This window comes from Eumetopias jubatus, unplaced genomic scaffold (assembly GCF_037043125.1).
Source record: "Eumetopias jubatus isolate StellerSeaLion01/CBP00866 unplaced genomic scaffold, mEumJub1_p1.0 scaffold_16, whole genome shotgun sequence".
Classification (NCBI taxonomy): Eukaryota; Metazoa; Chordata; class Mammalia; order Carnivora; family Otariidae; genus Eumetopias; species Eumetopias jubatus.
The window spans coordinates 74019082-74307439 of NW_028274822.1; the positions used below are offsets into that span (position 1 = coordinate 74019082).

General features: G+C 46.5%; 1 protein-coding gene across 1 annotated transcript; it reads right to left on the minus strand.

Moving 5' to 3' along the window:
* Positions 1-4626: 4626 nt before the first annotated feature.
* Positions 4627-187832, minus strand: SEZ6L (seizure related 6 homolog like). The gene is given in 20 exon segments (XM_088019413.1): positions 4627-4656; positions 5930-6032; positions 8034-8148; positions 10226-10258; positions 15589-15783; positions 22396-22587; positions 25413-25607; positions 31146-31342; positions 52730-52868; positions 54380-54574; positions 54959-55125; positions 57109-57274; positions 61256-61441; positions 63456-63648; positions 65934-66067; positions 68900-69616; positions 187239-187475; positions 187478-187622; positions 187625-187786; positions 187788-187832. Coding segments are annotated over 20 exon segments (3546 nt in total).
* Between the last annotated feature and the right edge of the window lie 100526 nt (positions 187833-288358).

Here is a 288358-nt window from a genome sequence, read left to right on the forward strand (position 1 = left end):
AGAATGTCCAGTGGAAAAAAGACAGTCTCTTCAACAAATGGTGTTGGGAAAATTGGACAGCCACATGCAGAAGAATGAAACTGGACATTTCCTTACACCACACACAAAAATAGACTCCAAATGGTTGAAAGACCTAAACGTGAGACAGGAGTCCATCAAAATCCTAAAGGAGAACACAGGTAGCAACCTCTTCGACCTCAGCCGCAGCAACTTCTTCCTAGAAACATCACCAAAGGCACGGGAAGCCAGGGCAAAAATGAACTATTGGGATTTCATCAAGATAAAAAGCTTTTGCACAGCAAAAGAAACAGTCCACAAAACCAAAAGACAACCGACAGAATGGGAGAAAATATTTGCAAATGACATATCAGATAAAGGGCTAGTATCCAAAATCTATAAAGAACTTATCAAACTCAACACCCAAAGAACAAATAATCCAATCAAGAAATGGGCAGAAGACATGAACAGACATTTCTCCAAAGAAGACATCCAAATGGCCAACAGGCACATGAAAAAGTGCTCAACATCGCTCGGCATCAGGGAAATCCAAATCAAAACCTCCATGAGATACCACCTCACACCCGTCAGAATGGTTAAAATTAACAAGTCAGGGAACGACAGATGTTGGCGGGGATGTGGAGAAAGGGGAACACTCCTACACTGTTGGTGGGAATGCAAGGTGGTGCAACCCCTCTGGAAAACAGTATGGAGGTTCCTCAAACAGTTGAAATTAGAGCTACCATTCGATCCAGCAATTGCACTAGTGGGTATTTATCCCAAAGATACAAATGTAGGGACCCGAAGGGGTACATGCACCCCAATGTTTATAGCAGCAATGTCCACAATAGCCAAACTGTGGAAAGAGCCAAGATGTCCATCGACAGATGAATGAATAAAGAAGAGTTGGTATATATACACAATGGAATATTATGCAGCCATCAAAAGGAATGAGATCTTGCCATTTGCAACGACGTGGATGGAACTGGAGGGTGTTATGCTGAGTGAAATAAGTCAATCAAAGAAAGACATGTATCATATGACCTCACTGATATGAGGAATTCTTAATCTCAGGAAGAAACTGAGTGTTGCTGGAGTGGTCGGGGGTGGGAGGGATGGGGTGGCTGGGTGATAGACACTGGGGAGGGTATGTGCTACGGTGAGCGCTGTGAATTGTGTAAGACTGTTGAATCACAGATCTGTACTTCTAAAACAAATAACACAACATATGTTAAGAAAAAAGAAAAAGAAGAAGATAGCAGGAGAGGAAGAATGAAGGGGAGTAAGTCAGAGGGGGAGATGAACCAGGAGAGATGATGGACTCTGAAAAACAAACTGAGGGTTCTAGAGGGGAGGGGGTGGGGGGATGGGTTAGCCTGGTGATGGGTATTAAAGAGGGCACATTCTGCATGGAGCACTGGGTGTTATGAACAAAGAATGAATCATGGAACACTATACCAAAACAAATGATGTAATGTATGGTGATTAACATAACAATAAATAATTAAAAAAAGACTTTGGGGGTGTTGGGATGGAATGAATCTTTTGCATAAAAAAGGACATGAATTTTGGGGGCCAAGGGGTGGAATGCTATGGGATGAATTGTGTCCCACACCCAATTTATAAGTTGGAGTCCTAATCCCCCATGTGACTGTTTTTGGAGACAGGGCCTGGAGGTGGTAATTAAGGGTAAATGAAGTCCTAAGAGTGGAGCCTGAATCCCATAGCAGGTGTGGCCTTATAAGAAGAGGACAGAGAGAGAAGCCTCTCCACAGGCTAGGAAGAGTTTTCACGAGGAACTGAATGGCCAGCACCCGATCTTGCACTTCCAGCCTCCAAAACTGCAAGAGATAACCCTCTGCTGTTTAAGCCTCCCGTCTTTGACATGGCAGCCTGCTGTCCTGTCTTGTTCCGAACATTCCCCCCAATGCTCCCGGAACCGTTCCCAAGTTGGCAGCCTGTCTTGTCAATCAAAGTGTCAGCAGGTGTTACTTCAACCCAATCCCCAGACACCAGAAACACCCCCTCCCCCTTGATGCCACCCTGCAGTGTCTTTGTAACAAAAACCCCATAGCTTTGCCTCTTTTTCATTTGTTTTATTAGCATCAATATATACAAAGTGGAAAATGACTTAACTTCATTATTCTAGCTTAGAAAGTTTGTTTTGCTTTTTATTCTGTTTGGGGATAAAATGAAAGTGAAAACGTCCCAGGAGAAAGCCTACCTTTGAGGGTGCTGGACAACTCCATAATATCTGACCTCGCATGACTGCCCTGTCCCCCACCCCCATGACTTCTCAAGGGCATAGGAAAGTCATACCCTTCGGATTTACCCCCAAAGAAAGGTCATTTTTGCCCAAGGCTTATGCGCAGCCTTAATCTACCCATATATTTGCCAAGTCACTTCTGCTTATACAACCCATCCTAATTATGTTGCTGCTTTGCTTCCTGCTGGGCAGTTTTGCAGTTTCCAAAGCTGTCAGCCTGAGTTACTGGAGACTTTCCACGGAGCTGGCTTTAAAAAAATCATATTTAAAGCATGTCTATGGAACTAAGTAGGATGGCCCTCAAGTTGCAACCAGCATACTTATGTTGGCTAAATAATTCTACTCCTCCCCACCCCCCCAAAAAAAAGCAAAAAGAGGAGCTCCAAGATGAAAGGGATCGAGTGTGTGCATTTTTAAAGCACAGGGCGGTAGCTGACAGATACAGCTTATATGAATTAGCATGTAATACACACCATCACATGCATTCTTTGAAGCTCGAAATCTTTGTAAACGTATTTCCCCACTGTTTTAAAAACAAAGAGTGGCTTGTAGGAAGGTTCAGTTGGTTCTTGAGTTGCTCAAGATTGTATCCTGTTCAAAAATATTTAATCCCAAGGGGTTTTGACATTGATCTTATAAAAACAGACACGTATGAGCTGAAATGAGATGCCCAGTACATTTTTGGCACAATTATTATGTTTTTACCTTTACATATTACAAATACACATTCAGATATCCTAAAAAGAAAAACAGACACCAACCTGTCTTTCCAATCACACTGTACATTGCCAAGCTCACACGATCCATCTGTGGTGAAAATAAACTTTTAAAACATGGTCATAGGCGTTGTACTACTAAGACAAAACTAAGACATCGGTATCCTGAAAAAAAAAAAAATCAACACCTTTTCTATTCCTCCAACAGCCAATAAGGATTCTTGGGCCACTTTTAGGGAACAGGGTTAGAATAAAGATTTCATATTTTGTCAGTCTCGACAAAAGACAAATGTTTAGTTTGCACATAACCATAGTATGTTCTAAAATTAAATATCATTAATAGAGTTCTTCCTTCCAGATGACCCAGGGTTAGGGTTAGAATAAGCATCAAATGGAAATAAAAGCAAAGACTGGATTCTGCCTTTTAAAAGAAAGGTTACATTATTTGCATCGTTGGACCTTCTCCAAACATGACATTACTTACTAATGGTCTGGAACAATTCTCTGGTTGTTTTTTGTTTTTGTTTTTGTTTGCATAAAATGGGGTGGGTTTTGGGTGGCTGGAAAGCAGCCTTGAACTATCTCTTGCTGTGTGTCATGAATGCATGCCTTAAGGAGCATATGAGCAGGATTCTTTTCTGGCAGAAGGAAAGTATTGGGCCTCAGGTCCCCCAAAATTGAAGCCCAAGCTTCTATCCAGGAGGAGGCAATATGTATGTCAAAACCAACTGCCCTACCCTTGCTCCAGAACTGCCTAGACAAGCTACCAAAATATGGACTATGTAACTATGTGGGTGAAGCTCCCCATGGGCATCTACAGTCACAGCTTGAGGGGGCCCCCGCTGAACAAAGGGATTGGTTCTGTCACCTGTAGCATAAATTCCCTTCCCTTTCATTATTGGTGGAGGGTCAGAGGAAAGAACCTTTTACTAACTTGATCCCCTCACTCAATGCCCCCCCTCACCCCCACACTCTCTCTGAATTCTCAAATCTCTCATCCACCCTGCAACATTTTCTGATTCTGCCAGCATCCAATGAGGCCAGGGTGGCAGACGAGAATGCTCATGGGCACACCTTTGCCGCCTTCGGAAGGATCATGGGAGGAGGGGATGTGGCGAGACCTTCTAGAAGCTGAGAGCATTTGGAAGAGCGGACCCGGGATTTGTTTTGGAGCAGACCTGTTCAAGCTAAAGTCCGACCCAAGTTAATCCATCAAGAGATACCCTTTCCAACCTAATCCTGGGGCTTGGATTTGTCCTAAAAGCACCAAGGGCATGGATCCCAAATGCGTGCAATTTGATGCAGCAAGAGCTGCAGATGATGGCCCCTGCTGATGGGGAAACCCAGCTGCTTTTTTTCCCCCCTTTGCTGCCATGTTGGTCATTTTGCAGGTCATCCGCCTGCCTTTGGAAAGGAGATTGTCACATGGATTTGGCCGCAGCTGCGACCCCTCCAAACACACCTATTTCGATTTTAAATATAATAAATACAGCAAAGAAAACAGTGAATCTTCAATAAAGAGTCTAAAGAAAAGACGGACAACATTCTGGGGTTTCGATCAAATGCCACGTGGTCTCTGGATGAATTTCTCAAGGAGGTTGTAGTTGAGTTCTGATCTGTGAGCTCCCTTCTCAGGAGCAGCTCTCCTTAAATGGAAACTTCATACTCCCTGGTTTCCTGCAAGAGAGAGAAGCACAGATTGGGTACAAACCGTTGGGTGGTGGAGCCACAGGCAGAGCGTGCCTTGAGAGCCTTTAGTCCTAGCCGAGGAGGTGCAGACTGTGGAGAGCAGAGCTGAGTCACCCGACCAACAACCCGCCCATCCCAGATGTGTGAGTGAGTGCAGCTGAGCCAGGACAACCACCCAGCTGCAACAAGCTGAAAACACTGCCCTGCAGACTGATGAGCAAATTAACATCGCTTGCTTTGAGCGACCGAGTTTTGGGATTATTTGTTACTCAGCTTTATCATAGTGCTGGGTAGCTGATACACTATACTAATAAGTATTAGTTTCTGAAGTGCTCTTTTTTTTTTTTTAAATCAGCTTGACCTTCTTTTCGGATTTGGAAACAAGGTATATAGAATGTAAAATAACATACGACCTCTTCTTAGCAGTTCCATATCGAAAATGACTACAACACGTGGGTGGCAACTCCTTCAATTTCTCCAATGTTTGTCAAGTGTGTGTAATATATTCCAGGCCTTCAAGGCAGAGGAGCTGGGAGATATAAGAAGTCAGAGGCTTGGCCCCAGAAGAGGTCATTGCCATATGCTTTCATGGAGGTCTACTGTTCCTGCTGGGTCAACACAGATAAGCAAGCATATCTATGGTAGATGGGAGTATGGTGGGAAGACTCAAAGGTGGGCCCCCTGCTCCTCACCTCCTAGTGGTCACATTCTTGCATGATCCCCTTTCCTAAGTGTGGGCAGGACCTGTGATTTGCTTCTAACTCGTAGAATACAGCTAAGGTGCTAGGATGTCTTGGCCATGCATCATGGTGCCCTGCAAATTTTCCATGGTCCCTAAAAATGATGATTTGTTATAATCAAGATACCCATTGGCCTATTTGATTATTTGAGGTTCAAGGGAGGTGGGATAATATAATGATTAATGGCATCAGTCTGAATTTGTATCTTGGCTCCAAGCCATGCTTTGGCTGTGTGCAACCTTGGCCAAATCATTTGTTTGTCTCTCTGACTCTCAGTATCGTCATCAGTCCATCAGAGGTAACTGCATGGTATACAACAGAGTTGCAGGGATTTGGGCAGCTTATGCATTCAAGGTGCCCGGCTCATGGTACATATTCTTCTTATTATTATTACTGAGTTCTGTCTCCTTTGCAAGACTATAAGCTCATTAATGGCTGGACCAGGTTTATTTGGTTTACAACTGTGTCCCTAGTACCCAATACAAAGTCTGCCACCCAAACGAGAAGAGAGACCAACTCACCCCTGTCTCATAAATGGGGTTGTCAAACTCGGTTTCCACGGTGATCTGGCTGTAGGGGTGGGAGTACATCAGGGGCAGGCGGAGGTTGGAGTAATAGCGACATCTGGAAAAGGGACAGCGAAGGAGATAGGAGTTACAATACCAGAGGAGGACAGCTAGCTGGGGCCCCTTCCCAGGCATGGGCACCTCCGCAAATGCCAAGAAGGTGTGCAGAAACAGCCTCTTGCAGTGAGAATCCAAGTGGGTGAACGCCGAAAACATAACTGCTCTCAACTTCTAAGTGGGTGACTGACAGCTTAAGCCTCAGTACCTCCCCTTCCTGGGGAGGGGGGGAGCTCAGCTGGTTTTCACCCGTAAGGTGATTTGAGCCCCTCTTTCACAAAGAGCGATAACAGCAATAATCAGCATTTACTGAGCACCAACTATATACCATGTTGCCTCAAAACAACCTTCTCTGACTACCTATTTAAAAAGTGGTTCTTCTGTTACCACACCCTATCTCTTTCCTTCATTGTGCTCATCACAATGTGTTGTGCTATAATTTGTGTATTTCTGTGTATTACACTGTTCGTGTAACACAGTGTGTCATAATTTGTGTATTTCTCCTCTCCCCCTTCAACACTGCGGGCTCCACAAAAACAGAAAAAAAAATATTGGGCAGACGCCTGCCTCAGGGCCTTGGCACATACTGTGTATGTGCCTGGAATCCTCCTCTTCCAGATATTTGCATAGGTTACTTGTTATTGCTTTCAAGTCCTTACTCAAATGTCGTGTCTCAGTGGGGACTCCTCTTCTAGAGTGCAATCACCACCCCTACTCCAGCTCCCTTTTGCTCCCTAATGTACACCCTTGACCTTTGAACAACACAGGTCTGAACTGCACTGTTGACTTATATGTGGAATTTTTGATAAATATAGCATGGTCCTGCAAGTGTATCTTCTCTTCCTTATGATTTTTTTCTTTTTTCTTTAAGATTTTATTTATTTATTAGAGAGAGAGAGCACAAGTGGGGGGTGAGGGGCAGAGGGAGGGAGAAGCAGGCCCCCCCTTTATGATTTTCTTCATAACATTTTCTTTTCTCTAGTTTACTTCATTGTAAGAATACGGTATTAGGGATGCCTAGGTGGCTCAGTCTGTCAAGTGTCCAGCTCTTTATTTCAACTCAGGTCATGATCTCAGGGTCAGGAGATCCAGCCTCATGTCAGGTTCTGCACTGGGCATGGGGCCTGCTGGAGATTCTCTCTCTTCCTCTCTTTCTGCCTTGCTCCCAACCCCCACGCTCACACTCTCTCTCTCAAAAAAAAAAAAAAAAAAAAGAATATGGTATATATTACACATAACATACGAAACACATGTTAATCGACTGTTTATGTTATCAGTAAAGCTTCTGGTCTACAGTAGGCTATCGGTAGTTAAGTTTTCAGGGAGTCAAAAGTTATATATGCAGATTTTCGATGCACAGGGTGTCGGCGCCCCTCACCATCCTCACATTGTTCAAGGGTAAACCGTATTTACTTATTATACTTCATTTACTGCCTATCTTCCTTCCATTAGAAGCTGGGCCCCACATCTCAAAGATCTCTTTCGGTTTTGTGCACAGGGATGTTCCTAGAACTGTCCCCCACCCCCCAAACTGCCTGGCACATAGTAGGTTCTCAATAGTTGTGAATTTGAATGAATCAGTGAATATCCTAGCCATGGCTAAATACCTTCCTTCCTCATTGCAGGCAAGTTCTATGATCCCCAACACACAGGACAATGTCTGGTATGTAGTAGATTGTCGACACATGTTTGTGGAGTAAGTGAACGAATGAATGAGTGCATGGTGGGATCGATGTCAGTGTGTCTATCTCTCCCACTAAACCACAGCTCCTTGAGCTCAGGGGTAGTGCCTGCTTTTTTGCTGCTGCATGCTCAGCCCTCCTGCCTCGGATGGGGTGGGAGGTGCTCAGTAGGAGTATTTCTCCCAGCGCTGAGTTGAATCATGTCATCTCCAAGCTCCCAGATGCCACCGACCCCAAGCTACAGATGGAGACCCTGTCCTCCAGTGTGCTGGTCATTGAGCGGATGGCAGTGCCCCACGCCCTGCCCCGAAGCCCCCTACCTGGTGATGTAAATGTAGGCTCCTCCCAGCAGTAAGGAGATGATGAGGACTGGGATGAAGATAGCCAGTGCCATATTTCCCCCTTCCAGCGATGTCTCGGCTGCTGCTTCTGCTACTAAACACATAAGCCAGTGAAGCCCTCCGGTCTCACGCCCTCAACCTGCATGGGCAGGGTTCCCAGGTGGGCACCTGCCTTCCCAGTTCTGCACTCATTGAAAGAGCTGACATCGCAGAGCCTTAGCCGTTAGACCACCATCCCCAGAGGGGAGAAGAGGCAGAGATTAGAGATAATGGGACTGGTTCTTTGCAACAGAGCCCAGACCCATCCTTGGGTGGGGTGGTCATGGGGTTACCGAGAATGACACTCTTTTAACCTGTGGTCATACCATGCCCATTTTTTGCGGGGGGGGGGGGGAGTTGGCTGCAGTTGAAATCTGGTTAAAATCCAATTCAAGGAGAGACTTGGAGAAAATCTCATATGTGCTAACTGGGAAGGCAGATTTGCTTGACATTCCATGGAAAAGGCGTAACTCCTTGCACCCAGACTGACAGGTGCCTCCCAGAGCTGCCCTATCAGACCCTCCAGGAGAGGGCGCTGGGCAGCTGGGCCTGTTCTCAGTACTGCACCCTGCCCGGCATGACACCCCAACTGTGAAGACCCAGTTTTGATTCTCAGAGGCCACGGTTGCACCCTCTTGACCTCACCTGGAGCCCCCCACCCCACTACCTCCCACTGGTTTGTGGAAATTGTAAGAACTACAAAAGCTGTTGTGGGGGCCAGGGGCGTGTTCTCAGCACAGCCTGAAGGGAGACCCTGCATCTCCTCCGGACACCCGCACTCGGGTTTTCTTTGCCATTTCTCCACGGCCACGGCCCACAGAACTCGGCTGTAGGCCAATCTATAATCCATTAACCGCCACTCTACGAAGTCTGAAAAATCAATGCTAACACCCATGACAAATGCATGAGCACAAAACATTACAATGGCTCTCATCATCTCTGAGCAACCCAGGCCCTTAAGACATTCCCATGGTTCACTGGTTGCCGAAAGGCAACAAAGGGATGGCCTGACGTGACAGACACTAACACCCCGAAATGCTCTCCCTCTTCCCTGCAGAATAACTCATACACACGCTCCACCTCTGCACTTATGCTTGAGCCCGGCTATGCCTGTTGCGATTAAAATGTCATCTGTATGGGGCGCCTGGGTGGCTCAGTCATTAAGCGTCTGCCTTCGGCTCAGGTCATGATCCCAGGGTCCTGGGATCGAGCCCTGCATTGGGTTCCCCGCTCGGCGGGAAGCCTGCTTCTCCCTCTCCCCCTCCCCCTGCTTGTGTTTCCTCTCTCACTGTCCCTCTCTCTCTCTCTGTCAAATAAATAAATAAAATCTTAAAAAAAAAAACTCATCTGTTGCAAAGGAGAGCAACTAATGACACGTAATTCGCATGGCCCCACCTTCTGAGTGAATGATTTATTGTCAGAAAGCTAAATGGCTCCAAAAATGATAATAAAAACTCCTTAATTGGTTATCACTTTTCAAAAATAAAAATGAAACTATATATATCTTATGACACCACAGCCCCAGTGAGTGGTTTGGTACCCAAGTGAATGGAGGTTATACAGAATATAGAATGTTTTATGTATGGGAGGGGTTGAAAGGGAAGGGAACCACAAAATAAAAACCCAAACAAAATCCTGGCTAGTGTTTACTGTCCATTCCCCATTAATAAATCTCACTTGGTAATTCTTAATAGGAGGAGAATAGAAAACAAGGAGGATACAGGGACAGGTAACTTGGGGAAAATGGACCACAGAGCATCTCCCAGGCAGACAGGGGCATGCTCAGCATGGAAGGTGAGGCATCACTGGATTTACATCCCCCAAATGGCACCATGTGGATGAAAAGTCATACAGCTGGGTTGTGCCTTTCTCAGGCATGTGGACCCTCAGATTTTCTTACCTCAAGAACAGAATTGGTGACAAATCCCTTTCAGGTCATAGTTAGGACCCTAGGTTGCAAATTCAATGGTTTGTTTCTTTTACAATGTTTTATTTTGAAATTATCTTCAGCAGTGAAGAGATGGAAATTCTGCCTATTTTTTAAAGCACCTAGAGAAGGACAAGCAAGGACCTGCCCTTGTTTTCTGCTATTAGCTTGATTTATTGGATTTTTTTTTCATTATGGAACTCACCTTCTAATGCATGTTCAAAGCTGTCTTGATTAACTGAAAGGGAAATTGGAAGCATTGGTTAATGTCGAGTTAATTCACTCTGCATGAAATGAAGCCAAAAAGTTAAGAGCAAAAACCTGTGCCATGCTTGGCTGAAGTTAGTGATCAGCTTTGATTTATCTTGGGCTCCTGGAACTAGTGGAAGTGCCTGGACACATTCCTTTCCTAGCTTCCTGAGAGATCATGACATACGTATGAAAGAAACAAGGACCATAGTAGTCCCTGTGATTAATTACTGAACACTCATGGTATGTCCGATACTGTGCCAAGAGCTTTCTGTATGTATCACTTATGCCCACAACAATCTCACTAGGTGGATACTATCATCATCCCCATTTTACAGATGAACAAACAGAGGTTCAGAGAAGTGAAGCAATTTCTCCGATCTCACACAGCTTCTGAGGGATGAAGGCAGTCTTTAAACCCAGACTGCTTGTCTTTCCCCAGCTTCTGCTCTTAATTACGTAGTTCTGCTTATTTTCATTGTTCCCTATGTAGGTCAAAGGTTGATGAACAGTGAGGCTCAAGATAAAGCCCCACTTCCAAAATCCAGCCAGAGCTGAAACTGTTCTCCTGCTTTGAAATACGTGTTTATATGAACCTTTCCGGTTTTACTTCTATTTCATATTTATTTGACCATTATTTGTATTCCCTATAAAACAATTTCCATTCACTGCCACAGACTAGAACTCTCTGGAATTCATTCATTTCCCCGTATTCCCTGTAAAACTTCTCTGGAAGTTCAAGATGATGGGGACTGGCATTCCCAGGCTTTGGCACCAAAGACATCATGGTAGGTGAGCACAAAAATATACCCATGTGGATGGGTTTCTAAGAAGCAAAACCCCAGAGTGAAGGGCTTAGATAAACAGACTGCATTATAAGGGGGTGCCAGGGGATGGCCACCAAAGGCCCAGCCGAATGCACGTCCTAATACTGAGACTTCTTAATTTGTGCCTCGGTCAAAGTCACTCTTTGACATTGGTCATTACCATGTGATGCCAACAGAACCAGTTGAAAAGGTAGCTTACTAACTAACTAACTACAGGTTATCTCTGGAGCTATGGCATCAGGAAAATGGAAAGAATGAGATAGATACTTCCTGCCCAAGACATGAGCTGGACTTGGGTTGAGTGTCTGGGAATGCACGAACTCCTACTGCATCTCAGAGCAGAAGGAGACTTTGAACTTGTGTCCCTGGGAGTGTGGTCAATGGCCCCCTGGGGCACAAGTTAAAATGCAACCTCCAGGGCCCCACCTTTTCCTTTTATTTCACACAAAGAGAAACCGAGGTCAGGGAGGGAGGGTGGCTTGCCCTAGGTCACGCAGGTGGCCCACAGCCCAACCAGGCTGAATCCCAGGGCCTCCGAGTCCCCATCAGGTGGCCTTACATTGACCCTCAGTCACTTAGCCAACTCCAGAACACAAAGCCATGCACCCCACTTTTTTTTTGGAAGAGGAGGTGATTTGTCACATCCTTACAGAGTCGTGGGGTCTCAGGAGTGGAAGTGGAGGGGAGAGAAAGATGGAAGCCTCCCCTAAGATCCTTTCCTGCCAGAAACTCTGTCATGCCTGATGAAGAAAGTGAGTGGCAGGGGGCCACTCACTTGCTGGGCCTTCAACGGCTCACCTATCTTAGAGCATAGAAGTTTCAGGAATGCAAAACCAAGCACCTTTTATCTTGTGTTTTTGATCACGTATTTTCAGATGGCAGTTCCATCTTCCCATCAGATTGGCAACATAAAAAAACCTGATAACATCTAGTGCTGGCGAGCATGTGGGGAAAAGGACATTATCACACATTATTAGAGGGGGAGCATGAATTACTACAGTTGCAGAAAAGAATCTGGCAAAACCCACAAAATCTCAGCATTCATAGATCTCGGCCCACACCATCAATCGCCCTTGGAGGAATCTGTCATACCCCATGAGAAACGTCGGCACCCAAAGATTCATGGGCAAGGCCATTTCTGAGCAAAAAGAGACAAAACAAACAAGAAACTGGAAAAGAACTGGTAGATCCATGCACAGAGGAAGGAGCGGATGCATTAGGAGACATCAGTGTGCAATGGCCCCATGGCAATTAAAAAGATAAGACAGAGCGCCATTTTTTCTTTTTTCCAATGTGACAGATGTGTGTGATAAATGGGGGAAAGCAAAACACAAAATACGTATGGTGTGAGGTGTTTTTTTACTTGGCAACAAACGAATACTCCCTGCCTCTCTCTTTGCAGTGTGTCTACTTATGTTAAGTCCAGGGAACTGGGGAGACTGGACACTCATAGGTGATCCAGACTGGCTTCCCAGGGACGAATGCAAGGGATGGAGAAAGGAAGGGAAAAAGAGTTAATGCTTCGTTGGCAACTTTGGTTTCTTCCATTTCTTGCATGAGATACTTTTGTAGCGAATCCGAAAAGGAACATAAATAATCAGGGGGCAGATCACATATAGAGTCAAAAATGGCCCTTCCGGGGTATCCTTACTTAGATTTCTTAAAAACAACCCCTATTAATTTTCCTCCACGCACAACACTTACCAACAACACCAGATCAACTTCTATGAACGTCCATGTAGCAGTTAGAAGGTTTACAGGCAATCTTTCCCCCGGGGGAAAACATCCCAATGTTTGAACTCTACAGAGTGGACTTCCTGTGCTATCGAAAACAAATTCAAACACAGGGCTGGGCTTCGTCAAAAATGATGGCAGGGAAGAGGAGGGAGGCAGTTGTCTTAAATCCCAGTGGCCGGGGACGCCTGGGTGGCTCAGTCATTGGGCGTCTGCCTTCGGCTCAGGTCATGATCCCAGGGTCCTGGGATCGAGCCCCGCATCAGGCTCCCTGCTCAGCGGGAAGCCTGCTTCTCCCTCTCCCACTCCCCCTGCTTGTGTTCCCTCTCTCACTGTATCTCTCTCTGTCAAATAAACAAATAAATAAATAATCTTAAAAAAAAATCCCAGTGGCCAATTTCTTATTTTTCTCTGCATTTCAACAGGATCTCTTGCCCTTTTATTAAGAACTGCTTCTATAAGGTCTTGGCTCTCACAGGATAGGCTCCTGCTTGATTCCAGGTGAGAATATGCAGCACCTCTATGCCAGTGTTTCTCACACTTGCCTGATGATCAGACTCACAGCTGGTGCTAGTGACCCTGGTTCCCTAGCTCCTGCCCTAGACCCTGTGAATCAGCATCTCCCCTGCAGGGGCCCAGAAGTCGGTTTATATTTGCACCCCACATTTAGAAACCACTGCTTTAAGTGATTCTCAAATTCAAAGTGCATTTGAGCAACCCAGAGCTTGTTAAAATGCTTATTTCAGGGTCCTGCCCCTCAGTGATTCTAGTTTTGTAGATATGGGGTAGTAGATTCAAGAATTTGTTTCTCATAAGCAGTCTGGGTGATTCGAATGCTGAAGCGACTGGCAGGTTGGAAGCTATAGCCTAACAGCCTTAAAGTCCACCCTCACAGCCTTAAAGTCCACCCTAACAGCCTTAAAGTCCACTCTAACAGCCTTAAAGTCCACCCTAAAGGCAGCTCACTGGGAAAGAGGCAGGGAATTTACAATCAGGAGATGTGGGTTCAAATCCTGGATTTGTCTCATAATACCTGTGTGGTTTTGGAAACGTCACCTAACGTCTCTGAGCCTGTCCTTTTGTAACCATACAATGGGTAAGATGCCTCATCTATCCTAGAGTGTGGTCTTGAGGTTTAAATGAAGCGATTCAAGAAAAAAATCTTTAAAAAAATAGGTAAATTTCACATAACATAAAATTAATCATTTTAAAGTGTACCATTTGGTGGCATTTAGCACATTCATGATGTTGGGCAGCCACCACTTCTATCTAGTTCTAGAACATTTTCATCACCCCTAAAAGGAAACTTTCTACCAACTAAGTAGTTACTCTTCTCTCTCCACCCCAGCCCTGAGAGCCACCAATCTGCCTCCCGTCTCTATGGGTTTACCAATTTGGGATATTTCACATAAATGGAATCATAGGATATGTGATCTTTTGTGTCCAGCTTCTTTCCCTTAGCATCGTGTTTTCAAGATCCATTCAGGCTGTGGCAGGTGTCAGCACTCCATTCCTTTTCATGGCTGAATAATATTCCAGCATAGCTTGGACCACATTTTATTTATTCATTCTCCAGTTGATGGACATTTGGGTAGTTCCCATCTTTTGTGAGCAATGCTGCTATGGATATTCATGTACATATGAATATTCATGTACAAGTGCTGCTGTGAGTACTTGTTTGCAATTAATTTGTGCATCTACCTAGGAGTAAAAATGCTGGTTGGAAAACATTTGTAAGGCTTAAGGTTGAAGTTCATGATAACATTTGGGGATCCATTGAAGTTATGGGTTCCCAAGTAGAAACGTTAAACTCATGATGCCTCCGTCCCTCGTGGGGAGAGAATTCAGAACTTTCTGCCTCATTCTCAAAGGGGTATTAATGCCATAAAAGTCCAAGATCTATTAGCTTAAAGCATCGGATATTGTTATTAATTGCATGCCTCAAAGACCCAGATAAATAGACCCAAATCTCACTGGCTATGTCGAAACTTAATTTCAGTGATGAAGGTGTCACTGATTTTATTTTATTTTATACTTCATTTTATTTTATTACATCACGTTAGTCACCATACAGTACATCATTAGTTTTTGATGTAGTGTTCCATGATTTATTGTTTGCGTATAACACCCAGTGCTGCATGCAATACTTGCCCTCCTTAATACCCATCACCGGGCTAACCCATCCCTCCACCCTCCTCCCCTCTAACACCCTCAGATCACTGATTTTAAAACACGTTTTCCCTCTTCAGCATCTCTGGGATGGGGGCGTGTTAATCCGCCGCCACCAGGTGGCGCTCACGATGGCTCAGTGCGCGCCATGGTCCAGCGCACCATCATCAGCGTTTGGAGAGGGTGTGAGCAGCCGGGGAGACCACCCCAGAGGCAACAGGGGAGCCCTCGTAACCCCTGGGAACCAAGTGGTTGTGAAAACGGGGTGCAGGAGGCAGGGAATGTTTAAGCCATGTAACTGAAGCAGGAGTCCAAAGCAGAATGGCTCTCCGTTATGATAAAAATCGAAGCTCGCAACAGAGCTTTTAGTAAGTAGAAATAAAAATGCTAAGCCGGGAGAAGGCATTGTGCCATCGTTTAATTGGCAGCAATTTTTTTTCTTTCTCAGTGGTGCAGAAAATAATGGCGGTATCTTAGATGTCATGAAATACAGTAGCTGGACTTTTTAGAGCAAATTGAGAATCATAACAAGAAGCCAGACCTGACATCTCCCGGTCCCCATCCCCAGAGGGTGAGTAGGTTTCTTTACCTTTACAAACGGGCAGGGGCCCATTCCAGTGGGATGGCTGTCCCAGGATGCATCGAATGGTCACTTCGCCCATGAGCTCAAAGCCTTCGTAGCACATGAAGGTGAGGGACTCTCCTGGCAGGTAGAGCCGCTTATACAGGATTTGGTAACCGTTTTCGGGCAAGCCAGGGTTGTCACACGCCAGGGACTCTTCCGCTGAAATACAAACCCAAAGCAGCTCTGATGAGATCACGCAAATCCTGGGGGACTCCCACTCACGGCCTGTCCGATCTGGCTTTGGCCAGCCTCGCCAGGACCATCTCTCTGCGTTCTCCTCACCTCCAACCCAGACTCACCTCCCTGTCTCCCACCTCCGCCTGCACATTATGCACGGGCACCATCAGATGTCCCAGGATGTGGAATCTGGCTTAAAATCTAGGTTCTACTACATACTCGCTGTGTGACCTCCAGCAAGGGCCACAACCTCTCTGAGCCTCGGTTTTCCTCATCAGTAAAATATGAATAATAGTGGTATCTGTCTCATAAGGATTTGGGAGATTAAATAAGATCATGAACATAAGGTGTTTAGCATGTTCTTGGCAGGTTGTAGGTGCTCAGTCAAAGATGGATGGCCGTGTTGTCAAATTATGAAATATTCTTCTTGCTCCTCACCTTACACCTTACCTGCCCAGCCAACCTGGTTAAGTCTGGTCTTTCAGTACTCAGTCCTCATTTCTCTGCCTCCAAGGAGCCTTCCATGGTGCCCTCCATCCCAATAGAATCACTAATCTTCCTAGTTCTTCCTCCATGCGAGCACTGAACACACTGCATTGTATTTATCATTTAATATCTGTTTTCCTTGTTGGAGATGAACCTGTTAGGGCCTGCTCTATAAGGACTATCATATATGATCCTAAATTATACAGTAGGAGCATCATAAATGATACCTGGCAGCTTAAGACATACTGGAGAGTTGAATCCATCCCTGGTTTAACCTATTCCAGGCTCTGGACTCCAACTTCCCTGCCTGTTACATAAATGGACTGGACCAAGACCCCATCCTTAGCTGAAATGTGGCTGGGCAATGACATTCCCATTCCAATGATGTACCCACACTTTGAAATAAGATCATCTAAAGCGGGTTTTCTCAACCTAGATGCTACTGACATTTTGGGCTGGGTAATTCCCTGTGGTGGGGCCATCCTGCAACGTCCACGTTGCAGGACATGGAGCCACATCCCTGACCTCTACCCACTATTTCCTTGGGACAACCAAACATGTCTCTAGGAATTGCCATTGACAAATGTCTCCCAGGAGCAGTGTCTCCCCTGGTTGAGAATCACTGATCCCTTGGCTCTCAAACAATTCCGTGAGAACTCATCCTGTTCTTTCTCAGGAGTACAATTGAGTTGGACTGGCGGTCTTAGAAACGATCACAAACCTACCCTGGTTTCTGTTTTCCTCCCATTTCTCCCCTCTCCTTAACTATAGGGGAAAATGTACATTTTTTGGGAGCACATTTGAACAAAATGTCAAAATCAGCTTCTCCAGGTATTGCTATGAATGGTTTGTAAGATACCCCACAAATAAAGAAGCGCCGAAACTCTGTGGTCATTAGCAACTGGTGGTACCGAGGCACTCACTGTATGCCACACACATTATGAGCTTCTATATTTATGGCTGGAACCATCATCCTTTTTGATGAGGATGCCGGTTTGTTCAAAGTCACCCAGCTAGCAAGTGGCAGACCTGCTGGGTTTGAAATCCGGTGCGTTTAATGGCTCTGGGGTAGTGGCCTGGGGTGGGGAGGCCCTTCATGTGCCAAATCCCCTGGGCTTTCATGAATTCCTCTGAGCTATTGCTTTCTCAGAGACAGAAATTTCTAAATGAAAATGGGGCACCCAGCTGGAAGCTGGCATGGGAGCCAAGGTGAGGCCGCTGGGGATGACACATCATTGGAAACTTTTATTATGGCCACGGTCTGGCCATGTGGGCTCTGCCCCAGTCAGGAGATCACCATGTCTCATTTGTGGTGTTCTGAGGGCAGGGTGGTGCAGAGCCAGGACCTCCTGGGAATCCCTAAGTGTTTCCCTGGGGAGCCACCCATAAAACCCTTGCTGAATTTGTAGGCTCGTCATTACTTTTGGTGGTGCGGTTTATATCTTTGGGATGGGAGCCTCAGGAGTCAGGTACCATCAAAGAAGGGAAGTCGAAACAATGACCGCATTTAGTACTGCCAACAACATCAGTGGTAGTAAGAGTAGCAAGTACTGTCATTTCTCAAACCTGCAAAAACCCATTGGATATAATCCTGGCAAGTGAGTTATGTATTCGGTTCTACAAAGAGATAAAGAGATCATTTCAACAAGCTGCTGCAAGTGCTGTGATCAATGTAACTGTAGGAGCCATGGGAGCTTACAGGAAGAGAAACATGACCTAGCCTGGGCAGTCAGGGTGGCCTTCCTGGAGGAGGAGATGCTGGAGATTCATTGTTATTTCCCTCATAGACTTGGCTCTCCTCCTCCCAACTCCAACAGACCCCGGGCTCCCTGAGAATGTGGATCATGTATGTTTAGACACTGCTGTATTTTTAGGGCCTTTGCACCACAGTTCCCAAACTGTGCACCGAGGTACCCTGGGGTGCCACCATGAACAGCACCCCTGTGAGATTTTTCAAAAATTTGAGGAGACAAAGGGACATCTCCCAGACCCATGTGAATGGTGCCCACTTTAGACAGAGCTACATTTCTTTTGATGATGCCCTGTCTTTGCAAAGCTGGGTTTTTTGCAGGGGTTACACTAAAAAGCAAGACCTCTGATAAAATCAGTGTGGAATGGAATGAAGGTGGCAGAGTCCAGTCTGACGCCAAAATCTGAGAAATTTGGTGGAGCCCAAGAGGCACCCACACCCCTGTAGCTGTGATTAATTTAAGAATGCATTAAAAATCACGGGGTACCTGGGGACTCAGTCAGTTAAGCGTCCGACTCTTGATTTCAGCTCAGGTCATGATCTCGGGGTCATGGGATTGAGCCCCACATTGGGCTCCCTGCTCAGTGTGGAGTTTGCTTGAGATTCTCTCCCTCTGCCCCTCCCCTTCCCCTGCTCTGTCTCTCTCTCTCAAATAAATAAAATCTTGAAAAAGCACAATCAAAATCAAATCTTATAATACGTGCATTACTTTTTCAACTGGCTACTAAGTTGTCAGGATATAGCTACTTATTAAGTTGGTTGGACCTAACTGCTTAACAAATGGCACTGTTAGGTATTTTGGTCTAGGATATTTACCAAAAAAATTTCTGAGACGCCAAGGGTACCGTGAATTGAGAAAGTCTGGACATGCCTGTGCCTGCATTTGGAGGCACTTTTTGAATAATCGCTTGAGTTGCTTCCAACTGCCCTGACTGGCAGGGAGTATCATTCCCTTTTCACAGCTGAGGGCTTTGAGGCCCAGAGAGGGCAAGCTACTTGCCCAAATTCACCCAGCAGAGCTGGGCAGGAGGTGTGTTTGGCTATGAATTCCAGACACTTCCTTGCTTCCATGCTTGACCTGTCAGTTCTTGAAGGAGTCAAAAAACATGCTTTGGAGTCCCAGCTGGACCAAACAATGGCCTTGAGTGGGTCACTGTGAAAAGAAGCTGTAGACATCCAGAGCTTTTACAACTGGCTCTGTCCACTTCATGAGCTTGTTGGTGGAAGATCTTTGTCCAGAGTAAAGCACCAGAGCTTTGCCCAGAAGCTGGGACTGCAGAGTGATAAGGTGGGAAAACACTGCTTTTGGGCTTAAGTCAGGCTTCAGCTGGAATCCTGGGTTCTCCCCTTCCCTGCTGTGTGACCTCAGGAAAGCCGCTTGCCCCCTCTGGGCCTCCTTTGCCTGCTTTCAAGTGAACACAGGTACCGCCCATACAGTTTCATGAGTGTTCAATGTACTAATGCTGGGGAAGGGTTTGGCACGGTGAAAGAGCGCATCCAGTGAGGCATTTCCCCCTGTTCAGCAGAGGAAACATTTTAAAGCTATAGCTGCCCAATAAACTCATCCTTAGAAACACCGTCAGAACCTGGATACAGCCTGCCTCTCCCTCTGCCCACCCCCCCCAACCCAGAATTGACCATCCTCTTGCCTCGCATCTCCTGCCAGCCCGTAATGAGACCTGGAAGTGCATGCCAGGTGCCTCTTTGGGCTTCTGGGAGGATCGTATGTCTCCTGACACCCAGCCTGGCTTGTGACTCATTAGTGCGGGTGTCAGGGAAGCTGTCACAACTGAGATTCCACGGTAAGGCGGCCCGGAAGGGAGGGTGGGAGGGAGGGAGGCAGGCTTGTGTCTCCAAAACCCAGAAGCCAGTGCAACCCAGAGGTTCTTCGGAGGCTGTGCCTCATTAGTGAAGCGGCGTTTCTTTCTTCCTTCCTTTCTTTCTTTTTCTTTTTTAAATGATACCTCCACCTCTCAGTACTTTTAAATAAGCTTTTATTTTTAGCTTCTCATCTTTGGGTCTCTGCAGCCTGACTGGCTCAAGCAGCTTCTGATCACCCTGGAGGAAATGGGAACAGAATGGGGGTTCTGGGCTGCCTTAGCGAAGTGCACCTGACCTGGGTGAGGGGGCGGGGCACTTCGAACAACGGACGTGCACTATCTCACAGCTCTGGAGGCTGGGGTTCCCAGGTCAAGGTGGGCCACATTCCCTCTGAAGTCTGGGGAGAAGGATCCATCCTTGCTTCCTCCCAGCTTCCAGTGGTAGCTGGCAATTCTTGGTGTTCCTAGACTTGCAGGCACAGAATGGTGTTCTCCCTGGGTCTCTGTGTTCAAATTTCCCTCTTCTTATGAGGACACCTGTCACTGGATTGGCACATGTCCTAATCCCGTAGGGCTTTACCTTAACTTGATTACATCTGCAAAGACGCCTCGTTCCAAAAGAGTTCCCAGTTACGGTACTGGGGTTAGGATTTCAGCATCTCCTTTCGGGAGACACAAGTCTCCCTATAATGCACAGTGGACTTGGCCCAAAGGTCTGGGGACTGGGAAGGGATGTGCTTGTGGGTGAGGGGTTAGGGCCATAGGCTGCAGTTCCGCCGGGACATCCCTGCCTGGGTTTGTCCCCAGTCACCCACGGCAAAATATATCGGGGCAAGGCTGGTGGGAGGGGCCGGGGGCTCCAAGACTGGAATCCCAGCTCTGCTCATGAAAAGGTGTTGTGACCTTAATCACATGTCCCTGTGAGTCTCAGCAGCCTTTAAACACACATGTGCACGCACACTTACATATGTATAGAGTGTATGCATACACATGCCTATACAGTCACACACATATATAATCTGTTTAGCAATGTGTTTTATTTGTTTACTTATTTATGGGGGAAAGATTTATTTATTTATTTGAGAAAGGGAGAGCATGAGTTGGGGGAAGGGCAGAGGGAGAGGGAGAGGGAGTAACAGGCCCCCCGTCGAGCAGGGAGCCCGATGCGGGGCTCGATCCCAGGACCCCGGGATCATGACCGGAGCCGAAGGCAGACGCTTAACCAACTGAGCCACCCAGGCGCCCCAGCAATGTGTTTTACACATTCAATAAACTGTAACTATTGTTATCTCTTATCACCTCTGAGCTTTAGTTTTCTTAGTATATTTGCATGCACACACACATACATACGCTTACATTCACAAATGCATATAATCGCTTAGCACGATGTCTTACACAATCAATAAATAACAACCATTATTATCTGTAAAAGAGAGCAGACGTGTCTTTTGTCTGAATGACCCATCAGCTATACCATATTTTACCTCTGAGACGTCCTTAGCTCTGAAATTCTAGGACCTGGACTAAAGAGGTAGATGGGGACCCATGGTGTGAGGTCCAAGATTCCTTGTTGCTTGTGAAACCAGAATAAGAAAGTCCCCCTTTGCCGTGCAGAAGCTTTTAATTTTGATGTAGCCCTACTGGTAGCTTCTGGAACGTGAGCTGGCTGAACCCTTAATGGAGCTGCTCACAACATGCTCGTATAAAATATGAGCGCAGCTGATGGTTTCTCAAGTCCAAACATTGTGTGAGGCTTTGTTCCTTCTGCGTCACCTCCTGTTTCCTCTGAACAATGGTTCTGATCCCTGGTTGCACATCAGAACCCGGGGTGGGGGGAGGGGGCTTTGAAAAACCTCACTGCTCGTGCTAAGCCCCAGACCAGGAGAATCAGAATCTCCAGCGAGTTTGAAAACTTCCCGAGTGATTCCATGCACAGTCAGGCTGAGCCCCCCTGGACCACCGCTCTCTACCCTCTCTCCTTGGCAAGAATGTAATTCCTCCCTTGTCAGAGTGACTTCGGAAGCCTTTTTTTTTTTTTTTGATTCTTTATGATTAAGAAACCCCCAAAGTCTTTTCTTAACCAAACATCTGCCTTAATGGCTTCACGTAGATAAGACCAAAGAAGAGTTTAAATCCACCAATTTCCTGTCCTGTGGATGGCTTGATTTTCGGCAGAGTCAAGCAGCTCTGGGTTTGACCTTGGCCTCCACTATTAATGGGCTGTGTGACCCGGGGTGATGATTTCACTACTCTGAACTTAGTATCCTCTTCTTGCAAACGAGACAACAGTGCCTTGCTCACAAGGCCACTGGAGGCAGAAGGGAGGGACATTCAGTAAAGGACTTAGCCCAGGGCCCAATAAATGTACCGTAAATGTTATAGTATGCATGCCTCCAATCTGCCAGCTATGGTCAGGGGATAGTTAATAACAGCAAGCGCTCTCGAAGGGTGGAATGCCTCCTCCTAGCAGCCCAGCCCTCCACCACGAATAGGAAGAAGCGAACCCCTGTCTGCATCAAGTCAGCAGCTAGGACTCACAAACACAGTGGGGTAGGCGCGACGTCCAGATGGGCGTGCCAGTCTCTCGGCTGTAGCAGGTTAGAAGAGAGCTCCCCTCCAGCACAAAGCCAGGGTTGCACGTGTATTGGATGGTGGTGCCCACCAGCAGCACGGGATCCGAAATTAAGCGGGTCGAGTGGTCCACTTCCCCGGGGTCGGTGCAGTACATAACTACGGATGAAATCAGACCAAGAGGGCGTTTAGGACGCTCGATGATCACAGGGTTTGCTGAGAACTAACAGGATGATCTGGAAAGTTTCCTAACTTGGTTCTTTTCCTGTTTGGAAGATAATGCCTTTGAGCTCATCAAAGGTGGTTGGAAAAGAAACCAGGATGAAAGAGACTTGAATTTAATTCCATTTATAGGCAGTAGCCCAAAGAAATGTTTGCATCTGGACCTACATACGAGGCTGTACATTGCACCGTTATTTGTAATGGTAAAAAAGAAAAAACAAAATGAAACAAACAAACAAAAAAAACAATGCAGATCCTTTAACAGGGGAAGAGTTAAATATGGAACAGCTGTTCCATGAAATCCTGAGCAATCACCAAAGAGAGCAAAGTGAGGGGGGCCTTCGCTGCTTTCTCTGTGGTGCCTGAATCTAGTAAAACAAGCATCCGTTACTTTTCAATTAAAAAATCAATATACACAAAGGGAAAACAATAAGCCAACTAAAAAAAAAAGAATGAAGTACACAACATGTGTGATATGAAAAGGTATCTGGATTACTGAGTTGAGAAAAGAGCAGTGGTAAAATATCCTTATCTGTATGTTTCTGTACGAGTGTCTCTGTGTGTCTCCACACGCACAGTAAGCACATACCTACGTCTATGTGCGTATGTATAACACACAATGCAACTGGAACAACGCAGAATAAACTTCTAAGAGCAGCCTCATTTCTGGAGAGGAAGATCATGAGGGATTTTCGCTCTGTACTTCCTAATTTTACTACTGCTTGAGTTCTGTAAGTAAACACCTGCTACTTGCATAATGGGAAGATATATTTATGTACATCTTTTGATGTCAAGAGTGTAGTTGAATCAATGAATGAATGAATGAAAGGCATTGACGACCCCCAGGGATTTCTGGGGGGGAACCCCACTGTTCTCAGGATGTTCTGCTGTTCTCATTTCACTAGAAGAGAAGCCACTGAGGCAGGTTGGTGAGTCTCTGTCTTAGATGCAGAGCGACAGGCAACCAGCATGGGAACATAAATGCTGATATCCAGAAGGGGCCCAATGCAAATTCATTTGCTCTAATTTGGGTCTTTTCTTGGCAAAAAGTGAGGCAGTTGAAGAGTTTCCCAGAGACAGCTAGTTTATGTCCCCTCCAAGCCTTTAGAACCCATTAACACAATGGGTCATTATTATTTAAAGCATTTTAAAAATCATCATCATCATTATTATTTTATTTTTTTATTTTTTTAAGTAGGCGCCACGCCCAGCATGGATCCCAATGCGGAGCTTGAATTCAGGGCCCTGAGATCAAGACCTGCACTCAGATCAAGAGTTGGATGCCTAACTGACTGAGCCACCCAGGTGCCGCTAAAAAATCATTATTATTAAAAATTTTTTTAAAATCATCGTTATTCAAAAGATTTAAAAATCATTCTCAAAAAATTTAAAAATTGTTCATATTTTAAAAATTTCAAAATTTCATAATTTGAAATATTTAAAAATCATTATTATTCAAAAATTTAAAAAATCATTATTAAGGCATGTATATTTAAAACATTTTATAAAGTAATGATGGGGCTCCTGGGTGGCTCAGTTGGTTGAGCGTCTGACTTTTGGTTTTGACTCAGGTCATGATCTCAGGCTCATGGGATCAAGCCCCGCATTGGGCTCCATGCTCAGTGAAGAGTCTGTGCTTAGTCTGCTTGTCACTCTCCCTCTGCTCCTCCTGCTCGCACTCTCTCTATATCTCTCTAAGATAAGTAAATATGATCTTTGGGGGGAAAAACGTAATGATGACGTAGATCATGTTAACGTATCTGCAATGGGTCTCACCATCCATGGCGCTTCTCATTGTTGGTTTTTTTATTTTTCATCATGATACACACATACACACACCCACCCACACACGTGCACACACACATACACTACCCACATACTGTTGTGGAACAAGCAGATGTTTATGTAGCCAATTTTGAGGATTTTTAGCAAGCTTTTTCATGTTTCCCCCAATTATCATTTTCTTTGCCTTTGGAATATTTGTGACAGGGACTGCATATAACCCCCAGCCCCCTTCCCCAATACCCTCTTTCTCTGCTGACACTTAATATTTCTTATCGTGCAACTGGTCACTCAAGGCAGGCCGAGCAGGCCTACCAAAGTATCCCCAAGGATTCCCAGCAAGATGGCTGCAGAATGGAGGCTTGCGTGAGAGGAGGTAGAAAGCAAATGGTTAGCGGGAAGAGGCCAGCCTCAAACTTAGCTCCTCCCCCACCCCACTAAGATTCAGTGTAAAAGCCAGAGAAGCACCCCCTTTTCTCCCACTTTTCAAGACACCAGGTGCAGCTATCATCAGCCATGCCTGGCCCACACTCCTGAGGGCAGCAAGCAGAAGGCGCCAGGAGGCTGGGATGGGTGCTCTCTGGATGAAGCCAGCTACCTGTGACAGGGATTTTGAACCCGGGCTCCAAGGTCAAACTTAGATTGGTCTTGTGTGGCTACTATAGGTATTTTAGTGACGAATTTGAGTGATGTTTTCTATGAAGGTTTCACCGCAGTCTACACCACTCCCTATTGTCTCTCCCTCAACCTATTTCCCTCATTCACATTATCTGCCAGGCTTCTGGAGGCCCCTGAATCTAACATCCCTGCCCTAGAGCTCCAAGAGGACATTTGTGAGCTGCGCCGGCGAGCTGGTGGAGTAGGAGGGAGGCCAGATCCTACAGGAAGTGACTTCACTGCATCTACTTGAAAAATACTCATTGGGAGGGATTTACCCCCCCCACCACTGACCTAGAGGAAGAAAACAAGATGACTCTTACTTTTCTCACAAAACGGGGGGTCGCTGCTCCAGCTGAGGTCCCACTGGCAGGTAAGGGTGTCACTCCCCACTATGTCATAGCCCGGGTCACACTGGTACGTGATTCTGGCTCCTCTCACAAGCTCCGTATGAGAGGTGGTTTTCCAGCCGTTCTGGATCTCCGGCAGGTCTGAGCAGGAATCATTCCTTGATACCTCTTTAAAACAAAAACATCGTCCTTAGATGAGGAGGTGGGTTTTTCTGTGTGGGGTTCCCTTTACGAATGTCAGAGGAAAGAGCAAACAGAAGAAGAAGTCTCCAGAAATAAGTGACACACTTCGAAATCCCTTAAACCACAAGAACTCTGCTATAGTGAGATTTTATGGTAAGCTCTTCCTTACCAAGCATTCTTTTGGTTTGACCAAGTCAGTTTAGGATTTAGAGGGAGACAGAATCCTAGCCCTGCCACTTATTCGCAATGTGATTTGGGGGGCAACCCCTTCTCCCTGTGTCTCAGGTCCTCACCTTTCAGGAGGCCCACCCCACCCTGTTATTCTCACCTCCTGGAATTCACATTCTTGTGTACTCCCTGCAAAGCCCAGCAAGGCTGATATGCACAATCAGCAGGCTATTGCAGAAGTGTTGATGTGTGGCTCCCGAGGCGAGGTCATAAGGGACATTGAGAAGCTCTTCCCTTGCTCTTTGGAGAGAGCAAGTGCCACCCGTGAGGATGCTCAGGAAGCCATCTGGAGCGATCCATGTGGAGAGAATCTAAGGCCTCTTGCCAACGACTGGTGTTGACTTGCTAACCATACTAGCAAGCCATTTTGGAAATGGAGCCTCCAGCCCCAGTGAAGCCCTCAAATGAATACAACCCTGGCTGACATCGTGACTACAGACTGATCATGAGAAATCCCCAGTCAGAACCATCCGGCATGAACTCCTGAATTCCGGACCCACAGAAAGTGTGTGATCATAAATATGCATTGCAGTGTGCCTGGGTGGCTCAGTTGGTTAAGTGTCTGTCTTTGGCTCAAGTCATGATCTCTAGGTCCTGGGATTGAGCCCCGCATCGGGCTCCCGGCTCATTGGGGAGTCTGCTTTTCCCTCTCCCTCTGCCCCTCCCCCCAACTCATGCTCTCTCTCTCTCTCTCTCAAATAAATAAAAACATCTTTAGAAAAATGTGCATTGCTAATTTGGGGGGGCATATTTTGTTATACAGCAATAGTAGCTAACACACAGCCTCATCCTAAGAATGTCTGTAGATTCATGGGTTTGATGGATTCTTAATATATGTTTTTGTAATACAGATTAAGATAAACACTCAACTGTTGAAATAAAAATAATTATTGGTGCATTCTTTAAATTATGTTGCATATCATCAGCGAACATTAACCACACTCCAAAATAAGCTACACACAGCTCATTATCACAGATAGGAATAATCCTGTCTTCCTTCTGCAAATCCTCATTACTGAGGTAGCAATGCAAAGCCCACTATTACTGTTCTCGCTTCCAAGTGCCCACTGCACAGATTTTAGAGGAGAGCTAATTATGCAGTATAATTAATCTGCAGTTCTTATGTGCTTCTGGGGAAAGCAAAGCACCTTCCCTGTCTGCAAGAAATTCATTCTGAAAAACAAGCGATGGCTTTTCCTGGGATTTCATCATGATTTTATTTGGGGAATGGAAATCTCAGGGGTGTCTGCAAGAAGAAGGGGAGAGGGAGATGGCTTCTGGAATTGCTTCATGGGGAACAGGAGCCTCTATTTTTAGGCCTCTGAAAAATCAGCCAAGCCCTGGATTTAGGACACAACTAAAAATGCTTAAACTGTGGTTGAAACAGGGGTAGATAATGGGTATGTGGTCTGCCTTGTGCCAAATGCTTCGAGACTGAGAAAGGTTTGCTTGTCTGACTCTTCAGTCTGAGCCAGCATGGTGACATGCTCCCGTGGGACCCCCCCGCCTTTGTGGTGTTCATCACATTCGTGATTATCAAGTCGGGGACACTGTCACTCAGATCTTGGCCTCACTGTTTACTAATTCAGTGGCCTTGCCTAAGTCAGTTAGCTTTCCTGTTCTTCAGCTCCTAGGCTCTACTCCCAGAGACTCTGATCCAGAAATCTGTATGTTTAGCCAGCACCCTGGAGGCAGGTTCTGGCATCATCATCCTTGTGGGCCCTGAACTTTGTGAAGAATGAGAAAACTGGCTTAGGAGTTGGAGGACTTCCCTTCTGGTCATTGTTTTAGAAGCTGTGTGACTCCAGTCATGTTGATAAACATCTCTGGACATCATTGTCCTCAATCGTAGAGTTGAGACAAGAGTCATGACCCTGTCTATCGCTGAGGGCAATGTGAAAACTAATTAATGTGCAGTATATGACACTTAGATGAGTTTTATATGAATTCATTCATTTGTTTGATTAACATTTTGTGAGCACTTACTATATGCCAGGCACTGGAATATGGGGCTCTGAAGTCATGTTCCCAGTCTCATAGTCAAGATCAGCATCATGGTCCAACTTTTAGGTAAAAGAGATACCTAAATGCACTGAGTCCATGCCACCATTTGCCAGTCTCATGGTCAAGATCAGCATCCTGGTCTAACTCCTGGGCAAAAGAAATACTCAAATGCACTGAGTACATGCCACCATTTACTGGTCTTATGCTCATGGCAGACCTCATCCTAGGAACTACTGTCATTTGAGTGGAGTTGACCTACAATAAGGAGCTTACTTATTATCCTAGCATTAGAGGAATAGGCACACAAGTGACCAATATCTCTTTGAAAAACACTGCTTGGGCGCCTGGGTGGCTCAGATGGTTAAGCGTCTGCCTTCGGCTCAGGTCATGATCCCAGGGTCCTGGGATTGAGTCCCGCATCGGGCTCCCTGCTCAACGGGAAGTCTGTTTCTCCCTCTGCCTCTCTCTCTCTCTGTCTCTCATGAATAAATAAATAAAAAAAAATCTTAAAAAAAAAAAAAAGAAAAACCCTGCTTGCTCATCTCTGCTTTTTTATTCCCTTACCTCCATTCCCTTGGCCACAGACACTGACAAAGCACAAGGAACAATGAGGAAAATGGTTCTTTGCTTCTGTCTGGGTAAAGCAGAATTATGGGAGGTCAGAACCAGAGTGTTCCTATGGAAGGTTCTACCAGTAGTCCTAGCAGATTAGCCTTGGCCACATTGCAGAGCTGGGTGTTGGCCTTGAGATAATTTTAGGAGCTTCAGAAATCTCCAGATGACCACAAAACCCCATGACCTTTCCATGTGATCTCTCTGCTCAATGAGAATTGCATCTGTGTCTGGTTAAATCCCTGGGTCCTGGTGCCTCGTGCAGGGCCTGGCACGTGTGAAGAGACTCTTGCGGACCAAAATCTCTAGAAAATGGAGATATGCATTTGAAGATGAAAGAAAATAATCTATGGAAGAGTTCCTGCCAATTTCAAATTGTCACACAAGTCTAAAGTTTCAGCTTCAATAAAGAGGAGCACCTCCTCTTTAAGATGGCGCCAAACTGAATGTTGGCCAGACTTCTGGGTTAACCTTAAGCAGCCTTGGATAGGGTCAGATTTCTGTCACTGAGCTGAAATGGGGTTTCAGAGTGTTATTACTGCTGAATGGGGTTTTGGAAGATTGACTTAGACACCAGAGGAGACAAATGAGCAAAACTATGACATCATCTTCCGACTAGGAGGCGGGGGGCAGGGGAACGAAGAGAAGAGAAGTCTAAGGAGAGAGACTGAAGCCAAGTCACCAGAAACTCTCCCTCCAAAGGCAGCTGACTCTGGACGGCATATCGCCTGGGCAGCCAGCACAAGCCGTCCCCCTGTGCCCAGGGCCCTGCCCAGTAAAGAGAGGGGAACCCACAGAAAGTAGCAGCAATAACACTCTGAAAACACTTAACAGCACAATCAAGGGGAAAAAGGTCCCCAAGAAACATAAAAAAGATCAACACTCGTGTGTGTCCCTCTGATAGATGTACACAGAGTGGGCAGGGATGAGAAACATCTACCAGCTGGAAACACACACACAAAAAGGCAAAGGACTTATTTTCACATGCATATGGCTCTTTGAGACAGCCAAAGGTCAGGGAAGGGGCTTCTATTTTAGAGGCAAGAGGTGGGACACAGAGAATACTTTATATTAGAGATGGATGGGCAAGTCCCCAAGCCAGGGGGAAGAAGGAATCACAGACACGGAATTTGGCTCAAGCCAGACGATCTTTGAAGGTGGGTGTGGTAGTGGGGGGACTTGGTAGAATGAAACCCCCTTTTTTCCCCCTTTTCCCGTCCTGAAAATCAAGATGTCTGCCTCGTTCCTGGGTGACCCAAGCAAGTTCTCTGATTGCTGGCTGAATCTTGCCCATTGAAATCCTCAGGGTGCAACCACCCACCATCTTGGGTGCCAAAAGAGGTGAGGTCTTAAGTACCCCCTTGTGTCTCCCAAGTTCTCTGCTGTTGCCAAGAAAATCAGGGGTAGAGAAACACTAAGAGCCAGGGGAGCCAGGAAGCCCGGGTGTGAGCCTCAGGGTCTGCCCCCGACGAGCAAGTCCTTTATCCTTGGTGGCCCAGGGCTCCTTCTGCTGTGACATGATAGGGTTGGAGCAGAAGCTTTGTCAGTTCAAATCCTTTTCGGGGCTGGGATTAGTAGGACTTCACAGCGGTCCCCGGGCTGCTGGTGGCAGAAGCAGTCGGGTGGGGGTGGGGGCGAGGGTGGGGACAGAAGGAGTTCCGTTTGGGCCATGTTTAATCTGAGATGCTGGTTAGACATGCAAGAGGGTAGTTAGCAGGGATTTGGGTAGATAGTCCATGGGAGAGGTCAAGGTTGGAGGTACAAATTAGGGGCCAGTAGAACACAGAGAGGCATTGTATAGAACCTCGGGACTGGAGGACAGTGTATGGGGGGAGAGTCGAGACAGACAGAGGACAGGGCTCAGGGTGGAGCCTGGGATTCTCCAGTGTTCCGAGGAGGGTGACGGAGCCAGCAATGAAGAAGGGGGAGTCACAGGTGGGGAATGAGGAGGGAAGGCTGCGGATGGAAGAAATGGTAAGAAGAAGGTGGATGGCCAAGTGTGAACTTGGCTTGAACTTCATAGCAGTTGTTTTGGGTTTTGTTTCTGTTTTAATGTGAAGGCGAGAGAAATGGTTTGGAAGCCACATCGAAGAGCAAAGAAGACACCGCTTGCTTCTCTGGGTCCTACAGTACAGGAGGTGGGAGAGAATGTGTGGTCTCCATTGGATGGGGCTACAGGGGAAGAAGAGCCCTTAGGCAGAGCCCACCTTCAGTTCAGGCAAGATGGTGGTGATGCTGTTTTGAGAAGTTGCAAATGCAGGAGAGTGTGCTGATGATGGAGTCCCAGTTGACTACAAGGGAAACACTGCGGATCTGAAAGTCACGAGGCATCATATACTAAGTCCTGGTATCGACCCTTTGGAGCAGCTATCAGTTTTTCCATTTCACAGATGACAAAAAGGAGGCTCAGAGAGGTTAATTGACTTGCCCAAGATCACACAGCCATTGATAGCAGTATTAAAACTCAAACCCTGGTGCTTCCGACCAGAGAGCCCAAATGTTTAAAAACTACACATATTTATTGTGCCAATAAATTAGAAGACTGTGCCAATATATTAAAAGACCCGTATAGCACAGAACCCTCCAAAAGACATATCTAGAAGGAACCATCTAAACACACACACACACACACACACACACACACACACACACACACACGGGACTGGAGGAGACACTTACCTACGTAGTTCATGATAAATCCCTGGCCTTTCCCAAAGATGAGGCCAGCAGGGTCCGAGTGGAACTGGATGGTTAAGTCCGGCGTGGACGAGTACAGCTTCTGGGGACCACTGTTCCCAAGGTACTGCCCCAAGATGTGAGGCATGACCTCATCGCCATCATAGATAGTCAGGATGTCGCTGTTGCTCAGGTTCAGGCTGGCGGGCGGGGCAGACAGAAGAGGAGGGGTCTTGTGAAACACAGTTATGGGCATTCAACAAGCCTTTGATTTATTTTTTCAGGCAACACACAGGTTTGTGAGGTATACTTGGTGGCAGGCTCCAGGCTAGGAACCGGGGTTGAGGTAGGCAGAGACCACAGATATGAGCAGGACACGCTGATCCTGCCCACGAGCGTGCACGGCACTGGGTTTGGGGAGGGACTGGGCTTTTGAAGACTCACGCAGGAGATGGTCTTCCCTACAAGGAGCTCATTGCACGGTTGAATGCTGAATTGTAAGTAGAACTGCCTTCAATGCCAGTGAAGCTGAGTGCTGGGCCCTGGGCTACCCGCTGGGGGTGTGGCATAGGTCTTCCATTCTTCTCGGATGCAGAACAAGCTGACTGCATTCTAATTAGAACCTGCATCTTCATGTCAGGTGAAATAAGCCTTCCAATCATTATGTGGCAAAGTCCTCAAAATCAAACCCGGGTATCTATGATGTTTAGGAGATGGGGCGGAGGGCGGGACGGAGGCATCTTATTCCTGAAATATGCTCAAACCTGTTATCAATATTCGTAACATGAAAGGACGACCCATTACCAAAGGCTGGAATGCAGGAAAGCACCTTGACACTAAATATCAGGGCTGCAATGGACAGTTAATAATCCGGAGAGCACTTCCGTGTGCTGCAGACACATGTGTCATGTGAGGTGTGCTAGATGAAAATTGACCTCTGATTGAAAGAACGAAAGATAAGTCAGCATTGGCTGCCAACAGATATTAACTCATGCCTTTTTTTCCTTCCATTCTCCTTCCCTCTCTCTTATGTCTTTCACCTTTTCTTGTGTCCTTCTCCCTAATATTTTTGAACACCTCCTATCTACCAAGCTTGTGTCAGGGGACACAAGAATCTCAGAGCAGTGGTAGATTTAGACTAGGAAACCAGGGATTGCGGTAGCAATTACGATCCAGGCGAGTGCAGAGGGAGGAGACTGGGGGGCATCCTGGAGGCCCTCCTGGAGGAGGTGATGCCTGCTTTGGATTCTCAGGAAAGATTAGAGGGCTAGAAGGTTGATAAGCAGGGGGTGGTGAGATGGGAAAGCACAGGCAGAAGGAGATAGGGATGGAGATCTTGGCTCTTAAAGGAACTTGCCCAGTGGTCAGTGATCCTCGGCTGTGGGTATAGACATGGAAGCCTGGAGGGCTGTAGGAGCCAGACCCTGAAGGGCTTAAAGAGCCAAGTTTATGTGTTTGGATGTCATCTTGCTTGGGATGGGAGCAGACAGACACTGTCTGAGGAGAGGCATTCCAGGAACTGGCCTTAAGCGAAGTTCCTAGAACTGATGCAGAGTGCTGATAGTCCTCCCTCCTGACAGCATCATCCAGTACCTCAGGACGGTGTTCTCCTTCCCCAGTCTGGGAGGGCAGAGGAGGGGTGGAAACCACCCAAGCCCGTGCTTCCTTCTGGTAGTAAGAACAAAGCAACAGAAACACAAGGAACATTGTGGAAGGGTGGCTCCCAGAGGGCAGGGGATGTATTGTATTCACAGTGATGTCCTCCGCAGCACCTCTCATATTCCTCATGTAAAGTTGTCCCAAGGGCCGGCTTAGGGAGATTCCAACAGCCCCCATGGCCACCATCAGCTTCCCTTGCACCACCCCCAAAACACCCTCTCCTAACAAAAGCTATCCGTTGGTTTTGCATGTGTGGCTTCAAGACCGAGCCCCTAGAGTCATACCCTCTGCCAGTTTCCGCGAAGGCTACAGCCTCTAAACCCTATTGTATTGAAATTCTGGAGTTGCCACCTTCTCTTGCACACCTTAGGTGCTCGATAAGTGCTAAGGTATGAAAGAGCCTGCCAGAGAGTCTATTTGACAGCAGAAACCATGCAGTTGAGGTCAGCTCTTGACCTGTGATAGGGAAGAGCCTCTTAACTCTAAGACCATGAAAACATCAATTGTTCGCGAAAGCACTGGATTAGGCTGGTGTGAAACATGGTAGATTGCCAATATCTATTTCTTAAGCTGACTTCACAGCTGATCTGCTGGTAATAGTGAGTTCCAGAGAGTCTGCAACTTGGTTTTACCCTATCAGTCATTTCAATGATCTAAATGCAGCACAAGCATCTTCAAGGGGGCAAATAGCTTTCATTTGAAAATCCTAGCATGGCTCTTTGTAAAGTAGGAAGTAGCAGAGTGCGCTGCCTTGGAAATCAGCAAGCTCTGGTTTGATTCTTGGCTCTGATACTTGCATGGAGGGTACCAGTTTTTTTTGTTTTTTTTTGTTTTTTTGAAGTTCCTTGTCTGTGAATTTCCAGTCTATGTCATGGGCTTTCGGAGTGAGGTAAGGCATCCTGAAAATCTGGGACCAAACGCAAGATGCACTGACAGCATCTGAGCAAGTCTGGTCAAGTCATTCGAATGTTATGTCGTGTCACTGTGTTGTTATGAACATCACCACCACCACCACCGCCATCATCATCATCCTTACCATCATCATGGTTGCCATGATCACGCTCTCTTTAGAACGCTGTTTACACCAAATGACATCAGATGACTTCCATCAGTAGTTCTCAATTAGGGGTGGTTTTTTTTCCCCAGGAGACAGTTAGTCATGTCTAGAGACATGGTTGTCCCAACTAGGGGGGTGCCACTGGGGACGCGATGACAGGGATACTGTTAAACATCCTACACTGTGCAAGATAGCCTCCCGCTACAAAGAATTATCTGGTTGAAAACGTCAATTGCACTAAGGTTGAGAAACACTAGCTTATGTGAATGCCTTTTGTAAACCGTGTGTAACAGACTATTCATTGTAACTTCTATTGTCCTGGGATTTCTGCAGAGGTCCCCTAAGCTAAGAATAAGCAAATAGCATTAGAAAAAGCATTCTTACTTTTTTAAAGGGCTATCTGGTCAGGTTTTCTCGTGAGAAGGAAGCAGCCCACCCAGCCCTTTCCCAACGCAGAATTCCCAGCCCGAGGAGCCCTGTGGAGGGTGTGGGAAGTTTGAAAATGAATGAGGTTCAGGACTCTGTGATTAGTAGACAAAGCCACACTTGTTAGGACCAGAAAACCTATAAAAATGAAGCTTCCACCTGAGAAGTAAAAAAAAAAAAAAAAAAAAAAAAGTAGACCATGAATGAAGGAGCAGTGAAAAAATGAGGTTATTCTCTGCCGAATCCTTCTGGATCCACCTTTTTGGTAGATGGGTTCCACCAATATATGCAAATGCTGGTAAGTGATCCCCTGCTCGTCTCTAAAGATAAGCCTGCATTTAGCCCGTCCGTCCAGCGTATTTGATACACCAGGGACATCCAGGGTCCCTGCCGCTGGACCACCCACAGCAACTGAGATGAAAAATGCAGACTTAGCAGCCCAGAGACTGGCCTGGGGCCGAGCAGGGGCTTTCCACTGAGGACCCGAGTGAGATGTTGACCAGAGACCATCCAGGGAGGCGCTGAGAAGTCAGGATGTCAGCGTGACTCCAGAACAAAGGGGAGGTGGACAGGTGCCGGCAGGCAGGTGGGTTTGATGGGACTGGAATTGGGTGTAGCAGATCCCCCTCAGGGAGGATGCCACAGGCCAGTCCCTGCCGGCTCCAGCCCCTCTCTGCTGCCAGAGGGTAAGGCTTTCCTGGAGCTCCTGCCAGGAGACCTCAGCTTCTGGGTCTCCTTCTTGCCCTGTCTCCTCGGCCACTGCCCTTAGTTTTTCTCCATCCCTTTTCAGTTGGACTGTGGGACAGCACCTCCTTCATGGCCCCAGTCTCTCTCCTCCGCAGCCAGATGAGTCCTTCTGAAACATAAATCTGGTCCCTTCACGGAACAGATGAATGGAGAAGCAAAATGCGGTGTATCCCTACAATGGACTATCATTCAGCCACGAATAGGAAAGAGGCACAGACACATGCTATACTATGGATGAAACTTTGACTTTGTGCGGAGTGAAAGAATCCTGTCCTAAACAGCCACATGGTGCATGGTGCCACTGCAAAGAAATCCCCAGAATAGGTAAAGCTATAAAGACAGAAGGCCACTTGGTGGTTGCCAAGGGCTGGGAGGAAGGGTCTGGGAGGAACAGAGACTGCTGACTTAACAGGTGTGGGGTTTGTTTTGGGGAGGATGAGAGGGCTTTAAAACTAGATGGAGGTGTTGATTGCACAACATTGTGAGTGTACTAAAGGCACTGAACTGTAGAAGTTAAAATGGTTAAGGGCACGTTATGCAAATTTTACTTCAATTACAAAGACATTGCACCTCATCTCAGGGTAAAGTGCAAAGTTTTGACCCTAGCTTCAGGGTTTCCCTGTACCTATTTTCTGCACCCCCTTACCTCCCCACAGCTTCATCCCTCACTATCTCTTTCAACCCCGATATTTTACACTCCAGACAGAATCAATTACTCGTCAATCTCTCTCCAAGGAATGCAGAAGCACCTGCAAGGTTTTCCACAGGCCATTGTCCCCTCTAGCCTGAATCCTTATTTAGCCTTATGGCTGTAGACCTGGGTAACTCCTCCCCTCATCATCTCCATCACAGTCTTCTGTGATTTACTCGTACATGGAGCCCTCTCTGCCCCATCTGAGTCTGGGCTGGGGGTCCCTTCTGCGCTCACCCCTCCTACGGAGCTCAGCACGCGGCGCTCCAATGGTCTGGGGCATCTGCACCAGACCAGAAGCTCCCCGAGGCCAGGGGCAAGTCGGTCCAGCTCACTGCAGTCTGCATCCCCAGCTCGGCACTGTGCTGAGTGTGTGTTGGATGAATTAGCACCAGCCCAGGGGCAAGTGTCTGGATCTGAGCTTCAGCTCCCACCCAGGGTGGGCTGTAGCTCTGACCTCATCTCTGCCTGGGGGACCTTGACCCCAAATGGTCTTACTTGCACCAAACTTGGAAGGGGAACTCTTCTTGTCCTGGCTGCTTTCAGCACTTGCCTCCACAGGTTAACTGGGAAGCTCTAGTTCTAGACTGGAGCTGCCTCAAATGATTTCTGCCCCATCAGCTTCCTTGGCCCTGATTGCCTACACTCTCCATTCTTTTTCAGTATGCTGGTTGCCAGAATCAAGCTTGGCACCATGACACCCCTACATTGCCTGATAAGCCACTCCAATGCCAGCCCATGGCCTTGACCGGCTGGGTTGTAACTCCCTCTCCCTCTCCACCTTGACCCTGCTCCAGGCATATCCTGCAGCCCCTTCCAGGGTCTGAACAGCCATCTGTGGGCACACTACACAGTGCTTCCTCTTCTGGTGTTCCCTGTCACCTCCTCCTTGTTTCAGGGCCAGATATTTGAGAAAAGATCTCCCAAGACCCTTAGCTTTGGAATAACAACAATGCTGCCTACTGAGTCTTAAGCACTCAAACAGCAACTTCACTCTAAAACTTAGGATCATTCCCATTTTATAGATCAGGAAACTGAGGCTCAACTGGGAGAAACCACTTGCCCAAGGTCACAAAAGAATCAGACCTAAGTCTGTTGGGTGCTAAAGCCTGAGATGTGAACTATTATTTTACACGATGTCCGTGAAAGCCACGTGTACATGTCTCCAAAAAGTGTGACTGGGGCACCTGGGTGGCTCAGTCGGTTGAGAGCAAGACTCCTGATTTCGGCTTAGGTCATGTTCTCAGGGTTGTGGGATCGAGCCTGGCATCTGGCTCTGTGCTCAAAGGGGAGTCTGCTTGAGATTCGCTCTCTCCCTCTCCTTCTGCCCTTCCCCCCCGAAGGGAAGAAATAATATCTTTTTAAACAAAAGTGTGACTAGCTTCAGTCTGATATCAGAAAGTGTGAAAAACATTACAAACAAAATCTGTAGGAAGAGGAAGCCCCATCTCACTGCCCCTGGCATCCTGCTGTACCTTACGTTCTTACCACAGCATCACTAAAGTCCATTCGATTAGATCCATCATTTCAACTTTTGTTTTCCTACCAAGGTAATATTTCTTCTCTCTCTCTACAGACTCCCTGTGTTGAAAGACTGTCTCCTAAACATTTTACATTTCCTGATAACAATTAAATCTGCCTCGTTTTGTTGTCATTATCGATGGTGTATAATCGAGTATGTAATAAAACCAGCATTAAACTGGTGACTTAGTCTGGGGGAAGGGCTTTATTTTGGCAGAGAGAAAGTTTCTGTTACATTTTTTGGCATACTTAAAAAGAGTCTGGGTGCCCGGCTGGCTTAGTTGGTGGTGCATGTGACTCTTGATCCTGGATTCGTGAGTTCAAGCCCCACGTTTGGTATAGAGATTACTTAAGAGTAAAATCTTAAAAAAAAAAGAAGAGCCTGTGAAGGATGCATGAGAAACTCTAGTTACCGTGGTTGCCTCTAGGGAGAGTCAGAGGAGAGGGGGTTATTTGCTGTGGAAAGTAGGGAAACTTAATTTTCACAGTAGACTTTTCTGTTCTTTGGGGGTTTTTATATCTTTAAAAAATTTTTAAGTATTTTTTAAATTTTTTTTTGACAGACAGATGGAGAGCACAAGTAGGCAGAGCGGCAGGCAGAGGGAGAGGGAGAAGCAGGCTTCCCGCTGAGCAGGGAGCCCGACGCCGGGCTAGATCCCGGGACGCTGGGACCATGACCTGAGCCGAAGGCAGACGCTTAACCGCCTGAGCCACCCACGCGTCCCTGTACTTTTGGGTTTTGAATCATGTGAATATATTACCTCTTCAAAAAGGATAAAAACAGCTCGAGGGATCCCCATTATTGTTTTCACTAGGGTCTAGAGAGCCAAAGAGATTAGGGTAGAATACAAATTTAATTGTGACAGATTAGCAAACCCTTCTCTGGGGAAGTAATGCTTCTCCTGGCCAGCAGAGGGCAGTGTAGGCCTAAGCATGGTATAGAATGCCATTCAGGGGCAGCAGATGGCCCTCATCCATACCTCAGCCAATCAGGGGCCCGGATGCGCGGGGAAGGTGGTGGGTGAGCTTTGTAATTGTTGAGCTGCGGTTAATATTCCACAGAGGATGTAGAAAGAAATGATGAGCAAGCCACCTTGCTTTTCTTTATTCCTTTTTAAACAAATGGCTGACCCTTGCTTAGAAATTTTGCCTCTAAAAGGCTTTCCCCCGTGGCGTTCACGAGATGATTTTAGCTAGACAAACGTATTTGAAAATGTCTAATGGTTATGTATTTATTTAAATGTGAATTAGAAAAAATATATAAATATATGGTCTGCACATCAAACTTCTAATTTCATGGACATTATTTTGCTGAGAGTAAGCCAAGTGAAAAAGCAAGCCAATTTATATGCAGTTTAAGGGGAAAAAAAAATCAGAAACAGCTGGTAATAGAATGGGGCTGTGGAAAAAGTAAAGTTAAGCCCACGGAATAAAGTCCAGTTTCTCAGCCTTCCTGGACTTCCTGGGGGTCCGCCGTTAGGCCCCCAGCCCACTTCTGGAGTATCATATGTCTTCGTACACCAGACCCTTTGCAGCCCCTAGACCTGCCTCAGCCTGTGCTGGTCCCTTCATCTGGAATAAAGGGACCTCACCTTTCTGCTTGACAACATTTTACAAATCCCTCAAGGTCCTTCCCCCTACCCCACCCTGCATTTACAGCCATACGATAACTAGCCAAGGTTTCCATAAGTCTTCCCGCATGCCAGGAGCTGTTCCAAGCACTTCACACACCATTTCTATCCTTGGACAAAGCCTGTAAATACCACTATCCTCACCCATGTCACAAAGAAGCAAACTGAGGCACCCAGCAGTGAAGAAGACGCTACAGCTCAAAAGCTGGTCATAGAGGACAGACAGAATCCAAACCTACGTTGTTGGGAGGCAGACCCTCTGTCGGCTCCCACACCAGATTGCCCAAACTCCCTGAAACCACATGCTCTTTTATTTTTTTAAGGTTTTATTTATTTATTTGAGAGAGAGAGTGAGCGAGAGAGAAAGAAGCACACTCCCCGCTGAGCAGAGAACCAGACGCAGAACTCGATCCCAGACCCTGTGATCAAGACCTGAGCTGAAGGCAGATGCTTAACTGACTGAGCCACCCAGGCGCCCCTGAAACCATATGCTCTTCTACCCCGTATCCCTGGAGCCCAGCCCAGGGCTTGGCGCAGGTGAGATAAATGTCATTTACATGGGTGAATTATGGTGAATTTCTCTCCATTTTCCAGATGGGCAAGCTGAGGCTCAGAGGGTTTGAATGACTTTAAGAAAACACTGTGTTGCAATTAAGGCATGACCTACATGGGACCATAGAGATGGTGATTAAATAAACCATAAGCTTTAAATAAAGCTGGGGGAGGGGGAAGAGAACCAAAGCCCATAAATACAGTGTTAGGTACATTAAAACTTTTCTAAAAAGACCTGTTCAGAGTTCCTTTGTGTCCATTTCTCATCGGATCCCCTCAACCACAAAGCGATGTCATGAATCCCATTTTACAGAGGAATAAACGGAGTCTAGAAAGGCTCAGGTCCCAAGGCCTCTGTGCTCCTTCATGATGCCACAGAGCCAGCACCAACAGCCCTCGGCACCATGGAATTTCTGCGGATCCAGTGCTCATTTGGTTTCAATTAAATTTGATAAAATGGCAGACAGAACAAGAAACCATGCCAACTCCAGGGAGGACATAAAAGACCAATCTTTCTGGCTCCCTGAAAGGACACCTGAATGCATAAAAAATGCAGTTTTCTTATTGCCTTTTTTGTGCTTTCTCTCTCCCGAGACATTCACCAGGCGCCCTTTGAGGTCAGGCTCAGAGCCCAGCCTTGGTCGGTGGATCTCAGTCCTGGCTGCACGTGAGACTCTCTGGGGAGATTTGAACGCTCCCCATGGTGCTTAGGCTGCACTCCAGACCAATCAGACCCTCAGCATCTTGGGGGGTGGGCCCCGGGGTCAGTGTCCCTCAAAATTCTCCAAGAGGCTGCACCAGCAGCCAGGACCCAAAGACACTGCTGCACTGTGATTTCAGTGTGGAGGAGGCTCAGACTCTGTTCTCCACCGCCTTCCTTCCCTACTCGGGTATCTCCACCTCTCCCCCTCTCCACCAATTCCCCCTCTCATCCCCAAAGAGAAAAAGAAGAATGAGACTCCCGTGCTGGACATGCCTTTCTTCTGGGACCACCCCTGGGCCGAGCTGCTTCTCATTTCCACATCGCTGGCGGGGCCATCTCCGAACACGGCGTGCAAAGCTTCGTCAAGGTCAATGACAAGACATTTCACACCCAGCATCGTGGATCAGGAGAAAACCCAGCAGCTCCTGGCTGGTTTGCCTATGAAAAAGTCAGTCCTTAACCAGCCTGGTGATTTGCTTGCCATCTTGAGAGGCAGTGCTAGGAGAATGGGCTCTGATTCAAACCTTCGAGGTGCCGATTTCTAGCTGCGTGACCCTGAGAAAGTGGCTTAACCTCCTGAGCCTCAGTGTCCTCACCTGCAAGATGGGGATAATATTGTGGAGAGCTGTAAAGGAGATAATTAGGGCCAGGAATTTGATTAAAAGAGCATCTTTTGCCTTTAAAAGAATATTTGTGATGAAAGATACAGTCCTGCAAAGGGATGATGGGACAGGGGTAGGGTGGTGTGGCAGCAAAACCCGGTATCAGGAGGTCGCGCTGGGAGCCACCCCCTCTGCCACTTCCCTGCTCTGTGACTATGGATGAGTCTCTTGCCCAGCCTGGGCCTCAGTTTCCCCAGATGATAATCTCAGAATCCATGAACTGTAAAAAAATGAATTAACAATGGCCATGGTCTCCTTGTGCTTCATGTTTTCCTTCTGTTTGGGAAGTTGGACCCCACATTTCCCCCCTTCCCCATTCAGCAGCGATGAAGGCATCAGGGTGGGAATACCAGGGTTCAGATGTAGGTTGGTGAAGCCTGGGCCTCTGGGACCCAAGTGTGACCACGGACAGATCTGTGGCCCTGCCATGACTTTCCTGTGTGGAGATGCCCACACCACTTCCTCTTTCTGGATAGGAGTTTCTCCAAATATATAAAGGCCTTCTTCATTAGGACCCCTAAGTCGGGGTGCAAGAGCTGACCCTGAGAGACCATCATTAAAGCATAATTAAATAAGAGCGTAATTAAGGGTGGATTGGGATTTGTGGTGCGTGTGTGTGTGTGTGTGTGGTATATGGTGTGTGTGTAATGTGTGGTGTATTGTGTGTGGTGTGTATGTGTATGTGTGTGTGTGTGTGTGTGTGTATGGTGTGTGGTGTGTATGTGGTGTGTGTGTGTGTGTATGGTGTGCGGTGTGTATGTGGTGTGTGTGTGTGTATGGTGTGCGGTGTGTGTGTGTGAAGTGCGTGGTGCATGCACATAGGGGTGGCGATACCCACGCGCGCACACACACAAGCACACACACACACACACACAGGCAGTGGTGGCCCCGGGGTCCGCATGGCTGGAGGAAGATGTTCAGAGCTGTCCCCGGCAGGAGCTGACCGCGGCTGGATGTGTCCCTGTCATTCCGAATCCCCATCACGACGCGCGCAGAGAAGGCACCCGTCGTGGCGCCTGGCGGGGCTCAGCCGAGCAGCCACAAGGCTCCGCGGGGCGTGTGGGCCGAGCGCAGGAAGCGTCCTCCAGGGCCAAACCTCGAGGGCTCACCCGAGCTCTCCCGGGAGGCGCCAGGCTGGGGTCCAGGGGCCTCCCCGGGCCACGGCCGTCAGGGGGCCACGGTCAGGGCTTCCGGCCCCATGCACTGTCCACATCGCAGCGTTGACCATGCCGCTGGCCCGCTCAGAACGCTCCAGGCCGCCGGCTGCCGTCAGGATCGCGTCGCTTCCGCTCCGAGAGGCAGGGCCGAGAGGTGGTGCGGCCCACGGACCCAGGTCAGGCAGCCGAGTGCCAACCCTGGCACCCCCACGTCCAGCTGGCCAGCCACCGAGAGCCCCTCTGAGTGTCTGTGTCTTCCTCGGTGATGCGGGGGACCTCAGCATGTGGACTCCTTGGTTGCTCTGAGAATTAAGTAAGCTGACCCGGGTACTGGGCACGCGGAGAGCCTGGCTGGCGGGAAGGGCTCAACCCGTGGGAGTTGTTATCTCTGGGCCTCGGGTAATCTAGGGCGATAGCAGCCACATGGTGAGCCCTCAGTAAACCCCCTGAATAGTCAGTGCGCGAGGCTACTGCATGTCAGGGCTTCATAAAACAACTCGAACGCCCTGAGCTCTAGGTGTGCACAGGCAAGGCGGACGGCCCAGCTCAGGACAGGGGGCGGGTCCCCTCCCCCTCCCACAGCGGCTCACGCCATCACCAGGGCTGGGAGGAGCATGGAGGGGCTGAGGGGCAGGAAACAGGCAGGTATTGTGGGACGATATATCCTGGAGCTTGTGATATCCTGTCACCAGCGACCACGCCATGGGTAGCAATCAGTCAGGAGGATGCCAGGCTAGAACTTTTCCATGAACCCTCTTGATTCCTCACTGTCACACCAAATGCCATGCTCAGGGGCAATCAACCATGGTGAGAGCATTCGTGTGTGTGTGTGTGTGTGTGTGTGTGTGTGTGTGTGTGTGTGTGTGTGTGGTTGCATAATAGAGCTCAGTGTGTGTACATGCCAGGAGTAAGAATTCATCATGGTCATCACCATCATAGCTGCCAATTAAATTATTCAGTGTGTGTAATGTACCAGGTCCTTGCCAAGTGTTTCAACCTCTCGGACTCTAAGAAGTGGGTACCTTTACGATCCTCATTTTAAAGATAGGAAACTGAGATTCAGAGAAGTGGAGTGACTTATCCAGATAAGTAGAAGATCTGGGACCTGAACCCAAGATTTACTACCATGAGCAAAGGACTTTTTCCCTCTCCCGCATGTTGGAGACATCGTGTAGAGAATGAAACATCCCCGAACCTTCTAAATTCCAGGTACCTGGGGACGCCTGGGTGGCTCAGTCAGTTAAGCATCTGCCTTCGGCTCAGGTCATGACCCCACGGTCCTGGGGTCGAGTCCCGCATCGGGCTCCCTGCTGAGCGGGGAGACTGCTTGTCCCTCTCCTCCACACTTGTGCTCTCTCTCTCAAATAAATAAATAAAATCTTAAAAAAAAATAAACTCCAGGTACCAGGTGCTAAATGCCAATCAATCTCATCTCCTTCACTTTCAAGCGGTGGGATCGTAGGCCAGTTCTTCAGCTTTCTGAGCCTTGGATTCCTTTGGTAAAATGGGGATGGTGAGGGCCACCTCATAGGGCCATCATACACAGTGATGCCATTAGGGGCTTTGGACGGGGAACCAGGAGACCTGAGTTCTAACCCCCACTCTTCCCTGGCCAAGGCAGCTTGAGTGCAAACATGATTTCAAAGCTCTGTCCCTCCCCGTGTCCGTGCTCTTTGCAGCGAGGCTTCCAAACACCCGCCGTCAAGAGGTGGAGTCTCTTTCTCCACCCTTTGAATGTGGGCTGGCTCTTGCTTTGTGACCTGCCATAGAATATGGCAGATGCTGCTGCTGGGCCAATTTCTAGTCTAGGCTCAAGAGGCCTTGAATGCTGCTTCTCATCGTCTTAGAACCCTGGCTAGTCACCATGGGAAGAAGCTTGAGCTAGCTGTTGGAGGATGGAGCAGAGCCCATCCCTAGGCTAGCCCAGACCCTCTGACGGCCAACCCACCCAAACACATAAGAAATCTTCAGAACCACCCACCCAACCCGTCGCTGCCCAGAGACGCCCAGAGAAGCACGTGTGAGCCAGCTGAGAGCAGAACTGCCTTGCTGTCCCGGAGGTGCGTAAGAAAGGATACAAGCTTGCTGTTTTATGCTGTTGAGTTTGGGGGTCATTTGTTACCCAGTAATAGCTGACTGATAGAGTAACCTTGGGACAGTCTCTTCTGATCTCCAGGCCTCAGTTTACTTATCTGCAACAGGATGGAATTTGGGATCTAGGAACTTTGCTGTTCTTGGATTCCTTACAACTTTTGGCCCCGGGAAAATTCCATTTCCCTCCACTAATGGATTGGAAGGTTTTTATTTCTACCGGGGCCATTGCTCCCATGATTTCTGCTGGACATCTGTGCTCCTGGGGTCAACGCTGCCCTCGACTGCTGACCCTTCTTTCTTGCCTGGATCTCAAGCTGAATTCTTGCAGCCCAAAGCAGCAACATCCCTGTTTTAAGAACTGTAGTGCCTCTGGACAAGGCACTTAATTTTTAGGGCTTGGAATTAACTTAGCACAGAACAGGGTTGGCAGTAGCTGAAGAGAAATACTCCATGGCTATCAATCATATGGTTACTGGGCTTTGTTATTAGGTCCTTTTATTTCCTGGTTAGAGAACCGTGTTGGGGCCCATAAACAGGGAGAGATTTGGGGCTGGGCTCTGTAGCAGAGTCAGAGAAGGCGAGCTGGATGGAGCCTGGCTGAATCTTTTTTCTTCCAGAGATGTATGGTTATAATAGGTCCCAGGAAATGGGGGGCAAAGGGGAAAGGCACCTCTCTGAGCCTTAGTTTCTTCTTCTGTGAGGTGGGGCTAGGCATTTGTCCCTTGCGGAGCACCTCTCTACTATTTATTGTGGGGTTATAACACTGGCTTTGGCCCAGGAGATCTGAGTTCGAGTCCCGACTCGGTCCCTCCCCAGCGATGTCCTCAAGCAACTTCGTCTCTCCCAGCCTCAGTTCCCTTATCGGTAAAATAGGGATAACCACAGGGTACCTGGGTGGCTCAGTCGGTTAAGCATCTGCCTTTGGCTCAGGTCATTATCTCAGGGTCCTGGGATCGAGCCCTGTGCTGGGCTCCCTGCTCAGCAGGAAGTCAGCTTGTCTATCTGCCCCTCCCTCAGCTCGTGCTCTCTCTCTCTCTCTCTCTCTCAAATAAATAAAATCTTTAGAAAAAAATAAAAAGGAGGGGGTACCTGGGTGGCTCAGTCGTTGAGTGTCTGCCTTCAGCTCAAGTCATGATCCCAGCACCCTGGGATCGAGCCCCGCATCGGGCTCCCTGCTCAGCGGGAAGCCTGCTTCTCCCTCTCCCTCTGCCACTCTCCCTGCTCATTCTCTCTCTCTCTCTTTCTCTCATAAATAAATAAAATCTTTAAAAAGAATAAAAGGGGATAGCCACTGTGACATCACCTAAGTATCCTGGTAGGAGCGAAATGATTTAATACAGGTAAAGGGCTCAGCAACTTGCAAATAGCAAGTGCTCGATGAGTGTAAGACATTTTTTATATGGTGTCACCATCAATGAAATAATGCATGCTGAGTATTTAGCATAAAATGTGGCACAGAAGAAGGGGTGAAAATAAAGTTGACTGTGGTTATTTGCTGATTTTATGTCAGAAAATTACTAAGAACTTCACGTTGTTTAACTAACTCACACACTCACCACCTCTCTCTCCCTCTCTTTCTCTCATTCAACAGATATTAATCGAGCACCTGCTGTGCACCAGGCGCTGGGGTTAGGGAGAACAAGCATCCCGTCGTGAGTTCGGGAACGGCCACCTGCAGTCACCTGCCTGAGACCACAGAGCTAGTGGGGGTAGCAGAGCCAGGATTTACAAATGTAGCTCTTTTGGACTCTAGAAGCTGTTATGTCTCCCTGTCATGTGGCATTTTCAAGATTGTGACTGACCAGTGTGCTCAGCATCTGCAGCCACACTTAGGTCGTTTTTCTGGTCCCAGCTCTGACTTGCTGTGTGACGCTAGGCAAGTTACTTCCCCTCTCTGGGCCCCTCCCAGCTCTTCCATTCTGCAATACCTTCACCAATAATGACTTAGTTCTTTTATTTTCCTTTCTATGCTTTGTCTTGAGAGAGAGAGAGAGAGGGAGGGAGGGAGGGAGAGAGAAATTTCAGAAACCCTTAAGGTTTTAAAAGACTCATGCTCAGTCGTGTTTTAGGTAAGCTGATGGAGCTGAGAGGTACATGATGGGTTAAGGAATAGGCATTTGGGGTATGAAGGAGGTTTAGCCTGGGGGGTCCTGACTCATTTTAAGATTACACATCCCCCTTCCCACCTCTAATGCCAATAATGCAAGGCAGACAGTTCTAATTAATGCCGCAATTCAGGGCATTCATTTGGTGTCTAACCGTCCCTGTTTTCACAGCTTGAGTGCCCTGCTCCCAGGCGCCCCTCCTGGAATGTCCTTCCCCCATTCCAGCTTGGCCAACTGACACTCTCCAGCATTCTGCCCGGATGTCACCCTCTCTGTGACAGTCCCACGGCCAGCAGGTCTAACGCAGCTTCCTGCTACCTCCCCCACCCTCACCTCTCCAGCCACACCATTCAGCCCGCATCTCGCCGGGTTGTCTCATAATGGCACCACTTCCCTTCCTGAACTTTGAGTTGCTGGAAGCCCGGGAGCCTCCCTGGTGCCTCACAGAGACATATGGCTGGTCCCCCAAAAGCCTGTTCAAGTCCCTAAAAATGGAGGCTATGGTGTGTATGTTAACCCTGGCTCAGTCCTCTGTTAGCTGTGTGACCCAAGAATGCCACTTAACAAGCTCTCTGTCATTTGCAAACCCAGGACGTGGTGACCATAATATCTTATAAGGAGTCCTGCTAATCCCAGTCTCCATTGATGAAGTGCCAGCGACGAGCCGGACCCCATGCACCGCACTTTGCTTACATTCTCTCTAATGTAGGTAACTTCCTTTCTGTAATGATCTCTACCCCCGTAGCTCTAATTTATGCCGTTATGATCTCAGCATAATAATGTGTCGTGACGTGCATCATGCTCTCTATTGCTTATGGGTATAAAGCCTGCCGCTGGGGGGTGGTCTGGCACATAGTAGGTCCTTTATAGATGCTGACTCACGGGAGCCGAGAGGCGAGCGCCCACAGCATCAACAAACCCGCCCGGTAGATGAAGGGGAGAAAAGTCCCCCTCTCGCCTGCCACGCGTGGTTTACGTGGTGTACGTCCTCGTGACTCAGCAGACAGTGCGCAACACCTACTACGGGCCACCTACCCCCGCTCAGTCAACAGTGCAAACTCCTTCCCCCTCACCAAGGCGCTAAGTAACAATTGCAAGCGCTTAGGCGGTGTGAGGGGCCCTGAGGACAGAATTATTTTTACTATCAAACCCAAATTGGTTTACTAAAACTGTCAGCGGAAACCAAGCAAGATAAATTAAACCCAGCAGCTCTCGGGCCTCACGTAACCCTGGCTGGTGAAATGCTATTTTCACTCCGTCTGTGGGAGGAAGGGGGTGCCAGGTCCAGATGCCACGACGCCAGGCGCGTGCCAGAGTTTGCCGGGGAGAGCCCGAGGCTGCTGACCGGAGGACTCGGCTCCCCTCGGCAAAGCTTTTAATCCGCGTTAACGGCTTAAAGCCCTTCCCCTGCTGCCCAGTTTGGGCGAGCGCAGACTTCCTAACGTGGCCTTCAAGGCCCCACTTGATTCCACCGCCGCCTGCTGGTCCTTTCTCACCGATGCTGCCTCTCCCGCGTCCCTGCGCTCCAGACACACGGGGCTTCCTCTGGCTCCTTTCAAGGGCTGGTGGGGATCCCAGACCCCGGAGGCATGGCAAACAGAGTCTGCCAGTTCCCGGCAGTGGGAACTGTCTGCCCCTCAGTTTGCTCATCTATCAAATGGAGATGATGTAGAACGCCATCCCCAGCATCCCTGTCATTCTTGATACTCTTACCTTGCTTCACATTTCCCCATAGCACTTAGCGCCACCCAACGTACCACACGTTGTCATCTTTGTTGAAGCATGTTGCCCCCTCCAACCTAAAATGTCACGTCCATGAGAATAGAGGGATTTATTTTTTCTGTTGGATTCCCTGCTACAACGGCAGTATGTAGATCAATGCCTGACCCATAGTAGGTGCTCAATAAAATAAATAAGAGCCAATGAAATCAAGACACCTTCTCATGGCCATACAGCCATGAGGTTTCAAAGCCAGAATGCGAACCCAAATTCATGTCCAGCTGCCTCCAATGCACAAGGAGGGGAAAAAAGTTCAGAAAAATATGGAAAGACCATCGAGATGTGGCTTCCTTTTATCGATAAGTCTATATTTATTACATGACCAGCAATGTTAAGAGATAAGATTTTGGTTAAAATCTATCAGGTAAAATAATCATTGTGGGAAGATCCCCAAGAGAAGGTTTTATAGAATTATAGTATCAAAGGATTTGCCGTCATAGACTTAGAGGCAGAATCTAGAGTGGGTCTTCAGTGGGGGTCATCACCCCCAACCCAGTGATGGCCAAAGAATAGCAAGAATGACAGAGATGCTGGGGTGCCCGGCTGGCTAAGTCAGCGAAGCATGTGACTCCTGATCTGGGGGCTGTGAGTTTCAGCCCCACGTTGGGTGTCGAGATTGCTTAAAAATAAAATCTTGAAAAAAAAAGGCAGATGCTGATTTAGATCAGGGTGTTGGGGGACATCTCAGAGGAGGCGATTTGTGAGCAGAGGCCTACAAGAAGCTAGGGGGTGAGCTATGCAGGATATTCAGGGCAGAGCATCCTGGGGCTGCGGGAGGGGGAGAAGAGAGAGCCAGCGCAAAGGCCCTGGGGTATGTTTGTGGCACAACAAGGAAGCCAGTGTGGCCAAATGGAGAGAACAAGGAGTGGAAAGAAATGAAACAGGAGACGTGACCAGGGCTAGATCACATGGGGCCTTTTGTAAGAACTTTGGCTTTTATTCTAGGTAAAATGTAGAGCTACTGTAAGGCTTTGAAGCAGAGCATGATGTGACTTGCTTTAGGTTTTAACAAGATCACTCAGGGTGGTGGGTTACAAACAGCCCCAAAGGGGACAAAAGCAAGAGCAGGGAGACTAGGCAGGATGCTTCTGGAATAACGCTGGGACAAGACGTGGGCCCTGCTGGCAGCAGTGGGGGTGACACACGTGCTTAGACTCTGGGTATCTTCTGGTTCTTGAATTCTAGAATCAACAGGAGGTACCGAGGACTCGGGGATAGGGTGTGCGAGAACGAGAAGAACCCGATTCGCAGTGAGCATGCTCTAGCCGGCAGCGCACACTGGCTCACACGAGTCAATTGTTAAACGTCCGGGTATCTAGTGATTCTGTTGGCACTGTGTTAGTAGCTCAAAATGGGCCATGGTGGGAGTATTTACACCACGGAAACTGGCAAATGCCGTGAATCAAGGTGTTTCTCCCCACCCCACTGCCAAGAAAGCCAGTTCTTGGACACACACCCATTCTACTGGTCTAGAACAATCCCAAGTCCTTTTGTCCTGAGCAGCTGGTAGAATGGATGATTCCTTACTGAGATGGGCAGGTGGAGTGAAACAGGTTTGCAGAAGGGAAATTGGGAGTTTAAACTTTGGATACCCTTTATTCGGGAGGCCTTTTAGACACCCCAGGGAAGAGGTCAGAAGGCAGGGAATACGAGTTGAATAGAGTAGCTGTATCGCCCCCACAGGATTACTCTGGGGAGGAAATAAATCCGTGTCTGCAAAGCACTTTGCAAATAGGAAGCACTCAGTGATGAAAATCGCTTTCTTCAACACGGCATTGAGAGAACCTTCATCCCTATGTAGACCAAAGCTTTCAGACTGGTGGCCCCTCAAGTCTGGACCCAGCCAGCAGACACTATTTTTTTTTTTTTTTTGGAGTGGGGGAGAGGCATTATTCTAAAAAAAACCAAATTTAAATGATTTCTGGTGGGGATGAACTACCCCTTCCATCACAGATCCCTCCCCTCCACATCACCCCACACTGGCCCCAGTTCCCATTCTCTGTTACTCGCCTGGCCCTCCATGAGTTTGAGTCTGCATTCTCTTGGCTCAAGGCAGCCCATCGCTTTGCAGAGGGGGAATGTGAAGCCCAGAGAGGCTTGGTGCTGGGTCTGGGGCTGCTCAGGGATCCCTGGCAGGGCATGGAGGAGGGAAGTCGGGGCTCCTCTCTCCCCACCAACACTCATATCTGGGGCTGCCAGGATGATCAGAAGAGACAACACCTTCCCCCCGCCCCCCCCGCAAGGGGTCCCTTCCTGATGCAGATGCCAGTGGTGGCCTGGCTTTGAGGAACCTAATTGCTCGGGTTCCTGGATCGGCTGCCCCGTCGCGCGCTCTGCAGTGGAAATAAAACCCCATCTAGTGTCAAGCGGAAGGTTAATTGAGTATTTGATGCCTAGAGAGAGTGCAATCAAGGGCTCCGGTTTCCTGTTTCCTCATCCAGGCCTGTGACACCAAGGGGAGACATGGGGCCAGTCTTGGTGAAGCAGAACTGCGCGTCTGGGGGGCACACTGGGAGGAGAAGGCCACTTAGCGCAGCAGAAGGGGGGAGCATGGACAACTTCTGGGGGCATGGGGCTGGGAGGACCTTCTGCAAGAGAAGCCAGGATACCAGGAATTAGTTTCTCCTTCGCCTGGCTGAAGATTGAGGTGACTTGCTAGGAACTTCTGGTGGTGGGGTGCTCATAAACCAGGACCACACATTCATATTTATCATCAGGGCAGTAGGGAGCCACAGAAGGCTTCCCAGAGGAAACAGCTTGAGTAAAAGAGTGCTCCATTTGAAGCTTCAGCTAAGAAGATGCCAGGTCTCCCTTGGACCCTTTCCTTCCGTAACCCGTACCTGATCTCCATGCTCCAGCCACATTAAACTTCTTTCAAGTCACTAAGCTGGCCACCTTCTCTCTCAATTCCAGGCTTTGCACATTCTGTTCTCACTGTCTGGGACACTCTTCCTTTCCCCTCATCATTGTCTACCTTCTCTTTCATCCCAGCTCAGAAGTCCCTTCCTCCTGGAAGCCCTCCTTGGTTTCACTGAGGCCTCCTCAGCGGCCTGTCCTCCCTATCACTGCTCTCACCACGCCGCATATAGTTTCATGTCTGCCTCACCCACTAGATAGTGAGGGCAGAGATACTTCTGTTTTCTCACAACTGGACCTCCGGCGCCTGGCTTAGTGCTTGCACACAGTAGGTGCATATGTATTTTCCCTCCCCCCACCAGAGCTAACAGAGACCATCCAACCTGCTCTGCTCCAATATAAACTTTACTGTGCAAGGGGTAGCTGCCAGAGCCTTTCCAGTGCCTACAACCGGGTTTGGCTCATAGTAGACAACTCAGAAACTACTTCTTGAGTGAATGAGCACTTTATACCAGACTCTAGAAGTCAGAGAGTTGAGAACAGGAGGAAGGGGTGAACTGGCACCGAGGAGTGAGCGAGGGTGGGAACGGGCAAGGGATGCTTACAAGCTGCCTCCAGTAGCCACAAAACACTGATGTTCCAAGACCCTCGTAACCGATGGGAAAAGCCAAAGCCAGAGAGAAGCCCAAAGGAAACAGCTGGGGAGGGGTGGGGGCGGGATTCTGACCCAGGTTGGCCTGGCCCCAAGTCCACAAAGGGCAACTGTGCAAGGTCTGTAAATATTCGATTCGACTGGAGCAGAAGATCCTGGGGCAGCCTCCGAGGACACCTCCCCAGCCTTTAAGGGACAGCTTCAAAATTTTATCATAATTTTGCAGATAACTCCCCTCTTGCAAGTCTCCTCTGAAGAGCAAGGCAGCCTGGGTCTCACTTCCCAGCCGACTGCGTTTCTACTTCAGGCTGGAGGGGAGCGCTGCCCTCCCCCCTACGCCCCCCCCTCCCCGCAGCCGGGGGCCTGGTTGCCTCCAGAGAGGCTCTTCAGAACTTGGCATTGCCTCCACTGCCCTCCACTGTCTAAGCCATGGTGTCTGGGTCTGCCCAGAAGCCCTTTCTTCTCCTTCTCTAGACACGACCATCTGTCTCTGTCTGTTTCTCCCCATCCCTGGGGAGTTCAGCAGGGGGAAAGTTCTGGATGGAGCATCTCATGGGCACCCCCACTGAGTACAGCAAACAGCCACACAGCCGGGTAACTCCATCCATTACTATAGTTCTCCATGCAGCACTGGTCTCCTGAATGCCCACTCTGTGGCAAGCTCTGTGTTAGATCCCAGGACGGAGATAAATCAGAGCAAGCCCTGCAGACTACAGGGACCTTTGGGTCTAGTTGAGAGAGACGGATAAGAAAACAACCTGCTATGGTACAGACGGTATGCGTTATACCTCCCCCCGCCTCCTGACCACACTGGTTGTTCAGTCCTTCGAAAATGCTGTGCTTGTTCTTGCCACAGGGCCTTTGCTTATTCTGTTCCTTTCAGCTATATTTACTGCAGCTCATTCACTAGTTCTGAGCTTTAGTATCGGATCCTCAGGGAAGGCTTTTCTGACCTTCCTCTTTGTATCGAATCCCCATTGTAAGATCTCATAGCACCATTCATATATCCTTACATTGCTCACCAAATTTACGGTATGCCATAGTGGGTGCATTTCTACTTTCAATGCCTGCTTCCTCCGTAGATGGAATGTCTGGAGGCTAGGTTGTGCATGATGTTTTCGTTCGTCTGTGTGTGCATGATGTTGTCGTTTCTCCCGCCACTGGGACTCCAGCTCTTTGCACACAGTCCCTGACACCTAGCAGATGCTTCCTTAACACTGGCTGAAAGAACAAAGTGGGACCCATCTCTTCCCCAATCAGGCTGGACTGGAGGTCCACCCATCATAAACACTCACAACTGGATATCTAAGAAGATCCGTTTCTCCTCCCCTACGTGAATCTTCCAGATACAATCTTCACCTTCCACATACGGCTCTGGCCAGTTTGGGGACAGCACCACCCCGGCCACGGCAGAGAGCTCCCCACCACACATGGCTGTAGAAGACAGAGACAGATAGACAGAGACAGATGCACGTTATTCAGAAGGAAGCCAGTATGGCATAGGGATTAAGTGTGGGCTATGAAGTCAGACTGTCACGGCTCGCCATGTACCAAGAGCAGGTGCCTGCCCCTCAGGCAGTCTGTGCATGTGTGGGGGATGATTAAGTTAGGGCTGGCTGCCTGCCTCCATTAGCTGAGTGTTGGTGAAGGAGGGGCTAAGGGCGCTGTGGTTCTTTCAGGATCAAGGACAGAGCTCAACGTTCCCGATGATTCCTCAACAGCCCTATTCTTGGGCACGGCGAGTAGTGGCTAACAGATGCTACATTCCATTCAGGTGGACCTGGGTTCGAGTCTTGCCTCTGCCCCCACAGACTCAATGACGAGGCATGCAACCTTTTGAAGTCTCAGTTCCTTCTCTCTGTAAAGCTGCAGTAACACCACTGCTCACTGGCTCTGTTGGGCTATTCTGGAGTTTAACTGAGCTCATGGGGGTCAAATGCAGCAGAGCACCTGACCCAGGGTAAAGGCTCAATACTTCTTAGTTAACATTACTGCCAAAGGGCCCAGCTCTGAGCTGGAAGTAGAGATGTGGCCGTGCTCGGCGCCTGGCTCTTTAAATTCCACTCTGTTTACCGCTTTGGAAAGTTCTCAATGTGGCAGAGGCCAAAGCACCAATAAATTCCGCTCTGTTAAACCAGCACATTTAATACAGGGATCAATCCCTCACCACGACGAAGCTATGATTTCCTGCCAACCACCATCCAGGCGGCGGCTGCCGGAGCCAGGGCTATCTTCATTACACCACATGCTCCAAGTGCATCCAGGCTCAAGGGGGCTCTGTGGCCTTGAATATGGGAGGAGAGGCAGGGCCGAGCAGTGAGAGCCCATGGAAATGAGGGTTCTACCCAGCCAGTGCTGTCCAGAGGGGCTCAGAGCACAGGGCTCTGAGGACAGAAAAGACCCAAGTTTCATTTCCACCTCTGCCAGTTACCCTTAGTCTGTTCTTAGGAATATCACTTCACAGCTTCAGGTTCCTCACCTGTACATGGGGTCAATGCTATGTACCTCACAGGGTCGTAGTGAGGATTAAATCAGATAATGCACATGTGGCCCTTGTCGACTATTATTAATATCATCATCATCATTATTAATTAAACTCAGGGCTGCCATGTGTGGTTGGGTGGGTTGTGCACTGCACAAAAGTACACAGCAAGGGGGGTGTAGAGGAGCTGAACTCCAGGCAGAGATCTTTTCACTAAGCTATGCACTACTACAGGGTCTGTGCTTGGAGGAAGGGGCACCTTTAAAAATTTATCAATTTTGGAATTTTCTTAAGGACAGGCAGCAAATCTGACCCAAAGGATAGTGAGCCCTGGAAAGGGTTCTAATGCTAAAACTGGTTATGTAAATTTGCGATATACTTCTAGACTCCTCCCTTGGCCTTTTCATCTGAGGGGGTGGAGGTCCCTGAGGCACCTTGGGAGAAGGACAGTGGGGCCACTCACCTCTGCATAGGGGCTCTGTGTCATTCCAGTAGGGGTCTCGCACATTGATGCACTCGATAATGGCTGGACCCTGCTCCAGAGAGTGGCCGGGGTCGCAGGTGAACTCCACTATGGTTCCGATGTTATAGGTCGGGTCAGATGTGGTGAAATTCCCATTCTGAATGTAGGGCTCATAACAGTGGCCCTTCTCAAAGGCTAGGGTGGGGATACAAAAGAGGGGGAGCAGCTCAGATGAAGCAGGGGCTCCTCATAGTGCTCGATCTCAGAAGATGGGTCCCCTCTTGCTGTTTAGGGAAACTCCAAGGAAAATGGGCACCAGATCCTGTGTTTCAATTCCAGCTGACCTGCTCAGGGCCCTTGGACCATTCACTTCGTTTTTTGGGACCTCATTATTTTCATCTCTAAGATGGGAATCCAAACTTCTGCCCTCCCAACCCTGCAGAGTCCGCCTTTGGAAGTCAAAGGGTCAGTCTGGCCGCCTGGGTCTCCTTTGCTCTTATCAGGTCAGATTTCTAGCTCCCAGGACCCAGCCCAGCTCTGCCATGCTTCCTCTTTGCCCACGCCATCGGGGACACTCACCCTCGAACCGGATGTTGAAGGCTGAGGCTGCTCGTGCCTGGTCAGAGGTGAACTCAATGCGGATGCTGTTGCCCTCACTCAGCAGACCCTCAAAGGGGACGTTCTCGGTTTGGAGGGAGTCATAGAGAAGAGCAGACTTGTTGGTGGGGCCACTGTAGACCATCATCCTGGCGGGAGGAGGGGGAAGCACAGGAGGATCACTACACCTGTACAATGAATACCACCTCTGGAGCCTCATTTCCAGACGCAGATCCCGACTTCGCCCCCGACTTCTTCAGACAAGCTGCACCACCTTAGGCAACCTGTTTCCTCTTCTGTAGAATGCTTGTCCTAGACTCATGGATGGATTCTAAAGTTGTAGGAAAAATGATGCGTGTGATGTAATGAATCAAACTAATTAATGGGTACTAATTATTATTACTAATTGAGAAGAAGAGATTAATGGGCTGAAAGAACGGTAGTCAGACAACCCAGAATCCCAGTGCTGTAACCTTTTGAGCTGTGTGACTTTGGACAAGGACACTTCACATCACGGAGTCTCTGTTTCTTCATCTGTAAAATGGGTACAATCACACCTACTTACATCAGAGTATAGGGGTTAGAGGCCATGTGCATAATGTGCCCAGGATGGAGTAGGTATATAATTCAAATTTTTTAAGCATTTGACTCCTAACAGGCTTTGTCTTTTATTCTGATATCCTAAGAGCTCTGTGTGTGGAATCAGGAGTTCTGATTTTCACTTCCTAATTCTCCACCGATTGGGTTTATGTAAGTCTCAGCACATTGTGGGCCTCAGTTTCCACAGCCGTGAAAGGAGGGATCATAACATCTCTCCTACTTATTTTACAGGTGGGCTTTGAGAATACGACAGGATCAAGTGCCCTGAAAAATAAAATGTGCTACAAAAAATGTTGGTATTCATTTTTACTGTTATTAAAACCATTTGATACTTGACTCCTTGCTAGTCTTGGTATTTTTAAAGAAATTATGCAAAACTAGGGAAAGAAATAGTATACAAATTAGACAAATTTCTTTTATGGAGTTCTAAACAGACATTTTAAAATCCTCTGAGGTTTTTTTTTTTTTTTTTTACCGTGACTCATAAAAAGGGTTTATCTTATGCTGCCCAGATGAATTTCTAATGTTACCAAAATGCATAAATGTTGAAGCCACAGTTTGTTCATTTTGCCATGTATCCACCGTGGTTGGGATGAGGAGGGGCCCGGCTTCCCAGTCAGCTCAACCAGCTCAAAGGGTGGGGGCCAGTGCTGGGGAGTTAATGTGTCCAGGAGCATCTCTCGTCCAATGATGGATGGGGGGGTGGTAGATAAATACCCCAGCTCCCTCACCCCTCCAAAAGGACCACTCTGAGGCATGCTCAATAGTTTCTTGGAGGCCCCCAGTGGATAGAGCCCCAGCTGCCCCCATGGTGACTTGCTCATTAACACAAACTGTGTTGACTCCTTTCCCTTCCCTGCCCACTGTCCCATGCCTCTACTAGTGCTTCCTCGGATTAACTCCCAAATGAGCAACTTCCCCTAACATCCTTGTCTCCATGTCCATTTCCAAGGGAACACAACCTAAGGCAGCAAATCTAAGCAGCTAAAGCCCTATTTTCTAGAATATTTGAGAATATTCTAGCATAAAGTCATAGACTATGAAAGTTTTAAGATTCTGGATTCTATGAGTATTACTTAGAGTTTACAGACATGCTCTTGCTTAAGTATCGCCTTGTAACTTCTCCCTAGCTCCTTCCTGTCTAGTATTTCCACATCAGTTTCCTATCAAACCAGAAACCACGTCTCGCTACTTCTCTCCGGTTCTCCATGGAGCTTAGTGCGTGTCTGGGTGCTGAGCAGGTGCTCAGCGAGTACTCCCTCCTTGATAACTGCAAAGAGGGATGTGCAGGAGAAATAGGCCTCTTTCCCTATTCTGATATGCGCCCTGGGGCAAGTCCCTTTCCCTCTGTATGTCCGAGTTTCCTTACCTGTAAAAGGAGGAGATCAAAGATGGTGTCTAATATCCTTGCCAACCTCCCCAGCCCTTCCTTTCTCTACCTCCACAAGCCATTTCAAGACTCCAGATACCTAGCCACATTCCGACACTCTGGGAAGGAAGGAGGCTGCTGGGGTAAGCCCTCAGAGGCTTACCTGTCCTTCTCATGCAATGACAGCCTCTCGAAATGCAGGTGTAGCTTCTGGCCCTCTGGAGCTTCGATGGTCCACACGCAGAACTGGCTCCCATTAGTGTTTCCTGGGTAACTTGGGGAGAGGACCCGGCCAATGGTGGCATTGTGCACAGCCCCTCCACAAGGGGCTGGGGGTGGAAAATAGGGGGGGGTGATCATGAGAGGAGAGCAGAGAGAGAGATCCTCACCCCTACCCCTCGGTGGAAGGCAACAGGATTGGAAGAGGGAGACATGGTAAAATGTTTCTCATCTTGGATGAGTTTCATCCTGTTTGAGAGGAGACCTCATGCCATGACTGGATCCACCCCCTTGTGTGTTCCATGGTAGGGAGCAACTGTGATTTAAGGATTCTTCCATGGCACTGGCTGTGCCCTGATTCTTCACTATAAGATGGTAATCAAGGACATAAATAGGCAGTCCACAAAAGAAGAAATACACTTTTAGTATTTAGTAAGCACTAAAAATGCAGCCTCATTCATAATGAAAGAAAGGAAAATCTAGATTGTATTCTATTTTCATCCACCTGATTGGTCAAGGTAAAAGGCAGTCATAACTTGCCAATGGGAAACATGGTGGGAAATGGGCACTCTCACTCATAACTGGTTAGAATGCAAATTGCTATGACCTTTCAGGAGAGCAATTTGGAGAAAAATCTAGAAAGTATGTTCCCAAACTCTGACTTAGTCATTAAAGTTCCAGGAATTTATGTTAAAAAGAAGATTTGGAGATTTTCACCAAGATTTATGAATGAGAGTGTTCACTGCTGGCATGCTTTTAAGAGGGAAAAATGAGAAGCAACACACATGTCCACACACAGCTATTTGGTGGAATAAATGCACTCCATTCACTTGCTATTAAAAATCATGTTCTTAAAGAATACTTGAGAATATAGAAAAATGCTCCCTATATTTTAAGTGGGGGAAAAACAAGTTACAAAATGGTCTGTCTGCCACACCTATTTCAATGAGCTAATTGCAAAAATCTATTGAGACCATAAATATAAAAGTGATTTGCTTCTATCTTTACACTTTTGAATTTCTTGAAAATTTTTTAATCAGAATATATCTTACTTTTATCATAAAATTGAATGAAGAAATATTAAAAAATAATTTGTGAACGGGAGGGAGATAGACCAATGTGAGGAAGTAGTCTGTTTCTTATTTTTAGGAGATACTTGGGTCTCATTAAATGTTTGTTGAATGATTGCATGACTAATAAGGACTTGCAGTGGGCGAAAAAGGTAGATAGCTCTCTGTTCTGCTCTGGATTGTGCTGATTTACAGCAAAGACATTGCCAAGAAGCCCCTTCCTCACCCCCACCTCCCCAAATACTTCTTTCAGCCATGGACAGAAGTGTGTGTGTGTGTGTGTGTGTGTGTGTGTGTGTGTGTGTGTGTGTGTGTGTGTGTGTGTGTGTGTGTACGCGCGCGCGCACGCGCGCGAATGCTTCTGTCTGTCTGTCTGCCTGTCCGTCTGTGTCTCTGTGTGCATTTCTGTCTGTCTCTTTCCTGACTGCCTTCCTGTCCTAAAGTAGAGGTTTAAACCCCACCTGTGCCACTCACCTGCTGTGGATCTAGAACGGAAACTCTGTGAACCTCAAGTTCACTATTAAAACATGTTAATGATTCCACCCTGCTTATAGGGCTGTGGTGAGGATTCAATGAAATGATGCATGTAGGGGACCTGGCACCATTCCTGGCACAGAGTAGGTGCTGAAAACACAGCCAGCATTGTTGTCCAATGGCTCAGGAGCTGAGGAGACGGAGGACACTGTCCCTGGTGGGGGGCACCGGCCATCTGTCCTCCACAAGCTGTTGCTCATCGGCTGCCTCTCTGCTCCCCTTCCTTGCCTTATTAAGCCAACTGATGGCTCTGTTTGGCTTCAATTTGCCAGCAGTGGCTCCCCATCCATCTTTCTTAGCACAAATTGAGGCTTAATTCCTCTCTGATTTCACACATAGATAAAAATTAACGTGAGAGAGGCACAGAGCCCAACTGCCCTATCGTTTGGATTTTTTCCTTTTGTTAAAAAGCAAAGAAGAAAAATTCTGAAGGTACTTGGGGGAACAACACTGCAACAATCAAATCTCGGAATGTGTCATCAGGCCTCATTTGCTTTCAGATTCCCCTGACTCTGAATGCCTGGAAGGAAGGAATAATTTATTATTATTCCCAGTAGTCTCCTTGTTCTTGGCTCGTGCCCTGGCACACAGTAGGTGCTCAGTTATTACAGGCGACCTATGCTCTCCTGACCACCATTGGAACTTTTGAGAATCTAATAGGGTTTTGCTCTCTTGAGAGCTGAGGATGGTCAAGGCTATGCCTAGAGGTACAGGGACGGTGTGACATAACCCAGAGCTCCTCAATCTATAATGTACGTGTGAATCACACAAGGGCATGCTAAAATGTAGATTTTGATTTAGCTGGTCCTGTAGGGGGTCCATGATTATGTATTGGTAATCATCTTGCTGGTCTGTAGACCACGCTTTGAGAAAAACAACTCAAGAGAGAAGGGCTCTGGACTCGTTTCAATTTCTGTCTGGTGACTTTGGGCAAGTGACTTCACCTCCATGAGCCTCTGTTTCCTCATCTGTAAAATGGAAGTAATGGTTCTCATCACGTAGCATTGCTGTGAACATTTATGGCAGCCCTGGCAATGTCTCAGTATCTATTGACTGGGTTCAAAATGTGGCAGCAGGCACACCAAAAGCACAGACACAGAAGAAGAAAATAGATAAATTCCACTTTGTCAACATAAAAAGCTTTTCTGCATCAGCGAACACTATCAAGAAGTGAAAAAACATGGGGCGCCTGGGTGGTGCATCGGTTAAGCACCTGACTGTTGGTTTCGGCTCAGGTCGTGATCTCAGGGTCCTGGGATTAAGCCCTGAGTGGAGTTGGGCTCCGCACTCAGCAGGGAGCTTGCTTGTGGAGTCTCTTTCTCCCTCTCCTTCTGCCCCTGCCCCTGCTCATGGTCTCCCTCTCTCTCAAATAAATAAATTAATTAAAAAAAAAGAAGTGAAAAAACAACCCACAGGGTGGGACGAGATATATGCAAATCACATTCCTGATAAGGATCTAACATCCAGAATATATAAAGAACAACAATAAAAAAACAAAAAGTTAAAAAAAAAAACAGGCAAAAGACTTGAATAGGTACTTCCCTTAGGAGATCTACAAAATGGCCAAGAAGCACAGGAAAGTTGCTCAGCATCATTAGCCATCAGGGAAATGCAAATCAAAGCCACAGTGAGAAAGCTTCATGCCCACCAGGACAGCTAGGATCATGAAAACAAAACATAATAACATAGTAAGTGCTGGCAAGGATGTGGAGAAATCGGAACTCTCATACAAGCCAGGTGGGAAAGCCAAAAGGAGAAGCCTCTGCGGAAAAGAGTTTTACAATTCCCTAAAAAGTTAAACACAGAACTGCCATATGATCCAGTGGTTCCACTCCCAGGTGTGGACCCAGGAGAAACGAAAACATACGTCCACACAAAAACTGGTACACAGAGGTTCACAGCAGCGTTACTCATCATCGCCAAAAAGTGGGGAAAACTCCAGCGTCCACCAATGAATACACTGATAGCCACACACGGGCATATGGCTCAGCCACAAAAAGGAACAAGGTACTGACCCATGCTACAACATGGGTGAATCTCAAACACACGATCCTGAGCGAAAGAAGCCAGTTGCAAAAGACCACATACTGTATGTTCTCCTTTACACGAAATGTCCAGAATAGGCATGTCCGTTGACACAGAAAGCATGTTGGTGGTTGCCAAGCATTGTTGGGGGGGGAGGGGAAAGTGGGGAGCGAGTGCTAATGGGTATAAGGTTTCCTTCTGGGGTGACGAAAATGTTCTAGAACTACAGAGTGGTGATGGTTGCATGGCGTTTCCGATGTGCTAAGTGTGGCTAATGGTAAATTTTAGGTGATGTGTACTTTTTCACAAACTAAAGATTTCAACGGCAGCGGTTGTCCGTCTTGGGGGCAGTCTCTTCCCCTGGGCTGTGCGCCCATCCCTAAGGTCAGTCTAATGCCCTGGGGTTGTTGTCTCGCCCCTGAGGGAACTATCCCTGTCTGGTCCGGCGAGGTGGGAGCGTACCTGAACAGACGGGCTCCTCGCTGCTCCAGTGTGGCTTGGAGGCGTTCATGCAAGTCAGCGTCTTGGCGCCCTGGAGCTCATAGCCCAGGTGGCAGTGGAAGTGGGCCACCCCGCCCGGGTGCAGGTCCATCACCGTGACATCCCCGTAGTCGGGCCGGCGGGGAAAATTGCAGCTCAGCATGAAGGCTGGAAGAAATGCAAAGGCAGACGGTTATCCCTTAGGAGCGGGGAGAGGAAGAACATGACTCACATCCCGGGAGCCAATTTGTGCTGAGGAGAAAAGATGAGGCCCCTGCGGACTCCAGAGCACTGGCGGGGGGCAGTATGTGGGTATTTTTGGAATTCTCGTTGATCATATGATGAGACCGCCAGATTGGCACTTTTTCTGGGCTCCAAGTTCCCCACCTTGTCTAACCAGAGACCACAGGTTTGGGGTGAAAAATGAGTTCCCACACCTCTTGTGAGCCTCTCTCCATGTGGACGCAGAACGGCCTTCTCCTTGGGTGTAGGAGGGGCCATATGACTCAGGTAAGTTTAGTCCTACCAGCACGAACGTCTTCGGTGTTTGTTAAAAATGCACACACGCTTGGACCAGAACTAGAATAGGCAGCTCTTCAGGAAATACTAAAGGATAGGACAGCCTGAAAATAACCGTCCTGGCACACACAGGCGTGGCCTTTGGAGGAGACCAATGTGAGTTTATGTTCTTCCTCCATTCCTTAGAAACTGTGTGACCTTGAGAAAGGGACACAGTGCCCTGAACTTGGCTTTCCTCATCTTTCCAGTGGAGTTGACAGTCGTCCCTACCTCACCGGTGGCAGTAAGGATTAAGCAGGAAACACCGTGGAAGAGCCTCCTTAGTCCAACAACTAGCCGGGGGCTGTAGAAGGCTCTAGCTGGCCATGCTGAGCTCCTCAATTTTCCTAAGAGGATGTGAAATCCATCCTAGCTGCCCCTTTCGGCTGTGTGGTCTGATCACTCCCGCTGCATGAGGTATCAGTGATCCCAGAACTCACTGGGAGGATTACATCCAACCCAAGGGCTCTACAAGCTATTTCTTCACCTCCATTCTGTAATGAACAAAGACAACAGCGGGTTGTCTCAGTCTTGGAAAGTGGTGATGAGGCAGGTACTCTCATAGACACTCATCCCCCTGTTTCAGAAACATCCAAGGGCAAAGTTTCAAGAGAACTGTTTTTCCAGATGTTCAGTCAGTATGATGCCAACATGGACGGTGCCCAAATATCCAGATGTGTGAGGGCGGACTCCACTCTCCATGCAGGTATCCGGCAAGGACAAAGAGGAGCTTCTGGCTCAGGGAAGTAACCTGAGGTCATGCATGGGAAGGGCTCCAGTGGTAGGAAAATGGGATGAGAGGGAGAGAGAGAGAGAGAATCAGCCAGCCAGAAGGAAGGAAGAATGGAAGGAAGGAAAGAAGAGACAGAGAGAAGGAAAGGAAGAAGCAAAAGAGGCAAAAAAAAAGAGGGAGGGGACCGAGAAGGAAGAAGCAAGGGAGAGAGACGAGCAAGACGAACACAAAGCAAGAGAGGAGTCTCAGAAACAGACAAAAAGGAAAGAAAGAAACATTGCAGAAGAAAAGAGAGAGCCGGACCCCCCAGGGGTTGAGGCTCTTTACTGGAAGGCCATGCGCCCCCTGGGGATTCACTTATAAAATTCAGGAGCCGCCGATCTGAATGGAAAAAAGTGGTTTGCTGGTTTTCCATTTACCTTTAACCGAACTGTGGTATTTCCTTCAACCACATATGTAGGCAACAGACTGTGACCTATTTGTAGAACCAGTGACTTCGTCACCAAGAGAAATCACAGATATTTTCATATCATAGTAGATATCTTGGCATATTTCTTATGTTCCTCAGTACTTTGGAATTATAGTAATTATCAGAGCTGCCGGGGGAGATTATTATTTAATGTGTTAATAAAGAAGCACAGGGATTATGACATCGCAGATTAAAACAATATTTTGACAACTGTAATTCAATCTGACTGGTTTCGTTTTTAATTGTGTAGATTTTATTTTATGCTTTCAAAAACATGATTCTGAGACGGGGTCCAGAGGTTTTACCAAACTGCCAGAGGGATCCCCGGCATGAAAAGTTTGAGAATCCTTGGCTCCAGAGGGAAACTGAGACAAACAGCTACGGCTCCTCCCCCACCTCCATTAGCCTTGGTGCAAGCTTACCCTGATAGTGCAGCTGAAAAGTCCCAAGGACGTCATCCTGGAAGGTCCGGAAGTAGACAGAGATGGTGTTGGTGGGACTTCGGATAACCTGTCCCTCTACCAGGAGAGTCTGGTTGGCCAGGACAGTCAGGGTGGGACCATCCACCCCGCGGATGGAGAGCAGCTCGCCGTCAGACAGGTTCACGCTCTTCACCTGCGGACAGGCAGGGGCAGACAGAAACTCTGAGTTGTGCTTGAGACAGGGTCCTTCCAGGCTGTGCAGCTCCCAGAGGACCCCAGATGATGCCAACACAGTAGCCTTCAGCCAGCCCCTAGTCAAGGGGACAGACAAGCCCCCTTGGAAACATCTAGAGCCCTGGAAACATCTAGACTCCCCTCATCTCCCCAAAGACTGGGGGACCAGTGTGAACCCAAGCTGCAGGGCAAAGGTACTGCAAACATCTGTAAGTGTCCATGGATGAGTCCTGTAAGAGAGCCTCCTGCACACTGGCAGCTGGGGTAAGTGCTCCTGGAGATGGTGGGGGGAGGGCAAGGGCTTGATCAGCTTGTGCCTGAAGCCCAAACTCCAGGAAGACAGAATAAGGCATTCCACCAGAATGTAAGCTCCATGAAGGCAGGTATTTTTCCCCCCATTTGTTCCGTGTCCCCAGTGCCCAGAAGAGTGCTTGGCACATAGCAGTTGCTCAATAAATATTTATGTAGGTTGAATTCATTTTTCCCCTTTCTGCATGAACTGGTAAGAGGGAGTGGGGGGCTCCTTTCCAGGGCATTCTCAAAGCCACTCTCTTATGCTATAAAACGGTGGCTCTAACTCCCAGAACTTCCGCAAAGAACTGCAGACTGGATTTATATACAAGTGGAGTAGGGGCTGTGTGGGAACTTTAGTCAGTTCCCAGTGCCCAGTTTGGATTTTTATGCCTCTCCTAGTGAGGTCTGGGATCCCAGTCCCTCTGCCCCTCACCCAGGCAGGGCTGGCCTCCCCCACGAGCCCTTCTTCGTGCAGATTATACACCTTACTCTTTTTTCCTTTTTGATGAACTCCTATTCATTCACCAAAGCCCCACTAAAATTGCCCTTCCCTGTGAGACCTTCCCTGCTACCAAGAAGCCTGCCCGTCTGTGCACTGTGATGCTATAACATCCCCTATAAATACCCACAAGAGACCTTTTCAAGCATTCTAATGTCTTCTAAGTATGTCTGTCTCAATCATACAACAGTGAACTCCTTTAGGGGAGGTACTGCATCAGTTTGCACACCACCATATCCCTCCTACTGGGCTATCCCCCAATAGCCACGGCTGGTACATAGTAGGTACTCAGTGAAGGAACTCTGTACCTGGTAAAGAGCTCCATACAGTGTTAGACACCAAGTGGAAGGAAAGGGACCATCGAGTGCCAGATTCAGATGGGCTGTAACTTTCCTCCAGCTCATTTTAATTCCATGAACATTTATGAAGTACCTACTATGTGCCACACACTGTGCTAAGCTCTGGGGGCTGGAAAGACCACAGGTTCTGCTGCTGAGGGGCTTACCTTTTATCCTTCCCATGCAAGTCAGAAAAACTTCCCTAAAATAAAGTTCTGGTTAGGTCACAACCAGCCCAGTTCAAAAACTTTTGAGGGCTTTTTATTGTCCATTAGAAAAAGATACATATCCAGACCTCCAAGCTTGGCCTGGAAGGGTCTGTCACCACGAAGTGGTATGAGCTTTCTTTTCCGGTCCTCTCCTGTGGGGCAGTGAGCTGGACAGTTCCCCACTCCCAGGCACCCCTCCTTGTTCCTTTTTTCAAAAATGGGGGGTGGTCAATTGGGGAAGGCCAGGAACTAGGGTGAGGATAATTGGTAACATACACCGAGCAAGGCTCTCTGGCTGAATGCTCTGGGCGTTGTCATATTTGTACCACCCTGAAAATCTGTAAAGTAGTAGCATTATCATCTCTATTTTCCTGATGGAGAGACCGAGGCTCAGAGAGGTAAAGTCCCTTGCCCAGAGTCACACAGTTTTCACGGGTAGAGTTGGGACTTAAACCCAGATGTTTGAGCACTCTGCCACTCTGCTTTTCCATTCTTCACTTACAGGCAAAATTTTATGAATCAGATTGAATTGGTGGGGCTTCCCTATGTGTGTGTGCGTGTGTGTGCGTGTGTGCGTGTGTGTGCGTGTGTGTGTGTGTGTGTGTGTGTGTGTGTGTCTGTGTTTGATACAGGGTATAAGAGGACTTTCCTTCTGAGTATAATGCCTCACAATTTATCAACAGGTCCCCCTCCTCCACATGTGCCTATTTCAGCTGTGCATTGAGTTGGGAACTCCTATTCATTCACTCATTCAACTCCTATTCATTCAGCTCAAGTTGCCCTGCTTAGGGCAAAGAAGGAACCAAATCAGTTAGGATGATAACAGTAAACCTGAGTCAGACAACCCTCTGGAGACTTCCTGCTAGAAGAGTCAGGCACTATCTGGGCACCTTTCTGCAGTTACCTGGAGCTCCACACCGTAGCCAGTGTAGACCGTCACGTTGTACGTACACTCCAGGAAGCCGCTGAGGGGCAGCGGTGGGTAGTCACTGGAGTCGATGTACCCTTCAGGATCGGAGAAGCTCACACTGCAGGGAGCTGGAGGAAGGACTTTCATTAGGACACAGAGGACAGCTCAGATGTCATGTCTCAGATGGGCTGCGGTGTGGCCCCCGGCTTCTGAGACACCTGAATTCACCTGTCCCCCTCCCTCCCACTGCTGCTAATTCTCCTTCAGCCCCAGAATCAACATGAAAATCAAAACTGCGAGAGTTGACACAGCATGATTGCTTACTCCATACCCCTAGGCACCATCCTACCCGGTGTACAGGGCCCACCCCATTCATCCTTGCAGGGCCTGACATTTCATCCCCATTTTAGAGATACATAAACCGAAGCTCAGAGAGTGGCAGTGTCTGGGCCAAGCTCACACAGGGAGCAGGATTCAAACCCAGAACTTACACTTTTTAAGGAGAGGCCACAATGCATTTGTCCAAAACCCACCTACGATTGAAAAGTTGGTGTCTGTCTTCTCTGTTTGAAGACAGAAAAGAAGACAGAAGTAAGACTGGGACACAGAAGTGCATTTTACCAAGTCTGGAGAAGTACCTGTAATGGTCAAAGTAAAAGCACTTTGAGGGGCGCCTGCTGGTGCAGTCGTTGGGCATCAGACTCTTGCTTTTGGCTTCGGTGGTGGTCTCGGGGTCTTGAGATCAAGCCTGGCATCAGGCTCCACCTCAAGGGGGAATCTGCTTGAGGATTCTCTCTCTCCCTCTGCCTTTGCCCCTCCCCCCATGCGTGCGCACATGCACGCGTGTGCTCTCTCTCTCTCAATAAATAAATAAATCTTTAAAAAAAAAAAGGCACTTTGAAAAGGCTAGGGCCTTCAGGCAGGTTAAAGGATTCTATTCCAAGCTGAAAAGGGTTTGAATCCCACTCTTGAGCTGTGTGGTCTCGGGCAACTTGCTTGATGTCTCTGAGTCTCAATTGTCTCATCTTTAAAATGGGGATATTACTTTGACAAAGCAGGAAAGAATGTCCAGTGGAAAAAAGACAGTCTTTTCAACAGATGGTGTTGGGAAAATTGGACAGCCACATGCAGAAGAATGAAACTGGACCATTTCCTTACACCACACACAAAAATAGACTCCAAATGGTTGAAAGACCTAAACGTGAGACAGGAGTCCATCCAAATCCTAAAGGAGAACACAGGTAGCAACCTCTTTGACCTCAGCTGCAGCAACTTCTTCCTAGAAACATCACCAAAGGCACAGGAAGCCAGGGCAAAAATGAACTATTGGGATTTCATCAAGATAAAAAGCTTTTGCACAGCAAAAGAAACAGTCCACAAAACCAAAAGACAACCGACGGAATGGGAGAAAATATTTGCAAATGACATATCAGATAAAGGGCTAGTATCCAAAATCTATAAAGAACTTATCAAACTCAACACCCAGAGAACAAATAATCCAATCAAGAAATGGGCAGAAGACATGAACAGACATTTTTCCAAAGAAGACATCCAAATGGCCAACAGGCACATGAAAAAGTGCTCAACATCGCTCGGCATCAGGGAAATCCAAATCAAAACCTCAATGAGATACCACCTCACACCCGTCAGAATGGCTAAAATTAACAAGTCAGGGAACGACAGATGTTGGCGGGGATGTGGAGAAAGGGGAACCCTCCTACACTGTTGGTGGGAATGCAAGGTGGTGCAACCCCTCTGGAAAACAGTATGGAGGTTCCTCAAACAGTTGAAATTAGAGCTACCATTCGATCCAGCAATTGCACTTCTGGGTATTTACCCCAAAGATACAAATGTAGGGACCCGAAGGGGTACGTGCACCCCAATGTTTATAGCAGCAATGTCCACAATAGCCAAACTGTGGAAAGAGCCAAGATGTCCATCGACAGATGAATGAATAAAGAAGAGTTGGTATATATACACAATGGAATATTATGCAGCCATCAAAAGGAATGAGATCTTGCCATTTGCAACGACGTGGATGGAACTGGAGGGTGTTATGCTGAGTGAAATAAGTCAATCAGAGAAAGACATGTATCATATGACCTCACTGATATGAGGAATTCTTAATCTCAGGAACAAACTGAGGGTTGCTGGAGTGGTCGGGGGTGGGAGGGATGGGGTGGCTGGGTGATAGACATTGGGGAGGGTATGTGCTACAGTGAGCGCTGTGAATTGTGTAAGACTGTTGAATCACAGATCTGTACTTCTGAAACAAATAACGCAACATATTTTAAGAAAAAAAGAAGAAGATAGCAGGAGAGGAAGAATGAAGGGGAGTAAGTCAGAGGGGGAGACGAACCAGGAGAGATGATGGACTCTGAAAAACAAACTGAGGGTTCTGGAGGGGAGGAGGGTGGGGGGATGGGTTAGTCTGGTGATGGGTATTGAGGAGGGCACATTCTGCATGGAGCACTGGGTGTTATGAACAAACAATGAATCATGGAACAGTACACCAAAACAAATTATGTAATATATGGTGATTAACATAACAATAAAAATTAAAAAAAAAAGAAAAGAAAAAATAGGGCGCCTGGGTGGCTCAGTTGGTTAAGCGACTGCCTTCGGCTCAGGTCATGATCCCGGAGTCCCGGGATCGGGTCCCGCATCGGGCTCCCTGCTCGGCAGGGAGTCTGCTTCTCCCTCTGACCCTCTCCCCTCTCATGCTCTCTCTCTATCTCATTCTCTCTCTCAAATAAATAAATAAAATCTTTAAAAAAAAAAGAAAAAATAAAATGGGGATATTAATTCTGAGACACAGCGTCAAGCTCACAGTCAGTGCTCAATAGATGGTAAGTGATGGTGGGGCCTGGATCTCCCTGGCCCGGCTCCCGCCATGCCTTGCACAGAGTGGGTGCCTCGTGGCTTCAGCAGGAGGGCTGGAGGGTCTGGGGGTTGCCTACCCGGGGCCTGCTCAGTCGTGATGACTGTGGTGGTGATGATGGTGGATGTCGTGGTCTCCTGGCTCTCCTCTGAGGCTGACCCGGTCAGTTCGTTCTCGCCTTTGTCCATTAAGGTCATGGGACTGGCATCTTCTGGGGGAGCCTCGGGGGCATCATCAGGCGCCGCAGACTTCCCGGGGTCGGGCCTCTGGGGGAGCGTGTGGGCCATGTAGGGCTGCGAGGTGAAGGGGGAGATCTGCAGGGGTGCGGGCGTCGTGGGGACCGCACCTGCCTTCCGGTCCAGCCAGAGGGGCTCCTCGGAGGCGGCGGGCTCGGGGTCTCCCGGGGCGCGGGGCTTCTCGGTGTCGGAGGAGAGGAGCCCCAGGCCCGAGGATGCAGGCGGGGACGCCGCCCTCTGGACAGCTGCCGTGGAGGTGGCCTTGGGCCGCAGCTGTTTCCTGACCGAGTTCACCTGCTTGAGCGAAGGCAGCTTCTTCCCGGAGGGGAGGGCGCGCTTGGTGGCGGCCTCCTCCGGCAGCCGCGTGGACAGGGCGGCCGAAGGGACTGCCCCTTCTAGCCCCGGCTCTCGAAGATCTTCCCCCGACTGCGCTGGATTCAGAGGGGCCAAAGTCACTTTCTCTTCGAGGCTCTCTTTGCTCAGACCACTGCTACTCCTCAGCGCTCCCGAGGGCAGAAGGGAAGCACCCGAAGGGCCAGTGTCTCCTTCCCGGGGCCCATCTGGGGAAGAGGAGAAAAGACACCTGTTAGCTTGGGGCCGGTGGTGGGGGTTAGGTCCTCCAGCTCCTGACGCAGGGGCCTAAGGTGGCGCCCAAAACTTGCCAAGACGCCAGGACAGACATGGGGGCTGCCCCCTTCCCTCTCTCCTGACCCTCCCTCCCTCTCCTTTTTTTTTTTTCTCTCTCCCGCTTCCTTCCTTTCTTCCTTTTGCTGACCATGGAGACTTACAGTTGATCCTGCCAGGCCCCAGCTAAGCATTAGGGTTACAGAAACCAAGGGCACAAGAGTCTCACATGCCAGTTGTATATGTACTGAAAGGGGTAATAGGAAAGGAGAAATAACCATATTCGGTGTGATAGATGTTTAGAAAGAGAGAAGCTCTGCATGCTAACAGAGCAGAGACAACAGGCCTCTAACTCTGTGGGGCAGGATCACTGTGTACAGTTGGGCAGGTTGTTCATTACACAAACATCTCCCACGAAGGATGAGTTGTAACAAGCCCACGCTCTTTTCTCCAAGCTGCGTGCCCTGGCTCAGGACTATACTGTCCTAGGATTGGGGGATGGCACTTCTTCTTCTTTTTTTTTTTTTTACTGAATAATTAAAAATTGACCTATGGGAGACACAGAAAGATTTGAAGATTCAGAATCATGAGACAGGTTCAGAACAGAGGGATGCAGGAGGAGCATGGAGGCCTGGTTGAGGGGAGCGCAAAAGAGGAATACGACGGGGAGCAGATGGAGGGTGACTGGAGAGAAAGCTGGTAGGGTAGGGTAGTCGCAGGGCCAGGCCTTGCTGGGCACTGTATACCCAGCTACCTGTGATTTATTTTTGCCTTGAATGTAAAAGCACCTAGTAATTTTATTTATTTTTTTAAAGATCTTATTTATTTATTTGACAGAGAGAGAGCACGAGCAGGGAGAGCGGCGGGCAGAGACAGAGGGAGAAGCAGGCTCCCTGCTGAACAGAGAGTCCGACGCAGGACTCGATCCCAGGACTCTGAGATCACGACCTGAGCTGAAGGCAGATGCTTAACCGTCTGAGCAACCCAGCCGACCCCACCTGCTGTCAATTGCAAGCTAGTACATGGCTTTGACGTCCCCGAGCCTCAGTTTCCCCAGCTGTAAAACGGGGCTATTGCTCCCCGTTTCCCAGGGTCGTCATTGTTCAATAGGTTGACATAGGTAAAGCGTACCTGCATACGTGCACCTATGGGTGCCCCTCCCACAGTGAGTGCTTAGCGCGCGCCAACTGCTGTCACTGTCTTTGCTATTGTCACTGTATTCGCGCCCTTCAGTGGGAAGCCGGAGCGGTCAGAGCATCCCCGATGATGATCTCGAGACAGAGAGGAATTACATCCTGGGCTGGAAGCCCTGGGACGGATAGCTGTCCTTGTCGATTTTCTGCAGACAGACACTCACTCAGCTACAGTCTCTGGGCCCTTTAGCACTGTCATTTAAATTTATTTCCGCCGCCGTTGGAAAGGCTCATTTACTTTCATGGAGTCGGCCGGCAGTGGCTTAATCTATATAGACTGCAACAGTGTGCAATTGGCATCAACAAATGTTCCTGTTGGGTCACATTGATTACCAGCCAGTGTGCGTGCCAGGCTCCCAGTTGTGCCAGGGCAGGAAGCGGCCCGGGGGAGGACAGGGAGTGTGTGCCTGACCTAAGGGCAGATCAAGGTCATTCAGGGGCCCAGCAGGTTTCCTGGTCCAAGGTGGGAAGCATCGAGGCTTCAGAGATAGACCTGGATTCGAATCCTGCCTTCAACAGTCCCCTCGCTACGTGAGCCTGGGCAAATCCATTAAGCCTCTTCTGCTTAACAGAGCTACCCCATCTACCTCATAGGATTAGATCAGACGTGGGTCTGCTCCAGAGCTGTGCTTTTTGTGTGTACTGTCACTTTTATTAAATGATTGATGCTGACCATCTCTGTAGACTGTGCAGCGAGGAGAAAGTAAAGGGGCCAAAAGAGGAAGGAGGAGGAGGGGTCGGGACACCTGGCTCCCAGGCTCCAGCTGTGGTTTGATGCACGGAGCTTGGATGCACCCGGGGTTGGGGGACCCAGATGGTGCTCCAACTTTGGCCGATCTTCCCTAGCATAACCGTGTGGGTTTCATCTTCTCTCCATCTCCTCTGTCTGTGTCAAGTGGGCAGCCAGACTAGGTCACACTAGTCAGGTCCTCCAGCTCGGACTCTGTTGATCTGGGGAACGATCAGGTAATTGGCAGTTATTCTTCGAGTCTTTTGCTAATCTTGCCAGAGAGGGTGAGGTGAGTGCTTTGATCCTGACCCTGGTTTGTGAGTTTTGTTGGGTCCTGTGGCTATATTAGTTTCTGCCAGTCCTTTCACAAAAATGTCCCCTTGATTACAAGTGACGGAGTTGAGGGAGGGGAAGGATGGAATACAAATGATTTAAAGCACATCGGCGTGCCCTTGGCCGTAATTATAGCGATACTTATAACATTTTATTTTTGATTGCTTTGCTGAGTGCTGCGTATGTGCCAGGCATGTGCTAAATGCTTTTTTACCCATTACCTCATTTTATTCTTTCTCAACCTTATTAGGGAAAAATTATTCCTATTTTACGGATGAGCAAAGTGAGGCTGTGGGATACTGAGTTAACCTTCCAAGGTCACACAGCAAAGCTGGGTTTCCAACCTCAGTTTTCCTGATGCCAAAGACCATGCTAGCAGTTCTGTTAAGTATCATGGGGTACTGTTATCACTGACAGCCTCTCATCCTTCAGCTTGAAGTGGCGGCCCCCTCCAAAGACCACCCCCTAATCCTCAGTTTTTTTTTTTTTTTTTGCTTTCCTGCTGGGGGGCGGGGCTGTAGTGTTTTTCAAATCTCCCAAATGATGCCCTTCACCCCTCCATGCGTTCCTTGTTAAAATACGCATTTGTTAGTCTCCCCTGCCAGACCCCTGACACCTGAATCTCCAGGGGTGGAGCTTGAAAGTGGAGGACTGTTAGAGCCCCTCCCATGCCTCTTATCATCAGAGTGATCAGAGGAGCTCATTCTGGAACCTGTGATCTTTCCTGACTTTCTACTCCGTCCTTGTTAGTTTTGCCTTCGAGGTGTTGTAAGTTGCAGGTGGCAGGAACCTGGGTGTAGGTCTGGGCCGCAGGTGATGACGCTTTCCAAGGCCTGTGACCTCCCCTGGCCACCCCAGCCTGTCGAGATCCAACGCAACCCACAAGAGAAGGAGGGAATGCAAGAGAAAGGAGTCCATGACCAGCTTCTTCCCCACAGCCCCTGCGCCCAGCTCTGGGTTCCCCACAGTAAAATGAGTGCTAACCATAGCAGCAATTAGGCCTTTTTGGAAGTAAATCTGGCTGGGCTGAGTCAGCTCTTTCCCACTGAAGACCTAACTGCCAAGGGGAGTTGCGGATCCACCAGGTCAATTTCCCTCCTCGCCCCCATGTTGCCTCCTCCTCAGGGTTTACACGTGGGATCTTGCTGGCTGGCTCCAAACTCAAGGCCTTGTTCAAGACAGATGAGTGTCTGTCTGTGGGCTGCAATGTTCACAGCTGGAAGGCCTCGTTCTCAGCCGGGATGCTGGACGAGGGAGTGCCATGCAAAACCAGGTCCCAGCGGGCATTAGTCAGAATTGGATTCCAGGGCCCTCTCAATCCAGAGACTTAATCATTTGCTCTACGCAGGCTGGCTTTTCCCTGGGGCCCCAATGACCACTGGATTAAACGAACTCTTCTTTGTCAGAGCCTTTACAATTTTCAATCATCCCAGTCACATCTGGCTGATTCTGCCTTTATCATGTGCATTCAATGCCCCACTCCCGTGCTGCCCATCAATTAATAACTGACAGCGTTGGGTGCCGACTTTCTCTGCTGGTTGTTGATACTCAGGACGAGAGAGTCAACGCTCTTGGGTACGGTCGGTCCCTGCACTACGGGAAGACAGACACACACAGATAACCCAATATGGATATCCAACAGAAGAGACGGGCCTTTAATTAAATACATAGAGAGGTTGCTTTCCCATCTGCAGATGGCACATTGAAGACGACTGAACATTTGTTCTCCCATTGAAGATGGGGAGGGAGCACCTCTCCTGTTCTCCCTCTCTCACTTTGATGGGAGAGATGGGGGAGATTAGACTGGGAAGCATCCCATTAGAGTCGAAAATGCACCATGCGCTCTGAAGGCTGACGGTTTGTATTTGAGCCGCGCGGCGGCAGCAGAATGACTGGTGACAGCCTGTCATCGCGCAGGCACACAGTGATGGAGCGGGAAGCCCGGGAAACCACAGCTGGGGAATGCTTCTGCTATAATGTGCAGTGAAAAGAGCAAGATGTAAAATTCTATGGTGTGTATGAAAACGACGGGAACAACCAACTAAAACAAATTGCAATGCAGAGTTGGTGTTTTGTTTTGCTTCGTTTTACTTAAAGCTATACCAGACTTCATTTTTGTTAAATTTTTAATTTAAACTTAAAACTTTTTTTAAACTAACATACACCGTTCTATTTGTTTCAGACGCACCACATATTGATTCAACAAGTCTATGCCTTCCTCAGTGCTCACCACAATAAATGGCATCACTGTCTGTAATGTTGTTACTATATATATAATTTAGAGAGAGAGAGTGGGGGGGCAGAAGGAGAGGGAGAGAGAATCTTTTTTTTTTTGTAAAGATTTTATTTACTTATTTAAGAAAGAGAGAGGAAGCACAAGGGGTGGGGAGGGGCAGAGGGAGAGGGAGAAGCAGGCTCCCCGCTGAGCAAGGAGCCTGATGTGGGATTCGATTCCAGGACCCTGAGATCATGACCTGAGGGGAAGGCAGATGCTTAACCGACTGAGTCACCCAGGCGCCCCTAGAGAGAGAATCTTTAGCAGGCTCCACACCCAGCTCGGGGCCTGATGCTGGGCTTGATCTCATGACCGTGAGATCGTGACCTGAGCCGAATGCTCAACCCACTGAACCACCCAGGCGCCCCTACAATATGACTGTAGGAATGGCACCAGCAACGTGGCCCTGGATGCCTCTGGGTGGGTTTTTTTCCTTCTATGTTTTGGTATTTTCCAAAATGTGTATAATAAATATTTAATACTCTCTTAAGTGAAAAAAATATTTATGGAAAAAGCTGGGTTTAACCGCTGCCTTTAGCACCTAGTGGTGGAGAGGCTGAGGGAAAGCAGATACACATTTGCTATCACAGCACTTCATTCACTAACTGAGTCATGGAACCCCTTTGGGTCTCACAGTAGGGATGATGATAATTCTTCCCTCATCGGACTGTTCACAGGGAAGACTTTTAGGAGGCGGGACTGGCCGATGCATCATTTGGTGTATTTTTGGTTAAGAGGACTACGAAACTGTTGGTTACTAGCCTAATACTCATTAATAATGAGGATTATTAAACCACCATTCTGTTGGTGGTTTCTCATACCTTCACATTCCTCAAGAAGAAATTGCCCAACAGGGACAACATCAGTAATGAAATATCACATCCTCAAGACTCATGGTTACAAACTGCCCAATGAGAGGACGTGAGGTTCAGAGAGGGGAAATGGGCTGCCCAGGGTCACACGGCATGTTAGTAGCAGGAAGGAGACCAGGCTATCTGAGGCTTGAAAAACCACACCGGAACATATCAAACACAATCAGAAACAAAACCAGGACCATCTGGACTGCCCCGAAGAACGTTGGTTGGTCCTATGCTTTCTGCGTCTTTCTTTGTTGGGGGACAAGGGGCTGCGCTGTGCACTATAAGATAGGGAACAGCATCCTTGGCTTCCACCCACTTGGTCCAAGTAGCAACCCCCATGACCGCCCCCATGTGTAACAAGCAAATGTGATTTCAGACATTGCCAAATGTTCTCCCAGTGGGGCCAAATCTCCTCTGATTGATAACCACTGGCACTGCCCTCAGCACTGAGAAGAACTTCCCTCCCATTCCTGGAGCTGATTGGCTTTGTTTTACTTGGATCATTGACTTCTAGGGTAGAGAAGATCTTAGCTTAATTCCTATTTCATCGATTAAGGAAATTGAATTGAGTGAGGGCTGAGTTTCTTTCTCCCATTCACATTTGATCATTCATTCATTCATTCATTCATATGTTCAGTGAGCATCTAGTATGTGCCAATGCTGGACCAGGCAACAGGCACTGGCACCCAGAGGTCCACCTTGGATAATAAACAGCTGGGACTGCTGAACACAACCCATTCTTTACAGCCAGGGAGGACCCAGCTCACTCAATCCTGCAGGAATGAGGACCCTCAGGTAGACTCATTGGGCCGCTCCCACCTGGACTTGGAGCAGACTTTCTGGGGGAAGAAAGGGCAGAGGTGGGGGGTGGGCTTGGGGGCAGTGGGTTTCATCTACTGTCTCATTGGCAGCCCTGTACCTGTGTGCCCACGTGGACAATACTGATATTCAAATGGTGAGTTACACTCCACAAAGCGTATTGCCTGTTGTCATCTCATTCCCACTGTAAGCCATCCGGTCAGATTGGTATTTTCTTTTACCCATTTTATAGATTAAAAAAAAAAAAATCAAGGCTCGGAGAGAGGACGTGACTTGTCTCAGATCATGGAGCAAACTGGGGTAAAGTTGGATACTTTCTGACATTGTTTCTGTGCTCATTCCTCTTTCCCTCACCCTCAAATACTTTTTCCCTATGAAATAATTTAAAAAATGTAAGAATACCTGAAAGGTATGAAATCAAAAGTGTTAAGTACTGCCCCTCCCCTGTCCCATCTACCAATCCTGCCTTCTAAGGGGAATCAGTGTTAGTAGGATTTTGTTTAATCTCCCAATAAAATGTACTGATGTAAAAAAAGTATTTTTTACCTTAAGAGGTGTGTTAGCACATAGGGGTGTAGAGAATTGCTTGTGTTCCAGGCTCAGCCCGCTGCTCAATGTCATGAGATCCTGGACAGTCACTTCCCTTCTCTGGACCTCACTGTTCTCGTCTGTAAGGTGGGATTATACAAGTCTTATCCCTTAGTGGCGTTAGAGAGTAAAATGAAATCACAGGGATAAAGCACAGCGCTCATAGAACAGCCTGGCAGCCCTCATGAGCCCTGTTGTCACTTTCTATCTGAGCATTCTCAGAGTTATTACATTGTATATATTGCTCTGTCACTTACTAAGAAATGCATTTTGAAATATTCCAGTCACTCAAAAAGAGTTAAAGAGTAAGGCAACAAATACCCATGTGTATACACCTTTCGCTTAAGAAATAGAATTCTACCAGTATGTCAAAGCCTGTTGCCTTCCTACCATATGCTCCTTCTCCTTCTCCACCCCTAACTACTGTCCTGAATATGACCTTCAGCATAACCATTTATCAGGTGCACTATTACCATCTTGCTGTTATTTATTGTTGGTATCTATTTATTACACGTCAGTTTCTCTGAATAATATGTGGTATGTTTTAAAACTTTATATAAATGCAGTCATCCCTAGTGAATCCTTCAACACTCTGCTCTTTTTTTTTTCCTTTTTTTCTTGCTCAACACTTTGTGAGGGGCATCTGTGTTGATAAGTGTAGTTTTGATTGATTCATTTTCACTGCTCTATAGTGTTCCTTTGCGTTAGTATCTCCCCACCAATCTCTCACTTAAAATCCATCATGATTAACTTTTCATGTCAGCACCTATATGGTCATTTCATTTTTTAAATAGCTACATTGAAATATAAACACATTATTATTATTATTATTTTAGGTAGGCTCTATGCCAACATGGGGCTTAAACTCACAACCCCGAGATCAAGAGTTGTGTGGCCCACTGACTGAGCCAGCCGGGCACCCCTAAACATATATGTTACTGAGCCAGGCTCTTATCGATTAATATTTAGGTTGTTGCCATTCTCCTCCCAAATAACACCGCAATAGATACATATCTTTGGTGACTGTGTCTAGCTAATTCTTCAGGAGAGTGTCTTAGAAGTTGCATTGATCATCCAAACAGTTTATGCATTTAAAATGTTGACTGACACTGAAAAAGTACCTTCCAGAATAACCTGAACCTATGTACCCTGCTGCCAACTCTACCTGAGAGCACCGTTGCTCTCCAGCTTTATCAATATATTGCTTTCGGTGACTTTCAACTAGACCATCTGAGTTGGAATGTGGGGTAGCTGGACCCAGGCTGGGTGTGCTTCTAAAATGCCCCCCAAGACTTGCTGTCAACTCCATCCACCAACCACTCACAGGCTGGCACTGAGTAGGGATGGGTCCAGAGTACCCCTCCCCTCACCTGTGCCTTAGTCTCCCCCTCAGGCCCTGTCCCAGAACTAGGGGGGGCGGGGCTGCACCTCCTGGTGCCCCCAGGTCAGTGCAGTATTACTCCTGAGAACTTTGCACTTGCTCCTCCCTGTTTGTCAGGTTTTGCTGAAGAATGTATGTGAAGAATTGTTTATTTTAGCCAAAGCAGATGTAATAAATGCCACGCTTTAGCAAAAAAACAAACAAAAACAAATAAAATAAAATAAAATAAAAGCCCCCAAATGGTTCAAGGTGCTCTTTGATTTTCCCTGACCTTTCCTTCCCCTGCCTCACCACATCTTTACTCAGAAGCATCCAGGAACCCCGCTTCATTTTTACTTTTTATTTTCAAAAATTTTATTTATTTATTTTTGAGAGAGAGAGAGAGAGAGAGAGAGAGGGAGAGGGAGAGAGAGAGCACAAGCAGGGGGAGGGGCAGAGGGAGAAGTAGGCTCCCTGCTGAGCAGAGAGCCTGATGTGGGCTCGATCCGAGGACCCTGGGACCATGACCTGAGCCGAAGGCAGACGCTTAACCGACTGAGCCACCCAGGCACCCCCAGGAAGTCCACTTTAGGGTGCTTCACTGGTCCATCTCACGATGGCTGGAGTTTAGGTAACAGATCAGGACAGCGATTGGTGGCCAATGAGGGCTAGGAAGAGCATGTGGTTGCAAAGCATTCACAGCAAAAGGGGCTCCATCTAAACTGCTACGGATTTCTAGGTCAATGGGCTGTGTGTTCACGTCCCAAAGTAGAGGGCCAGCTATGATCGTGACACCCACTGGGAAGGTACAAAGTGTTCATAATACAAAGTACTGTTGGAGGGAGCACAAGTCTGGAGACGATGCACCTGTCCATCTACCGGCGGAGGGTTGCATGATTGTAGAAGCCCACAATGGAATACACGCAGGGTTCGAAGGAATGAGATGAAGTCACTGGTGAATAACACGGAGAATAACCTGGCAAGAATGTTCAAAATTATAAATACATCTCTCCTCAACAAGCTCACTTCGGGGAATTTATCCCACAGAGCGTTGTTCACCCACTTGCAAAATGACGTCCATGCAAGGTTAAGCAATGCCATGCTGTTTGTCGTAGCAAGACTCCAAGGCAAATCAAATATGCACCAGTAAGGTTAAATCAATTATGGAGCATCCAGACAGAGTGCTGTGCAGCAGCAAGAGGAGCACAGGGAAGCTCCCTGTGGCCCAAAGAGGAGAGGTGGCCAGTTTCTGTTATATCAAAAAGCAACGTGTGCAGAGTTTGCTGCCTTTTGTGTAAAAACGGGGAGAGATATAAGACTTTATGTCTTTGCTTTGCTACTGTGTGGGTAAAGAAACTTGGAGAGGAGACCCAAGAAACAAATGATGCTGGTACATATTATGCTGGTAGGGGACGTGGGACATTGGATATAGGATGGGGTGTAAGGGCAGGAAGAGAATTTTCACTATATACCTTTTCACAGATACATATCTATGTATGTGTATATATATATGTGTGTGTGTGTGTGTGTATACATATAGAGGTGTATGCATGTGTCTAATAAATAAAATATTACCTGTTCAAAAACCATGTAACTGAACAATAACAAAAAAAGATGGCAGAGTTGTGTGCCAACACAATTCAGTATCAAGTGAAAAAGAAATAGAGGGAGAATTGTGGATATAATAGGTCTCGTGTGAATGGGAGGGATGCATTTGAACAAGGGGATGGGACCGCCTCCACAGAGCAGGATGGCGGCTTGGGGCTGCAGAGGGAATCCCATTTTATTGTGCATCTTTTTATACAGTTTGATAAATTTGCAAAATGCATGCTATTTTTGTAACAGTAATAATTAGTAATAATAGTTAATAATAATGATGAACTCCCTGAGCTTTGTCATTCCAGGTTCAGAACAAACCCCAGCCTTTCTTGGGGTTTCTAACGGCTCTTGAACTTCCACAGGGGTAGGGTAACCAGCTTCGCTGGAGCAGGGAGTCCCCAAGGAACAACACGCAGGCTCCACCTCTCCATCGCTCCCTTGCTTCCCAGGGAAATGAGGGACCATCTGATTTGAGGTATTAGGGAGGGAGGTATTAGGGACCTCCCTAATAGGGAAGAGGGAGGACACAGGTTAAGTCCTATTCCCAGGGCAGAGCCGCTGGACTGAAAATCTGGCAGTGGGGTCCCCTCTCTCTCTCTCTCTCTCTCCAGACTTCTCCACTTGTCTACTTGTGCCAGGAAATGCCAAATCGAAGTCACTTGGAGAGGACAGAGTGTAGGTGTCCAGCAGTGGTCTGCAGCCCAGCTCCACCGGGAATTAAGCTGGTCCCATCTGGCTCTTTTTTCTATTTGACAGTTGGTTGAAATCAGAGGAGAGAATTGAGGAGGTAGGTGAACATGCCCCCCTCCTCCCTGCCTGCTGCTGACTAATTAGAGTCCAGAGTCTCAGGAGAACCTTCTACTGGGTCTCCCTGTCTTGTTTATTGTACTCAGGTTAAGCACAGGTAACCTGGACCTCACCTAGCCCATCGTGCCCCTCTAGGGAGTACTGCTTTAGTAGTTACATCAGACGGTCCCTGGTGGTCCTCACCTTTGGCAAAATGGCTGGGAATCTTCCTGTATGGGTAGGTCATCCGCCAGAGCAGATTTCCTGCCACATCTCCAAAACTCAATCTCCGATCAGGATTTGTACCAGATGAGCCTTTGGAAATGATCTAATGATCAGATTTTTTAAAAGATTTAATTATTTATTTGAGACAGAGAGAGAGAGAAAGCAGAGGGAGGGGGAGGGGCAGAGGGCAAGGCAGAGAATCTCAAGCAGACTCCTTGGTCAGTGAGGAGCCTGTCCTTGGGGGGGGCTCGATCTCATGACCCTGAGATCATGACCTGAACAGAAACCAAGAGTTGGACACTTAATCTACTGAGCCACCCAGGTACCCCTCAAATGATCAGATTTTGTGTTTTAAGTTGGCAGCAAATCATTCGGAGTGGGTGGGTAGTACTTTAAAGATGTAAAAATCAGGCCATGAAATCACTGCCTAAAACCCACCAAGAGCTTCTCACCATGCTGAGAATAATATCAAAACTCCCTTCAATGAGCTACAATGCCTTTTGGATTCTGGCCTTGGACCTCCTTCTCCAAAACCACCTTTTGCCATCTCCCCCCTCAAACTACAGTATGACCACACACACTTTTTTTTTCCCCCTGCTCCTTAAACCTTCCAAATGCTTCCTGTGTCTCAGGGCCTTTGCATGTGTTGTTCCCTTTGCCTCAAATTCTCTTGTGTGTTATCTTTGTTTGGCTGGCTGCCTCTGGTCATTCAGGTCTCAGCTCGTCTTCTCTAAGACACCCCCTCTCCCATCACTTTCTGTCTCATTCTCCGCAGACTGCTTACTGCAAGCAGAGCTATTCCTGATGATGTGTTTCCTTGTTCTTTGTCTGTCTCCATGAGATGGTCCACACCCAGGCAGCAGGAACAAAGTTGGGACAGGAAATGCATCCTTAATCTTTGGATTCCTGCAGTGCAGGAATTTGGCAGCCAATGAATATTGAGGGGAGAGGACAAGAGAAAGGGTGCCTTGGGGCATTTAACAAGTGCTTAGGAGCTGATGAAGTTTCCTTCAAATCCAGAAATTCTAGAATTCTGGATGTGGGTGGTGGGGATCAGGGTGCAGACATTACTAACAGAAGATCAACGGCCCAGGGGTCATCCTGGTGAAGGTTACTATGGTCAGGTCCTCAGCCTTCTTATGGATCAGCTGTCTTAAGCTCCTTCCTTTTCACCCAATTTTCTCCTCAAGACGAATATGGACAGATTTCTATTCCTGTCCTCCTTCCACCTGGACATGGGTTAACTGGCAGGGAAATGGGTGGCGGGAAAGAGGGAGGAGGTTGGGATCATTCTCTGAATCATCTGTGATTCAACCCCTCCATCATGAGGGCACAGGAAAAGCCCAAGACTCCCAGCAGATGGTGGCAGGAAGGGCAACTGAGTCCCCGAAGCAAAGCCTTACTTGCATCCTCCCCGAGGCGGTTCACCCTCCGTGGGAGTGGAGGGAGGAGAATCCTCCGAATATGGGATCAAACTAACCAGGATCTAGCAACCATCCCCATCAGCCTCAGACATCCATCACTCTGGAAAAAAGTCATCAAAGGTGATTATTTACAGGGCGTTGCATTTTCGCAGACAGAGCTCGGGAAACGTCTAAGGCCGGCCAGACCCCACAGGCAGTCTGGCACCAGGGTTGAATGGGGAGTTGGATGAGCTCAGCTTTTCATTTTTACAATGGACCAAAGAACCTCAGTCTCACCATGAGAGAAGTAAAGACGGCAAGTTGTCTCTTAAAAAGACATTTTTAGATATCCCTTTATTCCCAAAGCCATGGTTATGAAAACCCTGCTTCTCTCCCGGACTTTGCTTTGTAACTGCAGCCTGTTCTCTCCGCAGCGGCCGGAGGGGTCTTTCCAAACCACCCCCTTCCACGGGCCAGTGGTCCTCCTTGCAATTCTTCTTCTTCCCTTGACTCCTAACACTACCAAAGAGATAAGTCACAGTGTTGGTCACACTATCATACTTGTCTGGCTTCTCTCTTGTCTTCCCCACTGGAAGTAAGTTTCCCGAGGAGAGCGAGCACCTCTGCCTTACTCATCACTGCCTCCCTAGGATCTATCCCACGGCCATGGACCTGACACACAGTAGGCCCTTCACAAATAGCTCTACTGGTTGAGAGCAGACTCGGTGTGTTAGAGAAGTCCATCTCTTCAAGAGGGACTATAGACTAGTACACTATATTACTGCCTATCATAAAAGTGAATCCATGGTAAACTTAATCCTCGATAAACATGCTTTGGTTTACGATACTGTGTCTGGAGAGAAGTTCTAGGTGAATGTACACACCTAGTTCTAAATGCAAAACACGATTCCATCTCTGCAAGTAGAGAACCCGAGGGGAGCCTGTCCCCATTAATCCCATGGTTGGCTCCAGCCACGGGAGGGCAAACAGAAGCCCAGCTGGTGAGTTTGCTTGTTGCTGTCTTCATTCCGGAGCTGCCCACCATGCCACGGTCACGTGGATGGAGGAGATTTCAGAGCAATGTGTGCATCACCCAGGAGAGCACATCAAACTCCTGAGTCTGCTGCAGAAACCCGGGGACCACAGGGGACTTGCAGCAGTTGTTGAAAGGGCCAGCTTGTACAGGCAAGAAAAGACTTTCAGTGTCTTGGCTACTAGAGTAATTACCTGATAATTGTCCTCTGTGAGCTGGCTTCTTCCCCCACGAATGGGCCTCCTTTGTAAATCGTGTTGGGGTCAGAAAGCTTTGAAAATTCTATGTCCAGTCACCTCTCATCAGAGCAGTGGTTGGGCAGTGCATCCCTCTCCCCTGTGAATGAGCCCGGGGAGCTGTTGGCTCAGGGGTGCCATGCTGCCTTTGTGCCTTTAACAATCCAATTAACTGTGGCTGACGCCAGTGCCAACTGATTAGCATTCAAACACTTCTCTCCCTTCCCACCTCCATCCCCCACTCGCCAAACTCCATTCATATCTCATGGTGCTGACTTTGTGATTTCTTGCCGGTGGTAGTCGGGAGGAGGAGAGATATAGGGTGTGATTTACTTGTGATTTCTTTGTGTACAGGAAAATCAGTGAATCACTGGGAGCAGGGCTGGGAGACAGGCACAAGACAGCTCAGAGAGGAACCCCAGAGTGGGAAATCTATCTAGAGTCAATTACCTATCTACTCGCAGGGACAAATATAATACTTGGGAATGAACCCAGATGGTCTGCAAGTGACTTCAAAAGACATCACGAGTAAGTTTGCAGTGTCTCTTCACCTGTTTGCTCAGATTCCCAGACAAGAACAAAGAGCAGATCGGCATCCCAGTACGCTTACCGGGACAGGCTCAGAGGTGGAAAAGATGGGAAGATGGGCACACCCGGGCTTGGGCACTGGTTTCGCCACCAAATTGCTATGTGGCCTTGAGCAAATTCCATCTCTCAAAGCCTTGGTTGTTGGCTTTGTGAAATGAGGGCAGTGATCTTTGCCTGGTCAACCTTAAAGAGAGAAAAATTGAGGAGATTGGCGGGGGAGAGCTGTGTGTACGACCGAGTTCTGAGATGTTTAGCGCACTTTTTAGAACTTTAAGACCAATCACTTTGTTTCTTTTAAGAGATGAGGCTGCTCCTCTCTTCAGACTGAACCTGGACAAGAGTGGCTTTATTTGCTGGGGCCAAATAAAACATGTTCATGGCTTCACCGGCGTCATTGAAATTTTTCTTTTCCTGAGAAGTGTCTGTTTTTATCTTCATTTTAATGACGAGGAAATGCTGGGGAGTGGCAAAGTCGGGATTTGAACAGGGCTGTCTGACCCCCAGACCCACGCCCCATTGAGGTGGGGAACGGGCTATATGTTTATTCCAGCTGACCCCCAAATCCTAGCTTGGCTGCTTCCAGAGTGAATGCTGAGCGCTGCCCGCGAACAAACTAGCACAGGATCTGCTCCGGCTATGAGGTCCCCAGAGACAAAGGAGTAGCCCCACGGGTAGCAGAGCACCAGGTGCTCCTCCTGAGGACTGGATAGTAGAGAAAAGTGAGAGAATAACCTTTTAAAAAGCAGAACCCAGGGGCACCTGGGTGGCTCAGTTGGTTAAGTGACTGCCTTCGGCTCAGGTCATGATCCTGGAGTCCCGGGATCGAGTCCCACATCGGGCTCCCTGCTCAGCAGAGAGTCTGCTTCTCCTTCTCACCCTCCTCCCTCTCATGCTCTCTGTCTCTCATTCTCTCTCTCAAATAAATAAATAAAATCTTTAAAAAAAATAAAATAAAATAAAAAGCAGAACCCAAAGGTAAGGGAGCTAGCTTAGCATACCCATTTTAGAGATGGGCAAACCAAGGCCTGAGGTGCGAAGGGGAAAGTTCTGGATCAAGAAGGTGAGGATTCCTCATTGACTCTCTCTATGCACTTTGGTCAAAGTGTGTTCTCATCTCTGGGACTCCATTTTATCCTCTGTTATAATAGAATAATTTCTTCAAATAAAAGCTTAAGTGGAATGACACTCTCTAACCATGCAGTAAAGGATTAACTCAGCAGGTTGGGATTGTCCACACCCTGCACGTTTTAAAGAAAGATTTGGCCCTTGCCCCCACTCCTGGGAGAGAACTTCAAAACCATTGGAATTATCCTGCCTCATAGGAGGGTCTTCACCAACTTCATAGGTGTTGGGCTCCGCCTGGTACTCTATGCTACCAGCAGGATTTATGAGTGGCGACCTTGGGCTTAGCATCAGTTTGACCTGTAGGGGAACTGGAGACTAACATCAGCCACACAGGTGGTGGGTCATGGCTGTGTGATTAAGCCCCAGTGGAAACCTTGGACACCAAAGCTCAGGAGAGCTTTCCTCGTTGACCATACTCCAGGGATGATACACAGCACCTCATGGGGAAAGTCGGGGCTGTCCGCAGGACTCCACTGGGAGAGGACAACAGGGGATGTATGCCTGGCCTCCCCCAGACTCTGCTCTCTGTGCCTCCTCCCTTTGCTGATTTTAGTCTGGGTCATTTCACTGTAATAGACCAGACCCCTGGGTTTGATGGCTTTTCTGAGTTCCGTGAGTCCTTCCAGCAAATTACTGAACATGGCGGTGGTCTTAGGGAGCACTGAACTCCCCAATCAACCACAAATTGGACCATATGGATTGAATCAGGATGGGGGCAGGAGTCTGAGAGCTGTCCAATGAGGCTTCCCCTTTCCTGAACCACCCTTGATGAGGATGATGATGGTGGTGGTGGTGATGACGGGGGACAATGGTGGTTAAGTGCCTGCCGCATGTCAGCTCCCGTAGTAAATGCTTTTACACAGATTATTTCAATTACTCCTCTCAACACCCCTGGGAGGTGGATCATATTATTACCCCCATTTTATAGATGAGGACACTCAGACCTAAAGAAGTTTGGTCACTTGCCCAAAGCAGCACAACTAGTAGCTGGTGAGGTTGGCAGTGGAACATAATTTGTAAAGCACCTGGCAAGATGGTCTCTCATATCCCTTCCAGATCAGATGTCTCATGGACACACGATTCTAAGGGATAATTCATCTTTGGGGGCCATGGCTGATAATTCTTGGGCTTGGGGGAAGAAATGGTTTCTGCTTATTCCCACTTCTCTGCTCTCTCAGGTGATTTCTTCCATGCCAGGTGCACACCTGCTACCTTCCAGGGCAACTTGGGTGCCCAACAGAAACCATTCCATTCTATTCCACCCATCCCATCCTATCCATCCCATCCCATCCATCCTATCCTAGCCTATCCCATCTTATCTCACCCATCCCATTCCATTCCATCCATCCTATCCAACCCATCCCGTCCCACTCATCCTGTCCTATCCTATCCCATCCTATCCCAGCCATCCCATCCCATCCCTATCCTATCCTATCCCATCCCATCCCATCCCATCCCATCCGCCCCCTCCTATCATCCCATCCCATCCATCATATCTTATCCCATCCCATCCCATCCATCTCATCCTATCCTATCCCATCTCATCCCACCTATCCCATCCCATCCCATCCTATCTTATCCCATCCATCCCATCCCATCCCATCCATCATATCCTATCCCATCCTATCCCACCCATCCCATCCCATCCTATCCATCCCATCCCATCCATCCTATCCTAGCCTATCCCATCTTATCTCACCCATCCCATTCCATTCCATCCATCCTATCCAACCCATCCCGTCCTACTCATCCTGTCCTATCCTATCCCATCCTATCCCATCCCATCCCATCCCTATTCTATCCCCTCCTATCCATCCCATCCCAGCCATCACATCTTATCCCATCCTATCCCATCCATCTCATCCTATCCTATCCATCCCATCCCATCCTATCTTATCCCATCCATCCCATCCCATCCCATCCCATCCCATCCCATCCTATCCCACCCATCCCATCCCATCCCATCCCATCCATCCCATCCCATCCCATCCCATCCATCCCATCCCATCCCATCCATCCCATCCTATCCCATCCCATCCATCCCATCCCATCCTATCCCATCCCATCCCATCCTATCCCATCCATCCCATCCCATCCCATCCCATCCATCCCATCCCATCCCATCCCATCCATCCCATCCCATCCCATCCATCCCATCCTATCCCATCCCATCCATCCCATCCCATCCTATCCCATCCATCCAATCCTATCCCATCCCATCCCATCCTATCCCATCCCATCCTATCTCATTCATCTCATCCTATCCCATCCTATCCCATCCATCCCATCCTATCCCATCTCATCCATCCCATCATGTATTGAGCACATGCTGTGTTGGGAGTATACAAGGATGCACAACACATCATCTCTACCCTCAGCCTCCACAGGTCAAGGTTCTCACCAGGCAGATGAGCTCAGTGCATCCTGGGAAACAGGCTGGCACCACCGAACGCCAAGCCCTCAGGCTCCTCCATTCTTTAACTCCTGGTCCTTGAGGTCTGCCTCTTGGAGTCCAGCCAGCCTCTACCCAGAGCCTAACGAGCTCTTGCATCCAACAAGAACAATGTCTCGGGTGTGTGTGGGCCTGTGGCCGAGGCGGCGCACAGAGCATCCCTTCACTCTCAGGCCTGCCTAGTGGGCAGGTGGTGGGTGTGGGGTTTGGGGGAAGCGCCGGAGGGGGCGGATTTAACGGTCCTCAGAGTAGCCATTATCAGGCCCCCAGCCCCCGACCCAGCCGAGACTATACAGAGCGCCTCAGTGTCTTAGCGCCCACCTGGCCCCCTTTGCAGGCCCGGCGCCTGCACACCCTGGCACTGGGCCATCTGCCTGGGGTGGGGGAAGGATGTCCTTTGATTCACTCAGCAGCCAGCGCTGCCAAGGTTGGCTCAGCACATGTGGGGCTTGAGACGCAGAGAAGGACAGATGCAGAGAGATGAAGAAGGAAAGACAGTCATCCCCCTTACAAGACAGAACCGCGGCTTCTCCCACAACGCCACTGGCAAGTGTTACGTAATGACAACAGCTACCACTTTGAACCCTCTAATGTGCTAAGTTGTTCACATGTGCCGTCTCATTTAAGCCTCAGAAATACTCTGTGAGACAGGGACTGCTTTCCCATTGAGCAGATGGGAAAACGGAGGCTCAGAGAGGGAAATCCCCTCACCCAAAAACAGACTGGAAGAGGATGGTAGAACTGGCATTCAAACCGCAGCCTGTCTGACACAGGAGCCTCTTAACATCTCTCTCTATTGCATTTCAGGTGTTCAGTGCATTCTAAACACACGATCTTTTTTTTTTTTTTAAGATTTTATTTATTTATTTATTTATTTATTTACTTACTTATTTATTTTCTGGGGGGAAGGGACAGAGGGAGGAGAGAGAGAATCTTCAAGTAGACTCCCTGCTGAGCGCCGAGCCCGACGTGGGGCCATATCTCATGACCCTGAGATCATGACCTGAGCCGAAACCAAGAGTCGGACGCTCAATAGACTGCGCCATCCAGGTGCGCCCCAATACAGAATCTTATTTAATTTTCTCAATAGCAATTCACTAATTCATCCACACCCCACAGTCATTCAACAAACACTCACTGAGGACCCGTGGTGGGGCCAGGCACTATGCTAAGCAACGTGGAAGGAAGTATAAAATACGTTGGCAACAGTCCCTGTGTTCACAGTGGGTGGCCATGAAAGGGAGGAGAGCGAACTCCAGAGCCCCTACATTTATCTCCGAGGCACACCCACACCTGTCTGAGGCTGTGGGATCAGGGGCAAGGGGTGCCCTAAGGCTTGTCTTTTACCTCCGCCTGGAGAGTCTGAGGTTTCTACTTGGCATAAGACAATCAGATGCAGTCTGGCCAAGTGATAAGACCACAGGACAAGAACTCAGGTCTCTTGTATGTAACCCCCAAAGTGGGGAATGTCATGGAGACCATACTCAGAGTCTCTTGGTCCCAAATATACCTTTTAATACCTCCTAAGCTTTTATTGGAGTGTAATACATGGGTAGGAAAGTCCACTCAATTTTAAGTATACAGCTTGATGAACGTTCTCAAACTGGATACAACCGTATAGTCAGCAACCAGAACCAGTTGGCAAGACGTTGCCAGTGCATTCTCTCTATCTTCTGGTCACACGCCCCTCAAGGAGATCTTTATTTTGCTTTCTATTGTTCGAGGCTTCCTTCTGGCTGTTTATGAATTCACTGGATAATTACTCAGCATGTTCTCTCTTGTATCTGGCTTCTTTCACTCATTATATTTGTGCGATTTATCTGTGCTGTTCCACGTCGTGATGGTTCATTCCCTTCTTTATCACTGCAAAGTATTCCATGTTACGAATGTACCGCAATTTCCCCATTCTATTACTTATGGGCATCTGACTTGCTTCCAGTTTGGGGCTATTATGAATAGTACAACTGCGAACGTTGTATTTTATGGGTTTTTGGTGCACACGTATACCTACTTCTGTTGGGTATATTCCCAGCTGAGTGCTGGCTGCTCAGCATGGCATGTTCATCTTTAGGAGACACTGCCAGAGATTTAGTACAAATCTTCCAATTTTGATGATAAATCTACCCAGCTGCTTTCCTACAATGCAGTAACTAGCAGACTGACAGAAACCTAATGTTGTTTATATAAATACTAATAATAATTACTATTTTTACTGCCATTCTGTTGTTCCTATCCTCCGAGGACTTGGGAATGAAGGCACGTGCTAAGCACCAAATGAAGGGTTTGGGTAAAAACCTGAACCAAGCGAACACCCAAAGAGGCCAATCAGACAATATTTCAATGTCAATTTCCATTTTCCAAGGGCCGACTGGCCACATTTCCTCCTCATTTTGGTATCTGGATCATTACTGGACACTTCAGTACATCCTTGAATGGGGATTGCCTCTTTAACTGAGCATGAAATGAATCCAGGGGGCTCGGCTGGCCTGTAATGAGGCTTCAAGGTGGCCTGCCCACAGAGAGGGGCAGGAAGCTGGGTGGGGGCTGGGAGTCCAGACACGGGGAGGAGCTGCAAGCATCCAGGAGACCCCAGCAAGGTCTTTTCCCATGAGAACCAGCCTCAAGCAACCAGGCTTTAAGCTGGAGGCAATGCATGCCCTGTGCAACATCTTGACCCCCGCTTGGGGGAAGAAGAGCTGAAGGAGTGATCCCAAGATGACACTGAGTCCAGAATTTAAATCTCCAAGAGGGGGGTGCCTGGGTGGCTCAGTCGTTAAGCTTCTGCCTTCGGCTCAGGTCATGATCCCAGGGTCCTGGGACTGAGCCCCACATCGGGCTCCCTGCTCCACGGGAGGCCTGCTTCTCCCTCTCCCTCTCCCCCTGCTTGTGTTCTCTCTCTCACTGTGTCTCTCTCTATCAAATAAATAAATAAAATCTTAAAAAAAATTAATCAATCTCCAAGAGGTCTGACTCCACACCTTCGCTCTGCAGGGCACTGGAGACATCCACAGCTTCTATTCGACAAACTGGGTTGCTCCCATGTCTTTGCTGTGTCTTCCATCAGGATTTCCAGGCCTTGCCTCCCTGATGCACTGACGCACACACACATGGTGCCAGGAACTGGGCTCAGCCCTCCACCGTGCATCGTCCGATTTCATCCCTCGGTGTCAAGTGCCATGTGTGTCCATTTGATGGATAAGTAAACTGAGGTTCCAAAAAAAAAATGAAATGATTATCCCAAAGCTTCTGAAAGCAGGTGTAGTATATGCTGAGGTCTGCCTGAGTCCGGAGCAAGTGTCTTTAACCACTTCTTGCATTCTTGGCCCTCTGGCACCTTCCCCAGTGTTCTTCTTCTTGAGGCCTTTCTTTTCCTTCTCGGATGGCTTCTTTTCCCTCTTCTCCCATACCTCTCCCTTCGTGCTCTAGGCTTCTAACACGGCAACGACAACTCATTGGCCACAGCTGGAACGACACTGGTGGGCGAGGTAATACAATATTGATCTTCCCGAAGCAGACTCTATTCCTTGTAGCGAGTGGAAGGAGATTAATGCAGGGCCCTGGCCGGTAGCAAACAACATCTATAGGGCAGCTTCTGTGATAGGCAGGATAACATGCTTTATTAGCCTTATGACAAGACAATGTTTTACCATAAGTTTTGATCAGAGACTGGGCGATGTTAGCATCAAAATACATTTGGGAGGCAGTCACGCCGGGTAAGTAGCAGATGAAAAATACAGTCAGTGGCGGGGGCTGGTGGATCGGAACCTCTGCTTTCCAAAGAAAATGCAGTGAATGCTCAGACCTCCAAGCTACGAGGCCAGGGTTCCAAAGCTGCCCCTGGGACAATGTTGGCAACACCTCCCCATGCTCCAGGTTTTTGCACGCATTTAGGTTTCCAGTCCAGAAAGCCTTGGGTATCACCTTCCCCCAGACCAGTGTTTCTCAAAAGACCACTCACAGCAGAATCTTCTGGACTGACTTTTTAAATGAACTCCCGGGCTTCATCCTAGACCCAGTAAATTAGAATTTGGGGTGGGGGACCAAGGAGTCTGAGTCTGAGACTCATCAAGTACCCCTGATGAGTCCCGTGCCCACTGATGTTTGAGAACCACCGCATTTGGGAATGCTGAGCGTGGAAAAAATGACATCGCATAATGTCCCCACCACCGTGTCATTGCGCTCATCAAGCCGCACTGAACTGCATTATAGTTAATCATGTAATCTTTTTTACGGCACTTTAGCATGTACATCGCACAATCACATCCATTGCCCTATTTGATCCTAGAACAAACAAACTTGTGGAAGAGAAATGAAAACTACCCTGCCCATTTGATAGACGAGAATACTGAGGCTGGGTGAGGTCGGCAATCACGCCGACTGATTCCCGAGCCTTCCATCAAATGCAACCTGCTCTCTTGGATTCTCCCGAGGCTAGGGGTTCTCAACTTGGGGGGGTGATTTTGCCCCCCCCAGGGGACATTTAACAATGTCTGGAGACATTTTTGGCTGTCACGACTGGGGTGGGGAGGGGATGCTCCTGGCATGTAGTAGGTGGAGGGCAGTGGAGCCACTCAACACCCAAAATGCATAGGATCTCCTCCGCCACAAAGACCCACCCAGCCTAAATGTCAGTAGCGCTGAGGTGGAGAAACCCTGACCTATGTACCTGGCTCTACCTCACACCCAGATTTTATTCTAAATTCACTGGGATGCTTCTGGAGAGTTCTTGGCACAAGGAGTTATATGATCAGATGAAGGCGCTGGATCCCTCTAGATGGCAACTGTCAAGAAGACAAAGTAAATGCTGGAAGACCCCTTTAGGAAGCTAATTTAGTCGTGGCATGACCTTGGCCAGGCCACCCCTCCCCGCTGAGGCTCAGTTTCCTCTTAGGTAGGACAGGCGTGGAGAGATGCCACTAAACGGGATTCCTCCTATCACTTTAAAACTGTTCTATGATCTAATTCTGTCTAATTTTCCATTAATGCTGGGTGAGCTCCTTTGGAAGGCGAGACAGGATCTGAGAGGCTGGCCCTCTGAAAGTCATCGTGCATTTCGGCCGATCCATCTTCCCGCCTCATCAGCCAGATTTGCTCCATGTTAAAAAGGAACTCCCAAGGCAGAGAATGCTTTGGAAGGAAATTGGATTGGAATTTAATTGATGATCTGGGCAATATGCCACAGCTATTAAATTACCCTGAAAAGCCAACCCATTGTTCTATACAGAAGCAACATGGCTTTGTTTGGATAAGGCCATGTGTGTGAATTCAGTTTTTCCCCTACTGGACCCACTGTGAGTAGAAGCATCTCTTCAATGTCAGTGGGCCAGATGCAAGCCAGCCCACATGATGGCCTTCACGCACATCCTGGCTGGAAGGGTCTTGAATTCACCAGCACCTCCAAATCTAACTGAGCCTCTTATTCTTTCTGACCACCCTCCTTGTGGTCCTGGTGATGCTCCCTTTAATCTGACCATTCCACCCCCTGTCTTAAAACCTCTCCAGGGGTCTCCATCATCTATGCTGGCCATCATCAGATTCACTACTTTGGGGGCTATTGAGAGATGTGCCACAAAAAATAAGTTTGGAGATACTTCTTCCTCTTGGACAATTACAATGCTCACATTCATGGTAAAGGCACCGACAAGTCCTACAGCAAAGAGAAAATGTGCCTGGCTGGGTTGAGACCACATTTCCCAAATCATCTGCACATGAATTCCCTTTTTACTATTCTGTTCATCCACATCTCACTTATTTATGTCTTGTAAAATAGGTTTCCACAGAATTCCAGTCTGGGAAACAGTAACCTGTACATGGAAGTACAAAATCTTTGGCCTGGCATTCAAGGCTCTCCATGGAAAATTTCTTGATGCCATGGCCAGCTTCATGTCCTAGCTTCCAGCATTTGTCCTATGGCCGTTTCAAACTCCTTGGCATTTTCCAAATCCCAGGTTTTGGAAGGGCAGGCAGTAAAGCACGGTGGTTACAACCAGCCCTGGAGCTACTGAATCACTGAATCATATTTGTGCCATTTTCTGGCAGTGTGAGCTTCAAGAGTTAACCACCATGACCTCAGTCTCTTTACCTGTGAAACGGGTATAAGAGTACTACCTCATAGGGTAGTTGTAAGAATTCAATGAGCAGATGTATGTAAAGAGCCTAGAATATAGTCAACACTTAGTACATGTTAGTTCTTGATTTAATTATATGGTTATAACTTTGTACACAACAGTTTCCTCTGTTGGACATACCTGCCCTCTTCTTGGCCATCTGGTCGACCTCTAGTCATCCCAAAATGTCTTGGCCCTGATCTCAGCCCGCTGTAGAGCCTTCTACTCAATCCTTTGGAAGAGAAAGGCACTCTTTCCTCTGTTCTCCTGCAGCACCTTGCCTTCTTTCCTTTATTCATTCCATTTAATTGAGCCCCTACTCTGTGCCTACCACTCAAGGCATTGAGAACACAGTGGAAACAGTATTGACTTGGTCTCTGACCTCTTGGAGCTGAAAGTCTAGAAAGAAGACAGAAAAGAAATAAAGAATGATGCAGGAAATTAGCTGCATGCAACCAGGAGGAGAGCCACGGGAGCACTTGCTGGAGCCCTGGTTTCTTGCTCTTAGTATCTTGCATTTTAGTGACTTGAATTTTTTTTAAAGATTTATTTATTTATCTGGGGGGGTAGGCAGAGGGAAAGGGAGAGAGAATCTCCAGCAGACTCCTCGTTGAGGGAGGAGCCCAACATGGGCCTCAATCCCATGACCCTGAGATCATGACCTGAGCCGAAATCAAGAATTGGAGACTTAACCCACTAAGCCACCCAGGCACTCCAGTGACTTGTTTTCAGGTACATCTCTCCCACTGGAGAGGGAGCTCCTTGGGGAAGCCGGAGTGAGTACCTGGAACACAGAACTCGCATCTGAAATGTTTACTGAATCGGGGGAGGGCCTGGGAGCAGCCAAGCTTGGGAATGACCCTCCTCTCTCTGTCCCCCTTGACCAAACACACCTGGCAGCTACTGGGACATCTACCACTTGAAACAAACAATAAACCAAATCCCTTGAGGAAAGGAAGAGAGAATGACCCGGTTTATTCTATTTGAAGAACTCAGAGTCCCCAGTGCCCTGGGTGCCTCTCAGAGCTCCGTTTTTATTCTTAAAGAAAAATAATAAAGCAGGTTAGTGCTAAAGAAGATGAATAGGAACGGAGGCAGGCTAACTGGTGGTAAGCAGCTCTCAGAGGTGCTTTCCTTGTCAGTTCCAGTGAGAGGGAGAGAGAAAAGACACGATTCTTCAAATAGCTCTTCTCTTTTTGGGGAATATGTAATTGTCTCAATTAAAACACAGACCAGAATATTTAATGGCACGGAAATTGATTTTGATGCTATTTAAATAATTTCCCCCTAGAGAAAATGGGTATTACTTGGCCTAATTTTGATGGAAGCATTCATTTCCTTCCTAGCTCAGAACTTTGCGTGCGTGAGGTTCTGTTCGCACAAAGCAGATCTGAATTTGTGTCAGGCTCAGAGGACTCTTCCAGGGGACTGGAAGGGGAAGGAGCCTATGCCAAGGCCGCCTGGGTCAACTGGAGAGGTGCACAGGGTGCAGGTTTAAAACTTGCCGTCCTCAGCTCCTCCCAAAGTGTCTTCATAGGAGGACTGTCCATGATGTCATTAAGAGTGGGGCCTAAGTGGAGGAGGGCTCAGGGATATGTGGCCCTGTATGATTCTCGCATCCCTAAAACACATCTGTGCAATAAGAATGCTCCACATTCTTATACACATGCTGGTTCTCTCTATATCACCTTTCTTGGAAGAGGACACTAGGAAAGAAATGAGCCTGCTTTTGCTACTCAGTAGATGCTCTGCTAAGCTACTCCATAACAATCCTACATCAAAATCCCTTGACAAAGGAAAATCCATGGGTTGAAAGCAAAGGTTGGCAAACTACAGCCCATGAACCAAATCCGGCCCACCATCTGTTATTGTAAATAAAGTTTTATTGGTGCACAGTCATATTTTCTCCTTTACATGTAATCTCTGGCTGCTTTTATGCTGCAGTGGCAGAATTGAATACTTGTCGCAGGGACTGAATGGCCAACAAAGTCTAAAATATTTACCATCTGGGTCTTTACAGAAAAAGTTTGCCAACCTCTGGTTTGAAGAATGATTATATGAAATTATAATTTTACTAGTGAAAAGGGGAAAAGAAGGTAAATAATCAGCGATTTCACATGGTTTAATCTAATGCCCCATTTTGGTGTTAAATCCCAGAGTCTGTACAGCTCATCTCATTCATCTTCATTTGTATTCATTTAGTAAATGGAACTAAAGCTCAGAGAGGTTAAGTGACTTGCCCAAGGTCACTCAGCTGGAAAGTGACAAGATCAGGACACATATTCAGGAGCCCAAAAGCAAGATATCTGCTCTTCCTGCTCCTTGTGGCTCCTCCCAGGGAGCCCTGACAAAGCCTGTGCCCTCTTGTCCACCTCTGTGCCCTCAAAGTCACCAAATATTAACACCCCTGCCCCAGCAGTGCTTGCCCTAGCAAATGCAACCTCAGAGTCTGCCAAGAATCCAGAATTGGAATGACCTTGAATTTATGTTGCTAACAGTAAATTTTGTGAGTGGAATCCTTGATTTGAGAAATGGCCAAAGGTCATCAGAGCCCCGTGTTGAAGGGGTTAGAGTTATCTCAAGAGCAGTGGGAGGTTTTAAACACAGGGAGGAGGTGACATAACTAGATTGGCCAAGATCACTCTCCTTTGTGGTTGGAGCTTGGAGAGGGGCCAGGGTGGAAGCAAAAAGACCAATGCAGGTGAAAGATGGTGAAGCTTGGCTAGGAATGGAGAAGGAAAGATAAGATTTTGGATAGATCTACTTGGAGACCAGAGGTCTTGGGACTGGACTGAATATAGAGAGAGGAGAGGTTGAAAGTGAGCAAGGGGTAAGGATGATGCCCCGGCTCCTGCCTGAGCAACCAGGTGGAGAGCGGAGGCTTTCCTGAGACAGGAAACGCTGAGCAAGGACTAGTTTTGGGAGTAAGAGAAGATATATCATGTCGGTCACTGCAGAAAGGGGAAACTCTTTATCTCAATTGGCTGTTGGGAAGAAGAAGTGAAGTAACACTTGCTCAGAGCCGAGCATATATCTGTTCCTTAAATTCGTGGTTAAAGAAGGCGGAAGGATATCAATGAAGGCATGTGGTGGGATGAGGGGAACGTGTCTTCTGGACTCAGAGAGACCTGAGTTCAAATCCAGGGTCTGCCACTTAGTCACTACCTGACTTTGGATGCCTTATTTCACCTACCCGAGTCTTGGTTCCTCATCGGATGGCAGGGAGATGTGGCGGGGCAGGTACTGTGGCAAGTGGTTGACATACACATCTCCATTAACCCTCATATGTGCCTTGGCAGGCAGGAGCAACTCCTGTAAGCCTTGTGTTCCAGATAAGGGCAATGGGGCAGAAAGGAAAATGCACCTGCCCTGGTTATACAGTAAGCCGATGGAGCTGGACTTGGCATCCAAGCTGCTGAGCTCTGCAGCAATTCTGGTATCCTGGTAATGACAAATTTCCTGGGTGGCTATGAGAATGAGACCGAGGGGAGGGTTACTGTGGCATCTGGCACCAGTAGACCCTGGGACAGCTGAGAGGTATCAAGATTCCTTCCCATAGGTGTTTAAAGGGAACGAAGGCTGGGTACTCCAGGAGGCTTCCTGAAGGAGGTGGCATGAGATCTGAAACTGCAAGGCAGTCAGTCAAGCAGGGGAAGACTACGGGAAGAAGGGTAGGTGGGCGTGGAAACTCTGAAATACAAAATTAGTCATTTTGTGGGCTTCAGAGGAACCAACGTTCTCTGTCTTGTGTTCAAACCATTCCCTCCTCCTTTTGATTGCTTTGGGGTCCTAGTGACCCCCTACTGGTCTCTCTTTAGGCTCTGAGCTTTCTTATGATGAATAATGTGGGTTTTACATCGTGGGCTTTCAGTAGCCCCGTATCAGACCGTGCACGCGGTAGTCTTCCTTGTCTCCACTGGCTACCCTTTCTCACTCAGATTTTGGGCTCTTGGCTTAAACATCACCTCTGTAGCGTTCTGGACTAGGCCAGTCCCCATGACATGCTCCCTGAGCTCCTCCTGCTCTAATTACTTGCTCGACATCTGTCTGGTCCCCTGGGAAAGAAGCCCAACAGTGGGAACGAGATCTGGCCTTACAAATCTAGTACCAGCAGCTCTGAGATGGGCACATACTAAAGGCAAAATAAGTCCTTGAATAAATGAATGAATGAATTTGGATACTGCATCCTGGCTCCTCCGCCTCACCTGGGTTAATGCCTTTCCTTTCCCTCCCCGATGCTTCTATAGCTTGCCATGAGCAGGTGCGTGGCTGAGTGTCACTTCTACCACACATGTTCTTCCTCTCCCCCAGAAGGGTTGTGGATCCCTTTTTAAAAAATTTTAAATGTCCCCGATTTTACCCCTGACCACCAGGTTACTGTGCCTGGACTTCCTCTTTCCTCTTTCCTCCTACAACCCCGCTCCCTTCCCCCTGGAGACAAGAGAAAATCCAGCCCTGGAGGGCTGAGCCAAACAGAGTTCTCCCATCTTATCTCCTTCTGACTCTGGGATCACTTAGGCTTGCTCTTAAGAGCCCACCCCAGTCCAAGCTGACTTCTCTGGAACACCTGGACATTTTTTGTCCAAGCCACTTTTGGGGGGATGTTTTATTCTTGTTTTATCTGTGTGGATCCCTCCGTCTCTGCCATAATTCTCTGAAAGTAGAGGCCTTATTTTGGCCAGGTTTGTATTCTGGTAGCACCTAGGGCCCTATGCTTAGTAAGGCACATGCTACCAACCTCCTATGTGTATGGTCTATAACCACTTGATCCGCGGCTGTCTTCCTCATTCGACTGTAAATTTCATGAGGGTGGGGACCTGATGCATCTCCACAGCCCCTCTTTCCCCATCCCTTGCATTGCCAGCCGAGAAGGAAAGCGAGTCAGAGCAGGGTCACCTTGCAGCGGTGACCCCATGGGGTCCTCACCCTGACCTGCTCCTCAGATTGCCTTTCAAGGCAAAACTCTATTTTGAACATCATTACTGTAGAATGGGATATTTGCCCCCAATTCTGTCCAAGATTGTCAAGGACAGAAGGGGACACCAGCAATCATTGTCTTGCCTCTCCTGGCACCAGCTCATTTCATCCTCATATTCCAAACCTAACCTTAACCCAAAGCTCTTTTCTTCCTCGTGTTTGGGACAGAAATATCATTTTCTTCTCACTTCAGCTACCGTGGTCCTATCTCAAGCCAGAAATCTGGAAATGTTCCGTTTCTGCCCCCTCCATATGCAGTCAATCACAAGTTCACTTTCTTGACTTCCCTGCTTCCTCCACCCCCACCAGCTCACGCCCAACTGGCCCAAGCCGCCCACGTCTCTTGCCCAGATGATTCTGACAGCCTCCTCTCTGGCTGTTCTTGTTCTCTCTCCCTCCCGAAAGATCCTCCTTCCACCGGTTCTTCTAAAATTCAAATACGGCCACATTACTCCTCTGCTTAACACGCTTCAGAGTCTACCCTCAGAATCTGGTTTGACTCCTTCAAACATGGTGGATGAGGCCCTTCAGTTTAGTCCAGGCTTGTATGTATGACCTTGACTCCTTCACTCCCCTCCCTATTCCAGAACCTTCAGAATCCAATCGTCCTATTATACACAATCACATATACTTTTCCGGATAGGTGTGGTATAGGCACAGCAATTAGGAATATGGACCCAACAGTCAGACTGCCTGGGTTTGGATCCAGTTCTGCAATTTGCTAGCTCTATGGAATGTCCTTACGCCTGAGTTTCCTCATTAAAAAAAAAAAAAGAAAAAAGGGCGCCTGGGTGGCTCAGTTGGTTAAAGCGACTGCCTTCGGCTCAGGTCATGATCCTGGAGTCCTGGGATCGAGTCCCGCATCGGGCTCCCCGCTCAGCAGGGAGTCTGCTTCTCCCTCTGACGCTCTTCCCTCTCATGCTCTCTATCTCTCATTCTCTCTCTCTCAAATAAATAAAATCTAAAAAAAAAAGAAAAAATATATATAGTAGTGCCTACTTCAGAAGGCCGTTCTAGGGGCACCTGGGTGGCTCAGTCGTTAAGCATCTGCCTTCAGCTCAGGTCACGATCTCAGGGTCCTGGGATCGAGCCCCGCATCGGGCTCCCTGCTCAGCGGGGAGTCTGCTTCTCCCTCTCCCTCTCCCGCTCCCCCTGCTTGTGTTCCCTCTCTGTCAAATAAATAAATAAAATCTTAAAAAAAAAGAAGGCTGTTGTAGCATAAACAAGATGATTCGCACATGGGTTTAACATAGTGCCTCTTTCCTTGCCATGAAATGGGCTGCGCTATCTGCTTTGGTTCACCCTGGTGCTTTGCCCACTTCTTCACCTGGTTAATTGCTAATGCCTTCTCTTCAGCTTCCAGTTCAGGTGGCACCTCTTCCAGGAAGGCTTTTTGGGTTCTTGGGGGCTGGGTCAATGACTCCCTGATCCCTGCTCACTTTTCACACTGTCCTGTGACCATTTGTGCCTCTGACGCCCGCCCATGTGAATTAGGAGATGCAGCTTCCCTCTCTCCATCCTCAGTGCCTGGCACAGTGCCTGGCATCGGGGGAGACACATCAGGCAGCATCTGTCGAATGAATGGATATCTAAGCATCTTCTCTCCTATGAGCCTGTGTGTATTTCAAGGTAAAAGTGATGCCTTCTTTCCCGGTCCCCTTCCCCACCCCCCCATCCCTCCTTTCAGCTCTCCACCCAGACCTGGGCAGAGTGGATGCTCACAAAAGACTTTTTAGCTCGACTGAATTGGAAATGACAGACTCATTCTGGGAGCCCCCGCGTGGCCATCTTGATGGGAGGGGGCAGCTGGCTAGCAGGAGCATGCTGATAAAGGCAGCCTGAGTTGGTCTTAGCCATTTATTCTCCTGAAAGAACTAAAGCTAATCTTTCACGAGCAGTCTGGTCGGATTCTCATTTCTAATACAGATGCTATCAGGGTCTTAGATGTGATAAACTCCCCAGGGTTTCTGTAAGACTCTGAACACTGCCTTCGAGTTAAATGCCTGTTTTCTTCCCAGTTCCAGCAACTGCCTCCAGATCTGTGAGCTGCACACCTGACTGCAGGGAAAAGCCAGTCTCCTTGCAGGCTGGAGTCAACAAGCTGGGGGATCCTGGGCACCGACTGCTCCATCTCCCCGTCACTACCCCTCCTCAGGCTTCAGATGGAGCATAAACATTGCCTCCTCAGAAGGACCTTCTGCAGCCACCTTAGGTTAAGAAAGCCTTTATCATTTTCCTGATGTTGCTGTTGATGGTGAGCTCCCTGAGGGCAGCATCCACCTGCATCCAGTCTACCTTTCTATCTTTTGTGCCCATATAGTAGCTTACATAGGAGCTCCTCAATAAATATTTACGGGACGAGTGACCGGATGGCAAGTGGGAGCGCTGTGAGACCCTGGGAAATCACTTCTGTTTTCTGGCTTGCTTCCTCTCCTGGAAAGTGAGAGAGTTGAATAGGATTTTGTCGAGTTCCTTCTGAGTCCGTTGTCTATGGATTTACAGGAATGAGACCAGGAAGAAGGCATTTCATAGTGGGTGCTGCTCTTCTAAGACTCACTAGGTGCATTCACCCAGGTCAGGGCTTCTCAACCTGGGCATTGTTGCCATTTGGGCTGGATAATTCTTCCTGGTGGAGGCTGTCTCCTGCATTGTAGGATGCCGAGCAGCATCCCGGGCCTCTATCCACTAGATTCTGGTAGCAGCCTGACGACCCAGGTGGTGACAACCAAAACCGTCTCTGGACATTGCGTATGTCCCTTGGGGAGCAGAGTTGCTCCCCATCCCCATTGGGAACCCCTGGCCTAGACCCAGGGGGCCTGGAGAATCATGCTAAGGGTGTCTGGACTTGGTTCTTTGCATTTAACCAGAACCTTCCCTGTGGTGTAGGAGTGTGGTTCCCCCTGAAGGACTCTCAGCCAGTGACAAGCTCCTTGCACCGAAGCGAGTCTCAGACTTGATCCAGTGTCAGAATCGTCTGGGAGGATTTCTTAAGACGCAGACTGTTGGGTCCCACCCCGGAGTTTTTGATTCAGCAGTCTGGGGAGGAGCCAAGATTCTGCGTTTCTAGCAAGGTCCCAGGTGATGCTGAGGCTGCTGGTCCAGGGACCAGACTATAGAAGCCAGGGCCCTATGGCCACGGCTCCCAGTCCTGGCAGTGCCTGAGAGCCCCTGTGCCTGGGCCACACCCTGTGACTTCGGCATCTCTGCAGTGGCGCCCAGCATTTGCATTTCTGAAGTCCCCAGGGGATTCCACTGTGCAGACAAGCCCACTGCCCCGTGGCCCAGAGCCAGCCCTGAGCACTTCTTCCACATTTTCTATATCCTGTTCATTCAAAACGAGTCCTTCGTAGCATTTTGGCCCCGGGAAAATGCTGGAATGGAGGAAATCTGCTTTTCCCCATATTGCCTTGGTTAGTTCATTCTTTCACGCGTCCCTGCCAGCCCTCAATACCCCACCCACTCATCTGCTTCCCACTCTTCACCTAGTGCTCAACGGTCCCCTTTTTTCACCTATGTGCTCGTTCTCCTCCCCATTTTTACCTTTGCTCATTTATCTTCCTGTCTTGCTCTGTGAGCAGGGAGGGCAGGAGAAGGGTGACGAAGAAAATAGGCGTCTGCATGTGGATTTCTCTCACATGTTCTTATAAGGCTACAGATCTCACAGATGTAATTTTACAAGGATTTTTAAATTACACGGTTCCTATTTGTCTGTCCTCCCGGACTGCAGGCTTTGTGAGGGTCCTGTTTATTTGCTCTTGTTGGATCCCAGGGTCCACACGGTGAATGAAGACAGCAAGGGTGCTCCGACTCCTGGCACATGTCACCCCCCGCCCCGCTGCCTCTGGCCAGGTCCTTTGTGCCAGTGACTGGTGGACATGGAAGAAACAGACAATCCCAGGACTTTTTTCTCAGCCACTGTGGGCCCAGATGGGTTGTGTTTACCTAGAAAAGACAGAAACAGCCCTAATCCCCACTATCTTGGCAAAAGTTATTCTCAAGCATCAATAGTGATTTCTCAGGCTGGCCTCAAATGCTGCAACTCAACCCAGGCTTACGAAACCCACAGAAAGTCCTTCTCTTCCTTCTACTGGGGGAACGGGAGGTTGGTGTTGGCCATCTTCTTCGTTTGGGGCACCTCTTGGACTTCGAGATCCCAGACCGTCTGACATTTACTCATCAGAGGGGATTCTCATCTCCCTCCTGGCTACTAAAACCTCTGCAGTTGGGAAAGCTGCAGGGGATGAACACAGACTTCCTCAAGCATTCATCAGTCTCAGAGGGGAGCAAAGGGCAAGTGTGTAAATGCAGATGCCTGAGCCTTAGGTGAAGAACGCCTCACATGCCTTCACCCCCCTCGGCCAGGGGAGAACAGGCAGTGGGAGAGAATTCTCAAGTGTTTTTTAGAACTGGTCTGCACGGTGCACCCCAGGCGGGCCCCCTAGGAAGCCTCTCAACCAACACAAGTTCGCTGTGGGAACCAGAAGCGCCCGCTTTCTCACCGGCAATGAGCCAGGAGGACCAGGTAATAGAATTCTGAGGACAGGAGACAGCCCACAAACACATGACTGGAGACACCCACCCACTGACAAAGAGCCCTGGAGGATGTCCCCCTGAGCTGGTAGCCGTCCACTATCTTAGCTCGCTGGGCTCCTATTGCAGACTTGGTGCAGTATATGACCCCTACCCCTAACCCTCCTTCACAAAGTCCCCCGAGACGGTTCAGATGCTCAATTCTTCCTACCTACCGCCAGGTGGGAGGGGAGACTGATGGAGATGCCACTGTCTTTGGAGAGTTCACTGTGTGCTCAGCACTGTTAGGTGCTTCATCACATGTGTTGGCTTTATTGGACAGACCTCCCTCCTTCCTTTCTTCTCCCTTTCCTTTTTTTTTTTTTTATTCCTAGCTATCGCCAATGAACATCCTTATGCATCCAACTTTTGCTATGATTGAATCCATTCCCAAGCACAAATTCCCTGGAAAGAAATTCTCTGGTCAAAAGGCATGAAGATTTTTACAGCCCTCACTAAACAGCATTGCCATATTGCTTTCCTAAGGGTCTTACCAATTACAAGACATCCGAGCTTACCAATGTTACAGTAACCTTGCCAGCATCCAGTGTTATTGGTTTAAGTGTTTAAAGCTAATTTAGTCAGTGTAATGTGGTCCCTCCAGGATACTTTCAGGTGCATTTACTTGACCTCTGTGAAGGATGAGCATTCCCTGTAAACTTTCCACCCAGTGGTTCACGTTGCTGGATTTTTAAGTGATGTACCCTGTCCATTTGTATTTTGTGGTCCAGATCTTTTGATTATAACTTTGACTAAATGTTTTAAGGTTTTCATTATCGCTTATCCTAGCAGCCTTTTAATACAATTTAATCCCACAGAGAGATTTTATATATGTGTGTGTGTGTATGTGTGTGTGTGTGTGTGTGTGTGTGTGTTTATGTAGATCTGCACTTTACACATACACAGGAATCCAAGAACCAGTTTTTGTCCCCTTAGGGAAATATTGCTTTCATTGATAATGCATACAAAGAACCAAATTCAATTGCATGTTTCCTCTAAGACATAAGGAACTAATGATCATGAAGTAAATAATAATTCAGCTAAATAAATGAAATTCAACAAATATTTTCTGGGCACCTATTGTGTATGAACAACGAGCTAGTCACTGTGGATTCAGAAACGGAGAAGTCGAGGACTCAACTGCTTTATTTATTTATTTATTTGACAGGGAGTGGGGGAGGGGCAAAGGAGAGGGAGAGGGAGAGAGAATCTTAAGCAGGCTCCACGCCCAGCACGGAGCCCCACACGGGGCTTGATCTCACAACCCTGAGATCATGACCTGAGCCGAAATCAAAAGTCGGATGGTTAACCAACTGAAACTAGGCGCCCCCCTCTACTGCTATTTTTAATGCAAATCGATGAGGAGGTTGATTGGTCTGGGGATAGTTAAAAACAAACAAACAAAAAAACCAAATAGCTGGGTGGGGGGATGGGTTAGCCTGGTGATGGGTATTAAAGAGGGCACATTCTGCGTGGAGCACTGGGTGTTATGCACAAACAATGAATCATGGAACACTACATCAAAAACTAATGATGTAATGTATGGTGATTAACATAACAATAAAAATATAAATAAAACGATGAAAATGCAAATGAAGCAGGTCAATAAAAATATTATTTTAACAACAACAACAAAAAAAACCCAAATAGCCAACACCAGTAGCATCAGCCGCAACAGCAAAGCAAATGAGAGGTCTGCAGGCAAATGTGTTTCACCCAGGAGCCGGAGCTGGGCCAAGTGTTACACTGGAGACATCCTCCTGGTAGAGAAGGCTGGGCAGCCTGGTGGTCAAAGAGGGACCGAGGTGCGGAAGAACCTGCTTCTAACACCAGCTAGTAATTTACCTGCCAGAAATCACAGCCAGCCACGTGATCTGGGCCAGCCATGTGAACTCAGATTCCAAATCTGGAAAATGGGGGCAGAGACTAAGACCCACCACTCTGGGAAGGTATAAGGATTAAACAAGAGAGTGCTCACTAAACTCTCAGCAGGATGCCTGGCCCAGAGTTCAGGCTCCAAGACCATTTGTTATTATTATTGATATCACTCTGTTAATTTTGAGAACGTGGTCTGCAGGCCACAAGATATTTGGGGCGAAGAATGGCTCTGCCATAAGATTTTTCAAGGGTCTAAGGGAGAGTGTGAACCTCAGATGGGACACCAAAAATAAGTACATATCTCACTAAAATGCTCAGTTATCCCCTTTCCAAGGTCCTTTTCTCGTTTTTATTCTCTACCTAATGCTTCCTAAACTTCAGTGGGTCCATGAGTCACCCGGGGATTTTGCCAAAATGCTGATTCTGATTCAGTAGGTCTGGGATGGTGTCCAAGAGTCTGGATTTCTAACTCGTTCGCAAGGGCTGCTGCTGGTGTTGGTCTGCAGACCATCCCCGGAGCGATGCTGCCCCAGTGGGTTTTGCTGGGGGTGGGTGATCTCAGGACACTCAAGGCATCCCGGGAGAGGAAGAGGGAGATGGACAGCAGATCCCAAATTGCCACCAGGGGCACAAGTGGCCGCACACAGGCATCCCCCTTTGCTAGAGCAGGCAAAATCTGAATGTGTCTTTCCCAAGCTGGCTGGGGGCTGCAAGTGTCCCTGGCCCTGGGGTGAGGCTTTCTGCCCCACAGACACCGCTGAGCAGTCCCCGTAATGACAGCCCCTCTTCAGGGGGCGCTGACTTCCTGCAGGCACTTTGCTGCCTTAGCAAGAATCGACCCCGTAGCCCTGAGATAAACCAGCAGGCGTCAGTCCCCATTCAGGGGAGGAAGCGGAGTCTCGGGAAGATGAAGGGAGAGGGCCCGAAGTCTAACTGGTAGAAGAGGCAGAGATGGGATATGATTACAGAGCTGACTCCAAGCCTCTCACCACCCCCACCCCAAACTTGCAAACCAGTGATACCTGACTCCCAGTGACTGGGCCTGACTGCTAAGGACTGCCCTAAGATCTTCTCGAGCCCTGGGATAGTCTCTGGGGACGCAGCGCTAAAGAAGAAGTGCGTGGCAGTGATGGGGGTTTGCAGACCACCTAGCAGGGGCAGCTCTGCATAGCAAGGTTCTGCCTCCAGGCTCTTTGCAAATATGCAGCAGGATCCATCCTGTGGGGCTCTTGGCCTCAAAACCAGATTCTTTTGCATGTGCTCACCAACACCAAAGGAGCAACACCGGGTTGTCATTTCATGCAACATGAACCGAACCTTCGATTTCCAACTCTGAATCCCCCTCCCTCCAGCTCTCACATCCCATCTCCTTGGTAGCACCAGGAGGCAAGTTGCTTCTCCAGAAGGGGCCTGAGACACATGAGCCAGAGTCAGACCTGTCCCACATCCAGGTCCTGGATCAAGTGCCTGATGGCTGTGCAGCCTTGGGTGAGCTACTTTACCTCTCTGTGCTTCACTTTCTCAACCATGAAAAAGGGGGAATGACAGCAATCTAAATACCAAGGGTCGTTCCCACTTATTAAGTGTGTGGGTGCCAGGCAATGTGCTTCCTCAGTTAACACTCACCTCCATTCTAGGAGGTGGGAACGTCCCCTAGATGTCCCTATTTTACAAATGAGGACATGGTGGCTTAGGGAGGTAGCAGAGTGCCGTCACCAGGGCCTCCGTCCAACTACTGCAGCTTGGCCTTGCCTGTTCACGGCAGTCCTGCGAACGCACAGGGAACCCTCCGTCTGGCCTGGCGCTCTGGGACGGAGGCACAGACAGAGCTCTGGTCTTCTTGATCACAGTCACGTGCCTAGGCGTGCTGGTCTGGAGGCCATTTGTGTGCTTGGCCCCGTTCTAGGAGCTCTGCGTGGATCATCACCCTGGGCCCTCCTAGTCATATGTGAGATCAGCACTATGTTTTCCCTGTTTTATGGGAAACCTACAGAAGGTGCACCAGTTTCCTGTGGCTGTTGTAACAACCACCAACTGAGTGGTTTAGAAGAACAGAAATTTATTCTCCTGAAGTTCTAGAGGCCAGATGTCCAAACTCCAGGTGTCAGCAGGGGCATGCTCCTCCTGAAGCATGGACCACAGGGGAGAGCCTTCCTTGCCTCTGCAGCTTCTGATCGCACCTGGCGAAGCTGGGCAGTCCTTGGCTTGCAGCTGCATGGCTCTGGTCCCGGTTCCGTTGCCACAGGGCGTCCTTGGGCGCGTCTGCTGGATCTTCACATCCTCCCCATGAGGACACCAGTCTTTGGGGCCCACCCTAGTCCCCTAGGACCTCGTCTTCACCAATCACCTCTCCAAAGACCCGATTTCCAAACGAGGTCACATTCTGAGGTTCTAGGTAGACATGAATTTGTGAGGAGGGCGGATGATTGAGCCAGGAGAGGGAAGCAGTGACTTGTTCGAGGGAGTTGCAGAGCTCAGACTTGAACACAGATTCGGTGCTCTTTGCTAGCCCACTAATAACATAATCGGGACCTCTCCACGCTCCTCTACAAATGCCCTTCATACACGTGGGTCTCATGCCCGCCGGGTCTAGGCAAAAAGCACATGGCCAGGCAATCATTTCATGGTATGGCATTTGCCTCTGGGCCCTTCCTATAGCTACAACAGAGATATCCCCACCTCTCCACACTGACAACATAACCCAGCACACTCTCGGTGCTTGCAAAGCCCTCCAGAGTCTGGAAAGCAAATCTGTGCATGGCACCGCGCGAACCGCCTTCCAACAATTACATGCGGTTCTCGTGACCACCCCCATTTGTCTGACGGGAGAATTGAGACCCAGGTGGCGTCATGAGGAAATGCATGGGAAAATGGGTTGGAAGTTCTAAAGTGCTGTGCGAATGGAGGGGTTATTAATAATCTTAATTAAGAGTAGCAACAATAAGGCTAATAGTCACTACCCATTACAGATTCAATTCTGTGCAATCAACATTTGCAGGCACGGTGCTAAATACTCAACAAATATTATCTCATTTAATTCCATTAACGGCAACAACTCAGGAGGAATGTTGTGGGCTTAACTGGCTCTGTCATAAGTAGGAGCGCAAGCAGGTTTGAAACTCTGTCGGATGCTCTTGCATCTTAGAAATATTTTTGTCTCCCTTTGGTGAGGAAAAGGGAAGAGAAAGACTGGAGCCAGAGGGGAAAAATTGGCCTTTCCACTGGAAGGATAGAAGAGGGTTTGCTTCTACCTGGTACTTGTCCAGATTAATGACTGGCAGGTGTTGGGCTCAGAAGGCAACGTGACCCTCTCCCCTCCCCTCTTTCTTCATTCCTGCAAATGGGAGTGTTTGCTATGTGCCAAACATACAGGCTGGGTTGTTGGATTAAAGTTAGGAATATAGCAGGGAGCGAAACTTGGTCCCGGGGAGTGTGCTTTTCTACACAAGGAGTACACCTGGCTTATAAGCGTCTGATTTGCAATTGAATTTTCAGGTCCTTTGGGCAGAAACGGGTGCAGAGCGAAGACCTGGTGTGGGAACTGAGATAGGAGACTTTTGGGTCAATTATTAAGACTAAGGGAAATGAGCACTTAAAGGATTACCATGCCATAAGAGGTCTCAACACCCTTGAGCAATCCCGTCTTGATGTATGTGTAATATAGTATGAAATTTCCATTAACAATTTTCATCTAACTACGTCTCAAGCAGAAAAGATAGAAGGGTAGCGCATTGTCTGCTTTGGTAAAAGGGTTTCGCGTTCTCAACTAAGTGGAATATTTGCAGGACTCATTATCTTTGCCCTTTGCAGCAGGGATCCACAGTATAGGAGTTATAATAAGAACACTAATAACAGCAATACTAGCAATAATAATGGTAGCAGCGGTAACAAAATAACAATAATCAGGGTGAAGAACTAGCAGGCATGGGAAAGTTGCCATGTCCCCATGTGGCCCATAAAGACAGACTGAGAAGAGAAGTGACTCTCTCAAGGTCACATGCTAGCCAGTGGCTGGTCTGCGAGGAGGACCAGATGTCCTGGCAACCAGGCCGACATTCCTTACTAATGCCAAAGGAAAACTGCAACCACTGGCATGCCCCTGCCTCCCCCGGGGCCAGCCCTTATGTAGGGAGCTCAGCCAACAGTATTACGAGTCATGGCGAGGACCCTGAAAGGAGGCACCAACAAGCAGCCCCTTTTCCAGGAGACCCGAGTCCCCCCTGGTGTAGGATGCCACCCAGAGTGGAAAGTGGACTCAGGAGCGTCCGGGCCCCAGAGGAGGCGGGAGGATCCTGCAGGAAGCCGGGACTGGGGTGTTTCAAGGGCCGCCTGGGAACCCGCGCCCCAGTTCCAGCAACAGCTTTGTCTCTAGCCTCTTACTCTCCCGCTTCCAACCCTACAGCAGCTCAGTTTTTCTAATGTCAGGCTTCAAGGTCCATGGGAATGGTGCTTGGGGAATTTGCAGAGCTACCTTGTCTCCAGGCAAGCAAAGGTTGCCATGGGAACCCTTCATCCCTTCCCAGACCTGCAGCCTGTTCTCCCTTCCCCATCCCCTCTACACTGGGGCAGAGCTGACCAGGCAGGGTGCAACCACACATCCTCCTTTGGATGCAAACCTGCCTTTTCAAATCCATCCCATACATGCTGCCCAGATGATTATCTCTTGTCTGGTTCAACACGTTATTCCATTGCTTAAAACCCGCCATGGCTCCCCAGTGCTGAAGGAGCAAGCCCCAACTGTGGTGGTATTTAAGTTTTTTCTCTTCTCCGTGATATATAGCTGCACCCGAGCATTAACATCCCACCCGTCCGTGGGCTCCAAGAGGTGCCAGGACTGTCTTGTTCATCATTGCTTTTCCTGGTGCCTGGCACAGTTCCTGGCTCACACTAGGCACTCAGGAAGGGAAAAAACAACAAAAGAGGGAAGAGCGGAAAGTGCCAACTTCTACACTCAGCGTACCCTCTGCTTCCGCCACGGATGAGGCAAACTGAAGTTCAACATCCTTCCTTAAGATTCCTCCTCCCAGACCAGGCAGGTCCACACTGCAACTCTTTCTGCCCAAATCCCACCCAACCTTGGAAGGCTCAGCTCGGCCACCACCTTCTCCAATACTTCCCAGATGTCCCATTTAGAATGAATGCTTCTCTATTCTAGAGCTCACCTTGGCCAGCTGCCTGTGCCTAGAGCAAATTTCCCCTCTCTTCGGTAAGTGCTTTGAGTTTTGGGACCCTGCTTTCTTCATCCCTCAGCAACTCCCCTCCCCCGCCCCCGTGGCCAGAATTTACCACCACAAAGTGCTCAGAAGTCAAGTTCATTTGCATCCAAGACCACTGTGATTCCTCATCACTGCTCTTCACAAGGCAAGGCTCAGAGCTTCAACACCCACACACTTGGGTAAGGGGCCTTTCCAGTGATTTTTCTTCTCTGGAGGGTTTGATGGGTTGACCAGACCAAGTCCTTCAATGAACTTCAGTGCTCTCCCCTCTTCTTGTAGTTGTTCTGTTCTCATATAATCTGTTCTCCGCGCACCAGCTAGCGATCCTCATAAACCCTAAAACCACGAAGGGGTCAAGCCATTGTGCAAAACCCTCCAGTAGCTTCCTTCTCATTCCCTCCTCCGTCTCTAAGACGGTAGGCTGCGCTATCTGGCTGATTTGGGCAAGTGACTCCCCCTCTCTGAGCCCTGGTGACGTCTGTGAAGGCATCTGCATCCCTCACTGCCTCCCCACCCCCACAAAGAAGTCAGTTTTCCATGTGCCTCTTAGGTATGTGTGATGGTTGGCGTCAGTGTGCACCGAACCCATCCCTTAACACACGATTAATCATGGCATCTCACTTTTAATAACCTCAAGGATGCCAGGCTCATCCCCTGTGTCTCCCCTGTGCCAAGACACGTGGATTCGAGCCTGTGACGTTGACAGAGAGTAGCACCAGCCTGTGGCAGGAGGCAGAGGGGTTCCTCTTCAAATAAGATGGGGACCCAAAAGCCCAAAAAGCTATTTTAAGAGAGTTCCAGAAGTGTTTGTTTTTAAAATATCATGAAATGGTTATTACCAACCTTTTTTTTTTCTCCTGCCGTCTTTCCAAACAGGTGCAGTGAGATTAGTGGTAATTTAAAAAGCAGGATTGCCTCTGTGTCAATTTCTTGCTAATGAGCAAAACACGCCATGTAATTGCTATGTATTGAAGGAGGCAACAATGCATTTTCAGCGGCTGTTTAATATGCCGGGGCTCGGTTGAGCAGATGTTCTGAGACACGCTTTCCAAAACAGAGGAGTCAAGCGCAGAACAAGAAGGTGACGCTTCCCTTTCCCTCTCCTCCATTCAGTGCAGGGCCCCTTGGAGGGCATAAGGCAAAGCCAGGTGCCTATGATGTCGTCCGTGCTAGGTTCCTGGAGGCAGAGCTGATGGGGGGCCTAGAAACAGGGTTGGGGCTGCAATGGGAGGGTGGAGAGTCCCCTTCTCTTTATTGTATGAGGCACCAACCTCTAGACTGTAACAAGGTCTTATATTTTGCCTGGACTTGCAATGAGCTAGGGATAACCCCTGCTGGCTCTGTGATTCTCACATGTGACCTCAGCCTCTCTGAAGGTCAGCCTCATCATCTCTCAGATGCAGATAATAATACCCACACATCCCGTGGGGGATAAAATGAATGAACGAACAGGCCTGGATGCTTTCCTCTAAAGTGTCCACACGAGGGGCGCCTGGGGAGTTCAGTCAGTTAAGCATCCGACTCTTGATTCCGGCTCAGGTCATGGTCTTGGGATCCTGAGATCGAGCCCCATGTCAGGCTCCCCGCTCAGTGTGGGGTCTGCCTGAGATTCTCTCTCCCTCTGCCCCTCCCCTGGCTCTCTCTCTCTCTCTCTCTCAAATAAATACATAAAACATAAAGTGTCCACATGGCTGGCTCCCTTACAGGGGCGCGTGTCCGCCTGCTTCAGATCTCCCTCCCCTCTCTGAATCTAGCAAGGCCATTTATGCCAGGGAACTGGTGACAAGGACGTCAAACACCAACCATCTCCATGAGGCCTTTCCTGGCCACCTCCAATTTCCATGAGGGAAAGAATTTACAGTGAGTATTTTTCTTTCATGGGCGAATTCCATGTGCCTAGGGCAGTGCCTGACTCCTAGTAAGTGCTCAATTAATGTTGAATGACTAATGCATATAGGATACCTAACCTAGTGCACATGACAGCAGTCATGCAGTAAATGGCAGCATATAAATTATTATTTAAATTGCTCCAAGCAAAGTGTTTTCACACTGAATAAAGTCGCCACACTCTGCCCCCTCTCCCCCTCAGAGGACCAGATGCTTTTAAAAGCATTATACCATCTCAGTTCTCCCAACAACCAAGTAAGGCAGGTACTACTGTCATTTCCACTACATGGGGCTCCAGGAGGCTAGGTGGGGTGGGGGGACTGTCAAAGGTTGGGAAAGGGAGCCCCCCACCACCCATCAAAAGGAATGGCTTCCTGCTTGGATCCGCATGTAACGACCCAAGGTCACGCCAGCTGGTTTGGGATACATTTTTCCAAGGGGCAGGAAGTGATAAGAGAGGAGGTTTTAGGAGCCCAGTGGCTCAGAGAGTCAGAACATCTCCGTGGTTCCATGTGGATAACACACCAGAGAGGGAAAATTGGATTTTTGGATTTGAAGAAGAGGCAGCCGATGGGGTTGGAAGGATTTGGGGTCTGGGGTTTGGCTATCATGTTGAATCGGTCCCTTGGGTGGGGGGGGGTCTAAGGCCCAGAGAAGGAACTAGAGCTTCAGAGTCCTGGGGGCTTGGGTTCAAGTCTGGACCCCACTGCTCACGAGCCTATTTCCTCCCTACAAAATGAGGATCACTGCAATCCCTCTCTTGGGACCTGATGGATAAAATGACGATTTGTGAACAACGTGGAAGAAACGGGGGCAGAAGCCTGACTGACCGTGCTCAGAAAGGCTCCAAACAGACTTGTGGGTCACCCAGCCAGTTGCACGCTGGTTGACCACCTAATGTGTGCAAGATGCTTCAGTGTGTGCTGGGGATGGGGGGCCTGGGGACTCCCTCTTGAGAAATCCCACTGGACTTGTAGTTCTCACCCAGAGGTTAGAATATTGTGTCTAGTCATTTTTGAGAGGCAGGGTTCCCTAATGGTTAGCAACCCTGCCCGGTTTAACTCTTGATTCCTTCGTGAATGCATGGACTTCAACCAAGCATCTTTATAAACGCAGTTCCCCCGACTTTTGGATCCTTCCAAACGGAACTGTTTTTTTTTTTTTTTTAATGTACGTATTTATTTATTTGAGAGAGAGAGAGAGCATACAAGCAGGAGAGGGCAGGGGGAGGGGGAGAAGCAGACTCCCCGCTGAACAGAGTTCGATGTGGGGCTCGATCCCAGCACCCTGAGATCATGACCTGAGCCGAAGGCAGATGCTTAACTGACTGAGCCACCCAGGCGCCCCTGGAACTGGTGTTTCTAGCATTTACACTCCTTTCTGTGTTTCCTCTCTTGAGTGCTTTGCCTGATGGAAGCTCCCCTAGTGTCTGATGGACACTTACATACCCGCCTGCGTCCTGCTGGTCACTTTGGGCTACATTGTGTCAAAGATACAACCTCTACATCCACAGCATGGGGCCCAGAGCCACTCCTGCCCCTCTGACCGGGGCCCTCCCCCACAGCTCATAAAGGGGACAGAATCTGCTCAAGCCCCCGCCTCTGTGCATCCCCTGCCCGGGGATATCAGAAGGACCCCAGCCTTTCCGCCTCCTTCTGCTCACTTGGGCTCAGCAGCTCCTCCAGCAAGAATAATCCCAGGCTGTAGGCCTGATGGTGGAAAATGAATATTCTGGCCGCTTTTCAGTTTCCAGATTGATTGGGGACAAACGGGAACTCGGCCCCCTCAACCAATCATCCAAGGCAGTCAGCTGTAACTAGGTATATGCTTAAACAGCCGGCGTGTGAAATATCGTGCCCGCACTCTGCTGATTAAAAAAATTCCAAATCGTTATTTCCCGAAGTCACCAGCTCAGAGGCCCGGGAGCGGGTGGGTGGGGGGTGGTGGGGGCAGATGCGGCCGCCTCAGTGGCCACAGCCGATTCATCATTAATAGCCCTTCCCCGAGACTGTACATTCTGAAATGTGTTTTGTCTTCCACACTGCTGTAGAGAATTAATAAATCATTCAGCTCCCTGGTTTTATGAATCAAATAATAAGAGTAACGCTTAAGTAGTGTTTGCTTTGTGCCAAGCACAAGTTAACTATTATTAGCTATTATTAACTAGCCTACAAGGTTGGTACCGTCATGATACCCATTTTACAAATGGGGACACAGAGGCGTGGAGAAGCGAAAGGACCTGCCTGGGTTCTCCCAGCTGGTCAGGGGCTCCAGCTCCGGCTCTGACGTCTTTGGACCCCTCGGTGCAGACATTATTAGGAGTATCCTACTTGTGAGGCGTTAGACCAGAATCTGAGAATAAGGGACAAAAGACCCGGTCCCTGCCCCCTCGGGGGAGGCAGATATGAAGATGATGAAGTGATGACTAACGTTACTTGGACTATCTCAGAGTCAGGTCAGTGCTGAGAGCTTATACAATGACCATTGCGTTGGATCCTCACAATAATCCTATGAGGTAGGAACTTCGTTATCCTTGCTTGATGCTTGGGGAAACTGAGGCTCAGGGAGGTGAAGTCATACCTTAAGTGGCTGAGCCACAATTTGAACCCAGGTCTGATAACTCAAGATCCCACTACCTAGAGGGCCCCTGGGGGTACAAGTTAGGGGTAGCCTGGACCGTCCACAGCAGCTTCTGGGAGCGGGGGAATGGTGAGCTGGGAACTGGGTGGGGCAGAAGAAGAGAGGGGAAGAGAAGTGTCCTCATTGGGGCCTGGATGTGAGAGAGCTGCCATGTTGGGGACGGATGTAACGTAGGACATGTATGACGGGGGACTGGTGTGTATGGGCACAAGTGTGATAGGGGACCGGTGTGCACGGGCTTTTGTGTGGTCAGAGGGGAGCAAAGGGGGAATCAGGGAGGGAAGTGGTGACAGTGAGGTCTGGGAAGGTTGGCAGTGGCCATGCCAAGCTGGGCCTGAGGGAAAAGTTAGAATGTCATCCTACAGGCGGTACTCATGAGTTTTAAGCTGGAAAAACCTGACCTATTAGCCACTGGGTTCAGCCTCAGTTTTACTAAGTATAGAATCCCCATGAGGGTTTCCAAAACCCCTACCCTGTCTCTCAAACCTCCCTGATCACTCTTTTCAAGGACCATTAGGGTCTGGGAACCTCAGACTGAGAACAGGTGGTTTCGTTTATAACTACCTCTTTGAAGGCCCTTTTGAAATAAATGTCACAACTGGAATTAGTCAAACCCATGGGCTCAGATGTTTTGACCGCCTCCCACCCCCATTCCTATCCCTACTGTTTAATAAATTCTCTTCCCAGACAGATCAACCAAATCCATAAATAAATCATATAAAAAAATAAAATCTCATCTGTTTTGGAGAGCTGTGGGAAATGCCTGAGCCGCACCGGAGAGATCATACATCATTCAGGCATGAGGAAGTTTCAGTAACACCAAAGTTCTCAAGCAATTAGAGGGTCGGCCTCTCCACCCAGTTCTGGAGACCTAATGGGTTGGCAGTTGTAACTCTCGAGTATGATGCTCCCACCCCCCATCCATCTGTCTTCAAACTCCAGACCCAATCAGGGGCTCAGTGACAGGTAGATCAAACGCTTTCCCATGTGTCAACCTGAGAACCCACTGGACAGGAAGGAGGACTTTTCAGAGGATGGCCGGGATGAGATGGAGACCAAGCCATGGGTGGTGGTGGTTGGGGGCCTGGCATGAGATCTCGCGTCTCCTCTGCGAAGGGAAACCGTAGGGTGGACCACAGGGGGACCAGGGCCAGGAGGAAGCTCTGAAGTGATGAGAATATCGCCCAAGCCAGCAACTCATGCCATGTTATGGGGCCTCTCTGTTACCTCGCAGCCAGAGAGCTTTCCTCTTGCTTACTCTGATTGTGTCCCTTCTTTCCCTGCTTCCGATTTTCCAATGGCTGCTACATGGCCTTTCCGGATGAAGGCTTTCTATTCCGTTCCTCTGGCCACCCTGGAGATCTATGCTCTGGGTGTGTAGTACAGCAGTCCTCCTCTGAAAGGGCCAGCTTTGCTCATCCTCGAGGGCTTTGCCCAAGCCATTTTGTTGGTTTAGAATGCCTCCTCCCCCTTCCCCCTGGCTAACTTCTATTTATCTCTAAGATTCAGTACAGGTGTTACCTCTTCCGGGAAGCCTTCCTGGATTCCACCCACCTGTCCACCGCCCCCTGCCCATGTTGCCCCAGCCTCTGTGCTCCCCAAACATAGCTCGTTGGTTTGCCTCTTTTCTTCTCCGGCCTGGCAGCTCCCTGAGGGTAGTGGCCATGGCTGTTGTCTCACACACCGTCATGTTCCTAATGCCTACCAAAGTGCTCAGCCTGGGGTAAGTATTCAGTAAATGCTTGTTGAACACGTGAATGAGAAATTTAATGAATAAATGAATGAATGCATGGCTATTCTATGATGGTGGTTTTCAACCAAGTGTGATTTTGCCTCCAGGGGACATTTGGCAATATCTGGAGACTTTTTGTTTGTTTGTTTGTCACGACTTTCCGGGAGAAGGGGGAGAGGTGCTCCCGGCATCTAGTGGAGGGGCCAGGGATGCTTGTAAATATCCTACAACACACAGGATGTGCCCTCACTCCCACCCTCTTGCCCCAAACAAAGGATTATCCAACTCCAAATGCCAACACTGCCAAGGTTGAGAAAGTTTGCTCTGTGTGTTAGGTCCTGGGTTTGCTGCTATAGGCAACAGAAGAGAAAACAAAGACATCATCCCTGCCCCTAGTGAGTTTATAATCTGGCAAAGCACATAAGAGTGACACCTGAGAAACCACCAGGAAACTGAATAGGACAGAGACATTTACTGAACACCCCCAAGTATTAGGCACTGGTGGTAGCTCTACCCAGTTGAACTCCTATTCATCCTTTAAAACCCAGTTTATTTTATTTTATTTTTATTTTTATTTTTTAATTTTTTATTGTTATGTTAATCACCATATATTACATCATTAGTTTTTGGTGCAGTGTTCCATGATTCATTGTTTGTTCATAACACCCAGTGCTCCATGCAGAACGTGCCCTCCTCAATACCCATCACCAGGCTAACCCATCCCCTACCCCCCTCCCCTCTAGAACCCTCAGTTTGTTTTTCAGAGTCCATCATCTCTCATGGTTCGTCTCCCCCTCTGACATACTCCCCTTTTCTTCCTCTCCTGTAAAACCCAGTTTAAATATCACGTCCTCGGGGTACCTGGGTGGCTCAGTTGGTTAAGCGTCTGCCTTTGGCTTGGGTCATGATCCCGGGATCCTGGGATCGAGTCCCGCATTGGGCTCCCTGCTCAGCGGGGAGCCTGTTTCTCCCTCTGCCTCTTCCTTCTGCTTGTGTTCCCTCTCTGTCTCTCAAATAAAAAAAATATTTTAAAATACATACATACATACATACATACATACATACATATCACTTTCTCTACACAGCCTACCCTGGTGCCTCAACCCAGATTCAGTCTGCCTCTTCTCTTTGCTGCTGCAGACACCACACTGTCCCATAATTCTTTGTGTACGTGACTGTCGCCTCTCCAGCCTGAGGACAAGGGCTGTGTCCTAGTTGCTGTTATTTCTCCAGTGCTTAGAGAATAGAGAGTGGTTTACTAAATGTTTGGGGAAATGAACACCAGAAACAGGACTGTCGCAGACATCAAGCCAACAGTGGGGTTTCCCCACGTTCTGGGAACCAGGGGAACGTCTGTATGGAGGGCCGCTATCGCTGAGAAGCCCAGGGATGCCGATGAGCTCCCAACCCCAGTCATGAGCTGACACAGAGGAAGAAGGCTGTTCTGGGCTGTCGGTACTTTGTCATTGACTTTGCCAAACCAGAGAGCAAGACGTTCTCCCAATGAGCTATAAATTAAAAGGGAGGAAAAAAAAGGTCTGCTAATTCCAACCCACTCTATTTTTTGCTCGCAGCTGCTTGGGAGGGAATGCACTGTGCCTTTCAGATGGAACATTTCTTTGGCTGAGCTCCCCTCTCTCTGCCTGCCCTGTCATTCCCCTCCTCCAGGATCCCGCCTGGTTGGAGCCCAGGGAGCCTGGGCTTTGGGGTCACACAGACCTGGGTGCAAATTCTGGCCCGGCCACTTCTTAACCACATCTCTCTGAGCCCCGGCTTCTTTCCCTACCCTATAGAATCTCAGCTTCTGAGCAATTCTGGGAAGCACCTAGGCCTCTGGGGTGAGAGGTTCTCCAGTGCCCCTGGAAGATTGTAGAACCTCATTAAAATCAAGAACGTCTGCTCTTTGAAAGACAATATTAAGAAAATGAAGACAAGCCACAGATGGGGAGAAACTATTTGCAAATCTCTGATCTGATAAAGAATCGTACCCTAAATATAGAAATAATTCTCCAAACTCAAGAGTAACGGGGCGCCTGGGTGGCGCAGTCAGTTAAGTGTCCAACTCTTGATTTGGGCTCAGGTCATGATCTCAGGGGCTGTGGGATTGAGCCCCGCATCAGGCTCTGCGTTCAGCACGGAGTCTGCTCATCCCTCTCCCTCTGTTCTTCCTACCACTCAATCCACCCCCCCTTGCACTCTCTCTCAAATAACTAAATGAAATCTTTAAAAAAACAAAACAAAATAAAAACAAAGTTAAACCTACACCTGCCATATGATCCAGCAATTTCACTCCTAGGTGTTTACCTAAGAGAAGTGTGAACAGATGTCCATATAAAGATATGTCCACAAGTCCACAGCAGATCTATTCAGAATAGTCCCAAACTAGACACACCCAAATGTCCATCAACGGGTAAACAAACTGTGATGCATTCAGATGACGGAAGACTGACCGCTTAGCAAGGAAAAGGGATGAACTATTGATATTCATAACAGCATATACATGAATCTCAAACAACATTATACTAAGTGAAAGAAGCCAAATTTAAAAAAAAAGAGTATGTACTACATGATTCCATTTATAGAAAATTCTAGAAAATACAAACTAATATATTGTGACAGTGGTAGCCTGGAGGAGGTGGGGGGAGTGGGAAGGGGTGAGAAGAAGGAATTTTGACCAAAGGGCATGAAAACATCTTAGGGGGACGCATGTGTCCCTTATCTTGATTGTGGGGAGTGTTTCACGGGGTGTATATACAGCTGGAAACTTCTCAAATTGTACGTTTAAAAGTGCAGTTTATTGAACGCCAATTACACCTCAATGAAGCTGATATAAAAAAAAAAAACAACCTCTAATGTTAAAACCTGCGAAAACAGATAAATGGTGTTTTACTCCTATTTTATAAAAGGATAAACTGAGGCTCAGAGAGGTTAGGTCACTTGCACAGGGTCACCCAGCTAACAAGTGGTGGATCTGGGACTCAATGTAGGAGAAGGTGATTTTTTTTTAAAGACTTTATTTTTAAGTAATCTCTACACCCAGCGTGGGGCTCGAACTTGCAACCCCCGAGAGCAAGAGTCACATGTTGTACCAACTGAGCCAGCCAGGTGCCCCTAGGAGGGGGGGTGATTCACAAGCCCCACTTCTCAAATGCTGGCCACTCTGCACTCAGCTCCCAGTGCTTGTGCTGTGTTTCGGTAAGTCCTGCTTCAGATCTAACGTTCCTTGAGATTCATCCCTGCTGTTGGCAGAGGACGGGGGGAGAGAGACAGAAGGAGGGAGGCCCAAGGAGAATGGAGTACTCTGTTCCCCTGAACTCTCCACTCTCCCCACAGCCATTCCTGACCCCAGGGAACACTGCACGGAGCACGTGCCCACCCCACACTGTCCCTCCTCTCGGAGCTGTCAACACCTGTGGCTTCTCTCCTCTGGCTGATCAGCGACCTGGGGGCTCTGCTCTCCTGTGCCCGGACTGACCAGTGTCGAAACTGACCCCTTCAAGCTTTCCATGACACTTAGATCCCATGCCAATATCTCACTGGGGCGACTTGCCCCCTCTGGTCCTGTCCGATCTCCCTCCTTCTCTCCCCGCTCCCCATTGCACTCCGGCCAATCATTGTTTCCTCCTAGGCTGCAGGAGGGAACCAGCCCGATGCTTCAAGAACGGCTTCCCTGCTCCTGCTCTTGGGTCCCGATGCTCCAGGCTCCACGAGCGGTCAGAAGGGTCCCTAAAGTGTCGAGGTAGACTCACATCCTCCTCCCACTGCTCTGAGAGTAAGATCGAACTCCTACAGTGGCCTCAGAGCCCCGTGGGAATTGGCTCCTCCTGGCTGCCCAGCTTAGCCCCCTGCACGCCTGTCTGCATTCCCCAGCCTGGTGCTCCTTCTGGAACCTTCATCTCCCACATCCCTGCGCTGCTGGCTCTTCCTCCCTGCTCAGGTGTCAGCTCAAATGTCACCTTCTAACAGCGGCCGCTGGCTACCTCTGTAAGGAAGCACATTTGCCTCTGGCCCCCGACACTCACAGTTACACTCCTGGTACAGTGGTGGACACAATCCGAAACCCCTTGCTTAGCTATGGGTTTACTTGGCATCTGTACCCCATATTAGATCAGAGCTTTGTCCCTACTAAATGCTCAATGAATACATGCAGAATGAGGAACAGGTGTCTGATTGACACATTCACCCTGAGCTTGGAGAATCAGGGACTGGGGGAAAGCTGTGTGACACTGGTCCAAGTGCTTAACTTCTCCGCGCCTCAGATTCCCCATCTGTAAAATGGGTATAGTCTGCTTCCCTTCCACACGGTAGTGTTGGAAGGCAAGGGGCCCCCCCGCACACAGAGTGCCACTAATACATGACAGTCCTTTTCATTATGATGATGATAATGACTATTTCCTCCTCGAGTCTGAAGGATTCCATCTGGACTTGGGGGAGCTGCTACAGGGCCCTTCTCCACCGCCCAATCCCAGACCGGCATCCACCTTCCACGGGCAAGGATGTGCCTGGGAGAAATTAGCCGACACATGACAGGACGAGGCAGCTCCCAGAAGAGGCCTCAGCTGAAGAAAGAGCAAAGCGCCCCTGATGAGAAGGGGAGGTTTCAGACAATATCTAATTGGTATTCTCCGAGCGATGCAAAAGGACACTGCATCTCTAAAAAGGGAACAATCGGAGATTAGGGAAGATCGCTGTGAGAGAAAAGCTTGTTTAAATCTATTACCGAACAAAAATGGTCTGTGGGTTTTGAATGGAAAATTTGTGTTCCTGCTCCCATCTCGGATTAACCCGTGGCAGAGCGCCGCCGAGCACGCAAGGGGGTGCGCGCGGGAGGTGGGGGAGAGGGTCTCCTGGCTGACATTTGCATGGTGTTCCTGAACCACGGTGCTGAGCACTAACCCGCAGGATCCCTCGGAGCCCCAGACCACTCTCGGACATAGTCCTCCCCATTTTACAGAGGAGGGGACTGAGGCTCAGTGAGTGGCTTGTATAAGATGCACAGCCAGTGGGGCACCTGGGTGGCTCAGTCGTTAAGCATCTGCCTCTGGCTCAGGTCATGATCCCAGAGTCATGGGATTGAGCCCTGCATGGGCTCCTGCTCAGCGGGGAGCCTGCTTCTCCCTCTCCCACTCCCCCTGCTTATGTTCCCTCTCTCACTGTGTCTCTCTCTGTCAAATAAATAAATAAAATCTTAAAAAAAAAAAAAAAGGTACACAGCCAGGGTAGGCAAGGCTGAGATTTGAACTCATGTCTCCGTGTCCAGAGTCTGAGCTCTTAGGATATGCACAGGTGTGTGTGTGTGTGCCTTAATGACTTTTAGGGCAAGAGGGACCTCAGAACTCAGCTCCTCTGATCCCTTCCTTTCACAGATGGGGAAACTGAGGCTCATGTGGGGGAAAAAATTTTCCTGGGGCCTTGCCCAACTGAAAGTATGAGGACGTTGGGAATGCTGACGGAATGAGCACTCACGTGGTGCCAGGCACAGTGCTAAGTCTTCACATTTGTCTCCTCATCCACCCCACAATGGGGGGGGGGAGGCACTGTGAGCCCATTTTATAACTATGGAAACTGAGGCTCAGAGAGGCAAAATCACCGCTCAGGTTGACAAAGCTGAAATCCAAAGCCAGGTCTGTCCCCATGCCTGGTGCAGTGCTGTTTGGGGACCCCCTCTCTATACACACAAGTGTCCCCCCCCCCACATCACAGGACACCACAGTGGCTCACCAGTGTCTTCCAGCTCCCCAGCCTCTGCTCAGGTGCCGGCTAAGGCCCAAAGCTGCGGTTGAAATGCATTTTGACCAGCAGTCACTTGTGTTGTCCCAGGGGGCTGGGTGGGGGTCAGCTGCATCGTGTCCCAGGGGACGGGGGCAGAATGGTTCCTGTCACCACCAAGGTGCTGAGTGAGATGAAGGCAGGGTGGGTAACAGATGGCCTGGTTCCTGAGCCTGGACACTGAGCCATCAGCTGTGAGACAGTGCCCAGGGGGCGAGAGAGCCAACAGGGGCATCACGTTTACTTCTAGGGTATTCTTCCGTGGAGTAGAAACCGTGCCCTCTGGTGCAACCCCAGGCCTGTGGGCCATTGGCCTCTACTTCCCCTTGCTGGCCTCGTCGACAACCATGCTCTCCATCATTCGCTTCACCTTCCCTGCCCTGGCCTTCTTTTGCTTTCTGGAACATCTCACACTGATCCCCTCCTTAGGACCTTTGCGTTCCTGGATCCCATCCCCTGGGACATTCTCTCTAGCTCTTTCCAGGCTCCCTCCCTCCCTTTACTCAGGCCTTTGTTCTCTGAAGCCTCATCTGCCCACTCGGTCACTGGTCACTGGTGGTCAGGCTCCACTTCACTTCCCTGAAGAACCTTCCTCTAAGTCCTTGTTCAAGCTGCATTTTCTATTCCTCTAGCTGTGTGTTTCGTGTTTATTATCTGGCTTATTGTATTAGAATATAAGGGGTTTAGGGGCCCCTGGGTGGTTCAGGCGGCTCAGCGTCCGACTCTTGGTTTCAGCTCAGGTCATGATCTCATGCATCGTGGGATTGAGCCCCATGGCCGGCTCTGCCCTCAGTGGGGAGTCTGCTTGAGATTCTCTCTCTCGCTCTCTCTCTGCCCCTCCCCCTGCTCACGCGCTCTCTCTCTCAAATAAATAAATAAATCTTAAAAAAATATTAGGGGTTTCTTATATGACATAAAGATAAAGATATCTTGTCTTGCTCACTGAATAATCCCAGCACTCAGCCCTATGCCTGGCACAGAGTTGGTGTTCATTAAATATTTGCTGAATGAATGAACGACCTGTCCAAGGTCCCAGAGCACCTGAGAGATGGGTGCCATCAGGGCAGGCTGTATGGAGGAGAAACCCTTTTCTGATTCTTGTACTTTTATGGTCAAGGAATAACCCTCAAGTGGCTACCTTTCTCCTCCCTCGGTTTTCCCACCTGTAACCGGGGGGTTGATGAGACTCTTCTCACGGCCCCACCAGCTCTGAGTCTGGATTCTACGAAATGCCAGGCTCTTCTTGTCTCAGTCATCAGTGGCCCTGCTGCCCATCAGCTGGAGCTGGGAGACTGCCTGTTCCAGGGATGCTGAGGCCAGAGCCATGTCTCAGCCTTGCTCTTAACACAGCAGAAGTCTTTACGTCCGTCGGGGGCTCTGTGTGGGGCTTGTCAGGGACTGCGCCGCACGATGCTGTGTGCCGTAGGAACCATTCCAAGGCAGAGAGAAGGGGCTTAATCCAGCAAGAGTGTTAGGGCCTTCGTCTTCTTCCAGAACATCCGCAGGGCCTGACTTGCCTTTCCTGGCATTTAGTATCACCTGCAGCTGGCTTTGTGCACCCCGGGCTGGCGTCCATGAAAGGGATTCTCAGCTCAGTGATTCTCAGCTCTGGCTGCACATTTGAATCACTCGTGGGACTTCTCCATTCTCCACTCCCAGAGGCTCTGTCTCACCTGATCAGGGGTGAGACCCGGGCCTTGGTGTTCTCTAAAAGCTCTCCAGGTGATACAGAGGTACAGCCAGGGCGAAGGGACACAAGTCACACAGGGCAGTGGGTGGGGTCCAACAACCTCCTGCCTCCTAGGGAATAGCCTGGGCGATTGTTATGCACATTAATTATTTTGATCGCTTTATGAAGAAGAGCTTTCTTGAGGTGTAACTGGCAAACAATACCCTGCATATTTAGAGTTCAGTTCGGTAAGTTCTGACACACACGTGCCCAAGAAACCGTCCATTATTGCTGTCAAGATAGTGACACCCCTACGGGCTTCCCCATAAGCACCTTAAACTTGAATTTGACTGGCTTAGACTAAAAGCCCGAGCAGGCGAGCGCAGGACTCAAGAGGCCAGACTTGGGCTTCAGACAGAGTCGGGTCCCTGTTCTGTGCTTCCATGAACCAGCTGTGGGACTCCAGGGCGGTGGCTCCACCTCCATGAGCCTCGCTTACTTCACTGTGACGGTCCCAAGCTCACAGTGTCATTGAGCGGCGAAGGAGGTGTTTGAGAGCTCCGTGCTGAAAGGAAGTCCCCATCGGCGGCAGTGATCATTAATATCAGATCCAGCATCATCTCCACGATCCTCATGGAAGCAGAACTGGGAAGGAGAGAGATGCTCGGGGAGGGGGAGTGTCTTGTCTTCCCATCCTTTGGGTGCCCACTGTCCAGCACCATGCTGGCGTGCATCTACTCGGCTTCCAATAAAAATAGGTGGAGTGACACATGGTGGACTGTCCAGCACATACAGGACACTGGGTAGGGGCGGGGTGTTGTAGAGCCTTTCCTCCCCCCGCCCCCACAACCCCGCAGAATCCACCCCCACCTTTCTTCGCCTTCTCTCCCAACCACATGTCCCCCGCATGTCTGACTGGGGTCACACGCCTGCAGTCTGGCCCTCCATCTTCCCAGACTGTCATTCTTTAGAGCACAGCTATTTCCTGGGGGACACCTACATTATTTATTTTCTAGCTCATTCGTTTCTCTTCAGAAGTTTTTTGTTCATGCATTTGCTCATTTAGTCCATTGTTCAGGCAGGCAAGAAGCTTCACGGAATCACTTGGGCACCTCTGTCAGACGGTGCCTGTCTCGGCCTGGCACTTAGCTCCGTGGCGGGGTGTGGATTAGTGCCTGATAACTAAGCCAACGGAGAGGAAAAAAGGTTTTCTTTCTGTCCCTGTGCTGCTCCCATGGACAACTTCATCAGTGCATATGATTTTTTCCTGTTCTCCACTGCTGCTAAGTCTGGGGTCTGTGCTCCTCCTGCGGCCATGGGCACATTTTTACTGAGAGGCACTGAGAGTTTGCCATGCATGTGTGCAAATCTTTTCTCACCAGCTGAGCTGCTAAATCCTGGAGGGCAGAGGCAGACCTTCACCTGTGACAGCCTCTCTAGAGCTTAGTACATGATGCTCAGAGTGGCAGTTGGAGGGGACAGAGCCAATCACTCATAATCATAATGTCAACAGCTACCTTCTACTAAGTTCCTAGTCAAGATCTGGCACTCTCTATACCTCTCCTCATTAGACCCTCAGAATAGCCTGCTGCTATTGATGTTATTGGCCTGATTTTAGATTTGAGGAAACTGGGGCTCAGAGAGGTTAAGTGGACACACAGCCCTCACCAACGGAGCAGGAGTTGGAGCCTGGATCTGGTTGGGACTCCAAAGACAGTGCTCTCCCCATTCACTCATTCAGAGGATATTCGCTGAGCATATGCCCTGTGCCAGGCACCATGCTGGCGATGTGTGTGGAGCAAAAATAGACATGGTTTACATCCTTCTGGAACTTGCCTTGTTAGAATCTTATAGAATAAAATACAAGTCCTATAGAATCGTACCAGTTAACTCAGGGGCTGCCAGGAACATGAAACCCCAACCCAGTGGCCATAAGATGTCAGTGGTAAGTGAACTGGGGATCCCTGTGTGGCTTCACTTCATGGTTGAGAGAGGTCTACCACACCATTCTTCATGGTCTTTGTATTCTAGAGAGGAACTCACCCGCAGTTCAGCCATAGAGCTCCCTGGGGACACAAGTTTTAACCGAATCATCACAGTGAGCTGAAGGCACAGTACTAGCTGGGATAAGGAGTCTGAAGGAAAGAGATATGATTCTCTGGGTATATTTAGGTTTCTGGTCTCTGGTGCATTGGAGGCTGTGGGCGAAGGACAGCTGATGCTTGAGCTGGAATGGGAAGAATGGGTGATCTTGGTGGAAGTTGGAGGGAAGAAAGTTTCAGGCAGATTAACAGCTTGTGCAGTGGTGAGAGGTGGGCAGAGACCCAACCATGCTGGGAACGGCATTTTGGTCTTTATTCCGAAAGCCATGGGGAGCCAGCAGAAGGGTCTTCAAGCGGGGAGGTGGCGTTGGCAGATCCATGTGTTGAAAAGATGATCTGAGGGAGGCAGAGCTTGAAGCCAGGGGGCCGGTGAGAGGGCTGTTGCCATTGGCCACGTGAAGGCTGACTGTGGCTGAGACTAAGCTGATGGCCCCAGGGATAGGGGAAAAGTGAGCTGCTCCGAGAAATATTTAGGAGGCAAAATTAACAGCACTTGGAGAGAAAATGGATAAAGGGAGTGAGGGAGAGCAAGGAAGAATGGACAATTTCCAAGTGTTTGTCTTGCTCAAGTACACATATGGCGGCACGTTTCACCAAGCCAGCAAACATGGCAGAGAGAGAGGACCAGGTCTGTTGCGTGGCAGGAGTCTTGAGCTGAGGCGTGCTAGCCAAGTGAGGGTCTGCCACCGTGTGGAATTAGAAGGCATCCTTTCTTTGCTAAGTCTGTCCTTCACCTTTAGACAGCTACGGTCACTGTGTTTGTTCCGAAGCACCTGCTTCAGGTTTCTGCTTGAGTCCCATTTAGTTATTTCCCGTCCACATTGCAAATGGCCATTTGGGATGGCAACAATTTACCTCGAGTTTATCCCCAATCCCTCTTTTTCCATAAAAGACATGACGTATTACCCCCACATGGCTCAAAACATCGTCTTGTTGGTTCTTGGAGCCATCTAATTCCTCAGGCATGGATGCTGGGCCAGGGCCACTGTCTATTTTCCCTCCTACGTGTTCATCTTGTCCTTGAAGAAATCCCCCCCAACTCTCCTCCAAATCAGCCAGCCCCAAGGGTCTAATGGCTTCTGACAAGCTGAGTGATCCTGCTGCTCAAAACTAGTAATGGAGAAGCAGGCATGGTCTGGCGGTGGTTGTGATTCTTAGTGTTATGTGGATGGCATCGATTAGGGGGAGGCAAGCCAATCTCTCTGACTGAGTCAGCTTCCTGACCAGTGACAGGCTCGTCCTGTGTTTGGCATGACAAGCTATCTGCCTGACAAAGTTCCTGCTAGCTGCGTGAAGCTAATCAGAAAACTGAAATTGCTTGAGCCCGGGATAAATTGGAGTGTACTCCTCTCTCTCAATGCTCTGAGTTGTGGGATGGCTGGGACAAATCTTTTCGAGTGGCTTTAGGACCATCCTGCCACAAATGCCTCAAACCACTGATTTGTCCATTTGCTCAGAGTAGCTTAATTTTTGGGGGGGGGACTTTTTTTTTTAGATTCCACAGGAAAAGGTTTGTTGTAGGACTTTTGTAATAATAGCTAATGGCAGGTTTAAAACTGATTTCTTCATCGGAGCCTGGCTGATTTGCAGATGACAACAGACTCATGCCTTTGCAGTTCTAATTCCCTGAGTTGGGGGAGATTTGTTATGCAGCATTATCATAGTAAAAGCTGACTGGTACAGGTGTTGACATCCATCTAGCTACTTAAGCTCTACTAGGGGAGACATTCTTGGGTGTCTCCTTTCCTCCTTATTCTCCACATCCAATCCCGGGGCACCTCTTATCAAGCTGACCTTACAAACATACCTTGTATCTACACGAGCTCTCCATCACCACCAGCCTATGTCAAGCCTCTATAAACTTTTATCCAGATGACTGCAGTAACTTCCTAGGTCTGTTCCTTAGCCAGTGGCCAGCATGAGTTTAAGACCAACATATTAAATCCCTCCCTGCTCGAAACCCAACAGAGACCTCCCATTTTGCTTAGAAATAACCCAACCTTTTTGTCATGGTTTTAAAGGCACCAGATAATCTGTCCCTAATGGCCTCTCTGATGTCACCTACTTCTGCCCCTCTTTGCCACCACATCTGGTTATAGAGAACAGACGCTAGGCCAGAACCTGCCATCCTGACGCCCAGTCCAATTCTCCTGCTCCATAGAGTGACCCCCATTAGGGTAACAAGTGTCCTCAAATCTCCCTGACTCCTCCCTGGTTACAGAACCGCTGATTTAGGAACACCTGTCAGAACCGGGATAAATTGAATTCTTCCTTGTTTTCATTCCCACCTTAGTTTCTGCCTCCAAAGCTCTCTCACAATTTACAGGCTCCTTAGATTAATTGCCAGTGTTACTATGGATTTTCCAATTGGATTCAGGATGATGCATTAATTCAGGTCTTTTTTTTTTCCTTCCTTGAGACATTTTACTCAATGATAACCTACTGGGTCTGCCATTGATCCCTCGATGCTTAATAACAAGGCCACTTTAATAGTAATTAATTCAAATATTAAATATATTTTCATTAAAAGCAGAAATGATAAGTCAGATTTAGTAAGTTATGAATTATCAGAGCCGGACTGTACCAGCTTTGCTTTACAAATGCTGAGTATTCCCCAGACTCTCAATTTTCCATCTTTCTCCCTATCCTGTGGCCTTAATTATGATGACAGTGACGACAGTGCTAATAATTATTACTGTCAACATGTATTGAGTGTTTTCCGTGTGCCAGACACTACACTGAGCACTTTACATGCATTATTTGAGTTAAAACTCAGGCTTTTCAAGGAGGATCTATTATTATCCCCATGTTACAGGTGAGGAAACAGAGTCCCAGACAAAAGAAGGGATTTCCCCAAGGTCACACAGCTAATAATCAGCAGGGGCAGATTCAAACTCAGGCTGCCCATAAAAGCGGCATTCTTGATCCCTAGGCGATATCTCGTCGCGCTGAAGGGGAGGCAGAGGAACAGATACTCTGTGTCATGGACTATACTTGAAAATAAACCCGGGAAACCCGATTTACTCTGCAATGTAATTAAAAACAGACTGTTTGATGCCAACGGAAGTTAATGGCTTATGTTGCAAAATCTGGGCTTGTGGGCTTTCGTCTCTAAGGCAAGACATGGGACTGGAAGTATCACAAACTTGGGAAGCTAAAGTTGAAGTCTTGCGTCTTAGCAGTGCTTGATCTCGGACAGGAGACATCATTCACGTATAACCTGTTCTGTTTTTCCCCAGCCACCTCATTTCACACCACCCTGATGTACCTATTCTGTGGATGGGAAGATCCAAAGGAAGAGTCAGGTGGCTGTCAAGGCTGGGGCGAGCCATGAGAACCAGCACTTGCACTGCCTCTTAGTGGTGGAGATGGTCACAAACGACATCCCACCAAAAGTTAGCGCTTCGCCTCTCACAGTTCAGGATTTCTCAAACAGCACTATCGACATTTTGGGACGGACAATTCTTTGTGGTGAGGGTCTGCTCTGTGAATTGTAGGCTGTCTAGCAGCATCCCTGGCCTCTAACCACTGGACGCCTGTGGTCGCTCCTAGTTGTGACAACCCAAAATATCCTCAGACATTGCCAGCTGTTACCCGGGAGGCCGAATCACGCCCTGTTGAGAATCACTGCTACGGATAAAATTCCAGCAGCAACAACATGCCATGGACATGGCATGTTTCTTACTGGGTTCTAGAGCATACTATATTGTTTACATGAAGGAAAAAAGATATACTTCTCATCTTAAGCCATTTTAAAATCATTTTCATCACATGTATGATGAATGGTCTGCCCCCAGTTTTCCTCTTTAATACTGGGATTTGTCTTATATACCAGCAGGGTTTGTTTCTGAGCAAATATGATGTTTTCTTTCTCCAGTTCCACCTTCTTTCACTAAAATGATGGGCGTGCTGATACTTAGCCCTTAGAATTGCTGGGGGAGAGGTGTTCTATGTCAAGTGTCTGGTATACAGTAAGGGCTCCATAAAGGCTAACTGCCTTGTAGAGCCAGCATGGACTCCTTCCAAAAGAGGTAAATGATACAATGGAGAAAAGCCAGCAGGGCAATGAGACTGGAACCCTTGGTTAGTGTCCCATGCCTGTCACTGCCCTGCGGTGTGACCTTGCATACATCACTTACCCTCTCTGGTCCTATGTCAAGTGCCGAGTACACACTAAAGACTCCATAAATGCTAATTTCCTTCTTCCCCTTGTAGAACCAGCAAAGACTCCTTCCAGAGGAAGGAGTGAGGAAGCTGGGCTAGAGCCCCCCAGCACTGCAAGGTAGGTTTCTTGCAAGGCTGTACATGGTAGTAGTTCCCCAAGCATGCACTAGAATCATCTAAGAAACTGGTTAACATGCAGACTCCCAGGCCCTAAGCTTAAGAGTTTCTGATTTAATAAGTCTGAGCTGGATCCTAGGAATCTTCATTTTTAACCAGGTCCCACCCCCACCCCTAGATGATCACTATGGAAGGGGTCCTGGGCCCCAAGAGGATCAGAGGTCCCACAAACTTGTTGAGAACAGGCACCGACACTGACATTTCATTCTTTTTCTGGTTTCTGCAAAAAACCCTGAAACTTGAACATTGAAAACAGGTTTCTGAAAAGTTGGCCTGGGTGAAGTTGCTAGCACATCCAATCTCACTGAACATACAGGTTTAGAAATGAGGCGCTCTGGACTGGGGTCCTAGCAGGCATCAACCAAGAAGCATTCTGGACACCTGGTCCTATGCCAGGGATGCGCATGCTTGCGTGTGTGCGTGCGGGCGTGTGTGTTCTGGGGAAGAGAGGTGGTAGCTGTCTCTTACAGCCTCACCATGTTGTTGGGTGGAACAGACATTTGCAGGTCAAACCACAACAATCATAAGGGTAGCAACCACTCCATGCGAATGCTTGCTATGCACTGGGCCCCCGCACAAAGCTCCTTGCCCGCACGAAGCTCCTTGCACACTTTCTCATAAGGAGTCTAACTAACACCTCTCATGAGGCAATGAAAGTGTTTCTATTTCACACATGGGGCAGCAGAGCCTCCAGGAGTTGGAGTAACTTGCGCTTTGTTACGAGGCGGCAGAGCCAAAATCCCCACAGCCAGTCTTCCTACAGAGCTGTGATTTTACCACACTGCCCCATGCTGGTGAGTGTGATGGTTATTTTCAATCAGGGGAAGTGAGAGTTTGTAACCAAGATGCTAATTGGCAAGTAGACAACAGGAACACTGCAAGGTTAGAAAAAAAGACCAGTCCCTGTGGGTTGGAACAGACAGCAGGAGCAAGATTTAATCAGGCCTTGAAGGCTGTGGGGAGAGTCAGATGGGCAAGGGCAGGGATAAGTTGTGGGAGTGAAAAAGGGATTTAAGTTGCATTTCATTCTTTATTTTATTTGTACAAAATTCATTGATTCTTCCAAAGGACGTTTGCCTGTTCCTCCCTCTCTCCAGTCTATTCCTTTCATTTTCTCTCCCTCTTCTCTTTGTTCTTTTATCCATCCATCCACCTATCTGTCCATTCAACCAACTATTCATCCTTCCATCCACCCAATCATCCATTCCTTCATCCATCCATCCATGCATCCAAACACCCATGCATCCATCTGTCCATCCAACCATTCATTCATTCATTCCATTCATTCATCCATCCATTCATCCATCCACCCATCATCCAACCATCGATCCATCCACCCATCCAACCATCCATCCATCCATCCATCCATCCACCTGTCTGTCCATCCATCTACCATCCATCCATCTATCCATCCACTCATTCATCCATCCATCCACCTATCCATCCTGTATTTATTGTATAAGCCAGACATTCCCTTTCTCTGCCCCTCTTCTTTCCTCCTCTCTCTCTCTCCTTCTCTCTCTCTCCCCTCCCTTCCCTCATTCCTCATTCATCCATTCTTTTATTCAACATGCATTCCCTGAGAGCTTACCCAGTGCTAGATTCCATGCTAAGCCCTGGGGAGATATGGCCCCCGCCCTGGAAGAGCTAACAACCTAATTGGGGAGAAGCAGGCAGAGGATTATGGGACTACATGGCAACTTCCATGACAGATCCTGCAGATGCTGTAAATGGTGGCTTCATGGGGACGAACTCCAGACTGAGAAAGAAGCCAGTGCCACACCTGTCCTGAGCCCACCTGGCAATAAGATCTGGTTCACCCACAGCAGGTGGTAGAGTGGGAAGAGCCAGCTGTGACCTGATGCTGGGTGTGCTCCCGGGCCTCAGTCTCTTCATCTGTACAGTGGGGATACAATAGCTGCCCTGCCTGCCTCAAAGGGATGTGGGGGGATTAAGGAGGATAAGGTCAGTGGCGGGCTCATCATTATTATTGTGTCTGACTTACAACTCTGCAAATTTCAGCTCCAGGGGTAAGAGTTTATCAGTCTCATTCATTGCTACTGTCCCAGGGTCTAAAACACTGCCTCCTACATAGCAGGTGCTCAGTAACTATTTGTTGAATGAATGAATAAATGTATGATTATTTCCATTTTTTAGATATGGCATCGGCGGCCCAGGAAGGTGGAGCCACTTGCCCATGGTCCCACAGCAAGAAGATGGAGCTGTCAGACTCCAGTGTCCATGAGTTTTCCACTTCTGGTGAGGCTTAATTCCGCCATCAAAGCTCACTGGTTATCACCACCAACCCCCAGGCGCCTCCTTACCCACCTGGTGCCTTGGTAGACAGACATTGTTCTTTTTATTGTTATAATTGCTGTCACCAGATACTGCATGTCCCTCTTTATTGCTGAGGCCAAGCATGTCCTATTCACAAGCCAGAAGCTTTAATGAGTCCTCCTTGGGCTTCCACTTGGTTGTTTTTATTGGTTTTCCTCATGGCATGAGATTAAGAAAAATGTCTTTAGAAAATTTACTGGCTTACGTAGGTTCCCCGGGCTCAGAGGAGACGGATTCACATACAGAAGGTTCTCAGCGTCTGAGACAACCGTCCATATGGAAAATAAAGTAGCAAGTTGTTTGCTCAATGACAAGTTCTAATTGTCTTAATTCTTCCAAACAGTCCATATATAGAACAGATTTTGTCAAAAAGGCACACAGGGCTCCATCGATCTTGTTTATGTTCCCATTGTGGGAGTACTCCCATCCCACCTGCTTTCCTACTGATGTTTGCTAGGAGCGAGGAACACGTACATCTTTTTTTTTTTTTTTTTGCATTTTCTATGGAAAGAAACTAGAATATTCACAAGATTTGTTTCACTTAAATGTGAAAACCACCCTGTGAGGGAGGTGATGTCGTCCCTACTCTACCAACTCAGGGGACAGAGGCTGAGAGACATCATGTGTTAATTGTTGTCAGAGCCAGGACTCGACCCAGAACTTTCCAATATTAGAGCATGCCGCCTCCCTCAAGGGTCTGGAGAACTCTGGCTCCTGCCAGGGAATAGTCTTTGCAAAGAAACCCCACTGCCCTTCTTGGGGACACTTCACCTCTCTTGCCTCAAATGCAGCATCTGTGAAATGGGGTATGACCAGCACTTCAGGGAGCTTTGGCTGGGATTGAAAAGGGATAATGAAATGTCATTTATAAAATGCCTAGCACCGGCCTGAAACACAACATGCCCTTGGTAAGTGGGAGCCATGGTTTCTCTTTCTCTCTACCTGATGCATCTGCTTCCCTACTCAGCTGTGCATTCATAAGGGGCAGGGAGCGTGTCTAATTTGCCACTGCTCCCCAGTACCCAGAAGGCTGGCTGGACAGGGAATGGTCTCCAGCAAATATTTGTAGAAGGAGTGAAGGACTGTGTTCATTTCTTGTCAGCAAGAATTCCTTCCAAGTTCAGATTCAATTCACCTCTTACGAATAAAGCTAGGCACGTTGCTTTCCATCACAGGCGGTGGCAAGGGGATTTTGGAAGCTTTTCCACGGCAGGACTAAGTGCAAATCCCTCAGGGAGGAGAATTCCCATTGAGCACGAAGACTGCCTTGTATTTCCTAGGCCCACTTCGGGCCCCCGGAGCCCATTTTGGATGAGCCCTGGAGTCTTTTCATCCATTTCACAGATTAGGAGAGTGAGGCCCAGACTGGGAAGAAGACTGGCTCATGGCCACACAGATAGGACTTGGATGAAGGGGGAGATAACTCTTTATATAGTTAAATATAACTATATATATAGTCACATTTATATATATATAAATATAACTATATAAATAGTCACATCATAAATGTGGGATCACAAATGGATGGTTACTCCAGAGGAAGACAGAGAGAGAACTCTCTGCAAAAATGACACTTCAACTGAGATCTTCCGGAGAAGTAGAAGTGAACGAGGCCAAAATGCAGAAAGGGGTACAGAAAGAGGGTGTTCAGGGAGGAGGGAGCAACATGTGCAAAGGCCCTTTGGTGGGAGGAGTGGCAAGAAGGTCCACGTGGCCCAAGCAAAGAATGACAGAAGGCTGTCAGCAATGCAAATGGCTGGATCCTGCATGTCTTATAAGTCCGGAGGGCGAGTGTGGGTTTGGTTTTAAGGGTGGGAGGGTTGTGAGCAGTGGGCTGGCATAATCAGATTGGATTTTGACATACATACCACTGTGGTGGCTGGGAATGGAAGGAGGGGGGAGGTTTTGAGTCCAAGCTCTGCTACTTACTAGCAGTGTGACCCCGGGTGAGTGTGGATAGTCATACCAGTTCACCGGGCTGTTGAGGAGAGTAAAGGGTAATGATGATTGAGTTACTATTATCATAGCATCATCATTATTTAGAAGAGTAATGGGCTAAGAGTCAGAAGTGCTGGATTCAAATCCCTGTTCTGCCCATTTACCACTTTGGGCAGGCAGGAAAGCCCAGTGGTTAAGAGCTCTAGCTCGGGCACCAGACACGGGAGGGGAGGGGCCGGGGGGGGCAGGCCACACACGACCACGTACCTGCTGGTTGTGTGGCCTTGAGCAAGTGAAAGTCACTTGCTCTCTCTAAGCCAGCTGCAAGGGGGACTCCCGCATGGGGTGGTTGTATGAATTTAACGAAAATTAATAGCATAGTGCCTGGTAAATCATGGCTGTTATTATTACTGTGGTCAAGTTGGTTTTATTTGCATGAAGGACAATGCCACTGCCTTCCAGATCATGCCTGAGGACCAGAAACCAAACATCCACCACCTTGGGGATGGTTCAGCTATAGCCTCAGGGGTAGAATGATTTCCCTGGAAAAATTCTTCAGTGGAAAGATGGACATAGACGAAAGAAGCGGGTCCATTTCTAGCCCCTTCACCAACCCACCGACCAACCGACCGTGTGTCCTCAGCAAAGCCCCAGCTCTCCCCGGGTCTTTGTCTCCTCTGCTCCGGCATTGTTCCCGACCACAGCTGTCCCTTTAACTCGATGGATGATCAGAATGCTCTAGGTTGGGGGTGGGGAGGAAGGAGGATGGGAATCACTCAAATCCAATTTCCGTGGCTTCACCAAGTGCTTCTGTCACTTGATAAGGAGCAGCCGGGACCTCCGCTTTGCCTCTGTCAGGGAGAAGTCGGGATGGTTCCGCGCCTCGCAAAGCTCGCTTATCGCATTAGACCGTTCACTCGGCTCCACAGATAAGACCCAGCTAATCAGACAAGATGCCCTCCACCTCTCCTCAGATCCCTGCTCACTGAATGGCCCTGCTTCCCAGAGGTGAATGCGTTTGAAATGATCCCCGATAAGGCATTGGAATTGAAAATGTGATCCAAAGCCCAATACAAGCTGAGGGCACACAACCTTCAGGCAGAGAAATAAAGGCCGGGGGGATTCTTTTTATTCATTCATTTGCTTCTTTATGGCGTTTCTTTTTGGCTCTTTTTTTTCCCCCTCCCCACCTCTCAAAGCCTTGCTCTCCAATTTCCCTTTGGATTGAGTCTTTTTAGCTCTTCTTTTCTTTCATCTCTTCCTATGAGGGGCCAGTTTTCTTTTGAGAACAGGAAGAACTGCTTCTGCCATTTTGGTTTGCCATTCCAAGATGACAGGCATAGTCCATGGAGAGAGAGCTCCCTCAGCAAGGGAAAAGAAAACCAGGGCCTCACCAAGAGACCCACAAAACTGTACCTTAGCCCAGAAGCGAATCGTACAATGACCTCATTTAACATTATATGTTTTAAAAATAAATTAAAAAAATTATGACAGATATTTACAATGCACATAATTCAGTCCTCCCTTCTAACCAAGTACCTCCCTTGTAAAAGTTGAGGGAAGTTCAGTTTTGAGAAACATTTTCCTTGAACTGTATTTCTCTCCCCCTTTAAAAAGTATGTATCACCTGATAACCGTGTCTTTAGTTCAATAAACTCTTTTTTAGTACCTAACTAATACACTGAGCACTAGTTTATGTGCCAGGCGTTTCACTGATTCTCATACACAGGTTGACTTATATTTAGATACATTTTATTAAATGTAAAATAAAAATAAAAGATTTTATTATTTTAAAAAAAATGAAAGATTTTATTTTTAAGTAATCTCCACACCCAATGTGGGGCTCGAACTCACAACCCAAGTTACATGCTCTACCGACTGAGCCCACCAGGCGCCCCAGATACATGTTTTTTTTATAAAGATTTTATTTTATTTATTTGAGAGAGAGAGAGAGAGCACAAGAGGGGGTAGAGTCAGAGGGAGAAGCAGACTCTCCGCTGAGCAGGGAGCCCGATGCGGGGCCCAATCCCAGGACCCTGGGATCATGATCTGAGCCGAAGGCAGACGCTTAACTGACTGAACCACCCAGGCACCCCCTAGATACATTTTAAATCTCTGAAACGAGCTGCCTTTTCTGAAACCCGGATGCACAGTATGTCAGTCTTATGGAGGCATTTTTTTCTGGTTTTGTGGCTCATAAAATGTCAGGTATCTTATAGTCAATGCCCTTTTAGAGTTGATGAACTGTTTTACAGCTGGGGAAATTGAGGCTCAGATAGAAAAGTCACAGAGCCAGCAAGTGACGGAGCCAGGATTCAGGCCCATGTCCTTTTACTGCATAGCCCTGGGACATCAGCCACTATCTGCCTTATATCCCAAATCTGTGTCCATCCCTGGGATGCTGAGGTCAACAGATCTGTCTAGGTCCTGTCTAGATTGTTAGAACTAGTTTTGTCTTGATGACTAGATTCAGGAAAACCCAGCAAAATGACCTTATAGGTGACCTACTTTATAAAACCCTTCCTCTTCCCATTAAGGTCCAGAAAGAGAAATGATTGGTCAAAGGGCACGCAGCAAGAGAGAAGAAGAGAATCAGATCCAGGACTCAGGCTCATGACCTCCAGGCATATGATCTTGTTCATCGGTGCTAAAAGCATGATTTCTAACGCCCCTCCCTGACACCCTGTCTGTCCCCCAAACCTGATTCTATGGTCTACATTTTCTCTCCTTTGGGTCACTTTCTAACTGCATGCTGCCCACTCCTGTCTCTTCTTTCCCTCCAAATCTAGGCCGACTAGTTCCAAGTGTCTTTGCTGAGGCTTGTTGAAAACAAGGTACTGCTGCCTGTTCACACCTTTCCTTTGGGTAAGCTGCTTCCTTCCTGAAGTTCCACCTGAGCCCCAGCCAGCGGATTTTCACATATAATACCCCACACGATATCCCTGCTTTGTACAGTTCTAGCTTCTCCAGGACTTTAAGTTTTGATTCCCTTCTTTTTTTCCACCAGAGAATTCATAACCTTGAATCCAAAGTTCTGCAGCCTATCTGGGGAAACAGGTTTACGTGGGAATAGCTAAGAATAGCTAACATTTATTGGTTCTTCCCCATGTGCCAGGCCCTATACTAAGCGCTTCACACACATCATCAACACATTTAATCCTCAGCACATCTCTCTGAGGCAGACACTATCATTGCTTCTGTTTTTCAGATGAAGAAACCGGGCTCAGAGAGGTAAAGTGAGCTGCCCAAGGATGCACAGCTTGGTTTTAAATAAAGCTTATTCCAAAGCCCCTTTCTTAATTTAATTGAGCATTCCTTCAATGTTCTAGTTGGTCACGGATCCCCCACAGTCATCACTGTCTCTTGCAAGTGTCATTTTTTTTTTTTTTTTTTTTTTGGTCCTTAATACTGCAGGGAGCACAACTGGATCCAAGCAAAGTGAGGGTAGAGACCATCATCCCATAGCCCCTGCACTGCCTCTGTGCCTTGCATAGTGTGGGGTTGACTCCACGGGGCTATAACACCTTTATATTTTTCTTAGGATAAAGACTAGGCCCCGTGCTATGATCTAAAAGGCACTGCATGGCTGGAAACCTCCCCATTCCCCCATTTTATCTCAGCCCACTGACCTGCTTCTAATTCTGTGTGCTACTCACGAGCCCTCCTGTCCCGGGGCTCTTGAATCTGCTGTCCTTTTTCTCTGACACACTCCACCTGCTCCCCTTCGCCTTATCAGTTGGCTGGCCCCTCAGATTTTATGATTTCACCAGGAAGTCCTTCCCAGCCACCAAGCCCAGGCTGGGGTCCCTGGGACACAAGGGCATGGCCCCATGCCCTTCTCTTGCTTCTGGCCGACTTCCTTTGTGAAGGCATGGATGCTGTGTCTGCTTTTGCTCTCCATTTCCTACCTGTCACAAAACAGCTTTTGATAAACATTTGATGAATGCAATGGGGAACTCAAAATCCCCCCTGGGCTCACCATCCACTTTTCCAGTTTCCATCAGATCCTGATAGAAAAACCTCTGGACCGAATCACTTTTATGGGGTTTTTTTTTTTTTTTTTTTTTTGAGCCTGAAGCTTTATAGAAGTATGGTTGCAGCTCCAGTCCATGTTCAATGAAATTTATGTGGTCCGTACCAGCAGTATGGCCAGGTAGGCAGAGCCGGTCTTCCCTCCTTCAGACTTTATACGCTGGGCCCAGGATCTAGGACAGGAGGGGGTTGGGTTACCTTCTTGCCCATAGCCTTGTTTCCAGATGGCACTGATCTTCAGGGAAATGGCAGAGTTTGGCCAATGCCACTAAGAGCCCAATCTCATTCCAACAGACTCCATCAACTAAATGTTTTGGCAAGGTTGCAAGTTGATGGTAGCAAAACCTCTTGAATGAAAAAAAGCCTTGAACCAGTCCTTCCATATATGGGATGGAAATTTCCAATACAACAGTACAAATCTTGTTGGCTTCTGTGGTTCTGTTCTACAAGAAATGGAGAAACCCAGGCAAGTCTATGGGGGAGGCCAGGGCTTGGGGGAATCTAAGGCTTATGGGAAGGACTTCTGAGATCAGATACCCATGGAAACAGACAGAAACTGGAAATGAGTGAAGTGGACCACGTGGGGCCATGTCATGCAGGGAAACCCAGGTCAGACTAGGGTACATGCTCTGCTACTCCACCCCAGCCAACAGCTAAGAGTGCATGAATGTGAGTTCTCTGTTGTCAACCCTTCTGATTTTTCTAGAGATGCCTGAACTTGGGATTTTCATGCAAAAATCATCCATGTTAAGTGTTGGAATAATTAACTTAAAATGCTGTAAAAGAATCCAGGCCAAGCCCCAAAATGCATGTAGGTTTATGGACGCTCCCTTCTGATTAGGAGTTTAGAAAAATTTCCAACGTCTTTTGTTTCCCCAGGAATCCTTTGGAGCGGAATCAGAAAACCACTGTGGGAACAGGGATGGGAAGAGAGGAACTGTGCGTGAGGGTGCTGGGCTGGTGTCTGAGTGCACACGCACCCACTCTCCTAGGCAAGGCACAAAAGAAACCGCCTCCAGGCAAGCTGACTAGACCATCATGGTGCATAGTTGACATTGGAATTACATTAAATTATCACCACACGAGTGCCTTCCGCTATTGTTTGTGTTCCAAAATGTCCCAATGAATTCTGAAAGCAGAGCCATGTTCCCTTAGAAGAAAAAACCTAATGTTCTGTCCTTTATCAGAGCCCACTCAGGAAAATGAGCTCTCTGAATGGGAGCCCTCCCTCCTTCTCTCCAGGGGACAGAAGGAAACAGGGAGAGGTGATTAAAGCTTTTGATTAGTTCACAGGAATGTTTCTTTTCTTTTATTGTTGCTTTATCTTTACTCAAACAGAAGTTGGCCTGATAGATCTTAGCTGAGAATCAAGGGAGAAGATGTGGGGTATGCACTGGGGTCCAGGGCAGGGGAAGGATAATGGTTTCTATTTCCTGAGTGGCTCTCCAGGTGGTGGGACTGTGTTACCCTCCACTTTGTCACCTTGGTTCATGGACAAATGATATCTTTTGCTAACATAGATGTGTGGTCCCTGCAGTTTCATAAGATGTGTATTAGCATTGACCTTCCTTCCTTCCTTCCTTCCTTCCTTCCTTCCTTCCTTCCTTCCTTCCTTTCTTCCTTCCTACCTTCCTGTCCTTCCTTTCTCCTCTCCCCTTCCTTCCTGTTCCTTCCATCCATTCCTTCATTCAGTAAACACCTACTTGAGCATCCTTTACCTCTCAGGCACTGTGCTAGGCAGAGTGGGTAAGATACACCTAGTTGAGTCCATCAGATGCATATTTGAGTTATATGGATTCACTAAAACAAGCTCAGATAAGGGAAAACAGAAAGTTAAATAATTTGGGCCATTTGGCTTAACATTCTACCAGATGAGTATCTACCAAGCAACAGGCCACAAGTATTTACTGCTCCCTCAGCTAGTCTGGGTCCTCTCATATGTCTCAAAGTGTGTGCATCTTGCTCCATTGAGGGAATTTAGATCACAGTGTAAGATAAGTGTGGTGAAGCATTCTGGGTTTTCACTATAACCCATTTCTTTTCCTCCTGGGCACAAAGTTAGACTGCATATCCCAGCATCCCTGGCAGTGAGGTACAGACGGAATTCTGTCCATGACTGTGCCACTTTCAGGCCCAATCCATGAAAAGCCCCTATGTGATCCTTTATATTTGCTCTTTGCTTGTTTTACACATGGATGCTGAGTGCCCATCGTTGAACTCCAGGGCCTAAAGTTCTTGATAGAATCTCCAGGAAGAAGGGATTTACATGCCTGAATGGCCATGAAGGTTGCCTGTTGAATGGGAATGTTTGCAGTAGACATTTTATGAGCAAGATATGAATTTTACTGCTCTAAGTCATTGTGATTTGGGTTTATTTGTTACAGCAGCTAGCGTTATTAACTCTAACTAATATATCAGTTATTTTACCAAATGAAGAAATGATAATCTGTTGTAAGACTGGGTTAAAATCTGGCCTATATTGGACTGATAGAGAAGAGGTGTGTGGTTCTCCAAGATGGTTGCATGCTATATGATTTTTACCTTATAAGCTGACTTTAGTGTCTCAACCATGGATCGAAGATCTGACTTCTCTATATGGAGCATCCTCTGGGATAGTTCATAGACAGGGAAATTCAAAATAAGGCCATAATCTGGTCAAATGAGTAAGTGGACAGCTCAACTCTCATCCTTCCAACATGCATGACCCATAACAATTTCAGTCACCTGAACCATTGCTCCACAAGTGGGATGTTTATTTGGCCTTCCCTGACAAAGTGATTATAGTAAATAATGCCCAGGCATCTTTTTGGAAACCTATTCAGTCCTGCCCTGAATCAGATTATCAGATTGGAACTCAGTTCACCCAAATTTCCAGCCTAGGTGGTTTTACTCATCTTTAAAAAAAGACACAAGTACCAATCTCAAAGATTGTGAGTTATAAATACCTCTCTCTCTCTCTGTCTCTCTGTCTCTCTCTCTGTCTCTGTCTCTCTCTCTCTCTCTCTCTCACACACACACACACACACACACACACACACACACACCCTGTTACCATGCCTGGAGCACACTACTCTTCTTTAAATCTTATAAAACCAGATTCAGATGTCAAGAATGTTTCTTCAGAGATCAAAAACTATAAACCCTTCAAGAAAATAAGAATAGGGGCACCTGGGTGGCTCAGTTGGTTAAGAGTTTGCCTTTGGTTCAAGTCATGATTCCAGGACCCTGGGATTGAACTCCATTGGGTTCCCTGCTCGGGGAGCCTGCTTCTCCCTCTCCCACCCACCCAGTTTGTGCTCCCTCTCTGTCTGTCAAATAAATAAATAAAATCTTTTTTAAAAAAGGAATGTAATAATAATATGATGATGGATGGTTCTGACTCTCCTACAGATAATAGCTCTTAACTCTGAGGGAATTGGAAGATAAACAAAAATAGGCAGACTTTGTAAAACAGTCAAAACTTGGAAAAAGTGAACGGCATGAGACAAACTAATTGTTTTTGTGGTTTTTAGCTTTAGATCAGGCTGAAGTCAATGCTGCTTGGGGAAGGCAAAACTCTAAGAGAAACTCATAGTCTTTCTGGCCAGAAGAACAAGAAGACAAAATTTGGGGCTATGATAGCTGCTAAAAAGTAAGGGAAAATCCCTAAAAGGAAATAGGAGTCTCAAATTATTAACTGCCCAAATCTTGGTCTGATCTCTGAATTTCACACATATGATATGAACTTCACACATATGACAACAAACAATTCAGCTAAAGACAGAACTGAACTGAGATTTGAATTTTAATAAAAAATATAGAGTTTGGTTTGACTCCAACCAAATCAATCACCAACTAAAACAAAAACATTAATACTCTTCAGAGGAAGTTAACAAAATCCAAAGCCATAAAAAAAATAGAAACTCTAGAATAGAAAAACATAGCCAAAATTGAAAATTCACTGTAGGGCACCTGGCTGGCTCAGTCAGAGGAGCATGAGACTCTTGATCTTGGGGTCATGAGTTCCAGCCCCATGTTGGATGTAGAGATTACTTCAATAAAACTTTTAAAAAATTCTTTTAAAAATTTCACTGGGGATGCCTGGGTGGCTCAGTCAGTTAAATTTCCAACTCTTGATTTCAGTTCAGGTCATGATCTCAGGGTCTTGAGATCAAGCCCCACATTGGATTTCATGCTTATCTGGGAGTCTGCTTGAGATTCTTTCCCTCAGCCCCTCTCCCTTCTAAAATACATAATAAATCTTTTTAAAAATTCACTTAATGAGCTAAGCAGAATAGAGACGACAGAAGAAAGAGTCTTGAAGATAGACTAACAGAAATTATGCAGTCTGAAGAAGAGGAAAAAAAAGATGAAAACGAATAGAGCTTCACCGATTCATGGAATAATATCAAAAAGTGTACTATACATGTAACTGGAGTCACAGAAGTGGAGAGGAAAGAGAATAGGGTAGAAAGGATATTTAAACATATTATGGCTAAAAATGTCCTGTATTTGGTAAAACATACATTGACAGATTCAAGGAGCTCAGCAAAAATAAATATGAAGAGAACTATGTCAAGACACATCACAGTCAATCTACTAAAAATCAAAGAGAAAGAGAACAATTTGAAAGCATCCAAAGAAAACCAACAGATTCTCTACAGGGTTATGATAATTTGAAGTTCTGTGGATTTCCATCATAAACTAAGGAGGTCAGAAGTCAATGGACTAATATTTTTCAAGTGCTAAAAGAGAAAAAATAAACTCTTTTAAAACAGAATTCTGTATACAGCTAAAATATCCTTCAAGAATAAAGGTGAAATAGCGGGGCCTGGATGACTCAGTCAGTTAAGCATCCAACTCTTAATTTTTGCTCAGGTCATGACCTCAGAATGGTAAGATTGAGCCCAGCATTGGGCTCCGTGCTGGGCATGGAGCTTGCTTAAGAGTCTCTCTCTCGGGAGCGGAGCAAGATGGCACAGGAGTAGGAGACCTGGATTTCGTCTGGTCTCAGGAATTCAGCTGAATAGGGATCAAACCATTCTGAACACCTACGAACTCAACAGGAGATCGAAGAGGAGAGTAGCAACAACTCTCTGAACAGAGAAGCGACCACTTTCTGGAAGGAAGGACGTGCGGAGAAGTGAATCCGAGGCGATATTCGGGAGGATAGACGGCGGGGGAGGGGGCCTCCGCCGGCCGCTTCTGGCAAGTGCTAGAGCCGCGGAGCACAAAATCGGAACTTTTAGAAGCCGGCTCCGCTGAGGGACGTCGCTACAGTGGCTAAGCGGGGGAGTGGAATCCTCCCGGGACAGTGTGGTCTCAGGACCCTCGGGGTCACAGAAAGACCGGGGGAGCCTGAGTGCGGCAGAGCTCCCAGGTATCAGAGCGGGGAAGCCGGCTGCAGAGACGGAGCCGAGGCGCGGGCTCTCAGCTCGGGGTGGCCATAAACTGTGATCCGCGGCCCAGTCGGGCCACTGCTCCTCCAGCAGGGACCCAACAAGCAGCAGAGCCGGGGAGACTCCCCTCCCTCCCCCGGGAGGAGCAGCGCGGGAGCGCACCGCAGGGATTTGCTGGGTTTGGAGACTCCACACGGGTTCGGGTGCCAGAGATAGAAACGCTCGGTCACAGGCCGGGTGAGCACGGAGTGCGGCCGGAGACCGGGGAGACGGGAGTGACTGCTTTTCTCTGGGGGCGCACTGAGGAGCGGGGCCCCGAGTTCTCAGCTCCTCCGGGTGGAGATTGGGAGGCCACCATTTTTGCCCTGGTCCTCCAAAGCCGTACAGAAAGCTTGCAGGGAACAAAAGCTCCGGAGAGCAAACCGGAGCAGCTTGCTTAGCTGGGACCGACAAGGGTGGGGCAATTCCGCCTCCGGCAAAGACATCTGGGAACCACGGCAACAGGCCCCTCCCCCAGAAGATCAGCACCAACAGCCAGCAAGCCAAGACCAAGTTTACCGATCAAGGAGAACGGGAGAACTCCAGCGCTAGGGGAATACTGCACATAGAATTCATAGCTTTTTTTTTACCACGATTCATTAGTTTTTCAAAGTTCATTTTTTAACTTTTTTAAATTTCTCTTTTTCCCTTTTTCAACCAACATCTTATCAATCCCTTTTTTAAAAAAAACATTTTTTTTTTCATTTTTAGAGTCAGATTTATCCCTTCATAGTAGTTACCCTTATTTTTGGCATATATATATAAGTTGTTCTCTCTTTAAAATTTTGAGATACAGTTTCTTCTAACAGATCAAAATATACCCTAACTCACTAGTGTATGGCTTTGTTCTAGTCTCCTGTCTGATCACATTCTCTCCCCCTTTTTTTAAAAATCTTCTTTCTTTTTTCAAACAACTTCTTATCGTATCAATTCCTTTTATAAAATCTTTTATGATTTTCATCTTTACAGTCATCTTCCATCCCTTCATTGTATCAACCCTTATTTTGTACATATATAAGTCTTTCTTCCTTTAAAATTTTAGGAGGCACTTTTTTCTAACAGACCAAAATACACCCAAAACTAGTGTGCGGAACTGATCTATGCACTAGCCTGATCATATTTGATCATATTCGTTTTTTTTGTATTGTTCTGTTTTTGTTTTTAATCTTTTTCTTTTTTTTCTTTCATTCTTTTCTCTTTACTTTTTCTTTCTTTCCCTTTCTTTTCCCCTGGTTTCCGGTCTTTTCTGATTTGCATAGAGTATATTTGCTGGGGACGTTGTTAACCTGTTAGCATTTTGTTCTCTCATTCATCTATTCTCCTCTGGACAAAAATGACAAGACGAAAAAAATCACCTCAGCAAAAAGAACAAGAGATAGTACCGGCAGCCAGGGACCTACTCAATACAGACATTAGAACGATGTCGGACCTAGAGTTCAGAATCATGACTTGAAAGATACTAGCTGGGCTTGAAAAAAGCGTGGAAGTTATTAGAGAAACCCTTTCTGGAGAAATAAAAGAACTAAAATCTAACCAAGTCAAAATCAAAAAGGCTATTAATGAGGTGCAATAAAAAATGGGGGCACTAACTGCTAGGATAAATGAGGCAGAAGAGAGAATCAGCGATATAGAAGACCAAATGATGGAAAATAAAGAGGCTGAGAAAAAGAGAGAGAAACAACTACAGGATCACGAGGGCAGAATTTGAGAGATAAGCGACACGATAAGACGAAACAACATTAGAATAATTGGGATCCCAGAAGAAGAAGAAAGAGAGAGAGGGACAGAAGGTATATTGGAGCAAATAATAGCAGAGAACTTCCCTAACGTGAGGAAGGAAACAGGCATCAAAATCCAGGAGGCACAGAGAACCCCTCTCAAAATCAATAAAAATAGGTCAACACCCTGACATCCAATAGTAAAACTTACGAGTCTCAGAGACAAAGAGAAAATCCTGAAAGCAGCTCGGGAGAAGAGATATGTAACCTACAATGGTAGAAATATTAGATTGGCAATAGATCTATCCACAGAGACCTGGCAGGCCAGAAAGGACTGGCATGATATCTTCAGAGCAATAAACGAGAAAAATATGCAGCCAAGAATACTATATCCAGCTAGACTCTCATTGAAAATTGAAGGAGAGATAAAAAGCTTCCAGGACAAACAAAAACTAAAGGAATTTGCAAACACAAAACCAGCCGTCAAGAAATATTGAAAGGGGTCCTCTAAGCAAAGGGAGAGACAAAAAGCAGCACAGATCAGAAAGGAACAGAGACAATATCACTAACAGTCACCTTACAGGCAATACAATGGCACTAAATTCATACTTTTCAATAGTTACCCTGAATGTAAATGGGCTCAATGCCCCAATCAAAAGACACAGGCTATCATTGGATTAAAAAACAAGACCCATCAATATGCTGTCTGCAAGAGACTCATTTTAGACCCAAAGACACCCCCAGATTGAAAGTGAGGGGGTGGAAAACCATTTACCATGCTAACGGACACCAAAAGAAAGCTGGGGTGGCAATCCTTCTATCAGACAAATTAGATTTTAAAACAAAGACTGTAATAAGAGATGAGGAAGGACACTATATCCTACTTAAAGGGTCTATCCAACAGGAAGATCTAACAATTGTAAATATCTATGCCCCTAACGTGGGAGCAGCCAATTATATAAGGCAATTAATAACAAAAGCGAAGAAACACATTGACAACAATACAATAATAGTGGGGGACTTTAACACCCCCCTAACTGAAATGGACAGCTCATCTAAGCAAAAGATCAACAAGGAAATAAAGACTTTAAATGAAACACTGGACCAAATGGACTTTACAGACATATTCAGAACATTCCATCCCAAAGCAACGGAATACACATTCTTCTCTAGTGCCCATGGAACATTCTCCAGTATTGATCACATCCTAGGTCACAAATCAGGTCTCAACTGGTACCAAAAGATTGGGATCATTCCCTGCATATTTTCAGACCACAATGCTTTGAAACTACTACTCAATCACAAGAGGAAAGTCGGAAAGAGCTCAAATACATGGAGGCTAAACAGCATCCTACTAAGGAATGAATGGGTCAACCAGGAAATTAAAGAAGAATTTTAAAAATTCATGGAAACCAATGAAAATGAAAACACAACTGTTCAAAATCTTTGGGATACAGCAAAGGCAGTCCTGAGAGGAAAGTATATAGCAATACAAGCCTTTCTCAAGAAACAAGAAAGGTCTCAAATACACAACCTAACCCTACACCTAAAGGAGCTGGAGAAAGAACAGCAAAGAAAGCCTAAACCCAGCAGGAGAAGAGAAATCATAAAGATCAGAGCAGAAATCAATGAAAGAGAAACCAAAAGAACAGTAGAACAGATCAACGAAACTAGGAGCTGGTTCTTTGAAAGAATTAACAAGATTGATAAACCCCTGGCCAGACTGATCAAAAAGAAAAGAGAAATGACCCAAATCAACAAAATCATGAATGAAAGAGGAGAGATCACCCTACCAACACCAAAGAAATACAATTATAAGAACATATTATGAGCAACTCTATGCTAGCAAATTAGATAACCTGGAAGAAATGGGTGCATTCCTAGAGATGTATCAACTACCAAAATTGAACCAGGAAGAAATAGAAAACCTGAACAGACCTGTAACTACTAAGGAAATTGAAGCAGTCAACAAAAATCTCCCAACAAACAAAAGCCCAGGGCCAGATGGCTTCCCAGGGGAATTCTATCAGACATTTAAAGAAGAATTAATACATATTCTCCTGAAACTGTTCCAAAAAATAGAAATGGAAGGAAAACATCCAAACTCATTTTATGAGGCCACCATTAATTACCTTGATCCCAAAACCAGACAAAGACCCCATCAAAAAGGAGAACTACAGACCAATATCCTTGATGAACATGGATGCAAAAATTCTCACCAAAATACTAGCTAATAGGGTCCAACAGTACCCTAAAAGGATTATTCACCATGACCAAGTGGGATTTATCCCTGGGTTGCAAGACTTGTTCAACATCCGCAAATCAAACAACGTGATACAATACATTAACAAAAGAAAGAACAAGAATCATAGGATCTTCTCAATAGATGCAGAAAAAGCATTTGACAAAGTACAGCATCCTTTTTGATCAAAACTCTTCAGAGTATAGGGATAGAGGGTACATACCTCAATATCATAAAAGCCATCTATGAAAAACCTACAGCGAATATCATTCTCAATGGGGGAAAGCTGAGAGCTTTTCCCCTAAGGTCAGGAACGTGGCAGGGATGTCTACTCTCACCATTGCTATTCAACATAGTAGTAGAAGTCCTAGCCACAGCAATCAGACAACAAAAAGAAATCAAAGGCATCCAAATCGGCAAAGAGGAAGTCAAACTCTCACTCTTTGCAGATGATATGATCCTGTATGTGGAAAACCCAAAAGACTCCACCCCAAAACTGCTAGAACTCATACAGGAATTCAGTAAAGTAGCAGGATATAAAATCAATGCACAGAAATCAGTGGCATTCCTATACACCAACAACAAGACAGAAGAGAGAGAAATTAAGGAGTCAATCCCATTTACAATTGCACCCAAAACCATAAGATACCTAGGAATAAATAAATTTAACCAAAGAGGCAAAGGATCTATACTCAGAAAACTATAAAATACTCATGAAAGAAATTGAAAAAGACACAAAGAAATGGAAAAATGTTCCATGCTCATGGATTGGAAGAACAAACATTGTGAAGATGTCAATGCTACCTAGAGCAATCTACACACTCAGTGCAATCCCCAACAAAATACCATCCACTTTTTTCAAAGAAATGGAACAAATAATCCTAAAATTTGTATGGAACCAGAAGAGACCCCGAATAGCCAGAGGAATCTTGAAAAAGAAAAGCAAAGCTGGCGGCATCACAATTCCGGACTTCCAGCTCTATTACAAAGCTGTCATCATCAAGACAGTATGGTACTGGCACAAAAACAGACACATCGATCAATGGAACAGAATCGAGAGCCCAGAAATGGACCCTCAACTCTATGGTCAACTCATCTTTGACAAAGCAGGAAAGAACGTCCAATGGAAAGAAGATAGTCTCTTCAACAAATGGTGTTGGGAAAATTGGACGGCCACATGCAGAAGAATGAAACTGGACCATTTGCTTACACCACACACAAAAATAGACTCCAAATGGTTGAAAGACCAAAACGTGAGACAGGAGTCCATCAAAATCCTAAAGGAGAACACAAGTAGCAACCTCTTCGACCTCAGCCGCAGCAACTTCTTCCTAGAAACATCACCAAAGGCAAGGGAAACGGGCAAAAATGAACTATTGGGATTTCATCAAGATAAAAAGCTTTTGCACAGCAAAAGAAAGAGTCCACAAAACCAAAAGACAACCGACAGAATGGGAGAAAATATTTGCAAATGACATATCAGATAAAGGGCTAGTATCCAAAATCTATAAAGAACTTATCAAACTCAATACCCAAAGAACAAATAATCCAATCAAGAAATGGGCAGAAGACATGAACAGACATTTTTCCAAAGAAGACATCCAAATGGCCAACAGGCACATGAAAAAGTGCTCAACATCGCTCGGCATCAGGGAAATCCAAATCAAAACCTCAGTGAGATACCACATCACACCCGTCAGAATGGCTAAAATTAACAAGTCAGGAAACGACAGATGTTGGTGGGGATGTGGAGAAAGGGGAACCCTCCTACACTGTTGGTGGGAATGCAAGCTGGTGCAGCCACTCTGGAAAACAGTATGGAGGTTCCTCAAACAGTTGAAAATAGAGCTACCATACGATCCAGCAATTGCAGTACTGGGTATTTACCACAAAGATACAAATGTAGGGATCCAAAGGGGTACGTGCACCCCAATATTTATAGCAGCAATGTCCACAATAGCCAAACTGTGGAAAGAGCCAAGAGGTCCATCGACAGATGAATGGATAAAGAAGATGGGGTATATATACACAATGGAATATTATGCAGCCATCAAAAGGAATGGGATCTTGCCATTTGCAACGACGTGGATGGAACTGGAGGGTGTTATGCTGAGTGAAATTAGTCAATCAGAGAAAGACATGTATCATATGACTTCACTGATATGAGGAATTCTTTTTTTTTTAATTTTTTTATTGTTATGTTAATCACCATATATTACATCATTAGTTTTTGGTGCAGTGTTCCATGATTCATTGTTTGTGCATAACACCCAGTGCTCCATGCAGAACGTGCCCTCCTCAATACCCATCACCAGGCTAACCCATCCCCCTACCCCCTCCCCTCTAGAACCCTCAGTTTGTTTTTCAGAGTCCATCATCTCTCATGGTTCGTCTCCCCCTCTGACATACTCCCCTTTTCTTCCTCTCCTGTTATCTTCTTCTTTTTCTTTTTTCTTAAAATATGTTGCGTTATTTGTTTCAGAAGTACAGATCTGTGATTCAACAGTCTTGCACAATTCACAGTGCTCACCGTACCACATACCCTCCCCAATGTCTATCACCCAGCCACCCCATCCCTCCCACCCCCAACCACTCCAGTAACACTCAGTTTGTTTCCTGAGATTAAGTGATATGAGGAATTCTTAATCTCAGGAAACAAACTGAGTGTTGCCTAGTGGTGGGGGGTGGGAGGGATGGGGTGGCTGGGTGATAGACATTGGGTAGGGTATGTGAGCGCTGTGAACTGTGCAAGACTGTTGAATCACAGATCTGTACTTCTGAAACAAATAATGTAAGATATGTTAAGAAAAAAGAAAAAGAAGAAGATAGCAGGAGGGGAAGAATGGAGGGGAGTAAGTCGGAGGGGGAGACGAACCATGAGAGACGATGGACTCTGAAAAACAAACTGAGCCTTCTAGAGGGGAGGGGGGTGGGGGTATGGGTTAGCCTGGTGATGGTTATTAAGGAGGGCATGTTCTGCGTGGAGCACTGGGTGTTATGCACAAACAATGAATCATGGAACACTACATCAAGAACTAATGATGTAATGTATGGTGATTAATATAACAATAAAAAAATTAAAAAAAAAAGAGGGTACCTTGGAAACTGTTAGGTTCAAGGCAAATAAAGGGGCTTTTAATCCCCATAGAGCTAGAGATTTGGAACAACAACAAAAAAAAGAGTCTCTCTCTCTCTCTCTCCTCTGCCTCTCCCCCCACCTCTCTCTTTCTAAAAAATAAATAAACAAATAAGTAAAAATGAAGGTGAAATATAGGTATTTTTAGATAAGGGTAAATTATGAAGATATATCATCCAGGAGAACTAAAGGAAGGTCTTTAGGCTGAAGGGAATTGATATAAGATGGGAATGGATTTCTTCAGGAAGAAAATAAGAGCATTGGAAATAGTCATTACTTAAGTAAATATAAAAACTAACTTTGTCTCTTAAAAAGATAGTTAAAGCAAAAATTATAACTGTCTTGTGATATTACAATGTATGTGATGTAATACACATGACAACTATGGCATAAAAGATGGTGGTTGAGGGGGCCAATGGCTGCAAGTTTTCTAAATTTTACATGAAATGGTACAATATTAACTCTAATGAAAAGTAAGGTTGTGTGTCATAATCCCTAGAACAATAAAAACAAATGCAATGATATGCAGTGAAAATACCAATAAATAAATAAAAATCTAATTGCAAAAAAATTAAAATAATTCAAAAGAATGCTGGAAAAGAGGAAGAGAAGAAGAAAAAACAGACAAACCAAAAAACTAAGATGGAAGATTTAAATCCATCCATATCAGTATATATATTAAATGTTAATATGATAACTACCCTTTACTGAGGACCTAATACGTGCTAGGTACCTTCCCTGCATTATTTCATCTGATCTTACTAACAACTTTGTGAGATAAATATTCAATTTCATTGTGATGAAGAAATTGAGTTACAGAGATTAAGTGTATTGCCTACAGTGATGAAGTTAATAATTGATAGAACCAAGATTTTAGGTCTGACTGCAAAGCTTATAATAATTCTAGAGCATTTTGCCTCTAGGGTGGTTAGCAAGGTTTGTAGTGTTATAGCAAGAGGAATAGAGTACTGTGTTCCCTCTCCTCCCCATTATCTCAGGACAATTATAGGGTGCAAATGACTTGAAAAAACAATAGGAAAAGGGCACTGTAATACAAAATACCTGCCCCACCATCTACCTTCAGCAAGAATGACCCCATATATCAACCCTTCATACAGCTAATATTGAAGTTTATGCTTTTTGACTTAAACAAAATTTTAGATGCATTAAGAAGGAAATGAGGATAGTCAAGGTTCAAAAAATGCTGGATTATTCCAGAGATCCCTCTTAGGAATAAATTGTCCCTGGAGCTCTAAAAATAAATTACTGTGGCTTCATAAGGCATATAAGATTAGTTTTAAGTCCAATGCTTCAATGCCATTTTCAATTTTCTGTTTGCAAAGAGATGGCTTGGTTTCTCTTCTCTGGGTTCTTCCACCTTTCTCTGATAGCTTAGCTTAAAATGAATTTCTCTAGGTTATGTGACAGGACCTCAAATGGGTGCTGTTCTCTATTTCCTAGAATACTGTGATTATCTTCATTTACCATATATACAATGCAATATGCAATATGGGTGGCTGGACCATCTCAATGTCTTGACAGACAATGGTCAGCCTGTCCCTTCTAGATTTTTGAGTTTTTGCATGTTATTGGTGGAAGCTTAGTGTTAGTCAGATGGCTATAGCTCTGCATCTCGACTCTACCTTTTATTAGCTGTACAATCTTGGACTTTACCTTTCTGAGTTTTAGTTTCCTTATTTTTAAAATGAGAGATAACAGTGGTACTTCCTACATAAGATTTTTGGAAGGTTAGGTATGATAACGTATGTAAAGGACACAAATTGTCTGACATAGAGACAGCACTCAATTAAGTGTTTTAAAAAAGGCATGCTACGCAGGACTCTAGAGGAAAGAGCTACAATCTCTGCCTTGGGGTAAGAATTGGGGGAAAAGCAGGTGGTTCTGGAGATTTTCTCAGAGGACGAACACTTTGGGTTGGGTTCTAAAGGGTGAATAGTAGTTTTCTACACAGTCTATCCCAGAGAGTAGTAACAGCATTTGCCATGACTTATGTGGGAACATTGGCTGGAATAATGGTGGGAATAGAGCTGGAAATTCCTCCTATGTCCAAGCTGCAAGGGGTCATATTTGTGTAGGGGAGGGTTAGAGAGCTCATCCTATAGGAGAGATCACAGCAGAGAGTGACACATCACAGGCTCTTTTGGGGGATGACACTCCAGCAGGATGGCACAGGATGCATTCCAGAAGCGTAGACTGGAGGCCTGAGGAGTTTGAAAGTTCTTGTATGATAATCCCTGTGAGCGCAGACAGTGGCCTGGACAGGGCAGTGGCTGTGGGGGTGAAGAGGAGAAGCTGGAGTCTCAAATCATCCCAGAGAGTACTAACCAGTCACTGACAAATGCTTGAAAATAAAGAAGGCTTGATTCATTCTCTCGAGGAGGATGAGATTCGGCTACATTGATTTCTGAAAGGACTCTCAGGAGAATCAAAATTAATTCAAGAAGAAAGCTATTCGGTTAGAGCAGTGGTTCTTAAACATCAGTGTGATTGGTTCAGAAGAGTTGTTAAAATGCCAATCCCAGTCCCTCCCTCCGCACCCCCCCGTCCCCCACCCCCCCGCCCTCAGAGGTTCTGGTGCAAAGAAATTAGGTGGGGAACCAGAAACCACATTTTTAATAGTTGCCTCCAGGCTATTCTGATGTAGATGATCCAGGACTCACCCTTTGAGAAAGAGTGGTTTAGGTAAAGAAGGATTACAGGCAGGGTGTAGTTAGAAAGCAGTGCAAGGGTGAATTGAAGCAACAGTTTTGTGGGATAAGCAACCAGGGAAGACTTCAGGAAGAAAGTCAAGTGGGAGTTAAATCTTAAGGGGAGTAGAGGAGTTAGGGGCTACGTCTCGGGTGTGAAATTCTACACAGGTAACAACTGGTGGCTCTTTACCAGCAACAAGAAGGCATCTTGGTGGGTGGAAATCATTGAAGATGACCTTTGAGGACAAAAAGCAACCAGACTCGAAGGGGCCTTGAATGCCAGGTAAGCAGTGGTAGGTAGTGTTTAAGTGGATGGCATGTGCCAAAGATCACTATGAATATCCTTGAGCAGGGGAGGCACTGAAATCTACCAAATTACATAAATAGAGTCCCTCCTCCCTTTAGACCTGACATTGAGATTGCTTTGCTAGTTATATCAGTGGAAAGGATAATGAGGAGGGAGACAGGGGTGAAAGGGAATCAAGTCTGCTGGTTCTCAGATATCTCTTGGTAACAGGACACGGGTCTTTCCTCTAGGCAGGCCCAGTGGGTTGTTGGTTGTCATGTGTCACGCCCATTTGAAGTAGGGTCTTTCATCAGAAAGAGAGGGATGGAGCTGGGCAGGGGCAGTGCACAGAACCACAGCAAGGATTTCTGTGAAATTTCTTGAGAAAGAGATCAGAAGATCCAGAAAATGGATCCAGAAGGTAGGACCCTGGAAACCACAGCTCATTAGAGCATCCCTGCTCCTGTCTGGAGCCTTCTCATATGCTGTTGCCTCTGGCAGAACTCTCTTCTGCCTCCTTTCCACCTATTAAACTGCTTTACATCTTCCACTCTCTGCAGAAAAATACCTCCCCAAGGAAGCCTTTCCCAACTCCCAGACTGGATCAGATGCCTGTTTTAGATGCCCTCAAAGCAATATATCCAGGTGGTTAAGAACATAGGCTCTGGAGTCAGCCTGCCTGGATTTAGGTTATGTCATTTAACAGCCATGTGACCTTGGGTAAACTCCTTACCTTCTGAGAGCCTTAGTTTCCCCATCTGCACAATGGGGATGATACTGATAGCATCTACTTCATAACTTAATGAGACTGTTAATTCAGTCAGTGGATGTGAAATGCTTAGAACGGATTTTAGAGTCCTCTGTCTTGTTCTTTCCAAGCACCGTGTTCATTAACAGGTAGTTAATGATTATGTGTGTGATCATCCATATCACAGCTGACTCCCCATATACATTAAAGGTGCCAAGAGGGACCATGTCTATATTGTGTCCTGCTGTGAGTCCAGTGCATGCACATAGCAGATACTCTATAAATATGTGTTGAACAACTTTATCTAATCAAACCTTCATGTTGGAGATGGAAAAGCAATGAGAAATAGGGCTGCAAATATGCCCTCAAGGCCACAGAGGGGGTGGGTACAAGGATTTGCAGAGAGGGTTCTAGAATTAAGGTGTCTTAACATTTGGAACATTTGGGGAGGCACTTTGGAAATTTTTTTTTTCCTCCATTCAAAGCCTGGCAGTAACACCCTTCTTGCTAAATAATCAGAACGAGAAGTTGAAATATCATTTTATGCTTTCTCTCTCTACACTTCTACTCTTCTTCAGCACTTGGTGTCTACATCATGCAGGGAGCTTCAAGATAGCTTAGTCTGGCCCTCACTCAGGGGCAGGGCAGGGAAGATGCCATGAGGGTTCGGGTCCTGAGCTCTTGAGTGAAACATACCTGGATCCTAATCTTGGCTTGCGGCAGGACCCTGGTCAAGTTTCCGCACCTCTCTGAACTTCAGTTTTCCTATCATAGCATGGGGATCATAAAGTATCCGTATCCCAGTATTGCTGTAAAATGTAAATGGTAAACTTCTGCCTGGCATATAGTATGTGTTTAGTAAGTGTTCCTGTGATTATTACATCCTTGTTTTACTTAGGGGAACTAGTCCCAGAGAGGGAAGAGATGTGACAGAGGACAAAAATAAGTGATTTGACTCATCTGTGCAAGAGGCTGCACCAACACTTTCTCTATGTCTACTGCTTGTCAACGAGATGAACAGGAAACAGCCTTCACCTCGAGGGGCTCGGGGACTGGTGGGAAGGATGGGCATAAAAGTCAGCAAACACAACATTCATCATTGCTGCTATCCCCGAAGGGAAGCATCTGAGGCTAAGGGGGCATAAAGGTCTCACCTAACTGGATCTGGAAAGTTCTGGAGAAGGCTTCCCAGAGATGTAAGGACAGGCCACCCAGGTGAAGATGCGCGATTGGGGAAGGGCATTCCAGGCAAAGGGGCATGGTAGGGAGATGAGAGAGAGCAAACTGTGGTTGCCAGCTTCATTTACTCCTTCAGCAAATGGCTGTGGGGGAAAACCTGTGTACCCTTACAGTGTTGTAGGTCCTCGAGGGATGATCAAGACCCTGACACCTTGACCGTTCATAAACCAATCACAAGGGCGGTCGGCCAAGAGTTGTTGCGGGCACAGTTTTGACACCAAGCTGCTTCTGACCAGGACAACTCTAGCATTGCTCCACCACGGGGAGCTGCAGTGATCATCTGTCCCCTGCTATTTGGGATAGAAACACAAAAGTGGTACATAAAGAAACTTTGCTGCAAACTTGGGAATTACACAGTGCCATACAAGTATTACAATTAAGGAAAATTATTGTAACCCAGGGTTCATTTTTTAAATTATTTCTCTTAAATGTTAATTAATGATGATTAATGATGTGTCCCATGCAGATTCCATAACACAGTTAGTGAAGAATATTCTAAATCATCCAGAGGCTGATCATTCATCTAAAGGTCTGCTCTATTTTTGTGTGGCTGTGACGGAAAAGCAGATCTGCCCTTCCGCCCACACCATCATTAAACTCTCCCTCTCCTCCACCACTAACCTCATCAGAAAAAACTAAGACATAAACTTGATGAATTGTTTACTGGCAGAAGAATATCAGAGTTAACCCCTGTCACCTCCTTGTCCCTCTGGCTCAGGATTCTGTGTCTGACAGTGGCCTCGAGGGAGTTTTGGGGGAGGAGGCTGGGCGGCTTTCTCATCCATCAATCTCAAAGGTTAGGAACATTCCTGAGACAGCCCATGCCTCCTTCACTGTCTATTAGAGAATGTGCCATCATGAATTTATGGACACCCGTGAAGACCTCTGTGCGTGTTCAGCTGTACCACACTGGCTAAGGAAGCTGGAGGAGTGACCTTCCATTCTCTTAGTGGGATCATCTAGCAGTGGATTCTGCTTGAAGGTGACTTAGAAATTTAACCTTTTTTTCAAGGGATATGTGTGGATATAGGCAGAGGTATGAGGGAAGAGAGAAGATTGGACTTAAGAAGAAGAAGGAAGAGGAGGGGGAGGAGGGGGAGGAGGAGGGGGAGCAGGAGGGGAGGAGGAGAAAGAGGAGAAGGAGGAGGAGGAGGAGGGGGAGGAAGGGGAGGTGGAGGAGGAGGAGGGGGAGGAGGAGCGGGAAGAGGAGGAGAAAGAGGAGGAGAAGGAGGAGGAGGGGGAGGAGGAGGGGAGGAGGAGGAGGAGGGGGAGGAGGAGGAGGAGGAGGAGGAGGAGGGGGAGGAGGAGGGGGAGGAGGAGGAGGGGAGGAGGAGGAGGGGGAGGAAGAGCGGGAAGAGGAGGAGGAGGGGGAGGAGGAGGAGGGGGAGGAGGAGGGGGGAGGAGGAGGGGGAGGAGGGGGAGGGGGAGGGGAGGAGGAGGGGGGAGGGGGAGGGGGAGGAGGGGGAGGGGGAGGGGAGGAGGAGGGGGGAGGGGGAGGAGGAGGGGGAGGGGGAGGAGGAGGAGAAGATGAAGAAGAAGGAGAGGAAGAAAAAGGAGAAGGAGAAGACACCGTAGGAACCCTTCCTGAGCTCTCCTCTGGGCCAGGCCGGTGAAAATGCCTTGCATTCATTAGCTCATTTAAGCCACACTCAACAGTCCTGCGCGGCAGACAGATACCATTATCCACATTTTGGAGATGAGGAAACAGACTCAGAGACAATAGGTAGCTGTCACAAATGGTGGTGGAATGGGCTTTAAATACAGGCAATCAGGGCCAAAGCCTGTGCGTTTAAACATTATGCTCCACTTCCACCTCCAGAGACCTTGTGCTAACTTGTATTAAGTGCCTACTGTGTTCAGGCCCCTTGCCGGGGACTTGGGTTCACGACCGAGTCAAACACACTCTCATCTCTGGAAGAGCTTCCAGGTCAGCTGGGCGAAAAGACAAGCCTGTCAGGGACTGAAACCCAGATAAGGTAGAAAAAATGGCTCAAGGAGCCATGGGCTTCATGGAGGCCTCGGCACCTTCTGGAAACAGAGGAGGTTTGGCAGCATTTGGCTTGGGCTCGGATTCTGGGTGGGGTCTGGACTGGCTGGCAGCTGGTGGGACAGGTAAGCTGGGCTGAGGGTCCAGCTTGGGACAAAGGACGGGTGATGGGGAGTGTGTTTGGGAACCAGTGAGCTGTATGGTTTGACTCAAACAAGAGAGATTGTACACACGGGCCAAGCTGGCTTTCAAAGTCAGATGAACTGAGCGCAAATGCTGTGTTGTACCCGCAGCATCACACAGCCTTCCTCAGCTCCCTCCAGCCCTTCTCAATGGCCCAGGCACAGTGAGATCCTGGCCAAGGAAGGTGACCCTGGGAAAGCAGTGGTCGTTGACCTGTGATGGGGTGGAAGAAGAGGAAGGACCCTTCCTCATTTTAGGCAGAGAGCCCTAGGAAGGCAGAGGCTGTGTGTCCAGCACCAACCACTAAGCCTGGCTCATAGAGCTCAAAAAACATTATTGAAAGGGTGGATCAGATCCACATAAACACACACACACACACACACACACACACACACACACACACACGCATGCACACATGCACTCACATACACACACATTCACACATACACACATACAAACACACACATATCCAAATTTTTAATAGAAAAAAAAAGAGTTTAAAGGAAATGTATACTTTAGGAGGAGGAGGAGGTTTGAGGCACGGAGAAGGAAGGAGAGGAAGTCAGCAAATCTTGGGGACCTGCTGTGTTCCGATCTCAGCCTACCACTTCCCATAAGTGCCAGGGGTTTTTTTGCTAAGTAATTTTGCTAAGTAATTTAACCACAGAGTCTCATTTCCCCATCTGTAAAATGGGAACAGTAATACCAGTCCCAAGCTCACAGGGCTGCTATGGGATTTCAAGGAGACCATCCATGTCAAATGCTTGGCCGGGTCATGGCTTGGGTTAAGCACAGATGAAAGGTGGGAATGTACAGAAAGGGGCAGGTTCAACAGGCCAAAGGAAATGATCTAGAGACACCAGCCCTCCCTTCCTTCTCTTCGTTGGTTCAGTTAAGTCCAAAGACCTGTGGGAGTGAAGCTACAACAGCTTCCAATCTTGCATGCTAAAAGACAGCTCTACCCATTTGCTGAGAGAAAAAATTAGCAAAAGGGAATTCACCAAACTGCTAAAAAGCTGGACGGACAGTTTGGAATTAATCCTTGCCTTGGGCCCTTCGATGTACCTCTCTTTGCTTAAGTTTTGCCGCATAAATATGTTTTGGAAACAACCGGAGGAAATGAGCCTGCACATATAAAAGCATCAATTAAATTAACCTCTCCCCAAAAGCATCAGGTAGACGTATCAAACCAATGTAATTAAAGAGATTGCTTTTGCCTCTCCCTTAAGTTATCATTTTGTATAAAGTGGCTCCCGACGTCATCCAACTGGGTTTCCTCTCGGATGAATAGACACAAGTTAAATCCCTTGCCAGACATCCCCCTCCCTCCCAGCCTGTCTGTTCTGAAGAGAGCTGGCTTGAGATTAGCCCAGAAGGGGAACACTAGCAGGATGTCAGGTGCTATGTCCGATCCCTGCTCAGCACCAGGCCCCGGGGAACTTGAGAGCTGGGTGTGGTTCTTTGTCTTCACTTTTTTAAAAAAAAATGTTTATTTATTTGAGAGAGAGCATGCATGAGCAGGAGGGGCAGAGGGAGAGGGAGAGAAAATCTCAAGTAGACTCCTTGCTAAGCACAGAGCCGAATGTGGAGCTCCATCCCACAACCCTGAGATCACGACCTGAGCCAGAACCAAGAGCCGGATGCCCAACCGACCGTGCCACCCAGGGACCCCTGTATCTTCATTTTTGTGCCAAAGGTTGGTTGGTGATTGGCAATGGGTTGATTTTCTCCATTGCTAACGTGCCAGTGAGTTTCACCAACACGTTCTATTCTTGACGAACCTATCTTCTCATTTTCCCAGTGGTCAGACAATCTTTATTATAAGGTCTCTCCAGAACTGACAACCTCTAACTTGTCTGTGGTAGCTTAGATTTGCCATAGCCTTCCAGGAACTCTCTGATTATCCCCTGTCCCCATGTTCTTGTGAATAACTTCCCTAGGACCTGGGAAGCTGAGATTGCAAATTGCCTCCAAGAGACTCTCTCCTTTCTTTCCTTTCATAATCAAATCTCCACATTTTAGCCAGAGACATGGCCACCTAGGCACAATTCTCAGCCTCTCCTGAAGTAGATTGTGGCCATATGGCTGTGTTCTGGTCACTGGGAAGTGATGGACATGACTCCCTTGGAATGCCCTCAGAAAGAAGAGCCCACCACTCTCTCTTTACCCTTTCTCATTGGCTGCAAGGGGGGTCCGATGCCTGGAGCTGGACTGTTCCACCTTGGATGATATGAAGGAAGCCACGTATTAAGGACATCAGAGTGATGAGTTAGAAGCAGCAAGGGGTCCCCAACGGTTCGAGGTCTGGCTTGTTAGCTCTGGACTATCTACATTGGCAGGGAAATTGACTTACAATTTGGGTAAACCACAATTATATTTTGATCTGTCTGTCGCAGCAATTGACCCAATATTACGAATAACTAACGCTACCTGCAAAAATGAGTCTTGCTTTACCCCACAATAAGATTCTGGAAACATGTGAGTAAATAGAATTATTGTGCCTAAAATCACATCTTCAATGTGCCTGGGGAAGCCATCTGTCGGGATAGTTAAGGGTAGGATTTTGGAGCTAGAACTGAGGGTCCTGCGCTGCAACCACCTGTGTGGCCTAGGGCAAGTTAATTAGCTTCTCTGTGCCTCTGTTTTCTTCTTTCATAAAGTGGAGGTGATTGTATTCATCTCACAAGATTCTTGTGAAGATGAATTGAGATACCAAATGCAAAGTCCTTAGTATGGTGCCTGGCATGTAGTAAAGAACTCCATAAATATTCTATGGAGTCATCTGGAAAGTTAAAAAATAAATGTTTCATAATCCACCAGCATGGATTCTGGCTCCACTGGTCTAGAGTGAAATCTTGCCATCTCCGCATTTTAAAGTTTTCCCAGTTCCTTGGGTAGTTGAGAAGCACTGCATTCAAGGCATCTAGTGGGAGGGCTTTCCAGAAACCATTTCCTGATTTGCCCATCAGGCAAATCAGCCACTCTTATCATGCAAATTCAGTCACACCTTCATGATGAGTTGCCCTCACCTTGTGATTTCTTCCTGATTTTATTTTGTTTTTTTCCACCATAATCTCTGTATACATGTGTGCTCTGGCCATCAGCGTCCATGCCATGACCTTCCAGTGGAACCCCCTGAAGCTAAGTTACAGGCTCAGCATAATTCATGGGCTTTCTGGAGCACTTTCATATATATGATCTCGCTCGATCTTGGCCGCAGCCCTGCAAAGCACTTAGGACTGGTTTTAACATCATCATCATCATTATCACCTCCATTTTACAGATGAGAAAACTGAGGCTTAGAGTGGGTAAGTAATCTGGAGCCCAGACTTCAACTAAGTTCTGTCTGACTTCAAAGCTTGTGATTCCCTCCTGAACCCCTCTGCCTTCAAAGCTTGTGATTCACTCCTAAACCCCTCTGCTTCTCTAAAACTGAATTATGATTCTTGAACGAGTCATTTATTCATTTGACTCAGTTTGTAGTCTCAAAGACCAAGGAGATGGATAAGCTAATGAAACCACAGGCAGACCAGTAGCTTCTCCCTCTTAGCCCAAATCCAGCTCTAAGTTTGGTCAAATCTTCAGGGAGATCTGATGCCACCAATGCCCTCAGGAGAATCTACAGAGGGAGATAGGCCCATGCCAGAGTTCCCTAGAAATTCCATGTGAGTAAAGAATTACATAGATCACCCTTTGATCCCTCTCTCCAAATTCTTCCCTTTTTGGATGAAGGCATTCTCTTTGGTCAGGATGACTTGAAAGCTACCTCAAGGCCATGCTCATGTTTCACTCATCCAAGTCAACTGGAGATCAGAAACATCAAGTGAAAAGCCCCTGTCCCCTGGAAAGCCTGTGTTCCATTTGCAAAAAAAAAAAAAGTGTTTCTCTTACATATTATATAACTCTGGGGAGGCAGTTGCTTAGCAACTGAGTCCAGTTGGCTGGGCTGGGAGTAGTTATTAACTCTTCTTGCAGTCAATTGACATTGTCAAGTCTTCCTGGAAGGCCACCAACCACCCCATTTCCATAACAGAAAGCTCATGACATTCATTTGTCCCTACATCAGGACCCTTCCTGGCTCTCTCCTCACCACAACTGCAGTGCTATCCTCCTGGGAAGAAGGACAGCATATGCGGCCGTGTGCAGCTTGCCTAGTAAGACCAGCCTCAGGCTTTCCCCAACCCATGGAGAGAACCTATTGAGAATCCATTTGGCTACTTAAGTGACGTGAAATTGGACCCCTTGGCAAGCAATAGAAGTTAATGCACACACACAGGGGTGGGGCGCCTGGCTGGCTTAGTCGGTAGAGTGTGAGACTCTTGATCTGGGGTCATGAGTTCAAGTCCTACCTTGGGTGTAGAGCTTACTTAAAAGCTTACTTACTTACTTAAACATGGCACACATCACCATGTCCACATATATACTTACAGTTTCAACAGGAATGTGTGGAGCACCTACTATGCGCCAGACCCAGCAGTAGGCACTATGGATCGAGAGTAAACAAGAGAGTCAAATGTCCCACTCCCACCAAACTTACATTCTAGTTGGGGAGATAGATGGTACCTATGAAAAGAAATAAGATAATTCTGTTTGTTGTAAGTGCTCTGAAAGAAATAAAATAAGGGGATGTAATAGAAAGAGCTTGAGTCGATGTGTGGGAAGAGGTATCTCTATACCTCTATGCAGCTATCTCTACGCACCCATCTGAATATATCAGTATAAAAGATGCATCCACATGCTGGAGACACTGTTGCTGCTGAGGGATACATTCCATTCAATGTTAGCGTGGCAGGAGCCCTAGAGCTAGTCTCAGTTCAGTCTCCAAAATCTTTCCCATCCCAGTAAATGGTACCACCTGATTCAGCCAGTCACTCAACCCCAGTTGAGTAACGCGGGGGACGGCCTTGATTCTGTTTTCTCTTTTTTATCCATCAACACATCTATTGACTTTAATTTCAAAATAGACCTTGAACCTGCCCCTGGATGACCATAACAGCTTCCCCAGCTGGTCTTCCCTGACGGTTCATTCTCCATCCAGTAGCCAAAGTGAGATTTCAAAAAAGGAACTCGCTCTCTCCTCTGCTTAACACCTCTCAATGGCTTCCCTCCTGCTGATCTCAGATTGCCACCAAACACTTACTGCAAGCCTGTGTGTTCCAGAGCCTGGCTACTTCTCTCCTTCCATTTCTGACCACACCTACCCTCATTTACCATGTCCCAGCCACCATGGCCTTGGTTCTGACTCAAAGAGGACAAGCTCATTTTTTGCCTCAGGGCCTTTGCATATGCTGTTTCCTTTGCTCCTGGCCTGACAAACCCCTACTCATCTATCTTAGCTGAAAGGTCACTTTGTTAAAGAGGGTCTCCCTGACCACCTGATTCCCTGATCTCAGCACCCTGGTTGATGCCTTCACATAACTTTTATTCCTATTTGTAATTATATATATACACACATATATAATATATATAATACATATATAATATATAATGCATATATATTATACAATAATGTATATAATAATGTACAATATATAATAATTACATACTTATGTATAGATACATATATAAATATGTTTTTAAATTGCTTGTCTTTCTCCTTTGAAAGGCTGGGCTTCATGAGGGCAGAGACCACCCCAACTATTTGTTCCCAACTGTATCTCCAGCATCTATTCAGGGGTGTGGCATATATAGATGATGTTCAGATATTTTTTTTCCTACCTGAATGAATAAATACAACATCATAAAATAGCTAGAACTTACTGAGTGTTTTCTACATCCTAAGGGCAGTACCAAACACTTGGCATATCAATGATCCTGCTTCATCTTCACGATGACCCAATTAGGGCGGGTATGACTATTCCCATTTTAGAAATGAGTGAGCTGCGGTTCAGAGATGGGAGCTGTGAGACCAAGGTCACACTGCTAGGCAGGGGCTGAGCTGAAACTGGAACTAAGCTCACTCTGATTCTCGAAGCTGGGCTTTTCGATCACTGTATAATTCCTAATACTTGCAGAGTTTTCTAACACTTTTCCGCCCCTCCCAGCTCTATCGTATGAGGGATAGTTCTCTCATAGGCAGAGGCATTTCAGAGATAGCTTGAGAGTTTGAGGTGGCGCTGTGATGAGCTCAGTCTGGTTGGTCTTGCAGTCAGGCGAAGTCCAGTTATCTGAACAACCAGAGCCTAGCAGACAAAGGGTGAACCAAAATAACTCCCCACACTGAGTCATTCCTGATCACGCCTGGGAGGCTTTGCAGGACATCTGAGACGCTTTGCTGCAGCATAGAACATCTCCCTCTCGCTTTATGCCCAGCCCAAGCCTTTATTGAAAAGAGTGTGTCAGGGGAAATAGCTGGCCCTAAACAACTCTGGAACTTGGTTTGGATTAAAATAAGAGAACACAAACAGCTACCATTTGTTGGGTGCTTAGGATGCGCCAGGCACTCGATCAAGATCTTTACATGCATCTGTCCCCACCCCAAATCACTCCAGGTGGGAATATTCCTACCCCCATTTTACAGGCAAGGAGATAGAGATGTGGTCATCTGTTCAGGTTACACAACCTGTAAGTAGAGGAGCTGGGATACAAATTGTAAGGGGTAAAGATCCTGAGTACAACCTCTTAACGATTGTGTTCTATTTCCTATACCACCATGAGTATCCTATCCCATAACCCTCCAGCACTTTTCTAAGAATCTATTGCATTGCCATTGCCTAATGGTCAGCTCACACGCAGATTCCAAGTATCCTTAGTTTGGCCAAGATGAAACAGTTCTTGTGGATCACGTGAACATTTGGTGTGTGGTCCAATCTTGCCAACTAGTGAGTGCAAGGCAAGGCTTTCTGAATCCAGGGCTGGGGGTACAGATTCACAGGCAGGGATGGTCCACATCTCCTTTGTTTCAGGATGCACTACTGATAACAAAGATCTACAGGATCATCATCTCAGACAATACCGTTGGCTTCTCTAAAGGCTGAGAAGAACAATAGAATGAGCTTGCCTGTGTAGTAACACTGTAGCCTCAAAGAGTCCTTGATTTCTGCCTCTGTGAAATAAGAATTCTGGCAGTATGATCTAGTTATATCTAAGGTTGCTTTTAGTCCCAAAGTTCTTGCCTCCAACCTCTCAGTGTGCTCTTCTCGAGCCTATAATGCCCTTCTGTCTCCCATCTTTACTTTGCTAAGTTTTATTCATCATTTGGGATTCAGCTCAGGAAGCACCTCCTCCAGGAAACACCTCCTCCAGGAAGCCTTCCTTAAGCCCTGTTCTGGGTCAAATGCATCCCTGGATTTCTGTGGCTTGGTACTATCTCAGGACACCTGGCTATTTGTCAAAATTGTCTGCTTATACATCCAGCCTCCCCATCAGCCTCTGAATCTCTTGGGGGGCAGGGAGTCTGTCCTAGATGATTTTTTTTCTTCAACAACCAGCACACAGCTCCTGATACTTAAGAGATGCCCAACATGGGTGCACATAGCACCATGATCTCCAGCATGGTAATTATTCCTGGAAAAATTTGACCCAAACAGCTCCAGGGAATTGAACAGAATTGAATGCAGTGGAAAGTCTGAACATCACAGAGACTCAAGAAGCATATAAAACATAAAGAGAAAATTGCTTTTCAAAATTGTAACAAAGGGAAAAAAAGATTCACATTGGCTGTTAATACAGGCTTTGTGGATGCAGTGGGGTGGGGATGGGATAATTAACTTTCTCTGCACACCTCCCAAATGTTCGATAATGTCAAATAAAAAAAATCAAATTGTAAAAAGAGTACCTTTTTCCTTCACGCATTTCTCACTCTTGCAGGACAATGTGGCACAATATGATAGAAGAAAAGCATCAAGCTCTCGGCCTTGACACGAACTTGCTTTGTGATCTTGGATAAGTTATCTCTCTTCTCTGAATCATACGTATTTCATCTTTAAGTAAGGGAGACGGACTGGGATATTCACCAAGGGCTCTGGTTCATATGTATTCCTCAGGCATCGAGCCATGTTGTTCTCACATGGATTTTTTGGTGACATATTGAGAGTTTTTCCCCCTAGGGAATTCTCTCATTTTTTTTTTCCATGTTCAAAGACACACAAACTGTTCACAATTCCCTGTTGTTGTAAGAGCAATTTGCTTTCATTATCCTAAACCTTTCAGCATTTCTTGAAACCTCTTTTTAGAGGAAGAAAAAATGTTCCTGATGTGATCACAGGAGATAAATCTGCCATTTCACATTTCAAAAAGTAATCAAAATGCACCCTACTAGAGTAGGTACTCATTACAATTTATGACAAGTGCTTGAAATTGCCTTTATCCTTCTTCTCATCTGTCCAGAATTATTGTTTCTATTTAGGACAGGAATGCCTAAAGGGGTGGAGGAGGGTGAATGTGAAGAAATCTCTTCAGTGTGATGCTGTTATTTCATGTTTTTTCCTTCAAGCATCGCATTAGCCTGGGTTGACCAGATAGATCGTTTGCATGACTTCTCTCCTTTTATTTGACCAGGAGCCAAGACCTGCAGGAAGGGTGGTAAAGGACTTGGGAAATGGGCCTATTTTACCCATTAAGGCCTGAGGCCGACAAGCTTTTTAAGAGCCCATGAAAATGTCTGAGAGCTAAAAACAACATATCGGCTCCAAAATAGAAAAAGAAAACTGTGCAAGCAGAATTAATAAAGGCTTAAATTAAATGGGCTCCATAACCTACCATCATGTCAACCTTAGTATTTCTGAAATTTAGTGTTCATAAAAGTTCCATTATATTTGAAAAGAGTTGATGAGTTAGAATCTCATTTCACAAGAGTTCCAGAGTATTCTTGATGATTTGTCAAGGAATTACAGATAAATGTAAATCGAGAATGTTACCGTGGTAACAAAATAATTCCAAAAGCTGATTTTCACATTTCCTTTAAAATGTGTCCATAAAAATGCATTTAATTTGTATGATATGATGTGAGTTTGGGGCTCCAAAATAAGGTTGCTTAGGGCAAACCAAAGTCTTAAAGTGGCCTTACATAGGATGAGCTGATGAATGGACGGGCTGATGGATAGATAAAAGAATGTATGTATGGATATATGTATGTGGTATGTAGGTATGTATGTATATATGGATGGATGGATGGACAGATGTATATAAGGATAGATGAACAGGTGGATAGATGGGTGGGTGGATACATGTATGGGTTGATGGACAGGGATGGATGGGTGGATAGACAGATGGATAGACAGATAGGTGAACAAGTGGATAGATGGACGGAGAGATGGAGAGACAAAGAGATGGATAGATGGAATTACTGACTCAGTATCACTCAGTGAGGTAGTAAGGAGCCCTGACCCCTCACTTTCAAGCTGTTATTAAAACCATTTAAATGTACTCACAAAACCTTGAGCACAAGGCCTGGAAGAGTCCCAAAAGACCATCTAGGACAACAGTGTTCCTCTTACAGATGAAAACACTGAGGGTCAGAGAAAGGAAGGGACACGGCTAGTGGCGCATTTTCTTTACTCTCATCAAACAGGAGGTTGCTGCTTAAATGTTTGCCTCTTGGAGAGACCTGGCACATGCCTATTTCTCAGGCACCCTACATATTTATAGGATAGTGTTTCACAACTGATGACAGCTTGCTGCTAAACTGACAGGCCTCAGTCTTGCCAAGCCTCAGGATCTTTCCTGCACACTTCCCTTGCTGTCTTCCGAAGAAGGCAGGCTAGTGAATGGCAGTCCTTGGTCTGGGCCGAAACAACTTTGCAGACTCAGCTGAGGAGAACCGTATCTGCTTAATTCACACTCGCTTTATCTTATTTTAGCACATCCTCAGTCCCTTCCTGAGTCTTTCAGCCATCAGTCGAGACATGGTAGGAAAAAAAGAAGCCCTCTGTTCCCCCACATATTGGACTTCCTGTGGCTTTTCTCTTGGTGACAGCATTCGGATTTTCCTTCAGGAAATCACCATCCCTCACCTCAACCCATGTGTTGGGGGAGCCTGGGACTGGCCAGTCCGGTCTTACATCAGTCCAGCTCCAGTGATTAATTCAAAGATGATCACAGGTACCAAGTCTGACTACATAGTACGTATATTAGTCCCCTTAATCCTCTCCACAATCCTGTGAGGTAGGTACTATTATAAATCTCTTTCAAAGATGAGGGAACTGAGGCACAGAGAGGTTAAATAACTTACCCAAGATTGTATCACTGATAAGTGATAGAGATGAGGTTTGAACCCAGGTGGTCTGATTTAAAGTCAGCACACTCAACCCTGCGATATTCCACCTTTTACTACCTGATGTATAGGGTATCCTCCAAAAGTACCAGTGGATGAGTTTTATCAGATGCTGAAAATATAAATATATATATGTATATATATATATATATTTGCACATATATTTGCTCCCATTAAGTGCTTAATCAAAACTTCAACATGACTTAATCCCTGGGAGAACTGGACTTAATGACCTCATGTAACTTTGTTTTTTTAAAGATTTTTATTTATTTATTTGAGGGGGGAGGGGCAGAGGGAGAGAGAGAGAATCCCAAGCAGACTCCCCACTGAGCGCAAAGCCTGATGTGGAGCTCGATCCCACAACCCCAAGATCATGACCTGAGCAGAAACCAACAGTCAGACACTCAACTGACTGAGCCACCCAGGCGCCCCGACCTCATGTAACTTTATACATAGGATGACTTTTCTGGAAGTTTATTTCCTAGTCACCTTAACTATGCGGAAGCTACCAAGAACTACGAGGAGGTGAAGAATGAAAACTTCCAAGGTCAAAAATGCTGCCAAGTGTCAGCTCTAAAGCTGGTGGGAGTTATTCATGGAAGAGTCCCTCACTCTGATCTTGCACACTACTTTTACACAAATGTTATCTGTTTTCTCAGCTCAAAGGAATTTAGAAATGGCAACCCAGAAGAAAGTCCGTGTAGCATTGAGGAAAGAGTTGTTAACTCAGGAGATGGAATGATCTAGAAGTAAATCCCAGTCATAAAACTGACAAGTGAAGGACTTTGCCTCTCTCAGCCTCAGTTACCCCATCTGTAAAATGGTTGCAGTAATAGTATCTACCTCATGCTATTGCTTTGAGAAGGAAATTAAAACTGTTGGTATAAAGTGCCCAGCACTTAGTAGGTCCTTACTAAATTCTATCCTTTGTGATTGATGAATAAGTTTTTCATCCCTTCTCAGGGTCAGTATCCTCACTTATAAACTCTGGATTATAATAAGAGTCCTCTTGGGGAATTTTACAAGGTTGTTGGACAGAGTAGTAAGGTAATGGAAATAAAAATGCTTTTTAAATGGCTAAATGCCGCTTAAGTGCAAGGCAGTATTACATTTATTACTACTAGAGCAGTAAGAATTATGCTATTGTTAATACTTATTACTGTTAGTCATCATTATGACCACTGCTGTAAAAGAACATAGTATTAGTCCTTAGGTTACTGCAACATTTCACAATAACCTCCCGGGTGGAGAGTGACCACACCGTAAATGAACACCCAGAACTGTGGCCTCTCTATCAAACCAGAATCAATAGCAATAGCACCTCCTTCGTACCTGAAATGAATTAGACAAGCATCCTTTCATACAAGGAGACACAGGCACAAACCGACAACTGAGTATAAAGTGACGAGTACCTTGCATAGCACCCGCCAAGCACATGGTAAATTCTATATTAGTAATATAGTAAATTCTATATTAGGAAAACTACAAAAGACATAGATTAAAGAATTAAAGATGGCTGCCAAGTCTCCACCACTCACACCCAGAGTGGGGTCTATTTCCCTTTCCTTTGAATCTGAGCTGGCCTCTTGACTTGTTTTGACCAACAAAATGCAATGCACAACTTCTGAAGTTGTCTCTTAAGACAGCTTCAGCTTTTGCCCTTGCTTTTGGAGCACTCCCTCTTAGAATCCTGCTGCCATGTTGTGAGAAACCCCAGCCATGTGTAGGGGCCACGTGAGAGGAAACTGAGGTGCTCTGGTGGTAAGCAGCTCAAGCCACGAGACGTGTGACTGAGTCTCTTGGCATTTCCAGCCCGGTCAAGCCACATGATGACTGTGGCTCTGTCCAACAACACAAGAACTGGAAGAATCACCAAGCTGAGCCCAGTGGAACGCAGAATCATGGGAGATGATAAATAGATGGTTGTTATTTGAAGCTACTACATTTTGGGGGTGGTTTGTCATGCAGCAATAGCTAATTGAAATGAAATGGATATGAATGCTCCAATAAGAGGTTCCTGACCCCACAGAGAGGGGCAGGGAACGGTCCCTGGAGGAGAGAGCATGTGGAAGTCATACGAGATTTGTGGGTTAAGCAAGTGCACAAGGATCCTAGCTCTCACTCACGAGTCAACCCTCTTCTCTACTTGATGCTTTTGAGTCCAAGGCAGGTTAGTGATAAGAAAAAGAATTCTAAAATCTTCTCTCACCCAGATAATTGTTTCTCCTCTTTAGGGATAAGCCCCACTTCCCCGGCTCTAAATCAAAATGACAGGGTCTCCAAATTGGTTCAGGTGCTCATGCATTTGTAAAAATGTCTTTTGCTGGAAAAAGCTTGGTATGTCTAATTTCTGCCCCGAGCACATTTTTATAGTTAAGCTATACTATAAATGGCGTTTAATTTACCCAGCAATGTCAGGCCTACGTTCAAACGAGAGCCAGTGATAATATATATGAGATCCTTTTGTACGTTCTGATCAGGGTTTGGGAGGACGGGAGTGGTGGGTTCAATTATCTTTGTCCGAATGTATGTTCTTTTCTTCTCCTCTCTGCTGCTTTTTCTGTGTTCCAGCCACCAAGGGGAGGACATTGAAAGCCTTTCAAAGCACCAGGCCAGGTTCGAGGGGGGCAAGTCTGTGGATGAGTCGAGGTTTTAAACACAGTTGAGGGGTCAAGGGCTGGGAGCCCTGTGGACTTCCGAGCAGGCTCAGAGCATGGGCTTCCCTTCCACCATGGTTGGAGAGAGATGGGGCCGGGAGCTGTGGGCTGAGAGAAACAAACTCAAATAGTTCTAGACCTGAGCTGGGAGGCAGGAGACAGGTGAGCCTGTCTCATGATGAGAAGTGAGGGGGTGGGATTACTCCTTCAAATCCTGTCTGCAAAGGCCTCCTCCCTTACCCCTCTCCACATCACAGAAGCTTTTTCAAACCAGAACAGGCCACCCCCCTGCTTATAGTGAGCGTCTAAGAGCAAGAGAATAGGCTCCCTGAACGCCTCCCAGCAGCCCCCCTGACCTACAGGACCTGACCCACCCACCTCTTCGCTTCTTTTTGCCCGATTCCTTCCCTGCCCTTGATACTCAGGCCACATCAGCTTTTTGTTAGGTCTTCAAATGGCCCAAGCTCTGGAGACTCATCCAAGGCCAAGCCCAAGGTTGCATCCTGAGCACTAAGGCATCCCTGACTCAGCCTGTCCCCAACAAGTGCAGAAGCAGAGAAGAGGGCTGATGGTAGCAATAATTCATGTCAGGGAGGCCGTCCCCACGCCCGGCAAGTCCAGGCCTGGTTCTCGGGAAGTTGGGTGTGATCGATCACTCATGGGGCACATTTATTTGGCTCATTACAAGAGTTAACTAAGTTTTCAGGGAAGAGAGGAACTGGGAGACCAGGACTGTCTGGGGGAGAGAACACTGAGGGCTAAGAGTAGACTCCCACTCCCCTCTATACCACAGAGAGGCAGTGAATTCTTTCCCAGTCACTCCGACTTGGATATAAATCCCAGCTCTGGGTCTTGCCAGACCTTAAGCAAATCAGTTAACCTCTCCAAGCCTCAGTGGCTCCTGCTGTGAAATGGGGATAAACAGACTTTACGGAGCTGGACTGTTCTGTGGCTCACATGAGGGAATGAAAGGAAGGGGCTCAGCAAGCACCTGGCAAGCATAATCATCATGAGCAAAAGAATCATAAAAGGTTGTGGCTTAAAGGTCAGATAATCCAGGCACAGTTACTGATGCCTCAGTAAACTCTGGAGGAGACAGTGTGTGGGGAGGTTCCTAGGCAGTAGGCAGGGGTGTAGCCCGAGGATCTGGGTCTTAAAAGCTCCCCATGGGCCTTCAAGTCATGTTTTGGAAACTACTGATTAAGCCCAGGCACTAAATTTAGAGATGGAGAAACTGAGCCCAGAGAGGGACAGAGATGGGCCCAAGGTCACACAGCACATCTTTGGCAGTTGCGTCAACCCCAGGACACAGATTTCTGACTCCTAGTCAGGTGGTCTTCCTGCTGGTCCCAGCCGAGTGGTTGTAGTAGGTCACATGGGGGTGCCTGGCTCCGGCTGAGCCCCCAAGTCTAGTGTGAGGGATTCCCACTCAATTCATGCTCTTGGGGGTCACTGGATGCTCTCAGAGTCCCCGGCTGTTTTTTTTTTTTTAATCCTTTCAGTACACAGTGCCCATGAGAATGTCTGATATTCTTTGGAAACTCTCTATCTTGTGTACTATCACAGATGAATACACCAAACCCCTTTTCTCTCATTGCAAGGTGAGCCATCATTTTATGCCATGATGCAAATATAGAATGATATGCATGCATGTGACACAGCCCAGCAATGGACTATTAATGCATATTCGCTGAATAAATGAAGTGATGAACATGCTGACTCAGTGAACAAATGAAACATCACAGAGAGTATAAGTTCCTTGAGGGATGGCATTGTACAGTACACACATTAAATATTTGCTGTTTGTGGTTGAATCAGTGAATTAGGCCCCGAATTGCCCACAGCCTAGTGGGGAAAACAGGGGTATAAGCAAAAGTGAGAATAGTGCAGGTCTGTTACTTTGACAGGGGTGCCTGCCTGGGCCCGTGGAAGCATAGCCAAGGGAGGGAGGGTGGAGGGGAGGCTCTGGGAAGGGATCCCAAAAGGGAATACAGGCATTGGGAGACTGGGGTGGGAGAAAGGGAGCCAGTGAAGACAGCCTGACTTGGGGGACCCTGGGGCCTTGTTCCAATCACAAAAAAGAGGCCCAAGAAGGAGAAAGGCAGGTTACAGACCAATATGGACGATATGGTGCCATTTTGTAAGAATTAAAAGTGTATGTGCCCAATTGAGGGCCATTCTACAAAATAATGGGTCTGTACCTTCAAAAACACCAACATCAGGAAACACAAAGGCCAAGGGATCATTCCATCATGGAGTCTCTCTGGCCCTCAGTTTCTTCATCTGAAAAACAGGACTAATTTTCTCTATCACTAGCCCTTCAAAATTGTTTGTGACAACTTAATCCATTAAGGGGTATCCTCTGCCACACGCAGAGAATAAATGACTATTTTTATTACTACTTAGAATAAAACTACCCCAGGACCTGAAGGAATTAATTGTTTTCAGCCAAACCTCATTAAGTGATTGTCCAAGTTTATGCATTAAGGAAATAATGGCATGTTATTTATGCACATACACACACTTGGCTACCTCTTGGCAACTCTGCTCAGAATATATTTTCCCACATGTGCAAGAGAACAAAGAGCCAACATATTGTTGCCATAAGTGAAGTCAGTAACATTGCCCTCAGCGGGGTTTCCTAGAGTTCTGGCCTCTGTTTCTAGAAAGTCTGGGATGGTTGTAGAAGGTACTCTTAAAGTGATACATTTATGTGGCCCATGAAAGAGCATCATCTAAAAAAATGTTTGTTTGTTTTTTTTTTTCCCTAGAGATGACTGGATGAGACCACACCACCTCACTACGTGTAGATACCAACCAGGACTAGTCTCCCTGCGAATGCACCATTCCTAGCTCTGGTCCCTTGGAGAGAGCTGCTTTCTGCCTGGAATTCATCAGGCCAAAACGAGAGAGAGTGGGGAAGAGAGAGAAAAGAACTTGCACATCTGAGTCATACCTGAGTCGGCAGAATGATTGCATGTTAGGTTCTCTGAGGGCAAGGTTATGCCTTACTTACTTCTGCACCTCTAGCGCCTACCAAGTGCTTGCTATGGCACGGAAGTTCTTGAAGGAAGAGAAAGTGGATCTTGAATGAATGAAGGAATCCTAATCCACCAGTGCTTAGCTATCTGAGCTCCAGCTTCTTTATCTATAGTCAAATGTCTGTAAGAGTCACCCTCGGAGGCCCTGCTAGTAATTAAGCAAGATTCTACAAATTAAGCCATGGTGGGGATTCTAGAGCATTACGGGAATTTGTTTCCTTCACAGCCTTTCCGGGGATCTACTTTCCAAATTTGGAAACAGGGGAAGTGGAGGCATAGTGGAGAGACAAGACGGAAAAGACCCAGACATTGCCTTCTGGAAGCCCCTGATGGCAAGAAGGCTCAGGGAGGACCAGGCTATGCCCACGTGGTTCCCCATCTGGGGTTTTATGGTTGATCTGAGATGAACCTTGGTCATTAAATAGCAGTCAGTGAGTGATGGGTTCACCCAATTGGACCTCTGCTTTCTGCTTAGAACCTCAATTTTACTAACCAAGATAATAAAATGCCTTAAATTGGGAAGCAGAGGCTAGATGTGGTTGCTTTAACATCAATGTTCCTATCTGAATTCCTACAGAAGTCGTAGCTCTAGGGTCCGCGCAGCTGCAAATTCTGTTCCAGCTGGGAATGATACACCAAGTCTCTCTTCCTCTCTCAAGACTCTCGGGAATGGTTGCTCATTCATTTACCCATAGTAGTATCTACACTGAGTATCCAATTCTTTCCAATTTCTTTGGATTTCAATCCAATCTATCCAATTTCTTTTTTTTTTAAAAGATTTTATTTATGTATTTAATTGACCAAGAGAGACACAGAGAGAGGGAACACAAGCAGGGGGAGTGGGAGAGGGAGAAGCAGGCTTCCCGCCAAGCAGGGAGCCTGATGCGGGGCTCGATCCCAGGACCCTGGAATCATGACCTGAGCTGAAGGCAGTTGCTTAACCAACTGAGCCACCCAGATGCCCCTCTTTTTTTTTTAATTTTATTTATTTATTTATTTGAGAGAGAGAGAGAGATCATGAACGGAGGGGCAGAGGAAGACGGAGAAGCAGACCCCCCACTGAGTGGGGAGCCCACCTGCAAGGCTTGATCCCAGGACCCCAAGATCACAACCTGAGCCAAAGGCAGGCGCTTAATGGACTGAACCACCCAGGTGCTCCCTGAGTATCCAATTTCTACCAGGCACCGTGCTAAGCTATTGATGGAAAATTCCCTATTTTTGTCTCATACCAACTAGATGAAAAAGGTACAGTTGTTTTTCCCTCCCATTCTGTTTCCATAAAGTACAAACAACTTGCCAAGGTTTATATGGCTCATAAGTGACAAAGCTGGGATCCAGACCCAGGCTTCTGGGATCCTAACTTCTGAGCTCTTGGCCACTGCCATATGCCCAGTGAGCACCTGCTGACTGCTCAATGTGCCACATTCTGAGTTACATGTTGGTGACAAAGACACGAGGTGTTCTTAGTCTGGGGGAGGACAACCATGTGTTAGCATGCATGCTAATAATAAGTACTTCCCACACACTAATTTAGAACGATTACATTTCAACATTCATTCATTCCACAGCTCTGCATTTATCGCGCTTCTGTTTTCTGGGAAATGTACTGCTCATTGAGAGGAAATGCAACACATCCCCTACCTTGGAGGACCTCATTGTCTAGAAGGGGGGAGAAAGGCTTTCAAACTCTTGCATCTGTGGGGAAGTGATTGATAGTGATTGTAATCTGTTTGAGGATACATCCCCTGGCTGGACACCTGCTCTGCTCTGGCAGGAGACGAGGTCCTGGGCTTGTAATACCTCAAGGTGGGTACACAGTGAGACTGCGTCCTTCCGATTTTTCTGTGACATCAGTTGTAGGACATGATACATGTTGAATGAGTATAGGATGATATCATAAATATTATCTAATATTATATATGTTACTGTAAGTATTGAATGTCTACTGGGTACCAACCACTATTCTATGCATTTTATAGGGTCAGCTCATGAATTCTCACTGCATCTTGTGATGTGGGTCCACTGATCATTGTCCTTTCACAGCTGAAGAAACGGAGGCCCAGAAAGTTCAGTAACTTGCCTAAGCTTACACATTCAGATTAACAAGAGTGGTCTGAAGCTTTCTTTAGAAACAATGAAGTGTTGCTTTTAACCCCAGTTGAAGTAAATGCATGCAAATGAGCCCCAGCACATCATTTTTTATTTATGCCATAAATTAGGCAAATTTCCCGTCCTGAAGCCCTGGAAAACTAGGACTGATTCCACATATTTTTCATTAATTTCCAAGGTGGTTGGCCCCAAATTAGCTTTACAAGTCCGTAAACCTGCCTTGGAGGGGGCATGGAGATAGAGGTCTGATCAAAGGTTTGTAGGGAATGAGGAATCAGAGGATTCTTTGTCCATTTGTCTCCTTTTGCTCATAGCTTTACAGTTTAGTGGTGCACTTCCACATCCAGGGCTGCCACATACAGTTGCATAGGTTGTGCACTGCTTAACTTCAGGGGCGGGGGACCATTCACCTACACTGCTGGAGATGGTCGGGGAGGTGACATAAGCATTGCAATCTCACAATCCACCCTATGGGGGAGGCACAGGAAGCATTACATTCTCTTTTTGCTGATGGAAACTGAGGCTGAGTTGATCAGACCCCTTCCTCCAGCATAATACAACACAGAAACGCCAGGGTTGGGATCCACGTCCAGGCCTGTCTTGTTCCTATGCCAGTGCTTAGTCCACCACTCTCAGAAAGTATACTCTGAGTACATTCTTTTAAACACCTCTTCCCTCTGTTTCCATAATATTAAAGCTTTGAAGAAATCACAACATTGTATAATAGCCACATTACTAAAACCATGCAGAGAAACCACATGTTTGAAAAAGCACATTCTGTTCTCCCACTAACCTCTGCCTTTGCTCCTAAGTGCATTGTTCTCATTCCAGGTGAACCTTCCCATGAGGAGGGGGAGGGCTCCTGGGGCCCTGTCTTGAAGCTTCTCTTCTTTTTCTACCCCAGCCTGATGGGCAGAGAATGGACCCCTCGAAATATCCAGTTACACCAGTTTATGAGGACCCCCTCTCATAAACACTACTTCAAATGATCTTTCCCTAAGCTCACCCAAATGATGGGAACACTGTGCATTTTCTGCAAACGCTTTTTTAAAAAAGATTATTTATTTATTTATTTTTATTTAGAAAGCGTGGGGGGAGGGGCAGAGGGAGGAGAGAGAAAGTCTCAAGCCGACTCGCTACTGAGTGTGGAGTCTGACGAGGGGCTCGGTCCCATGACCCTGAGATCATGACCTGAGCCGAAATCAAGAGTTAGAAGCTCAACCGCCTGAGCTACCCAGGCGCCCATCTGCAAATGCTTTTGTGCCCTTCGCTTCCCAAACTGTGGTCATTTGTGGCCAAAGAATGTGTTTCTTTCTTTCCTTCCTTCCTTCCTTCCTTCCTTCCTTCCTTCCTTCCTTCCTTCCTTCCTTCCTTCCTCCCTCCCTCCCTCCCTCCCTCCCTTCCTTTCTTTCATCCATTCAACAAACAGCTGAGAATAAAGAGGTAATAAGAGACAACCCCTGACCCCAAGGACCTCACTGTCCAGTGAGGAAGGGAGATGAGTCAGCAGATACATCTGTGATCTTTCCCAGTTCTTAGATATATTTATCAGTGAGGCCACAGCTTGATGACTATGGATGAAAAGAGTTCCAGAGCCACATCGTGGCAATTGGAAGGGTTGAGAAAGCAACTGTGGAGGACAACAGAGCCAGAGTGTGAAATGTTACTGGTGGTGATTGCTCTACCCCAAGTACGGATGTGACTAGCTCTGTGTTATGCCTCACGGCATGTTTACCACACCCGCCACAGATGATTGGATTAAACATGAGCAGCCAACCTCTTGCCCCAGCAGGACAAGCCATATTCCTCAGGAATATGAACAGGGAAACATGAAGGAGCTGAGTGTTAGGGGCTACGTCTGGACTGCCATGACCTAGAGCAGTACTGTCCAATAGAACTTTCTACCAAGATGATAATGTTCTCTCTCCAAATGGCAGCCACTAGCCACACATGGCTACTGAGCACATGAAATGTGCTAGTGGGACTGAGGAATTCTAACTCCAATTTAATTTCATTTTAATGAATTCACATTTAAAACTAAATAGCCACATGTGGCTAATGCCTACCGTATTGGATGATGCACATGTAGAGTTTGAGCCAAAGAAGCCATGACAGGCCATGCATAAGTAGAGGTTATGAGAGAGATCGCTGGTGAGTGAGCAGAAGGAGACAGGCAAGAGAGAGAGAGAGAGAAAGAGCCAGAAGCAACTGATGCAGGGAGAAGCAGATGCCATGGAAGAGAGAAATGGAGGAAAGGAGCCCATCCCTGGAGCATCCTTGGCCCAATATTTGGGGTAACTTCTTAATCTTGATCTATCATAAATGACGCTTTGCTCTGTAAAGCCAAAGAAAAACTGGTTCCTCTCTTGGAAGCCAGCATTGATCTGAGAATCTGAGAATCAGCTAAGATTCAACAAATCATTGCCATCATCGTCATGACTCCCCCCACCCCAATCATCTGAGTTAAGTGACTTGTCTAAGATCACACCATTAGGTTGGAACCAATATCTGTCACTCCAGAGTCTGGGCTCTTTATTGCACTTTACTGCCTTGCTGGGCTCTTAGTCCTGAGTCAGTGCTCCATTTCAGCATCCCAACCCACTCATTTATGATGCAAAACCTTGGCACATGCCTACCCCCAAACTGGGAGTGGGTGAAACCAAACAAGGAAACCATCACCCACTGGCTCATACCCACCCCTCTGCCCTATAGGACTTGTCCAAAGCTCCAGACTCCACATATTAGACTGTATCCACCCACCTTGCTCTAACTTCCAGCCCTTGAGTCATCCTTGCTATCCAGCTACTTGCCCAAGGCTGGCCCTGACCACATCATCCATGCCTCAAGCAACCCTTCCCCAGCTCTCTACACCCCACACCACCACTGGGTTTCTCAATGAGCCACTCTGTATGGTGAGAGCAGGGAAGCACAGGGGGGGCACCTGGCCTGGGACCTGCACCTCCCTGGGCCTCCATGCTTTATTCTTGCTTGCTTGACTCGAGCCATCTGCTTAGATGGCACCATTCCCAGGTGTGAGCTGGTCCGCGAGTGCCTCAAAGATTCAAGTGCCAAGTCAGCACGGGAGGGAGCTATGGCTTGATTTCAGCTTCTGCTAACGCTCCTTTTATGCAGTCACTCTGCCATGGCCTCACAATGTAAATATCCAATTTGGGTAATGGATGCCATTGGTTTCATGGAGACGGATGTCTTAAGGCTCTCCACGGGTCTCCAAACGTACACTAGAGGAGAGCAGGGATTCCACTGTTTTTAAAAGAGGGTAAAGTCCCTTTAGAAAATAAGTCAGAAAACAGGAGTCAGAGGTTCGAGTTCTGGCTCTGCCACTCACTTGCAGTGACACCTTGGGTGAGCACGTCCTTTCTTGTCTTTGGGTCTCTTTTCTCAGTAAAATGAAATTATCAGAGAATGGCCTAAGGCAGGTTTGAGAGCCTGAAGAACTGCTAAGATCCAATAAATACGACAGACCCCGGGAAGGGTACCTTGTTAACTTTTTCTGGAGAGCATGTCAATACTAAGCCCCCCTTTTATCACATCCTCTCTGGGAAAATGAGCAGAGCACAGACCATTGCCTCCATGTGAGGCCCACTGACGGCTCGGGGCAACCAAGCTCTCGTCAGCATCTCACAGAAAGCAACTCTAAGCATGGGTTTTTATTCCCTTTTCTAGTTTCTGCAGCTGCCAGGGGCCCAAGAGAAGGCAGATTCTATAACACCCAGTGTCGTGCCCAGAAAGTTTCTATTTTGAAATGAGCTAAGCCACAGGGTAAATAATTACAGCCAATATGCCCTTTGGAAAGAGACACGGCTCCGGCTGGGACCCATTGAATGTCCGGCCTCATGGCTGTGTGTTTGCACAAAGGTTGTTGCTGTTCTTCACAAAGTGTCTCTCTCTCCTTCCTCCTCTAATTCCTCTTTCTCATCTTCCTTTCTGTAGAATTCGTCAGTGATTTCACATCTATTAGCTCGCTGATTTTCTTCCTAGCAATTCCTTGAGGTAGGGTGCTCTTGTCATTTCCAGTTTTCAGGTGAGGAGCCAAGTCTCCGACAGGTTGCCCAAGACCACACAGATGTAGGAGAAAGAGTCAGGAATCGAATTTAGATCTTCAGACTGATGCTACCTCCCCACAACTAGTATTAAGGTGAAAGGTAATTTAGCATGGTTTTACAAACGGGTTGAGCCTTACACTGGGTGAGATACAGGCTGAGAGACATATGGATGAGGAAGCTTCGGTTGAGGGTTTTGAGGGAGACGTGTGAAGTAGTAACTCATGCACTGTGAGTTCAAGAGTTAACTCTAATAGAGGGATAAAATGTGACGGGAGGGGTGCCCAGAGTATGATCAATAACTGGCACAGAGAAGAGAGACGCAAGGGAAGTTCTCACAGAAAAAGACAATTAGGGACTGGGTTTTGAAGGATGAATAGAAGTTCACCAGCTGAATATTGGTAGCAATAATGGTAACTTTTTATTGAGTGCTTGCTATGGGCTACAAGTATCTACCCACTTTGACTATTGGTAACAATCTTGCAAGGGAGACAGGACCCTGATCTTACATATCAGGCCCACAGTGTTCAGAGCAATGAAGTTCATAGCTCAAGGTCATGCTGCTCAAATCAGCCAGCTGGGCATTTCATCTTCAGTTATACAGACTCCTAGGATGACAGGCCAGTTTGAAGGAACTGCATGATAAGAAGGATGCTTCACCCAGGAGTCAGCAGAGGGCGTATGGAGGGTTGAGAGGAACTCTTTCTCCTTTTGGTGAGTTGACTTGAGACACCTGGCATTTGCCACTGGGTGAGGAAAGACCTCCCCTCCCAGAGTCCAGTCCGCCCTTATTTCTGGGCTTGTGTCTGCTCTCCATTTGGCCATGGCTATGTGACACCTCATACCCTAGCATCTAGAACAAACCTGGGCTTTGGAATCAAAGAGTCCTGGGTTTGAATCCTGACCACATCACACGTTGCTTGTAACACCTTAGCAAGTGTCAATACCTTTCCAAGACTCGGTTTCCTTATTTGTAATATCTACTTAGTGACATCACCTGATAGGGTTGGTTGAGGATCATAGGAGTGAATATATAGGGTAAGCACATGGACAGTCCTCTGGCACAAACTGGACCCACGCTAAATGGCAAATAGCAGTGCTATATTTTGCCATTCTTTCATAAAAAGCCCAGGAAGAAATGCATGCGAGTGCTTGGGGTCTTGAGCCTTCCATGCCAGCACCCACCTTCCTAAAGCTTGACTTTCTGGTATGCATAAAGCATAAAGTCTCTTAACTCCCATGTCTCATCCCAGCCCTGTGAGGACAGCTTTGCGTATGTGGTCGTGGTTACCGTGATCCATTTTACAGATGGGAAAACTGAGGCTCATAGCTAGGAGGTGATTGAGTTTAGGTTCCTGAACATAGGAGCTTACAGAAACCAATTTCCTACACTTTAAGGTTTCCATTAATGGTTGGGTGGCCTGGGAACAGGAGAAATTACAAACAGCCAGAATTTCAAAGTCAGCCAACAAACCAGCCATACTCTGCTCACTCTCTTTAGTGTACTCTTCTTGGCTGGGAAGAATAATCCCTATGCTCTCTTTTTCTTTTTCTCTTTCTTCTTCTCTCGTTCTTTTAGAGATATTAGGGGCTTCGGAAAATCCTAGCTGATTTGGGTCTCTGCCTTGCCAGATTTTGGAGTTTGGTAAGCCAGGTTTCAGACCCGTCCAGCCTGACCACACACCAACGATGATGGCATCTTGTACACACATTTCATTGGGAAATAATATGGGACCCACCTTGGAAGGCTCTGGGCCCAGCACTCAAGCGCCCACGCTCAGTGTCAGATTATCTGGATTCGAATCTTACCTCTGCCACTTCCTAGCTGATGACCTTGAGCTTCCTGAACTAACAGTGTCTCTTAAGCCTTGGTTTCCTCATCTATAAAATGGAGAAAAATTGTGGAGATTAAATAAAATAACCTATGCAAGTGCATGACGTATATTCAGTAATCATTAGATATGACAATGATGAACGAACCGCCCACATATACACTGTAACCTGTTCAACTTCATGACTCACTTCGATTCAACCAGTTTTACTTGAGTGCTTACTATATGTCAGGAACAGTGGTGGGCAGAGGGTACACATCCAACACACCTCTGACAAGTATTTATTGGTTCCCGTCACATATCAGCAAAATCTGCCCACGAGCTTGGGCGATGAAGAATGTAAGAGACAACCGTGAGGTATGGCATTAAAAAAAATTGATACCAGGTTGCAACCACTTCACAGCTTTGTGACTCTCGACACACTGCTTGACCTTTCTGTGCCTCCACTTTCCCAGTCTATAAAATGGGGATAATTATCGCATCTATTGGGTTCGTTGTGAGCACTCTCCGAACGAATCTGTACAAAGCACTTATCACAGGGCTTGGAACAAAATCGACACTCAGTGAATGCTGTTTGCATTGCTGAGACACGGTCCCAGCTGTGCTGTAGTAAATTACATCAGGCAGGTCCACGAGAATCATCCCGTTCTCTTGGGGACACCCTCACCCCGACCCCTTCACCAACACCAAGAGGTTGCTGCGAAAGAACTACAGTAACCAGAGGATTATGCAAATATGCTAATCCAGTGAAGCGGCATTTACCCAGCACTGTGGCTGTTATTGGTACTCCCTAAACGGGACTGGCTGTCTTCAGAGAGGATTCCTTTGGTGTCATCACAACCTCTAGTGGACAACAGGGAACACGACACCTCACGAGCCTTTGTTCCAGCCTTCCTCTGCCCACGAAGTCCAGGGGAGAGCAGGGAGGAAGGGCAGGTCTGACGATTTCTTTCACGTGTCAGGCTGGGTGCCCACCAGCCTGCCCCTCCCACTCACTCCTGTTTTTCTCTCTCTCTCTAATTCCACCGGTGTGTGATGTGCTCCAAAAGTGAAGCCTGCTTCAGAATCTTCACTACCCCACTGTGGAAATCGCCCCCCTGGCGGCTGGTCCCTGTCACATCCCTGCAGGGCCAGCTCAAATGCTACCTACTCAGGGAAGCCTTCCCTGACTACCTCTGGTGAGAATGAACCACACCCCATGGTGAGACCCCATAGCGCTCTGATAGTCCCCTCCTGAAGCACAGACCACGGCATGGATGCTAGTGGTTTACTTCTGATCTCTCTTGCTAGGCTGTTTTTGCTAGGGCAGGGACCTCACCATATGACTGTGTCTCCTGCACCCTACGTGGGGCTTACTGCATGCATAGAAAGTGCTCAGTAAATGTTAAATGAATGAATGAGTTAATGTCTTCTCCAGAAGATTCTTTCCTTAATATCTCCTTTCCAACCATTACACTGCCATCCTACAACTCTGGTACCATGGACTCTGCTTCCTGATGGTAATACTGAGGCGCAAAGATTTGCAGTATGAGACTTTGGGAAGGAAGGGCACCTGCACCAGGTGAAGAACAATTCTCACCTGCCACAGGCAGCAGCATATAGGTACCTGAGGTTACTCACTATCCCACCTCCACCTCTCCTACTTTGACCTAAATTATCCGTTATCTATGCCAACATCGGCTTCACACCAACTTCGGGAAGTCACTCTCTTGGCGCCTACTAATAAGGGCAACTTGCATTTGGGAACGCAGGGAAGTAAACGGAGGACCATTACTTGAGCATCTACTATGTGCCACCTGCTTTACAAGGAAGTGTTATGTAATCGTTGCCACCATCCTTCCAGACTGAGACCATCAATCCCGCACCCCTGCCCCCGTCCTGCAGATGGTAAAATGGATGCTCAGAGAAAAGAGTTCTGCTGGAGGTCACGCATTCATAACCATGGAGCCTGACCTGGACCCAGGTTTTCAAAGCCACAATATTTCTTTTCCAGAATGCTATAAATCTAATACCAGCGCCCAGCTCAAATTCCCCAGAACAACAGCCTTGCCACAGCCTCTTCGGTGTTTTGCAATTTGGCTGAATGAAGGAAACCACAGACTGGGAGGAAAAAGGACAGCTGGACTCTGCATTCTGAAGCTGCCTTTCTTGGAGCATTCTCCTGCCTTATCACCTTTCCTTCCCCTTTTTCACTGCATGGCAAGTGTCATCAATAATTTCCCTCTGAGAAAAAGGAATCAATTGTAGGAAGCAGAAAGGGGCGCGGGTAGAGGTGGAGGCGAGGCCATCTTTAGAACTCCACTCTGCTGACCTTTGACATTGCACTCACCTGCTGGTTGGTCGCAAAGGGCAGAATTGGCTCCTTCTGCCCTCTGTCACCAAAAACAGCTTTGAGCGCCCCTAGTGGAGGTCTGCAGCATGCCAGTGGACCGAGCGGGAGGACCAGTAAATTGAGCCCTTTTGAATAGCTTTTTGAATAGTAGAAATTTGTGAGCAAAACCACAAAACAAGCCACTCTGATCAGGAAGGATCCTTTTGCCTTGGAAGAGGGAGGAATATAACATTATTTTCCTAATGTCTAACTAAGCCTTGTGAACACAAGAAGAATCCCTCAAGCTTAGATTATAGGTGGCCCCTGGCAGGAGCAGCCAAAACTCCATGGAAAAGAATGGCAATCCATAATGAAAATAGTTGTTAAATGAATTTAACAACAACGCACATTAGAGACTAGAGGAGGCAGCAAATTTGAGTCTTATTGAGCAATATTAAATTTCCTTTATTAATTCAAGAGAAAAAGAAAAGAAATGACACTCAGACTCTGCAGTCTTAGCACGTAGCTACAATTATTCCCCATGTGCATATCTTAGACAATAAGAAGCCTCTTCAAAACCAAGTTATACTTTATACTTATTCATGCCTTACAGCAAAATGGCCCAGAGAATCTCGTGACCTGCATAAGAATGTAGCAACAAGTCCCTTTCAAGTATTTACAAATCCCCTCACTGCACAGGCAAACAGGAATAGCTTGCAACACTGTATTAGATGTAAAGCTCTCCTTCTGACATTAGTGGAAATTGGGCTCCAGGTTAAAAATAGAGTTCATGGTGAAAGGTCAATTGTTTCCAAATGCACCATCAGAATTGGCAGTGCTCACTGGCTATCCTCATTCCTTCCTTACCACTCAGAGTCTTGGAGTCAGAAGCACTGGGTTATTAATGAGCCTCCTGAAGTAGTACATCAGTTGACTTGAATTTGGCGGTGACCTGAAGTTAATTAAAAATATATGCTGGCTAGTTGTAGTGTCGAACAGTTGGAAAAGTAATATGAAATGTCTTAAAAATTAACACACACATATTTTGTGTTTGAAGCCAGTGAAGAAAGCAGGATATGAAATCCTTGTCTCGGATGACAATTCAATTCAATACGTGCCATTAAGACATTTTTCCTGGAGGGTAGTGTATTGGAGAGTGTGGTCCTCAAAGGAAGAATCACTTTAGAAAAGCCAGCAAGACACTGAGTAGCTTTTGGGTTCTTTCTGTGTATTAGTCACAACACAGATTCAAAGGGGGATGAGGGAGGGAGATGTGGACTATGTTCAAGGCCACCAAGCCATTGTTGGAAAGACAGCTAATTAAGAAAGGGCATGCTGTGGTGGAAATGATTTATTTAAACCAATTCTTTTCTCCCATCTTTCCCAGAGAAACTGTCCAGACCTGGTGTAAATTGTGATTATTATTGCTTCATAAAAGGGGGGGTTCTTTAATGATATGCTTTGTTAAACAAAAGGTGATGAATTATTTCCTTTGCTTTGCACTCCGGGGCTCCACATTTAAAGAGAAGGGGGTGGGGGATAAAATGCCTGATTTATGCTGAGGAGGGCACTCCAGGCCGTGGGGAAGAGTTGGAGGGAAGGGGGCTCAGAGCTAGGGCCCACGGAGCTGGGAGCTGAGAGCTGTCCGCGGCCTTTGGTGCTGAAAGCAGGTGTGCGCCCCAGGGGTCCAGAACTCCTTAGGGAGAAAGGGCACACCCTGTGCCCCAACTCCGGGTCAAGATGGTACAAACAGAGATCGAGGCTCCAGATGGGGAGGGTGTGCGCCCTCCGACTGTCTTCAGCCTGGGCAGACCCTGCAACTGCCTGCTTATTTCCCCCCTCACGAGGAGCGCGTTTCTGGGACCCGGAGACCTTTCAGAAGGCTAGGTCGGGTGGTCTACCAATGCTCTCCTCCACTTTGGGGTCTCCTAGTGAACTGATTAAACCCTCACAGCTTTTGGGGTTAGCTCTGGGTGAGTGAAGCGCCCAACCTCCAACACACAACTTTTCCTAGGGGACCTCAGCGGGGTGGAGAAGAGGGTGTGGCTCCGGGTCTCGGAAGGAGGAGCAACCATCCTCGGCTAAACTTGGACCCCCTTTCCCAACCGGCAAGCACGTGGTGGATGAAACTAGCACCCCCACCTCCCCAGTTCATAATAGTGTTGAGACACTAGGCTGTCTGGGGTGGGTGAGGAGGGAGAGTGTCCGCTCAGGTTCCCGACTGTGACCTGACATCTCTCCTTCCCCCACCAAGTTCTGAGAGCCTTAAGGCCCCTCCACCGGCCTCCAAACGAAAGCCACACCCAAGTTAGGCATCCAGACACTTGGGATCGGTCCAGAGACCCGGTCCCTCAGGGCAACCTGAACCAAAAGGAGGCAAGGGGTCCTAGAGTGGGAGGGCGCGGCGCTATGACGCCCCCAGAACCCCAGTTCGAGTCTAGTCCTCAGTTGCAGGGTGGGTCAGCTGCCCCCTTTCTCGTCCTCTCCCCGAAAGGGTGAGAATTATCTGGCACCCAGCCCCGGGTGCGGTTGCAGAGAGCTCCGGGCATCGGGGGTTTGGAGGAGACCCCACTCCAAGGATATTCTCTGGGGCTGCAAAGGGGAGTCAGCCCCACAGCCGAGCAGACCGAAAGGGAACCTGCAGCCGAAGCAGGGAAGCGCCGGAGTCCTTCAGACGCATCCCCGCCTCCACACTCACATCAGCCCGGGCCGAGGGGACGCGGTTCCCAGCCCCGAATTTGGGCGGCCGCCCCCGCTCCCCAACCCAGCAGGCGGTGCTCGAGTCGTCTGGGTCGGCCCAGACCCCCTGCCGCCCCGCACTCGCCGCAACTTTGCCCCCTCCCCCGCCCCGTCCCTCCCGGCGCTTACCTCCCGCCAGAGCTGCCGCGGGGCTCCCCAGGAGCAGGGCGAGGAGCAGCGAGGTCCCGCCGAGTACCGCGGCGGGCGGCCGGGCCGCGGGCATCGCGGCTGCGGGGCGCGCGGGGCCGTGGGCTGCGGGCCGGCGGACGGCGCGGGAGCCGGGAAGCCGGGAGGTTGCGAGCGCGCAGGGCAGGCGCGGCGAAGGAGGGGGCCGCGGGCCGGGGCAGCCGCCGGAGCCCCCCGGGCGGACGCACGCTCAGCCCCGCGATCGCTCTGGCCGAGCTGCGCCGGGCGCGGGCGGGCGAGTGAGGAGGAGCTGGCGAGCGAGCGAGCGAGCGAGCGGGGAGTGAGCGGGAGGAGGGAGGGGGCTGGGGCCGAGTCTGTGCCGAGCGAGTGCGACGAGGGAGGGAGGGAGGGGGCGGGCGGGCTGCAGGGAAAGGGGCCGCCGTCCCCCAGGGCCAGCCTCCTCCTTTAGCCACCGGCCCGTCTGTCCCGCAAAGTTTAACGCCAATTCCCCTGGCGTCTTGTGGGCCGAGCGTTTCCTCCCGGCGGATGCTCACGGCAGCCCTGTGCTGACCAGAGACCAGAGAGCGTCCTGACCATTTTCCAGACGGGGAGATGGAGGCCTCAAAACCTAGCACAGCCTGCAGCCTGCGAGAAGCCTAGAGCTTTCCATCGCTCGCTCAGCCTCCCAGAGAGACCCCAGTCCCAGTTCTCTCAGCTGTATGGCAGCCCTCCCAGACCCCGTTGGGCCCCAACCAGCCCTCTGCCCTGCCAGCCTCCCGTGTTTCCAAAGTGACTCCTGTAACCTAGAAAGTCTCCAACTCTGGGGATCTGATGAGAGCTGTCAATCTCCCTAGAACAATACAAATGGCCACGAAATTGTGCATCCAATACTGGAGGGGGGGCTCCTAGCCCTGTGAAGCCCAACCAGGGACTATAAATTACAATTTATGTTCTAATCCGAGTTCCATCTTTCACATCCCCTTTGTCAACAGGGCGCCAGAGCTAGCCAAGGCTTCCTCTGAGCTCAGCCCCTTAGCTCTGCTCTATTTGCTCCCTTCCCCCACCTGAGCTGGAGTTCAAGGCCCACCCACCCTCCACGCTGTGCTCTTGCCCAGCCCTGATTTTCAGCATCTTGTCTTTTCTCCACAAATGGAGGTGGTGGGGGACAGTAGATGGGGGAGACAGGCAGATGCTTGGGGACAGGCATTTGCCAAGGGCTACATGGGGGACAGGCTTATAGGCACTCCCAGAGACTCAGACGGACTGTGTGGGCTAACTTTGCAGACCTGCCAGTTTCCCAGGCCTGTCACCCCAATTTAGAAGCCCTCCCTCGCCCTCCCCCTACTCCACCTTGCCACACTATCTCCACATTGCAGCCTGAGCAGGCAGAGGGAGCAGATGGAGAGAAGGTTGCAGGCAGCAGCGGGAGGAATATGTCTTTAGCTGAGTGGTGGAGCTGGGAGTCCCTATAAAGAATGGGTGGGGGAGGTGAGCGCAGTGTGGGAGAGGACTGGAGGGGAGAGGGAGCGCTTTGGCCTAGGGAATCAAAAGACCCCCAAACCCAAAGCTTTCCCATTCATTCACTCATTCAGTGCTTTTTACAGGGCACTCACTACAGATGCAGATCTGCATCAGGCTTGGAGGACAGAGAGTCCCAGTAAAACCCGCTCCTTGACTGCAAAAGTTTCCATTCCTGCTATTTCCTGGATGGTTTTTCTAGAGGGAGGCTGAGACAGGGGGTGCATAAGACCTGATTTCTCCCTTGGGGAAGACGAAGCCTTCCATCGTTTGTGCTGTATTCGGCTGAAAGCTCTGTAAGGAGGGGCCTTGCGTGTCTCCCCCATCACCATACACTTAGGGCCTGCACAGTACTAGTATGCAGTAGCCACATGGTAATGCTTGTTGAATGGAAACATAGACAAGCAAAGAAACTGAGGAAAACAGAAAGGGAGAAGGTGAGTGAGAGAAAAACAAAGAGACAGGCCAGCTCCACACTTGGCGGCAAGGAAACTGGTGTTTGTAAGCATCTCCTGTTTGCCAGGTGCTCCTACCACACAGTACGTGGTTGCTCATGTCAATTTCATCATGATCCTTCACCGTGACACATGATTGACTCCATCTGACAAATAAGCACCTGAGTCCTCGAGAAGGTCACAACCTAGCTGAGGTCACTCGGCCAGGAAGTGACGGGACAGGGTAGATTCAAGACCAGGTCTGAGTCCAGAGCCAGAACCCATCCCGTCTCAGGAATTGGATGGCTGTCTCCATGCTGTTACTGGGTAGATGTCCCCTGGTGCTTTGACAGCCCCTCATTACCAACAGGCCACAATGACTAGAAGTCCATCATCAGGGTCACTCTTTTGGTAAAGGCATTGGGCACCTAGAACGTCATTACTTGCATGCGGGTATGTTATATGAAAGGAGTGCTACCGTTAAAATTTTAACCCAGGAATAACACAAGATTGAATAACACAGGATTTACTCATTTCGTTTGCCAGCTGATTTACTCTCCCCTGCACAGAGAAAAGTCCTGAGATAATAGGACATAGACCTTGCAATCTGAGATTATGATGGTGGGAAGTCTGTCTCTCTTTTTTTTTTTAAGATTCCACCCCACCCAAGAAGAAATACTATGATGAGAAGAGCATGTTGAGAAGAGCAGCTTGCAGATGAAAACTATCCCCCATCGCATTTTTGATACTCACATTACAGATGAGGAAACTGAGGCTCAGGGAGACAGTGACTTGCTCAAAATCATACACTTGGTCTACCTTTTGTCCAGGCTTATGCCCTGTTCCACAGGACACCGGTGTCCTCGATTCTGGTGTCAGGGTGGACTCCTTGCTACCCACGGCTGCCCAGGGGAAAAATCCTAGCATCTGTGCAGGGATGTGTGCCCACAACTCTGTCTACATGTTGCCACTTGATAAATCAGCTCTTAGGCAATTAAAATTGTTTAGGAGACAAAGGTTAGATCCTGTTCTTACCTCTTTCCGCTCGCTAAGAAGGGCAAGTTATTTAACCTCTCTGAGCCTTATTTTCCTGTTCTGAAGAGAAGAGATAAGAATAACACTTACTGTGTGGGATGATTGACCCAAGTGGATAATAATATCCCTGTGACATGAGGGGATACAATAACACTTATTTCATAGGGCTAGAGACAAGTTCCCATGAGCTGACGACCTAAAGCATTGAGCCCAGTTCAGACTGTAAGGAAAACACTCAGCTTCATTCTCAAAAATTTGGTGTTGTGAGAGTCAGCAGCATGTTAGGAGTCCTCGATTTTGATCCCTCTTCTGATGACTTGCTGTGTAATCCTAGGTAAGTCATCAGCCTCCCTGGGACTCTGTTTCCCTGTCTGTCCATCCACCTATCCATCCATCTATCTACCCATCCACCCACCCACCCACCCACCCACCCATCCATCCATCCATTCACTCACCCACGGCACTCACTCATCCATCTTTCTACAAATACTGTTTGAGCATCTACTATTTATTGAGTAGATATTAGGTGCCAAACCCTTACTAGATGATATGGGTGCAGAAGACTCCATCCTTTGCTCTCTAGGGCTGAGAGTTTGGTGAAGTCTGGAAACATGAGTGCCAAATCCTTTGCAGGATTGATGTTCTCTGCCAAGGGAGAGTGTAGCAGAATGGTTAAAGCAGGCTTTGAAACCTGACAGATCTGAATTTGAATTGTTTCTCTCCTGCTGACAGCTGTGTGAGATTGAACAACTGACTTAACTTCTCTGAAACTATTTCAATGAAGACCTGTGGCTTAGATTAAATGAGACAATTATTAGAAAGCACTTAGGATAGTACACATAGCATACAGTAAACTCTCCATCCATCTGTCCATCCATTCCTCCACCCATCCTAACAACAAATATTTTTAAAGCATTTTTTAAAAGATTTTATTTATTTGAGAGAAAGCGAGAGAGAGTGAGAGAGCACAAGAGGGGGGAGGGTCAGCAGGAGAAGCAGACTCCTTGCTCAGCAGGGAGCCCAATGCGGGAATTGATCCTGGGATTCTGGGATCATGACCTGAGCCGAAGGCAGTCACTTAACCAACTGAGCCACCCAGGCGCCCACAACAAATATTTTTTTGAGCATCTACCATGTGCCAGACACTGTTCTAAGCACCAAAGATGCAGCAATTAACAAGATGAAGCTCTCTGGGGCTTACCTGATATAGGTGGGAGATGGACAGTGAATCCTTTAATAACTTAGAATTTCCAGAGCTCCAGGTCCTATGAGGAAGAAAAATGGGATGATTTGAGAGTAAAGGAGGCAAGTTCTTTTTGAGCGATGGGGGATGGCCTCCCACGACTAGAAGGCATATAAGCAGAGAAGTGATTGGTAAGAAGCAGGTATCAGGCCAAGATCTGGGGAAGAGCATGGTCTAGGCAGAGGACATGGAAAGGACAGGCTCTGGGGCTGAAACAGGGTTGTTGCGATAAATGGTAGCCATTGTCAGGATGCTTCTCTGATGTCATTTCTCTGTCCACACAGATCACTGTGCACCAGGGCTTGATTCTGAGATCGCTAGGAAGTGTATACTCAATCTTGTCTCTCTCCATTAACTACAATGTCAAGGGTTTCAATTCTTATCCACACTCCTGCCCCGCCCAGCACCACATTTCACCCCCAGGAACACTTGCGGTTAGGAAGGTCTTTGCTAGGGTGGGAGGGGTGTGGGGGGATATGACTTCCATCTTGGAGTAAAAATGAAACAAAAAGAGATATCTTGAAAGAGAGGGAGAGAGTTTGAAACAACAAAACAGCAACAGTAGTAGCCCAGGAGACAAATCCATCCTGGGTCTTTAAAGGGCAGGCAGAGCATCCAACCAGCATCTCATTCGGTGTTCTCAACCAGGTCTTCCTAACTTTCCGTGAGCCCGTGCAGCCCCCCATGTGGAGCAATGTGGTGGTCATACCACTCTGGCCAGATGCTAACGAGGGAATGGTCAGCTGTGACTCAGCCACCTTCATCCAGTGTGTCCACATTACCTAGAAAGAAGCAATTATGCCTCTTGGGTTTCCTAGGAAATGCTCGATCTGTCTATACCACCAGCAGTGATTTGACAGGGAGACAATGCCTTTATTTCAACTGAAAGTTTACAGAATACAAAGTGAGCCTGCAAAATGGATTTGCATTCTCTAGAAGCTTGTCTGGCCAGATAAGAAGGAAAACCAGTGTACTTTGGAAACATGAAGGAAGCTAAAAGAGAGGGACAAACATGTAGGATCTGATAAGACCCCACAGTCAAGTTCCTGCAAACCCAGCCGGGAGACTTCCCTGGGTTTATGCTTTTGGGCCTCAAAGGTGAGGGAAAAAAATCAATTAAAGATACTGTGTATATTTATATACTCTGTTGGCATTATAAACTATAACACGTACCTTTTCCAGACCCTGAAGAACAGCCTAATTGTGCAAAGACGCACACACCTATGGACTCTTCTAAGACTTCCGTGTTTGGTGACCTGAGGAGCACCTGTGTCCTTGGGAATCAGCAGGTGTATTTGGCCTCAGACGTGCCTGAGTTTCCTCCTCAAAGTGTCACCTTCAAACGTCAGTTTTCTTGTCTGTATCAAGTGAGGGATATCAGTGATGATTTCCTGGGATTTTTGTAATGGCAAGAGAGGATGCAGGGTAAGTGCTGAACTGAGTGCCCATCCTTCAGCAGGCGCTCAATGAAAGGGAGTAATTATATTGTAGCATACAGACTGTAAGGGAGAAATACAGCCCAAATATCACAAACAGTTTTTCTCTAGTAGGATTTCTTTTTTTTTTTTTAAGATTTTATTTTATTTATTTGACAGCAAGAGAGACAGCGAGAGAGGGAACACAAGCAGGGGGAGTGGGAGAGGGAGAAGCAGGCTTTCCGCTGAGCAGGGAGCCCGATGTGGGGCTCGATCCCAGGACCCCGGGATCATGACCTGAGCCAAAGGCAGACGCTTAACGACTGAGCCACCAAGGCGCCCCTCTAGTAGGATTTCTTAAGTGTCTTTGTGTATGTCTAGACCCAGAAGAAAGTCCAGCTGGGGCTAAGGGTACAGAAGAAGTAAAACTCCTAAGCCCATCAGGGGACTCGACCAATCTAACACATTTTCCATATGACTCACCTCACTCAAGATGAACCGAGGGTGCACCGTTCTGTTTAATTGCAGACACATCCTCCAGCCCTTTGCCTTCCACGCCAACGTTACCACGTTCTTCCATATGCAGTACTGAAAAGGTCCCTGCTATCGGGCATCCTTCCCTTCCTCCCAGCTTCCTGCCCAAAGCCCAGCCTTTGTCCCCAGGAGGTCAGAGGAGGGTGGGGAGAGAAGAAGACTAATATCTGAGGCTCAGAGGGTCTGAATTTTTCCATTACCCCACGCTGTTCTCCAGAAGGAAGCACCACCCAGCAGCAGCAAGAACAGAGGCCAAGAAATTTCCCCTTGGAGATCACGGATGGGCTTGAGTTGAGGAGTGCAAGGAACAGTGGGTGGGAGCTGGAGAGCCAGGAGGCCTCCTCACTAACCCTCCTGTGATGTCTGTAGGTCCCTTGTCTTCTCTGATCCTTGCTTCACCCACAAGAAAAAGGAAAATGATTACAGAAAGTGACCCTTCAAACCTTCCCAGTCCTTAAATTCGTTCATTCTGCAGTGTTAAAAAGACAACATTAACTGAGTAAATTTTACGATTTAATTGGCTTTAGCAAGCATTTCCTGAATCAGGCAGCGTCCCATCCAAGGAGTAGAAAGGAGCTCTGAGGAGTTGTATAAAAGATTTTATAGGAAGGAGGGTGTGGCGAGGAAGACATTAGCAAAAGAAAAGAAAGGATTGTTCTAGCCAAGGTTACTTTCCCTGAGAGGGAATCTGCAAAGGGTGTTATCCTGCAGATGACCTCATCTTCCTTGGGGTGATACGGAGAGCCTCAAGTAACAGATTACCTCCCGGGACCGCCCAGAAAGTTCCTGACTACATTTCTAGGCGAGGTGCCACCTGCAGCTAGGTTAGGTATTAAGCCCAGTGACTTGGCCTGAGTGACTCCATCTTGGGCCTGTGGTTTTCTTTTTTAAACAGTGGTATCAGCTTCAATGCCCAAAAGATGCTAGGTTCGACCGGAGCTCTCCAGGTGAAAATCAAAGCTGATGTTTTAAAGCACCTGCTTAGAGTTTACCACTTGATATCTCATTTAACGCATATAGCCACCATAGGAGGTTGAATTATTATAACCCAAACTCCTACCCTAGCCTACCATCCCTCAGATCCAGCCCCTCTTCCTCTCTGACCTCGTGGTTCCTTCAGGAAGCTCCAGTTGCAAACATTCTTTTTTTAAAAAAATTAAATTCAATTAATTAACATATAGTGTATTATTAGTTTCAGAGGTAGAGGTCAGTGATTCATCAGTCTTATGTAACACCCAGTGCTCATTCCATCATGTGCTCTCCTTAATGCCCATCACCGAGTTACCCCATCCCTCCACCCCTCCCCTCCAGCAACCCTCAGTTTGTTTCCTGTGATTAAGAGACTCTTATGGTTTGTCTCCCTCTCTGATTTCGTTTTGTTTTATTTTTCCCCCTTTCCCCTATGATCCTCTGCTTTGTTTCTTAAATTCCACATATGAGTGAGATGATATGGTAATTGTCTTTCTCTGATTGACGTATTCCACTTAGCATAATACCTTCTAGTTCCATCCATGTCATTGCAAATGGCGAGATTTCATTTTTTTTTTTGATGGCTGAGTAGTATTCCATTGTAAATATATCCTAACCCAAATGTGCCTCTCAGGCTTTGGCTCTTGCTGTCCCCCTGCCTGGAAGCCTCTTCCTCCTGGTAGACACATAGCTGGCTCTTTGTCATCCTTCTGTGGTCAACTAGAATGGCACATCTTCAGGGAGCACTTGCCCAGTTTTAAATTCTCCTTAGCAAGCACCGCTACTTAAAACCATCTTTCTTATTTACTGATGTGTTTACAGATGTATTATCTTTGTTCTCCCACTAGATTCTAAACTCCATGAGTACAAGAAGTTTTTCATCACAAAGCACACAGGGAGGTTTTCAATGAAGTCTCATTTAATACTGAATGAATGAATGAATGAATGAATGAATGAATGAATGAACATCCACTTTGCAGGTGAGTAAACAGAGGCTCAGAGGGATGAGGAAATTTGGCCAGCAGCCACCAGGCAGGAAATGTGGCAGAACTGGGCTCAAACCTAGGACGGTCTGACCTCCAGTTCAAGTTCATAACCATTTAGCCACACCGCCTCTCGGATCCGGGAACAGGTGATGCTTCCCAGCAGCAAGACTCTAAACCAGTGGGGGTTCCCAGCCGGAGACATGATCTAAATGCCAATGTCTGAATGTCTGTGAGCATTTCGAGTCGTTTGGAGAAAAGGCAATGTTAACGGCACCATTATGGCCTGCTGTTCTCCATCCCATCACTGCCATCCCCACCTATTAAAATAATGGTATGAAAAATAAACAACCTTTATGGACAATTTTATACAATGTGTGCATTGTTTGTTTCTCTCACTGTTACCATGGCAGTGATGTTCTCCTGATAACTTCTGAGTTTCTACATGATGGAAGGGAATGAAATAAAGTTGCTTGGGAGAAAATTGCCAAACAAAGGCTTTTCCTTCTCTGGGGGATGCACAACCCCCCCCACCCCAGCGCTCTACTGCAGTTGCACCCTGAATTCTAACGCACAGAATAAAGTCTGCCTTGTAATCTACAAACTTCCATGGCTCCCCAGTGCCTGGAATGGGAAAGCCAGGGGTCTCCAAGGGGCTCTAAGGCCCCTGCTATGTGGCTCCTGCCCTTTATCGTGTCACGTACACCTGGCTGCAGGATTTAATCCCCTTCTGTCCCTCCCTCCCTTGATGTTTCACACCTCTATGCATTTGCTCATGCTGCTCCAGCTTACCTGGGCCACACGTCTTCCTTCCACATCTCTGCCAGGCCACTACTACCCATTTTTTCAAGTTGAAGTTTGGTGTGACACAACAACCTCCCTCCTTTCCCACCCATCGCCCAATCTGGGCAACATGCCTTTCCTCCCTGCTCCCAGGGTCCCTTCAAGCCTAGCATTTCTCCATGGTACAGTTACCCAGACACCAAGCTACTCGAGGGCTGGCACAGTGCTTTACTCAGTGTCTAGCACTGTGCCAGGAACACAGTTGATGCTCTGCAACGTTTTGTTGACCCCAATTAGGGGTGGGGGAAATCAGATGATCTGAGAGGCTGCCTAAGGGCATGACGTCTAAGTGTAGCTCATGCTTTGGGAATAAATGGAGGGGGGCTTACATCAAAACCCCGGGCCAAAGCAATGCTTCTCAACCTTGGCTACACCTTGGAATCACCTGGAAGGTTTTAGAAATTCCTGTGCTGCCAGGATACAATCCAAGTTAATGATATCAGACTCTCTGGGAGTGAGCCCGGGCATATGTTTTCTTTGAAGTTCCCCAGGGAACCCTAATGTGGAGGTGGGGCTGAGAGCCCCTGGCTCAAGGTTCCCACGCACAACCCTAACCATACAATGTGTGGGACCAGGGTCTCTTGGGGGCCGAGGCCAAGGACTCAGAGCCAGGACTGAACCAAGATCCGCTCACAATGTGTTCAGCAGGCGGCTAGGCGCTTTCTGTGTATCTCAACATAATTCTAACCTTAGCCTATCATGTCATCATCCTGAGACTGAGGTTCAGAGGATGGTGGGATTGACTGTGTTTGCATGTCCAGTCAGGATTGGACCCCAGGTCTGTCTCTATCCAGAACCCATGCCCTTGAGCATTTGTAGGACGTCGGTAAGGGGGGCAGCAGCTCGGACTGGGAGGTGTGAGAAGCACCCTGTCCACCGGGACAGAAGTCACTGCACAGGAGTTCCATCTGTCTCAGGCTCGGCTTGTGCCATTTCCCTCCCTCTCGGTGCCCTGTTTCCGCCCCACACCCCCAAGTTCTTCCAGAGCAGTGACTGGGTGGCAGGTGCAGTAGGACCAGCCAGCAGCTGAGTGGGGGGAGGGGGGCCTGGGGATTGCAAACCACCCTGAGAAGCCAAAGCTTCAGTAGTTTCCCGGGCTTGAAAGGAGGAGGGGCTTTGTCAGTGGCCCCAGGGTGATGGTTCAGGATCGGAAGGTGAGTGCTGGCACTGCCCACACCCTCCGAGCTGCCCTGGCATCCAAATACCGTCTCTGAACTTGTTTTCCAGCTGACGTTTACTGTGCACTTTTTAAGTGTCGGGTCCCATCCCCACAACAGCCCTATAAACCAAGTCACCTGCAAAATGGAATTTGGGAACAAGAACAAGAGAACACACGATTCTATTTTCCAGATTTTGCACAAATCTTAGTGAAGTCTTCCCTGACTAATGGATGTAAAGTTGCAACCCCTCTTTATCCTGCCCCCTACACCGCATGCTCCTGACCTCCTGTCGTGCTTCATTTCTTCCCACAGCACTCCTGAGCATCTGAGTACTCTGTATTTTCATTTATGTGTTATTTACCTCTGCCTCCTCCGACTGGGATGTCAGGCTCTTGAGGGCAGGTATTTGGTCTGTTTCATTCATTCTTGTATCCCTAACACCTAGATGTGCATTTGCCCATAATTGATCCAGTACCTTTGTTGAATGAGTAAGTCCACATTTTACTTACCCCCTGGGTTATGTTTTCTTAGCATGTCAAACATAAAATGTTTCCCAAACTTAGAATAATAGGGCAATAGTTTCCAGCCTGGTATGCACCACATGATAGAGGCTTTGTCAATATTGGATGGAATTCATTACTATGTATTACTTAGGGCTCTTTGATGAAAGGGGGCTGATGCTGGCTAAATTCAGCCAGGAAAAGGTGGGAGGGCTTTGTTAGAAGGACAGAAGTATCTCACAGACCAAAGAAGAGCTGAAAAAAGCAATTCTGAGAACAGGACCACAGGAGCTCTGAGGATCTAGGAAGCAGGGGCCATCCCCCATCCCTCGAAGAGGCTGCACTTGGTATGAATCACTACCTACATTAGATCACATGGCCACCTCTTGGGCAGAGGAGGGGAAAGCCTTTTGTTTGACGAGCCCATCCAGTAAGTGGTATTCAGTACAAAACTACAGTTCTGATACCAAAATAAAGATGAGTGTGGATTCTGGTTGGGGGAAAACAACAGATGTTCATGATAGTTGACATATCAGTTCCACCGGGCACCCCAGTATGTGTAGAGGGCTATGTGACTGTGAGTGAACCATGTGAGGACCCTGATGTTTTGGGATTTCTATGTTTCTCCTCCAGCCATCTGAGCCATCTGAACAGTGAAGGACCGGATGCACTTGCATTGAGGGACATGAGCACCATGACAAATCTCTGAACTCAGAAGTTCCAATTCCCTTCCAGTCTACCAAAATCCGTTCTGGAAGAAAGTTCATCAGTTTGGGAATGGCCCATAGCCAACGAGCCATTAGTGTATTCAGAACAAGGGGCACAAACTAAACAGCAGACTTGATTGCAGAGAGCCATCACTGTAGCAATCAGCACAGGTTAAGTTATGCTGCCATAACAAAGAGCCTTCAAAACCTCAACAGCTTCATGCAACAACTGTTTATTCTTCACTCATAAAAGTCCTGTGCAGTTTCAGCTGCTCTCTAGGACAGCTGTTCTCCCTGTAGTGGCTTGATGATCTAGGCCACTTCCATCTTGCAGTTTTGCTATCTCTGCATGTGGTTTCCGGACAAATAGAGGTGACATATTTCTACTCACAGTCTGTTGCTCAGAAGGAGTCACGTGGCCTCACTCTAACTAGAAAGGAGGCTGGGAAATGCCAGTGAACACACGGGATATGTGATGAGCTCCACTGTCTCTTTTACACATAGAGATGGCAGAAACACTTTTCAGCAATTAAGGTCATGACAGTGGCACATAGCCTTGTAGGAGACAGCACAAAAAATCCTCTGAGTGAAGGCTGGTGATTAGAAGCATGAAGATCCTTCATTTTATATTCTATACATACCTGAGATATATTACCATGAAAGAAATCTGTTCAAGGGCCAGGACTTGTTATTAGAGATGGAGAATTAACATTACTCAAATGACTAGCTCCATATGAGGCATGATCCACATCCTTTATCCATCTCCAACATCTCCTTGAAAATTGTGTTCATTTTACAAATAAGGAAACAAACAGAAGAATATAATGACTTGTCTGAGGTTTCATATCTTATGAGTGGCACAGTTTGGAGGGCTACCAGAATCCAAAATCATGGTGCTTTCACTATACCAGGAAGCTCACCAGGGCCACGGAAGGCATTGCAAGTCTTCTCTTCATTGGATGATAATGATAATGATGATGTTAATGGCAGTAAAGATGATGGTGATGATGATGGTAATGATGGTGGTGATCATGATGATGATGATGGTGGTGGTGAGGATGGTGATGGTGGTGATGGTGGTGGTGAGGATGATGATGATGGTGGTAGTGATTGATGACAGTGATGATGGTAGCAATTCCTAATTATTGAAGAATTACTTCATGTTGAAAAATGTGTAATCTCTCTAATCCTCCCATCACCCTATGAGAGAGGCTCTACCATTACCCCATTTCACAGATGAGGAAACTGAGGCTCAGAGAGGCAAAACAAAATCTGTTCAATATTGCACACCCAGTAATCAGCAGAATTAAGGTGTGAGCTCAGTGTTGCCTGGTTTCAAAGCCACCCCACCACACAGAAGAGAGCAATTCATTTCAATTGATGGTTTTGTTTGCATGCCTCCTATTACCAAGTTTGACTAATTGTTTTTCTTTAAACCAGTCACTTGTTTAGGCATTTCATAGATGTCTTCACTACCTGAATCTTTTTTTTTTTTTAAAAGCAGTTCTTAAAAGGGAATGAGAATTGCATGGCCTGCCCCACCTAGGATCCAGAAAAGAAATATGAATGCCCTGATTACGTTCCCCATAAACATATACATCCCCACCTCACTGTCCTTAACAAAAGACAGATGCTAATTAGAATTTTCACTAGCACTTACAGGCTCAGTTTTAATTATACCAGATCTATCTGAATTTCCTGTAGCCCTCTGATTAACAGGGGAGGAAAATCAATAAGCATACCAAAAAATTTGGATGTGTTATACGGCTAATTCCAATTTTATGTTATAATCATGTTTTAATGTGGGTCCTAATTACCATAATTAAGCTGCCTGTGACAACGTTGGCTGGAACAGAAGCTGTTACTATTCTAAGATGACTTGTCAAAGGCTTTCTCCAGATTTCGGGTGCATTTTGCCGTTTGGCTAGTTTGGGGTGTTATGGGGGGAGGGAACAGTGCGTGTGTGGGTGATGGTTCTTGGAAGCCCAACTGCCCAGAAAAGCCTTGGTTCTAAGGTTTAAGTTGGGCCAGGTGTCATGCCTGTGTCATTCATCCAGTATTTGTTGAGCACTTACTATGTGCCAGGGCCTGTGATGGGCACTGGGAATACAGATGAGAGTTTCCATTCCACTGGGGTGTGTTAGTCATCAAGTAACTGATGACGTAAGGAAGACATACAAAGTAATATGACAGCTATTATATACATGTAACGTGATGGAGAAATCTGGGAGCCTTCCCTGAAGAAGCAAATTCTTAGCTGAGATGTTAGAGTCTCAGGAGTTAAGTAGGCAGGAGGTCGTTAATAAGAGATCATTCCCGCCTAAGGAAACAGCATTTGCAGAGAGCTGGAACTGAAAAGTGGCCGATGTGGAGTGTGATGTAAAGGGGAGTGACTGGTGCAGGGTGACCCTGGAACCCCATCAGGGACCAGAGCACATGGGGTCTCATAGACCCCTTCATGGTGCTCACTTCCAGCTCTAAGCCTCTGAGACTCTTCCCTCCCTCCCTCCTTCCTTCCTTCCTCTTTTAATTCCCTCTTTCTTTCCTTTTCCTTCCCATCCATATGAAAAGCATTTATTCAACACTGACAATGTACCAGGACATAGACTTCTAGCTCATGACGCCATTCAATGATCATTCATGCATTCATCCATTCACCTGTTCAAGATGCATTTCTATACCAGAAACTCAAATGTTAGATTTGTTAGGGTCTATCTTGAACACTATCCATTTATTGAATATTATTCATTCAGCAACCCCCTGCAAAGTCTTACTGTGTTCTTTTTTAAGATTTTATTTATTTATTTGAGAGAGAGAGAGAGAGAGAGAGAGAAAGCCCAAGCAGGGGGAGGGGTAGAGGGAGAGGGACAAGCAGACTTCCCGCTGAGTGCAGAGCCTGACATGGGGCTTGACATGGGGTTTGACATGGGGTTCGATCCCAGGACCCGGAGATCATGACCTGAGCCAAAGTCAGATGCTTCACCAAATAAACCACCCAGGTGCCCCAAGCCTTACTATGTTTTTTAAGCGCATAGTATCCTATCCCTCTAGTTTGGTGTATTAAATATTTAGTCATTCATCCATTCAACAGCCATCCTGAGCATGGTGTCCCTCAGAAGATGACCCTGAAGTAAGGGATTGAGTGTAAGTGGTTGATTTGGGAGGTGATCTTGGGAAATATCAGTGATGGAGTGGAGAAATGAGAGAGGAAAAGGGAAGGACCCTTCACCACCCCCCCGCAAAAAAATATGTTCTCGAACAAATGACCACCATGGGCAACTGCGGATCTATCTCATTGGGGACCTCTGAAAGACCCACATCTCAGAGCCATCCTACTGAAAGGGTGAAGGAGCTGGGGTATTTATACACCCATGCCAATCAGTTCCTGTTTCCAGGGTTTCTGGAGGTCATGAGCTAAGTGCCTCGACTTGTGCCCTGCTCTGCTTGCACGTGGTAGGGAAAGCACAGAGACGCAGATGCTAACAGTTGGGGGCTGGCCACAATATGGTGTTGAGGGCTGAAGGGATATGGGGAAGGGGAGGTTACCAAGTGCATCTGTTATAACAGCATTTAAAATGCCTACTATGTGCCGGGTATCTGATTTCATTTAGTGACACACTTTTGACACACAAGTATAGAATGTCCACCACTACCTGCCTTGTGCATAAGATTCCACCTCATACTCCTTATATTGTCCTCTCCCTCATGGCTCTGTTCATTTATCAAACTTGTACTGGGCTCCTGGTATGTGCTTAGGATTTCAGCCTCAATCTCAGGCTCTAGGAAGCAAGACAGGTCCACAGGGACTGTAAGAGGAGGCTGGATAGATAGCAGCCAGGGCAGGAGAGGTCTCCTGAAATCTGAGCTGTTATGGGGCAGGCCAGCCATGGTCACTCTGGCTTCTAAGTCCATGGCCTGTGGGAGGCCACACAGCAGCTAAGCAAGTAGCCAGATGTCAGAGAGACCCCTCCCTAGAGCCTGATGTAGTTCCTGCAGGAGCAGGTGAGGACTGCCCTAGCTAGCTAGGATTAACTCTTTGCTGCCTGAGAAAGAGCAACGGGGAGTTTGTAGGTCAGCTGCATGGGATGTTTAACCACAGACCTGTGGGTCCCAAGCTTTAATGTTCCTTGAGAGACACCTGTGACACCTGTTAAACATGCAGATTCCTTGTGGTTCAATGGTCCTGAGGTGAAGCCTGGGGATGTGTACTGTAACTACCAAACAAGTGATTCTGAAGAATGGGTGGCCCACAGGACATACCAAGGGAAACGCTGCTTTGGCCTTATACGGATGGGACATCCAAAGTCCAGGGAGAGCCCAAGTTTCAGTAACCTGTAGGATCAAGGCCCAAGGCCTCCACCCCAAAGGCCAGAGCTTCCCTCCACTAGGAGAGTTGAGTCTTCCCAAGCTCCCAGGTACTTGTGCATTTCAGGCACACTCTCTGTTATTGACAGGCACTAATGGTGGTAATGAACTAAGGAGACCTGAGCTCTCCCAATAATTGCAGGTGAGGCTAAAAGAGTAAATATGATCCTCATTAATGTAAAGCAACTTTCTTCACTACAGAGATCTGTAGTGATCTTCACTCAGAGATCTGAGATGAAGCTGTAAGCCAAGGCAGAGCTTAACCACACCCTGTGAAGTTTTATTACTCACTTAGCTTTTAGGAAAATATTTCAGAAGCTTATAAGATACATGAAGAGAAACCGAAGATATATCAAGCTTCCCAAATTCGATGTATATAACTATATGTTTAAATAAGTTGGTCTGGGACATAGACATGTATACCTATCTAACCACATTAGGGGGTTATCTGGACAGAGAAGCAAGGGGATGAGGAAGAGAAGTTTGAGAAAAACAATGTAGTAAGATGAAATAATACATATGGTATAATGTTAATTGAGTGCAGGCTACAAAATTCTACATATCTATTACTGCAGAGGTATAAAAATTAAAAAAAATTCATCTACACAAGTCCTGTAAAAAACAAAATAAGAAAAAAAATCCAGATAAAGTTTTTTTGTTTTGTTTTGTTTTTAAAACATCATGCTCCTTTCCCATGAAAAAAAAAGTCAAGAAATTGAGGAGAAAGAAATATAAGAATACATAGTGGAAAAAAGAGTTTATACTCTGATATGCATGCCATAGGCAGGGATTCTAAAACTTTCTTGTAAGTGAGAATTGTCTGGAGGGCTTGTTAAAATGCATATTCCCAGGCCCATCCCTCAGAAATGCTGATTTTAGTGAACTTCTCATGTAGTTCTGATGTCTCTTGTGATTAGGACATAATTTGGTCCTTGACAACAATGGCCTCCCTAGCCCCTCTTCTGCCCAGCCTGATTTGATCATGTCTGAAATCCCAGTTAGAATCTACTTCCTATAACAAAATTATGTTAAAATACGATCTCCATCTGGGAGATCATCTATTGAAATTGATTGTTATAGGAAAGTGTGGTAAGGTAAATCTGATCTTTCAACCCTTTCTTAAAAATGGGTTCATGCAATAGGAGTAACAAATATTTATTGCCCACTTACTATGGGCCCAATTGTTAAGAGCATTACATGCTCTTGATAGGTCCAGGAAGTAGTACTCTGATTGTTACCATTTTCTAGGGGAGAAAACTGAGGCACAGAGAGGTTAAGTAATCTACCCAAGGTCACACAGCTAGTAAGTGGAAGAGCCAGGTTTAACCCCCATTATCTTAAAATATACCAATAGCTGCCTCTCCTCAATAGAGACAGAAAGAGGAGATAACATCCTGACTCTGGAAATCTGAAATGAGGGAAAAGACACACCAAGAGAAGGAAGGTAGGAATCCAAACCAAGCCTGATAACCATATTTCCCAAGCCCAAATTCCAATGTGTGGTTAGGTAAAGAACACTTTCTTTTTTTCCATTTTGCAGAGGTCTGAAATGTAATCATGCTTACTCACGCTTTTAAGGAGTAGGATGTACTGAAACAAATCAAACCACATGACTGTATGGAAATGGACCTGGATCCCTCAATCAGGAAGGAGATATATGCTCTGAGTGTGGAGGGTACAGAGGCCTGGAGTGGGTCTATAAAGATACCAGGATATATTCTCAGCACAGTTTATTTTAAACCACTGATATTTTTTTCCTTTAAATTTTTTTATTGTTATGTTAATCACCATACATTACATTATTAGTTTTTGATGTAGTGTTCCATGATTCATTGTTTGTGCATAACACCCAGTGCTCCACGCAGAACGTGCCCTCTTTAATACCCATCACCAGGCTAACCCATCCCCCCACCCCCCTCCCCTCTAGAACCTTCAGTTTGTTTTTCAGAGTCCATCATCTCTCATGGTTCATCTCCCCCTCTGATTTCCCCCCCTTCATTCTTCCCCTCCTGCTATCTTCTTCTTCTTTTTTTTTTTCTTAACATATGTTGCATTATTTGTTTCAGAAGTACAGATCTGTGATTCAACAGTCTTGCACAATTCACAGCACTCACCATAGCATATACCCTCCCCAATGTCTATCACCCAGCCACCCCATCCCTCCCACCCCCCACCACTCAGGCAACACTCAGTTTGTTTCCTGAGATTAAGAATTCCTCATATCAGTGAGGTCATATGATACATGTCTTTCTCTGATTGACTTATTTCACTCAGCATAACACCCTCCAGCTCCATCCACGTCATTGCAAATGGCAAGATCTCATTCCTTTTGATGGCTGCATAATATTCCATTGTGTATATATACCACTCTTCTTTATCCATTCATCTGTCTATGGACATCTTGGCTCTTTCCACAGTTTGGCTATTGTGGACATTGCTGCTATAAACATTGGGGTGCACGTACCCCTTCGGATCCCTGCATTTGTATCTTTGTGGTAAATACCCAGTAGTGCAATTGCTGGATCGTATGGTAGCTCTATTTTCAACTGTTTGAGGAACCTCCACACTGTTTTCCAGAGTGGCGGCACCAGCTTGCATTCCCACCAACAGTGTAGGAGGGTTCCCCTTTGTCCGCATCCCCGCCAACATCTGTGGTTTCCTGACTTGTTAATTTTAGCCATTCTGACGGGTGTGAGGTGGTATCTCATTGATAAACCACTGATATTTTAAATCTTTAATATCAGGCAGACTTTCCCTAGAATGTGATACTGTATAGGAAAATGCTCAAGTATACTAGATGAATCAGAAATATCAAGACACCAGTGGTGATCCACTGTATGGATATATCTCATTTTGTCTTCCCACTCATCTACTGATGGACATTCAGGTTGTTCACTTTTCGGCTCTTACAAATAAAGCTGCTGCAAGGATTTGTGTACAGGTCTTGGCACGGCATATGTTTAATTTCTCTTAGGTAAATACCTAGGAGTAGAATGGCTATATCATAGGGTAGGCAAATGTTTAACTCTTTAAAGAACTACCAAATGGCTTTCTAAAGTGGTTGTACCATTTTATATCTCAACTTGTACTGTATAAGAGTCCCAGTCACTAAACATCCTTGTCAACACTTGGCATAATTGGATTTTCTAATTTAAGCCATTCTTGTGGGTGTGTAGTGATTTCTCTTTTATGGTTTTGATTTTCATTTCCTTAATGACTAATGATGATGACCATCTTCATATATATATATGTATATATATATTTTTTTGCATATGGCTATCCAATTTTTTTCAGCACATTTACTACAAAGATTGTCCTTTCCCTCATCGAATTGCCTTGGCAGCTTTATTGAAAATCTGTTGATCATATATGGTGTGGGTCTATTTCTCAACTCTGTTCTTTTCCATGGATCTATCTGTCTATCTTTATGCCAATACCACAATGATCCTGTCTTGGTTACTGTAGCCTTATAATACATCTTAAAAGCAAACAGTGTAGGTCCTCTGACTTTGTTCTCCTTTTCCAAAATTATTTTTGCTCTTCTATGTTCTTTGTTTTTCCATATGAATTTTACAACCTTCTTGTAAATTTCTCCACAAAGTCCTCCTTAGGTTTTGATTGCATTGAACCTGTGGATCAATGTGTGAAGCATTGACATCTTAATAATATTAAACATTCTGGCCCATAAACATGGTCTATTTCCATTTATTTAGGCCTTCTTTAACTTCTCTCAACAACTTTATAGTTCTCAGAATACAGGTCTTGAATATCTTTTGTCAAATTTATCACTACATACTTCATATTTTTTATGGTACAGTGGTAGTATTATTTAACTTGAACTTCCAGAGGGTTGTTACTAGTTTATAGAAATACAATTCACTTTGTGTATATTGACCTTGTGAAACTCGCTTATTATTTCTAATAATTTCTTTGTAGATTCCTGAGGACTCCTTCCTTACAAAATCCTTAGGATTTTTGGTGAAAATGATCATGCATTCCACAAGTGATGTTAGTTTTATTTCTTCCTTCCCAATCTATATGCCTTTCACTTTTTTTTTTTCCTTCATTGCCTGGACCAGAGCTTCAAATAAAGTATTGAATGGAAAAGAGGAGCATGGATACTCTTGTTTTATTCTCCATCTAGGAAGGAAAGCATTCAGTCTGTTGCCAATAAGGATGATGTAAAGTGTAGGGTTTTTGTAATTGCCCTTTATCAAGTTAAAGACATTCCTTTCTGTTCCCAGTTTGTTGAGGGTTTTTATCAAGAATGCATGTTGAATTTTGTCAAATGCCTTTTATCTATTGAGATCACTTAATTTTCCTAAACATCTCATAAAATTTTGAATTCCATTTATTGACTTACAAATTTTAAATCAATCCTGATTGATTGATTTAAATCAATCAAGATGGATTTTAAAAAATCTATTTCTCATCTCTGGGTCTATTTCTCAACTCTGTTCTATTCCATGGATCTATCTACCTTTATGCCAATACCACACTGATCCTGTCTTGGTTACTGTAAACTTATAATATATCTTAAAAGCAAACAGTGTAGGTCCAAACTTATTCATGATGGATTTTTTTTCTTTTTCTTTTTTTTAAATTTTTTATTGTTATGTTAATCACCATACATTACATCATTAGTTTTTGATGTAGTGTTCCATGATTCATTGTTTGTTCATAACACCCAGTGCTCCATGCAGAATGTGCCCTCTTTAATACCCATCACCAGGCTAACCCATCCCCCCACCCCCCTCCCCTCTAGAACCCTCAGTTTGTTTTTCAGAGTCCATCATCTCTCATGGTTCATCTCCCCCTCTGACTTACTCCCCTTCATTCTTCCTCTCCTGTTATCTTCTTCTTTTTCTTTTTTCTTAAAATATGTTGCGTTATTTGTTTCAGAAGTACAGATCTGTGATTCAACAGTCTTGCACAATTCACAGCGCTCACCGTAGCACATACCCTCCCCAATGTCTATCACCCAGCCACCCCATCCCTCCCACCCCCAACCACTCCAGTAACACTCAGTTTGTTTCCTGAGATTAAGAATTCCTCATATCAGTGAGGTCATATGATACATGTCTTTCTCTGATTGACTTATTCCACTAAGCATAACACCCTCCAGTTCCATCCACGTCGTTGCAAATGGCAAGATCTCATTCCTTTTGATGGCTGCATAATATTCATGATGGATTTTTTTTTTTTAAGAGTCTCATTAAACATTGTTTAACTTTGTTAAAAACTTGTGTCTATGTTCATTAGTGAAATTAAGCTGAAGTTTTCTTGTAGTCCCTGTGTCTGATTTTGGTATCAGGGTAATGTTGGCCTCTGAATGAATTGGCAAGTTCCTCTGCTCCCATTTCTGTAATTATTTGTGTTTAATTGTACTTGTTTTTCCTTAAATGTTTGGTAGATTTCACCAGTGAAGTCATCTGGGCCTGGAGCTTCCTTTGTGGGAAGGTTTTTAACTACAAGTTCAAGTTCTTTAATATACACGGAGCTATCCAGGCAAACTGTTTTCTTGAGTGAGCTTGGGTGATTGGCATTTTCCAAGGAATGTGTCCATTTTACCCAAGTTGTTGGATATATTCGCATAACATTGTTGACAGTATTTCCAAATTAGCTTTTTAATGTCTATAGGATCCATGCAATGCTCCCTCTCTCATTCCTGATATTGGTACTTTGTGTCTTCTGTTTTATTCCTCATCACTGGGTCAAGAGGTTTATTACCTTTGTTTGATTTTTTTTTTTTTACAAAGAACCAACTTGATTTTCATTAATTCTATTGTTCTCTTGTGTTCTATTTTATCAATTTCTGCTCTGATCTTTATTATTTTCTTTCTTCTGCTTCCTTTGGGTTTAATCTGGTCTTTTTCTAGTTTTCAAAGTTAGAGACTGAGGTCATTCATTTCTCCTTTTCTCAGATAAATATTTGAGACCACGTATTTCCCTCACAGTACCACTCCAGTTGCATCCGATTTTTGATAAGTTGCTCTTTGAAAAAATTTAATTCAGACATATTTTAATTTCTCTTTTGATTTCTATTTTGCCCCATTGGTGAGTTAGAAGTGTGCTTTTAGTTGCCAAACATTTGGAAATTTTCTGGATATCTGTTATGGATTTCTAATTTAATTCCATTGTGGTTAGAGAGCACACTTTATATGATTTGAATAATTTTACATTTATTGAGATTCGTTTTATGGCTTATAGGATAATCTATACTGGTAAAACATTCCACATGCACTTGAAAAGAATATGTATCCTGCTGTTGTTAGGCAGAGTGTTCCATAAATGCCAATTAGATCAAGTTGGTTGATTGTATTCTTCAGGTATCTACATTTCTTTTTGATTTTATGTCTTCTGGTCCATCAATAATTGAGATGGGGATGTTAAAATCTCTGACTATAATGGTGGATTTGTCTATTTTTTGCTTTTGGTTCTATCAGTTTTTGGTTCATATATTTCGAAGCCAATATTTGACTTTTAAAAGCAGCTTTATTGAGGTATAATTTACATGTCATCAAATCCATCCATTTTAAGTGGACAACTCAATGATTTTTAGTAAATTTGTAAACTTGGGAAACCATCCTCACAATCTAGTTTTAGAACATTTCTAGTACTCCCCAAAGACCCTACCCTCAGCTCAAGGTAACATGAATCTGCTTTCTGACTCTATAGATGGGAATCTTCTTATAAATAGAATCATATGATGTGTGGTTTTTGTGTTCTTTCACTTAGTACAATGCTTTTGAGGTTTGTCCATGTTGCAGTGTGGATTAGTACTTCATTCCTTTTTATGGCTGAGTAGTATTCCCATCAATGGATAGACAACATTGTGTTTATCTGTTTCCCAGTTGATGGACATTTAGATTGCTTTCACTTTTTGGCAGTTACAAATAATATTGCTAGGAAGATTAGCACACAAGTCTTTGTGTGAACCTATGCTTCCAATTCTCTTGGATAGATTCCTAGGAGTTGAACTGTTAGGTCAGATGGTACGTTTATGTTTAAATTTGTAAGGAGCTGCCAAACTGTTTTCCAAAGTGGCTGCCCCATTCTACATTCCCACCAGCAATGTGTGAGAGTTCCAGTTTCTTTTTTCTCTCTTTTTTAAAAAGATTTATTTGTTTATTTGAGATAGAGAGAGCATGAGCTGGAGGGAGGGGCAGAGGGAGAGAGAGAGGATCCTCAAGCAGACTCCTCACTGAGCGCGGAGCCCGACACAGGACCTTGAGATCATGACCTGAGCTGAAATCAAGACCCAGCCGCTTGACCGACTGAGCCACCCAGGCACCCCCTCCAGTTTCTTTATATACTTACCAAATGCTTGGTGTTTTCTTTTTGATTATGAACTGCTTTTTGACCCGTTGAAAATGGGTCAGACAATTTACCTTCATATCACCACCCCATTATACAGATGTGAAAGCTGAGAGCCAGATGTCAGAGGTGGCAGAAATTGGATTCACATTCACATTGGTCTGTCACACAGACCCAAGCTTTGTGAGCTGTGTGTAGCGGCTTTCTTTTCTCATGAGAAGCACACGCCCTTTGCAGTCACCAGGGAGCCATGCTCCAGTCTCAGACCCCTCTCGGCTGCTTTCTCAGTCCCTCTATAAGCTGGCTTGGCACAGAGGTTTGCTGCCTGCTGTCTACAGGACTGATGCAGAAGGAAATCAGTGTTTGGTTAGGTGTGTCTGAGTCCCCTGGGCTTATTCCCAGATTGGTATTCATACCAGGAGTTTCTCAGCTTCTACTTAATGCAACCCCTATAAATTGTGAAATAGCTTGTCTGAGTCTGTTACTACATTATTGGTATACAAAATACTCTTTTAGTTTTGCTGAATTTGTGCTGTTACCTGGGGAAGAAATATATATATATATACATACATATATATGTATGTATATATATATATTATCAGCTGATGATTTATCTGCTGACTGTTTATCAGCTGACACTTTCCTGAAAACACATTATTTTAGAAAGCCCCAAGCCTCTGTGCAGCCCCCCGCAGACTTGGTGGGGAGCCAGGGCAGGCAGCACCTTCAGAATGCTGGACTGAAACCCTGGACCGGGCTCTGGAGATGTTCCCACTGGTGGATGGGGAAATAAACAGAAAAATGTGGAGAGGGTGCTCAGAGAACCACATTTATTTAATTTAAAGGGCTCTCGTTTGTCCTGTGATGCTGATTTCCCCCTACATTTTAGATGTTAAAATGCTCATGCTTTATGAAAGAATGGTGGCGAGAGAGGGCAGTCATTTTTACAAAATGTCTTATTTGCTGAACTAGAAAATGAAAGAACACAATGTCAATCCATATATATGTATATTAGTCTTTATTAGTACTCTGTTCTTTTTTTAAAAGACTTTATTTATTTATTTGAAAGAGAGAGAGGACAGGAGCAGGGGGAGTGGCAAAGGGAGAAGCTCCATCCCAGGACCCTGAGATCATGACCTGAGCCCAAGGCAGCCACTTAATTGACTGAGCCACCCAGGCGCCCTTCTATTCTACTTTTTTGACTGAAGAGTGATGTCCAAATGTCTGGTGACTACTGGCCTGGGAGCAAGGACACAGTGATGGCAGAAAAATCACACAGACTTGGCTTTATTTTCTATTTTTTTAAGATTTATTTATTATTTTATTTTTATTTTTATTAAGATTTTATTTATTTATTTGACAGAGAGAGACACAGCGAGAGAGGGAACACAAGCAGGGGGAGTGGGAGAGGGAGAAGCAGGCTTCCTGTGGAGCAGGGAGCCCGATGCGGGGCTCGATCCCAAAACCTGGGATCATGACCTGAGCCGAAGGCAGACGCTTAATGACTGAGCCACCCAGGCGCCCCTATTTATTTATTTTAGAGGAGGGGAAGAGAAGGGGCAGAAGGAGAGGGAGAGAGAATCTCAAGCTGACTTCCCACTGAGCTCAGAGCCCCACACGGGGCTCCATCTCAGGACCCTAGAGATCATGACTGGAGCTGAAACCAAGAAGGCAATGTTCGACCGACTGCGCCCCCCAGGCGCCCCCAGACCGGGCTTTAAATGTTACTTTGTAGCAATTTGATCTTGGGTAATAACAATAATACTAATAGAAACAACAAGAATCGCAGACTAAACACTCACAGAGGTCTTTTGAGTACTGTTCTAAATACTTTATATTCATAAATTCATTCTGTCTTTACTGCCTCCCTTGGGTTAATAGATTAAAACTGCAGGGGGCGGGGTAGAAGGAGGTATATTAACATGACAAGGGTCTATGGTATCCTAGAAAGGTATTTGGTCTTTGTGCTCAGTTCCTGGCTCAGAGTTTCTAAAACCTTTGGCATTTCCTGAGTAATAAGGCTGACAGGAGCGTCTTTTGTTCTAATAAGGCGACTCTTAGTGGGTGTCTAGATAGCTTCAGGATGGGGGCTGGTGGACAGGAAGACTGAGGGAGGATTAGAAGCTGGGAACTCTCAGTCCCTGCCCTCCACCTGCTGGGAGGGAAGAATGGCTGGAGGATCACCAGTGGCCAGGGATACAATCAATCACACCTGTGTAACGGAACCTCCATAAAACCCCCAGGTGACGGGTTCTGAGTTGGTGAACACATTGCGGTGCTTGGAAGCTTTTGTCTGTACGCATCCCTCACCCCCACATCTTGCCTTATGCGACTCTTGCATTTGGCTGTTCCTGAGTTATATCCTTCATAGTAAACCAGCAATAATAAATAAAACACTTTCCTGAGTTCCGTGAGCCATCCTAATGAATTATCCAACCTTAGTGGTGGTGGGGGGAAGGTTGTGGGAACCCTCAGATTTGTAGCTAAGTTGCGGGGGGAGGAAGTGTGGGTAGCCCCAGGACCTAATCCTGTGGCTGGCTTCTCGAGTGAGTGCAGTCTTGGGACGCCAAGCCCTTATTGGGTAGGGGTCTGTGCTAACTCCAGGCACTCAGTCAGAACTGAATTGAACTGTAGGACCCCCACTTGGTTTTGGAGAATCAGAGAATTGGCTGGTGTCAGGAGTTTAAAAAAATCTCTCAAGGGCCAATACCTCGCCCAACCCATAGTATATGCCCAATAAATATTAATTTTCTCCTCCCTTCTTTTCCTCTGGGCAAACCCTCTGAATTTCTCATAGAGGGCAGGCTAGCTGGTTAACAGCTGGGGTTTGGGCATCTACTAGACTTGGATTTGAGTCTGGGCTTCTCCCTCTCTTGGCTGGGAGACCCTGGGCAGGTTGCTCACCCACCCTGGGCCTGAAGCCTGGGTAGCAGCTGAGGTTAGTTCTCACTTTGTGTTATATGCACCCTTTGACAGCAGGCAGAGAAGACCAGACTTGAGAGACTGGGAAGCAGCATCTGAGACGATTCTGTTCCTCTGGGTTTCTCCTCCTGGACCGGATCCCCCGCTAACTGCGGTGATGTGTGGCTGAGTTTCCCGCCCGCCCTCTGCCTGGCAGAGCCGGCTTCTCTCCAGGCCCGGGGCCCTGCCAAGCTCAGCCGTGTCGCTGGCACTAACCTCCAGGCCTGGCCAGCCGCAGGAGAGCGTTAACCAAAGCCCGAGTCAAACTTCATTTCCTCTTACCCAGGGAGCCTGGCCACCACAGGCCAGGTGCCAGGCCAGAGCACTGTTGGCAAACGAGCCGCTCATGGTGCCCACGGTGCAGGCACTCACGCACCCACCCTCTCCCCTGCTATCCCACAGAGCCCCCCGGGGGCCCCATCCCTGTGCCTGTTGCCCATTGTGCAAACAAGAAAACCAAGGCTTGGACGGGCCAGGTCACTTGCAGAACATCTCAGCCCTTCCTTTCCTGCCCCCCCCCTTTTTGCTCTTAGGGGCGAACGACTCATTAACAAAGCTCAAAATATAATGAACAACAGCAGCTGGAGGGGAGGATTTTAGTGGCACCAGGATGGTCCTGCAGGGTCTCAAATGGTACCAACTACCGTTCTGTGAGCACCTAAAATGTTCCAGGGACTGGGCTTTCCCTGAATCATCTCATCTCATTTAACCCTCCAGCAACACAGCGAGGTGAACTAACAGTGCCCATTTTACAGATGCAGAAACCGAGGCTTGGAGAAGAAAAGTAGCTGGCCCCAAATCACACAGCCTGGAAAAGCAGGGGCTAGAATTTGCACTCAGGACTGTGGCTTTGGAACAAACTTCCTGTTGTCCCTGAACATCAACCCATGTGGCACAAACCTGTCCTTCCTGTGGCCCACCCAGGTGGGTGAATCTTTTTTTTTTAAAGATTGATTTATTTTAGAGAGAGAGAAAGCACGCACATGGAAGGGGCAGAGGGAGAGGGAGAGAGAATCCTCAAGCCGACTGCCCAGTGAGCACAGAGCCCAATGTGGGGCTCGATCTCAGGACCCCCGAGATCATGAGCTGAGCCAAAATCAAGAGTCAGCCGCTTAAGTGACTGAGCCATCCAGGCACCCCTGGGGGAATCTTTGACATTCCCTCTCCTGCAAAAGCAGGACATGATACCTGTCACAAAGGAACTATAGATACTGCAAAACAGAACCTTGCGGCTCCAGAAGAAAGTGCCCAGTTGGGGAGCAGGAGTCCCTGGTCCTGTTCTTGGCACTGTCACTCACTTTGAGTCTGAATTCAGATTCACTCCAGGAGGACAGTTTATTTCAGCCTGCATGCCAACTCCCATCAGTCTATAGTTGCTGTCTAGAGGGCTCTACTGGAAAGAAGAGTGAGGCTCAGCAATCAACTTGTGATGTCTGTCACTACAGCACAAGGAGAGGGCAGGTGGGTTCAGGGGCTTAATTACATGCTACGCATTTCCAAATCCCAAACTAGGGGCTACCTAAGATTCCTAACCTCAATCCCCTATCTCAGAAAGCAGGTTGTTTCCACTTGAGCACTAGCTAGACAAGGGGCTCAAGAACTTAGGGTTGCCAAAGGAAATATGGGCATCCTGCATTTTTATTTGCTAAATCTGTCTACCCTACAAAAACTGCAAATTCAAGCCACTTCAAGAGTATCTTTCAAGCAGCTTGATTTAATCTCAAAGTTAGCCCAGTTGATATGCAGCCATGACTGGTCACAGACTTCTCTGCCCTTTCTTCTTCTTGATAATAAATTCAGCTTCGTTGATGAACCTCTTTGCAAGTGGAGGTCCTAACTATGCTAAGTCAAGGCAACTGAGTCACTTTTTGGGAGGGGAGATTTAAACTAAATCCGGTTTTGGGTAATTATGAGATCAATTCAGGATTCTCTCCCCTCACCCCCTTTCCTTACCTCTGGGTGCTGAGTTCGGAGAAGTGTTCTGTTCTTGCTGGCCTCTGCTGACCTCCGGTCAAGGGTCAGGGGCCAGTCTTCACCCTGCTAATGCCCAAAGTGTACCCCGGCCTGTGGTTGTCAGATGCACATGTCATTCTTCCTGTTCTAGCTGGGAGGCTTCATCAGGAAGTGTTTTTCCTCCCCCTCGAGGGAACTCTGAGTGGCCACCTCAGGTCTGGACAGCTCCCTTAGCCACGACTACTCGCTGGTCCAGGCACCACGTTGAATTTCAGGCTTATGTGGAAAACCAGGAGCCCCAGGATGGGGGTTTCAGTGGCCCCTGTGTCTTCTGCCTCAAGATCAAGACCTTGAATCTCTTCTCAGGGACCCCTGCTGATTGTCTTTTTAGTCCACTGCTGTGGAAAAGCATTATGCCTTCACACATTCTGGGGCACTCTGGTTTATGCTCCAGGTTCTTGATATTTAAGGCCAGCTTCCAGACTTTAGAAAAAAGGAGGGCATTTTTTTTTTCTTCTCAAACATTTGACATTTCCAGTCGAAATCCATGGCTTTCAATACCACGGTTTCTGTTATAGATTCACAAAAGTCTACCTAAGAACTCAATGCCAATACTTTGATTCTTCAGTCTTTTTCTGCCTCCATTCCCTGAGGGTGATCTGATAGGATTCCTCCCGGCTGCTGGAAAGGTGCGCAGAAGAAAGGGGTACAAGAACTTGAATATAAATATAGCTTTTAATATCAATATATTATATCACTATGGATACATTCAGAATAAGGTATAAAATTCACAAACCACAAGGATTCTATCTCCCATACAAGAAGTGATCATGTAAACACAAGCTGTGCATCTCGTCCGACTTATTTCCAAGGATGCTCACATATCCGTGGCTCTGATCCCACTATCCAAGGGTATTTCCATCCATCCATCATCCATTATTACTGCTGTGTGAAGAGACTCTCCCAGACTATTTCTAGAGTCCTGCTGCTAATTTTTCATTCATTTTCTCAGTCACTGATTCATCTTTGCGTTCGCAGTATTTCTTGTACCTCTAATCTGAGTTAGGGACCCAAGGATGAATACACCAGAGATGGCTTCTGCCCCCACGGAGCCCACGCACAAGTACCTAGCAGAGTCTTGCAAAATGGTTGGTAAGTCAATGAGCAAATTCTGGTTGAATACTCCTTGCTTACTGTATCAGTTTGCTAGGGTTGCCATGAAGAAGTAGCCTAGATGGGGTGGCTTAAATAAGAGAAAGTTATGGTTCCACAGTTCTGAAGGCTGGAAGTCCAAGGTCAAGGGCTGGAAGTCTAAGTCCAACCAATAGGGTTGTTTCCTTCTGAGGGCTGTGAAGGAGGACCTGTTCCAGGCATCTTTCCTTCTGTGAATTTTTGGCTCATTCCCGGGTTCAAGGAATGTTCATGGAGCACCTGCTCCACCAACTTCCATTGGTTTGCTGGTGATCCTTGGTGTTCCTTGGCTTGTAGAAGCATTGTTCTGATCTCTGTTTTCATCTCCACCTGGTGTTCTTTCTGTGGGTCTGTGTCCACATTTCCTCTTTTTATAAGGACACTGGTCACATTGTACTAGGAACCACTCCCCCCGCAATGACCTATTGTAAGTAACAACATCTGCAACAGCCCTATTTCCAAACAAGGTCACATTCTGAAGTACTGGGGGTTAGGACTTTAGCATATGGATTTTGGGGACACAACTCAACCCATGACATTTATGCATGTGGGCCTGTAATTCTCACATCAGGCTTGAGGTCTTTGAAGGCAGGTTGTACGTTACTCTTGGGTAGTCCCAGGAACTAGCAGAGACATGACTTATAGCAGGTGCTCCATAAATATTTCTTGAACCTGGGAATGAGCCAGAAATTCACAGAAGGAAAAATGGATACCGTGAGGTTAGTGACTTGCCCAAGGTCAAAAGTGCAGCTAGTATGAGTGTATGAGAGTATGTGAGTGTGTAAGAATGAGTGTGTGAGTGTGAGTCTGTGAGTGAGTGTGCCATGATGTGAGTATTGAGGGTATATAAGTGAGCGTATAATTGTTCATGTGTACTTGTGTCAGCTTGTAAGAGTGTGTGTGAGTGCAAGCAAGCATGAGGGTGTGAGGGGGTGGGTGTAAGTACACACACACACACGCACACAGTTGACCCTTGGACAACATAGGTTTGAAATGCATGGGGCCATGTATTTATGGGTTGTTTTTGATAAATACAGTACAGTACTCTAAATGCATTTTCTCTTCTTTGTGATTTTTTTTATTCATTTGAGACAGAGAGATACAGAGAGAGAGCAAGAGCATGAGCAGGGGAGAAGCAGAGAGCGAGGGAGAAGCAGGCTCCCGCCGAGCCAGGAGCCAGACGTGGGGCTCGATCCCAGGACCTTGGGATCATGACCTGATCCGAAGGCAGATGCTTAACCATCTGAGCCACCCAGGCACCCCTCTTTATGATTTTCTTAACAACGTTTTCTTTTCTCTAACTTTATTGTAAGAATATAATATATATTAAATGTAAATCAGGTGTTTTTTTTTTTATCACCAACTATTTAAGTTATAGGTAAGTCTTCCAGTCCATAGTAGGCTACTGGTTATGTTTTGGGGGGAGTCAAAAGTTATATGCTAATTTTTAACCACGCAGGGTCCCTAACCCCTGTGTTGTTAAGAGACAAATGTTTACATTTATAGAAATGTGTGTGTATATGGATAGAGAGATAGAGACAGAGGGACAGAGAGAGAGGGAGTGGGGGTTAAGGAGAGACTCAGAGCTACTAGTTAATCCTTTCTGAGGTGGCTGTGATTGATCTCAAAGATAAGGGGTTTAGTGGGAGAGCAAAAATCATTGTCGAACGTTTTTTAACTTCAATATTTAGCATTAGTAATTAATTATTTTATGGCCTTTACTACCCAAGTTTGGAAGCTTAAAAAGTAACAAATCTGCCCTTCTAACGGCAAGGGTGCACTTCCAGCTGGTAGTTTGCTTACATTGCAATGCTCTTAATTAATTCATTCACAAACATTCATGGAGCACCCGTTCTTTACCAGGCCCTGGGGTAGATACTGGGGATGTAGCAGGGAACATGAAAGAGATCCATTCATTCACTCATCCATCCATTCATTTGTTCGTTCATCTCATTTCTGACTTCTGTACTAGATATGGAGGCTACCATAAGGAATCCACGTCCATTCATTCAACAAATGTGCATTGAACATCTACTCTGTGCCAGACAGAGTGACTCATTCACTCATACAACAATTATTTATGGGGAGCCTATTCCCTGTCAAGCAGGTCCTGGATGCTGGGGATCCAGCAGTCAACAAGACAGACATGGTCCTTCCCTTTGTGATGTCTTGCAGAGTCACCGCTGTATTGAGGGCTTTAGGTAACAGGGGGCTCTAAAAGAGAGAGACCATTACAGGTGACAGGGCAGACAGACTCCAGGGTTCACCCGAGGAGCTGATGGTGGGGACAAGGATGAGGTTGCATCCTCCAGGTACATGCATCCTCCAGGTACCTGTCTTCCAATGCATTCCTCACATGCAATCTCTGCTGTCACATGGGAGCAGCCACAGAAACCCCTACCACCTAACGCATAGATAGTCCTGCTTAAAAGCTCTGTCATGACATATATCCAACTCATTCCTCCCCTCTTGGCATTGTGGAGACGGCCCTCTGAGACCGGCCAAGGCGACCGCACATCTAATAACCACACATTTAATAACAAGGCTCATCATTGCAGTTAAGACTCGCCCCGAGCCCCCAGTCCCAGCACACAAATCAAACATCACATTGGCTTCCCCTCCTGGCCAGCGGCTTCCAGGCCCTGGCTCTCCTGCAGAAATTCTGGCTCTCGACAACTTCCCAGGGATTCCATGGTTTATTTTTGCCTGACCAAGCTGATTTTGTTCTCCCTAATTCTCTCAAGGTTTTGTTCCTGGCACACTTGCTGGAGATGCTCCGGCTTCGCAGTGAACCGAAACGTTATTCACTGCAGCGGAACAACAACAACAAAAAATCCAGCAAAGTAAAGACTGCAGCTTCCCGTAAAATAGGATTTTAGTCATCAAGAAAAAACTGCAGAAGCGGAATGAAGGTAACAACTTTTACTCTTGTGGCAACATCCCTTCCACTTGCTTCTAGGAGTCTGCTCGGGTTCCAGGCATGAGGAATCTTGTCAAAAAAAGAGGCCAAGAAGGACACGGGATGGAGAGGTGCCCTGGTAGAAGAGTCTCCTAACAGTAGCTGATTGAATCATCATTCAATAAATGTTGATTGAGCATCTTTTCTGTTGCAGGCAAAGTGCTAGGTGCTTGCAATATACCGATGAGCAGAGTGGACATGCTCCCTGCCCTTATGAATCTTCTGGGCGTGGGGTACAAAGACACTGTAAAAGATTACCCAGCAACCTACAGAATGGGAGAATATTTGCCAATTGTGTATCTGACAAGGGGTTAATATCTAGAATATATAGGGAACACCTAAGACTCAGCTACAAGAAAACAAGGAACTTTAAAACTGGGCAGAGGACTTGAACAGATATTTCTACAAAGAAGATACACACACCGCCCATAAGCACACAATTTCATCACAATTTTTAAAAATTGCTTAAAAGCATGGTTTTAAAGTTTAACACATGCTATGTGGGAAAAGCACAGGGAGCTACAACCGGGTCCAATAGGGGTTCCAGATGCCTTTTGAGATGGCTGGTCAGGGAAGCCTTCCCTGAAGAGGTGACATTTAAGCCAAGACCCACAGAGGGAGGACTCAAGACAAGGAGGGAGGAAGGGCAGTGAAGGCCAAGGGAATGGCATGGGAGAAGCCCCCATGGGAGGCAGGATGCCTGTGGGCTGGACAGACGGAAAAAAGACAGGATATTATAGCAAGAAACGAGGTAGAAGAGGCAGAAGGACCAGAGTATTGGTCTGTATCCAAAGTCCAATGGGAAATCACTGGAAGGTTATAACCAGATTTGTCATGACTAGATTTTTATTTGCAGGAGCTGACTACAACTTCATTAAAAAGATAACTCTCGGGCGCCTGGGTGGCTCAGTTGGTTAAGCGACTGCCTTCAGCTCGGGTCATGATCCTGGAGTCCCGGGATCGAGTCCCACATCGGGCTCCCTGCTCGGCAGGGAGTCTGCTTCTCCCTCTGACCTTTCTCTCTCTCTCAATCTCTCTCTCAAATAAATAAATAAAATTTAAAAAAAAAAGGTAACTCTCCTGCAGAAGGGAGGAGGAAACCAATTAGGGTGTTATCACCTTGCACAGGCAAGGGTGATGAGGGTTGGCATGGCAGTGGAGAGGAAAGAGGGGCAGATTCAAGAGATGCGTATGAAGGGAGACAGGCCAGGAGCTGGTGACCAGTAAGTGTCCCTCGTGAGCAAGGAACTGGAAGCCAGTTCTCCGATGGGGCACTTGTGCCAGGTTGTGATCGGAGACAGGTCGTGAGGTCAGAATTGGAAGCAAAGTAGGGAACAGAGGCTCAGGAGAGCGTACCTCTGCAGCCCTGCAGCGTTAGAAGACTGCTTGTATAAACTCCATGGGACCAAGGCGGGCCTGGTGTCCGGGAGAGATGGAACATCTCCTTGTGCTCACTGCAGTGGCATCAGCCAATTCTGCAAGGGAATGGAACATTCTAGCGGGACCAGCCGGCACGAGGCTGTTGTGGAAAAATTCTAAAGACTGGCTCTGTTTAGGTGGGCGCCCTAAGTGTTCTATTCTTGTCTCCCAGTGCCAAGCTCAGGAAAGCTAATGATCGCCTCAAGTTTTCTGTGCTGCTATAGTAACCCTCACAGGGAAACCCTGTAGGATCAGCCCCGACTAAACTGGCAGTACGTATCTGAAAGAAAGATGGATGGCATGACCTTGGGGGAGAAATCTCTATTTGGGTTTATTAAAAACACACACTGCTGTTCTATGACGAACGTGTTGTACTTGTGTGAAAAAAATAAAATAAAACAAAGGGGAAAATACACCATCAGTTTCATTCATTGCCAGAGGCCACTTGTATTGATGCAAATGCCTGCAGAAAGCAATGGGAACCGTCAGATATCAGGAGTTTTAAATGGTTTATGACTTTTGTTGCAGTAACTGTACTTCTGAGATTCTTCCTTCATGCAATAATCCTAAATATGAAATAAGAGCTTTATAGACAGAAGCATGTTAGCTATACTAGAACTAGTACAGGTGAAGAAGGAAAAGAGCCTAACTGTCCAAAACAAGGGCCAATAAATCCTGCACCACGCCACTCCCCGGAATATTAGGTAGCTGCTAAAAATGATGATGATGCAAAAGCATGTATGCCAAGCTGGGCAATGCTCATAATACAGGGGAGTGCATGTATGCGATTGATTTCCACTCCAGAAAGATAGATAAATCTGCAACAGCAGAAATAGGGTTCTGAACAAAGCCGGAAGCAAATGTATCAAAATATTAACCATCTTGTGTGGCTTGTGTGGTGGTGGTGGAGCTGTTGATACTTTTTTTCGTTGCTTTAACTTATGCAACAATAGTTTCATAATGTGTATATTTGATAATGGCAAAAGTTATTTTCAGTAAGAAAAACCTTCCCTGGTTAGCTTACTACTGGAGAAATGACCAGAGCTGTTCGAAAGCGAGGTCTTTGGGCTGCCTGGCTGGCTCAATCAGTAGAAAATGTGACTCTTGATCTCAGTCAGTTTGAGCCCCATGTTGGGTGTAGAGATTACTTAAAAAAAATAAAATCTTGATGGGGCGCCTGGGTGGCTCAGTCATTAAGCGTCTGCCTTTGGCTCAGGTCATGATCCTGGGGTTCTGGGATTGAGCCCCACATCGGGCTCCCTGCTCGGCAGGAAGCCTGCTTCTCCCTCTCCCACTCCCCCTGCCTGTGTTCTCTCTCTCTGTGTTTCTCTCTCTCTGTCAAATAAATAAATAAATAAACATCTAAAAAAAAATAAAATAAAATCTTGAAATAAAAACAAAAACAAAAACAACAACAACAAAAAAAACAAAAGCCAGGTCTTCAAATGTCAATGTCAGTCTCAAGCGGAGGAAGGAGATGAAAATGGTGCAAGGAGGCATGGTTCGTGGTGATCATGAACTTGACCCTGGCTTTGGTTTTAGTTGGGGTTTGAGTCTTGATGAGGCAACTTACCGTGTGACCTTGTGTAAATGACTCAGCCTCTCTCAGCTTCTCCTTCTCATCAAGATGAGGACATCCTACCCACCCACCCCCAACCTTCATAGGGCTTGTAGGAATGATTTGAAATGCTACGGGTAACCATTTAACAGTATCCTTGGCATGTGGACTGTCCCTCCCAAACATTAGTTATCACTGCCCAGGGACTGGCCTACAGAGATATTTGTAGATACTGTCGACAGTCACAGAATCCAGATTTCATTGGTGTGAGAGAAGTAGGCTGCATAGACATTTTGCGCTGAAAGGAGAGTGATGTTGCCATTGAGTCTCCACGGAGCTCTGTGAGGAGTTAATGGTGCATGTCTGGGCCAGTAGCCCAGACGAAGGGCCACCCGCTTCTCCCAGGAGTTGCCAAGGGTGTCTGTGAAAGGGTTTGCATCATATGGGCTCATGTAGTCACTGTTGCGCCTGGGAAAAATGCCCGATGGGGACAACCTTACCGTTACCCTGGCTGAAAAGCACAGCTACTGGAAGCGCATTGCCCCCGAGTGACCAAAGTGCAGGTCAAGCTCACTGGCGTAAACTCCTCAAAGTAGGGACCTGGTTGCCTCAGTTGCTGGTTCCCAGACACGGCCTGTGCTCGGGAATATTTAATACCTTGTAACTCCTGGGAGGAAGTGGGCTCCCAAAGTTCAGTTCGGGGGCCCAGATTCTTCCCCTCTATTGGGGGGGGCACGATTTCGCACTTTTGCAGCTCTTCACAAGCTGTTTCCTTCCCTTTAAATGTTCCCTTCTCTGCTTCCACCTACTGTGAACTCCTATCCTGCCTTCAAGACTCAGCTCATATGTCACCTCCTCCGGAAGCCTTCCCCAAACACATCACCCTAGAATTAATCACCTCTTATAGATAACGACTTTGTACATTGCTCACTGCTAGAAGTACACACACACGTCTCTCATAACCTGTGCCTGGGCTTCTCCCTTGTAGCTCTTGTCATAACATACACTTATATGTACCTTTGGTATATACCCTACATCAAAAGAATGTATTATGGTGTTGTCTAATGTCTCTCTGATGGCAGAAATGTGTCTCTCTTGTCACATGGCTGTTATCCTTAGCATTCCTGGCGTACAGCAGCTGTTTGATCAATATCGAATAGATGAATGAATGAATGAATGAATCAATCAATCAATCAATGGCTTTTCACCTTCATGGTTGCACAATTTTACCTATTCCACAGAATGGATTTTCTCAGGTAGAAGGACAGCTCTGTCAGGGCTGGGTCTGTGTTGTTCTTGGTTGCTCCCTCTCCTATGGTAGACATGGGGGATTCACTGCCCAGATCCTTCTCCCAGTGCTGTTGGCAGGCAGCCCTCTGCCCTCAGCCCCTTCAGGGATACCTCAGCTGCAGAGAGCCACCTCGCCCGAGGGCATGTCCTTCCCGGGCTGGCCCACACCCAGTGATTGACTGATGTGCAGAATAAAGGCCTGGTCCGCACCGGGTGTTATGCACAAACAATGAATCATGGAACACTACATCAAAAACTAATGATGTAATGTATGGTGATTAACATAACAATAAAAAATTATTAAAAAAAAATAAAGGCCTGGTCATCTGGCCCCAATTTGGGACAAGGCTGGAAGGCCCCCTTAGCTCCAGTGTTCCTCATGGGGTTTGGCTAAGGCTGGTGTTGGTTTGTACCTGGATTCTCTTTTCTCTACATCTTTCTTTGCCCTCCCATAGGTGTTCCTCTCGAGGGCTCTCTTTACTACGCATGAACTCGGTCTCAGGATCTGCTTCCTGAACCTGACCTGCAACGTCTTCTGTCCCAGCAGTTTGGGACTGATGCTACTTTGGGGAGTCTGGAGGAGTTACTCACTAAGCATTTCCTGAGTGAATAAAAGGATGGATGAAACCCCTCTGAATGAATGGTTGCTCTGTCTTGCTCTCTACCTCCCACTCTAGACTGTGAGCTTTCCACGGAAGTGACTATGTCTTTTCCATCTTCATAACCTCGGCACCTGGCACCCTGCCAGGTATACAGCAGGTGCTCCATAAGTGTTGGAGGAAGGATGAATACATGAACCCAGATTTGGGGGAGAGAGCATGGCTGAGTCAGCATAACTCTGTCTCCATTTTCAGACCTTAAATTTAAAAACCTTCTCCCTCCCTCACACCCTCCTCCCCCCTTCCCTTCCTCCACCTTCTCCACCTTCTCCTCTCTCTCAGTGGCTGCCTTGCAAAGGTGAGCCAGGTGCACCATTTCCAGAGTGGTCAGATGGAACTGGGGAATTTTCTCCTCTGCTTGCCTTCTCAAAGGCCCTCTCAGCACTTACTTGAGGAATAGATACCGGCTCGGGAACACAGCTGAGGTTGGCAACAGCAAAAGCCTCTTTAAAAACGACTCCCATTACCTGTGGTCAGTTTGAGGCTTGCAGGCCACAGAAATGGGTCTCAGCAGGCTCCTAGTCGTGGGGGATCAGCACATATTGATTCTGGCAATTAACAGCACAGTTCCCCAAAGCACAGACCCGTAGAGGGTGCGCCTTCCCCCGCAGCCTGAACCGGCTGGCCCGGCAGCGGCCAGAGCCATAGATGGTACCCGGGCTTCGGGGACAAACCACAGGCCATTTCCCACCTGTGTGATCCCGGGCAAACGACTCCACTCCGCCAAGCCACAGTCACCTCCCCTGGGCAACTGGGCCACTCCGCGCCTCTACCAGACCAGAGAAGAACCATAGCCATCACAAGCTAAATTCTGAAATAGATCAATGCGGTCTGAATTTCAACAGTGCCACTTGCCCGGCTCTGTAACTTGGAGCAAGACACTCAGTCTCTCTGAGCATGAGCTACTTCATCTGTAAAGTGGGACTAATAACGCCTTTTCTTAGAAGTCGTTGAGAGAATTAAGATGCTGTATGCAGGACATTTAGTGTACTGCCTGGCTCTGGGCGCAAGTTTAGTACAAATTTGCTACTGTAACAATTTAGGTTATGGATGTGGTTCTATTGCCGAGGTAATTATTTTGGAGCCTCTGTGGAGTCCACAAAGTGGCTGACAGAGGCTGTACCATGTCCCCGTTGCTGGCTGGCCCAGTTATTTCTTACCAACCTGCATCATTTCAATTTTTTTCTATATTACACTTTAATTTTTTTTCTGATTATATAAGTAACATATGTTCATTGTCATATACTTGGAAACCACAGAAAATCACAAAAAAGCAAACAAATACTACTCAGAGATAAACATCGCTAATACTTTGGCTTATTTTCTTGCTGTCTATATTCTATGCTACATTCACGTATACCTACGTACATAAAATACTGTTGCCTCCTCCCTTAAGTTGGGTCACATGGCATCATAAATCAGGTTGCCACCTGCCTTTTTCACTTACTAGATTATGGACATTTTCCTGTATAATAAAATATCCTTCAAAAACATGAATTTTAGTCATTTCATAGATTTCATTTTATGGATGTATCCTGTATATTTAACCATTTTCCTTATTAAGGTTTTTCCTCCCACAATGTCACTATTGTAAACAATATGGTCATGAACATCTTTGTGTCTAAATCTTCCTTGGCCCATTAGATTAGTTCCTTAGTACAAATTCTTCAGGGGAATTCCAAGGTGGGAAGATACGCATATTTTTAGGCAGGATTTATGCATCCAGGGCTCCTGTATAATATTATCGAATTGCAGCAGGAGGGGCACCTGGCTGGCTCAGTTGGGAGAGCATGAAATGCTTGATCCGAGGTTGTGAATTCGATCCATCCATCCACATTGGATGCAGTGATTACTAAAAAAAATGAATAAATAAATATCAACAGGATCTCTAACCATTCTGTTGCCAGAATGCCTCCCAGAAAGGTTTACTAATTTGTATGCCTTCTAGTTAGTGTATGAATATACTATTTCCTCATATCCCTCATATCTTGCCAACATTAGCTACCGGCATTTTTAAAAATTTTGCGTAACACGTGTTTTTAAAACACAAAGGTGAATCCATACTAAATTCCAACACAAGCTTACTGTGGGACCATGGGCAAGCCATGTCCCTTCTTTGGGCTTCAGTATCCTTATCTATAAAATAAAGAGGTAAACTCTCATAGGATTCTCTCATTGCAAGTGAAAGAAGACAAACTCTACTGGCTTAAAACAATAATAATCATTTATTAGCTCTTGTAAAGTTTAGGGAACAGGACTTCAGGCACAGCTGCATCATACTCAAACGCTATCACCCAGAATTGGTTTCTTTGTCTTCCAGAGATTCTGTTTTGGTTTGCTTTCTCAGCAGGCTCTCTCCAGGTAACCCCCTCCAGCACCGCCAAACTGACATGGTCCCTGCTAACCAGCACCTCTTTAGTGATAGAGTCCCAAGGTTCATTCTGATTGGGCCAGCTTGAGTCACGTGCCCTTATAAACCAATCACTGTGGAGAAGGGGGCTGGCCGGACTACGCTGATTGACCAGATCAGGATCTTGTGAGTCCTCTGCAGGTGGGGGTGGGGTGGGGGGGGGGGGCATGATGGCTCCCCAGGGAAAATCGGGGGGAGGGGCGGGGTTTCACCAGAGCAGATGGAATCGATGCCAGGCAAGCAAATCAGCCCAGACAACCTCTGAGGACCCTCTGATCCTGACGCTGCGGGAGTTTCGGAAACTCTGGTTTCCCTTGGCCCATTTCCTGCAGAGGTTTTGCACCCCTGGTTTCTCCATGGCTAATGTATCCTGCCCACTAAACTCATGGGCCCCTTGTTTCAGTTATCTTTGCTTCTAGGGGCACTGGAACAGGGGGGAGGATAATTACCGTATAGATTTATGGACCTCTGCTCAACAAACAGTCCCTTTCCCCGCAACGGCACAAAGCCAGCCTCATAAATATTAATCAGAAGGAAACTGCAGTCAACCCAAGTGGGAGAGGAAATGGCAAATTGCTTTTTCCTCTGTAGGACATAAAAACAACGTTCATTGTTGCACAACCAGGGGCTATCCGATGGGTTGCCTGTGTCTCCCAGCTCTCAATGATAACAATAACAATAATCATAATAGGGACCTACTACATGCTACATGAAATGTGGTGCTTCACGAACGTACATTTTTCACTTCTATTTCAAGGATGACGAAACTGAGGCTCAGGAAGTTAAGCCAGTTGCCCAGGAAGACCGTCAATGTGAAGTCGAGTCAGGATTCAAACCCAGTCTGCCTGACCTCAAGGTCTGAGTCCTTTCTGCTCAATGGATTGGGTCGTGCTTCTCCAGGAGGGAGGAACTCGATTGGCCTTTGAGTTTGGGGGATACCATCAATCACATTTCTCTTTGGAGCGGGGAGAGTAGCAAGGGAGATGCTGGCTGCTTTTGTACAAAGTCGTCAACATGCAGACATGCAGGCTGAAGGCTCTGGAAAGATGTGCTCTAACTCCAGCTTTGGGCAGGAGCCAGGTGCCAGGGTGTGATACTTTGTCCTCATTCATGCCCACCACAACATTGTCACTTAACCATCCTCAGGTCCATTTTACAGGCAAAGATACCGAGGCTAGTGGGGCGATTTAGACTAGATCCTGATTTTCATTCATTCACTTAATGAATATTTAACTAAATGTTTAAGTAAATACTTAACTGAATCTTAAACAACTTCCTCTTAACCAGCTTACTTTGTTTACAGGCTCTCATTCACTCTGTAAAACATGATGACAAACGCCAGTCACCCCCTGATGGTGAGTAGACCTCCCACTCCCTTGCCCTAGCCCTTGGCACCCCCAGCAAGCTGCAGGCTCCATGCTTACTCCAAGTCAGTCCTGTCTGTTCCCAGACCTGCTTAAGCTGGTTGCCCTTGTTCTTATAATTATACAATTTAATTAAGCAAATTGATTACATTAAATGTAGTGTGAAAAGAAAGGGGAATGTTTCTATGAACAGGAAAACAAATGCTATACAAAGACTCGTTGAAAAGGAAAGTTCCTGGAATTAAAAAAAAAAAAAAAACCCGCGATCACGTTAGGTGTGAGGGGTGACTGTGAAGGTTCAGAATCAGTGCATATCACACAGCTGTGGCTTTGCAAAAAAAAAAAAAAAAAAAAAAATCCTATGAAACTCCAGTAACAGAAACACACTGAAGGGGCGCCTGGGTGGCTCAGTCGGTTAAGCAACTGCCTTTGGCTCAGGTCATGATCCTGGAGTCCCGGAATCGAGTCCCACATCGGGCTCCCTGCTCAGCGAGGAGCCTGCTTCTCCCTCTAACCCTCCCCCCTCTCATGTACTCTCTCTCTCATTCTCACTCTCTCAAAATAAATAAATAAATCTTAAAAAAAAAAAAAGAAACACACTGAGGGAAAAAGCCTCACCTTCCAACATGAGAGTAGCGAATGTGTAACTGAACTCAAGGGGTTGGCTGCTTGGGGTGCATGAAATTGAACACAGCGCAAGGAGGTGTTGAAAGTAAGAAGTTTTTATTAGTTGTTACAAGTAAGGAGACAGGGAGCCAGCTTCCAAAGCACTGACTCCCAGTGGGTTAGTGCAGGAAGCTTTCATTCAGTGTATTAGAGGGTGGGGGTGGGGAACTTGCATATATATTAAGGAACTTACACATATTCTATTACTTAGGCACAATGGTTCAATGGCACCTGCCTAGCAAGTCAATATGCTAGTGCATACATTGTGTGTTCAAAAACGTGGCAGAAAACCCTGCCTGTAGAAGCAGATGCTGGCATTATAATGAGCTAAAAGGTAATTCAGGACAGCTCACGAGAGCTTCTGCGCAGGTCCTCGGCTCCAAACCCGCTCAAACTGGAAGCCAGTCAAACTGGGGCACGTAAGGGGCTACCAGGCAAAACTCCTAGCTGGGTGTTTCCTTGGCCAGAACTGTTGATTCTGTAGAACAAAACACATTCCTTCTCTGCTCTTTTCCCTTCCTCCTACCCTGTCCTTTCTGCTGAGAGCTTTCAGCCCTCTTATTTGAGTAACCTCCCCTTGCATCCTAGCTAACAGATCTATGCCCACATCCTTGAGTTTAAAGAAAAAAAAGTGCTAAGGGATTGATCATTTTCATTTTCAGTTTTAACCATATTCCCTTTCCTTAGCTGGCTAGTCACTGGTCCTATGTGGACTCCTCCGTATGCCTAAGGTAACCAGTGACAGAAGGACACGGGAGGCAGACAGATGAAGGCAATCAATACATCGGAAATGAACTTTTACTTGTCCTCTTTCCCCTGTCACAAACACTTCCTTCCTTGGGAAGGACAACTGGTATCTGCATCTGCCAGGATGCCTAAGTCAAAACCAGGTATCATCAAAGACGACTCCTCTTCCCTTCGCCCACAGTCGAAGTCCTTTTGATGTCACCTCCTTGACATCCCCCAAACTCATCCCTCCCTCCCGCTGATGCCCAGTTTTGCTCCTTCTCTCCTTCACTCTCATTCTCTCTCCCTTCCTCCCTCCTACCCTTCTGGTCTCCCTTGTTCCCCTCCTTCTGCTGGCAAATATTTATGGAGTCTCTACTCTGAACCAGCTACTCAGTTGACTCTGGGGAAGCGCTAGTAAGCAGGGTTGAGGTGGTCCCTTCCCTTAAGAGGGTTATAGTGTAGCAGATCCGACTAAAGAAATAAATAAGTAAACCAGGAAATACATTAATAATTATAAATTGCTTTAAGTGCTATGAAAATAGCAAAGGGGACAGTGGGCAAGAACTGTGGAGGGGGCTGCTTTGGAGGAAATCAAGGAAGGCTTCCATGAGGAGGTGACATTTAAGCTGAAACCCAAATGAGGAAAAGAAGCCAGCAGAAAGAAAAGTGGGGGAGAAAACACTCCATGGAGAGGGGAACGCCACAGAGGAAGGCTTGAAATCAGGCGAGAAATGAAATGAAAGCTGCGAGGGTGGCTAGAGTCTGGAGAGTGGGGCATTGTGGGATGACTTGGGAGGTCAGCAGGGCTTGAAGGTCAGGACGAGAGTTTGGATTTCATTACAAAGTCAATAGAAAGCTTTGGAAGGTTTTAAATAAGGAGCCAATGTTCTTTTTTGGAGGAAAATCATCATTATTATTATTTTTTATTTTAGAGCATTGTAGGTTCACATGCAGGTGTAAGAAATAAGACAGATCCCAGGTACCCTTTATCCAGTTCCCCCAATGGTAACATGTTGCAAAACTGTAGTGCAATATAACGACCCAGATATTGACACTGACACAAACCACAGAACATTTCCATCACCACAAAGACCCCTCTTGTTGCCCTTTTTTGGGTCACATCTGCTTCTCTCCTGCCCCCATCCTCTCCTTCACCCCAGCAACCACTCACCCGTGCTCTGTTTCTGTAATTTTTGTCATTTCAAGGATGCTATATAGATGGACTCAGATAGCAACCTTTTGATATTGGCTTTTTTCCCCCACTGAGCATAATTTCCTGCAGACTCATCTGGGTTGTTTCGACCACTGATAGTTTTCTTTTTATGACTGAGTACTATTCCATATGTGGATGGACCATAGTTTGTTCAACCATTCACCCACTGAGGGACATCGGGATTGTTTCCAGTTAGGGTTCTTGCAAATACAACTGCTATAAACATTCACATACAGATTTTCGGGTGGACATAAGTTTTCATGTCTCTGGGACAAATCCCCAAGAGCGCCATTTGCTGGATCTTATGACATTTGCATGCTTAGCTTTATAAGGAACTGCAAAACTTTTTTCTGTAGTGGCTGTCCCATTTTTCATTCCTACCAGCAACGTATGAATGATCTAATTTCTCTGTATCTTTGCCAGCGCTTGGTGGTATCACCATTTTTTATTTTAGCCATTCTGATAGGTGTGTAGTGATATCGCATTGTGGTTTTAATTTGCATTTCCCTGATGGGTAATGATGTGGAGCATCTTTTCATGTGCTTATTTGCCACCTATATATCCTCATGGGTGAACCAATACTCTTTGACAAATTTATCACTCTGTCTTTACTGAGAAGTTCCGTGCCCCTAATAAGACTTGAGAGCAGGACCCGACCCACGGATGACGTGAATAAATGCTCCTTGGATGAACAAAGTCAGGAGTAGGGGCATCATCAGAGTCTGGACATGGCTCAACTTGGGTCAGTGCCCCTCCTGTGGCACCAGCCCTGCTGCCCATGGCACAGATCTCACCTGCTCACCAGCACGCAACTGACAGCGTCAGTAAATTCTATCCAGAAAGGATTCGACGCCCAGAGACTTGCACTTGCCGTATAATTAGGTCTAGCAAAGCTTATGAATGTAGTCCCAGATTATAATCACTTTTTAATTATATTTACCTTTGTCTGCAGAGAGGTGAGATGTATTATTGGCTCTGGGAGGTAACAATTCAAATCTTCATCCAAAGAAGCAGGTGCCCTGAGGAGGATCTACAGGCAGAACCAAAGAAATTAAAATAGATCTGCAGACACAAAGCTCAAGCCTCCCTACTGAGTCTGGGATTCGGGGGCTGGGAGGTTGAAGGGCTTAATGTTTTCTATTCTCCATGAACCAGGAGGTTGGGGGGGGGAACTAATAACAGAGTTCAGTGCTTGTGTGCTGACTATGTGCTAGGTACTATGCTAAGTACTTTCCATAAGAATCTTAATTAATTTGCAAAAGTAACCCTGGGGAGTAGATACTGTTGGTATCATTCCCATTTTGTAGAGGAAACTGAGGAATAGACAGGGCCAGTGGCGTACCCAGGGTCCCACAGCCAGAGAGAGGCAGGGCCAGGATTCAAATTCACCTCTGCCAGATGCCAGGGTACTTGTAGGGAGACCTGATGCCGTAAAAGTCCCTGTCCTTGCTCTCCTACAGCTGGACTCTCTGATTAACATACTTGGAGTTCCCAGCCCCACATGCTCACCCTCACTGGCTCAGGAGGTCTCTGACAGGCCTTCTGGAACCCTCTTCCCCCCTCCCTTGCACAAGGACCACAGCAGGGAACACAGCAGGAGACACAAAGTCATATACTCCCACAATGGCCTTCTTGGATCTCACCATCTTGGCTGCCAGCAAGATCCAGACCCTTGCCAGAAAGTTCACAGCCCATAGGATCATGCCATGGTGATGATGATGATGGTGACAAAACGACAAAGCTGACAATAACAGTCAGTCCCTTATTGGGCACTTAGCATGTGCTGGGCACTACACTAACTGTAGGAATGAACTTAGTGGTTCTCAGAATGTAGTCCCTGGACCAGTAGCACCATCATCTGGGGACTTTTTAGAGATACACCTTCTTGGGCTCCACACCAGCCCTACGGAATCAGAAACTATGGGGGCAGGTCCAGCCGTCAGTGTTGTAACGAGCCCTCCAGGAGATTATGATGCACTCAAGCTTGAGAACTGCTATATGAACTCATGTAAGCTTAACAACCATTCACGAGGTAGGTATTAGCTTTCCCATTTTATAGATAAGGAAACTGAGGCTCAGAGAGGTGAAGTCACATGCCCAAGGTCACACAGCTGGTAGGAGGTAGAGCCTCTCTCTCCCTTCTCTGGCCTAGAACATTACCTATGACTCCAACCAGTCCATCTCTCTATCCTTCCAGTTACCCATCTCTCTATTCATCCACCTGTCTGTCCTCCCACTCATCCATCCATTCAACAGTCCATCCCTACATCTAATTATCCATCCATGCATCCACCCACCCATCTACTCACCCGTCCATCCACCCATCCATCCATGCATCCACCCACCCATCTACTCACCCGTCCATCCACCCATCCATCCATTCATTCATTTGTCCAATAATTTTTAAATGTACTCACCCAATCATTCATCCACAAAGGATTTAATGGTCTTCATTCTCTGTGATAGTTGATTTTATATTCAACTCGATTAGGCCACAGTACCCAGATATTTGGTCAAACACCAGTCTAAATGTCACTGTCAAGGTATGTTTTTTAGATGAGATTAATGTTTAATCAGTAGATTTGGGGAGACTTCCGCACGTGACTGAAGGTTGAAGCCATTGTCTTGGGTGGGATCTTCCAGGGAGTTTTAGGTAGTGAGGAGAGGACTGGACATAGAGAATCCCTGTAAAGCACTGACATTTAATGGTACAATAGCAGAGAACACAGTTGGTAGAAAGATGAGTATGAAGAAAGGACCAAAGAGTTACAAATGAAAATGAGAATTACTTCAGAGGCTAATGGAAGAGACATTTCATGGGAAGGGGTTATCAAGAGTATGAGGTACCAAAAAGAGGTCAACTCACAACTTTGAAATCCCAGTTCAGCTGAGTTACCTCACTTAGATCTCTTCCCTTTTGTGTGTTTTGGCTTAAACATCCAGAAATGGCAACAAAATACCACCTTAGGGCTACCATGAAAGTTCAGGTAAAGTGAATGGTCTAGCAGTGCCCGACACTTTGTAGGTCCTTAATAAGTGGTATTTCCTGTTCCTGTTCCCATGATAGGCTTGTTAATAAATGCTTCCAACCAGCAGAGAACTAGAGTACCTTCTATTATGTGCACATCTCATTTTTTTTAAAAAAAGATTTATTCATTTATTTGAGAGAGAGAGCGGGGGAGGGCAGAGGGAGAGGGAGAGGAATCCTCCAGCAGACTCCCCACTGAGCTCAGAGCCTGATGCAGGGCTCGATCCCATGACCCCGAGATCATGACCTGAGCCAAAATTAAGAGCCAGACACCCAACCAACTGAACCACCTAGGCGCCCCAGTGCATATCTCATTTTTTATTCTCTGGTAGGAATTGTTGTGGGAGAGGTGGTGTGGGTGGGTTGGGTGATCTTCCCTTGCATGGTCTGGGCTGTTGAGGACTGACTCCTGCGGTTCCAACTCAGCAGGGACTGTCAACTGACGCCACCAAAAGCCAGCTCAGAGTGAACTCCCAGCACAGTGAGAGTGGCTCCCGTGCCCTTAGCATGTACCCCTGGCTGCAGCTGACGTGAGGGCTGGGGTGTCAGAGCTGTCAAACTGGCTCTCTTATTCGAGCAGTGAATTCCCAGCAAATGGGGTATGTGTATATAATTATCAGAGATGTAGATCCTGACATTAAAACAAACTGTCTCGAGCCCCCATCATCTCTAAGGATGGCAGTTCAGGAGGAAGGTAGGGGTAAGAGCTAACATGTCAGCAATGATTAGGGAAGGCATCTAACTCGGCACACTGGGGAACATGAGCAGCAGAAAAATAGAGGAGGAATTTAACAGCACAGATTATGTTTTTAATTACTTTAGCAAACGAACTGTTCTCGTGCTCGGCAGGAGTTGTTGGAGAAGCCACCCCCGGTGTTCCCGGGCTGCCTCTGAGTCACCACCAGGATGGGGGCTGGTCTTGGGGAGCCAGAGAGCTTTCAAGGCAGCACAGTGGGGCTTTCAAGCGATGTCTTCTTCCCAGGAAACTTTTTGCTTCATCCATCTACGGGACATTCAGATGGGCCATTCACATCAGCAGCGTGGTCTAGAGCACAGATCCTGGAGCCAGCCTGACTGCACTTGAAGCCTGGCTCCACTATTTATTAGCTGTGTGATCTTGGCAAAGACAACTGTTAAGGATTGAACTGTGTCCCTTCCCCCGCCACAAAAATTCGTACTTTGTAGTCCCAACTCTCAGTATCTCAGAATGTGACTTGATTTGGAAATGGGGTCATTGCCGAGGTAATTAATTAAGATGAGGTCATGCTAGAGTAGGATGGGCTCCTAAGTCAGTGTGGCTGGTGACTTTATCGAAAGAGGAAATTTGGAAATTTGAACACACACACACACACACACACACACACACACACACACACACACACACAGAGGCAGAACGCCATAAGAAGATGAAGAGTATTCAGAGCGATGTTTCTACAAGTAAAGGATTGCCAAAGATTGCCATCGACGCCCCCCGCCCCCCCCGGCAAACTAGCGAAGAGGCACAGAACAGGTTCTTCACAGCCCTTGGGAGGATCCCACCCTACTGGCATCTTGATCTCAGAGTTTCCGCCTCCAGAACTGTCAGACAGTATTTCTGTTGTCCTGAGCTACTCTGTTTGCGGTACTTGGTTACGACAGCCCTAGGGCAAGAACACAACACCTTTACCTCTCTGTGCCTGTTTTTTTCATCTGTAAAGATAGTGATGGTATATCGACGTCGTGGTGGTGTTTGAGGATTACATGCAATTTATATAAAACTCTATAAACCATGCCTACAACATGGCAAGCTCTCAATTACTATTAGCTGTCAGTGCTTGAAAACCTTTTTGGAAAGGGGTGCTTTGAAAGGGAATTAGGGGGGCACACGGGTAATTCAGTCAATTGAGCATCCAACTCTTGACCTCAGCTCATGTTTTGATCTCAGGGTCATGAGGTCAAGTTCCAGTGTGGAGCTTACTTAAAAAAAAAACAAAACAGGGTTGGGGGCAGGGAATTAGAAGAATCCTACCCTAGATGAGTTACCTACTGTTTAATTAGAGAGCCTTTCTGGACCCTTCATATACCTTGTTTCATTTACCATTTATAGGAAGAGGCCATTTTAATCCCATTTTACTCACAAGAAAGTTGAGGCTCAAGGAGGTGAGGTGACATCTTACCCAAAATCATACAGGTTGTAAGCAGTGGATGAGATCTTGAACCACGGGCACCTAACTTGGAAGGCAGTAGCCACACCCTCTATCAGCTTAGTTTAAGGGTGTTAACCATGGGCATGCAACACTGAATACATCACTTGTGCTCTTGGAATGGAGGAAAAGCAGGAATTGACAATAAGGGAACAAACGGCACAAATTCTGAGAAGCCACTGAGGCTGGGGGTGCAGAACTGGGTTCTGGACTCGGGGCCTTCACTTCTTGCCCATTTGACCACAGACAAGTCACTTCCCCTTTCCTTTAGCCTTAATTTTATTATCTGTGAAATGGGAACAATGATGGCTACATCGACAGAGTCTATAGCAATGTAGATGAAGCTCCCAATACATGAGAGGTACCTGATAAATCCTTACATTAGAGGGATTATACGCCAGGTGGTTTACGTACTTGGATATGGGTCTCTGCTCCATCATTTCATGGGCAGTCTCTCTGGGCTCAGTTTGGAGCCCATCTATAAGATGGGGTGATTAATCATAATCCTTCTAGGTGGTCACTTTTGCTATTCCCATGTCGTTGATGAGTTCTGATTTTAAAGCCCTTGCTTATAAAGAAATGGGATGTCGGTGGCCTCCATGACCAAATCCTGTGCACCTGCAATTTCTTTGAGTCTCCATATATTTTTGTGTTCCAGGCTTGTTCCAGCTGTTGTGGCTGCAGAGCAAATTCTCCTGGAACTCAGCAAATGTAAAACAATGGTGTGTAAGCTCGTGGATTCTGGGGGGCTGGGAATTCAGACCAGGGCACAGTGAGACTGGCGTGTCTCTGCTTCATGGTGCCTGGGGGCTCAGCTGGATGACTTGCAGGCTGGGGCTGCACCCATCCCCAGTCTCATTAATTCATTACTCATCAATCAGTTGATGCAGACTATTGGTTGCAGTCTCTATTCTTGTCTGCATAGCTTCTCTATATGAGGTCTCTCAGGATTGGCTGGTTTGGGTTTCCTCAGAGCATGATGGCTGGATCGCACAGTGTAGAGAGAGGGAGGGAGAGGGAGAAGAGAGGAAGAAGAAGAAGAAGTAAAGAGGAGAGGAGAGGAAAAGGGAGCTCAGGAAGAGCTCCTGGTATCCTTTTTATGATTTCACCTTGGAGGTCCCAAGCCTTCCAATAGCAAGCCTTCCAATAACCTCTGCTGATTGAAGTAACCACTTGCCCCTGCTGAGGTTCAAAAGAGTGGACATAGACCCCCCTCGGAAGTGCAAGGAGTATCAGTCACATTATAAGAAGAGCTCATGGGAACATATATATTTTTGTTCCGTGGAGATATCCATCCATCTTTGGAGAATCCGAGTTGCCAAGCTCTTTCATGGTTCTTGGGTAAAAAAAAATCTATCATCAAAGGTCCCTACAAAAGGCAATGTTTGGATAACAATGGGCAGAAACCATGTATGTTTGTACAACAGAACATTATCCTCCTAGGACCCAAACTGTCATGGTCTATGATGGCAGGTGCCCCAAAGGAATTTATAAGAAACAAACCATAATAAGATGACCTCCCGGGGCGCCTGGGTGGCTCAGTCATTAGGCGTCTGCCTTCGGCTCAGGACATGGTCCCAGGGTCCTGGGATCGAGCCCTGCATCGGGCTCCCTGCTCTGCGGAAAGCCTGCTTCTCCCACTCCCCCTGCTTATTCCCTCTCTCACTGTGTCTCTCTCTGTCAAATAAATAAAATCTTAAAAAAAAATAAGATGACTTCCCAGTGGCCCTAGAAGAGAGAATACTATGGGTCCCCTTTCCCTGGTTACAGCCAGTCCAGGGGAGGGACCCGCAGCCCATTTCATGTTGAGAGGAAAACACTTCCCTACCTGGAAAGAGAGAAGGGTAACAGCTCACAGGCCCCCACTGACCCTCACCCCATCCCTGCTCAAGACCACTGAGGATTCATACATGGAGTCAGCAGACAGCTCTGGGCCATGTGAGCTCGGGCCATGTGAGCTCGGGCTAAGACTAGTAGGGCAAATCGGGACCAGGCTGGGCAGAGAAGAGGGTAAGTGGATTCTCAGACAGGACCTGCACATTGCGATCCTGAAAACTCCAAGCTAGACAGCAGCCTGGTGTGGCTGTCCCTGGGACAAGGGGTTGAGGAGGCTTTCTGGAAAATCATCCAGAATTACACAGTCATACTCCACTGGGGGCAGAGAGCAATCTTTTCACCATTCATTTAAACAACAACAGATTGAGGGGCTCCTATGTGCAAGGTCATGGAAATAATGGGGTGAACAAGTATAGCTTCATGAAGTCACAGGCAATCATGATTTGGTATATTCAGTGTTCTAATGGGGGAAACAGAGTCCAGAGGAGGTACCCAATTCAGTATGGGATCAGATAAGGCTTCCTGGAGGTGCGAATGTCTAGGAAGTGTCTTGAAGTTAGAGGAGGAGTTAGAAAAGCAAAGGGGAGGTGGGGGGAATGACAGCTCTAGGCAAAGGAGCCCACATGTGCAAGGTCCAGAGCCCCGGTGAGGGGAGCCTTCGGCCCTAGACAGGGAAGAGAGTGAAGCTTTTGCTCTCACTCCAACTGAGAACATCATGCCAGTTGGAGATGGTGGTGCTACCGGGTGGTAGCTTTCTCCTCCTGGCCGGAGGCAGCAACATCTCCCCTCCATTAAAGAAGACTGGGGCCTCTGAAAGTCCCTGGCACTGGGCTGAGCGTGGTGGGTGGCTTAGAAATGGATGGAAAGGAAACTGCCAGCTAGAAATGTGGTGGTGGGTGTGGAAAGGATGTGAGATTTTCCTGAGGCAAATGGCATGAATTGGAACAGAGAGGCGAGGCAGAGAGGATGGAGGAGATGCAGCTGTAGGAAGATGGAGGAAGAACCAGCTGCACCCAGGCTGTGTGCACGTGCGTGCACATGTGTATGTGAGTGTGTGTGTGCGAGCGGCAGAGGGGTGTTCGCTAGACGGGGTTCAGGTGCGCATGCGCACACCCACATTTCTCATCAGTAATTTCAAATGCCCAGGAGGACCCTCTGCCTCAGCAAACAGTTCTTTTTGTAGTTAGGGATATGACCCCAGTTCTCAACTCAACGAGACCATGGGGAGATGCCTCAAGCAGAAGATAAAGAACAGGACTGTACTGTTCCTGTGATTAAAAATAGGTAACATTTATAAAGCACTTTTTCTGTCCCAGGTGCTGTGTCAGTGAGTCTCACAGTCGTCTTGTGACCCCTCCGCAGACTCCCAGGTGGGGCATGGATTGGTTGGAGAAGATCTCAGCCCAGGCTGTACGCATGCTCTGTGAGATTAGACCTCCATCCTGAGACTGAGGGACCTGCCAGGTCCCTGAGAAGCTTATTTCTTGTGGCCCTTTGACCCTTGTTTCTTTGGGGCTTATGTCTCCTTTCAGATAAAACCTACACAGTCTATGTCCTTGCCAGAAAATTCTTATAGACAGCTGGGCCTCTTCTAGTTCTTGAGCAAATGTAGCAGCAGCCTTAGACCAATGGCCACACCTGGGAGAAGAAGGTTGAGCAGTGGCCAGGAGACCTGGGACAACCCCTCTCCTCTCCTCTCTAGTAACCCCGAAAGTCCCTGCATCATTAGAATAGCCCCGTGAGAGCAGGTAGCCCTGTCATCGGAGCCGTTCCGCAAGGGGGGATGCCAACGCTCAAAAAGGCAAAATCACCTGAGCATGGTCACACACAGTTAGTAGTAGTAGAGGCTGGATGTGGACCTAGAACTTCTGAATCCATAGTCCATGCTCTTCTCCAGTGCCCTGAACACCACAATGTGACAAGGTTAAATCCAAGTAGGAATGGAGTACCTTGACAGTGCCCAAAGGAGGGAGCAAAAAACCACCTATGACTTCAGCATGGACAGGACTGTGGGGCTGGGTCTTCAAGACTGCATAGGAATTTGACTGGAGAGGCACTGCGATCAGGGGAGAAGCAACACATGCAAAGGTGTGGCACTGTGATGAGGTGAACTGGGGAGTTCGGTGTGGGCTGGAGATTGGGGTGAATGGGAATAAGATGAGGCAGGAAGGACAGTCTAGGAGATGAGTCAGGAACCGATTTTAAAGGATATGGCTGCCATGTTGAAGTATCTGTGACACATGTAGGCAGCAAGGACCCACAGGAGTCCAGGGAGGGCAGCGACTGATCAGGCTGGATTGCTGATGGGAATCAGGTTGTTCAATGGTTAGGAAGCTAGGGAACCAGCCTGCTGCATTCAAATCCCATACCCGTGTCTCTGGGTTGTGTATTCTTGGGTAACTTATGCAACTTCGTTGAGCTTTGCTGTCTTCATCCATAAAATGGGGAAGATGGTAATAAAAATATACAGCCCAGAGTTATGGAGAGGAGCAGATGATGTAATCCATGCTTGGCATTCAGCGGGGTGTCTGGCACATGGTAAGTGCTCAGTTAATATGACTGCCATTATTATTAGTGAAGGAGGTCTCTAGAGGCAGCATTCAAGTGGCATAGACAGGTGAATAGACAGGGGAAAGGGGCTTGGGGGGCTGCAGCAAAAGTGTAGACCAGCGATTATGAAGCCTGGTTCAAGGATGCAGCTGTGGGGACAAAATTTGGAGGGCAGAGGGAGGACTGGTTAGCATCATTTAAATAGAGGATTGAATAAACTAACATATATGGATGGGTTTTGTAAACTGTACATATTTGAGTATGATTACAATTAAGGCTATTTTCATCAACTTTATTTCTGGGCTCATCAGCTTCAGTTCTCTAGAGAGAAGATGCCATTTAATTCTCCCAGATCAAATATTTAACAAACACAACACTGAATAAACCCAGCCTTGCCTATTTAGCATTCACTCAGTATTTTTAGTTGCTAAGTGCAACTCCAGAGATTTACCACCTTGGCTGACATGATTCTCTGCCTGACACTATTTATCTGTACCAGGGACTGTAGCACATTGTCATGGCCAAGAACACAGTTCCTGGAATTTGATTGTCTGGGATTGAACCCAGGCTCTGCCCTTGGGTGAGCCACTCAACCTCTCTGTGTCCCCAGTGGTAAAATGAAAAGAATACAATTACCTCATGGAGCTGTTGTGAAGATTCTATGTGATGGTGGAATAAGGTCTGGAATGTGCACATATTCATCATTAGCATTATCATCACCACCATCATCATCATCACCACCATCACCATGATCACCACCATCATCATCATTACCATCACCGCCATCATCATCATCACCACCATCATCTTCACCATCACCATGATCACCACCATCATCATCATCACCATCACCGCCACCTTCATCATCATCATCACACCATCACCATCATCACCACCATCATCATCACCATCACTACCATCATCACCATCACCACCATCATCATCATCACCACCATCATCATCATGACCACCATCACCATGATCACCACCATCACCACCATCATCATCATCACCACCATCATCATCATCATCACCACCATCATCATCACTACCACCACCATCATCATCATCACCACCATCATCATCATCACCATCACCACCATCACCATGAGCACCACCATCATCATCATCACCATGATCACCACCATCATTATCATCACCATCACTACCACCATCATCATCACCACTACCACCGTCACCACCATCATCACCATCACCATCACCACTATCATCATGACCACCATCACCACGATCACCACCATCACCACCACCATCATCATCACCACCATCATCATCATCATCACCATCACCACCATCATCATCACCACCACCACCACCATCACCATCACCACCATCATCACCATCACCACCATCACCATGATCACCACCATCATCATCATCACGATCACTACCACCATCATCATCACCATTGTCACCACTGTCACCACCATTATCATCATCATCACCATCACCACCATCATCATCATCACCATCATCACCACCATCACCATGATCACCACCATCATCGTCATCATCACCATCATCATCACCAGCACCACCATCACTATCATCATTACCACCATCCTCATTATTATCATCACAACCATGAATTCCACTCCTTTCAGAATTTCTTTGGGTTGTGCAAAAAAAATTACTTTTCAGTAGAATATGTTACATTTATTAACTTGTAATGGGTTTATTACTGTTATTTGTAAATTAATAGATAAATGTTTAACAAGGGTTTCTGTTTTTAATTTCTAATACAATTTTTATTGATACAACCCAAATAGACAAAGCTTTATGGCAGGTCATTTTTAAGAGTGTAAACAGTCCTGAGACCAGTAAGTTTAAGAAACAAGAAGTAGTTACAACGTAACAGGCATGGAAGCCCTTGGAATTCCTCTTGGGTACATGGGGTCAGACAGCAGTGGGGTTTCCGGACCCCATTCCGAAAGTAGAGATTTCCAGTCCTGACCAGACGAGGCTTCTGCAATAGCTGAGCGGGCTGGATGTTGGGAGGCAGGTCTGACCCCCTCTTCAATCAGTGACTCCAAAACTGGGGGTTGACTGCCCTCCAGAAGCCGCAGGCTAAACCTAAGTGTTGCTGCACCACTTTATGAGCCATTCATCTTCCCGGTGTCAGGACAAAATGCCTGGCTTGAGTCCATGTGCTTGTCTGCTCTGGGAGTTGCTTTATTTTCTCTTTACTTTGGCCCCACAGAACACCATTCTACTAATTAAAGCAGCCTTATTCCAGAGGCCTCTGGAGAGGGCACACAGAGTTATGCCACAGACTGAAGCTGATCCCTCCTCCTCATGGTGTCCTTTCTGGGAAGAGTGGGAACAAAAATAGATGTCTAAGTATGTACCAGGGGCAGGGCTCAGTCCTGATGTTTTTATACATGGTGAAGAGCACAGGCCTCAGAATCAGTTCTGGATGCTGCATATGAGTGGTGTGACCTTGGGCAAATCACTGCACCTCTCTGGTCCTCGGTGTCTGAAGCTATACAATGCAATCATTGTCACACTCACCGTTATAGGACTGTAGTAGGAGCAGAAGGAGAATCCTGTCTTGAGAGTCCTCAGCATGTACTAGCGGGTGCATAGTAAACATCACTCATCAGTGCTTGATACTGTCACTGGTAATGAACAATGACCACTACCTTTACAAACCTTCCCGACAACCCCAAGGGCATAGGAAGAGGAACTCAAAACTTAGAGAGGTGAAGTTAGCATGCCCGCTCACCCAGCTAGAAATTGGCAGTGCTGGGATTTGAACCCAGGACTGTCTGAGTCCTAAGCAGTGTTCCATCAGTGGCTCTGGCCAGGATAGGGGTGCATTGAATCCAGGAGCCGATAAAACAATCTGCTTGGTGACCTCCTGCTGTTTCCTGCTAAGATCTCATTTTCCCTCTCTTTCACCTTGAGGCGAGTTGCTAATATTTGATAGGAAACCTGAGGAACAAAACCGTGAAGCGCAGGATATTTGTAATGATTTTGTCTCCATTTCTTATTTCTCTGTTCCCGAATGGTGAGGAGGGGGTTTGCACACAGTCTTTTTGACTAAAGCAGCAGTCCTGTTGGAAACAGCTTTAAAACGACTGAAGTTAATTCAAATCATTAAAAAATTTTTCCTGAAGGATATCAATTGTAAGGACAAGGATTAAAAAAAAAAACACCCTATTTTGATTTGCACTGAATGAAGGGATGATATTCTAAGAACCAGGTGCAGAATGAATAAAGGGGGAGAAGCGTGAGAGATGAGGCCTGGGTGGGACAATGGAATGAACATTTCTAAAATCGAGCTGCTGAATTAAGGAATCAGGAAAATGCCTCAATTACGGTATCCAATGGAGGGAAGAGGGAGTGAAACTTACCTTGAAAATGAACAAGGTAGTGGAAAATTTAACACCTTCCAGATCAAGAGCTTCCACCTATTTGGAGAAGTAGCTGCCTTTCTCTTCCTAATATCACTTGGGCAAGAAGAGAAAAACTGTCAGATAAGGGGTGTGTGTGTGTGTGTGTGTGAGAGAGAGAGAGAGAGAGAGAGAGCACAACATACAGACAGAAATACAGAAAGAGGGAAAAAAACATGGACAGAGACAGAGAGAGACCAAGACAGAGAAAGAGAAAGAGAAAGAGATGGACTCCATGAATGAACCAGGTCCAGTCCAGACAGGTGTCCGTTGGTCTCTAAGCTCTCCCCATCTGTCCCTCTTTCCCTGCCCAGCCAAGCCCTCCAGGGAAGAGAGCCCAGTGACCACCATCAGTATGGAGGCCCCTGACCCTCATCTCCCGCTTAGGGCACTCCATCTGGGTGTCCAGTCTGTATCTATGGGCCAGACTCCTATCTAGGAAATGAGCAGACGCCTACCAGCCACCTGAAGGAAGCATAGAGTGGACAGGCCCGGATGAGGGATCAGAAGGTCCAAGTTCAGACCTGGCTCTGCTGGGGTTGCACTGCGATCTTGGGCAAACTTACTTAACCACTGTGGGCCTCAGTCTTCCCACCTGTAAAATGGGAAGGGTCATTCCTGTCCTTCCTCCCTCCCAGGGCTGGTGTGGGACTTCAATGAGATCATGGTTCTGAGCATGCTTTGAAATGTTTAAGAGGGCGCCTGGGTGGCTCAGTTGGTTAAGCAACTGCCTTCGGCTCAGGTCATGATCCTGGAGTCCCGGGATCGAGTCCCGCATCGGGCTCCCTGCTCGGCGGGGGGTCTGCTTCTCCCTCTGACCCCCTTCCCCCCTCGTGCTTTCTGTCTCTCATTCTCTCTCTCTCTGAAATAAATAAATAAAATCTTTTAAAAAAAAAAGAAATGTTTAGGAGAAAAAGGATACAAAAGTGAGAAACCCTTAAATTTTTATCTGTGGGGGTGAAAGCCTGCTTTGTTACATTTCCTGGATGATTCTCCAATTCTCCTCTTCAATGTGAGGAGTCAATCTGGCCAGAAAGGGGATCATTGTGTTTGCAAGGCTGCAGGAAGAAAACGTTCAGAGAATCCATGTCCTGTTCCATTCTAGAGGAAAACTCCTTATAACACACCATGAAACTCAATGGCAATGATAATATAATAATATGGCAATGATAATATAATAGTGATCATAAAAAAATGGGAAAATAGAGCCACTCAGATCAACTAGGATAATGTAGAGCCGAGGGAAGTGCTGTGTGGTTGTTTTTCTCCCCCAAAACTTCCCAGCCTCATTCCCCTCACCTTGTTCTGAATGGGCCCCTGGCTGCGAGGTGATTCCTTTTGGGAATGGTTTATAGATACGACCTTCCATTTCCATCACACCTGGGCCCTCCTTCCTCTTTGTCTTGAGATGGGTTCTGCAGCTCATCAGGACCCTCCTTATCTTGCTTCGTTCCCAAGGGTGTTCAGAAACAAGCCCAGGGAATTAACCAGTCAGAAGGAAACACCACCACCACCATCATTGTGGTGACCCGCCCTGTCAGGCCCGTGGGCAGCCCGTGGGCAGCAGCTCAATAATTGCTTACTAAATCAAGAGGGTTGGCAAGAAGCAGATTCCTCTGGGCATCTCCTTCCTCGCCGCCTGGAATTGCCTAGAAACCGAAAATGGAATTGTTTCAGGAGCTGGAACCTCTAGATTAAACAGCTAAATTGCAATCAGCTGGGATCCAGGAGGCCCTGTGACCCTGCAGGTGCATCTAACAACAGTGTTCTCCTCTAGGCGGTCCCTCTCGATCAATCCTCACGCCTGCCCTGGCGGGTGAGCTTCATCAATACCCCAGCTTGACAGGTGGAGCCTGGAAGCATCATGGCCACACTGAGAAGGCATGTGGGGCTCTGGAAGTAGAGAGATGAGGCTGGAATCCTGCCCCGGGATTAGACCTGTGTGTTGCACAGGTCTGCCTCAATTTTCCCGTCTACAAAATGGTGAAAGCAATTTCTCCTTTGTTTTGGAGAGAGAGAGCATGTGCAGAATTGTCTTACCTTGTATAGGAAGTAAACACACACACACACAAAATGACTACCAATGACCCTTTTTATCAGGGGCCTTTGAGAGGTTTAATGACTTGTCCAAGTAAACAGGGTGGGAATTGGGTTTGCAGACTGGTGTGTAGACAAGAACCCAGGGTTTTCTCAGTTAGGTGTGTATCCCGTGTCCAAGCAAAGGTGCTAATATTTCATTGAGAAATGACACTTTGCCTGTAACCTTGATACCTCATGTATGCACCACTGCCCATGTTTCCCAGAAAACAGTTTATTTGTGAAGACAGGGGTTGTGCCTTCCCCTTCATCAACCCTTACCTGACAAGAGCCCCGCCCCTTTGAGTTCAACTTTCAGTCTGCTCTCCTTACAGCAAAATCCAGAACGTTCTTTACAATCTAGTATCAACATCAAATAACTACAGAGGCAGGTGTAATGAGTGTGAGGCAGGTAGATACAAGACATCAGAGAATACCGGGGTCTGGGGCAAATCCTAGCTACTTAAATTAATGATCCCAGTGAAAAACAAAAAATGTAATGATCCCAAATTAAAAATGTTTTGGAATGTAAATTTATTATTTAAATAAGTGATTAAATTTAAAGATTAAACAACACATTTAGATATATTTGAACAAATGGTTATTGTCATTTAAAAATTATTAAAGATGAATTATCCCAATTAAAAATCAAAAATTCTTTTGCCCCAAATTAAAATGATTTTAAAATTTAAATGCACTATTTAAATAAACAGTAAGATTTAAATATTAAACATTAAATTTAAATATATTTGAATTAACTGTTGGATTTATTATTTAAAAATTATTAAAAATGAATTATCCCAATTAAAAATAAAAAATATTTAACAGAGATAAAATATGTCTTGAGGCTCCAAGGGGATCACAGACCATTTACAACTTTTGTTCTGGGTCAGAGGAAAATACAATTTGCCTATGGCTACAGAGTTGGGGAAGTGGCAGAAGCCACAGTGGTTTCAAAGCTCTCTAGTTCTCGACGCCCAGTCTAGTACTTTTTCTGCTCCGCGGGCTAACTAATTCACACTATTGTGTTAATGACTGACTGAGCCCTTACATTAAAGGTAAGAGTCATGGTAGAAGTCTATTCACTGTGACACTATGTTGAGGGACATTTGAGAGAAGAGGAGCTAGGTGGCCCATGCCATGTTATGTGTCACCCCCACAGCATGGATACATTATTTCCAGGGAAGAAGGAGCATCCTTACTGCTCACAGGAAGTGCCGATGCCCATCACTTCCTGTTCGTTCTCAGGCTAGAGAGGCTTCTCAAGCCCTGTGATTCAGTCCTGGGGGGACAGCTCAGCCATTCCCTGCCACCCACCCCTCTCCAGGTCGTGGGCTTTCCCCCAGCACAGGAACGGACCTTGTTGTAATGGATGCAAACAACGCTGTCTTGCTGTGCTTTCTCATGCTTTCTGCAGGAGAGAAGAAAGCATCATGCACTCGCTTTATTTCAATCCCACGACCTTTGCAAACACATGCCTGCTTATTTGGTCCTGTTGCAGAGGAAGACGTGAAAACCCATGTGATGCTGGAGGAAAATGTGAGACCCCCCCCCCCCGCTAAAAGGTTCCCTTGGTTCTGTCTCAGTGGTGTGTGTGCAAGGAAGCCAGACCCTGTTCTCAGAGCGCCGGTTTGTGCAACACACCGGTTTTGAGGAACAGCTGCTTTTCCCTCTCAAACGTAGAAAGAATAACCTGACTCCCAAGAATCCATATAAAGATGCAACCAGAAAACGCAGCCCAAGTGCCCAGTACAGTGCTTCCACGTAACGAGCTCCCCACAATGAAGGGCAATGCTGTGAATATAAAGCTTAATTGGAAAACAGCCATGCCCGTTCATTTAGCTACGATGGAGGCTCTGTCTGTGCTACAACAATAGAGTTCACTAGTCACTGAAAAATTTACTATCTGGCCTTTTGCAGAAGGAGCTGGATGACTTCTGACTTAGTGGAATCAGACAGAGCTGGGCTCATCGTTAGGGAACAGGTTGCTTTGCTTCTCTGGGCATCTATTTTCCCACCTCTAAAATGGGGATAATAATTGAGCCTTCTTGTAAGGATGTCGTGAGGAGTCAAGGAGATAGTTCAGGGCCTTAACCCTTGGTTCCCTCTCTCCCTGCTGTCTGTAGCCTCTTGGCCTCCAAATGAGGCTCTCTGAGGCCTCGGTCTTTCTCCAGAGTTCTGGAGCAGGCGAGGCCAGGACCGGTTGTCGAGGCAGCATACAAGAGCCACCATTTGCATTGTGGGGGTAACGAGCCTGGTCGTCTGCACAACCCTTGGCCTGCATGAGCACCACCCTTCTGTGTGGTAGGCATTTTCTACGGGCAAAGACGTGATGTTTGGAGAAGTAAAGCCAGACAGTGGCAAACCAGCACATGACCCTGGGTTACTCTGATGCTAGAGGCGATACTCAGAGAGGCATGGGTGGGCCGGGGTTGGGGGAGGCTGCTCTGAAAGCTAGAATGGGAAATTCACTGTGGTGTGTCAGCGTGGGGGGGGAGCTTGCAGATTCCAAATGGGGCCAAGCCACCCCCTGACAGATGTGGAGACTGAGGTCTCGAGGAGAGAAGGCACCCGTCTGAGGGGAGTCAGAGGTATGGCAGGACCTACAAGCAGGTCCTGCCCAGCTCTCTGCCTTGCTTCTTACCGGCCCAGCCCAGCCCAGCCCTTGGCTCCGGGCAGATGGGGTTCACTGGAAGTGCTTCCCTCTCACCTCCGCACCTGCACCAGGGGGTTCTCTCTATCCATCCCCCTGCATGTCACGTGGCTGCCTCCTGGTCACCCTTGAAGTGTGCATCACCACCCCAGGGAAGCCTATCTGAGCCACCCAGGCTAGGCTGGGCCCTCCTCTGGGCTTCCCACATTTTGTGTCATGACAACCCATCTCCCCCATGAGCATGGCGCTCACTGTTTGTTGACTGACTGACTGACTGACTGAATGGATGAAGGCATGCTGCCCAGAGACCCCTCACAGGGCTGGGAAGAGAGCACTGTAGCGAGCCGACAAGAGTTTGTGAAATAGAGACTGTGGCCTGCTTGCTTCCATGCCTGCTGTCCTCCTTCATGCCTACATCCTCCCTCTGTGGAAGGGACGGACACTGGAGAGAGAGTCAGGAGACCGGGATCCAGGTGTTGGTCCTGCCACCCACCCTCATGGAGCGTTGCACGGTGCCTTCCCTCCCTTGGGCTGGGGGTTCCCTCACTAACGAACCCCAGGGAAGATCCGCCTCCAACTCGCTGAGGGCCTTTTAGCAGAGGACGTGAGAATCAGCCATGTGCTTCATCCCGGAATACCTCTGGAGGGTTCCTGGAGGGAACCACACAGTTCCAGTCCCTCCTCTTTCCTGTTCTCCACCCAGGGCCTGCAAGGAACCAGGGCTGTGTTCTCAGGGGTAGTTTTCTAGGATTCCCTATGATACTATGTGAGAGGTGAACATACGGCACGGTGCTAACATGTGGAGTCAAAACTACTGCTCTGTAACCTGCCTCTTTCAAGGCACACCCGAGGAAATCGTGGCTACAAACAAAACAACAAAGAACCACCAAATTTAAAAAAAAGAACAAACAAAAAAACACCATCTCCCACAAAAACATCTCAAGGGAAACGCTGGGAAAAAATACAGTCCCTCTTGTCTCGGGACACATAATTGGAGAATACCGGGAAAGGCTCCTCCCTCTGGTCCTCAGTTTCCCCATCTGGAATATGGGGAGGAGATTTCCTCCAGTGTCCCTTTCCTTCTGGGGTCCTGGGTTTCTGCATAGCCCCTCAGGTGCCCGCTGCAAAGCCGGGAGCCTGGAGCTTCCGTGAAATTTAGGTCACATGGGCTGAAATGCGCTGCTTGTTTTCCAGTAGGACCTGCTTCTCCATAGGCTTCCCACGTACCCAGCAAAACAGAAACCAGAGAGACTGAACCCTTTTATCAAAGGAGCAACTCTGGAGAAGCTGGGACGCTGTGAAGCCTTGGGAAGGCAAAATCAAAGGCAAACTTTGAGGAAACACTTTGTAAAGCAAAAGAAAAATTCCATCATGCTTGCAACAGTGCTATCGATTCCACGGAAGGTAATTGACTTGGAACAGGGCGAGGCTGCGTCTGTTCATGTCTCCAGGCTGAAAAAGCAGACCCAGAAGGGAAGTCAGACAAATACGCAGACAATCTGTTTGTCAGATAATTGGCATAAAAATGGTATGTTTCCCTCACCTCTTGAATTATTTGGGTGCTTCAGGAAAAATCCTCCATCCTAAAATTTTATGTGGAAACACAATTGTGAAGAAAGGTTCTTTCTCCCTCTCTCTCTCTCTCCCTTCTCTTCCTTCTTTCTTTCCTTCCTTCCCTTTCCCTTTCTCCTTCCTTCCTTCCTTCCTTCCTTCCTTCCTTCCTTCCTTCCTTCCTTCCTTCCTTCTATGCATCCATCATCCATCATTTTTTATCTATCATCTATCTATCCATCCATCTTGCTATTTAGATATTTATCTGAATATATATTAGATTCTATCTATCTATCTACCATGTTTCTAGCCATCCATCCATCCATCCATCGACACGTGTACTCAACCATCTATTTTGCTATGAAGCTATGTATCTGGATATATATTAGAAATATATTAGATTCTGGGGGGCTTGAGTGCCTCAGCTGGTTGGGTGTTCGACTCTTGATCTTGGCTCAGGTCATGATCTTGGGGTCATGGGATCCAGCCCCACATGGGGCCTCTGTGCTCAGTGGGGGGGTCTGCTTGGGGTTCTCCCTCTCTGTCCCCCTCTGCCCCTCCCCCTATTTATGCATTCTCTCCTTCTCCTAAATAAATGAAACTTTAAAAAATAAATATATTAGAATCTATCTATCTATCTATTATCTTTCTAGCTAGCTATCCAGCCATCCACACATCTACCCATCCATCTCTCTTGCTATCGGCCTATCTATCTGAATGTATATTAGATATATATTCAATTCTTCCTTCTTTCTGCCTTCTTTTTTTCCTTCCTTCCTATCTGAATATATATATTTCTATCTTTTTTCTTTTCATCCATTATCCACCCATAAAATCTAATATGTATATATAATATAACATAAGAGAATCTAATATTCATCAGAGCAAGAACAAGAGACAGCACAAGAGGGAATCTGTGTTGGGCTCTGGGGACTCAGTGAGGCACAAGAAAGACATGAGGGGGAAAGGTGATGTGGCCTCACGGGGCCCATCATCTAGGGGATTACAACCCGCTGTGATATGCCCAGTTGGAGGAAACATGGGGGAGGGGAAGCTGGGTGAGCAGAGGGGAGGAATCAAATCAGCCTAAATGGTTGGGAGAAATGGTAGTGGTCAGGGAAGGGCCACTGGAGAAAGACACTATCCTACAAAGAGCATTGGACTAAAATTCAGGATCCACATCTTGTGCCAATGAACATATCACTCTCCCTAGTGACCTGAGTGTCATCATACATAAAATCAACTCAACACGCCTCAAAATATGTACCACAGAACCCTTGTTTTTTGTGACATTCTGTGAAAGAATAAATCGCTGGCTAGCCAGATATAAGATACTCACATGGGATCTTCATCCACTGAGAATGAAAACTACAGTTTAAGGTATAGTAAGGGCTCTGACAAGTCCTGCAGTTAAAAAAAAAAAAATGAATTGAGGGCGCCTGGGTGGCTCAGTTGGTTAAGCGACTGCCTTCGGCTCAGGTCATGATCCTGGAGCCCCGGGATCGAGTCCCACATCGGGCTCCCTGCTCAGCAGGGAGTCTGCTTCTCCCTCTGACCCTCTTCCCTCTCGTGCTCTCTATCTCTCAGTCTCTCTCAAATAAATAAATAAAATCTTTAAAAAAAATGAATTGAACTCTACTTCCAAAATTTCTTTAATAATACATGTTTTTAAAGTAGAATCTCAGTACTCTGTGATTCCACAGGATGCCTTTTGCAAAATGCGGAAACATAATTATGCTATTAAGAACATCTTACGTGTGCATATTACTCTAAGGTTCGAAAGCATTTTCTTTATAATGCCCTGCTTGACTCTCACAAAACGTCCGGGAAGGTGATATAGTAGCTCCTTCCCTTCACCTTTTCTCCCTTCTTTCCCTCCTCTCTTCCTACCCCTTTCCCTCAACAAATGTTTTTCTATGTCTACCTGGACCAGAACCCAACAATGATAAAACATGAGGAAATTGAGGTCTAGAGAAAAGAAGTGATCAGCCAGAGCTGGAATTATATAGCTTGGGCTATGTAGCCCAGGGGAAAACCTGAGAAGCAGCAAGTCAGGGCCAGTGGCCCCACAGCAGTGATGTCTCCTATGGTCACCTCCTTTCTGAAGCCATTCCCGACTCTCTCTTCCAGGTAGAATTAACCATTGACTTCTTTGTATTTCACCCCCAATGTTTTATTTATTTATTTATTTATTTATTTATTTATTTATTTAGAGCATGAGCAAGGGGAGAGGAAGAGAGGGAATCTCAAGCAGACTCTGTGCTGAGCGTGAGCCCAATGCGGGGCTTGATCTCCCGGCCCTGAGATCATGACCTGACCTGAAATCAAGATTTGGACACTCAACTGACTGAGCCACCCAAGCACCACACTTCTTTGTACTTTTATCTTACGTTCCAAAGAAAGATCACAAACTGAAATCCCCCACAGGCTAGGGAGGCAGCATAAATGAGCCTAACAGGTGTTCACCAGGTACAGGGCAATAGGGAGTGGTAGGGACTGGGGCAAAGTGGAAAACTGAGTCCTTCCAGGAGAGGGTGGTTCTTACTCAGCTCCAGCTGATGGTTATTGTATAGAAGTCCAGGCCTGGTGTTGCCAGATCTTTTGATTTTTCACGGGGAGCTCTAAATCTAGATTTTTATGTGAAACCCCCTGATCACTGGCCACCACTTCATTTTTTGTGAGGGTCTCAAACTATGCCAATGGGTTGGATTTGACTCAGAGTCCACCTGCTAGAAATTCCTCCCCTCAATGAATGTGCTTCCATTGTAGCACTTGGCACCCCTCATTATACTTACTAATTTACATATCTATTCCCTCCCCCACCCAACTGGGCTGTAATACCCTTGAAAGGAGGGATTATGGCTTAATCACCTTTCACGTCCCAGTGCCCATCACAGGGCTGGCATGTAAAAGGGGCATACCAAACACTTATTGAATGAATGCTACATTCCCTCTCTCTACCGCAGCTGAAAAATAAATATATAATAGTTTTTAATTAAAAAGAAACAGGATGAGCCTGGTGATGGGTATTAAAGAGGGCACATTCTGCGTGGAGCACTGGGTGTTATGCACAAACAATGAATCATGGGACACTACATCAAGAACTAATGATGTAATGTATGGTGATTAACATAACAATAAAAAATTAAAAAAAAACAAAATTCAACCAAGTAAAAAAAAAAAAGAAATAAAAAAGAAACAGGATGAAATATGCATGAGAATCTTATTCTTTGACAGGAGGCAGCGTGTTAAGGAGAAAGATTTTCAAATTATGTTTGCCAGTGATGCTCCTGAAAGACTAAAAAAGTTTTCTGGGCATGCGGTCTCGGCTGGCAAAATCTTGTTCTCGGTTCTGCATTGCGACTAATGCTCACTGTGTTTGGATAGTTCTCAAAGCACAAGAAGGTTGCTTGTTAAAACAAGTTATTGCCCTGTGGGTTATAGAGATCCCATGATGAGGAATTCAAACACCCCTCGGCTCACCCCTCACCACCATTCTTTGGACTGTTACTCCTTAGGAGTGTCTTTTCTCACAATAATGACAAAATAATACTAATTACAAAGTGCCTCCAATAAGAAATACAGTGCGGGGGCACCTGGGTGGCTCAGTGAGTTGAGCGTCCAATTCTTGGTTTCACTTCAGGTCATGATCTCATGGCTCGTGAGATCAAGCCTTGCGTTGGGCTCTGCGCTCAGCAGGGAGTCTGCTTAAGATCCTCCCCCTTTGCTCCTCTCCTCCCACACACACTCTCTCTCTTTCTCTCTCAAATAAATAAATAAATCTTTAAAAAGAAGAGAGAGAGAAAGAAATACAGTGCAGCAGCCTGAAGGTTTCCACTGCTGGCTTCAAAATCAGAGCTGAACTGGAATCTTAGTTTGGCACAATGACCGAGGTGATCTTGAGCCAGAGACGGATCCTTCCTGAACTGAAGTTTCCTTTTCTGACAAATATGGATAATAATGCCTGCTTTGTTTTTTTGTTCCTAAGGGTTGGAAATAGCACATGTGAAAGGCTGGGCATATAGCAGATGTTGAATAAAGGACAGCCACCATCATCTAAAAAATGGTTTCCAAATTTCTTTTACATGGCAAGACTCCTTTTCAGATTAAATCATACCTGGAACCCCGACATGGAAAATAGGGCACATGAGGGATGCTCAGGTTTGAGTGGGTGTAGGAACCCAAATCCTCACCCCTTGGGGTAAACTCTGCAGACCTCTGGGGCTCTAAAGAACACAGTCTACAAGCCATGGGTGTATTCTAACTACCACTTTCCAAGATGTGAAGACTGAGTTTCAGGTGGGGGCGTGACTTCCTTAGCACTTACAGGGGGTCTTCCAAGGAACCAGGAGTCAAACCTAGGACGCTGGTCGTACAAAAAGATCAACAGGGTAGAGATGAAAAGCAAGGGCTTTGGGATCTCTCCAGCCTGGTTCATAGCCTGGATCCATCCCCTCTGCCTTGGTGACAATGAGTGTGACACTTCCCCACTGTGAAACTGCTCTTCCCCTCTGTAAAATGGAGGCAATGATGAGTACCTAATTTGCAGAGCCATTATGAAAAATAAATAAGATAACATACATAAAAGCACCAAGCAGGGTGCCTGGCATATAGCTGACACAATACCAAAAATTAATAATAAAAATTAATAATAAAAATAATAGAGATCATTATAACCATATCAACAATGCCTTGAGCCTGTACAGGGATTCACGGCTCACAAAGGTCCTTAACAGTCACTTCGCCCTTAAAACTACCAACGAGGGAGTGATTATTCTTCTCATTGTACAGACACCACTCCCCACCCCCTCTTCCCCAAGAAAAGAAGAAGCTCCAAAGGATGTTGTCATTTGCCCAAGTTCATATGGTAGTTCAAAGGTGGAGTTAGGATTTAGATTCTTCTGGCGCAGGTCTGGTGCCCTAGTGCCTTAGAACCACACCCACTCTAGCTGGATTGATATGCTTTCCACAAAATCATCCTGGATCACAAATGGCTGATACATGGCATATGCACCACCACTCTCCACTTCCATGCTCATGGCAGACATTGTAAATCCATCTCCCCTGAGCCTCGAAATCCTTCCTTACACAGGGCTATTATAAATGGGCAGCCATTTCCAGCAGATCGGTATTGGGCTCAGAAGCAGCAACCCTCTGGCCATACCCCACCCTCCGTCCCTTGCCCTGGGCAGTCATGAGCCTGGAACCTGGGCTGCTGTGCCGTAAAGAGCATGCAGGGCTCCATGTTGTTGGGTCCCTGGGACATCTTTCTTTGTCCTCTGGCTCTCTGCCAGCAACGCCTGAGAAAAGGAAAAGAGCTATTATAGGAAAAGCTATTTGTGCTTAAAAAGATCCTTTATCTAGGTGTTGAATCACATAATTAGGAGCCTTTCCCAATAAGATTTAGCACTCCCACCTGGATTGGTGGCCATTGTCCACACTCTCCCCACTTTCCAGCTGAATTTAGCTCCCTGTCTGCTGCCTGTCCCCAGCAATTTCCTGTATTTGAATTAAATGCTGATGAGAGTCTGCTTGTCCCAAATGGGCCCCCTTGAGATTTATGCCTCTTCAGGGCAGGAGGAGCAGGCGAATTATTCATGACCCCTTGAGTACCAGAAGTTTTGTTTTAAAGACATATGGGGTTGGGGGAATGAAGAGAACAATCTCAGACACACACTTCTGGGTCGGTGGTTGTTATACCCACTTCCTCCTTCCCGGATGCTCACAGTTTTTCTTCGTGTTTATTGTCTGGTTTGATGGGAAAAAATATGATACACTGATGCAGAACAAATGCAACCGTCACTTTAGGATCAGAATGTACCTAGCTCACTTCACAGTTATGATGTTGTCACGCAGCTGCCCGTCCTATCATGTTTCTGGGAGTTACAGACACCTTCCCCCAGGCCCCCTCAAGGTGTCTAGGTGTGTAAATGTGTGTGTGTGTGCGGGCGGGCGTACATGTGTCAGAGAAAGAGAGAGAGGGAGAGAGAGAGAGTGCCCATTGTTATAATCACTCCTGTGCATTCAGCCTGAATCTTCTCCACCTTCTACCCTCGTCACACTCACCAGGCAAAACCTCAACCCAGGTGAAATCCAAGCACTGGCCTTTTCCGCATCTGTGGCTACGTAGGTCCACATGGTTGGAGAGAAACCACAGCCAACCTTCACTTTAATTCATGCTCTCTAACCTCACAATCCTATTGCAGTTCTTTGACCCCAGAGGCTCGAGGCCATTCCCAGCCCTCTTCATCCCTCCACCACTTCCTACTCTGTCCTGGTTAATAATCTTCTTCCTTTCCCCTGAGAAAACAGGAAGGGGTTTTCCCTGCACGGTGCGTCTGCCACCGTGGCACCTGCCAACCTTCCCTGGATGAACCTGTGCACCCACCCCTTCCGGTTCCCTTGGCTGTCCCACCTGGACCCTGGTTTCCCGTTCGCTCCTTATTAAGCACACCACCCCAGCAGTCCAACCCTTTCTCTCCTGCATCATCAGTTTTTCTCCTTCTACTGGGTCATTCCCATCAGCAAATAAACTTGTTGCAACAGCTCCCTTCCTAAAACAAAACAAAGCAAATGAAAATAACAACCACAAGAGACTTCCCTTGAGCCTACATCCCACTTTAGCCACCATCTGTTCCTTTTAGGAAAAAAAAAAAATCACTCAAAAGAGTTGCCCAGATTCCTCTAGTTCTCCCTCTCCTATTCTGCCTGGAGTCCACCCCAGTCAGGCTGCACTGAAGCTACTTCTGGCAAGGTCACATTGATTTCCATTTTGCTACATCCAAAGGCTATCCCTGGTGTTCATCTTATTGGAACTGTCAGAGGTCTTTGTTGCAATCAGTTGTGGCAATCAGTATTTGTTGCAAGAAGTTGCACTCATTTTAAAATGCTTTCTTCCGTTTGGCTTCCATGACAAACAAGCTTCTGGTTTTCCTCCTCCCTAGCTGGTTGCACCATCCCCATCTCTCTGCCTGGTTCGTCATTGCCTGCATGCATCTCAGGACTCAGGACTCTTCCCTCCTTGTGCTCACTCCTCCAGAGTCTCATCCAGCCTCCGGGCTTCACATAGAAGTTATGCCCTGACAACTCCTACATGTACAGATCTCCAGCCCCAGTCTCTCCAAACCTGTTAGAGTCCTGCTCAGCATCTTCACTTGGACGTCGAGTAGGCGCCCAGCCTAAGGGGTCCACTCTCCCCACAGCTGCACCTCCCACACCTCGCCAATGGCAACTCCATCCTTCCAGCTACTTGGAGTCAATCTCATTGCTTCCTTTTTCTCACTGCTCACAAATCTCTCAGGAAATCTCGACCTTCCAAATACTCCAGAAAATGATGACTTTTTAAAACATCCACTGTGATTATTCTAGATTATTTTTTTCTCAGTTTTATTGACATATAACACTGTATAAGTTTAAGGTATACAGCATAATTATTTTACATATATATTAAAATCAACTCTTTTAGCAACTGTCAAATATATATATACTGTTATATATTATAATTATATATTTGACGTAAAACATTGTATAAGTTTAAGGTGTACAACATGATTGTATATATAAAAGTATATATAGATACTTTTTAAAATTATGTTAATCACCATACATTACATCATTAGTTTTTGATGTAGTGTTCCATGATTCATTGTTTGCGTATAACACCCAGTGCTCCATGCGGAACGTGCCCTCTTTAATACCCATCACCAGGCTAACCCATCCCCCACCCCCCTCCCCTCTAAACCCCTCAGTTTGTTTCTCATACTTTCAAGATCTAGTCTCTTAGCAACTTTCAAGTATATGATACAATTAGCATTAGCTAATTATAGTCATCACATTGTATCCCCAGAACTTATCTTATAACTAAAAAATTTTTGTTTTTTTTTTTTGCCTTTTGACCACCTTCACCTAATTCCTCTACCCCCACCCCATCCCCATTTTGGCAACCACAAATCTAATCTCTGTTTCAATGTGTTTGCTTTTTTGAGGTTCCACATATTAAGTGAGATCAGAGAATATTTGTCTTTCCCTGACTTATTTCATTTAGCATAATGCCCTCAAGGTCCATCCATGTTGTTGCCAATGGCAGGATTTCATTCTTTTTTATTTCATTGTATATGTATACCCCAGTTTTTTTAATCCATCGACCGTCAGTGAACCCTTAGGTTTATTCCATATCTTGGCTATTGTAAACAATGTGGCGATAAACAGGGGTGCAGACATCTCTTTAGGATAGTGATTTCATTTCCTTTGGATAAATATTCCAAAGTGGAATTGCTAGATCATATGGTAGTTCTATTTTTTAAATTTTTTGAGGAACCTCCACACTGTTCCCCATAGTGGCAGCACCATTTTACATTCTCACCCAGTCTCACAGTGTGTTCTTCACATCCTTGCCAACATTTGCTATCTCTTGTCTTTTTGACGGTAACCATTCTGACAGGTGTGAGGTGACATCTCATTGTGGCTTTGAGTTCCATTTCCCTAACAACGAGTGATGTTGAACATCTTCTTTTGTGTCTGTTGGACATTTGAGTATCTTTTTTTTTTTTTTTTGGAAAAAATGTCTATTTCGGTCCTTTGCCTATTTTTAATTAGATTATTTGGGTTTTCATTTATTTTTTATTTCGTTGTATGAGTTCCTTATCTATTTTGGATATTAACCCCTTATCAGATATGTGGTTTTCAAGGATTTTCTCCCTTAACCTGGATTATTGTAGTAGCCTCCCACTTCCCCATGTTCCTCCTGGCTTCTGTCCCTGTCTCCACCATCTATTCTCCACCCAGCAGCCAGAAGGATCCTTTTATTTATTTTATTTAAAGATTTATTTATTTATCTATTTGGCGGGGCAGAGGGGAGGGAAGAGGCAGAGGAAGAGAATCTCAGGCAGACTCCCCACTGAGCACAGAGCCCACTGGGGGCTCGATCCCACGACCCATGAGATCATGACCTGAGCTGAAACCAAGAGTCAGATGCTCAACTGCCTGAGCCACCCAGGCGCCTCTAGAAAGATCCTTTTAAAACGAGATTCAAATCATGTCATTTCTTCACTCAATATTCTCCATTGGTTTTCTATCTCATATGGATGCTGAGGTGCCGTATCTGTTACGAGATTTCTTGTATACCTGCTTACCTCTTCCATTCTGTTACCTCTACCTCTTAGCCAAGTTCCTACTGCATTGTTTCCAGAGACGCCTGTGTCTTTTCTCACTTTCAGAGCTGAAAACTCTGCAGGCTCACCGCCCTTTCGGACTCAGTTCCACACCTTCTAATCTCTATCCTGCCCAATCTGGCTCTGAGTCCTTCTTCTGGTCCAGGAGCTTTAAGGCACTTCTGCCCAAACCCTGCATGCAAGGTAGTAATTTTTCCCCATGGACACTTGTGAGTGTAGTGTAGACTGTCATGTATGTTCACATGAAATTCGTCTTTCCGTCTTTGTTAGTAATGGAAAAGGAAGGCAGGATGGTGAGTGTCGAGCCCTCTCAGTCAGATGGGGCTCAGATTGAGTCCTGACACTTCTTAGCTGCATCACCTTGGGCTGGCAACTTCTTCTCTGTGGGACTCAGTTTACTCACCTGTCAAATGGGAACAGGGATGCTCCTTCTTTCCCAGAATCGTGGAGGAATCAAATGAGATTTGAGCGTAAAGGAGATGGTTTTTTAATCAAATCCTGGCTCTGTGTGAGGATTTTTAAAAATCCCACTCACTGTGTGACCTTAGGCAAGTGTCGTGACGTTTCTGACCCTCTGTTTGTTTAGTTATAAAATGGGAATAAGCGTGAGTACCTTATAAGGCTATTGTTAAGGATTGCAGGAAATCATGCATATCGAATGCTTGGCTAAGAGCTTGGTACCTAGCAAGTACTCAATTATTATCATTATTATTTTTTATAAAGCTTTTGGGTTCAAAAGCCATGGTGGGATAACAGTCACCAAGAATGGGGGGCAAATCCCCGAATATCAGAGTGCCCGAATGAAACGTTAATGGCATCAGTGATAAAATCTTAACCTGGAGATGTTACATTTCTGGGGCTTAGAATCTTCTGTTCTTCTCTGGGCATTTTGCTTCTCGAATAGCACTTCAGAAGCAAGCCAAACTTCTTCAGCTGTAAAGAAGGCAACTGCCGGAGAGCCTAGGGTAAAATATGAAAGCCTTTCTCTTCACACTTATCCTGCCAGCAGTCTTAAAGGGGGCAACACACTGTCCTTCTATCTTCATCTGCAGATGAATGTAAAGCATGCTGTTTGGGGCATGATGGATGGGGCAAGCTGCTGAACACATCAGCTCCTCTCCAGAAGGTTGAGGCCCCCTCGGTGAAGGTAAATACATCACCAAGAAGCCTGCAGAAAGGTCTAGATTTCAGCCTGGAGGGGGGAGGAGAAAGAGGCTGAGCCTTTTCAATAATTAATTCCATTTAATCTTTTAAAAATTTTATCGTTCAACATACTGTACATACAAAACAGTAAAGAGCTATACAGACAGTTAAAGAATAATAATAGCATGAATACCGGTGTATTCATGTCTTGGCTCGTGGAACAGAACATTATTAATAATTTAGAAGCTCCTTACAAAGACCACTGCTCTAAATTTCATTTTAATCATTTCTTTGCTTTGCTTTATAGCTTTGCCATCATGTGCATGTTTCTAAATAATGATAATAATACGATGGTAATAACAACAAAGGCAAAAATAACAGTAAGAGCTAAAACATTTCCAGATGTTTGCTCTGTGCCAGACACTCTTCTTTTCTTATATATATAATTTTTTTGATTATGTTATGTTAGTCACCATATAGCACATCTCTTCTAAGGCTCTACACATATTCATTCTTTTAATCTTCACCAGAACTCTTTGAGGTAGGGGCTGTTGCAGTCTTCAAGAGTCCACAGAGAGGTTAGGTAACTCATAAAGGTCACACAGCTTGGGGAAAGGGACACCCGCTCACAAACCCATTGTTGGCTCCAGAGTCCATGACTCTGCTATCTGTCTCTCAATAGGGCATTTAGTTTTGCTTGTTTTTGAACTTTCTATACAAGATCTCATATGCTATGGATTTGTATGGGATTGAGTTCTTTGGCTTAATAAGAACTTTCTGAGATTCATCGGCATGAATGCATGTAGCTTCATAGCTGCCTCTAGCTTCATGCATTCATTTTCACAGCTGCGTAGTATTTCAACATATCCGTTCTGTTGATGGAGACTTGGGTTGTGTCCAGTTTCTCCCTTAATCTCTATAGAAATATGACCACATAGAATAAGATCCTCTTGGTTTTATAGACCAGGGAACTGAAGCTTGACGAAGAAAAGAGGCTTTCCCTGGATAGAGCTGGCAGGTGCAGAGAAAGACTTCAAACCTGGAACCGTCTGCCTCCCAACCTCTAGCCCTTCCTGCTGTTCTGAGCTTAGACTTCCATTGCTGAGCACAGACTGTTAAATTTGAACCTGTGGTGTTATGTTTAGCTCCCCCTCCCCGGAGGAATAAGCTTTAAAGTCTCCATTGTCTTCCTTCTGGGAGAAGCCATATTCATCCTTTACATACAATGTGAATGGCAAGTCCTGAGTTGAGTTTTGTGGATAGAAAGATGAATAAGGCACAGTTGGCCTTGGGATTTCTCTGATTGCGGAGAGAGAAGACAGACATTCCTAATAGTAGTTAACATGTACCTTAGGTCTTACAGGAGAGAGAAGTACAAAGGGATCTGGAAGGGCAAAGGTGAAAGTGAAATCAGGGAAGACTGCCTGGGGAAGAAACATTTAAGGCAGCCCTTGAAGACCGAATAAGAGTTATTCTGTTGGGTGAAGCAGGGCACTTCTGCTGGGGGAACAGCACAGGTCAAGACTTTGATGAAATAGGAAAGTCATGGCATATTCAGAGAGCAGGGAGAAATTTGGGTCAGCTGTGGGAGAAAAGGGGACACAAAAGCTTGATGGTGAGTGGTTTTGGATGTCAAGCTAAGATGTTTGGACGTGGCCTTATGAGTAATGGGGGTTGTTGTCACTGAGGTTTCAAGGCACAGGCATGGCACAAAGGGACCGCTCTTTCAGAATAATCTTCTTGTGTCCAGTGTGGAGCTCCCTTTTGGAGGATAGTCACAAAGTTTCCCTTTTGAGAGAATGGAAGTCAGGGACCCCATTCTCAGAAGAGTTAAGGATCTAGACGGGAACTCATAATTCAGATTCATATCTTATTCTCTCCCTCCCAGTAATACTTACCTTCCAAGTGTTTAGTTCCTACTCTGTTAGCTGTATGAGTTGGGGGAAATGGTACCAATTCTCTGTGTTGTGGCTTCCTGTCTATAAAATGAGCATAATAAAATCTCATAATAATATCAGGGAGTTTTAGGACAAATAAAGGAAATCGTACATGTAAAGTAGTTACAACAGTGCCAGGTACCCAGTTTTATTGAAAGTTTAATGTGATTATGCTCCTCCTTGTCTTCCTCATCTTCCTCCTCCTCCTCCTCACTCCTTTCAGGAGACTTTGAAATACATTTAATGATACTGAATCTTTTTAATAGCTCTGTCGAGTGGGTAGCATAAGTATTTTCCTCCATAAACAGATTAGAGATCTAATAGTTTGAGAGAGTTGACTAGTATCACTGGAATCAATAATGGGCTTGCAATTTCCATCTGTGCCTTTTTATGGATCTCCAGCCATGACCTCTTACACCCACTCTCAGTCTGGGACACTGCTCCATGCCCTACCTAGAAAGTGGCAATCCTTAGAAATGACCACATATTTGAACTCAACAACAGCTCATTCAGCACCTTGGACGGAGGCATAAATTCTTATTTTTTAATTTTTTATTGTTATGTTAATCACCATACATTACATCATTAGTTCTTCATGTAGTGTTCCATGATTCATTGTTTGTGCATAACACCCAGTGCTCCACGCAGAACGTGCCCTCTTTAATACCTATCACCAGGCTAACCCATCCCCCCACCCTCCTCCCCTCTGGAACCCTCAGTTTGTTTTTCAGAGTCCATCGTCTCTCATGGTTCGTCTCCCCCTCCGACTTACTCCCCTTCATTCTTCCCCTCCTGCTATCTTCTTCTTTTTTCTTTTTTCTTAACATATGTTGCATTATTTGTTTCAGAAGTACAGATCTGTGATTCAACAGTCTTGCACAATTCACAGTGCTCACCATAGCACATACCCTACCCAATGTCTATCAACCAGCCACCCCATCCCTCCCACCCCCCACCACTCCAGCAACACTCAGTTTGTTTCCTGAGATTAAGAATTCCTCATATCAGTGAGGTCATATGATACATGTCTTTCTCTGATTGACTTATTTCACTCAGCATAACACCCTCCAGTTCCATCCACGTCGTTGCAAATGGCAAGATCTCATTCCTTTTGATGGCTGCATAATATTCCATTGTGTATATATACCCCATCTTCTTTATCCATTCATCTGTCGATGGACATCTTGGCTTTTTCCACAGTTTGGCTATTGTGGACATTGCTGCTATAAACATTGGGGCGCACGTACCCCTTCGGCTCCCTACATTTGTATCTTTGGCGTAAATACCCAGTAGTGCAATTGCTGGATCGTATGGTAGCTCTATTTTCAACTGTTTGAGGAACCTCCATACTGTTTTCCAGAGGGGTTGCACCAGCTTGCATTCCCACCAACAGTGTAGGAGGGTTCCCCTTTCTCCACATCCCCGCCAACATCTGTCATTTCCTGACTTGTTAATTTTAGCCATTCTGACTGGTGTGAGGTGGTATCTCATTGAGGTTTTGATTTGGATTTCCCTGATGCCGAGCGATGTTGAGCACTTTTTCATGTGTCTGTTGCCCATTTGGATGTGTTCTTTGGAAAAATGTCTGTTCATGTCTTCTGCACATTTTTTTAAATTTTTTATTGTTATGTTAGTCACCATATATTACATCATTTGTTTTGGTGTAGTGTTCCATGATTCATTGTTTGTTCATAACACCCAGTGCTCCATGCAGAATGTGCCCTCTTTAATACCCATCACCAGGCTAACCCATCCCCCAACCCTCCTCCCCTCTAGAAACCTCAGTTTGTTTTTCAGAGTCCATCATCTCTCCTGGTTCCACTCCCCCTCTGACTTACTCCCCTTCATTCTTCCTCTCCTGCTATCTTCTTCTTTTTCTTTTTTTTTTTTTAAATATGTTGTGTTATTTGTTTCAGAAGTACAGATCTGTGATTCAAGAGTCTTACAAATTCACAGCGCTCACGGTAGCACATACCCTCCCCAATGTCTCTCACCCAGCCACCCCATCCCTCCCACCCCCCACCACTCCAGTAACACTCAGTTTGTTCCTGAGGTTAAGAATTCCTCATATCAGTGAGGTCATATGATACATGTCTTTCTCTGATTGACTTATTTCACTCAGCATAACACCCTCCAGTTCCATCCACGTCATTGCAAATGGCAAGATCTCATTCCTTTTGATGGCTGCATAATATTCCATTGTGTATATATACCACCTCTTCTTTATCCATTCATCTGTCGATGGGCATCTTGGCTCTTTCCACAGTTTGGCTATGGTGGACATTGCTGCTATAAACATTGGGGTGCACGTACCCCTTCGGGTCCCTACATTTGTATCTTTGGGGTAAATACCCAGTAGTGCAATTGCTGGATCGAACGGTAGCTCTAATTTCAACTGTTTGAGGAACCTCCATACTGTTTTCCAGAGGGGTTGCACCAGCTTGCATTCCCACCAACAGTGTAGGAGCGTTCCCCTTTCTCCACATCCCCGCCAACATCTGTCGTTCCCTGACTTGTTAATTTTAGCCATTCTGACGGGTGTGAGGTGGTATCTCACGGAGGTTTTGATTTGGATTTCCCTGATGCCGAGCGATGTTGAGCACTTTTTCATGTGCCTGTTGGCCATTTGGATATCTTCTTTGGAGAAATGTCTGTTCATGTCTTCTGCCCATTTCTTGATTGGATTATTTGTTCTTTGGGTGTTGAGTTTGATAAGTTCTTTATAGATTTTGGATACTAGCCCTTTATCTGATATGTCATTTGCAAATATTTTCTCCCATTCTGTCGGTTGTCTTTTGGTTTTGTGGACTGTTTCTTTTGCTGTGCAAAAGCTTTTGATCTTGATGAAATCCCAATAGTTCATTTTTGCCCTGATTTCCCTTGCCTTTGGCGATGTTTCTAGGAAGAAGTTCCTGCGGCTGAGGCCAAAGAGGTTGCTACCTGTGTTCTTCTTTAGGATTTTGATGGACTCCTGTCTCACGTTTAGGTCTTTCAACCATTTGGAGTCTGTTTTTGTGTGTGCTGTAAGGAAATGGTCCAGTTTCATTCTTCTGCATGTGGCTGTCCAATTTTCCCAACACCATTTGTTGAAGAGACTGTCTTTTTTCCATTGGACATTCTTTCCTGCTTTGTCAAAGATGAGTTGACCATAGAGTTGAGGGTCCATTTCTGGGCTCTCGATTCTGTTCCATTGATCTATGTGTCTGTTTTTGTGCCAGTACCATACTGTCTTGATGATGACAGCTTTGTAATAGAGCTGGAAGTCCGGAATTGTGATGCCGCCAGCTTTGCTTTTCTTTTTCGATATTCCTCTGGCTATTCGGGGTCTCTTCTGGTTCCACACAAATTTTAGGACTATTTGTTCCATTTCTTTGAAAAAAGTGGATGGTATTTTGATGGGGATTGCATTGAATGTGTAGATTGCTCTAGGTAGCATTGACATCTTCACAATGTTTGTTCTTTCAATCCATGAGCATGGAACGTTTTTCCATTTCTTTGTGTCTTCTTCAATTTCTTTCATGAGTATTTTATAGTTTTCTGAGTACAGATCCTTTGCCTCTTTGGTTAAATTTATTCCTAGGTATCTTATGGTTTTGGGTGCCATTGTAAATGGGATCGACTCCTTGATTTGTCTCTCTTCTGTCTTGTTGTTGGTGTATAGGTTTGCCACTGATTTCTGTGCATTGATTTTATATCCTGTTACTTGACTGAATTCCTGTATGAGTTCTAGCAGTTTTGGGGTGGAGCCTTTTGGGTTTTCCACATACAGTATCATATCATCTGCAAAGAGTGAGAGTTTGACTTCCTCTTTGCCGATTGGGATGCCTTTAACTTCTTTTTGTTGTCTGATTGCTGTGGCTAGGACTTCTAACACTATGTTGAATAGCAGTGGTGAGAGTGGACATCCCTGCTGCGTTCCTGACCTTAGGCGAAAAGCTCTCAGCTTTTCCCCATTGAGAATGATATTCGCTGTAGGTTTTTCATAGATGGCTTTTATGATATTGAGGTAGGTACCCTCTATCCCTATACTCTGAAGAGTTTTGATCAAGAAAGGATGCTGTACTTTGTCAAATGCTTTTTCTGCATCTATTGAGAGGATCCTATGATTCTTGCTCTTTGTTTTGTTAATGTATTGTATCACATTGATTGATTTGCGGATGTTGAACCAGCCTTGCAGCCCAGGGATAAATGCCACTTGGTCATGGTGAATAATCCTTTCAATGTACTGTTGGATCCTATTGGCTAGTATTTTGGTGAGAATTTTTGCATCCATGTTCATCAAGGATATTGGTCTGTAATTCTCCTTTTTGATGGGGTCTTTGTCTGGTTTTGGGATCAAGGTAATGGTGGCCTCATAAAATGAGTTTGGAAGTTTTTCTTCCATTTCTATTTTTTGGAACAGTTTCAGGAGAATAGGTATTAATTCTTCTTCAAATGTTTGGTAGAATTCCCCTGGGAAGCCATCTGGCCTTGGGCTTTTTTTTTGTTGGGAGATTTTTGATGCCTGCTTCAATTTCCTTAGTGGTTACAGGTCTGTTCAGGTTTTCTATTTCTTCCTGGTTCAGTTTTGGTAGTTGATACCTCTCTAGGAATGCACCCATTTCTTCCAGGTTATCTAATTTGCTGGCATAGAGTTGCTCATAATATGTTCTTATAATTGTTTGTATTTCTTTGGTGTTGGTTGTGATCTCTCCTCTTTCATTCATGATTTTGTTGATTTGGGTCATTTCTCTTTTCTTTTTGATCAGTCTGGCCAAGGGTTTATGAATCTTGTGAATTCTTTCAAAGAACCAGCTCCTAGTTTCGTTGATCTGTTCTACTGTTCTTTTGGTTTCTCTTTCATTGATTTCTGCTCTGATCTTTATTATTTCTCTTCTCCTGCTGGGTTTAGGCTTTCTTTGCTGTTCTTTCTCCAGCTCCTTTAGGTGTACGGTTAAGTTGTGTATTTGAGACCTTTCTTGTTTCTTGAGAAAGGCTTGTATTGCTATATACTTTCCTCTCAGGACTGCCTTTGCTGTATCCCAGAGATTTTGAACAGTTGTGTTTTCATTTTCATTGGTTTCCATGAATTTTTTTAATTCTTCTTTAATTTCCTGGCTGACCCATTCATTCTTTAGTAGGATGCTTTTTAGCCTCCATGTATTTGAGTTCTTTCCGAATTTCCTCTTGTGACTGAGCTCTAGTTTCAAAGCATTGTGGTCTGAAAATATGCAGGGAATAATCCCAATCTCTTGGTACCAGTTGGGACCTGATTTGTGACCTAGGATGTGATCAATTCTGGAGAATGTTCCATGGGCACTAGAGAAGAATGTGAATTCTGTTGCTTTGGGATGGAAGGTTCTGAATATGTCTGTGAAGTCCATTTGGTCCAGTGTTTCATTTAAAGTCTTTATTTCCTTGTTGATCTTTTGCTTAGATGAGCTGTCCATTTCAGTCAGAGGGGTGTTAAAGTCCCCCACTATTATTGTATTGTTGTCAATGTGTTTCTTCGCTTTTGTTATTAATTGCCTTATATAATTGGCTGCTCCCACATTAGGGGCATAGATATTTACAATTGTTAGATCATCTTGTTGGATAGACCCTTTAGATGGATATAGTGTCCTTCCTCATCTCTTATTACAGTCTTTGTTTTAAAATCTAATTTGTCTGATATAAGGATTGCCACCCCAGCTTTCTTTTGGTGTCCATTAGCATGGTAAATGGTTTTCCGTCCCCTCACTTTCAATCTGGGGGTGTCTTTGGGTCTAAAATGAGTCTCTTGCAGACAGCATATTGATGGGTCTTGTTTTTTAATACAATCTGATAGCCTGTGTCTTTTGATTGGGGCATTGAGCTCATTTGCATTCAGGGTAACTATTGAAAAGTATGAATTTAGTGCCATTGTATTGCCTGTAAGGTGACTGTTACTGTATATTGTCTCCGTTCCTTTCTGATCTGTGCTGCTTTTAGGCTCTCTTTTTGCTTAGAGGACCTCTTTCAATATTTCTTTTAGGGCTGGTTTTGTGTTTGCAAATTCCTTTAGTTTTTGTTTGTTCTGGAAGCTTTTTATCTCTCCTTCAATTTTCAATGAGAGCCTAGCTGGATATAGTATTCTTGGCTGCATATTTTTCTCATTTAGTGCTCTGAAGATATCATGCCAGTCCTTTCTGGCCTGCCAGGTCTCTGTGGATAGGTCTGTTGCCAATCTAATGTTTCTACCATTATAGGTTACATGTCTCTTCTCCCGAGCTGCTTTCAGGATTTTCTCTTTGTCTCTGAGACTCGTAAGTTTTACTATTAGATGTCGGGGTGTTGACCTATTATTATTGATTTTGAGAGGGGTTCTCTGTGCCTCCTGGATTTTAATGCCTGTTTCCTTCCTCACATTAGGGAAGTTCTCTGCTATAATTTGCTCCAATATACCTTCTGCCCCTCTCTCTTTCTTCTTCTTCTGGGATCCCAATTATTCTAATGTTGTTTCATCTTATCGTATCGCTCATCTCTCGAATTCTGCCCTCGTGATCCTGTAGTTGTTTCTCTCTCTTTTTCTCAGCCTCTTTATTTTCCATCATTTGGTCTTCTATATCGCTGATTCTCTCTTCTGCCTCATTTATCCTAGCAGTTAGTGCCCCCATTTTTAATTGCACCTCATCAATAGCCTTTTTGATTTTGACTTGGTTAGATTTTAGTTCTTTTATTTCTCCAGAAAGGGTTTCTCTAATAACTTCCACGCTTTTTTCAAGCCCAGCTAGTATCTTTCAAGTCATGATTCTGAACTCTAGGTCCGACATCGTACTAATGTCTGTATTGAGTAGGTCCCTGGCAGACGGTACTATCTCTTGTTCTTTATGCTGAGGTGATTTTTTTCATCTTGTCATTTTGTCCGTAGGAGAATAGATGAATGAGAGAACAAACTGCTAACAGGTTAACAACGTCCCTAGCAAATATACTCTATACAAATCAGAAAAGACCTGAAACCAGGGGAAAAGAAAGGGAAAGAAAGAAAAAAGAAAGAGAAAAGAAAGAAAGAAAAAAAAAACAAAAAGAAAAAGATCAAAACAAAAACAGAACAATACAAAATAAACCCCGAATATGATCAAATATGATCAGGCTAGTGCATAGATCAGTGCCACACAGTAGATTTTGGGCGTATTTTGGTCTGTTAGAAAAAAGTGCCTCCTAAAATTTTAAAGGAAGAAAGACTCATATATGTACAAAATAAGGGTTGATACAATGAAGGGATGGAAGATGACTGTAAAGATGAAAATTATAAAAGATTTTATAAAAGGAATTGATACGATAAGAAGTTGTTTGAAAAAAGAAAGAAGATTTAAAAAAAAAAGGGAGAGAATGTGATCAGGCAGGAGACTAGAACAAAGCCATACACTAGTGATTTAGGGTATATTTTGATCTGTTAGAAGAAACTGTATCTCAAAATTTTAAAGAGAGAAGAACTTATATATATATATGCCAAAAATAAGGATAACTACTATGAAGGGATAAAATCTGACTCTAAAAATGAAAAATAAAAAATGTTTAAAAAAAAGGGATTGATAAGATGTTGGTTGAAAAAGGGAAAAAGAAAAATAAAAAAAATAGTTAAAAAAACTAACTTTGAAAAACTAATGAATCATGGTAAAAAAAAAAAAGCCATGAATTCTATGTGCAGTATTCCCCTAGTGCTGGAGTTCTCCCGTTCTACTTGATCGGTAAACTTGGCCTTGGCTTGCTGGCTGTTCGTGTTGATCTTCTGGGTGAGGGGTCTGTTGCCGTGGTTCCCAAATGTCTTTGCTGGAGGTGGAATTGCCCCGCCCTTGTCGGTCCGGGCTAAGCAAGCTGCTCGGGTTTGCTCTCAGGAGGTTTTGCTCCCTGCAAGCTCTGGTACAGCTTTGGAGGACCAGGGTGAAAATGGTGGCCTCCTAATCTCCACTCGAAGGAGCTGAGAACTCGGGTCCCCGCTCCTCATTGAGCCCCCAGAGAAAAGCAATCAGTCACTCCCGTCTCTCCGGTGTCCGGCCGCACTCCGTGCTCACCCGGCCTGTGACCGAACGTTTGTATCTCCGGCACCCGACTTGGTGTGGAGTCTCCAAACCCAGCAGATCCCTGCGGTGCGCTCCCGCGCCGCTCCTCCCAGGGGAGGGAGGGGAGTCTCCCTGGCTCTGCCGCTTGTTGGGTCCCCGCTGGAGGAGCAGTGGCCCAACTGGGTCGCGGATCACAGTTTGTGGCCACCCCGAGCTGAGAGCCCGCGCCTCGGCTCGGTCTCTGCAGCCGGCTTCCCCGCTCCGATACCTGGGAGCTCTGGCGCACTCAGGCACCCCTGGTCTTTCTGTGACCCCGAGGGTCCTGAGACCACACTGTCCCGCGAGGGTTCCACCCCCTGCTTAGCCACTGGAGCGACGTCCCTCCGTGGAGCCGGCTTCTAAAAGTTCCGATTTTGTGCTCCGCGGCTCTAGCACTTGCCAGAAGCGGCCAACGGAGGCCCCCTCCCCCGCCGTCTATCCTCCCAAATATCGCCTCGGATTCACTTCTCCGCACGTCCTCTCTTCCAGTAAGTTGTCGCTTCTCTGTTCAGAGAGTTGTTGCTACTCTTCTCTTCGATCTCCTGTTGAGTTGTAGGTGTTCAGAATGGTTTGATCCCTATTCAGTTGAATTCCTGAGACCAGACGAACTCCAGGTCTCCTACTCCTCTGCCATCTTGCTCCGCCCCTGACGGCGGCATAAATTCTTAAAGATTTGAGCGCTTCACAACAGAGAAAAACATCCCCTCAGTATTCGTTCTAGCATGACCACCATCAGTCTTGCAATGAATTAAATAGCACCCTCTGGGGAGCCTGGATGCTTCCTTATTCACTTTATAATTCCAGAAGTCACCCCCATCCCTTACATCTTACTTATCTTCAGGGCTAGTTCTTTGCTATGATCACAGTGGGAAGTCTGCGCCCCGTTCCTGAACAGTTAATTAAGGTCAAAACTCATTTCTGCAAAAATAGCGGTGAGATTGAGGCTGCAGAGTGTACTGTATCCTCCATTATTCACAAAACGAGTGTGTGTATGAGGGGAGCCGAGGGGAGGGTGAGAGAGAGGGGAATGGGAATTAGAGAACATATTGGCAAACTCAGTTTAGACCATTTGGATTATAACTGCAGAAATACTTTGTTGGGATTTCTGGGCCAAGAAGTGAGGACCCAGGAGAAGCCCAACTGGTGACAAGATCCGAGGACCACAGTAAGGTCTGCCAGTGACTTCACCCCACCTCTACTGAATCCAGGGCCTTTTCCTTGGATGTCTTTCTCTGTGGGACTAAGGAGGGTTCACAAGTGAGCAGTATAAATGGGGTGATTTCTCTCTGCTTCAGCTTTCACTAATCTTCAGGATTTGGACTGATTCTGGCTACCAGGTTCTTTTTTTTTTTAATTTTTTATTGTTATGTTAATCACCATATATTACATCATTAGTTTTTGATGCAGTGTTCCATGATTCATTGTTTGTTCATAACACCCAGTGCTCCATGCAGAACGTGCCCTCCTCAATACCCATCACCAGGCTAACCCATCCCCCTACCCCCCTCCCCTCTAGAACCCTCAGTTTGTTTTTCAGAGTCCATCATCTCTCATGGTTCGTCTCCCCCTCTGACATACTCCCCTTTTCTTCCTCTCCTGTTATCTTCTTCTTTTTCTTTTTTCTTAAAATATGTTGCATTATTTGTTTCAGAAGTACAGATCTGTGATTCAACAGTCTTGCACAATTCACAGCGCTCACCATAGCACATACCCTCCCCAATGTCTATCACCCAACCACCCCATCCCTCCCACCCCCAACCACTCCAGTAACACTCAGTTTGTTTCCTGAGATTAAGAATTCCTCATATCAGTGAGGTCATGTGATACATGTCTTTCTCTGATTGACTTATTTCACTCAGCGTAACACCCTCCAGTTCCATCCACGTCGTTGCAAATGGCTACCAGGTTCTTGTTTGGATGTTCCTTGTTGTCTAGTGGAAAAAGAACCTGAGCTAGAGGTTGGAGACATGGGTACAATATCAACTTGGTCTGGTGCATGAATGGTTCTTCCTCCCCTCTGGGCCTCAGCATCCACATCTGTTGAAGGTTTCTTTGGTGGATGATTCGGGCCCAAGTGCAATCATAGATAGAATGATATAAGCACTTTGAAAAAGTAAATCAACACAAGGGAGTTCAGCTCCCATGCTTAGTTCTGATCAGTAATAATTTAGTAATTACCCGTGTGTGTCTTTCTTTCCTAAATGAAGGTGAGCTCCTTGAGGACAGGAGCTGTATCTCATTCATCTTTGACTCTCTAGCACCCAACATGGTGTGTTGTACAGAGCAGTCCTCATTTAATGTTTGTGGAACAAGAGGCAGGATAGCCTAATCGGTAAGTGCATGAACTCTGCTGTCAGAAAAACAGGGTCATATCCGGGCTTTGTGACATCCTCGTTGTGTAACCCTGGGCAAGTCTCTTAATGTCTGTCATTCCCAGTTTGCCCATGTATAAAAGGGTGATGACTCCTCATTGAGAATGGTGAATAAGGCCATGAATATAAAGCATTTGGGAAAATTTCTGGTATCTACTCAGTGCTTAACAAGCCTCAGCTAACATACTTATCTTCTGTATTTGAATTCTTTTGCTATGGACCATCAATGGGTTCCATGAGGGAGCCTACAATTGCTAAGAGGGAACTCTGTTGGTTTTGTGTGGCTATTCCAAGTCTATTGTATAGTATGACTGTTTCATCAGCCAGTAGATATCCAGAAATAGCCAGTGAGACTCTCCAGGCATGGTAGAAAGGTAGACAGATCTCTGTTAGCCCTGCCACTCACCTGCTGTGTGGCGCCATGCCAATTGCTTTTCATTTCTGGGCTTAGTTTCCCTACAGGTAAAGAGGTGGCCAGGATTGACTTCTAAGCCCACTCTACTGTACTAAGCACCATGAATAATTTCTATGCTAAAAGGAGGTCATCCTTTCAGAAACCCTAGCAGCTGTTTCTAGGGATGAGTGGAACCTAATAGAATAAGGGATGTTTGCTTTGGACAGAGCCAAGATGATCCTATGGACATCAGCATTGATGAGCTGCCTGAAAGACACAGTTCAAAGCAGAAACCAGAGACGAGTGCCTCACATTTCATTTGCGGAAATCTGAGGCTTTGGGCTCTCCCAGATCCCACCCCCATTGCCCCCCCCAAGGATTCATTTCACACAGGTAACATATCTCCCAAGCTGATCACTCTCTTTAAAAGAAGTCATCAGTGACTGGATTTCACAAGAAGACCATTGCTGCTATAATGGTAAGCGCATGGAACCCATTTCCATTCAGAAAATGGAATGCTTGCTTAGGGAATCAAGAAAAAAAGTGGCTTTTCCTTATCCTCTTTGACAATTAGAGAGAGTATGCCAATCTTGGGGGTTTAGCAGTAGTGAGAACTGGGCTGCCTTTGCATGACCTCAGTAGGAACAGAGACTACTCCAGACAAGACTCAAAAGACTAAGGTCAACTCTGCCTTTACCATTGACAAACTGCATGACTCTAGGCCAGTGCTTTCCCCTCCCTGAGTCTGGTACTCCAGGTGCCTGCTTTGACACTGGCTCTTCCTGCCTGAACACAAAAGTAAGTAATAGAAATTGTCCAGGTTGGGTCAAATGCACGTACTCTGAGTCCAGCGCTGCCCTTGGTGCTGGGGATGCAACAAGATATAGTTCCTCTTTGCCCAGAGCTGATGAGTGAGGAAAACAGAGGTATAGAAAAGTAATGGGTAATTGCTTTACCCCAAGACAATGCTGGGGGCACTGGTGGAGAAAGTACAGGTGCTGGGGTAGATTTGGGAAGGAGTGTGTGTGTGTGTGTGTGTGTGTGTGTGTGTGTGTGTGTGTGTGTTGGGGAGAGTCAGAGAAACATTCCCAAAGGATGAGGATCTACACTGAAACTTTAAGAAGAATCATAACCACCATTTTAAAAAAATTTTTTTATTGTTATGTTAATCACCATACATTACATCATTAGTTTTTGATGTAGTGTTCCATGATTCATTGTTTGTGCATAACACCCGGTGCTCCATGCAGAACGTGCCCTCTTTAATACCCATCACCAGGCTAACCCATCCCCCCACCCCCCTCCCCTCTAGAACCCTCAGTTTGTTTTTCAGAGTCCATCGTCTCTCATGGTTCGTCTCCCCCTCCGACTTACTCCCCTTCATTCTTCCCCTCCTGCTATCTTCTTCTTTTCTCTTTTTTTAAAACATGTGTTGCATTATTTGTTTCAGAAGTACAGATTTGTGATTCAACAGTCTTGCACAATTCACAGCGCTCACCATAGCACATACCCTCCCCGATGTCTATCACCCAGCCACCCCATAACCACAATTTTTTGATCACTTCCTATGTGACAGGTAAAGGGTTATCTCATTTAATCCTTAAAACATTTTTTTTTGAGGCAGGTAGTATTATCATACTCCTCATCTTAGGGACAAGGAAACTGGAAGGCTCAGAGAGGTTAAGACATTTACCCAAAGCTGCACAGCTAAGAAGTGACAAAGCTGGGTTTGAACCCAGGCCCATAGGCTTCTGAACCCATGTATGAACCAGCCACCACCCCGCCTCTCCTAATGAAAGCTGGCCAAGCCATTAGGCCCAGGAGGGAGCTCTAGGTGAAGCAAGACAGTGCATGAAAGGTCTGTAGGTGAGTGGCAGAGCAGTGGGGCTGAGGAACTGAACGCTCTGTCCACTGGCTGGAATGTAATGTGGCGGGGTGTGGGTCAAAGAAGCGGTTGGTGGTACCTGATATGGCCAATGAGAAAATATGGTAAGGGGTGGAAACTTTGTCCTGAGGCAGAGAAAAGCCAAAAGAGTTTCCAGCATCAGAGAACGATTGTCAGATTTGCTGTTTTGGTGAAAAACCGTTCTAGCTGTCCTGCTGAGAACAGAGTGTCTGGCACCACTTGGTACTGATAGCCAGGGGACTTTGCTCGAGAGACAATGAGATGTCACCACAGAGGAGAGTGGTGCTCACCCAGCATATTGGTGCCCTCCCTCACTATCATCTGCTCTCCATGCACGACCCAGTGAGCTTCTGCTTCATCAGCACCTGGTCAGACCCATCCGTTAGGAGGCCAGGGTTCCATGCCAGCCACAGCCAGAGGCCCATGGGTGTTCAGTGGGTAGGACAACCTGCTATTTACCATCCAGTCCCAGTCACGTCTGGGGGGAGATGCCCACTGAGAAAGAATTGGTGACAATGCAGAGAAAGACTAAAGGGCAACCAACAGGCACTCCATGGTTGCAAGCTCCATCGTTGTTTCCCTGCTAGATTGATTGGTGTCAGCTGCTTTGGAGCCTCAGTTTTCCCATCTCTAAAATGAACTTGTGAAAGAAGGTCAATATTTTCCAAAGTATATTCCAACAAAATGGATTTAAAAGATGCTCCATGGGAAACAGATCTTGTGACCAAATACTTTGGGAGAGACTGCCTGCCAAGATATTCTTTAGCAGACTCACATCACAGAACAACACTTTAAAGGCTCTGACAAGTCCCTGCAGGAAAAGCATTTACTTTCTTTTTTATTTTTATTTTTTTACATTCTGCAACCACTTATTTATTTGGTTGGTTAGTTAGTTTTTATTTTAATTCTGGTATAGTTAACATACAGTGTTAGACTAGTTTCAGTTGTACAATATGGTGATTCAACAAGGAAAGGCATTTTCTTAATTCATAGGCCTTACACTCGCAATGGACTTTTCTCCTCTCATATAACATCTCTGAGTATCATATCAAACTAGTGTTTCTGTGGCACTCACAACAGGGAAATTTTGGAATAGATACTTCCTAGCTTTCTTGTTCCAAGGGTCTCTAGTTTAAGAGCTCCTGGAGGTCAGAGATGATCCCTCCCATAGTAGGCATCGATAAGGTACTGGATGAGAAGAGGAAGTTCGTGCTTACTTCACTCCTATGCAGAATCAAAAGATAATCCCTAACATTTAACTATATTTTACCAGGTTCCATGTGATGCACCTGCTAATTCCAGTAACCACTGATTGATCAGCTATTGTGTTCCAGATTCTGGGGCTGCAGCTATGACTGCCCATAACAGTTCTCAGTCTCTGGGGGACCTGGAGCAAAACAGCAAGTGCCCTAATAGAGACCTATACAGAGGATGCTGGGTGCGGGACACCTTCTTCTGTCCTTTTACCCTTCCCCACCTGCTCTGGCTTCCAGATGTGGACTGCATCAGCAGACTCCCTTGTATTTTTACTGCCATGTGTCTGCCAGTGAAAGGCACAAACAAGATCCTGGGAGTAAAAGGTAAGTGAGTCCGGGGTTTATTTTCCTGGCTCCCTCCCTGACAGGTCCCTATGAGGTGAGGCTGTCAGGGAACCCTCTCTGTAGTTCTATCCTTTGTAAGTTTTACAGTTTCACTGTTCCTCCCTTTGCTGCTTTAGGCCTTGGAGGTAACACTCCCCAGTATCCCTAGCCCCAGACGCTGTACAATATCCAGTGGGTTTCCTGGAACCCTTCCCTTAAGCCCTATACATTATAATGTATCCTTCATTGTGGATAGCCCTGTATTACTGAAGTCTCCTGATATTGTCCAGTTTGAGTGTGAATTTGTTTTAAATTGAGACCCTGACTAGTAATACAAAGTGTGAACCTGGAGAGTAAAGTGGTGGGCACATGGCTGAGGCAGGGAATTAACCCTTGGGAGAGCAGGAGGATCAGTAAAGACTTCACAGAGGCGGGAGCATTTGAGCTGGGTTTTGAAGGCTGAATAGGAGTTGTCCAGGTAGCTGTTCTTTTGGGAAGGATATGCCTAAACAAAAGTAAAAGGATAGGAAGAGACACAGTATTGGGGGGAACAGCTAAAACCTTAACAATGTTAGCTCTTCCTTAAAATCATCCTCCCATGCCACTGAAACTGACATCTTAGAAGCTGTAGTGGCAAGCTGTGGTCAGAAATTCTTCAGGATTTAGTGACAAAGAGGTTGCAGATAAGGCCTGGCTGCGCAGAGATTGCAAACAAACAGCCTGTGTGGATCAGATCAGCCGCTTGAAGATCCATTATACTCACCAGGATCTTTAAGAAAACTTGAACCAACACCTAAAAATTGAGACGCTTTACTTCAAAATTCTGTTTTCTCTTAATTAAAAAAAAGAAAAGGAGATAGTCTGGCAGCCTCGTGCCTGCCTTCCCATCTGGCAGCAACAGTTGGAGCCAGTAGGGTCCCTTCCCAAGGCCAGGAATAGAGGTTTGGGGTTTGTCACCGACCTCACCACTCCCTCCTGTCTCCCGACCCGGACATTTTTTACTCCTGTCCACCAAAGCTCTGTGAGAATCATCCACCGAGCTCTGTAAGAACTCAGACTGACGACCTGGGCTATAGAGAGTCCAATGTCACCTATAAATCCTCCAACCTCCCCTCTCCTGCTGCCAGTACCTTAGTTCAACAAGAACTTTTCAACACTCTGAACTGCCTCTCTCCAGGCTCAGTGTCTAGGAGATGCGGGAGCATGTTTTCACCTCCTTGTCTTTGTGCAGTGTACACACAGCCTTATTTTTAAGTGGGTAAAAGGTGGGTTTGATCTGCCTCTTATGATCAGAGCTGGCGGGATTTTAACAGACCGCTCCAGAGAAGAGCACGTTCTTTGATATATGATGCCATCCCCAGAGGTACTCAGAGCGTCAAAGTCGGCCCCCTCATTTTACAGATGGGGAAACAGATGCGGAGGGTGAAAGGAGTCACACAACGGCATGTGGGGAGGAAGAGGTTGGCTGGGGAAGAGAGAGGACCAGCATTTGGTGGCTTCCTACCCGGTGCTTCAGAGGGGATGTTTGTGTTCTTTTAACAATTAGATAGATAATTGTTAATTCCCTTTTACAAATGAAGTGATGAATGCTTGGAGCCATGGGTTGGTGTCAGAGGCCACGTGACCAAAATATTACAGTGGTTCTGAAACTTGGGACCCCAGAGTTGAACAGGCACAGGTACAAATATTAATTCTGCTCCTTACAAGAGGAGTAGAGTTACCCACTGACTCGTCCCAGAGGAACAATCCCCCTTTCTCAGCTCACAGAATGAAGCAGTTCCGGACGCTAGAGGCTTATCTTGATGGGGACAGCTTCTCCTCCCTGGAAGGGAGGCTGCTATCATGTGACAAATACCATCAGACAAACATAACCACTCTTCTATTTACTAGCCTTGTATGCTTGGTTAAGCCACTTCACTTCTCTGAGACTTAGTGTCCTAATCTCTGTAGTGAAAACACTGTTTCCTTCCCCGAGTGGTTAAGAAGATTAGTGCAATGATTTCGTAAAGTGCCTCACAAACTGTGGACCCTGCCTTAAAGGTTTGGTCTGGTTTTGAGGGTTTCCTAAGACCCATCCCCCTCCCTACACACACACACCTTCTGTGATTCACTAGAAGCATTTATGGAACTCAGCATGTAGTCATGCTCACGGCTGAAGTGTATTACAGAGACACAGGATGCACAGTCGGCTCAGAAAGGGAAGGAGGCACAGCTGGGTCTGGAGGAATCCACACGTAGGATCCTATGCTCTCTTCTTTCGGGAGCAAAAATGCAGTGGTGCAGATATAATGTTTGTAATGCCCAAGGTAGCCTGTTTGAGACTCAGAGATTAGGCAATTTACTGGGGGTTGGTCGCATAGATGTCTCTGTGCAGCAACTACAAAATGCCAGACTCCTAGAAAAAAAAGCACGTGTTCAACATAAATCATATTGTACAAATGGTCCAGGCCCAGAGAATCTACCTTATCAGTTAGGTAACAGAGGAAGCACTCTGAAAGCCAAGTCCCCAGGTACCAGCTAAGAACGAATCTTGCAAGCAGGCCTTTCTAAAGATCACATCCTGGGGCCTGCTATGTTAACTCTTTTTTACAAAGACCCCCTTTCAGAGCACTGACACTCAATTTATGAATTTTTTTTTTTGAGAGAGAGAGAGAGAGCCTGCGTGAGTGGGGAGGTGGCGGGGGGCGGGGAGCTAGGAGCAGAGGGAAGGGGAGAGAGAGGATCTTAAGCAGGCTCCATGGTCAGTGCAGAGCCTGATGCAGGGGCTCAATCTCACGACCCTGAGATCATGACCTGAGCCAAAACTAAGAGTCGGAGGCTTAACCAACTGAGCCAGCCAGGTGCCCCATCATTTTATGAATCTTTATGGAGCTCCCACTAAGTTTCTGAGACGAGAGGCTGTGTGTGTGCTGGGGCAATGAGAGATTCCGATCTCAAGGAATTGGCAGTCTAGGTAGTGAGAGAGAGACAAGGGGAAAAATACCCAACAATGACAACAGAAGCCTGTGTAAGACACTTGGTTCAGAAACCTGAGCCCCTTCATTCTTTTCTTTTTCTTTTTTCTTTCCCCTTCATTGTTTCTTGAGGTAACAGCACCATCTCCTTCTTTGTGGAGAACTTTCTCCCCCATCCCCACCCTGGCACTGGAAATAAGGCTGCCAATCACAGATAGCCACAGGTACTGGAGTACAGACCACATAGGGCCAATCACATTCTGTTGGCCATGAATTTGAATTTTGACCAGAGATGCTCAGGGCCAGAAAGTGGGACTGTGTCGCCCATGGCAATGTCTTAGAGAGACCATGCTCCAATTCCTGCTTTTATAATCTCCAAAGCCTGCCTGGTCCATGACCTTCTGGAAGCCTGGTGGTTTCTTCCAGTAACTCCTTGTCCTGATTCAGATGAGCTACGGTGGGTTTCTAGTGGGAACAGGCAGGAGAAGTGGCTTGACTGGGGAAGAAGAGCTATGTGGGGCACGTAGTAGAGACAGCTATGTCCTGATGGAGTGTGGGGTAAAGAGGGGTGGCATTCAAGCTGGGACTGCTGAGAGGGGTAGAGAGCATGTTCTGGGCATAGGAATTACCATGCTCAAAGGCTCAGGGGTGTAAGGGTGCAGGGTGGGTTTGAAGAAGTGGGAAGTTCAGTGTCTAGGGCATCGAGTAGAAGGTGATAGGGGTAGATGGATCAGCCAAACCACCGAGCCTTGCATGCCACATGACAGAATGTGGATTTCATCTTGCAGGTGACCCTGGCAGGATGGATATTTTGAAAAGATCATTCTGCCTATGGGGTGGAGGGTTCATGAATGCAGGTCCGGTGAAGGCCATGATCAAGACCACTTTAGAACACTTTCATGCTCACACTTTCTTTCCATCTTTATCTCATTCCAGAATGAGGGAAGGCCTGACCTACCTCCATTTTACAGATAGGAAAAGGAAGACCCAGATAGAGGGAGAATGGCATTCCCAAGGTCAAACTGCATCTCTGATCTTGATCTGGAGGGTTTACCATTGCAGTGAATGAACCAGGGGCTCTCCCTGTGTACCCTGAGGCAAGCCAGTGGGTCTCAAACTCAACGGATGGAAGGGCCATTCAGGCAACAATAAAAAAGCAAGTTAAGTCCATGTTGGCAAGTCAGGGTGATGGTTACGGTGAACTGGTGGCAAAGGGGAGTGAGTGACCAGATCTCCGACTTCTCAAAAGAAGGTGGAAGTCTGGATTGTATATGAAATTTCCTTATTTTGAAGCACTGTGCTGGCCAAACCAAAACATTTTAGCCCGCAGGCCACAAGTCTTTGGCCCCTACATTAAATATCTACCAAACCCACCGCACCCCCAGGCCAGTTGCCAGAATTACCAAATCAAATACAAGATGCCAGGTCAACTTGAATTTCATTTTGCATTGAGATAAAATAAATAATGTTTAGTATAAGTATATCCCAAGTATTACATGGGATAAACTTGTGCTAAAAATTATTATCATTTTTTTTTTTTTTAATCTGAAATTCAAAATTTACTGGGGTTAGGGTTAAGGTCGGGATTAGGGTTAGGGTTCAGGTTAGCAGCCCTATCCTCAGCCAGCCCATTTGGCTCACCCAACATAGAAGAAATGAATTGGCTCCATGGCTGTTCTCCTGGCTCATCCAGGGCTTGTGCTGATGCTGCACTTTCATCAATAAACCCTTGGTGCTCAGCCCACTGTTCCACTTGGGACCCATCCTGTCCCCTTCTCTTACTGCCTTTGATGGATGGGAACAGCAGAGGCTCATCATATGCAGCCAGGACAGTCCTGCCATATATACAATTGCTGCTCCCAGCCTCTCAACACAGTGCCAATGCACCGAGCATCATCTGTCTTTTGATCCTCTGAGAGGGGAGGAAATACTCCTGTGCCTCACAAAGCCAGAGGCTCCAGTTCTCCGGCGCCCATTAGAGATTCCAGGACAGGCTCTTTGGGACCCAGCTTCCCCAGGTCACAGATAGGACCATAATATGATAGTATGTCATCTTACTTGGATGCATTGCTTGGGAGTGTCCAAACAGCCCAAGGCAAGGTTTTCCTTTCTCTGCCCAAGACATATACATACTCCTGGTTGCAAAAAGTGTTTTGTAGGCAGCTGGGTGTTTGGGGTGTCCTATTTCTCATTCTTTCTTCTAAATATCCTCCCTGGATACCTCTGAATGCCCTGCCAATGAATGGTCCACTGTCAGGTGGAGATGAGGAGATAGTAGGCAGTGATTTGCTTCCACTCAATTTGCTTCCTTTGCAACTGACACATCCGTCCTCCCCATGCCTCCAGGGAGAAATCTAACCAAATGCCCCTTTGCACCCAGAACAAAGTGATCAGGACTTCCCAAACTTCCTTTGCTATTGGGCATCTGTTTGCATCCTCTGGTCCCATGAATCTGCTGCTTTCCCCCACCCCCCAACCCCAGATTGTTTCAAGTCTCTGCACAGAGTCTCTGGCCTCTTCTGCCTTCCACCCAGACTCAGCTTTGTCTGAGCTTCTGCACAGACCCTAAGGTGGGAAGAAGCAACCTGCCCCTAATCTTCATTTATAATAAGCAGGCTCAAGTGACCCCAGAGCCCTACACTCTAAAACTCCCTGCCTCTCTCCTCCGGCAGAGTCCTGCAGGATCCAGAGCCAAAAACCGTTTGTTGGATTATCCACATGCCAACTTCCCGAACCGTGATTTAATTACAGCATTGATGCCAAGGGCTTTGAAAGTCCCAGACTAGGTGTTTGAAGCGCAGGAAGTAAGAAGGGCTTTGCCATGCCTTGGTCTACCTTCAAGAATTGCTCCTGGGGACACATCGAATCTCCAACTCCCTTTCATCTTCCTTTTGCTTCTCCAGCTCTGGAGCCGAGAAGTGGTGTCCCCCCCACCCCAGATAATTATTTACACAGAAGGAGAATAATTAGCAGCCCAGGAAATGCTTCTTTGTTCTCAGCTCCCTGCCCCTGCCTGCCTCTCTTGTCTGAAGTGGTACCGCTTGGAAGAGGGACATCAAAGCCTGCTGAGGAGGCTTTGCTCGGAGAGGGATTTTCTTTGTCTGCCTGAAAAGCAAAGGAAAACAGTCTCAGCTTGTTTGTCTCTGCCCCCTGACTGCTGCCATTTCTCTGGGCATGAAGACCTCCTCATCCTATATTCTACCCCTGGAGAGGTTAGAATAACAGATTGCTTCTTCCCAAATATGGTGGGTGTTTTCCTGCTTGGGTTCAGTCTATTTCCCTGGACCCTAAAGCATGTGTTCTGCCTTCTTAGAAAGAGTAGAGCTGTAAGAGAATGTTTGGCCTGGAAAACACATACTCAAACGTCTCTGTGGCCAGCAGGTCAGGAGCTGAGTGAAGCAGGCAAGTACAAGTTGATGGCGTCTGGGGTGACTCAGAGCACACCTGACCCTCCTAAAGCTCGTCTTGTCATTTCCACATGGCAATGGGGATCCACAGTGGGCTGACTCCCCATTTTTCTTTTTTTTTCTTTTTTTTAAATTTTTTTATTGTTATGTTTATCACCATATATTACATCATTAGTTTTTGGTGCAGTGTTCCATGATTCATTGTTTGTTCATAACACCCAGTGCTCCATGCAGAACGTGCCCTCCTCAATACCCATCACCAGGCTAACCCATCCCCCTACCCCCCTCCCCTCTAGAACCCTCAGTTTGTTTTTCAGAGTCCATCATCCCTCATGGTTCGTCTCCCCCTCTGACATACTCCCCTTTTCTTCCTCTCCTGTTATCTTCTTCTTTTTCTTTTTTCTTAAAATATGTTGTGTTATTTGTTTCAGAAGTACAGATCTGTGATTCAACAGTCTTGCACAATTCACAGCGCTCACCGTAGCACATACCCTCCCCAAAGTCTATCACCCAGCCACCCCATCCCTCCCACCCCCAACCACTCCAGTAACACTCAGTTTGTTTCCTGAGATTAAGAATTCCTCATATCAGTGAGGTCATGTGATACATGTCTTTCTCTGATTGACTTATTTCACTCAGCATAACACCCTCCAGTTCCATCCACGTCGTTGCAAATGGCAAGATCTCATTCCTTTTGATGGCTGCATAATATTCCATTGTGTATATATACCACCTCTTCTTTATCCATTCATCTGTCGATGGGCATCTTGGCTCTTTCCACAGTTTGGCTATGGTGGACATTGCTGCTATAAACATTGGGGTGCACGTACCCCTTCGGGTCCCTACATTTGTATCTTTGGGGTAAATACCCAGTAGTGCAATTGCTGGATCGAACGGTAGCTCTAATTTCAACTGTTTGAGGAACCTCCATACTGTTTTCCAGAGGGGTTGCACCAGCTTGCATTCCCACCAACAGTGTAGGAGCGTTCCCCTTTCTCCACATCCCCGCCAACATCTGTCATTCCCTGACTTGTTAATTTTAGCCATTCTGACGGGTGTGAGGTGGTATCTCACGGAGGTTTTGATTTGGATTTCCCTGATGCCGAGTGATGTTGAGCACTTTTTCATGTGCCTGTTGGCCATTTGGATGTCTTCTTTGGAGAAATGTCTGTTCATGTCTTCTGCCCATTTCTTGATTGGATTATTTGTTCTTTGGGTGTTGAGTTTGATAAGTTCTTTATAGATTTTGGATACTAGCCCTTTATCTGATATGTCATTTGCAAATATTTTCTCCCATTCTGTCAGTTGTCTTTTGGTTTTGTGGACTGTTTCTTTTGCTGTGCAAAAGCTTTTTATCTTGATGAAATCCCAATAGTTCATTTTTGCCCTGGCTTCCCGTGCCTTTGGCGATGTTTCTAGGAAGAAGTTGCTGCGGCTAAGGTCGAAAAGGTTGCTACCCGTGTTCTCCTTTAGGATTTGGATGGACTCCTGTCTCACGTTTAGGTCTTTCAACCATTTGGAGTCTATTTTTGTGTGTGCTGTAAGGAAATGGTCCAGTTTCATTCTTCTGCATGTGGCTGTCCAATTTTCCCAACACCATTTGTTGAAGAGACTGTCTTTTTGCCATTGGACATTCTTTCCTGCTTTGTCAAAAATAAGTTGACCATAGAGTTGAGGGTCCACTTCTGGGCTCTCGATTCTGTTCCATTGATCTATGTGTCTGTTTTTGTGCCAGTACCATACTGTCTTGATGATGACAGCTTTGTAATAGAGCTGGAAGTCCGGAATTGTGATGCCACCAGCTTTGCTTTTCTTTTTCAGTATTCCTCTGGCTATTCTGGGTCTCTTCTGGTTCCATACAAATTTTAGGATTATTTGTTCCATTTCTTTGAAAAAAGTGGATGGTATTTTGATGGGGATTGCATTGAATGTGTACATTGCTCTAGGTAGCATTGACATCTTCACAATGTTGATTCTCCCAATCCATGAGCATGGAACGTTTTTCCATTTCTTTGTGTCTTCTTCAATTTCTTTCATGAGTATTTTATAGTTTTCTGAGTACAGATCCTTTGCCTCTTTGGTTAGATTTATTCCTAGGTATCTAATGGTTTTGGGTGCAATTGTAAATGGGATAGACTCCTTGATTTGTCTCTCTTCTGTCTTGTTGTTGGTGTATAGGAATGCCACTGATTTCTGTGCATTGATTTTATAGCCTGCTACTTTACTGAATTCCTGTATGAGTTCTAGCAGTTTTGGGGTGGAGTCTTTTGGGTTTTCCACATACAGTATCATATCATCTGCAAAGAGTGAGAGTTTGACTTCCTCTTTGCCGATTTGGATGCCTTTGATTTCTTTTTGTTGCCTGATTGCTGTGGCTAGGACTTCTAATACTATGTTGAATAGCAGTGGTGAGAGTGGACATCCCTGCCGCGTTCCTGACCTTAGGGGAAAAGCTCTCAGCCTTTCCCCATTGAGAATGATATTCACTGTAGGTTTTTCATAGATGGCTTTTATGATATTGAGGTATGTACCCTCTATCCCTATACTCTGAAGAGTTTTGATCAAGAAAGGATGTTGTACTTTGTCAAATGCTTTTTCTGCATCTATTGAGAGGATCATATGATTCTTGCTCTTTCTTTTGTTAATGTATTGTATCACGTTGATTGATTTGCGGATGGTGAACCAGCCTTGCAGCCCAGGGATAAATGCCACTTGGTCATGGTGAATAATCCTTTCAATGTACTGTTGGATCCTATTGGCTAGTATTTTGGTGAGAATTTTTGCATCCATGTTCATCAAGGATATTGGTCTGTAATTCTCTTTTTTGATGGGGTCTTTGTCTGGTTTTGGGATCAAGGTAATGCTGGCCTCATAAAATGAGTTTGGAAGGTTCCCTTCCATTTCTATTTTTTGGAACAGTTTCAGGAGAATAGGTATTAATTCTTCTTGAAATGTCTGATAGAATTCCCCTGGGAAGCCATCTGGCCCTGGGCTTTTGTTTCTTGGGAGATTTTTGATGACTGTTTCAATTTCCTTAGTGGTTATAGGTCTGTTCAGGTTTTCTATTTCTTCCTGGTTCAATTTTGGTAGTTGATACATCTCTAGGAATGCACCCATTTCTTCCAGGTTATCTAATTTGCTGGCATAGAGTTGCTCATAATATGTTCTTATAATTGTTTGTATTTCTTTGGTGTTGCTTGTGATTTCTCCTCTTTCATTCATGATTTTGTTGATTTGGGTCATTTCTCTTTTCTTTTTGATCAGTCTGGCCAGGGGTTTATCAATCTTGTTAATTCTTTCAAAGAACCAGCTCCTAGTTTCGTTGATCTGTTCTACTGTTCTTTTGGTTTCTCTTTCATTGATTTCTGCTCTGATCTTTATTATTTCTCTTCTCCTGCTGGGTTTAGGCTTTCTTTGCTGTTCTTTCTCCAGCTCCTTTAGGTGTACGGTTAGGTTGTGTATTTGAGACCTTTCTTGTTTCTTGAGAAAGGCTTTTATTGCTATATACTTTCCTCTCAGGACTGCCTTTGCTGTATCCCAAAGATTTTGAACAGTTGTGTTTTCATTTTCATTGGTTTCCATGAATTTTTTTAATTCTTCTTTAATTTCTTGGTTGACCCATTCATTCTTTAGTAGGATGCTCTTTAGCCTCCATTTATTTGAGTTCTTTCCGACTTTCCTCTTGTGGTTGAGTTCTAGTTTCAAAGCATTGTGGTCTGAAAATATGCAGGGAATGATCCCAATCTTTTGGTACCGTTTGAGACCTGATTTGTGACCTAGGATGTGATCAATTCTGGAGAATGTTCCATGGGCACTAGATATTCCGTTGCTTTGGGATGGAATGTTCTGAATATGTCTGTGAGGTCCATTTGGTCCAGTGTGTCATTTAAAGTCTTTATTTCCTTGTTGATCTTTTGCTTAGATGATCTGTCCATTTCAGTCAGGGGGGGTGTTAAAGTCCCCCACTATTATTGTATTGTTGTCAATGTGTTTCTTTGCTTTTGTTATTAATTGCCTTATAAAATTGGTTGCTCCCATGTTCGGGGCATAGATATTTACAACTGTTAGATCTTCTTGTTGGATAGACCCTTTAAGTAGGATATAGTGTCCTTCCTCATCTCTTATTACAGTCTTTGTTTTAAAATCTAGTTTGTCTGATATAAGGATTGCCACCCCGGCTTTCTTTTGGTGTCCATTAGCATGGTAAATGGTTTTCCACCCCCTCACTTTCAATCTGGGGGTGTCTTTGGGTCTAAAATGGGTCTCTTGCAGACAGCATATTGATGGGTCTTGTTTTTTAATCCAATCTGATAGCCTGTGTCTTTTGATTGGGGCATTGAGCCCATTTACATTCAGGGTAACTATTGAAAAGTATGAATTTAGTGCCATTGTATTGCCTGTAGGGTGACTGTTAACTGTCTGTTGTATGTGTTCGTTTCTGCTCTTTGCTGCTTTTAGGTTCTCTCTTTGCTTAGAGGACCCCTTTCAATATTTCTTGGAGGGCTGGTTTTGTGTTTGCAAATTCCTTTAGTTTTTGTTTGTTCTGGAAGTTTTTTTATCTCTCCTTCTATTTTCAGTGATAGCCTAGCTGGATATAGTATTCTTGGCTGCATATTTTTCTCGTTTAGTGCTCTGAAGATATCATGCCAGTCCTTTCTGGCCTGCCAGGTCTCTGTGGATAGGTCTGTTGCCAATCTAATGTTTCTACCATTGTAGGTTACATATCTCTTCTCCCGAGCTGCTTTCAGGATTTTCTTTGTCTCTGAGACTCGTAAGTTTTACTATTAGATGTCGGGGTATTGACCTATTATTATTAATTTTGAGAGGGGTTCTCTGTGCCTCCTGGATTTTAATGCCTGTTTCCTTCCTCACGTTAGGGAAGTTCTCTGCTATAATGTGCTCCAATATACCTTCTGCCCCTCTCTCTCTTTCTTCTTCTTCTGGAATCCCAATTATTCTAATGTTGTTTCGTCTTATCGTATCACTTATCTCTCGAATTCTGCCCTCGTGATCCTGTAGTTGTTTCTCTCTCTTTTTCTCAGCCTCTTTATTTTCCATCATTTGGTCTTCTATATCGCTGATTCTCTCTTCTGCCTCATTTATCCTAGCATTTAGTGCCCCCATTTTTGATTGCACCTCATCAATAGCCTTTTTGATTTCGATTTGGTTAGATTTTAGTTCTTTTATTTCTCCAGAAAGGGTTTCTCTAATAACTTCCAAGCTTTTTTCAAGCCCAGCTAGTATCTTTAAAGTCATGATTCTGAACTCTAGGTCTGACATCGTACTAATGTCCGTATTGAGTAGGTCCCTGGCTGACGGTACTACCTCTTGTTCTTTTTGCTGAGGTGATTTCTTTCGTCTTGTCATTTTGTCCAGAGGAGAATAGATGAATGAGAGAACAAAATGCTAACAGGTTTACAACGTCCCCGGCAAATATACTGTATACAAATCAGAAAAGACCTGAAACCAGGGGAAAAGAAAGGGAAAGAAAGAAAAAAGAAAGAGAAAAAGAAAATAAAAGGTAAAAACAAAA